The 233873-nt window shown below is 42.3% G+C and overlaps 5 protein-coding genes across 8 annotated transcripts in view; 4 read left to right on the top strand and 1 right to left on the bottom strand.

Moving 5' to 3' along the window:
* Nucleotides 1-14275: 14275 nt before the first annotated feature.
* yipf5 (Yip1 domain family, member 5) lies at nucleotides 14276-21879 on the top strand. Its single transcript, XM_062406041.1, has 6 exons — nucleotides 14276-14370; nucleotides 15676-15790; nucleotides 18065-18237; nucleotides 18759-18904; nucleotides 19047-19228; nucleotides 19481-21879. The coding sequence occupies exons 2-6, from the start codon at nucleotides 15684-15686 to the stop codon at nucleotides 19641-19643; spliced, it is 771 nt and encodes a 256-aa protein (XP_062262025.1). The 5' UTR covers nucleotides 14276-14370; nucleotides 15676-15683; the 3' UTR covers nucleotides 19644-21879.
* A 25856-nt stretch (nucleotides 21880-47735) lies between these two features.
* Nucleotides 47736-112322, top strand: LOC133969411 (glucocorticoid receptor). 2 transcript variants are annotated; one of them, XM_062405875.1, is made up of 10 exons: nucleotides 47736-48259; nucleotides 49712-50976; nucleotides 90230-90399; nucleotides 91966-91992; nucleotides 97106-97222; nucleotides 100848-101117; nucleotides 102538-102682; nucleotides 104571-104701; nucleotides 106965-107122; nucleotides 107530-112322. In XM_062405875.1, exons 2-10 carry the CDS (start codon nucleotides 49721-49723, stop codon nucleotides 107680-107682), a joined length of 2427 nt encoding a protein of 808 aa, XP_062261859.1. In that variant the 5' UTR covers nucleotides 47736-48259; nucleotides 49712-49720; the 3' UTR covers nucleotides 107683-112322. The 2 variants fall into 2 exon arrangements, with proteins under 2 accessions (XP_062261859.1, XP_062261860.1); XM_062405876.1 differs by lacking the exon at nucleotides 91966-91992 and having other exon boundaries at nucleotides 47742-48259.
* A 1110-nt stretch (nucleotides 112323-113432) lies between these two features.
* On the bottom strand, nucleotides 113433-187031 carry LOC133969410 (rho GTPase-activating protein 26-like). The gene is made up of 24 exons (XM_062405873.1): nucleotides 186383-187031; nucleotides 155068-155163; nucleotides 153486-153547; nucleotides 153250-153321; nucleotides 149013-149114; nucleotides 148425-148535; nucleotides 147776-147880; nucleotides 146940-147069; nucleotides 144721-144821; nucleotides 143039-143133; nucleotides 141565-141643; nucleotides 140111-140147; nucleotides 139780-139845; nucleotides 138129-138203; nucleotides 137939-138023; nucleotides 136870-136928; nucleotides 129023-129128; nucleotides 125977-126136; nucleotides 124695-124839; nucleotides 124285-124456; nucleotides 118149-118187; nucleotides 117926-118036; nucleotides 116943-117034; nucleotides 113433-115527 (listed from the first exon to the last, which is right to left on the bottom strand). The coding sequence occupies exons 1-24, from the start codon at nucleotides 186534-186536 to the stop codon at nucleotides 115430-115432; spliced, it is 2352 nt and encodes a 783-aa protein (XP_062261857.1). The 5' UTR covers nucleotides 186537-187031; the 3' UTR covers nucleotides 113433-115429.
* A 4474-nt stretch (nucleotides 187032-191505) lies between these two features.
* On the top strand, nucleotides 191506-196084 carry LOC133970023 (putative fibroblast growth factor 1). 3 transcript variants are annotated; one of them, XM_062406814.1, is made up of 4 exons: nucleotides 191506-191637; nucleotides 193606-193822; nucleotides 194260-194363; nucleotides 195121-196084. In XM_062406814.1, exons 2-4 carry the CDS (start codon nucleotides 193654-193656, stop codon nucleotides 195304-195306), a joined length of 459 nt encoding a protein of 152 aa, XP_062262798.1. In that variant the 5' UTR covers nucleotides 191506-191637; nucleotides 193606-193653; the 3' UTR covers nucleotides 195307-196084. The 3 variants fall into 3 exon arrangements, with proteins under 3 accessions (XP_062262798.1, XP_062262796.1, XP_062262797.1); XM_062406812.1 differs by lacking the exon at nucleotides 191506-191637 and adding an exon at nucleotides 192584-192926; XM_062406813.1 differs by lacking the exon at nucleotides 191506-191637 and having other exon boundaries at nucleotides 192952-193822.
* Nucleotides 196085-233474: 37390 nt separating this feature from the next.
* The window catches only part of spry4 (sprouty homolog 4 (Drosophila)), a 5316-nt gene continuing 4917 nt past the window's right edge, over nucleotides 233475-233873 (top strand). Inside the window, exon 1 of the mRNA XM_062406627.1 lies at nucleotides 233475-233734. The gene's annotated coding sequence lies outside the window, so the exon portion shown is untranslated. The remainder of the gene's footprint in view (nucleotides 233735-233873) is intronic.

Genomic DNA, 233873 nt, shown 5'->3' with positions numbered 1-233873 from the left:
AAATGTTCATGATCAATCATCATCACATTCCCTGAAAGCATTAAATTATATCGGAATTCGTGTCATTAAATGAGTATTTTATTATATATCAAACGGTTTTGTAACAAAAAAATATATATTTCACTTATTAGCATCAATGACTTGGCTTTGTCCAAGGTTAACAAACTGATACATTTAAAAAATCAAGTTCCAGGCTAACTGCTGCACCAATCATTGTACCATTATTATCATAAACTAAACTCTCACAATGCTGCAACTTGACCCCCAGCGTGAAGGCATTAGCATTACACATTTCATTTTGAATGCATTAATACAGGACATGTTTTCTTGGCTTCCACGAGACAAACTGACTTTATTTATCCCAGTTTAACATTCAGAGTGGGTCATTATTGCAGTTTTTATGTTTTGCAACAATGGTACAATTCTGCTCACAGAATGTTTATCTTCAATAGACTAGTAAATAGTTGTTAGAGCCATGGAGTTGTTACATTATGGGAGATTTCTCTTGCACTTGAAATGACCAACAGCGCCTCCCTCTGTTTGTACTGCGACATGGCTGAGATTTCTTCTCTCAGCACCATGGACAGAACCACAGAAAAGTACAGAATTGATTAAATTATAACATGATATAATAATATACTTTTATATAATTCTTCTCGTATACAGAGAGTGTTAATTTCCATACAGAACAAAAGTTGTTAATATCATTATGCACACTTTTTTATTTGTTATGGATTATTTAGGCGGTTTGTTTGTGTTTTATTTTACACAGTTTCACACAATGTATCACAAAACACTGCAATGTGTATTGTTTTGTACAGAAAGGACTTTTTTCAGGGATATTTGAATAAGGTCAATCTTTTCCTGCCACATCACAATTCCCATCCACACAAAACACAGAACAAAACGCTCACTGACGTTGTTAGATTCATTCAAATTTAGTTTGTGATGAAAATAAATATAATGAAGTATAATTTGCAGTCGTACAAACCCACACCAGCTGCAGGGCCAAATCACAGCAGTCTCAGAAAGACAGTTTCAAACTAAAGTGTGTCCTTATTGCCGCCTGTACACACACAACGCTTTAATTTCCTTTAGTCTTTTCATGTGTCCACTTAACCAACCTTGCCTTAAGCCAAACTGCATTTTTCAGCTTCCCTGCATTGTGTGTGTTTTCCCTTTGAGGAAACATTGTTTCACTAAACACTTGCATTTAAATTTTAAATTTTGTCCTGCATTGACTGTAGGGTCAGAGAAGAAGACATGGGGGTTTTCACCTGCAGCGCATTTGTACAAGAGCCAGAAGAATTTGTTGTTTTTTGCTCAAAGGCACTTTAGCTATTTCGGGGATCACCGACATTAGCAAGCAAGCACCCAGCTCTTGCCTCTCGAGAGGTGCTGCCTTTGTGAAGCCTGTAATATAAACAACTCATTTAAACCATGTTTTGAATATCGATAATGTCTCACTAGAGACATAACAAAGTAAAAGCCACTTTAGAATCCAAACATGCATCAGAATCCCCTGACATTTCAACGTGCTGTTGACGGACTCCTAAAAAGGCTCGGGACCCAAATGTTGGCGTCAGGAACTTTTAGACAGATCTGAAACACAGTGAGTAGCTATTTGTGACCTTTTCAATTGGGAAATGTTTGTTTATTCTGCAGTTTTAGCTCAGTGACACAAGCCGGGAACATAATTGAATGATATTATATTGATTTTAACAGACACATAAATACATAATGCAATTCATGATACTATTGAGATGATGGTTATACACTATAACTCCAATCTTGCCCCCCTGGCTAAGAAAAGCAAACCTCCAGTCGGACAGATCTAACACTACTGGAGAGAAATGGGGCAAGAGAACAAGTGGAAGAAGCGAAAACCAAAGACTGAAAAAAGACAGACGGAGAGCGAGGAGGTGTTCCTCGCTGGGACCTGAGCAGTCGCCCAGAAGTAGGCCAGCACGGCTGTAACTTCATCATAAATACATGGAGCCACTACACGGCTCCCTGCTATTCAAAGAGCACATTAGAGACCACCTGTAAGGAGTTAAACTTGTTCGGCTGACACAATTCATTTCAGAGAGCACTCGGTTTTCAATGGCATTAAAGCTCGGAAAACACACAGCGGGACGATGGACAAATCCGGCGACATGTTCCCCCCCGAGCCTCTGTGTTTTGCTTGTATCTCAAAATGTAGCTAAGTAGACAGCAACACATGCAAGTATGTTCATAGTTTAAAGAAGAACACCACAGGAGGTTTGGAAATACAGAATTTAAACAGTGAGCCGAAACAAACAAGACCTCAGAGCTAAAGTGACAGATGCTACATATGGAAGGGATAGTTCACCCCAAAATGGAAATTCCCTCATTATCTCCTCTACCACTATGCCGACAGAGGGTGGGGTGAAGTGTTTGAGTCCTCGAAGCACTTTTGGAGGTTCAGGGCTAAACAATGCTGCAGCCGAATCCAATACAATTGAAGTAAATGGTGACCAATTCTTCAAATGTAGAAAAACTCAAATGTTTTGTGGATTCAAACACTTTCTAGCCCCCCCCCCCCCCCCCCCCCCCCCCTTCTCCATTAACGATGAGTAGTGGAGAGTAGATAATGAGTGCATTTGTTATTTTTAGGTGAACTATCCCTATAAAAATCCAACAGGTTGTGACGTCTGTGTTATTTTCCTCATTTCAGTTTCATTTTAATCTCTAAAAAATCTATGATATTTATTTCTATCTTTTTATTGATTTTTCAAGCATAGCAGAAGTATTCGGAATTTACTATTTTCCCGGGGGAGACACATTTTCAGAGAGATTTAAAATGTTTGACTCACAAAACAAATTCACTTGAAATCCTAACCACCTCCTCTCTATGTGTCACTCTCTGGCCACAGACATAGCTCACGTGGAGCCGCTCTCTCCCGGTGCTGTGCAGCGAGGACTATTAAAGGGAATTTTCAGGCCAGTCACAGATGGTTGAAATAAACAGCACACCACTCCTTCTACCACTTCCATCTCTCATTACAGCCACACTGAATAATGTCAGGCCTGATGGGAAATGTGCAAGTACAGCAGGCCAGAAATTCAGTGTGTAAATTCAGCCGACTCACAGAGGATGAGGATTTGCCAAATGAGTTTTGAGAATCATCCCTCAAACATTGAATGTTTTTTATTATTTAAATGTCGGCAGCTATTAAAAAACATGCTTGGGTTGGCAGCCGCCGTGAATTTAGCCAGAGCTCAAACTGGACCAGGCGGGGGAGAGGAAAGGAGGCCGAGGGTGAAACAAGGTGTTTTTCAGGTCTAATAAGGAACGCGGGGGAAAGTGATTATAGACGTCATGGAAGGGACCTTGCTGGTGGCATTCTGCTTATTTATTTTTGAACTCATCAGTGAGGCTAATAGGGAGCCATCGAGTGTTGTGAGTCACTGTTTGATTAGGTGGTCTGAAGGCAGGGAAGCTAGACTGCATGAGTATGTGTGTGTGTGTATTTGTGCACATACATGTTTTGCATAAGGGATTTGGGACAGTTGGTCTCTCTCTCTCTCTCATCTTATCAACTTAATGAGGATCTTGAAGTCACGCATTGGTCATCAGGTGTTGTCCACACTAAATTAAATTACCAAATTACTTTATACATAAAACCCAACCAGACTCATACTGTCGCACTTTTACTTAGTGGCCTACTTAACACATTTTTTTTACAGTGAACACATTATTCATCACTTTACTCTTAATTTATGAGCCACATATTGGTGGACTTAAATTTAACTCAAACATCATTTTTGTCTCAGAATTGGCTACACCAGTCTACACGAAGTCAGATCAATCTGGTTGGGGAACGAAAAAAAGAGGCACACGTATTTATATTGCAGATATATGTATTTACATGTGTCTTCAGTCCTCATTAGATCGTCTTAGCAGGCTGGTGACCCTTGGTGACCCTTACCATAGCAGGCTGAACTCTTACCATATGCAGGTCAACACCCCTGGCTACTAATGCAATGACTCATCCATCTCAAGTCTGAGTCTTCAAAGACTTTCCAGGTTTGCAGCTAATTACGGGAATCTGCCGATGAACTCATGAACATCCCAAAATATCTCTCCTTTATTGATCTTCAGCCATAAACTCTGTGACGTCCTGGTGGGAATCAGCAACAAGTCCCAACGCCCCAGATTTGGTATCAAAACAAGATATTTTTAGCTGATTCAGTTGAACACAGCCTCTTCCTCCTCGCAGTCAGACCCACTACAACGGCAAAGGAGATTTAGTTGTTTCACTGTAATCATCATATCTCAATACAGCATCATCAATATTTTGTTTACAAACAGTTTCTAGAAATTGGATGAGCGCAGTGTGATATTGTTGTGGTTACTGAGCAATGATTTGGTTACTGAACAGTATTTCTGCCTATTGCAGCAGGCCAAAAAAGGAGTTCCTTCTTGCTTTGAGTCATTCTTCCGCTCTGCCCCTTCCACTTTCTGCACAGGCTCACGCAGCCCTCTGTGCTAAACTAGGTCCACTGCTTCCCCCAGAGTCCAGGATATTTAACAGGGATCCCTCTAAACATTAAGGGCTTTGGCAGATGGAGCAGAGCAGGGCACCGAGGGACAGACAAGCCACTCCTGGAGCCAGGATAAGTGAAGAAGCCTCCAAGACACCACAGCCGACCAGGAAGTTGAATGTCTCAGCTTGTCCTGTGGCCAGAAGCACAGCAGCAGAGCTGTCATCCCACTCACTAACACTGACTCTGCAGGTGTCTCTCTGTGTGTGTGCTGTACAGCCGGAGAAGGCATCAAGACAGAGGCTGTAGCCTTGGAGCCAAGTGTAAACAGAGCAGAGGAAATATGGATCCACAGCTATTTTAGATGCAGCCACCATGAGCCAGTAGTTATTCTCATGTTCAAATGTAAATGCAATTTGTGGAGCGGAGAGCAGGAAGGATTGCGGATGGTGATGATGAAGCTAAATGCTGTTATTATTCATTTTTATTTAAATGTATTTTTAAGAGCTGTGGATCCATTTACTACAGTCCCCTTATGAAACCACATTCACATTACATTACATGTCATTTAGCTGACGCTTTTGTCCAAAGCAAGCAACATTTTTAGAACTATTTTAGAAGAATTTTTTCTATTTAAATAGATCAAGATTTTTATTTGGATCTGCACCAAACTGCACACACTCATAAATATCAGCCCCCTCAACAAGATCCATGAATTATTCGATGGGAACTTAATCGATCGCTCAATCAATACATTTCTGTTTTAATAGCCCAAATTCACAAGACACAATTTGCCTCAGGGCTTCAACTTTAACTTAACCTGCTTGGTGGTGGTACCAATCATGAGACTGCATCAGTTTTATAAGTGCAGTGCAGTGACTTACCTGCAAGTCACTCCGTTATTATATCTTTTTTAATTTATGCTAAGAGTGGTGTTATAGCAATATAAACCTGAGCAGACCTTTTGATTTGAAGACCAGCTCACTACAGGCCCCAAAAAGCAACTTTGAATTCAGTCCATCACTTGTCTTCACCTCATACCCTGTCAGGCGTCATCCCTGCATGCACTATAGGGCAGAATTCACCCCTCTATCACAGATACAACCAAAAGGGAAATTACAACTCAAAGTCGCTTTGCTACATCTGGATCTACAACAGACTCATGTTCGTCTGAGTGTGGGCCGGGTGACCCTCTTCCTCTTCTCTTTGAAATCTGTCCCCTTTCTAAATTTGTCATATTCAGGACTATGATTTCCATGGGCTCCATCAGGAGCAGATCAAAGCAGGCTTTGATGTCAGGGATACCTCGTCGGCCCTGGGGTCATTCTAATAACAACCTGAGCTGATGGTCGGACTCTCCTCGCAGACGGGGATAAGACCAGGACCAATTCCACTCTTCCTTTGACTGGAAGGTTGCAGGCACAACGCGGCCCTCCCCACCATCTCTGAGCTCACTGTTTCTTTCTAACCAGTATCCCACTACAGTATGTTATCTGTTCTCATAGAAACCTGACTCGGACATCATCAACACAACAAGATTGCCTGCTGTCACTGATGCAGTTTGAGGATCAAGGTGTGATCAGCGCGTGACGACTGGAATATGCACATGTACAAACCTGCCGGAGCTGCTGCCGCTGATTCCAGGAGGAGAACCAGGCCACATGTCTGGTGCAGGACATGACAGCAGTTCTCCAGGGACACGTCACAGGTAAAAAATATCTTTACTTCGCATGTACTCCTTGAAAAGCTGCAATGGAAAACCTGACCAGGCTGGGGACAGTCAGACGGAACGAGCCATCACACCTCTTTCTGCACTACTGGCCACAAAGTGTACCCTCACAGAAACACAAGATTCTTGTGTCGTTCTGTCCTCAGAGAAACAGAGACGTCCTTCTGATGAGAACACAGCACACGGATGATGCTCCGAGAACCCGAGAGGACAAGCAGCTAAATACTAATGACAACCTTGGCATAAGTTAGGTTGCTTTCTTATCTCCTTATTATAACTGTGGTATTTCATTTTCAAAGACAAGATGTTTTCAATGACCTACGGTGTGTTTTTCACATTAGATTTGATTTTAACTACCCTTCAATATGCAAATTGGTTTTAAGCTGTGATGAAATGAAGATCACTTACATATTTTGGACGTTTAATTGGTCGTTGCAGGATAAAAGAATCCTGCCTGGCTCTTGTTTTTCGCTTGTCAGCCTACATTGTTTCTATAGTGTGAACAAAGGCTGGAATCAGAGGAATTGTTCGAGTGGAGGCTTTTCCTGGAGGAGCTGGTTTCTTTCAGTCAGAGGCGCCAGCACTCTGTCTGCCGGATTGATGAGCGACACACAAGGGCCGGGACTAAGTTACACAACCCCGCCACAGACAAAAGAGACAAAAAGGAGCAGCGAGCATCACGTCCCATTAGTGTGACACAGATATTTGCAAGGCAGATATGACGAACCAGCACACATTGTCAGTCGTGTGCATTAGCATATACAGACATAACAAAAACACATGTCGCTGCATAATGCTTTTCTGTGTGAATATACACTATGTCTTATGAACTATGTCCTTTCTTGATGACTATTACTATAGTAATATTGTTATATTTTTGATCAGGAACACTATAGATGCTTTATGCCACTGTTTAACAATTTGAAGGGTTCAAAAGAAAGTTCTGGGATAAATAGCACAATATAACTAACCAAAAACATTTACTTAAACCAACAGCTAGTAAGCTCAGGTCAGTGAGGTTTGGAAGTTCCAAAGAGATGCAGAACACTCATATAAACTTGTTAAAAAATATATTATCGGGAGGAAAGGGTAAGATATGATAATTATCTATAAACAGTCCAATATAGAGCGGGAACACCAACACAACCCAAGGGCTCTCTGAATGTCCTTTTTCTCTTTGTTAAAAGGAACTAAACGTGTGCATGGTATTAAACCAGTGGATTTTGCTTGTACAGTAGCTGTTGGTGGATTCAGCTGACTCAACTTGGCCAGGATCATGTTGTGGGTGTAGTGAAAGGAAGGGAGGGGGCGGTGGATCTGACAGATCCAAGAAAAAAAATGATTTGTTATAAAAAAACGAAACATCATTGGAGTCCGACTGTGTGTAAATGTATTCTGACTCATCTTTCTGCTGGAGGCAGATGAGCCGTAATGACCACGTACAGGTATCATTCACTCAGATCCACGTTGTTCTCTGCACATTTAACTCTCATCCAAGGTAGATCCACAGCAGATGGTTTGCAGTTCGCTAGCATTTCACCAAACCCATTTAAAATGCAACCCGTGTGCACATAGTTTAATTTGAATGGCTCTCGTACTTCAGGGTACAGTTAACAATATTAAAACACGTCAGCATTAGTCTCACTGTTGTAAACAGCATTTAAAATATAATGATATTAGCCTCTGCTTTTAGCCTTGATTTGTTGATTTAGGCTACATCTGACTGATATCTGTCAGGTTGTGGCTAAGGATCCACAGGGGGTCACTAATCAGAGGGTTGGTGTGTGATCCCAAGCTCCTCGAGTCTGTATTCTGAAGTGTCCTTGGGCAAGACACTTAACACTGAATTGTCCCTGACAACTGTACTGACAGTGTATGAATGTTTAATAGAAAAAGGTCTGCCCCAGCGCATGTGTGGGTGAATGTGACTTGTAGTCTGAAGAGCTTTGAGTGGTTGATAAGGCTGGAAAAGCTCTACTTATAATTACAGTCTTTTTACCATTTCATTTATGTTTCAAACCCAAATTAAAATAATTGTAAAAGATAATTTGAGAAAAACACCAGGGAATAAAATACCCTGTCCGCTCATTTGTAAAATGAAATGCAAAAACGAAAACCGTATAACTGAGGTTAAATCCGCAAAGCTGCTTCTAATATTTTCAATTTGTTTTAAATCTTTCTCCTTTTCATTTCAAATTGAGGTTAAGTTTTCATTTTTTTCTCCACACGGACATTAAATCCTGAAACAAGAGAAACTGCACTTGACGCAGACGATGTTCCCGACCGCTCCACACCAGCAACCTGACTTAAAGCAGAGTAAATCCCTGAGGCTAAAAACTGAGACTAAGCAACTGAAGGAGGGATTTTCTTTTTGCCGGGCGCAGAGTCAGACCGTATCTGTGTGATTCTCTCCATATCTCGGGCCGCCCTTCGGCACAGCACAGCACACTGAGGCTCTTCAACCCTAAAGGGATCTTGACCCTGTTGATTTGGCAAACCATGCAGATGAGATGTTGCTAAGCACCCAGTCTCCCTCTGCCAGCGTAAAGGCCATGTGGGAACACCGTGGAGGGGCAGATAGCTGCAGTTTACTGCCATAGTCAGCTCGGTGTGTGTGTGTGTGTTTGAGTGAGAGTGTGTTTGTGTGTGTGTTTCTCTCCCTCCCTCTCTCTCTGCCTCCCCTCAGTATTTTCCGGGCATTACTCCCTGGCTCTTGGGATTAAAGGGTGGTTTCCACAGGTCCTCAGTGTGACAAATCTCTCGATGGGACCAAATCTCCAAAAGTCCTCTGAGCTGTAAAGGTGCTTTAAGGGGATTTTACTTCTTTTCCTCCTCTGCTACTCTCAGTAATTTACTGTAAATGCTTTGAAGGGTGTTCGGTGTATTATTAATGCTCCAAGTGTGTTGCTGAATCACAGGAAACATTCATTTATTCATTTATTTTCACCTTATATAACGTGTGTATCAACAGAATTTATTTCCAGAGCATCCCTCTCCCCTCTGCGGCTGACAACGTTGAGATACAGTGTAGAAGTAAGACGAATGGAGTGAGCACTGGAGAAGAGTATGAGGCTCTCTGTAAATGAATAACTTCTGTCAGGGTGAGAAAACTAAAGTGACTGATTGTGAGCAGAAGAGGAATAAATGAACGAGTGGTGGTTCTCTCCTGTCGTCTGTGATTTCATCAGGAAAACGGTCCTGTGTGGTGAACCCATAGACAAATGTGGATGAAGATGGACGACATGGCGGCTCTGCAAAAGTGAAGCCAAAGGGTCCTGAACGCCACCTGGTGCCTGGCTGCGGTATGGCTCATGAAACAGGCCTCCTCCATGTTATTGGATGGTACATTAAAATGTCAAAATAGGTGTCAAATATGTTTCTCATTTAGGGTTGTTTTTTCCAATCTTTCTTTTTATGTTTTAATGCACAACAGGATGGATGAAAAAACATATTATTACATTCAGGAATTAAAGTTAAGTGAGATATTTCCAGTAAAGCTATTGATTAAGGCCAGTTAATCCAACATTGGTAAAGCAAGACTAAGGGCTTCTCATCTTTTAGCACTGACACAGGGATGAATCCATCAATAAAGGGCAGATATTTATCCATCCACTAACAGAACAGCTTTAACAATGCAACAATGCATTAGTACCCAAAGACTCTTTGCATCCAGTGAAGGAGACTTGTGGCTTCCTCCTTCTTTTTTTGCCGTCCGGTGAACACAGCCGAAGGCAAACAGATAATACCTGCTCTCCAAGGATTGCGACGGCAAACACAAAAGAAATTGCGATGCTTCATCATAACTTCTGGAACGAGTTAAACTTCATAAACTGATGATATAAAAGCGTGTGAGCGTATCCGAGGGGGTATTCTTTCTGGCATCGAGTGGCCAGACTGATGATCCGACAATGTAAGCTGGAATTCTGCTGGAGTCCCTTATGAAATCTCTGCCTAAGTCCTGGACTCACTTTTACTTCTGTCAAAACATTTGTTTCTGTTAGATGGGGAAAAAAATACTTTTATCAGCCTTTAGATTTACTGAATTCATTTTTTATTCATAATTGTTGTTTAAATTGGGATATTATCATTTATTTTAGTGTACTACATTTCTTATTTATTTTGTTTTTGTTTAGTTTGTTATTTACCACCATTGAAATATGGCAAATGCTATAAGGTACTCTTTCATGTTGGCATGAAATATTGCTTGTTAGCAGTCCTCTATCCAAACACATTGATTTTGGCATCAGCCTTGATGCTTAAATCAATCTCGAACGATCCTTGCATCAACAATGTAAGAGGTATGGAACTTTAATTGTGAGATATGGATTCTGCACTTTGGAAATGTTACAAACAACAACCCCCAAGATGCTTTCGCGTGCGGGGGGAGGGCCAAATATAGAATTTCTATGATTTGATCTGCAATAACAAAGCACCATTAATCCACTGGGATGAAACTAATTAATGTCCAGCAGGGTGTACACAAGTGAATGGCATCAGTAATACTAAATCCTACACGACAAAAGTAACCGGGAAGTGAAACTTGGCTGAGTGGCTGGAAGGCTGGTGTGGAAGAAGGAAGGGGAACCAAGGCCATGTTTTGTTTACAATATGAGACTTATTTTAGAAGCTTCTAAATCTGTTTTGACAGGTAGAACACTCGTGGGTCGACTGGTGCCGTCCTCGCTGCCAGCCAGAGGCGCATGAGGAGGAGATGGCACAGCTCCACAGTGCCCTCCCCCAGGAAGCATCAGACCTGTATTAGGCTTGGCTGCCGCTCCAGAATCAAAGGTTCACGTGAAATCACACTCATGTGTGTTAATTTTTTCACGTGGACGAAAAAACACGGCACGGATATCTCAGAATAACACATTTTTTATCCTTTACATTTAGTTTCGGTGTGATCAAAATATTCTGGGATGAGGTATGATTTCACGATGATATAATTTTTGCGGAGGCTGCTGAATCTCGATTGGGTGGAAATCTCATTTTGGAGCAGACAAACTTTAGCTGCTGTTTGTTATTTTTCTTGCTGGTGTACTGAGAATCTCTCACAGAGTGAAGAGAGCTGCTCCAGAGAAAGGAGAGCGCAAGAAGCAGATGTCTATTAATTTATGATCTGTGCAGCAGTCGTGTCAACAGGGCGGCAGGAAATTGAATTAAATGATTTAATGGAATTTATTTTCGTAATGTACCGAGGAAACGGCTGAATCCATCTCTGCTTTAAAGATAGAGCTGTGCGCGTTTGGCGCTCATTATTATATGTTATGTGGAGAAGGAGGAATATTATCTCCCTTCTGCTTCCATATTTTCTATAGAAGAACTCGTGATAAAACAGGTAGATTTCTTTCTTCTTCCTCTCCCCTTGATCCCGGGGAGGCAGAGAGAGAAACCCTGATTGAGGCTGGGGTAGGTGGATGGAGACGAGAGGCTGCAGCAGTGTGAGGAAATTCACTAGTTTTAATCCACTCATCCACCCAGGCAGTGACAGCAGGATTACAGCAGAGACTTTATAAAAGAAGGCAATTATGACGGTGCAGAGCAACACACTGCCCTGTATTCAATTACCCTCTCTGGCACTTTTCAATTTTCTCTCATTAAGTGGATTAAGAAGAATCATGTTCTTCAAGTTTGGAAATGATTTAATGCGCGAGGAACGATGAGAGCCAGTGGAGGGCAGGCAACTCATTTCTGCTTATGATTCGTGTTTGCTGTAGGAGCAGCAGAGATAACAGTGAAATGATCCACGTCGGGTCTATACAGACGAAACGTTTGTTTGACAAACATTGCATCTGCCTGTTGTTCAGTATAAACACAAACCTTAGAGGAGCCGTATTGTACCTTTTCAGTTTTTCTTTCATCGGGTGTGTTATCTGTGTTTTGTGTCTGTAAAAGATCTGCAAAGTTGAAAAGCACAACGTTCACAGTGAAGAAGCTCCTCCCCCCGACAGGAAACACTGCTCCTGATCTCCAGAAACATATCGGTAGTATTCTGGCAGAGACTTTCTAACCATTGTGATGTCATCTGACATAATCGCATTGCATAACTAGCTAATGCATCTGGTCTGGTACGCCCCCTTACGAAGCCAGGTAAAGCGAGTGGAGGCCGACATTTCTTACACACGTTAATGCACTGGAAGAAATTCACCAATCATATCAGAGAGGGCCAGATGGCCAATCAGAGCAGATCTGAGGTCTTAAAGAGACAGGAGCTAAAGCCAAGCATTTCAGACAGAGATTGAAAAGAGGAGCGATAGGCTTTTCTGAACATTAGAGCACGTGAACCTTTTTAATCAATACTAAGGACCTGAAAATGACCATAGTCTCCTTTAGTAGAACAATCTTGGAATATAGGTTATTCAACATAAAGTCCTGGATCCAGTTGGCTGCACAGTCTTCAATGGGGAACACAACATTAGTGATGGTAACAAAGTTTCCTGGCAAGAAGAGGGCAAAATCCCTTTATAACTCCTGGCTAGGATTAGAGGCAAGTCTGTGTAATTTAGTTTCCCCTAACACTCAGGCATTTAATCTATGGTGGAAATTCAAACAGTTTACTATAATATATAACAGGGATGTTTCAGTTTAAGCTAAAAGAGGCAAAAATAATTAAATAAAATTGTAATTGCAGAGTAAAAGTCCAGGATAATATTTGGTCATTTTCTATTCCTATCTATCCTGTACTGGAGAGGGGATCGACAATTTATCTTAATTTCTGTCCCTCGTTTGTAGTGTGCCATTCATTATCGGTCACGCCAACTTCCCTGATGATGTCTCAGGCTGCCGTCCCCTCCCGTCCCTGTTTCCTCCCAGCAGAGGTCATCATCCAATTATTTTACATTATCTGTCATCATCAGAGAGGATGGATCCGCCTGCAGTATTTGGTAGTGGCCCAGCTCTCCCGCACGGGCCTAGTGATCGATGGGCTCCTCTGCCTCCTGATGAAAGAGACTACCTTTGTTCTTGCCTCGAGCTCCGCACTTGTCCTGTTAAATTATCTTCTACCCTTTGTCTCTGTTACCATCAGACCCTGGTTTCCTCAGACGATGACTCAGAACCCACAAGGGTCTCATACCTACCTGTGATGGGCAAAGTAGTTTCAGAAGTCTTCCCGTGTCTCTTTAGAAATTCTGTGTTTTTCCCAAAGTCTTGTTTTTGTTTATTAACAATTGTATAAAGACTATTATATTGCTAATGTTTCTCTAAATAGGTACACTTGACCTTTCAGTGCTCAGTTGGTATTCTGAATACATTTTGTATCATCACCATATTTTACTTTGCATCAAATCGTTTTCGGCAGATATGAGTGGAAAGTTTAAGGTTGGACATGGTGTGTACTCTGAGAGGCTCAACACAGAATGGAGATGTGAGTTAGATTTTCTGTTTGCTCCAACCCCTCTGATCATTGTCCTCTGACCTCTCAACATCAATGTCTGTCCACGGACCTGCCACTCATCCTTCCATCCATCTATGACACGTCACCAGAGTATCCCAGGGCTCAGCTGCACGAATAAACAACCACTCCACAATTAACTCCACACTTCAGAATAAGAAACAAGTGTATAAAATAGCACACAGGACAATACAAACAAACAAGCTGGGGGTGTTGTACAATATACATATGAATCATGTAAGTATCCTGGTTTACATATTGTTCAACATCTTTCAAAAAAAAATATAGAACAGGATCCTATATTGCTATAATTGCATTTATGCATGTTTTGCCAAACAAAATCGAATTTATTACGAAAAAAAACATCTTCTTTGGGGGGGTTAGCAAATCCAAATTTCCCCAAAATAATGAAAATTCATTAAATATGATGAATATAAAACTCACAAAGATCCTTCCAGACTTTCTTGGTGTCACCACCAGAAAGAGTAAGTTTGTGTTTCTGTTCATTTTTCATTTTCTGCACGTGGCGTTCTCAGTCGATGACGTCGATTGTGTAATACCACTGACGGTCCGCAGGTCGCGCTACATTTTCTCCGAAGGGCAGATTCTGAGTGTCCCCTCGCCGCTTCCGGTCCATTCCGTCTCATCCGGTCTCATCCCGGAAGATTTACATTTGTGCTCCTGACACGTAGCAGCCGCAAACAAGTTGGCAGAGCTGCGGACGGACTCGTCAACAGCTAAGGTAACTGTTGGCGTTCGTGCTGAGTTCATGTCTCGGGGATGAAGATCATTTGAGCGAAAGATAGTGAAATATTAAAACAACCACTGACGTTAGGCACAAAAAATAAATACAGGCCAGGTCGCAACTGCTGTTATTAAGCTAGCATTAGCTCACCAAGTAGCAGCAGAGTTAACGGTACGTCAGCCTCCCAATGATTAGCAGTTTATCAAGTGTTTTGTTTAGATTCGTGTTTTGTCTCTGATCAGCTGCGGTCGTCCAGTTGTCTGATAGTTAGCGCACTTTATAATAATATCCCGCTAGCACCAGATTATGTCCCTGTGTTGTGTGGAGCTACATAAGTTAGCCTCCTTAGCTCTGTTTTAAATCATCAGATAACGATGTCTTTATAACAGGGGGTGGACGGTTGTGATTATTTTTGCTCTCATCTGCGTTAACTTTACAGTGTTGACGTTCAAAGCTTTTTTATAGGTTAACAACAAACATCCGTCATGCAGCCTCGGTTAATGTTGTTGTAATTAAACACTTGGTGGCGGCCCGTGAGTCTGCAAGTTCAAATCTGGTCTTATTTCCATGTCCATAGTGATTTTCACTGTATAGAAATGTTACCTGCGAGGTTTTGTTGTTCTCCGGGTTTCAGGGTTAAAGCATCATTCATCACCAGTGACAACTACGCACGAAATTCAGATCTATTAACAGTTTATGTTGATTTTGATGAGAGTCTTTTGATATTTGTTATTGCCCTGTCACATGGTGACAATTAGTAAATACTAAGTGTCACGTGCTTAGGTCTTTTTGGCACCCTACAGTCAGCCTTCAGTACACACCAGACGTCATCTGTTCAAGCTTAGGGCTGGATATGACATGTTTCAGGTTTGTGTGGCTACCAGCAGCAGAAGCACGGATAGAGGGAAGAATGGATTCCACTGCATATCAGCAAAGTCTGGATTGAGATGTTCCAATAATAGTGTAGTTACTAAATACATTATTTAATGCTCAATCCTCTGCGGATAACTAAACGTTAACGTCACATTCTGTCTCTTGCTATGTTGGTTTGATCATAAAAATATAGTTTCTGAGTCCAAGGAAAACGTGTAGAATGTGTCTGTAGGCAACGTGACCTAATTTATCACAGCGCATTATTGCTCAACTGAACAGCATTTAGGATTTTAATAACGTGATAGTCATTGCTTTAACAGGAAAGGAACAAGGTTGGCAGAGTGTGTGTAACACGTAGTTTATGTCTAGAGATGAGCGTACCTGACTGCAGACTAACTAGCTGATCTGTTATCTTCCTGTTTCTTCCAGACTGAGAGATGTCGGGGTTTGACAACTTAAACACTGACTTTTACCAGTCCAGCTACAGTGTAGAGGACCAAAACCAGGCCGCCTATGGCTACAGCAACAGCAACACTGAAAACAAGTAAGTCAAATGGAGTCATCCTTTCTCAATTCTCCCTCAGCTCTTTACTCCTCCAAGAGCAACACAGTTTCTCATTATTTCCGTGCCGTTTTAGCTGCTAAAGACTTTTACTTACCTATGTGTAACACTTTATTTAACACAACTGTTGACGTGAGTTTGAAACTTCCATCCAAGTTTGTATTTAGGATGAGGAAGGATGATTTGGTTTTGAGGTTTTATAAGAATAGGTGCAGATTTTTTACATTACATTACATTACATTTCATTTAGCTGACGCTTTTATCCAAAGCGACTTACAATAAGTGCATTCAAACCCGAGGGTACATACCAAGGACGACAAGAATCAAGAAAATACAATTTCTTCAAATAAAGCAAAACTACAAAGTGCTATAAGTAAGTGCCATTTAAGTGCTAGTAAAGTGTTAGTTTCAAAAAGTTGTTAGTTTTTTTTTTTTTTTTTTTTTTTTTTTTTTTTTTTCTTCATTCAAGGTAAAGTCGGAAGAGGTATGTTTTTAGTTTTCGGCGGAAGATGTTTAGACTTTCTGATGTCCGGATGTCAATGGGGAGCTCATTCCACCATTTAGGAGCCAGGACGGAAAACAGTCGTGTTTTTGATGATGTTTAGCTCGCAGTGAGGGAGCAACGAGCTGATTGGCCGAAGCAGAGCGGAGTGAACAGGGTGGGGTGTAACGTTTGACCATGTCCTGGACGTAGACTGGACCGGTTCCGTTCACAGCATGGTACGCAAGTACTAGTGTTTTGAACCGGATGCGAGCAGCCACTGGTAACCAGTGAAGGGAGCGGAGGAGAGGAGTAGTGTGAGTGAATTTAGGTTGGTTAAAAACCAGTCGAGCTGCTGCATTCTGGATGAGCTGCAAAGGTCGGATGGCAGTAGCAGGTAGACCTGCCAGGAGCGAGTTACAGTAATCTAGACGTGAGATGATCAAAGCCTGGACCAGAACCTGCACCGCCTTCTGAGTGAGAAGGGGGCGTATTCTCCTGATGTTGTACAGCATGAATCTACAGGACCGTGTTGTTGCAGAAATGTTGGCAGTAAGGGAGTGTTACGCCCAGGTTCCTAGCCGTCGGAGTGGGGGTTAACACAGAGTTGTCAAAGTTAATAGTCAGGTCGTGGATGGGAGAGTCTTTCCCTGGAAGGAAAAGAAGTTCAGTTTTGTCAAGGTTAATCTTCAGGTGGTGTTGAGACATCCACTGAGAGATGTCGGTCAGACAGGCAGTGATTCGTGCTGCTACCTGTGTTTCTGATCGGGGAAAAGACAGGATTAGTTGGGTGTCATCAGCATAGCTATGGTAGGAAAAGCCATGTGAGTGAATGACAGAGCCGAGGGAGTTGGTGTACAAAGAGAAGAGGAGAGGACTTAGGACAGAACCTTGAGGGACCCCAGTAGTGAGGGAACAAGGTTCAGACACAGACCCTCTCCAAGTTACCCTATAAGTGCGTTCATTGAGGTAGGAAGAGAGCAGGGAGAGAGCAGAGCCTGAGACACCGAGGTCCTGAAGGGAGGAAATAAGGATCTGGTGGTTCACTGTGTCGAATGCAGCAGAGAGGTCTAGAAGGATGAGGACAGAGGAGAGAGAGGCTGCTCTAGCAGTGTGAAGCTGCTGAGAGACAGCAAGGAGGGCAGTCTCAGTTGAGTGACCTGCCTTGAAACCAGACTGGTGAGGGTCAAGAAGATTATTGTGGTTAAGATAGGAGGAAAGTTGATTAAAGATAGCACGCTCAAGAATTTTGGAAACAAAGGGAAGGAGAGAGACAGGTCTGTAGTTATTTACTTCAGACGGGTCCAGGGTGGGTTTCTTCAGTAGAGGATTTACTCTTGCCTCCTTCAGAGAATTAGGAAAACAGCCAGTTGACAGGGAAGTGTTGATTAGATGGGTAAGAAAAGGAAGAAGGTCAGGGGCAATAGACTGGAGAATGTGAGAAGGGATGGGGTCAAGGGGGCAGGTGGTCGGGCGGGCGGAGGTTACCAAGGTCAGAACTTGATTGGGAGACAGGGGGGTGAAAGAGGAGAGCGAAGGGGACGAAGATGAAGTTGTTGGAAGTGTGGTTATAGAAGGAGGATCAGAAAATGAAGAGCGTATGTCATCTATCTTTTTGGTAAAGTAGTTGACAACTGAATGGCAACAAAAAATGTTTAAATGTTAACGCTGCCTCACAGATTCATCATTGTGAAGAAAAATGAAAATTTGAAGGTAGAAATTCTGTCCTTCTGTCAAAGACTGTTATTTAACCTAATTACTATGTGTTTTTCCAGGCAATACGGTCAGTATGACTACTCCCAGCCCATGGGCTACACTACCCCAGGGATAATGCAGCCTCAGCAGCCGTACATGGGACAAATCTTCCAGCCCGCACAGACCTACACTCCATCCCCGGCACAATCATTGTACAGCAGTGGCTTTGATGACGAGCCACCGCTGTTAGAAGGTAGTTGAACCACAACCTGGAGGATCTGACCTCCTCATAGCCCTGTGGTTCTTGTACAGTTCCTCCGACTTTGCTTTTAGATTGTTTTTGTAAACCGCGATAATATATTTGTAGTTCTGCAATTATTAATAACAGATAAAACCTTAATGTCATATGTTGCTACGGATGCTAAAGAGTGAGAATTCAAATTATGTACTGTGTTTCTTATTCAAAGCTGAAAATAAACTAACGTTGATAATAATTTGAAGAAATAAACTAACATTTAGTGCACTTACACACAATGAAAAGCAGAGTAATTTAAAATCGAGAGCGATAATGGCAGCAACACATTATAGCTGCTTTCCCCATAAAGTAAGAAAAGTGATAAATGGATCTCTCAATAAAAAGAATCATGTATTTTGGAGACCATTGCGTGGCTCTAGTGTTTATTTAGCAACTTTGTGGAAGTATTGTCTTCAGAAGACGGTTTGATTAAAGTTATGTCCATTGTGTCTAATGTGCCATTCGTTTGCTTATTCCAGAATTAGGAATCAACTTTGACCATATCTGGCAGAAGACCCTGACGGTGCTGCATCCGCTGAAAGCAGCAGACGGCAGCATCATGAACGAGACGGACCTCGCGGGCCCCATGGTCTTCTGTTTGGCCTTTGGAGCAACACTCCTCCTGGTAAATAATTTGATTAACCTTAGTGAATAATTATTTATTAAATACTTGATTCTGATGCTGCACATAAACAATATATACACCCACCTGTATGGCCGTCATCGTATGAATGCATCCCTGTTTGTTTGTTTTTTTCCATTCACAGGCAGGAAAGATCCAGTTTGGCTATGTTTACGGTATCAGCGCCATTGGCTGCCTCGGCATGTACTGTCTACTCAACCTTATGAGCATGACGGGCGTGTCCTTCGGCTGTGTGGCCAGCGTGCTGGGATACTGCCTCCTCCCCATGATCCTCCTCTCCAGCTTCGGAGTCCTCCTCTCTTTACAGTGAGTGTTGATATAACCTGTAAATTAAGCCAGGGATTTTCTGTGTATAGACACAAGCCAAGACACTGTCTAGTTGTAAAAACCAAGATAAACTTGTATGTACTGGATAGAGTGCAAAGGTTAATAACAGAAGATAAACACATATTTGTTTATCTTCCACATGCAATACAATTCTATAAATGCTCCTTTACTGCAGGTACTTTTTGATGTAGCCAAAGATAACGTCCTGCTTCTTCTTTGTTTCCTCTCTAGGGGCTTGGTGGGTATAATCTTAACTTCAGCGATCATCGGCTGGTGCAGCCTCTCGGCCTCAAAGATCTTCATCTCGGCGTTGGCCATGGACGGGCAGCAGCTGTTGGTGGCTTACCCCTGCGCTCTCTTATACGGGGTCTTTGCGCTCATCTCTGTCTTCTAAAGAAAATCATCGCATAGCAGCTGAAAAAATAACTGCTCTCCAATTTCTGTAATGTCAGTCTAATTAGTGTAATTGTTGGCTAATTACAGTGTTATTACAGAAAAGAGGAGCTGCTGTTTGAAATGGCACCAAGATTTATTTTTCTTTTATGAGCCTCCACCTCTCACAGCGTTCCAACTTGACCATGTGCAGGCCGGAGTGTATCACCTCACCCATCATCTACTTTCCACCTTGCTTCCCTCATGCATCTTAAAGGAGAGGACTGTCAAATCAACCTGGTGAAGAATAACTCTCCCGTGCACCACGTTGGGCCTTAAAGGGTCTATTGCAGTCCGATGATTTTAAGGACATGGAGGGGAAGGAAGTGAGCATGAACTTCACACAATGAGAACCCGAGAGTTAGATTTTGGCACAAGTGGGAAAAGGTTCTCAATTTCCAAGGCGGACAGATGACCAACCCTCAGCAAAACCCTGCTGGTTTATTTGAAGCCAGTGGAAAACGCCATGTATATCGATTTTTGCTCAAGCTTTTGTGAACCATTTCTAGAAAGTAAATTCCACACCTGCAAGATAAAGGGAAGCATTCACATCTGTTCTGTGCAAGATTACAGCTGCTCTCTCTACCTCTCCACCCAGAAAGGAGAGAGAAGTATCTTCTGTTCTCTAGGACTCAGGAGCCACGAATCTCACCATATGCTCATCACAGCAGCGACCTGATCCTTGATATAAAATCAGCAGCTCTGCTTTTCTCATGTAACATTTTATTGCATTCTCTTGAGATTCATTCCAGTTTCGATGCCTTTCAGGAAGACGGAAGTACAGATTGCACACAAAACTCGTTCTAATTCTCAAAACCTAACAAAATTGAAAATATATTCAGAACGAATAGTTTGATACTAAATATGTCCATGTACCGACATATTGTGTCTGTGTAGTTTGCACCCCTTACATTTCTTAAATCTTTATTAGAGCATCAGCTTGCTTTGTATGCTTTGATGTGTCATCTGTCAATCGTGTCTTCTCGTGTACATTAAAGTTGTCTGTGAAGGTTTTCCGCAGTGTGATGTTGAATGATACAATCTATGGTCGAGCAGATAATTGTAAGCGGTGGCCTAAACTCTGAGACTGAACCCTGGATTTTATCAGGCCTCTTGACCTCCAGTGCTCACTGTGTGGCAGAGGAAAGTCCCATGTGCACAGGAAGAAGTGGGTGAATGATTCGAAACGCCAGTTTCCAACAACCTGTGGAGATTCTATCACAGCTGATAGGTAGATCATAGGAAACAGTCTACATGCTTTTTAGCCCACGCCATTGCTTTAGCTTTTTAGATATGGAAGATCATTTTGCATGAAAAGGGTTTTCTTATGCTGGATATGTTTGCACCACCGACTAAAGTTTGTTCAGATATTCAGCGTCGTTAATAACGTCTCCTTTTTACTCCCCAGACACAAAATACAAGAGCTCAACATTTACATACTCAAAATACTGTAACAAATACATTGAAGAATAATCCTGTACTTGTGTATACACGCCACCGTGTCATGTTTTCTGCAGAGTGTTGCCTTTTAATCAGCACCTATGGATTGGTTCTTGGTGATATTACTCACAGGAGTTTTGTAAAAAATCGTGGGATATTTTGTCATATCGTCATTTTGATCACTACAAATATATCTTTGAGAGCAAAACCCACAATTCAGGCTTCAAATTAGGATAATTATCAATGTTTTAACTCTTTAGCAAAGCTTTACAATACAAAAACTCTGTACAGTAGGTACCGAAAAAAATGTTATGCTAAAAACAGAATTGTCTGCTTATTCTAGATCCCTCTGGGTTTTCATTTTCCCTAACATACACAAACTGCAAAAAGGGAGGGCTCCTTAAATGGTTGATAACCCAGTTAGGCAGGGATGAATAATTCAAAAATTTAGATTGAGTGCTTTTTCTATTCCAGCAAACTCAACATCAAGGAGATGCTTTCCATTTCAAGCAAACCTAGCAGGAGCTGTTCAGTCTCAAAAGGCCACTTTCTCACATAGCCACGCGTTTATATGTGCATCTTCTACATATATAATCTGTTTTGTATATCAAGTTAAAAAGACGGTTTGATATACCTATATTTGTATTTGTAGCGTCAGATTCTTATTTTCTTTTTGTATGTATGAAAGTGTCCAGTGTCGCACTTCCACAGGGATGCATTTGGGTTCTCTCTAAATAAAACATTGCTGGTACATGTCACGAGCAGCGTCTCGCATATTATTCTCTAGCTCTGTGTCTCCTCAGCTCTGCAGATCTCTGAGTCAGTTTATATTCAGGTTATACACAAGTGAGCCAGACATCGACATTCACGCACCCTCTGCGAATGTACAGTGTCTGGTTCCAGCCCGTTAGCTGAGATTGTCTGATTTTCAATATCTTGCGTCTGTATTCCCTTGAGGGCACCTCACAGATTCTCTCCTTTGCCTGACAGAGACAGCACAGAGTAGAGCTGATTCCAAAATGTCCAGTTTTTCCTTCGTCCTTATTCTCATCCTACTCATCCTTATTCTCATCCTACTCAACATGAGACTATCTGAACCCTTTGAATTCCCTGAGCTCTACTGTGCACCTTAAACAATTAAAACCCATACACTTTGCTTTCCTTTGATGAGAAGTGAGGATAGTTTACCGGATTTCCTGTGTGGAACATTGCTCTAACATGTCAAAGTAAAGGTAAAACTCATGTTACAGATAACCATTACAGGATGTTGTGTTCAGGATCAGCTTTGCCATTTTAGTTTAAACTGTTTTGCATTTTATATTGATGTAGTTGATCAAACCGATGATTGCGTCTCAAATAATTAAATGTACAAGCAATACACTGGATACATTAACATAATCAATATTGATATACAGGAGAAATTAAAATAACAGGGACAGAATGAGTTAACTCAGTCTCTTCCTCTGTAAATACAGATTATATCTTTGCCTGAGAATCATTTCCTGTAGTACAGACTAGCCTGCAATAGGTTGAGTGTAGGAATTCAATTTAATCCATTTTCAACAACATAAACTTTTCTTTGACTTGCTCACACTCCTTTTCAGTCAAATCCACGATGTGTGCACCTAAAATATTTTAGATAAAGACAATAAATACGATTTTTGAGACCCTTGGTCACATGTTTTCACACATGTTGCCCTTCTTTGGGGATTTTATTATGTTATTATAGTCCAGAAAAAAAATAACTGGTGGACTGTTGGCAGAAACCGTTCGAATACAAGAGGCTTATTAAAAACAGGAAGACTCGGCTTCCTGTTATTCATCACCTCCTAAAACCTTTACACTCGAGTGCCTCCAGATGACAGTGTTGAGTAAGGTTACGGATCATCTCTGCTTTTCTCATTAAACTGACATTTCCAACAGAGCAGGGACTCCACCCCCCCCCCCCCCTGCCCGTTCATGTGAGTTGGCCCAGCCTTGGTGGATTTATTGGTTGTTTGATTGCACATTATTCATCTTATTTGGCTTATCTTCCATAAAACACTGTAAGTATTTCAATTTTGCATTTTCTCTGAGTTCCCCATGTACCCTGAATACACACAATGTACTTAACCATGAGCAGGCCTTGAGGAATCCCATCAGTTTTGTGACAAAACTATTGAACCGCTAAAATCCTCCCTTATCATCCTAAGGCTTTTTATTTGTTTTAACTAGCCGACTAGTTTACTGGACTTCTTGTGAATACAGGAAGCCGTCCCATTACCAGTGTTGTGCAAGTTCACACCTCTCATGAACTGGTTTGTAGTGTGTGACGTAGTGCACCTGGGTATTGTGGGAAAAGACGCTAAAAGTGTGTGTATAATGAGAAGTGACGGAACACCTAGAGGTGGGGTGGGGCACGTGACAGTTCTAGGCCAATGGCTGTAGGGTTTTGTGGGATGACAGGCTATCATTGGCTAATGAGTTGGCATATCAAGGGTGAATGAGGAAGGGGAGTGAAGAATACAGTGGTGGATAAAATTAGTGTCGGAGTTACGAACAATGAGTGTGTCGTGTTCGCTGGACTTTAATAAATTTCCCCACAGGGATAAGTTTCCTGTTGTCTATACGCGAGGACGCTACAGTATGAACGCGTTCACCGTTCAAATTCATTATTTGTCATTGAGTTGCGTTCAGTTCATCGTTCTCATAAAAGTGAACTTGTTCAATGAGTGCATTCTTTTGCGTTCGTTCATGCACAACACTGCCCATTACGTTACCTAATGGAGGATAATCTCGCCTCCATGTGGCCGGCCTGTGCCACAGTCCGCTCTGTCTGACTGGAGAGTAGCAGCTAATGATGGGATCCTCTCCTGCTCTGCATCAAATCAATACTCAGAGCAAGACAGGCTGTGGGGTTGGAGGCACGGAGGCTTCACAGACACTTACCCTGGATTTTTTTCATATAAAAAATTCAAATGTATTTTGCATAGCCACTGTATCCAAGAAGATACTCTCTGATGATTCATGCATGAATGGATGTGACACAAGCATTAATACACGCAAGAGTGGAAGTATTTTGACAGTTGTATTTTAGTTCCCCTCTCAGTTGGAGCCCATACGTTACCGGAACACTTTGTTGAAAGTTTCCCGCTGTGACTTCTTTCAATGTTACTTTTTTTACAGAAGAGAAGAGGTGAGAGAGAAGATAAAGAGACCAGCAGCAGCTCCACTGTTTATTATGTGTTCAAGCACTGTCGCGCTGGCTGTTATGATGGTAACAATAATAATACTTGTATGTGTAATAGTTTTATCAATAATAGAGGCTGCACTTCTGAATAGCACCAGCCGGAGTTCTCAGACTGGTGTGGTGTATTTGGATAATAGGGTATTATGAGCTCTTTATGCTATGATGGAGCTCGGTCATTAGGGGCTTTGTACGTAGGGAGAAGGATTTTAAATTCTTGTCTGGGTTTTAACGGAGGCCTTACTGGTCCCTGTCAGCATTTTGGATCAACTGGAGGCTTTTCACAGACATACTGGGACGTCCAAATAAAAGGGTTAACAGTTGTCCAATCGAAAGGTGACACATGGAATCGTTTTTCAGCAGACCTTTGAGACAAGATAAATATTTTGTTTACATTCTCCGAGAAAACACAGGTCATCCAGTCCTTCATGTTTTGTTTACCTGATTACAGTCGTTCAGGTTCGTATAGTCTATCCATAGAGATACAGTATATTGGGTGGCTTTGGCTCGGAAGGTAGAGCGGGTCTTCCACTTACCAGAGGGTTAGCGGTTCGAGCCCAGTCTCTCCTGTTCTGTGTGTCCAAGTTTCCAGGTGGTGTTATAGCATGTCATCTGCAAAATGATGGATATTCATTTAGCGCCTCCTGATATTATTTTCCAAGAGAAGATGAAAAGATATTTGGATTATTCACGTTTTCTTGTGTTTATGATGAAGGGCGACAGGTTGAACACGGCAGAGGGTTCAGTGATATGTTATTAGACCCTTAAGCCACTTCTCTTTCACCTTTCATGAGGTTTGCTCTAACCATTCGAGTGAATTGTCCCTAAGAGCTGTTACCTCCTCTGACTCATGACCTTCTTTTCAAGATAACAGCATCTAGGGTCATGTGTGAGCCAGGAGGTTGCTGCACTGTAACAAGACCATCACCTTTTATGGGGACTGAAGTTCAACCCGGCGAACTCCAATGTGACATTTTCCTCCTCCATCCATTAAAGTAGAAGGTGAGCGGGCGCCTCTGTTTAACAGCTGCAGGTGTTGCTGGAGCCTGGGCGCTAACAGATGTGGTCTGTGTGTTCGAGTGAAGAGGAGCTCCAAAACACCAGCAACCGGTCTGATCACGGTGTTAACTTCAGGTGGAAATGTGACGATTGGTATTCAGGCAAAGCGGCGCCGCCTTTCAATGCAGCCGCAAAGCCAACAGCACATGAATATTCACCGAGCAAGTGTTTGCACAGCACTGAGTGTGATTTGCTCCTGCATGTCATTAGGCTAATTGTCCCCTCTTGTGGCGCCGCAGACTAACAGTTGATTCAGAACTCAATGAACCAACACAAACACTGCGAGGGGACGATAAGCATAAGAGTCCAGCTGAGGGGAAGTGTGTGTGGATGTGTGTGTGCGTGTGTGTGTGTGTGTGTGTGTGTGTGTGTATTCATGAGTAGGTGTGAACTTGATATGTATGCATGCACTGCTGCACCGGCATTACATTTTAACTATGCACTCATATGTACATTCAGTATATTTGTGTGTTTCTGATAGAAATGCATATATTTAAAAGTGACACCTGGTCTCTCTCTCTTTAAGATGACTTGATTCTCGGCTCGGCAGATTGGCCAAAAGGTGTCGGTGTTGTAAAAACAAAAATAAACTCGACATGTTAGAACTCACTAATATGCGAGGACACAAGAATGTGCACCTAGCCTCTATGAACTCATCAAACTTCAAAAGGAAGTCAGACCGTAGATTGAATATTGCCCTCGGGCCCTTTCAACAGCAAACAGCGTGGCATGTCGAGGCAAGAAACACAGATTTATTTATGGCTCCGTTCGATGGCTGTGTTCCAACACAAGAACAGAAAGAAACAATTTCAGTATATCTACACAAGTTGATTTTTGGAAATGCTTCAGTTTTCTTATTATTTAAAAAGAGAGAAAAAAGGGAGGAGCTTTTTCTGCAACTGCTACTACGCAAAGAATTTCATGGATCAGAATGGATCAGTGAGAAATATAAAAGAATATTAAAGAGTTCACTCCTCTCCAATGTTTGACAAAAACAGCAATTCTTCTACTCCACTCTCTCAGCTCCCACGTGCTACTGGGAACCATCTACTCCAGTATAGGAGAAGAAACCCTTCACTCCTGCAGTCGATTCCCTAACCTGCATCTAGATTCCTCACAGAATGTGTGTTTTGGGTGTGATAGTGTGTCTCTCTTCTCTGCTATCTAAGAAAAAAGAAGATTTTTTCGAGGCAAAGGAAAAAAAGACGTGAAGGAATCACGAGGTAAGAAACCAAAACAAAGAGTAAATAAAGACATAAGTCACCTGATGCTAAAGAAGCCGAGCAGAGTTTAGCGGATGACAAGAGAAGACTGGAAACACTGTGTATAACAGGGCTGTGTCTCTATGTAGTATTTTTACCCATAGCAAATTTTTCGCTTTGACGCACACAACTCTACGAAATCCTGAATGACACATTAATCGTCCCGTTGTTGGAAACCTTTTGTCAATGTTCCTCTGTTTAACTCCATTAATCTTCCTCTCTGTTTTACAAAAGAAAGAAACTTGTCACTCTGGTCTGTAAAGTTGTGGATACGTCACATTAGAGCAGCGACAACGATTTGGGAACCCGTTCGGTCTCGCTGGAGGCGTTCTCATTCAAAATGCATGACATAGGTTTGGTAATTCAGAATTTCAGCTAAACCACAGCATGCAGCATCTAACGTCATTCCCTGTCTGTGCCTTCATAAGTCGAAATGTGACTTATGTTGAATTCCAGTGTTTGTCTATTCTTTGCTCTTTGCAGTAAATTATAGGAAATTAAACAAAATGGCACCAACAATGGCAAATGAATGATGACTCGCAATTTGTACAATTCATGTGTAATTTACAAATACAGGGAGATTAAATATACAAATGTTATTGATTTCATAACCTTCCAAGACACATGAGAATTGATAGGAAAATGACTGTAGCACATAAACCCACCTTCATCAGTATATTATAAAAATATTAGACTTGGCATTGTTCATGCTTTGAGTTTATTGTCTACACATATTTGAAGTATTCATACCTTTGTCTGTTTTTTTGTAATAAATAAAGTGTAATAAAATCTAAATTTACTTAAACCATCTAGGTTAATGCTATTTGCTGTATTCATAGAAAGGGTAATATGCCTAATTTGTATTAAAACTTTAAATATGCACAGAGAGCAGATGCACAAATGACCCGACTCACCATGGGATCAACTGTGTGTGTGAGAGTGTGTGTGTATGTGTGAGAGTGTGTGTGTCTGTGTGTGCGGCCTAGAAATGCACATAGCACACATATATCATATTGTAACCATGGTCTTCACTGTGTGTACACTTCACATCCTCATTTCATTCAGCTCTCCAGTAATAGGGTTAGGGTTAGTTTGTTTTTTTTATTCACTGGGTGAATGTCTTTTGGCCTGAAACCTTTTTCTGTAACTCTCTTTTTTTTTCTGGCCGTCTCTTAGCAGTGAGTCTCATTCCACCCTGCTCAGTGGGGTAAGGGTAACACAATGATTATTTCAGGAGTCATCAGTTCAATAGTTAAAAGTAGAGCATGCCATGGCAGCCGCACAGTTGGAGCCACTCTCGCTTCCCTCAAGAAGCCCGGAAGTAATTGGCATCATGTCGGAGGGCTGTGGAGGGACGTATGGACCCGATCGCGACTCAGAGGGAAGAGCTGGAGCGGAGAAATGTCTTGACAGGGCCTTGTATAACCTCCTGGCTTTAATTATTCATTAAATGGCTCTGTGACAAACGTGTTGCCGGGTTTGCCGCGGCCGACCAAGACACAGGATGAAGAGCGAGGGAGAGGAGAGGGAGAGAGGGAGAACTAACCTTAAACATAAATAAATATCAATAATGTAGAAACTATGAAGTATAGAGTCTTCATGGAGTCTATTGCTACGAGGTCTATGTTTTAATGGATAGATGGAACCCACTCGTGTTTTGTCATATCAAGTCCAGTTAGATCAGTTTCTGCAGCAGAGAGTGGGTCTCATTTAGGTCAGGTCGTGCAACCTAATCTGTAGAAACCTATTTAGTCATTTACCATAATAATACACATTTACAGAATTACAGTATAGTTATAATTTAAATGGCTTTATCATCATTAGCTATAGCATTATCTGCTACAGCAGTGGGTTTCTGTTCAGTGTTTGGTAAGTCTGCCTGTGCATGGTGTAAATGTGTAAGTATAATTATGACCGCTTTGTGTCTGTTTTTATAACATATATACCATCTCTTATTCACATAATTTGAGTCATGTTAAAAAAAAAATTACAAAATAAATGTCTCTTTATTTAAGCCGTTAACTGGATCCTGCACTTGGCTGCACTCTTGCGCTCTTATATTTTCTATCTCTTTCTTAATTTTTTGCTTTCATGCTTTTAGATGTAATTCTAGTTCTTTAAAAAAATATGTTTCCTTTTCTTTAAAAGGTAATTTTAAAATGTTCTTAGTTTTCTTACAATCGTTTATTTTCTTACTTGAATTACATTTCATCAAGTTTTTATTTTAATATATAATGTATGTACACCACTTTGAAAGGTAATATACAAATACAGTTTATTAATATTATTATTATTATTATTAGATTGAAACCATAAGTTGGATTTTCCCACATGGATATAACAAACCAGAGTTTCCTGTTTTTGGATTCCAGGATGATTAATTGTGAAATATCAACTGTAACATCGTTTGACCAGGTATTTGTCAGCCGTTGGTTTCCAGTGGGCTGAGGAGTGTTTGAGGAATGGTTCATAGGCAAAAAGAATGGAGAGTTTCCAGTCTGTGGTGGAAACCCTACGACAGGCAGCTGGGATTCACCGGACCACTGAGAGCCTCGTTTCAGATGCAGTCAGTAAACGGACCTACTTCATTTAATCAGTGGAGTTATTTGCACGTGTAGTTGCATAAATCATCAGTGAATATGCATTTTAAATGTACGGCATGTGATGTACATACTATACTATGTACACAGAGTCTGCACACACAGATCTACACTGTGCTGTGTATCTGTGTTTCAATAAAGGACACATGAACACTCACGTTATGAACAAAATGATACCAATAGAGAAAGCTGTGTTATTAAGCAAATAGCACAGCGTTGGCCCCAAAGTGAGTTAGTCCTCTGCCTGCATTCCAATCAACCTGTGAGAGACTGTACAAGGTCATCAATTAATATGCAGAGACCGAGCTGAATAGCTCCCTGATATTTAGAGAGTAATATGATGTACCAAAATACTAAGTAATTATAGGCCTTGTGCTGCAGGTTAGGGGCTTGTCAGGGTCTCGTCGTATAATGTGTGACAAACGCACGTTGAGTGTTTCTACCTTTAACCAACATGTAACTGCATCAGCTATTGTAGTCATGATACAGAAGATATACACAAACAGCCCAATGTCCATTGAGTTAGAGTGAAACAGGATTATTTACACACCATCCGCTGTATCAGCATTAATCCTATTATTATCGTACTACTATAATTTGTACTATTATTAATGGTCCTACTTTGATCATCTATCCCATAATAACATCTATAAAGGTATCACAATTGTTATTTTTCATTGTGATAAACAATCCGACAGTGCTTAAATACAACAGGTACACAACTGGTCCCGATATTAATTGAATTGAAACCAATACTTAATCTGAAAACATTTTACTTCAGATTTTCATACTTCAGTTGAGTTCAGTTAACGTTACTTCAGTCCACAAAACATGTTTCAGATATGATTCAGAATTGATACACAAAAGAAAATCAATAAATTTACCAAATATCTATATAAAATAATGGAGAATAGAAAATATATGGACTGAAAAGTTGTAGGCTGAAGCATTAGCTTGTCATGCCTACCCTGCATACGCATTAGAATACACCTCGCAACCCTATTAGGCCCTAAAATGCATTAAATCAAACAGAAGTAATTACGTTTACAACGTTATGAAACATCTTTTTTTTTTACTTGGTGAGACACATATTCAATTTATCATCATAATTATTTCATATATTTGCCCCTTGACAAACACAAATGAGATTTTTGTTTGTTTTGCAGGTGTTTACTCAAACCTCCACACAATAAGCTCTGTATGGAACAATGAGGGAACAGTATTATAAATACTATGTTTTCTGAATCAGGATGTCCTTAGTTTTGTGTAAAATTTAGATATTAGATTATTTCTCTTCTCATCTCTTATTACTTCTATGTTAAAGGAGATATTGACCTATATCTGACTCCATTCAAATACACTGTTAGAGCTGGAGCTATATAAAGTGTGCACATGTTATTATTGGGATATCGATGGTTATATAAAATTAAACATTAAACTGTATACAACCTGCAGGAGCATCACCCACAGGAATCAACCTCTACCTACATTTTGATAATATTATATTATAAATGAGGAAACAAGCACGAGATGAAACATGCAATAGTTAAGTGTGCAGGTTGTTCTTGATATTTAACATAATGCATGAATGCATTATGGGAATCATTTGCTCATTATCATCCCTGCCGCTCTCGTTGCTCTGTCCTCACATGTATGATGCCCAGCTTCATAGCAGATTAGATCATTGTGCTCTAATTGTTAAGGGCGCTAATCACTTAGAACACCGAACTGCACTCACACATGATGGCATGCACTGGTCCACATACTGGTTACCAAACACATGGATCAATGTAAGACGAGCTATTTAAGACCTCATGGGGGGGCGTTCCGCTGTAACACTGCAGCGGAAAAAACCTCCTGCTGCTGAAAGTTAACCTGGCAACCACCTGATGACATGCATTCAGAAAGGCTTTGTGAAGAAACTAGTTGTGTCAGAATTACAATAATTCCCATCATCATATCTGATCTCTAATATCTCTTCAATACAACTTTCTTATTCTGCCATTTGGTGAGTTTTTGGCGGTTGGTACACGATATTTGAGTCGTGTTCGGGCCAGTGGGATTAGAAATATGGGAAATAGCCGGAAAACTAGAGCTGGATCAATATGGATGTTCAAAGGTTAGGGTTAGGGTTAGGGTTAGCAGATACCAATATACTTACCAATAGAGATGTATTGGGCAACATATATATTTTGATAAAAGGCAATTATGACAAAGAAATGTACCATTGACTTGATATGTTACAGTTAAACCCTTTACTTTATCATAAATGGCAATACATTTAAAAAAGCCAAGTATATACACATATGTTGATGTGAAAATTGAATTATGAAAATATTTTTTAAATAAAATGTTAAGATCAGTGCATATCTTTTCCATATTTGTTTATTCTGTAAATTAAAAAATACATTTAAATAATTCTACATGATGAAAGAGAACAACATCAAAAGATACTATTAGTATGTATAGTATCAGTAAAATATAAACAAAGCATATAAAGCTGCATGCTGCATTACAGCTGATATTAGTGTTGTTGTGTACACAGTCTATTTTTCAGAGTTACTCACATTCACGCTAAATGAATCAGACATGAGAATTAATCAGGAAAAGCAGTCTGCAATTTGACATGATATATATAATATAACATGTTATATGAAGCAGTAAATACAACAAGTCCTCACACTGTATAGGAGATTGGTTTTTCAATTTACAAGGACGACATTCACTATAACTGCAGGGAGTGCTTCGCTTGTTTTCTGTGTGGATGTTTGCAGGGGGGCGGCCGAGGTCACGGCCCAGACGCTCAATATCAGCTCCATACATATTCTGTTGTGTATACACATAGTGCTTTCAAGGCCCTTCTCCCTGCTAATATTTGGAATGAGCGCTGCAATATCTCCTCTGTCCACTAAACACTCATACTAAAGACACATCCTTCTATCTGGGGGCAGATTGTACACATCCTTCATAACAGCTGTGTTCAACCTGGAGTAGGCATGGGTACATTCTCTGTGGCTGCATCCTAATGGCACATTAAAACACCACGGGTGTAATTGGTGCTAAATGACACATCTAATTACTCCTGCTTGATAAACAAGCTTCTCATTAGTGCAACAATTAGCCAAGTAACGCAGCCCTTGTCATAAATGATAAAAAGGGAAGGGAGAGATCAAGATAAAATGCAGTTCTTACAGGGACATCTCTGAACAAAGGGCGTATGAGGGAAATGTTTCGACCCTGGAGGGGACTCTTATTTTGAAAGGGGGGGGTCTGTGTCGCCATAGGATCTTTAATTGCAAACCAAGAGGGCTCAGTCTGTCAAAATATCAAATAAACAGCTTTTACGTATTAACTTCGTTCAGTTGTCAGTAATTTAAGGTAATACTATATTGAAATGTTATAATACAATAAATCTATATTTTACCCATGAACCAAACTGTTTTCAGTACTATCACAAGTAATTAAAGAAAAGTTTTCTCCATATCAATGCTCTATGGATGTATTTATTTGTCAGAGTTGTTAGCAGAGACGGATTCTGAGTGTTTCCTTCTCTTTAGTGTCCCTGAACGACTCTTGACTTCTCTGTCAGGACAGTGAGTCACTGGAGAGGGTTGTGACACACTAAAATCATTGAGAAACCTTCAGTTGTTCATTGTTTCAATGGCCACTTCCTCTCCAACTTTTTTCATAATAATCCCAATGCCCAGTGCATGATTACAATGATTTAATGGTCACAAAAAGACTATCAAATCCAGAGGTGTATTTCAGCTTGTCAACAATATAAAACAACAACACACATTTTTAATTAAACTTAAGTTCTGGCCTGTACGCTTTAGTTTCTTCTACTGTGACATAATGTTCACAAGTGAACGTAGCTATAAAACGGAATGAAGTGAATTTTATTGTGAAAAAAATCAACAGCTTATAATTCATGTAAGCACAGTTAGGAGATAACGTCCTGTTCTTTTTCCAAATCATATTATCATTATAATAATAATTATTATTATTATTAACTGACTGTCTATACAAAACAACTATAATCCAGTGGCATGACAATACAAGACCCACTTTGAGAAACATGTAGGCGATGTCGACCGATACAATCTGAGGGATCACTGTGTGGTTGCTCCGTCTGAACCGCTGCGTAGGAGAAGAGAAACACAAACATGTGTGAATGTGTTGGAACTGGTGGAGTTGAATGTGAGAAGCGTTTCGATCCGTGTTGGAAACTGCAGCGCTAAGTTTCAGTCAGTGTGGTTTGGCCTCAGTATGACTCATGACATTGTATCGACCCACATCATTCAACCCATAGCCCCCCCACCTACCCCCAGTTCCCCTCTTACATCTGTCTTACACCCACTCGTTGATGACTACTATGTGAGATCTGCACATTTATAATAGACCAGATCACATGGACATGGGGTCTGGGAATGCACGCAAAAGTAGATTTGACTTTTATTTTTATTAAAGTGTTCTCCTGTTTAGTGATTCTGAAGTAAAATGTGCTCCTGAGTGTTTCTCATTGATCGTCCATCATAGAAAACACTTTGGCTTATTTGAGCTCATGAGGCTGCATTTGAAATTATTTATAATTGCAGAAATCGAACGAGGAGAAAGACGTGCAACAGGTAACCTTAATTTCTCTGAGCTTCTCAAGGTTTTCGATTCCCACTTAATTATGTGCTGCCGAAAAGACGACTGACTCATTGGGGACATGAACGAACACCCACTTTATTTATTTCTATGTCTCCATCAGGTGCACTGAACTCCTGCGGCCGCCTCTCGTCTCCTCGGCTCGAGGTGTAGGCCGGGTGGTGCAGGAGAATACGATGTGAAGGTGAAAGGATGAGTCAGGCTGGATGATCAGAATCAGTGAGGATACACAGTCGCAATGACGAAATAAGACTCGCCTGCAGAGCCAGATGTTTTATTCATTAGCAGTTCATTCACATTATTTCTTCCTCTGATTTCTACGTTATTTTTTAGATATATTGCTCAGCGTACAAAAATCTATATATTTGTGGCCACACCGAGGCAGCAGAAAATGTTTAAATGATTAGGAGACCTGCAGAAAACTCAGACCTGAGTGATCATCACCACAAATGACCCCTTGTGCATTTCAATTCATTTGATCCATATTTGTTATAAAAAATATTGACATGCAGCTAAATGTACAACGATATGAAAGAGAGAAAGCAGAAAATCCTGCCTGTGAATGTCCAGCATTTCAAATGAATAAATTAGTGATTATTAAATAGTTAATTTATTGAGGATAACCATATTTTTGTTTATTTAACATATTTTACATCAGTGTTCTACTACCTACCATAACTTAGAACGCATCAGATGATGATCAGATTACTAAAAAACATTCCTTTCTCTTTCGGTGTTGGCTAACAGAAACGTATTTCCAGTGAAGACACACCTTCTCCTCTCCCTGAATGTTTTCATTAGTTTTTTTGAAGTCTTGCACCACAATGGGCAGAAAGGGCTTTAATTGCCTTCGGCAGAATCCAGTCATCACAGATATTTTCTAATCGCATCCTGCTTCCTCCAACTGGTCAAACTGGAAAGATTTTCATATTTCAGGACGACAGCTCATGATTTGAATTCGCAAGCACTTCTAAATCATCACAAAGGTCAAAGCCTGGCCTGTCTGTGCATGACTGTGTAACACTTAGGGGTTGTTGTGAGTATGTGTGTGTGTGTGTGTGTTCCTTTTTGCGATCACAACCCTACACTAAGCTGTATCCTCTGTGCTTTAGTGTATACCAGCCACTTAGCACATGATAGGACGACCCCAAAAGGTCACAATACAGCATGTATCCATGGTGACAGCTTTGCCAGAAGAAGAATGAGCTGGGTTAAGAGCTGTGAACAAAAATCAAATCAGCACACAAATCTGTGTATAACCCCCCCCCCCCCAAAAGAAAACATTCACAAATACAAGCGCTGTCGGGGGGGGGGGGGGGGGGGGGACTTCAGACAGAGAGGAAAAGGGGTTTTGAACTGAACACTTGTTCTTCTCATCCTGAATGCAGAGAGCAGAGGGACGGCCGCTTCATATATATATATAGATGATACTTTATAGACGTCGGCAAATGAAAAGATTTGTCAAAAATGGCTCCCGAGCAGACAGAGAGATTTGGAGACTCATCTTCATGAACACACAAAAGTGGTGCCGTGATTAAATATACCTGTGTGGCGGAGATAATGTCCCGATCCTTAATCCAAACGTATGTAAAAAGCTTCAGTTTGACGACAAGAATAACAAATACAGATCTGCTAGTTAAATATTCTAAATACGTGCTATGTCTACTATTTAATACGGATAATATACAGATGTGTCTTTGTGTCTCAGTAAAATGTATCTTTTTCTTTGCAGATAATAGAAAGCCGTTGAGTTGTAGCTCCCTATCATCACCTCAAGACAAGGCCCTGCTCTCCTCTCTGATTCTGGATCAGATCATAACCAATCCTTCCATTCTCCCTGCAGGAGGTTTGCCTGCATCAATATAAAGAGCTCTCACTGCAGCGGATTCTCCTATCAGGGCAAAACATGGGCAGATTACTGTAAATGAAAGCTATAGTGTTTGGGCAGACAAAGGACTCATGCACTTGATTTATCCGTTAGTTAATGTCAGCTGCACAGAGACTCTCCTGCACACACTCTATGTAAAATGATAAGTCTGAACGGGATCCGATCTAACAGATTCATCTCTGGTCTGTCTTTTCTTTTTTCTTTTTTGAGAAAGGTGTTTTTGGAGGGATCATCTTTTTTTAGATGCACAGGCTGTGAAACCTCTCTAATCCATTTACAATCAGACGGAGGATTTGTTACCTGATCCCGTTTCACTCTTCTTCTCCCTTGCATAAAAGAAAAAAACAGCAGGACCCCCCCCCCCCCCCCCCCTCTCCCCCTCTCTCCCTCTCTCTGATTGCAGGTGAGCGGGTGAGTCACCCTGTTCAATGGAACATCTGTGTGTCACATATCGGCTCTGAAAACAACAGCTGGCTCGATCCTACAAACAAAATAAGCAATGATCCTAACAGGGAGGGGGGGGGGGGGGACTGTTGCACAAATGAGTCCTGTTCATCGCCACCGCTCCCTCATGTAATGTTAACACACATTCTCTGAACATTTTTATTTAGTAGAAAACTTGGCATTGGTGATAAATAAATGTAGATACCACTCATCAGTGAAATCTTGTGATATAAGACAGTGCTTTGTCCTGATTGTGATGTGTGATCATTATATACAACCTCATATGGACGCTTTCCAATATAAGTTGGTAACTTTGAATGCGGGCATATCATAATATTTTTTATAAAGAACTGTTGATGATCTAATGATAACATGGATCCCCAATGTCAGTATGGTGAGTGAAACTCAAAACCACTTCACACTTCAACACTCATTTAAAGGCTTTGTAAATTAAACCATAGATCACAACAATTTATAATTCATTCATCCAATTAAAAACCTTTCATTATCCTATGATATGAACTACGTCATAATTCATATCTTAACTATTCAACTGATATCTTTAAAATACCCACGTTTGTCCTGCCTACAAAGATCATAACAGTGATGTGCATTTCTTTAATCAGTTGTCAGGGATTCAAATCTTTATTTTAAACATAAATATTTAGCATTAACACAGAAGTGTATTTCAGAAAAAAACTCTCAAAAAAGCAGCCGTGTATATTTTTATACTGAAGAAAACCAGCATCACTCGTCCGTTCTCCTGAGAGCTTCTAGAGGATCCTGAAGAGTTGAGGGAACGCAGATCTGGTTTGAGATCTTGCTCACGTGCACACTATTAACTCACTATTGACTCATCAAACATTTGTTTTGCTTCGGGTTGGTGAGCTGGCTGCGTTTGCCTGTTTAGACTGTGAGGTGCATGGCCCTGCAGGAACTCTCAGTATCTCTATTGATAGAAATGTGAATTAATTTACCATTAACTGACCGAAGAAAAAAAAAATTCCGGTGTGACCTTTTTCCTTTAAGACATTATATGACTCATTCTTCTCATTTATGTGTTTTTACCTGCTCAAACGTGTGCTTTTCTGTCTCTTCCCATTGTAGGTGTTCGCTTGTAATCCCCGGCTGTCATCTGCGTGAGAGCCGGTTGTTGACTCCATCTTTTTTATTTTTCCATTTGGATTGGGGTTGGGTGAAGTTTGGAACTGGAGCATTGCAAGTGCATGGCGAATTTGCAACAAGAGCCCTTTTCCAAATCTAACATCAGAACTCCTAAATTGAGTTTCCTGGTCGAGGAGCAGCATGAGGGGGACGGTCTGTTCTGATCCTGAATTTAATACGACCCCTTTAAAAGCTGATGTCTTGAGGAAACACATCGCCAGGTTCAACACATTTATCTACTCTACTGTTGACTGTTGGTGGCATCGTGCCGACATGACAGGCAGGGCCAACTTTTCTTCCCGCTCATGTGGCTGCCACTCCGTCCTCGTACTCTCTCTCTCTCTCTCTCTCTCTCTCTCTCTCTCTCTCCCTCTCTCTCTCTTTGGCGGCACTGTATATCTGATTCAAAGTTACCTCACATGTGAAGTCACTGGCCTGACGAGAAGGGAACGTAAACAAAACGTTTACCTCAGCTCACCTCGAGCGGCGGCTGCATTGATCCCTGAGTTGACGAGCAGGTTTACGGCTCCTTTCCGACTCTGTTTTTGGCGGGAGATCCGTGACACAAGGCAACCGTCAAACTGCATTCATTCAAAAGCGCAACACATGTCTCCCACGCAGTGAGACAAGGAGTTTTTAAAGCAAGCAGTAGGCAATGAATGAATGTTTTATAGACTTATGTCCTATCAGAGAGGAATCTAAATTAAATGAAAACCTGTCGCCTCTGCAGCCACTTTGTTGTCCGCTAATGGGTGTTCTGTGAGCCTGATCTCTTCTGAAAGCCTCCTCCGCCGCCCAAAGATCATATTCCCTTTTGAACTATTCAATCCAAAGGTCACCGCGGCCCGTGGATTGGAGGTCCGCGCCTTGCTCTCGATGCAAAGCAGATACTGATACTGAAGATCAAAAATATGCTGCCCTCACTTCTCTTGTGAGGGCCGAAGCGATTATATATATATATATCGAGATGATCTATTTTACAGACATTAGGCGGTTTGTGGTTCGGCATTAATGTGGAAGCTGTGTAGGGTTTGAACGACAAAACAGAAAATTTAGTGGGATTTTTTTTTATTTTATCTTTGCTTTCATTGTACTGTTTTCATAATAGTTTATGTGTATTGACGCAGCATGGAAGTTAGAGGTGACTTCTAACCTACTGCTGTGGGCAAACACCTTTATTAAAGCAAAACCTTTGATTTTAGAACTAAATATTTCATCTTGCTCTAACTGAACCAATACATAATAAAATGCACCCTTGGTCATTTGAAAGTTCTCAGGGTTTTAATTGTTGTGTCTGAGCCAGTTTTTTTAATTTTATTATTCTTCCCTACTTATGTTATTGTTTCTCCATTTAAGCATGAACCATTATCCTGTAATTAGGCCACAGTGACTTGTGTCCAGCAGCAGTTTGGCTACAAATACCTTACAGTAAATGAATGGTTCCATCACAATGAAATGTGTTGTGTTTGTTGTTTCAGTTGATTTCTGTCAAACTCCCGCGTGTGTGTGAAACCAATCATTTTCTCAAATGAGCCAAATAAAATGGTTGACATAATGAAAGTTTTTTATTTTATATCAACTTACTAATCTAAGAGGAGAAATCACTGAAGCGCTACAACCATATTTTAAGGGATATCATTAAAATCAGTGTTGCTTAACTAAATATGAATCAATCTATTTTGGGTGCACTAGCCTATATTACTGTTATGAATTAATAGCAATGTTAACAACTTGGATAGTAACATTGCATCTTTTATAAACTGTTCATATTCTTTGTAGATTGATCTGATAAGTATACTAGTAAATATCCCTCTTTGGAACACTGTGTTTCATAACTGCGGTTTGAGTGCATTTCCTGAGTCAAGGTACTTACATGACTCTGGCTTTATTTGAAAGAGATTTTGTGTGACTGCCTGAACATTCTTTCACTCATTGTATTTCCCAACCAACAGTTCTGGAGAAACCTACTGTGTCTCGGAAGGAGCGTATGTATTGTAAAGCACTCAAGCACTGGATTCTGTGGCATGACGGAGTGTGCCTAACGTCATCCAGGATTTGCCTTCAATACCTTGTGTCTGAAAGGGGTGGGGCACAGTTTGACTGTGAAGGAATCACAGCATGTTCTCGAGACTACATCCGCTCAGTGCAGCTCCAGCCTCAGAGCTGCTGGGCGGCCAAGACGCACACGTCACACACGCAGCGATACGTTGTTCGTGGTCTGTCGAGAAATCCTTCCCCGCGGATCCACAATCTTTCCTTCCTCCATCAGACGTTTCCTACTCATTGTTCAACTCGGCCTCCCCGCTGACTAGAAGAAGAAACACAGAAGGGTGTGAACTGCCTGTTTGTCTTCCAAAAAAAAAATCCTTCCTTCCTCTTTCTGCTTCCTTCTTCAAAGAAAGTCTTCCTTCCCCTCAGCGCTTTCTCCTCAATGTCTGACATAACTCACAGGAATAGTATCCCTTTGAAGGAAAGTGGGAATGTACCAAGGAAATGCAGAGAGGGGGGAAATGCACTGGATTAGTTCCAAGTTCAGTAACATTTGTGAGGTGATGGAAGTCCAGGAGCAGATTCAGTTTACGGGGAGAGCGTGGCCTAGGGGATAGAGCGGGTGCTCTGCAACAAGAAGGTTGCCGGTTCGAATCCCACTCTGTCCCATCTGCATGCCTAAGTGTCCTTGGCAAGATACTGAACCCCTAAATGGCCCCTCAAAAATGTTGAGTGTTCTTAAAATGTAAGTCGCTTTGGATAAAAGCGTCAGCTAAATGACATGTAATGTAATGTAATGTTAATGACCAATGGATAGTCGGTCATTTGATTTGGATAGTGTTCTATCATTCTTTCTTTCTTTCCTTCCTTCTTTTTCCTTTCTTTCTTTTGTGTCAGATTCGGATGTTTACAGGTTCGTGCTCTGACATTTTACGGAGCAGTGGTTCAATTCAAAACCGACGCCTGTCCTCAGAAGAGCACTCCACACGATGTGCCAGACCCAATATGAAGCTTTGTGTAGCTGCCTTGTCTTTTGCAATTAATTCCTCCAAATGACAAGTGCTCTAGAAAAGACATTACAAACACTGGCGTCCTCTCGATTACCAGTTAAAGGGTCATTTTGAACAAATTCCGTGAAAATCAAATATGGTATAACGAGCAAGCGAATCAGCAGCAACGTGTTTCTTTCTGAAGAAAAGAAATATGATGCTTAGCGGGAAATCAAACTCGGTCTTGGACCCTGAAGACGACATCATTGGTCTTTCAGCAGAAGCCAGAAACACTTTCTTCGTTATTATAACTATAAAAAAGAGCAACAAGAAGAGTGACAACACACACTACAATACAATCATAATGTCGTATGTTTGCTCTCTATCTATCTATCTATCTATCTATCTATCTATCTATATATCTATCTATCTATCTAAGAATCAATTTATCTATCTATCTATCTATCTATCTATCTATCTATCTATCTATCTATCTATCTATCTATCTATCTAAGAATCAATTTATCTATCTATCTATCTATCTATCTATCTATCTATCTATCTATCTATCTATCTATCTATCTATCTATCTATCTATGTAGCTATCTATCTACCAATCTGACAGTTGACTTATTCATCCTTTGACTCTTTACGCCTTCACTGACATTACCACCAGTCAATCAACATGTTTCTACGCGTGCTCTTTAGATTGTACTGTATTTGTAATTGTTTTGAGGACACGTTTTGCTGCTGATAAAAGAGTTTAATGCATCAACCATGAACATCTCATAAAAGGCATAAAACCTCGAAAAAATGGAATTCAATGTTCCCTTTAAAGAGCTGAACATCAGAAAAAAACATTTCCCCGCATGGTGCTCTTATCTATGATGATACTTTTGGTTTTATTCTCAGAAAATCCAAGGCACCAGCTGCTGGGAAGCTGTTAGCGCATCCGCACTGGAGTTGGAGTGGTAAGCCAACTGGAGGAGGGGGGGGGCTCAGATGTGATGCGGGCCCTGGATTAATGTGCTGCTGGACGGGGCTCTCGAAGCACTTCATGATGGGTTAGGGTCGAGTGCTATGGGTTTTTTCAGACAGCCTCTTGGAAGACTCGTGTGGCACTGGGATGATGATGGTTGGGTTGAAGTATGTTCGGTTCAGACAGATGCTGAAGATGCCTGTTAAGAGATCTTCCGGTCGTGTGGCTCAGGGAGAGAGAGGTTCTTCGTCAAAGCTTTTGCTTGGTGTTAAAAATTATTCACAACAAAGTGAGATGTGAGAATTATCCTAAAGCAAATTTTGACACCAGGGATGTAGCGGGTTTATTTTGTTTTCAACGATCGAGAACATTTGAAACACAAACCTTGTCCCCATCAAACACCAACACATCCCAGTGGGTATTTTTCAATGAATATCCACAAGTGTTTGTCCCTGCAGCTCTGATTCTAGAGTAACCTGCTTCGCATACAGAGCGACGTGCATCCCACCACCACGTCACGTATCTTCACGTGAACTCCCAGTTGCACATACATGCAACAAAGAGCGCCACATGTCCGGTGTGTTTATCATCTATCAGTAAATAGGACACACCCATTGTTACCCAGCTGCATTCAAAACTCAAAGTGTTCCCTGGGATGTTTTGAGAACAGTGTGGTTTTCTCAGGCCCTGGGGAGCTGCTGCCTCTCTCCAGCCACACTCGCGTTTAATGAGACATCCACATGCACAGGACACACCATGCTCCATCTAATCGAATGACTTGCACGGTGGGCGGCACCCGTCCCTCCCCTTCCACCCTTTTCCCCCGCCCCTTTTCCATCTCCATCCTTCTTCTTCTGGCCGGTGTTTTCACCTTGTCAGTCCGTCCGTGTTGCTCTTATGGCAGATTAATTAGATCTGTGTCTGTCACCGCCTGCACTGTGCTCTCACATCTTCAACTCTGACAAATTATTCTTTGTTCTGGTTCTTTGAAGAGGAAAATGTCTTATTAACGACTTAGTGATCGAAGGTTCCTGACCGCGTGAAACGCCCAGGAAGCTTCCAAGTCGCAGCCATGATAAGTCCTCGTCAGATTCTCAAAATGCTTTGGGAAATGGCATCCCACAATTCCTTGCAGCAGCCAAATATTTTTGATACACATCAATAATGTCTGCAATGGTATAATGACCAGTCTTTTTTTTTACCTTCTTATGAATAAAAATTAAGGTTAAGTCTATTTTTTCTTCGAGTTTGAGAAAAAGGAGAAAGGACAAAGGACTTAATTGGTTTGACTACAGCCCTTAGCTTTAACCGTAACGGTTTGTGGAAAAATGTGTGGCCCCTTATATATATATATTCAATTACTATAATTTTTCTATGTACCTTACATTGCTGAAACTTTACAACTCATGTAAGATAAGATGAAGAGAGCTTGAAAACTCTATATTTAGCACATCACTGCATGCTCCCGATAACAAATCAGAGATGGAAGAAAAGGCCTGTGACCTCAGGGCTTTGCTCATGGGACACACTTCGGTGAGTGATCAGCAAACAATGGAGGAGACCTTGGGAGAATGAGAAGTAAAAACAAATCTGACTCCAGTCCAGCCTCTAACAAGAGGCCTGTCTGCACCCTGTCACTCAATTTACCCTCATTGGCATTAACACCAGTTAATCAGAGGGCTTGTTTCGATTAGACTGAGAACAGGGTGCACAGGAGGTAATTGGCGTCAATGACAAACTGCAGCATCCTCGTTTCACGTCCTAGCCTCATTTTCAACTCTCTAATAAAGGCATGAAATCTCTAAACCATACATGAAATTGAAATTAAATTATAACCCCAAACATGTTCATTTAACAGATCAGCGCTCATGGAACCAAAAAAACAACACATTTCCGTCTTACTCCACGAGATTTCTAACCTCGCAGACAATTTGTTTTGATTGAGATATTTGGTGCAGATTCTTTGTCCACTCATGATGAGATGATCATTATGACGTGATTCAGTATTGAAACCTAAATTTAGAGAAACAAACCTTGATCAAGATGTTAAAAGTAAAGAAACCTAAGAATTCTTTAATACAGCTGTTGAACACTGATTATGTGATTCAAAGCGCTTTATAGCAGTCGAGAAAGTCACCGACAAATGTCTCATGGCCTCAGACTCATCTCTGTGCTGCAGCATATACTGCAGTCACTGGAACATGGAGGGATTAAGTAACTGTACAAGCTGGTTTATATCATACTTATAAGATAGATCAGATAGTTTGTTATGGTTATTTTTGCTATTATGGAAGAAAACAGTAAAATGGAACTAATGAGCATCCACAAAAAAACTTTAAACATGAAATTAAAATGGATGATTTGTAGCAGTTAAAGATTCCATCTTGACATCTCCATATTTCTTGACTAATTAAATAAATTCTAGTTTACATGCTGACGCTCCAGTAGGCTTGCATCATCTTTAGCATTTTATCTTGCACACTATAACGTCTGCAAACAAGGTGACCGTATGGTGATTTAAAAATAAAATATCAATACAAAATATTTAAATCTGAATCTGAAAGATTTTTACTTTTATTGTTTGTCAGTACCACTACCACAGCCCAAATATTAGTTAATATTGGTAAAATGTGGGGGAACTTTTTGAGAATACCTAATAGCTCCCCTTGCGCAGACATTTCTGAAAGGGTTAATATGCATGTGTGTGTGCATGTGTACAACGTGTACCTTGGATCCCATGATTCCTAATGAAAAAAAAAAAGAATGCACTGAATTCAAATAAGAACATTTGAAACCAAACCTCTGCCTCCATCCGGCACCAGCAGATCCACATGTATATCAGTCGCATGGAGTTGCATGGAGCACACACAACCACATAACATCTTTTTCCGTGAATTCCCAGTTCCACATACATGCACCTAGAGCCCCACATGTCCAGTGTGTTTATTATTTATCAGTAAATAGGACACACCCATTGTTACCCAGCTGCATTCAAAACTCACAGTGTTCCCTGGGATGTTTTGAGAACAGTGTGGTTTTCTCAGGCCCTGGGGAGCTGCTGCCTCTCTCCAGCCACACTCGCGTTTAATGAGACATCCACATGCACAGGACACACCATGCTCCATCTAATCGAATGACTTGCATGGAGGGCCACACCTGCCTCCCCCCACCGCCTTTTTCCCCGCCCCCTTTCCCGCCCGTCTTCTTCTCCTGGCTGCTGGTTTGCGTCTGCCCGTCCGCGGGAATGGGTGTCTGTCTGCACGGCCTGCACCGTCCGTTTCTCATTCCTCCCCTACCTCCGTCTGCCTCTACATCCTGATCTGACTCTGCTTGACTCATATCTCAAATTGGTCCTTGTTGTGCTCCACTGAAGTGCCATCGGGAAAATGAATTTCTAACTAATGACCTTGTTCTAGTGGAAGTGACTGACCGGCATTATAGGCACAGAGACATCGTCATTTCAGGAAGGATTCAAGCAATCCTTTAAAATACATTTACAGAATTGCCAGGTTTCTGCTATTTCATTACCCAAAGTCCATATTGCAATTTTCTTTCAAAATGGGCCTTAGAAATGTTTTGTGTTTGTTATTATTAATGATTGATTTCTCAGCTCCCTCTGCTTTGTTTGATAAAGCAACGAATGGAGCCGTTCGTTATATGTACCATTAGCACTGACAGTGTGCGGCAGGACACAGTTTTTGCGACTTTGAGTCATCACTTCTTCTCTCCTGGCCCTGTCAGAAGTCAGGTGTGCAGAGGTAGTCTGCGTCGTGGCCTCAGTGAAAATCAGCAGTTCTCCTAAGAATGCACATGAAGCCATATTGTCGGTGCATTATAACACTACGGTCAAATAAACTCTCGGTGAGCTTGATGATACCCGGTCTCCTCTGTGTGAGACACCTTCTCGCATCTGAACACAAGGAAGCTCAAGTGGACGGAGGGATGATCCATAGGGTCACCAGCAAAATAAGGACGAGGAAGGCTCACGAGTTTAACATTTGGAAGTCAAATGATCGTCTACTCCACATGATGTGACCCGATGTGACATATCTCCTCAGGCAGAGACTAACAGATCAGTCAGGAGATGAACTACCAGAGACATTTGTCTGTTCTCCTTCCAAAGGACATAACATCAGATATTCTCAGTTGTTATCTCCATGGTATGTGACTGAGTGAGCGTTATCAAAGACTGGGAAAAAAGACTGAATGCACAAGTCTTGCAAATATTTACTGGCAAAATAGGTCAAATTAAATAAATTTGATACATCCTCAATACAGACAATATGGACAATAATGGCTTTGAGGAGCTGTACACGTCTTTTATTGCAACATACTGTGTTCCATTTAATCCAAAGCGATTTACAATAAGTGCATTCACGTTGTACCCTGCCATAGTAAGATGTCTTGTGATAGAAATAAGAGACTAATTGTTTTAAGATGATGAACACAATGTTTGACTCGCGGTTCCAGTCCTAAAGCAGAAATTGCTTGCATGGTTCAAATATGTATTCATGTCATGAGGTTTCACCAACAGAGGTTATTTCCTATTTTGACAGAATAAACACAAAATGTGTGTAAACACGATTCTCCTATAATTATTAAATTTGCTGCTGCACGGGCCTAGATAGTCATGATACATTGGAAAACAATAGGAAAAACAACATTAAACTACCGCATGTAATGGAATGATTTTTGTCATGATAACATGTTGACGAAAACATTCCTCTGACAAGCGTCAACATGCTTTTATTTTGCCTCTCCTCGGGATCATTTCCTGTCCTGAGCGGAGCTGACTTCAGAGAGGGGCCTCCACCGGAACCAGACATGCACAGTGGAGGCCTGCAGGCGGACCATGTGTGTTGGAGCAGAGATCTCCTCTGTGTAGGGAGGTTCACATGTAGACGATCAGGAGTCGGGCTTCAGCTACGCAGTGTGCTCCTTGCTGCCAACTTGACCTTTGACCCCTCACTCTCCAAACAGCACAGGTTTTCGACTCCTGCTTTGCCGAGAGGGGAGAAAGTCCCGGCCCTGAGGAGGAATGATTAATGTCCTGGATGTGAAACTTCTGAAGGCGATTTTGTTTGGAGGATGCAGCTTGTGTCTGAAGTTTGGATAAAAGGAGGTGTTCTGTTTACCCTGTATGACTGGCTTTCTTCTTTTTTATTTATTATAGCTGGCGCCAATCTTTTCTCCAGCAGCTACCAAAACACTTCTCATCTATCCGAGAGCGTCTGCGTGAATGCCATTTTAGGCGACAAAACAAACTACATTTCATATTTCTTGTGTGTGGACTGGGCCAGATGAGGACTCGCAGTGATCCATTTTTAGGGCTTGTTCGTGTCAGACAGCTATCGTTGGAATTACCAGTTTCCTCCTCTCTAAAAGGAGCCCCCACAGGATGAGACCTGAACTTTGGGGACCTCGGAGCTAGGGCGGTATTCACATTAACCACGCTTGGTGAGGTGGCTGCAGTGGAGCATATACGTTAGGAGCTGTAACGGTATCCTCGGTGCCACCATGCGCAGAGGAAGACCCGTTTTGACAGATTCCCCAGCAGGGAGAGTTTCGGTGGAGGGGAAAGGGGCGTTCACCAGTAAGTGTCAAACTAACAGCTGCGTCAAGCTGCCCCACGCGCACACAGGGGGGCAGGAAGCTGTGCTGTGCTTCTTCCGAAAAGCAGAAGAAGAACAAAATCAAGAAACAAATATTTTGTGCCCATTGCGCACACAATATGCATTTTTATGTCCTGTTTGTACACACGCATGTTTCCATATGCTACATCAGTTCCTGTTTTTAGCTGAATGTCTTTTTATTTTTTATCTCAGAGCCCCATTAAGCCCTTGCTGTGTATCTGTGTTTGTGTGTGTGTGTGTGTGTGCGCGTGTTTGTGTGTATGTGTGTGTGTGTTTGTGTCTGTATGTGTGTGTGTGCGTGAGGTTCAGGTATTACTCATGTTGTGGACACCTACATATGTCTTCCTTATGGGGACAAAAGACAAGTTAGGTTGGGTTTTCGGGCAGGGATCAGGGTTAGGCAAGTATTAACTATGGAGTCATCGCTTTGTGTGTGGGTTTGTGTGTGTGTGTGTGTGTGTGTGTGTGACTGTCTTCTTTTTAAGTGAAGCAATTTGTGTTAATTTTTTTATTAGTGTGAAAGGTGCTATATAAATAAAGCCTGATTACTTGATTGAGCTCTTGCTTGCTTGATTAGTTCATCGCTTAATTGATTGTTATGTAATTTGTCTGGCTGTGAACGAAAACACAAAGCTCTTACTGTGAAAGGACAGGGTGGAAGCAGTCCCCTAGTTGCTCCAGCCTTGACGCCGCCTCCCTATCTGTCCGCCCTGCCCTGCTCGAGTTTGCAGTTGAGTGAGCCAGGGCAGTACGGCTGAATTATATAACTTTAAAGTACTCACGGGGTTTAATGGCGCAACAGCGGAGGACAGCGCCTCAGAGCCGTCGCTCCATCGCGGATTTGTCCTGAATTTCGTTGGGCACAAAGTGATCCATCACCACCGTCGCTTCTTTTTTCCTCCCCTGCACCGGCGACGTGTGTTAAAAGTTACCGACACATCGAGCCCAGGCTGGGGCGCGCGCACGATGGATCGCTAAACTCCCGCGGGGTCAGCGACGCTCCTCTCGACTCGAGTTCGGAACAGTTCAACGCGGCGGACGATGTGTTCCTGCCCCACGGCCGGAGAGGCAGCGACGGACGCGGCTGACATTTCAATGCGCAACGCTCCCGCGAGGAAGGGGCTTCATCCGAGGGCTTGACTGGATCGGTGGACGCTGCGTAATTTCTCCGAATATTGTTCCTCCAAACTCGGGACCTAAAGCGGGGCATGACCTGAGCGGCGGGGAGTGCATTGCCCCCTTTTCACCACAGGTACGATCCAGGTTGTCAGGTTGTTATCTCTGCAGAAATATTGAGAGGGGAGGAGGTGGGGAGGCGAGGTAGGCCGACGACGAGCGGCTCCGTGCGCTCTGCCCGCGCTCGCACCTCCAGCCCCCGCGCACCCTGTGACACCCGGCCAGGATCCGGCCGGCAGCGCGCACGGGAGCCGCTTTGCCCTTTTCGTGCGAGGAAATAAAAGGAATAAATTCTGCACAAACTTCCACGATGCGCGTGTTTATCGGCGCCCGCGGCTGTAGGCGTGCGACCAGCGCAGTTTCCCCTCGACGCCAACAGGTTGCACTAGTGCTGTCATGCCTGCGGTGGCTGTTCTCGGTGTAAAACACCAGATCCGAACCCCACACCTCCCCAAACTTTACTGGTACTGTTTTCTTCCCATTAAATGCATTACACCAGCTACCTAAATATGGTAAGATTGAGCACCGTATATAATCTATATGCAGCGCAGCCTATGCCAGTGCGCATTCATACGTTACATATATGTGGGCGGGGGGAAGTGGTGAGGGCTATAGCCGAAAATACGAAAAGAAAACATCTCAACAAAAAACTCATCGCAGAATGTAACTTAGTTAATATGAATCCAGTGGCACTGCCTTTGAAAACACAGCTCGCTTTTGTTGGTCCACCGCTGCCCCCGCTGAACTGCCACTTATCACTGTCAATGATCAACAGATACATGCTGCAGAACCCTGACATGCAAAACGCTTCTCTTTGCATTTTTTCTTTTTTCAATTTCCACTTGAATTCAGTTCATTTTCGACTCCAGGTCATTTAAATGGGAAATGTTCCTGAATGGAGCTTTGACTAAAAAATGTCCAATCTTCCCCCTTTCATGCAAATAGAGCGGACAAGTGCCTTGGAGGCCCAGCGTGGGTTAATCTCTTCCAGTAGATGTATGTTGCTGCACACGTGCTCGCTGCTCAGTAGCACTGGCTGTCATGTGCCTCTTGACTCTTTGAGTTGCGGGCACGGTTCAAAGAAATAACGTGAACAATGTGGTCGTTTATCTAATTGTGATGGCTATGGTCTACTCTGTTTTTCACCCTTTTTTTAAAAAACGACTCCACCAGGCCTGGTTAGTTCCATATTGTTCAATATTGTTTCACATTGTTCCAGTATGGGAGTGAAAAGGAGAAGGTCGCTGGAATTTCATGAAAAATGAAAAGACGTAGTTCGACGGACACTGTGGGCAGAGACACAGAGGAAGAGGCGATACAGATGTTTCAAGACACCTTATCCCGTCAAAGATCTATGTCTTGATAGGCTGTTTTTAGCGTTACCTTCTGGAATAACCTCATGTGTGTCACCCTATCAATCAACCCTGTTTTCATAGGCTAACCATGTCTTATCTCTCTCTCACTGTGTGTGTGTGTGTGTTGTGTCCCCCTTACCCCCCCCCACACACACACACCTCTGTCCTGTCAGGATAAAGAAATGGATCAGGGTGGACTGAAGCGCAACGGTAATCGAGACGACAGCCTGACATTTGGGGAGACAGCAGTAGGCAGTGACACAGGTGACACGGCTGGTTCGCTGCTGGAGCCCGCTGCGATGCACCTGCCCAGCCCGGGGTCCCTGGCCCAGCTCACAGTGACCCCGAACGGACGGGCTGCCACCAAAGACGAGGGGGAGTTCGGGGGCCTCTTTGAGTCGCCTCGTGGCCAGTGTGAAGGCTCAGACATGAAGGAGGGTAAAATCCTCAGATTGCAGAAACGACAGCACCGGCCGGATATCGCTATGTTCAACATGGAGGACAATATGCCGTTGCTGAACCAGAGCATTTCAGACCTTGAACGAACGTCCAGCTCTGTCATCAGCCTCTCGCACACCTCCGTCCTGGGGAACCTGCCTTTGCCCAACCTTTTCCCCCAGCACATCAAGCAGGAGGGAGGCTTTTCTCTGGAAAAGGACCTGGGAACCTACGGCGGACATACAGGCGGCGGGCCGTGCGATTTGGATGGCAACAACGGTCGCCTTCTTGAGGATACAGAGATTTGGCAAGACCTGGACCTTCCTAATTCATTGCCAGAAATCAGTGATTTTGAGCTGGATTCAGAAGTGGCACACTTGGATAACATCCTACATGACAGCAGCGGCAGTGGCAGTCCTGCTGACGGCTTGCTCAAGGAAACAAAGGCTCTGATGGGTAACGGAGGAAATTGTACCAATGTGAATGGCACGGACAGGCAGCACCAATTACAGCAGCATCAACACCAGCAGCAGCAGCAGCAGCAGCATCGCCAGCTGCTGCAGCACCAGCAACATCAGCTGCAGCATCAGCATCAGCAGCCTCCGTCGCTTCTCTCCAGCGTCATGATCAAGGAGGAGAAAGACCACGACAGCTCTTTCATTCACATCCGCACACCTGGCGTGGTCAAACAGGAGAAGCAGGAGAACGGCAGCTTCTGCCAGGCGCAGTGCCTCCAGAGCACCATGGGCTCCCTGCAGGGAGGAGGCCCCATGTCCTCGGCCACAGGTGTCGGCACAGGACCTGGCTACCACTACAAAGCCAGCCCGTCCTCCGCCGTGGGCCTACAAGACCAGAAGCCTTTTGGCATGTTCGCGAACCTGCCTCCACTCGGGGAGAGCTGGACGAGGGGGGGCAGGTTTGGAGAGCCCTCCGGGATACAGAGGGGCAACGATGGGCTCCCCTCCGCAGCCATGGCCGCCTTCTCCGCCAACTTCTGCAGGTAGGTCTCTTGAAATTATAACTTTATCCTTCTCTGTTGACTGCATGGGAATAGGAAAGGGATTCCTACTGTATTCCAGTCTGAGCTGTAGCAGGTTTGTCTCTACCAGATGTTCTCCAGACTCAGTGTCCTGCTCTGGGCATCTTTAAAAATCTGTCCGGTTTTCAGAATAAAAGTCGTGAACATTTTTTTAAGTATAACCTCGTAATTTATAAAATTGTTCTACCTTTATTTATAAATTATTATATCAACTGTAATATGTAAACTTGACCCTAGAACAAAGAAGCAGAAAAGCTTATTTTCTTTTCCACTGCTCCTGAAATCAGATCAGGTTCAGGGTGATGTGTCAGGACACTTCACATCCCCGCGGGACACCTTGAGTGTGGATTTTGGGAATGAAAGTATTTAAGCCGGTGAGTCAGAGAGTGTGATTCTAGCTGAGCAGCTAGAAAGGAGGGAGCTCAGGTGGTGTTGTGTGTTTGTCTGGGACAGTTGTTGTTATTTTTCTTTTTTGGGATGGAGCGCTGGCCTCCCTGGGGTGGAGGGCATCTGGTGCTTATCGCCTCCAATCGGGTCACGCCCTGCTCCAATTGGTTCACATCACATCATATTTAAGGAATGCCACGGCAAATGGAAAATCTTTTATTATTGTCAGAGGACGAGGAGGCAAGACAAGGTAATGAGTTAGTTTAGGAGCTGCCAGGTCGCAAGGAAAAACGTTACAGCCTGCGGTGATATCTTGGTTGCTCACAAGTCAGATATTGAAAATCTATGAAACTTTCCCTCCTCTGTGTTCTTGTGTTTTTCCAGAAATGTGTTGTAAGAAGGCTCTCGAGATATCACAGAGTTACCTAATAGTCTAATCTCACAGGAAATGATTCATTGTGAAAACCCGATATGTGCATTTCAGAGGACGCGGCACGGTCCCGTTCAGTGAGAGGTAAACGAACCCTGTGAGAATGCTGTGCACATGCGGCGGGACTTCAGCTTAGCAGTGCTATCTGATAACTGCACTGGCTGTGAGCGCACTGTTAAAAGAGAGATAGAAACTCTACGCCTGAACGGGCACATCCCAGGACGTTGCTCTACAAATGGGTTGAGTGGGGGGGCGAGACGTCATGAGTCGGCCTCGTCCCTTCTGAGCGAGCTTTGAGATGTTTGTCTCCGTGAACAAGTTAGAGATGAACACGGGTGTCAGCAGCCACTGTTATCTCCCTGCTGTCACACGGATATGCTCCGGGGTCGACCCAGTTTGAACTGGGCTTAAAGTCTCTTCAGTGATGGTTTACATGTGTTATCTATACTCTCCTCTAGTCACTGTTTGTTTAAGGTCTTCTATATACATATAAAACACTGCAGACTTTATATTAGGTATTTATTTATGTTAGAGGTAGAAAGTTTGATTTCAAAATAAAACCTCCAGGTTATTATGATAGTGAGGCTCGAACTAAAGCTTGTTTTCATTAGTAGTTTATCCTTTAGTACAAAGTTGTTTTTCGTGTTCTACCCAACTCATGATTTATTTTCTATCTTGTATTGATGTGTTTTATGTTATTTGTGTTTATTTGACCAACTTCTCAATTGGAACAAGAACATGATTTGATTTTATCTAAACTCTGTGATCCAATATTTGTCATTACGACACATTCCTGCACATTTTGAAAGTAGCCTACAGCAGCAACCAGTGCACGATTACACAATATGACAACGTGATTAACTTTTCGCAAATTTACTGCCGATCGAGAAAGGCTTGTGAAGGAAGTCAAGTTTAAGTCAACGGAGGGGCACATTTAGTGTCTGTTTAAGAGAGATTTCGTCTGTCGATTTCTTTTTACGTGATGACGAGAGGAGTAGCCTGTAAGAACAACTAAATCTGTGTCATTATGGCAACATTTTGGTTTAAATAATTGTTGTGAGAAGTAAAATGACCTTGTGTCGCTCACAAGGCTGCAGCCATCTGAGAGGCTCACCCAATGAAATCCAAAGAATTCCATTTCTTTTTTCTCGCTTCTTCAATTTTCTCTGTGTGTGTGTGTGTGTGTGTGTGTGTGTGTGTGTGTGTGTGTGTGTGTGTGTGTGTGTGTGTGTGTGTGTGTGTGTGTGTGTGTGTGTGTGTGTGTGTGTGTGTGTGTGTGTGTGTGTGTGTGTGTGTGTGTGTGTGTGTGTGTGTGTGTGTGTGTGTGTGTGTGTGTGTGTGTGTGTGTGTGTGTGTGTGTGTGTGTGTGTGTGTGTGTGTGTGTGTGTGTGTGTGTGTGTGTGTGTGTGTGTGTGTGTGTGTGTGTGTGTGTGTGTGTGTGTAGGAAGCCGGTCAGAAGGGCACAGGTGCATGTATCATCCAGGTTGGATTATCCGCTGATTCACGTGTTTTTCCCATGAGCAAAAGCACACGCCATTCTCATCTTTAATTGGTGCACTGGGATACCGCTCCAGCCCCGGTCGCTCAGTTGTTGTGCTGATCGTTGCCGCTACACTCGGGTATTTCTTTCTCCTTTTAGTGTTGATAGACGGTTTGTAAACAGGCTAAGAGGAGCAGTATCGCCACCAAGAGGACTGGAGTCTCTATGGGGGGGGGGTTACACACCATTTGGACACCTGGTGGTCTGTTACGGTGTTTGGCTTAATATCGTCCAGCTTTAAAATGTTCACACCTGCACAACAGTGATATCAAATGACTTGGTTCCAACATGAGTTAGCATAGCAGCCGACTCCATTTACTGTACCGTGCTGTATATCATGGAGCCCGCTTCACTATGTGAATTTTCTGCCCAGATGGAACACAATTTGGCTCAAACACGTTGCTTGGCTCCGGCCTCCTGTTATATAACTGATCATTAAATAGACAAATGATGCTCTTAAGCTCAGGGGGAAATGGGGCCGCTGAAACGTTCTTTCAAACACTATTATGCTACTTTTATTAGTTAGATATTCAGTTATTTTTCTTTTTTGTGATTGGGAATCTCTTTATATATATATATTTTTAACATGTAGAAGACAACATGCTACATAACGTATATTATGCACGTTTAAGTTTGAAACCTCGCCATGAGACGTCCTGAGCCACGCTGACTGTAATAAGGGTAGAAAAAGCAGATGTCACCTCGTCTCGGTTGCCGTGCTGCGCGTGTCAGTGTGTGGCAGCTGTGGACAGCAAGACAGACAGTCTGTGTGTGTGTGTTTCTGTGTGTGTGTGTGTGTGTGTGTGTGTGTATGTTTGTACACAAAGAGGAGGCTGGGAGGCCACGTGTACATATCTGCTCTGGCGTGCTGTTGCGTTGCTCTCTCCTCAGACTGCTACTCAGTCACTTTTTTTCTTCTCACCTACTCACCCCTGATAGGCCTCTCCGAGCTTTCTGCATTTCACAGAGGCATGCCAGAGAGCTGAACACACAAAAATTTCAGGCAGACACACACACACACACACACACACACACACACACACACACACACACACACACACACACACACACACACACACAAACACACACACAGACTCTTATGTCAGAAGTGTGCTTCAAGTCAAAGCAGGCCCTCACACACTCATCCTTTTTTGTTTTTTTGTACATGAAGACTGTGGTTTTTGCTCGACGTTGGTAAATCTTAAAATCATTGTTTATTGCCAAAAGATATTTTTGCAGCTGCTTCTTAGAATAGGGAAGACGGGTTTTCCGCCAGACCTGAGTTTGCAGATGCATCGTGGTGGAGCTGTGGTGGGGCACGAGGCTTCATGCTTCTGCTTGGAAAAACGTATATGTCAGTTTGACACGTTGGCTTAAGGCTTGTCTGTGATTAGATGACCTTCAGCCTTGGGTGCAATGGACTTAATCCTGAGTCTAACCTAACACCATAAAACCACTGAAACAGGTTCCACAACAATGCCTTCTCTGTACGGAATATGCTTAAGTCTCTGAGCATATCAGATGCAGAACTCTTTGTGGTGTGAAACATTTACAGTTTAAGTGAAAAACAATAAAACGGAGCCCCCGGCTTAAATCTTTAGCCGCGACTGGCAATCCGGCCTCTTTCCTGGGATAGAAGCTAAGGGCCCGTGAACAAAGTGCACAGTCTGCTCACAGTTTGAGAGACTGATCCGAGGGGCCAATAGAAGGGAGGAGTTGTGCAGCAGCAGAAACGTAAACATGAGTTGTTGAGCTTGTGGGGCGTGTCCCATGAATGTTTCCTAATGTAAAGAAAAAAACGCTAATGATGTAGACGATTACATAGGTTGATAATTATGATATCATTGCTCCTTAGCTTCAGTCAGAGCTCCGTGTGAGTCCAGTGCCCTGGTTGTCTGGCTACATTCATGAATTACAGTTATTGCAATTATTTCACATGTTGTCCCTTGTGCAAACTATAGGTAGCAGGAATATCAGCTTTGTTTTTACTGGAAGTTGCAACTGCATTGTACCATTTTGTTTCCAGTTGTGGTCACACATTTACTGAAGGGGAAAAACCCTGAAGTTAGTTAACAGACACACATTTAATGTAAGGCAACAGCTTTGACTGATTCGGGTAGATCACACAGTATCATTTACACAACTTTTACACAACTCTGCTGATTCAAAGTAAATTAATCAATGATCAGAACTAAAATAAATCAAAGCTATGCTTGATTTAAAGGATAAAAGTTTTTGATTGTATTTCACTTCTGTTGTCATCCACATTTTTTATTATGACAAAACAGTCTCAATAACTTCAAATCAATATTGTGACATTGATTTGAACAAATCCTTCAGTTTTGTTCTTTCTTTTTTTGGACATAAAACAAATATGAAATATAGCATTTGCATCCATTTTATGAACTGGATACTCAGGACATCTGATGGTTTACCGCAAGTCTCTTCTTGTCCTTTGACAACAGCTACCTCAGGTACTGTACCCGGTCGCTGACACAAAACCTAAAGCCAATCTAGGTCAGACTCATGTCTGTTGACAGTTTCCTGGATTTGTAATCTCTGAGATTATGCCAACCTCAATCCACAATGTTTGCTTGAGTTCCTGTTGCTTAATAGGCTTACTGATAACCTTTGATGCATGCAAGTCTACGTTTCCCTCCTCTTTTCCTTTCGCTGCGACTTGTGGTTTAATTACCACTTTCTGCAGCGTGTTTCCACCATCCTTCATCATTTGTTAACGCTGATGCAGTTTCTGTTCTCTGACTGATGAGCCAGACGGGGCCTCAAAGGTTCGTGGGGCACAAAAAGTGTTTTTTGCGGTTTGATGGTGGAGATGCATCATAATGCTGTTAGTGGATATCACTTGTGCCTCTTACTTGTTGAAGTCATTGCGAATCTAAAAGATCGAGCTGATGCCATATTGGTGCTGTTTCAGCTCTGATCATCGGCCACAATATATAACATATATAGTTTCTGAACAAGAACTTCTTTCTCTCTCTCCCTCTGTCTTGTAGTAACTCTTCCTCCCTCTTAGCTGCCCCCTCCTTGCCGTCCCCTGTGGAGCCTACTGTACCGAGACTTTGAAGCAGGCCTCCCCCGAGCTGCTTTCAGACATGCACTCAACTCTGCAGCTCTTCTGTATTTTCTCCACAGGAGGTGCGTGTGTTAACGCAAATATCCGAGTGAGACGCTTCGCAGTTTCTGCTGGCTTTCTCTAGCTGGCCTCCTTGAATTATGTCCGTACAAATCCAGGAGAATCCGATGTGTGAACGCAGCAGGGGATCCCACGCTGGATTCACTGCCAGCGAGTGTGTGTGTGTGTGTGTGTGTGTGTGGGGGGGGGGTTAATGACGCAATGCTATTGTTGCAACAGACACGAAAGTGGGAAAAACAAAAAATCTTACAGTGAGGAAGAGGTGACACACAGGTCGAAGGCACCGGCTTTAGGGTCACTGTAGTGCAAGGAGCCAAAGCAGGTCTAGGCCTCTTAGGCCTTTAAGACTTCTCCGGTGGCTAAGGGCTTGTTTACGTTTGGTGTTAGGTGTTGGATATATCCCAGGCCACATGATGGATTTAACCTCTTTTTGCAGGACAAAATAACAACAAGGTAGAGAACAACTGTCAAAGATAACCCTTGCAGGTTGCCTGAGCCCAATGGACAATGTTTCAATCAATCAATCAATCAATCAATCATCCTAAATTACAATTTATCTCATAGGGCTTAATACGGTGTGACATCCTCTGGCCTTAACCCTCCTGCTTCTGATGACACTTTACCAGCGTAACTTAGCTCAGCTCACAACCGGGGCCAGAACCGCAAACATGATAATTGATGTGTGTTTGTAAATTGACATGAGTTTGTTTCTTTCTCAGCTGCATTACAAAAACAAAGTTCTGCAAGCAAACTGCGCTCGGATACGACAGGAGTGAGCGTAAATATAGCTCAGACTAATCTGACTCTCTCCTTGCTTCATAAACAGAGGACTGAGGTTATTATGTTTGGCAACAACTCGGCCAGGAAACAGGAAGTGTGGAGTCTGGGGGCTGTAGTGGCTCCGACCGCTGCTCTTTTTGTTCTTTGCACTCCTCTGGATTAAAAGAGAAAATCATATTATTATTATTTCTATTGCTGTCGTTTACCATCATGTAGGTACCTTGCTCAGAAGTTGAGACCGTTTTGTATTAGTGGCCTGGGGGTGGCACGCAAAAGGTAGCACGCTTCTTTGCCACAGATAAACTTCTCTGGGAAACGCTGATGTCTGCATTTTCTCCCATATGTGTATATTTGGGTTGAGATCTGGTGACTGCAAAAGCTATAGAATACGATCCCCATCTTTATACTGTCCTCATACGTCCAGAGAGCCACTTTCATGCAAACATCGTTGAGCTTGTTTCTCTACTCATTTATTTTTGTCTTCCTTTTAATATGTCACCTGTGGACATGCGATTGAGCTTAATCAATGGTAGAGGTCCACAGAAGGACAGAAGTCCACAGAGGTTTATTTTAGATCCTAAAACAGGAGAGATCCTACTCCGTGACTAGATCTAGACATATCTGCTTTATTCCTGTGCATTATTACTTGTCAAATCTCTCGTTCCTCTCTTCTGAGACAAATGGGTTTCTAACAGTTCATTTTATTAGCTGTGTTTCACTGTAAGTCCTGTAAATTCTCTGACGTGTCAAGACGTGTTTTCTGATTGACGAATCGTTTCGGTGGAATGTCCTGTGTTTGCAGCTGTCCAGCATTCTGAGCCGGTCCGTGTAAAAACCCTGACGGCAGATGGACACCGCGTCGCTGGGTTTTCTCTGCCCTTCACTATTGGTTTGATTTTCTGCGAGGGATTCTGTTGCTCTGTTTGCGTTGTGCAGCCGCTCTGCCTGAGTGTGGGCTGTCGATCACTTCCTCTCTCCGTCTGTCTCTCAGCTCCAACACAGATGTTAAATCCCTCCTCCCCGAGTCAGCAAGGAGACCAATGCCCTTAATCTGTAGGAGGAATGCGCATGTCACTCGCCTTCTGCACGTTCCTGATTGGACAAAATGAAAAGTAGGCAGGGTGTGCCCGGGGTTGACTGCCAAGGTTCGAAGATCACTGTTAGTTCAACTGTTTATCTTCCCTTAAGCAGAAGTAGGACAGATTTTAGAGCAAGTTTGATTTATACTAGTTTTTTTTAGATCTCATTAGTTTGAACTAATGTAGTCTGTAATCATCTATTAATTTAAATCATGCTTAAATTATCAGTCTGATTGCATAGTAATCATTTCTGTTATATCTGATGATACTTTCCATTTTATGAGACTGTCCTGTAAAAAAACGGGCCCATAGATTGTCTGTGCCGTCAGCTTATTACAACCCATACTTATGTTTTATTGTTAGGAGACCTATAGTGTAATTACTTACAGAATAATATAAGCTGCAACGGAAGAAATCAGGTGACGTAGAGGGACAAAGTCTACGTTAGTAGAAGGCCGGAGTGGATGGATGGGTTGACAACACACAGGACTTTGATCCCGTGTCAAGTTCTTGTTTTAACCATCATCCATTCCAAAATGTCCTCCAACACTAAATATGAGTACTTGCTATTATCCAAATAATCAATTAAGCAATAAACTTATTTGACTTAACCAGCTACCAGGACACATTGGGTGTGCGGGAACTATCTGTTGATGAAGTATCTGATGTAAGATGGTAGTGGTGATGCTGCTCACAGCTGGTTTTCACCCAAACAACATGCTCAAACTGCATGCAAACTTTTGCAACCTCATTGCAAAGAGACGAATTCCCTCTTAATATCAAACTTGGCAATGATTCCACACACACAAATGCACAGATAAGTTTTCTTCATCGGCTCTATCATGTGGTTTAACCAGAGTGAAAGACTATAAATGGTGAGCACTATTTTTTGTTTGCTTTTTGCAACGGTAGACTTTGCTCGCAGCTCTGCAGTGGCAGCAGGACCCTCCTGCAGACATTCTCCTCGTGAACACGGTTTCAGCTTTCCAGCTATCAGCTAACTCACTACAATCCTGACATTCACGTGTCTGTCAGGGTGCGGCCTTCAGAAAGCTGCTGGTTCGGCTCCCAACCTCTGCTGACGAGCAATAACTTGATCCAAGTGTGTTTGTGTTTTTGCAGCACATTCATCTGAGATGCATGTTTCTTCTTGTATTAAAGCTCGAGCCATTTTCATCAGTGTGCACTTGACCCTTCAGTTCCCTTTTGGAAATTGCTACATTACACATCTCCTTTCCTTTTCGTGCTCACTATTAACATGTGTTCACTCTGACCGTGACATTGCAGGCACTCGCCTGGAAGGGAAGACTCTGAAGTACTACACAACTCTTCAACCGCCATTTTATGTTATTTTATTGATGTGCAGAAAGTAAAGTAGGGAGAGCGTGGCCTAGGGGATAGAGTGGTGCTCTGCAACAAGGAGGTCGCCGGTACGAATCCCACTCTATCCCATCTGCATGCCTAAGTATCCTTGGCAAGATACTGAACCCCTGTATGGCCCCTCATAAAATCATGAGTGTTCTAAAAAAAATGTAAGTCGCTTTGGATAAAAGCGTCAGCTAAATGACACGTAATGTAACGTAATGTAATCATTTCTCAATGACCTTGATAGGCAGGTCAAACTGTCTTGTAGCTCTGATGCGGGACATTCCTCACCTCTGGACTAGATTTACTATGGGTCATATCAACCTGTGCAACATGGCTGTACAGGCTGGAGGACTTGCTGCATTGTACTTGTTTGACTAAGTCTAACTTTAATACCCATGTGCACAAATAAGGTTCAGAGGAGAAGTGTTGGTGAGTTTCTGAAGTTCAAGAATGAAGAAGCGTTTTCCTGCACCTGACACTCTCAGTGCTGCTAAGGAGGCAGAGTAACCGTGGAGACTGTCAGCAGGAGGCCATCGGTTCAGACCCCCCCCGGTAGTGAGCATCCAACCTGTTGAAGTGTGAGCAACCTGATGAATCCCTCCAGTCCCACAGCAGCATGCGTTCCTTTAATTCGGATCATTTAATTAAAGCTAATTTAAGATATCAGTATGTAAGGCTAGAGCCAATTTGCCTGCAATGTGAAGTAGAATAAATATGTCCTCATTTTCATCTTTTTCAAACACAGGGTTAGAAAGTAGGGAATTATAAACAATTACAGGTTTTCCTTACAAATTGTCTAATTATTTACTGATTATTATTCATTGATGGGAATATTTCGTTATATATTACTTGTTTATACAATACTTATAGTAGCTTTATTAAATGACAGCTTATTAAGAGACTGAGGAAGGGCAGACTATGTTTTCCCAGTTTGACTGCTAATGATGTGAGAGTGGATGGATTGTTACCCTACCGCGTTAAGCAAAAGGAAAAAAATGCTCGGGGAAAAATTATTAGTTTTTTCTGCAATTTTTATGTTGCAATGAATTGCATTTTTTTTTTATTGCATCTGAACCAGTGATAATCCTGTGAATGTGTAGATACGCACCTATGTACACACCTATGTGCATTTGCAGCACTGAAGGCCGCATGTGTTCAGCTGGCGATGTCAGAGGTTGTCACCAGACAACGCAGAGGACCTTGTGCCATAGGCCGATCAATGATTTACCTGACCAAGGATACTGTACATGTGGAGGCAAACAATCGTCCCCCCCTTCCCCCTTCAACCCCCCCCCCCCATACTAAGCTGCTGTTCAGACTTGCACCTTGTGTAATCTTAAGATCCTTTGCAGCTGGTCTGGAGGGAAACTTGAACATGGCCTCAGTGAAAACACCATTAATGAGATTCAGCACAGGTCTCGCCTTTATACTCTGAGGCGACCCACTTGTTGTTGTTGTCGTGTTGCTGAGCAAATGCTGTGCACTTAAATAAACCTTTTTATCCAGATATTTTAAATTGGCTGTTGTTGCAAGCTGATAGAAGGACCTGTTTTTAGTGTTTTTTTTTTAGCATTTTATCAAAGTGCACTCAGTATTGACAGTAAATATTATTGAATGACTTTAGTAGACCTTTTCATTTCTTTTAAACATTCAAATCTATACAAGAATTTAGTGTTATGCTCAAGCTTAGTTGAAAGGCAGAAAAATATATATTCCTATTTACACTTATTTAATAATTTTCCAGTAGATCATTTCCACCTCTGGAAACTCGTATTAAGGAGTTTATATATTCGATTAAATGGCCATGACCTGAACTTTGCTGTGCCCCCCCCCCCCCCCCCCCCCCCCCCCGAGACCACCTAATTCAAACTACATTCTACGTTTCTCCAAAGTCAACACTGGGAAGCACTTGAGATGTTGTTCTACGGCTAAATGGCAAAGAAAGAAATGACAAATTGAAGAGAATAAATGTTTCACGCAATCTACAGAAGTGGGCATTTTCATTTCCAGTTTGAATGAACTTTAGCCGCAAGTCCAGAAATAAATTACCAACAAGTCTTATGCAAAACAGGGAGTTATAAGAGAATACAGACCAAGGATGAAGCAGCAGAGTCGGTGTGAAAGGAAAACTACTGCTCCACCTGGATGGGTGGAGCAGGCCACAGTAGATAGGGCGTAGACGGTGTTGAAGATGTAGACTGACTAAGCAAGCTGCTCGTCCACAGGCCGGTCTGTGAGTGAGTTTATCACTGACTGGTGTCTGCTCAGGACACGGGGTTAACGACTGGATGACAGTGTGGTAGATCTGTCTGTGTCTTTTTCTAATCCTGTTGTTATTCTGCAAAGTTTTTTAAACTGATGTTATAACTGCCAAACACATTTTCTTACATTTTAATAACTTTCCGTCTCTGAAGTGGAAGTAATCTGGGCCTGTTCCCTCTTGCTACTTGGATCCATTCATTTGCATGGGAATACTGACCCACCTCTCAGCCACCATTCTGTCATTCTTCAAAATAGAAGCCCCTGTGGGTCTGGAGCCTGTTTATTTATAGCACAAGCTAGAGCTAAGGCCAAACAGCTATTTTTAAAAGCGCTTTAGCTTCTGATGATAATGCGCTACTGCGAGTTTTAGTGGGCCAATTTCTGCCTTGCCAAAACAATGTTGGAAATAGACCTATGTGATGGAAGCAGCAAGGTGCCGGTCTCGTTATATTTATAGCTTATTTACTGACATACTCTTAAGTTGGCCAAAATTCAAAGGTGTGGATGAGGCCAAAGGCTTTTGAAGCGTGTGCCTCTTTAAAGTTGTGGTTTGGGTTAGGGTTACTCCTGCTATAGGTCACAGTGCAGCTGAGGTCAGAGGTGTTATTGTCATTAAAATATAACATTTTCTGCCGTTAATTAATTATCAACAAGAAGAACACTTAATGTATTTTTAGGGAAATTCACCATAAAGGAGAATGTGAGGCATCGAAATTATTCAGCCACAGCTTCTATTTCGTTTCAATAACTTAACGCTGAAAACCTCAAAGTCCTTGTTGTCTTATTAAATCGTCTGCCACAGATCGGTTCTGTCTGAGAGTATTTTGTTGTGGCTGGAAAATAAATTAATTTCATATTCTTTCTGGCATTGTGAGGTTTACACTTTAGAAACAATTAAACAAAAGTACTCAATTTGACAATTCATGAAATACTGAATAACTTCCTAAGGTGATGTTTTCACCACTTTCCCCCGTTTGTTTGCTTGTTTGTTTGTTGGTTGGTTTGTTTGTTTGCATTATTATTCAAAAACTGCTGAAAGATTACCACAAAAACTTGGTGGAAAGATGCACAAGGGGTCAGGAAGAAGAAGCGATTACATTTTGGTGCAGATCCAGGATCACTTTGTTGAACATTGCGAGAATAATTCATGTATATTGATGAGTTAAATCAGGCATAATTACTTATTCATTTGAGTCACTAGCGTTGCTGTGGCCGTTTATCGCATTACCGGGTTGTCACAACAAAAGCATGCATTTATTTTGATACGGCTCTATTAAGGTGTGGTGTGTTTTTGTCAGTACTTTTGACATTTCAAAATACGAACATTAAATCTGTAAATTGAAAAAGAATAATTACTTTATTAATTAATGATGATTATGTTATTCTGGTGTTTTTCCACAGCGTAAAGCTCTGAGAGAACCTGGTTCTCTGCTGCTGCTCTAAGTTGTAGACACATTAGTTTTGGATTCAGGTCCCTTGTGTAACAGTCACCACCTCACACATTCACCTTTCCTACCCTGGACTAAAGACCATGTATTTGAACTGTTTGCCTGCTAGAAACACAGAATGATTAACAGTGTTGAGCTGTATAACCAACACCCGCCTACACACCTTAGCCTCTTGCTCCTGCTCTTCCTCCAGTCTCTTCTTTCTTGATGTCTCTATATCTCCTCATGCTTTTCTCTTTTGTTTCTTACAGGTAAAGCATCTCTCTGCTTCAGTTAATTTTCTCCTCAGACACTGAGCTGTAAATCTTTGTAAAGCTCACAGCTCACAGTTCGCACAATAGAATGTTCCCTTTTACTTTGCCATTATCCATATAGTAGCGGTGTGGGGGCCATTTCATCCAAATGCACATACTTGATTTACTTGAAACATGCGGAATAGGCTCACTAATTGCTTGTAATAAATCGGTCACTTGACATTTACTGCAACAGGAAGGCAAGGACAATTTACCGTCCCCACCCTAATTGTTTATTTGCTTTCATTTTATTTTCGTAACTAGATGAGAGCAGGTCTGTGTGAGAAAAAGAGGACACAACAAAAAAATAGATTTTTGTGTCTGCAGTGCTCGATGGTGCGAGCGTTTTACTTTTATCTGCAAATAAAAGTCGATGCCTACAAACTGTAAAATGTATTTAGTGGCATGTGTGCAGGTAAAAAGTTTGGCCTAAGCCATCTCTTATTCCTTTGATTTCCTTCAAAATTAAATTATGGACAACACAACGATGGCCATGAGGCGGCTACTGCACCAAAGCAAAGTTGTCCGTTGAAAACCACTAGCTGAGCAGGCCAGGCGACCTGCTTGCTAAAGTTGCTGGACCAGGTGATGTATGGATATACACGGAGCAGACATCCTTTGAAGTTTCCGAATAAGAATAACTATTTTATTATGGATGTCATTGCTCAGACACACCACAGCCATTCGAGCTCCCATTCAAGCTGCGGGAATCTAATCATGCCTCAGCGCTCCTCCGGCTAAATATGAGTCACTAGTAGTAAACTCAGTCACCTCCTCGAGTGGTGATCTCAGACTCAGAGACATTTTAAGTATTTGATTACAAAACAACAGGACAGCGCCCTCACCTTTTTCTTTCTCCTTCTGTCTTTTGGGAAGATTGACCCGGTTTGGACTGCAGCCCTGAACTGCTTTGCATTGTGAAACCCTGGCACATTGAAGGCATCCAGCAGACGTGACCTGAACTTGTTTTCACACATAGCACAACGCTGGACACAGCTACGATAAGAAAACGTCTGGAGTAATAACTATTCCCTTTGTTATTTGGAAAGCTGCAAGTTCGGTTTGAGGCTTATAATCCACGAGTGGCAATTTAGCAGTGGCTATTTTGACAGCTGCCTGCCTGGTCATACTACCTTGCAGAATTAGCTTCCACTGTGTTAACAAGGGTATTGTCTTGCTTGAACTTAAATTTGTCAGAAGGATTTTGCTGTTGTATCTTGCATGCTGATACATGCATAGTAAGTCAGAGCATGGAGCATGTCTGCTAACAGTGGGAGCCAAGCTTACTGATTTAGCAGCTGAAATTAAAGGCTTAGGTCTGGGCTCATCTCTTCTTACGTCCCTCATAAGTTTCCTTGTAGACCGTTGTAACGGAAAGCAGCAACTGGAACGCATACTCGGATATAACGGTATTTGAAATCTGTTTCTGTTCATATGTCATGGCTCAGACATATCTACAGAAAGCTTCTGGGAGTACTCACAATGGGTATATTCACATGTTTGGATCTGTTTGCAAAAATTTCCGTGGGGGATTTTTACAGCTTTACATATTAGTTTGTTCCTGTTCTTTTGCTTTGGCTTGACAGAATTATGTCACAACTTTCAAAGCTGTATTAAAGCAAAAATCAAATTTCTATTGAGAGATTTGGTGACAGCCTGTCATGCATATCTTCAATGCTCCATTCGGGTACATTATTTAGCTGCCTGGAGCACACTATGGCACCAAAGTGACATGAGTCACAAGTAAACATGCTTTCTCTAAGCATCCATCATGTACCCCATGCTTGTCAAGAATTAGCAGACAGGAGGGCAGACTGCTAAGTGGTACTTAGCTTGTTAAACAGACAAGTCATTTATGGCGGCTCTTCGGTATGATCTGATGTTACCAAATTTATAGAACAACTGTAGCTAATATAGCATATGACTGGTTCATACCACTTGATTTTGAGTCCAATTTTCTGTTCGCCAATAAATGTTTGAACTCTTGGACAAAAGCCCAACAGTGGAGACAAATTGCAATTTGATCAGCAGTCACCAATTGCGTCTTCAGATACACAATTTGTTAGGCTCTGCAACAGTAGATTTCTATCAAGCTAAAGACCTAGATGGATCAGCGACAATTGCAACTAGAGCGCGGGACTGGCCGGAGGCACTATACAGTTTGGAGACCAGAGAGTTTTTTGTCCTGATTAAAGATCCTGTACCGTGTGACTCCCTGCCACCAGTGAGCCGTGTAGTATGAACTCACAATGGCCGCAGGAATCCTGATCACAAGAGAGCGAGTGTTGTAGTTGTATTTTAGAACTGCACGGTGATCCAATAAAAGTTGTGTCGTCTGTACTTGGCATTACCTCAAAATGATGAGACCGAAACCTTTCCAGAGTTGTCATGCACACCGTGTCCAATCATACTCACTGCTTTTCATATTCTTTCAAACTGATACGTTTGTGTTTGAATCCATAGCAGAGTCTACAGCTGTTTATCTGACTTTTTCTTATGATTTTAAGTTTAAGCTTCAATAATCCAAATTGGGTGTTTGGGTTCTACCCGGACATTGTCCCTCCACCAGGTAAGATGAACTTCCTCCCTGGCCGAGGTAAAACATCTTTCTGAAACATCGGTGTATTAGTTTAAAATCATTTAATGGAAATTGTCAAATTCAACCACTGAATGATTTATATTGTTGCTTGAAGGTGAATAGAACAACTAACTAAGCCATCGGTCTCACGTTGAAAGAGTGCAGTCTCAGTTTCCTCTCTAATGTGGCTTGAACAACAGCTACGGCGAATGTATGGTCAGCTGCCTGAAGCCCCTCTGTGGCAAATCAAACAATGTCAGGGTATGTAATTTGCTATTGATCACATGCACAGTGCAGCAATGCGTTAAGATTATATAATGACTTGGGGGACCATATATGGAGTGAAACTAATATGATTCAGGTGGGGGGGAAAAAACAATGGTCTACCAACGCTTTCATGTTTATCTTTATTCGACCCTTTTCATTGGTTGTCTCTCTGTCGATGTGAAAGTCTTGAGTGGCACTGGTGTAGATCATGTGAATCTGGCTTTTTTTCTTCTTCTAAGAGGCGGATCATGAAACTTTTTTTACTTGAACACTGGTGTGGAGTTTATGGTGGTAACTAGAGTTACTAGTTGTTTGTCCAAAAGCATCATGATGAATTCTTCCAGCAGAGTTACCGGGGCTTTACTCACCTCAACAGTCGCCAAACTGTTTTTTAAGCTCTAATAATTGTAACTCATGATTCATAGTGATAATAATAATAATAATTAGTATTCTTTCTTGTTCCCTGGGGAAATATGAGGGAGGAACAAAAGAAGAAAGAGAAGGCAGACCTGCTTGACTGGAAATGACCCATAATCCACCTTTACCTCTGTGACTGGCTGTGCCTCTCTTGTCGTGCTGCTTTCTTTCACTCTCCCCATTTCTCACGCTTACAATTATTTTCACCTCATGTGCGGCTCTGGCTCAGGAGATAGAGCGGCCAGTCCACTGATCAGATGGTCGATGGTTTGATCCTCAGCTCCTCGAATACTCATGTTCCGTGCCTTGGGGGAGACGCCCCCGACCCGCTGACTGTGTCAAAGATACATTTGTGTGTGGATTTGACTTTAAAGCATTTTGGCATTTGTTCTTCTTCCCCTCCTCACTGGTTACTTTCAGTCTTCAGCTCCTCTAAACCTTGTAAACTCTCATTTCAGTTTGTTTGCCGTCTTCTGAAACCACTGCACCACTACTGTATAGTTACTCTACTTTCATGTCTTCTCTCGGCTGACTGTTAGAACCCCGACTGTGCAAGACTCGGCTTTGGTGGTGTGCTGCGCTGTCACTTTGGTCGAGAAACTGCTCTAACTTTGTTATAGTTCTTCTGAAACCTCGAACCAGGGAACCTCTCGCTGGAAATCCTGACAAACGTCATGTCTCCCACATTTAGGTCACCTACTTCTTCTTCTGAGAACTTTCGAACACGGAGGACACATGGTGTACATTCCTGGGCAAATAACAAACAGTCAAAAAAAAAACAGTCAAAACAATAGCAAAAGAGAACAGAGAAAAATATGTTGATTGAAGATGTATCTCAGTTCTGGGCTGGCGTATACTGAATATTTATAAAAATATATATAAATATAGTTGTTAAACGATTAATCCATTGGTCCAACAACATGTGGAGTGAGAATGGGGCAAAAAGGCATCACAAATTTGACTCCAAAGATACTCAATGTCTAAATAAAACTAAAAAGCAGCAAATTCTCACATTGATTCACATTTTTCTTTATGAATGCAGCTCACAGAGCTTTCCAGTACCAGGAGAACTTGAGTATTAATCAGACCTCTTCAGGTTGTATATTACTTTTGCGAGCTTGGACTTTTTATGTGTTTTTATACCTGCTCGATCATGCCTTGTCTGAGATCTGAGATGTTGCCTCTTTCCTGGTTTGCTACTCTGTTACGCATTCATTACAGGTGAAACTCTCTCTCACCAGACTGCTCTCTGCTCGCCCCTCTTTCCTCCATATCTGTGTTTCCCTACTGCTTCGAGGCCAATCATGGCTTTCAGAATTTATTATACTTCTGTTGGTTTTAGGTCTAATCTGATAAACTTTAAGTCATTGAATGAACTGTGCTTCATATATTGCTAATTAAAACAAATCACAGGATGTTATTTGAAAATACAGTATTTACTTTGAAGACACATGGTGTTCACCTGTGTCCTTTCCAAGTCCCTTCCTGATCTTAGCGACATGGTCACAAGCTGCTGGACGGGAGTCGATGTTAAAGACAGCATTTGTATGAATAAGTCACAGCTTACGTTCAAAACAAGTAAATCGCAACAAATTAGTTTTAGAGGCCTCTCACACATTATCTACTGTTTTAGCTGGACATAGACGAGTCGAGTCACATGACAATAAGTAGAGTTTAAGAGCAGGCTTTGAAATATATAATAGATCAAATATAACATTTGTATAACAATTGTAAAACCATTTAATTAAACTCAACATACAAAAATCATAGAACAATTATGTCTGAAAAACATCATTCAGTGTATTTTCCAAATCTATGAAATAGTGGTTTCTGGACAGGCTGTCCTAATCTGGAGCAGTTTGTCATTCTTTTACTAATTGCTTACATTTTTTGCCAATGCACTTTTGAACATGTACCACCGACCTGACAGGACCTGCGGGTTAAACATAAATGGTTACATATATCATACTTTGGTGTAGCACTGGGAATAAGTGACATCACAAAAGGACCAGACCTCCTAATACATTTTTGTCATTTTGTAAATTCCCTGTTCTGATGAATTAATTTGTCTTACAAAATGAACTGAATCTATCTTCTATGGTGAGTGAATAAAACACACGGATCAATTAGAAACACTGTTGCTGGCCAGAATACATTTGCTCAACATGCAGGATTTTCAATAGACAAGAGTAGCGCTGCATTTTCTGAATACCTCCTGCTAAAGAACAATATTTTCATTCGCTCCTCTCTTGCACAGACAATTCCTCTGCATTGTTTCGAGTCCACGTAATCACTGGAAGTTGTCCACTTTAATGCTTTCTGTTAAATTATCTGAAATAAAGCCATTGGATTAGCAGCTTTAAACCGTGTGGTCTGTTTTTCGTCATTAAAGTGAGGTGCAGTTGTTTCTGTTCCTTGTAATTTGGAACACCAACCACTTTTAATGCTCTCTGTTAGTGTTTGAGCGCTTGGAGGCTCTGGGCCTGTGTGAGCGAAATCAACCTGGTTTTGATTTCCCTTTTTGAGCAAGATTGTTATTTGGAGGATTAGTCTGCCAAGCACAAAGAGAGGCCTCTTATCTGGAGTTGGGCTGATATGAGCAAATGTCGTTGGCTGTTGAATTGTACCTGGAGAAGAAACAGACGCGTATTGAGATGTGTTCACCCCCACATGTGGAGTGGAAAAGTCAAATGACAACACAAAGTGAAACACTTCCCTAAATTCAGATCTCAAGACCATAAATAAAATGAAAAGGTATGTAACAAATAAACAATTGGAGAGAACAAGTTGATCCCAAACCAGTTCACTGTGTTTCTGTCCTGCTCTTCGTTTATTTGAAGCTCTTCCATTATTGGAGCCTAGTCCCCCCCCCCCGCAAAATCAACCATTTCCTTCGTTACAATCACTTCGCCATTTTCTCAACATTCTTATAGCAGTAAAGAGAGCTACTTCCTGCATGACTGTGTTGTTCGAATGATGCATCAGGAGGTTTAGTAACACAATGTTGTTCTAACACTGTTTGAACAGAGGGTTTGAGCAATCAGCCAAAGTTGGCTTTGAAGGTTTCCATTTACTCTCATTGCTTCAGGACAGATGGAACATCTGAGGTTATTCACTGGACTCGGGTAACCTGTTGGAATACTAATAATATATGAAGATGTCTTCGACTTCCCTTCTGCCTGTATGTCCTTCGATTTTTATGTTGTTTTGCTCTGTGCAGTTGTGATGGACAGAGCTGATCACATGGATTTTGTTTTTCAAATGAGGTGAAAAGTCAGGGAATTGTTAATCCTCTGCCGTCTTCTTGTGGTGAACGCCATTGCAAGTAAATGGGTCTGCACAGGAAGATGACAGCTATTCATCCATCCATCCATCAACCTAAATTTGCATCTCTTTGGATTTTGGGAGCAAGTTGTAGAACCTGGAGAAATCCCATCCAGACAAAGGCAAAACATGCTGAATAGAGATTCGGACCAAGAACCTTCTTGCATTGGAGTGACCCTGCTAAATAATTGTTATATAATCTGTTTTATAGTTTATATTAAAATGCCACAAATGTGCTGGCTAGATATTAGCATTCAGTCAAGAGTCTTATCTAACACCTCCATATCATTAAAAATAACACTGATTCAGTCCCACCTGGCACCTGGCAGTTCTTGTTGTCGGTAGATAAACATGATTTACAGGCTTTGTTTTGTAAATGAAAGAAAAGAAATGAAAGATTTTCCTCAATATCACGCCTGGTTTGGTTTAAATGATTTGTCTGCCATGTTTCCTCCGTCTATCAAATTACCTCGACATAATTCATATAGGTGGGAGACGGAGGCCCGCTCTTAGTTTTCAGTTCACTGTAAGGATCTTTTCCCTTTCAAGGCTTCAGCATATGGGTTACATTCGTCACGTGTCCTTTAAACTGCTCCTCGCCTTCTTTGTGATCTCTTTTTTCGGTATTTTCCTCCCGTGAGGCAGGAAATCTGTCTGACACAACACCCACCAGCACTCACTGAGGTCGTCTCACATCAGAAACTAAAGGGCTGTTTGGAAAAACAAAAAAGGCAAGAAAAATAAGCTCTCATCCCACCTGTTATCCATTAAAGAGGATAGTCAGACAAAATGATAAAAACCGCAGTGCTTCTCCGTACTCCAAACGTTTCTCCAGTACAGTAGGATGTGGTCGCGGAGCAGGGGAGTGGGAGATCTGTCCTCAGATGATCTTGGCTTGGCTGTTGGCTGGGAAGCCAAGACCAGCAGTGACTGTAACTGTAGCTGGATCTCGTGGGGAGATTAGCATGGAAAGCTTTGAGGAACGAGTTATGTGAGTATATGAGCCTGGAGTTAGGACAAACATGCTCCCTCGAACACACCTCTTAGGCACTTCAGTGTGGAGAGTCTGTGCTTTGTTGTGGTCGGTCCATTAATGCGGGCCCATGGTGAAAACTGCTACTTTCACCACTAATAGATTTGTTTGCCTCCATTATATCAATGCTGCCTAGGCAGTTTTTTTGTTTGCTCGGTCGGCAGAGGGGAATTGATCGAGATTCAGTGTTGATCACGTGTAGCTAATATTTCTCCTCATTTTATTTATGAGGTTGCCTGTTCATACTTTACATTTCTGATCAAATTCAAACCTTAATTCTTGATTTATTGTAGCTTTTCTGTCTCTAACAAAAATTCTCCTTTTTGAGATAACACCAACCTCTGGACGTCTTACATCAATCCAATTGTGTTCATTCTTTTCCTGCAAACATGCACTGTTTTGTGCAGCGCTGATCGAGATTGAGGTTATTTACCCCACACACAACCCTATTTGTGGTTGTTTGGATAATAATAATAGCAGCGGGGCCAACTGAATCCCTGTCTCTCCAGAGCTCTTATTAAGCTCTAATCCCCCCCCCCATCCCCCCCCCCTTTTTTTCAACCTCTGTCAGAAACACAACACACTAAGGGAATAACTGAAAAAATCATAATATGTCGCCTTTAATTTTTTTTTTTTTCTCATCTCGTCTACTCCATCTCCTCTCTGCTCACTCTATCACTTGCTGTCTTTGAATAAGGTCATGTGAGTGGGTGCCGTTTGCTAAATGTGAGTTTTGAAATCTGTGCTCCATGTAGACAGTTTTTCTCCCTAATTTATTTAATCCAATCTTATCTTTGTGTCTTTTCACTTTCACTCTTTATGCTCCCCTCTTATCTCCAATCGGATTTTTCACCACATATCTCTCCCCTCGTATAATTTCACCTGGGGGAGGAACAGATGATGTGTTTTATGAAGAGATCGTTGGCCTATTTCTCTGGGTTAATGATTGGCGTCTTCCACTATATGTGAAGGGAGAGAGGGCAACCTGACGTGCATTAAAACCACGTTAGCAAAATAAAAGCGTTGCTCAAGGACTCGGGGTAAAAGTCTGCTCCAACCACACGACTGAAGAGTTGAGTTTTACCAGGAGCTGTTGAAATGAATGTAACTCATTTTCTGATAAAATATTCAGAGACTGTTGTTTTTTTTACTATCGAAAGGAATATTGTTTTGCAATAAATCGTATTCCGGCCAAAACTTGACTTTTCGTTCATCTTCTTCACAGGCGCTTTGACAACTGCTCAAAACAAACATTGCTTCAGTTTTCTAATACCTGATAAATATTTAACTGAGCTTGGTTGTAATGCAACACACTGAACTGCTGGCTGCTTGCGTGCCCTGGGCTGTGGTGGAATCGGATTCAATAAACATCCATGCTTTCAGGTGCCTTTTTCGGGCAGGACCATTTTATATTTATAGTTACCACTGCCATTTGTTTGTGCTGTTATTAAAAAAAAAGAAGAAAGAAGCTGTGTCTATATTACTGTCCCAAATGATCCTGTATTTACTACCAGCTGTCGTGTCTTGGCTTCCTTGCAGGGAATGGAACGTCACTGATGTCTTACCACCTGTTACTGCAGAGTAAGACGTGTTGTGTTGGCGATACAATGATCTCGGTGATCGACAAACGTCCAAGTGGTCGCCAGAAGCTCACAAGATTATTTGAATGAGTTTGATTATTATTGTTTGTAGCAGTGCTGGTTATCGTGAGTCGCCCCATTCATATTCCAGATTGTGTTTCATAGTGTGCACATCTTTTCTAAAGCAAATTCATATCAGTGAGCAGCACCTGGAATGAAAGCAGAGACTCAATTCAGTCAGATTTTTCATTTTGCCCTCCACGTAGGAGTCTGACCCCGATCTTCACATTTACTGGATGTGGGAGTTAAAACATGGCAGTTGTTCTGTTGCATATTTAACGTCAATGATTCAGATAGGGTTAGTGGGCTACAGCCACAAGTCACTCTGTGTTCCAATTTAATGTTGAAAATGATTCATCACTGATATTGTGGTTTTGCTGACGGACCGGAATGGTTTTGACAAAGAACTGTTGCCCGTGTTTAGGAGTGGAGCTAAAAAACGAAACAGTAATTTGTCTAACCAACAATTAAGCAGTCTCTCGTGGTTTCTGCCTGATTTATTGGTGGTGGAAAAGTAACAATCAATTCATGAATCATATTTGAGAATGTGCGACACCCTGATCAAGCTGCACGTGGCCAAAATCCGATGAAGGACGCCAAAAGACTCTTTAAAAAACGATTCAGATAGCTGCATAGCCATTGATCCCACACATACGCGAATACATGGCTGCTGGACTGACGGTGACATTTTAAAGGACCCCAGAACGGACCACCACCACCTCTCTCGCTGCAGCTCAGTGGAAACACTGTGTCAGCAGGCAGCTCCATGGATTTGTTGTGTTCCTGCAACACTTGAGTGCACATTTGAAAAGCCAACACACTGCAGCCGAGCAGAAAGTGTTTTTTCCCCACTTTGGACGACTGCAGGAGTTGGGAGTTCAGGATTCATTGTCAAGCTCCTTCCAGTCTCCTGCCTGCTCACAATTTGTGCAAAGCCAACGAGGGAGTTAATGTGTTCCATCCAAGGAAGATCTAATGCTCATGTTTGCTCAACATCTCAATTTAAGTGTGATGTCGCCTTTTTTGCCAAAGCATGGGTTATAAAATGTGACATCACTGGGTACAGATAACCCTGCCTGTGCACTTGGATGCACAAAACATGCACATGGACTCAAGTGCTCACAGAGCCCACAGACCTATCTGATGGAGCTGAATGTATGAAAAGCATTGCTTCCATGTATAGTTTAATCTGCCATGTGCTATATTGGGCCACGTAGCAGCTGCTCGCATGAATTAACAAGCCAACTATGCACTGTGCGCTGCGCTGTATGCGAATATGCTTATAAATACAATAAGCCGGGAGTTTAGGGATGGCTGCAAAAACAGAAAATGCATTTTCATGTCAAACTTCTGATAACCAGTTATGGAGGAAGATCTGTGGGAAGGAAGCCATTTTTTCCCCCAACTTACAATTCTCTTCGACCCACTAAATTAGTCGGGCACTTTTAAATACATGTGACCTTGATGGAAAATAGACTGTTTTGCATCCCGTCTGTGTTTTGCTGTTGTCTGAAGATACAACTGTGCCACTTCTCATCTCTGTTTGCTGATGGAGCAGACGACCAGCTGCTGTTCACAAGAGATGAATGTTTTTGTTGGTCATATATCAGTCTGTTTTAGCTGCCAGGAGAGGCCTTTCCCGTGAATCACAAAAAGGGCAAAGGACAGTAAATAGTTTAGATTTTGGAGATCCTGTTTGAATTCTTATTGATGCGCAAAATATGTCCCATGCGCGTACACATGCTGGTGTAGACAGGAAGCAATTGGTTCCTTAGTTCTATGAACGAGTAACAGCTGTGGTTAAAAGTAGGAAGAAGGGATTTCTCGATGTGTTCAATGAAGAGGTTTAACCGTCAACAGCTCTTTGTGTTCACCGCTTCCGGGTGGGCGTGACTGATAAAAACCAACCAGAAGGAAAAGTCCCGTGTCATCGTTTCCAAACATCACAGTTTCTGTCCATCAGCACTAAAACTCAGCCGTAGAGTTCCCAGATTCATACAGGCCCAGCTTGGTTTCCAAACAGCTCCATCGTAGGTGCTGAAAACCAAAGTTCTTGGTTCTTAAGCACTTAAAGAATACCGATTTAGAACTGCAGATGAAGTCTCCCATAATCAGGCATCGCTATTCCAAGTGTATATTATTAATTGGTTTATAGGTAGAAGAAAACAAAGAAGAAGCAAAACTGCTTCTTCAGCATGCAGTGTGAAGTTGCCTCTGGGATGTTTGACTTCGGGTGACAGTGCGTTGACACAGCTGACACTTCATATCCCATGCTGCAGTTAAGTGCTTTGTCATTTCAAGCCTCTCTGTGGCAAGAAACTAGTTTGCAAAAGTGATGATGAACATTTCGCAGAGGCATTGTATAAAGGAAACACACACAGACACAAACACACTGGTCGACCACATAACATGTGCACTGATTTATGTGTAACGCTGCAATGTAGACCATGTAGGCATGGTTGAGAATCTTCTTTTTTACATTTGGCACCTGTTCCACTGAGGTCAGTTTCATTGTGATTACACAGTAGGCGGATGAATCACATCTAACCATCAAACAAACTGAAAGTAACAACCCGGAGTTTTTGTCTTGAATCAAATCCTGTCCTCTTCTGCCAGTGGAAAAAAACCTTTGTGCCATATGTTGTGCAATTTTTGTCATCGCTGGATCATGGTGATAGTAAATATTCTACTTCCACCTTGAAGCCTGCTGACTAAAGTGTGCTGTGCTTCATCACAGGTGATACTTTCCATACTCACCATTGACTCATCAATACGGTAAATACAAACAGCAATTCCGATGGCAGGTCACAGGACATATCAAGATAACCTGTAGCTCAAGTTAACATCTGATTTGGGAAACACCACGTTCAAATGCTTCCTGCTGCATAAACAAAATGAATGAGCTTTGAAAATATACAAATTTCTTTTGATTATGCAGATGCATGTCTGTGAATCACCTGAGTCTCTGTCTATCTTTAAACTGAATATTTTTCGATTTTAGATCTCCATACATGTGTTATGTCTGCACCTGCCTGCCTCTCTACTCTCACGGCTTTCTCACTCTCAGCAGTGTTCGTTTTGCATCTTCAACTTCATTCATCTTTTCTTGCTGACAGACATGGTGGGCGTATGCAAATTTAACCCTTCATTAGTCAGCCTAAGCCTCCACCACCACCAGCAGCAGGTGGTGGTCTCCGAGTCACCTGTCTCCCGACATCACGCAGCCTGTTGGCAGCTGGGTCCCCACCACAGACTCCCTCAGTGTTAGCCACGGCCAACCTAACATCCTTAACAGCACAAACCCCTGGGTCTGCATGTGAAGCTGCTCATTCAGTGTTTTAGGGACGACAATAAAAGATAATATTTAATTTATTCAACAAAAGGCTGCGGGGTGTAGACCTGCCCATACACTGACCCCGGCTGAAATCCCAGGATGTAAGAGGACATCATCTTATCAGTAGTACAGTGCAGGGGAAAGAAAAAAAAAAAAAGAAGAGAAATCAATTCAAAACTGCTCCACTTTAGTTGAGGTCAGAGCCAATTCTATCCACTGGTTGCTAGCGGGCAGTAATATAATGCCAATTCGATGATAGGAATCAGTGGCATGTGGCAGCAGTCAGTCATGTCGGCGAGTTGTAATCTCTCCCTCAGCTTCATGTGACACAAAGACTTATTTTCATGAGTTGTGTCAAGCCAGACCTCGAGGTGCACGTGTCGAATTTCAGCGCCTGTGAAGTTCGCTGTCATTCAACGGCGAGGCTAACCCTGGCTCCCTCTTTCTCCACCGTGTCGTATGAAGAAGCCTTTTTGATTTCTTTCAGGTCCAGTAAATTCAGTGGAATGAATGAGTGGAGTTTTCTTTGTTTTTTCTTTTCACGGCACCACAGCGCAGCATCTACTTATCTACTTAATGTCTCATTTCACGTGAGAGAATTCATTTGAAATGTCTTGTGACTTCTGTTTCTCATATAGCCAAGTGGGGATAATGTGAAATCTCACAAAACAATCCGGCACATTTCATAAAATTATAATTTCTCCTTTTCAGAAAGTGAATTTGAACTTTATCCCACTAACTTTGGAGAGTCAGAGCTCTTCTGTGCGGCAGTAGGATGTTTATGTCATTATGGTTAACGTGTTTATGGTCCAGACAAACATTTACGTCGCTCTGGTTAAACCTGTTGTTATGTAACCGACTTGTTAACGCTGCTCGTCCACACAGCAGCGCAAAAGGAATCTGACTGTTACTTTCGAGTGGTGAGAGAGTGAAGTGGGCTTCTCTGTCAATTGGCTAGAGAGTGAGAGAGAGCGAGAGAGAGCGAGAGAGCGAGAGAGAGAGAGAGAGAGAGAGAGAGAGAGAGAGAGAGAGAGAGAGAGAGAGAGAGAGAGAGAGAGAGAGAGAGAGAGAGAGAGAGAGAGAGAGAGAGAGAGAGAGAGAGAGAGAGAGAGAGAGAGAGAGAGAGAGAGAGAGAGAGAGAGAGAGAGAGAGAGAGAGAGAGAGAGAGAGAGAGAGAGAGAGAGAGAGAGAGAGAGAGAGAGAGAGAGAGAGAGAGAGAGAGAGAGAGAGAGAGAGAGAGAGAGAGAGAGAGATTAAGGTGCTAAATGAAAGCTAATTACATGAGGGCACCAGGGGAAATGGATGCTGTGTGACCCCAGGCCCTGGCCATCTATCTGATTTAAGACACACAATGTGTCAGCAGCAAATTGAATCTACAGGGAGCAATTCAAGGTTCCCTGAAAAACACACACACACACACAGACACACACCCCGTCCACTTTCCTTGTGCTGAGGTTAGGCTGTACAACACACACTTACAGGCTTTATAGCAGCAGTGTTAGAATCCCCCCCTCAGGTTCCTCAAGGGTCCCCTTACTCTGCAGGTCAGAGACTCTCCACATCTCATTAATATAATATTGTTCAAAGATGAGCTGCATCGACTGCTGAGCATTCGTTACAGGAGTTAGTTTGTAGCAGCCAAGTCAAATTCATGAAATGTTGTATTGTGATGGGGGCAGTACGGATTCACAGAGTGTTTAACTTTTACATTTTTATTACGTAGAGATAAGGTTTATAAGCAACAAAAAAGTATGTTAATATCCACAACCACAGTTGTGCTGATGCGAATAATGCAGTCGAATCAGGTCAAATGTAAACATAGCGCACATCATTAAATCCCGCACATATATACACAAAAAGCACTGAGTCCTATCAGCAATATCAGATTTGACAGTTTGCTCAACTGGACAATAAACATGCTGTTGTTGTGTAACTCACATTGAGTCTAACAGGGATAAAGTTGAAAGATTATGTCATTGCCCTTCATTGTATTCCCTGTGGTCGACACCATGTGGCCCAATTTCCTGTAAAGCTCCACATTCCAACGATATAGCTACACTCCAGAGATGTAACATGTGACCTCATCTAGCCTGAACCGTAACCTTCTCAGAAAAAGACACAGTGGACGTCTTGTCTCCCGTTCGGCTGCTCTCATTTGCCCTCTTATGCTAAATATTCACATCGATGTTCATCCTGTTAACGAGATGGCATGAATCATGTTGTTAAATCTTATTTAATAACCCTGATTTATCAGTTTTTAACCACAGTGCACTTGTTATCATCCGTTTTTTCACAACACAATAACCTCAATATCTTTGATATCTGCAGATCATCGCAACATGATTCCAGTAAAAGCAATATATATTATTAAGGGGGATTTTTTGTGGCCCAGAGGAAAGGTCTCTCTCTAGCTTCGATCTCTCTTGTTCATGGCTGCGGCATCACTTCTGACTGTGTTTTATATCTTTCACCAATGGGTGTTTTGCATTGTGTTGCGTCTCTAATAGCGCAGTGTTACCACACTCTGTGTGCACACGATGCATCTTAAGGTTAGAGAGAAAATATGCAATCAGGCCTGATGAAAAGAAGGCGGTGGAGCAGACCAGTCATTTGTTTCAGTATCTGAATTAAAAGTCCCCTGGTCCACTGCCAGTCACAGTGGAAATAACTGTTAATGAGACGTCATCCTGGCGGCGTTGCTGATGATTGTTTATGAGCATCTGTGTCCATAGACCAGACAGAGAGAAAGCAACTCACTGCAACATGGGGGAGAAATAGCACAAACAACTGTCGCTCTGTGTGTGTGAGAGGAAGTCAAAGAGCCTGGTTGGATTATAAACTAGTTTTTCTCCAATATTGGCTTTCAGTTCTCCTGCTCTCCGACTCTCTTTGTTCAAACGGCATTGATTTCAAGACGTAGGCTCGCAGGATAGTCGTCTGTCCTTCTCCTTCTATCATCTAATGCTATCTCCCTTTCCTGCAATTGGTCTGGAAGTCTGAAACCACCTCTTCTGTTCGGAGAAAAGTTTAGTCCGTTGGTCGGGACGGTCATCTGAGGCACCAGCTAGTCGCAATCAAACAAAACGTGAAAACAGCCAATAAATGGAATGTAACAGCAAAAAATGCGTAGTTTGTCATCACCTTGCAATTCGACAGGTATGAGTATATTCGGAGCTGGTGTTCCTGCCTTCCTTTTGTCAGTTTATCTCTTCGCCTACTTATCTGCCAACTATTAGTATGGTTATGGTTTTGAATATGTTTCGTAAAAAAAAAAAGGTTAGACAAAGATCAGGGTCAATAGAAACCATTGGGGGGAAATGGATGTGAACCGCCCAGGTCGTACAAGTTGTTGACTCATCCATAAAACCCGACGTCAGCGCCAACAGGTTTTGCAGCTCTGTAACATTGCTCGCTCCGCTCTCTGACACGGAACAGTCATAAATCCCGTGGCCGCAACGACTTGGGTGAACGTGGGATTTGAACATGAAGCCGGCGTTGTCTTGATAACAGTGAGACTACATCAGATGAGAAAAACTGAGCAACTGAACCAGATCAAGGCAAAATCAGAGAATAAAAATAGGCTAATGCAGTGAAATGACGATGGAAGTGACAGCCGTGTGTAGGAGCTGTAGAGACTCAGATGTGAGGAGGGGTGGGAGTTTATCGTGTGAGAGAGAAAGAGAGAGAGAGAAGAAAAGAGGGAGCCATCACACAATCACATGATGATTTCTGAAACAAGGGTAGCTTTATAACTGTGCTCCTCTGTAGCAACGGCACCGCTCAGTAATTCCAAGACCAAATCAACACACACACACACACACACACACACACAAACACACAAACACACAAACACACACACACACTGTACGCTGTGTACGCTTGTCTCCGGGTAGGTGAGTTGGATAATCCCATGACTCGCCTGACCTACTCCATACTCCCTGCCAGTAGTGACACCGGATTGGCTGAGAGGTCGAGCGAGGGGGGGGGGGGGGGCTGGGTGGTGAGTGGGGGTGTAGTCGGCCTGAGCAGCAGCGGCAGCCCACATGTTATATAACAGGCAGATGAGGCGGGGTGAGGGGAAGAGGAAGAGGGGGGGAATAAGCAATGAGAGAAAGACAAATGTGATGGAAAGAGGAAGTGAGAGCAGGGAAAGGCAGGAAGACCAAATGTACATTAGAGGAGTTAAAATTACACAATAATGATTTAGAAAGGCAAAAAGTGAAATAGGGGAATGGCCGTGGATGCTTTCAGGGCTGCACAGAATTACCAAATGGCTTTTTGTGAAGAAAGTTCTCAAAGAATAATGGACATATTGAACATGCCTGCATTACGCCTGCACCCACCCAGCTATTTATGACACAACATTTCATTTATCTGTCAGTTACGACGGACTTGAATATATGCGGCGTGTCAACGCTTGAAAATGGCTGGTCATAACAACAACAAATTGTCCGAGAACACACCAGCTTTCTCCCGCCTTCTCTTTTTGGATTGGCTAGCGGCGGCACGTGACTGTTTGTTTAAACCCGATTCTATTGGCTGATGCCTCCGTTGCATCACGAAAAGTTGAAGTCTGCTTACGTTCTGCCAAACGCAGCAGGAGAACAACACAACGGAACTACAATGCAGTTCGACAATGCACGACGTCAACCCATGTGTGTAATAGCAGCGTTTCAGCCTCCACCGCTAACGCTGGAGGCTGAACCCCAGTTACAACAGAGTCTTTGTCTATTTGGTGGGCTTGTGTGTATTTGCATTGCAAGTTTTCATGATGCCGTCTACATGAAGTTGGGTTTTACTCAATCTATTCAAATATGTTATATTGATCATTTTAGTTGCAGTGTATCGAGGGATGGCCGTCAGATAGACCAGAAGAAAATTACATTTTTTTGTAAAGGTTTTTTTCTAATTCTCCAACTTTTATTAATTGATTATGAATGAAACAATATTGATTCCTCTGAGACCACATTCTGGTTCAAGTTAATTGGAGAAAGACACTATCTTTGTGAAATGTTAAATGTAGGCAGTGGTTATTTAGTGAGTAGTTTGGCTAGGGCTGCACAATATGTAAAACATCTACTTAGCTCAAACTGCGTTTTTTACCAACAAACAGGGAAATGTTATTTAAAGTTAAAAAAGTAACTTTAAGTTATTGTGACTCAGGGAAGTTGGTTGACTCTGGCGATGTCATGGCGAGGAGAGAGTCAGGATGGTGAGCTCTGAGCTCAGGGTTTGTCTTTCTGTCCGTGAAATATTATCTCTGGCTTCGATTTGTAAAGCTCTACAAGGGGACTATTATTCACTCAGTCCCTGCTTGGGAGCTGATGTTAGCTAACCAGCTGTGTGCAGATATCAGGCGGAGGCCTTGCCAACACAAACAGTGCAGATGAATTAGTGAGCAGACTTTCCTGCTCCGTCTGTGATAGCCGAAGCATCTGCTACTGACAGTCCACGTGCATGGATCGCATTCATTCTTTTTGAATATGAATAAGGATGACACCTTTTGTAAGTTTCATTGTGGCTTGGCTGTGTTGGATATGCAGATCTAAAAAATATAAAGGTGTCTTGTGTTTTAGTCATGCAATGTTTTCATTTGACACAGGGTTTTTTTTTTCAAGGAAACAATGGTTGCTCACTTAGTTAAGTGATCGGAAATCCAAGTTTCCATGATAGGTTCTGAGATGTAAAGATGCATTCATATCTGATGTAACTGAATTATCACAAATCAAATTATAACAAATTGGTAGATCAGTGCCAACAGCCAACTTTGTCCACCAATGGAAAACCTTTCTAAGAACCCACTCTCTATCGGAGTAGACAGTGCATTTAATATGGATTCATATGGTTCATTATTTTCTAAGGTTGCCTTAATAAAAATGGACATAAATATTGAGCAAAAAACGTCATGAAAATCGCTTTCAATATGCAATGAAATATACATTTCTGCCTCTCAGGGTTTGTCAGAGCTTTCCAAAATTAAAAGAAATGAGAAAAACAAAACAAAATGCATTTCACATGAGAGAAGAAGTTAAAATCCCACGTGAGAGATGTGGTGTTCGTTTGAATCCAACACAGGTCCCCGTGTTAAACTTATGACACCAACATGTGACGTCCCTTAATCTCAACTCACATGCACAGGCACATGTGTTTCACATGTGTGATTTTAACATGTTCTAGCATTCGAAATTCATGTGGTCTTTTTCTCAGGGTAACCACAAACAAAGCAATAGACTGGCATCCAGACAACAGCTGTGTGTAACATCCAGTGTCACAAATGCCAGTGAAGGAAAAATCATTTAAGTGCCTCAGACATAGTTCTCATGAGAGAATATATTTGTTTTCTATCAAAGGCTACAGATACAAGACATTTCATGACACGTTACTTTAATCGAAGACGAAACAACTCTAATCTTTTAATTCCATGTAGTTCTCTCAGATGTCGATCAGTTTCTATATTTTTTGCCGAGCCTCAGCACTGGGACGGTTTCTCTCCAGCTCTTTCTCCCACTGTCCATCTCATACCTCCCGCGCCCACACGTCAGTCCCAACAAGCTTTGATCTTGATGGAAAAGTTTAGCTCATAATCGGTTCCCACTGTATTTTCTGGTTTGCAGTTCCCCAGTGACACAGCAGGTCAGCCCAGTTCAAACAGTCGTCCATTGGAGACCGTTTGTTGTGGACTGTCATCAGCGCTGATCAAAGTCATTTATTTATAGATATAACTACATTATCTGGTTAAATTTAAACTAGCCCTATTTGCGTTGCCAGTGTGTTGTTGTTGTGTTTTGTGCATTTCAAAAGTCTGTTAAGTTAAAAAGCCCAAAGTCTGCGATAGAGGGAGCTCCTCCGCCCCATAGGAAACACTGACTTCCTCTTCATTTGCATAATTAACACAGTTAGTAGCCGTTAGTCTAACAGAGCCAGGTAAATCGATAGAAGCGGCTGACATTTCCTACGTTTGCTGGAAGTGGTTGACCAATCCCAACAGAGTGAGCCAGCCAGCCAATCAGAGTGTGGGGGGGGGGGCTCAAAGAGACAGGAGCTCCAACGAAGTGATTCAGACCGAGGCTGAAAAGAGGAGCTGCAGCATTTGACAATATGAGGAAATGCATTGTCTGAACATTGGCTTAATAAAAACCTTTTTGAAGTAATAATACAAATAAAAAATATGATCCTGAATGTCATCATAATATTTGGGCGGTTGTTTTTTTCCTGTTTATTATTGTGAATAATTATCATTAATTGGCACTGGGATAAAAAAGCTGAGTAACTGGAGAGAGAAGTCTAAATCAGATTTTTAGTTATGCGTTGCCCACTCTAGAAATATTGTCTTATTTTTAAGTCTCGCTGCCAAGGTCCTCCAATATTTCTGAACAGCCTCTTGGTATTGACACATATTGTTTTCATGTGTTCGCACAGAGGATCCTGTTTGTAGGCAGACGTGACTGGCAGCTTGCCTCGAAACCCTCAGCACAGTCTAGCTCGCTCAGATTTTCCTTTTCATTTGCCTTTTGAATAAATGTGTTCACACACGTTTGGGGAAATGTGGGCAGAGATAGCGCAGCAAAGAAGTGCAACCTACTTTTTTCTGTCTACTCACATGTGCTGCTTAAGTTTCCCCTGATAGAATTGGTGATAGCGTGTGTGGGCGTCTTTGCTAGATTAGAGTTTGTGTGTTTGTGAGTCAGTCACTGTCTGCAGTGTGAGTTAGTTTCAGATTTGCTTTTGTCCGTCAGCACACACAAATTACTTTTGCTGAGCGTGTGTGTGTGTGTGTGAGTGACCAAACAAAAGTGCAGTTATTTATTGCAGTGAATCATCCAGTATGAGGACAAAACTAATGAGGCCTGAAACTGTGCTGCGTGGCTCAGAGCCATGCTTGTTGGCTGAGTGAAAGGATGAGCGTGTAAGTTAGAGCAGGAGTCAGTGGGTGAGTGGTGTTTTAATTCATACTCCACCCTGTGGTCATTTTTTACACCACCAGAAAAAAAGCTTATTGAATTATGTATCATGTGACGTGTTTTAAAGCTCTGGAATGAACATTAAAATGCCAAAATAGTCCCCAATAAAAAAGTAGAAAGGATCATTAAAATGAAAACATTAAACATTAGAATAGCACTCGTGAGAGTACATACTTCTGCCAAGGCCCAGCAGTCCTCTCACTAAACCCAATTATAATTCCTTACATCACAATCTTTATTTGGAGCTGAACCATAATGGACACAAGCATGAATATGAGTTCCCTCAAAATCCCTGATGTTTTTCAAGATCAAGGTCCTTGAAATTGTTCCCTGTCAAATCTATAAAAATGTTAAATAAAATGAAAGCATGGATCTGCACCAAAGTGTAATTGGTTCTTACAGGGCCAACATGTCAGCGGTCCCCCAAGTGGTGTGTTAACCCCGTCCAGTAGTTTAGGCCGCAAAGAATGCAAACAATCAGGTGAAAACATAACCTGCTTTAGTTCAAGTGTTGAAGGTTAGCGCTGACTGATGAAACAAATGCAGTGTACAGTAAATGCCTGAACTTGCCACAGTTGGGTGTTTGGCAGCTGTGTCTGGCTTCAGTGTCTGGGGAGTCTCTTGATAGAGCCATCACAGGTCAAGCACTGCCCAGTAATTAGTGTTCACAGCATCCAGTCCGACCGTAGCTGCTTCAAGTTGACAAGTAATGAGAGAGCCGGTGAAGATGAGCAAATCACCGGACACCGCAATCCTCGCCCTTAACTTAACGGATGACAGCTTCCATACATACCCCCTATTATTACCTGACTGACAATCCAAAATGAAGTGTGGTACACATTAGGCACACAGTCTCGTCACAGCCCGTGCAGGGCATGATGGGCAATGTGATCACTGTGGGAATTCATGTTAGCATTGCTGTGAATCTTATAAATAACTCTTGCCATGCACTGAATAGGAGCCTTATGTTACAGCAAACTTGCTTGTGGCCATCCGGGTGCCTATATGAATGTGTTTGTCTAAAAATGAGGACGGGAGTTAAAAACAGTCAGAGGTTGTGGCCTGGAAGAGTTTCTGAATGAAGCGTACACAGTCATTTAGGTGTTAGTCATGCAACCTTCACGGTCTGAGGTTGACTTGTGTATATTGTATGTTTGGTTAAACCTATTGCACTGGTGTAGTTTGTGACCACAAAAGGCTAGTCCTCTTTAAATTGTCGTTGCGGTGCCATACTGTACCTTTTTTTAGAGCCAAAATAATGCATGGATTCTTTGATATACAGGGGATGGTATTTCTGGATTTAGCTTCTCTCTTTTCCAGACACTGGGAACGAGCTCCCTGAGCTCCCTTTTTCCCCGCTGTGTTTATGCCATCTTCAAAACACTGTGATTGTGTATTTTGTCCAGACCTCTGCCAAACCTGTCTTCATGTGTCTGGAATGATCTTGGCTCGTTCACTGTGAAGCTGGGGATATTAGATTTGATTAGATTAGATTTCTTTATTTATCCACACAATGGGGAAATTCACTTGTTATAGCAATGATAGAAAAACAGAATTAGAAGTAGTGACCATGATACAGAAAATAATTAAAAATAATTAAGAAGTAAGTGACCATAATATAAATAATACTACAAGATAGCATACTGGAAATATAAATATTGCAATGTAACCATTTTAAGTGACCATGATATAAATATAGATGGTAAGTGTTGTACACAAACATAAATAATAAAAATACAAATACAGCTATGGTGAGAGGTTTAGTGGAGATAATAGACAGGGACTACAACATTATCAGGTGGTGCTGGTGTTGTAGAGCCTGACTGCAGCCGGGATGAAGGACCTGCGGAACCTCTCCTTCCTACACTGTGGGTGTAACAGTCTGCTGCTGAAGGAGCTGCTCACGGACCCCACAATGTCATGTAGGGGGTGAGAGGTGTTGCCCATGATGGACGCCAGCTTGGCTAACATCCTTCTGTCCCCCACTTCCTCAATGGAGTCCAGAGGACAGTCCAGGACAGAGCTCGCTCTTCTTATCAGTCTGTTGAGCCTGCTCCTGTCTCTGTCCGTGCTACCCCCCCTCCAGCAGACCACAGCGTAGAAGATGGCTGAGGCCACCACAGAGTCATAAAAAGTCCTGAGGAGAGCCCTGCACACTCCGAAGGACCTCAGCCTCCTCAGCAGATGAAGGCGGCTCTGGCCCTTCTTATAGAGGGCATGTGTGTTGTCCGACCAGTCCAGTTTGTTGTTGAGGTGAACACCCAGGAATTTGTAGTTCTCCACCACCTCTATGTCCAATCCCTGGATGTTCACTGGTGTTAAGTTGGATGCTTTTTTCCGGAAGTTCACGATCATCTCCCTCGTCTTACAAAAGTGCAGTTATTTATTGCAGTGAATCATCCAGTATGAGGACAAAACTAATGAGGCCTGAAACTGTGCTGCGTGGCTCAGAGCCATGCTTGTTGGCTGAGTGAAAGGATGAGCGTGTAAGTTAGAGCAGGAGTCAGTGGGTGAGTGGTGTTTTAATTCATACTCCACCCTGTGGTCATTTTTTACACCACCAGAAAAAAAGCTTATTGAATTATGTATCATGTGACGTGTTTTAAAGCTCTGGAATGAACATTAAAATGCCAAAATAGTCCCCGATAAAAAAGTAGAAAGGATCATTAAAATGAAAACATTAAACATTAGAATAGCACCTTCGTCTTGCTGGTGTTCAGCTGAAGCTGGTTCAGCTCACTCCAGCTGACGAAGTCTGTGATGACCGCCCTGTACTCCAGGTCATTCCCCTCAGGAACACATCCAACGATGGCTGTGTCATCAGAGAACTTCTGGATGTGGCAGTGTGTGGTGTTGTGGGTGAAGTCGGAGGTGTAGAGGGTGAAGAGGAAAGGAATCAAATCTATTGAAGAACAGATTCAGTTCATCTGCCCAGTCCTTGTCCCCGCTGGGTTGTTGTCTTCCCACACCTTTTCCGTGGCCTGCGATGGTCTGCAGCCCTCTCCAGACGTCCCTGGCGTAGTTCTGCTCCAGCCGCTTCTCCAGTTTCTTCCTGTAGCTGTCCTTCCCCTTCCTGATCATCAGCCGGAGTTCCTTCTGGACTCTGCGCAGCTCCTCTTTGTCCCCCGAACTGAAGACCCTCTTCTTCTCGTTCAGCAGGGTCTTTATCTCGGGGGTCACCCAGGGTTTGTTGTTGGGAAAACACCGTACCAGCTTGGAGGGCACAGTGTTCTCCTCGCAGAAGTTAATATAATCTGTGATACAGTGGGTCATGCTGTCAATATCAGTACCGTGGGGGCTGCAGAGTGCATCCCAGTCTGTAGTCTCGAAGCAGTCTCTGAGCCTAGCACTGGTCTCCTCAGACCACTCCTTAACAAGCCTCTTCACAGGTCGTTGTTTATTCACCACAGGGGTGTAGTCCGTGACGAGGTGAACGAGGTTGTGATCCGAGCGACCAAGCGGGGGGAGGGGGGATGAGGTGTATGCATCCTTGATGTTTGCATACAGTAGGTCCAAAGTTTTATTTTCTCTAGTGTGGCAGTTCACGTACTGGGTGAAGGTGGGAAGAGCAGAGGACAGAGGGGCATGGTTGAAGTCCCCGGAGATGAGGAGGAGGGCTTGGGGGTGCTGGCTTTGAAGATGCGAGATGACTTTGTGGATCCGATCTGAAGCTACAGCAGCGACCGCCGAGGGGGGGATGTACATAGTCATAACAATAACATGTGAAAACTCCCTCGGGAGATAGTATGGCCGCATGCTGACCGCTAACAGCTGTGTCCTGGGTGGCACCATCTATCGTTAACCAGCACAGCGATCCCCCCTCCTTTCTTCTTACCGCACTCCGTTTCTTTTCGGTCCGCTCGTACGAGTTGGAAGCCGTTCAGATTTACGTGTGAGTCCGGAGAAAGTTCAGTCAGCCACGTCTCTGTGAAGCACATGAGGCTGCATTCCCTGTATTCCCTCTGCAGTCGGGTCAGCGCCGTCAACTCTTCCATCTTGTTTGGTAGAGATCTTACATTCCCCATGATGACAGACGGTAAACATAATTTAAACCGTCTTTTCCGCTCCCTGCGCTTCACTCCCGCTCTGCATCCTCTTCTCCTCCTCCGTAACTCCTCGAGGATCTCCGGCCGCTCCGCGCAGAGAAGGGGTGTGTGGCGCAGGCCCAACAGCTGATCACGGGTGTAAACAATGGAGCCGTGGTTGAATGGGTTCCCCACAGCCACACCAAAAAGTGCAGAAAACAGCAAGGAGCAAACTACGAATGTTAAAATGTGAACATCCATTGCTGCGCACTTGCTTAAAGTGTCAATGTGGTAAAAAAACAACAAGAAAAATACACTAAAAACACTATTTACACACTAAAAAGAGGTACGAAAAGTGAGAGCTGCTGTAACAGGCTGCCACTCACGCAGCGCCATCTTGGTGGGTAGGTAAACATAGCTGGACGCCTTCCAACACCCAGCACCTCTACTCCGCTTGGTCACCGTCCAGATTGCACAATCAAGTGTTGTCCTTCCAATGACCATGAGGTACCAGCCCCGGTGAAGTCGGGTCGCGCTTGTTTTGCGGTTAAGAGTGGGGGGTGTGGCTCCTATCTGCATGCCTGGATGCTAAATCTCATCTCACTATAGGGCTCTGTAGCTTTGAGGCCCTGCACAGAAAAAAAAAGAAAGACAGAAACAACACTTGGCAGCATTAGTCGATTACAACATCGAAATATCTATAGGTCTGAATGTCAAGTCATTATCGAGCTTAGCCAGCCAGCTCTGTTACATAATTCCCATATGCATTCCGACTAGGGCGCTGTAAAAACAATCAAGGGGGAAAACAGAGGGACGTTTAAGACCCTCTAATGCCGTCAAATTCCTGTCGTGGATCGTGGAGCAGTGTCAGTCTAACACCAGTCTGGAGTCTGGCCCCTGCGCCCCCCTATAACCTCACATGCTCTCATCTGACATGCTGACAATATGCCTGCGATACATCCGACAAATTGGTCTCAGTTGCCTGGTTAAGCTTCACGCTGCTGCTCAGGTGTCTCAGTTGCTTTAAGTCTAATTATAGACGGCCGGGGATAATGATGGCTTTGTGTGCGCATGCTAATCTCTCAAACAAGGTCTTTAAACAAGGCTTTCATTTGTATTGTAACACAAGTGTGGGCTTGGGGGTGAGATTAGGACTAGGTTTGCTGCTGTGGTTGGGGTACTTCTTCTGTCCATCACCTGTCATGGTGTAGGATGTGGTTCTGGGAGACATTGTACATTTTTGACGTTTTTTAGTTGGGGAAGTCGACCGTTCCCAGCCATACCTTAGCAGCCCTCTCTGCGACAAATGTAATGCATAACGTTGGCAGTTTTATTATGTGGGAGGAGCCCAGGAAATGAGACAACCCATTCTTCGTGGAAGGACTGTATCTTTTTTAATGTTGTTGCCTCTGGCTCCGAGTCGAATGAGGTCATCTCTGCCGAAGATGTGGGGTCAGTGCTGGGGGGGGTGGGTAGGGACTGTGTCTATCAGGGCTGGGGACAGGTGATACCAGGCACTGCAGCAATATTCTTGAAACAATCAGTTGTTATCGTCGCTTTTAATTGCGGGTATGTTTTTAAGGCTGTGATATCACTCCAGGAGATATACAGGGTGGAGTTGCACAATGCCTGATCTGAGTCACATTTGACCTTTCACAGTTTTGACGATTACTTTGTACGTTACTTTTTGCAAAAAAAATCTAAAATATATATTTAATGTTTTTTTAATGCGGTTTACAAGGTAACATTTTTCATGAGGAGACTGCATCTATCATGTCTCCTTACATCCTCACAATATTCCATTGAGGCTTTCTTTACCGACAAACCAAGCCTCTTAAATATGTAAGTCACCCGTCTTCACATTTCTCTCTTTCTCCTTCTGCTCATTTTCCAGCTCATCTCCCAGAGCAGGAGAGACCAGCAGCTCTGCAGCGGCAGGCCAGTCCAAGCCCAGTGGTCAGACCCATAAGATCTGCCTGGTGTGTTCGGACGAGGCGTCGGGATGCCACTACGGGGTCGTGACCTGCGGCAGCTGCAAGGTGTTCTTCAAGAGGGCCGTCGAAGGTAGGTTCCACTTTCCTGCATCCACTCCCTCAATCAATCACTCATCATTCAACACAACGTGACAACCGGCATGACGACAAATGACAGGGTTCACACCGATGTTTTAAAGCCTCTGCACCCAACCACCAGACGTTTCCTTAATTACCCCGACTGACTGGACCTGGTCAGGTTGAAAATGGATGGAAATATGGGGGGAATTTATGAGGTCATAAAACTCAAATCCAGTTTGTCCACACCCACACGGTCTTTAGAAGAGGTCTAATCAAACAACACGTGCATGGGCGGTTGGTAAATGTGCAGAGGCTTCAAGAAGCGCGTCTCAGCAATGTCTCTTTGATTCATTTTGTACCAAGTATTCCTGGCCACATTTACACAAGGTTTAATCACATTTGCATATATTCTTTATTTATACATTCACAACCTTGTACTTGTGCCCCTATTAGCAGTTAACATCAGTCACACTTTGTTCCAAAGGCTCATTCATTTGAATTACACAAGGTCATCTCTTGAAGCTCTTCCCTGACGCAGGAATACAAATCTAATCCCGTCTCACAGTCCGATGTCAGAGTGGAATAGTTGAGCTTTTGTGGGCACACGGAATCTTGGGCCTCGCATGTCACCGCCTCACCTTCTCCTGCAATTTCCTGTTTGTCCCGAAAACAACCTGGATCAAAATTACTAGCAAAAGAGTTTGTAATTGTGATAAGAAATGTTACCACTAACATGACAATTTCCCATTAACGGAGTGTCTTCTGGTATCTTTATATTTTAATCATAACATACCCATTCAACTACAGGAGTTAGATCATGACTCAGGCGAGACGTTTAAGTGTCAGGAAGTTCACCTTAAAACTAATTGCCATGAAGAACTCTCCGTAAGATGGGAGGGGCAGGAATGCATGTGACAAATAGAAAGTGGTTTAGGCTAAATGCTTTCCACCGTGCATTCCACCGCCCCAGCTCCGCTCCTACGGATTATTGCATACACATTCATAAACAATGCACTGGGGAACAGTTACTAAACCACTCTGTTTATTGTATTGACCCTGCTCTGCTACTGACATAACCAGCACTAACGGTTAGAAGACCTACAGCCTGTTTTCTTGCCACACTCACTATCTGCCTAGTGGAATAATACAATTAGTGACCAGACTTGCTGCAGGGAAATCAGTTCTCTGACTGTAAGTGGATGTTGTGAACATGGATATAACAGCTTTGGACTAAAATGTGACCGGTGGTTCATAATGTCAGCATTTTTAGATTCCTCTCTGCAATGAAATATTATTTTAGGCTACAGAAAATATGTAGAAACGTGTAAAATGATATATACAAGCACTTGAAATGAGCCGCTACAGTGAATGTCTAGAGTTGCTTGATTGCTAAGTATTATCCTGTAAATCAGCTATTTTTACTCTGCAGTGTTTATCCAGGCACTCAACTGGAAGTGCGACTTTTATTTTGAAAAGAGCTGCCGAAAGTAGCACTGAGATATGATATTCTTGTTTTTCTCCCCCCCCCCCCCTCCCCACAACTCTCCATTCTCTGGTCCTTGTCTTTATGGTGAAGGATGGAGAGCACGACAAAACACAGATGGTAAATAATGCACTTTTAATAATATTAATAATAATGTGAAGATGATGATAATGCTAATAATGATGATGATGATGATGAAGATGATGATAAAACTATGGCCTCTGATTTGCCAGTTTCCCTGTATTTTTCCTCCAGCACTAAAATAAGACCAGTCTGCCTCGACACACGTACTGTGCAGTCTCCTCTGCCAAGTCTCGCATGCGAATGTAATGATTTGTTAATTCAAATCCGAGTAAATTGCCTTTCTCTCGAGTTTCTGCTTGGACTGCTCCACCTCATCATCCTCGCAGGTGGCCGAGCAAATAATTGCAATCACGGCCTGTCAGGAATTAGCCCCATTTCTTTGCACTTGACCCACATTAACCTCCTACGATCTGATGCCGTTGACTTTTTTTTCTTCGTTTGTGTGTTTCTTTAACTCTGTGTTTCCCTGCTTCTGATGATTGTTGTATTGAGACAGCGTCCTGGTACCTGTCATAACAGTGACAGACATGTCAAACCAATCATTTTCATATTAATCAACTTTTATCAGTATTTCAGCAGCAGGAAGATGGCAGATTGTTACCTGCAGTTTCCATGGGATTTGCCAAGCCCGTTCATTTGCTTTATGACTGGTTCCTTTGCAAAAACGCCATCCCTGCCTGTCACAAGTTCAGATATACAAGCCAGAGTTTGCTTCTTAATTAGCAGCCTATCAGATGAATTAACGATAATGGCCCCGATTGCAGCACATAACTCTGCCAAGTTCTTATAGTCCCCTTTAATTCAATCAAGCTGCAAGGAATTGCACACACTTAAAGTAATCAGTCCGGTAATCCAGATTCACACCAAAATTGAATAGGTTCTTCCCTGACTCGTACCGCATCCTTTCCCCCTGTTTCATTGTAATCTGTCCAGTCGTTTTTTGTGTAATCTTGCTTCCAAACAAACAAACCAACAAACAAACAAAAGGTCAGCGTAACTAATATTTATAGTTGAACTCTTACAGTGCAAACCACTCATTGTTCGAGCCCCTCCTAGTGTGAGCTACAGAGACCAGGCCGAGGCTCAGTCAGCCCTCGCTGAAGGGGCTGCCAGGTCCTTGTCAGCAGATCAGGGCAGGATAAGGGAGAGAGGATATCAGTGGGAATCAGCTGGCCCTTTTTAACACCACAGATGGCTGTTTACGCCGTTGTTTGCAATGTCTTCCTGTGATATCAGTGATGGCTGCAACTGGCACCCCCGAGGCTGCTATCTTGTTGTCACACCACCAGCCCTGCAGATTAATTCCCAGTCGCTGTGGAGTATGATTATTCTTGAGTTTCAAAGCTGGATCCCTCCGTGATTTTGACAGATGTCTCTATAATATAATATAATATAATATAATATAATATAATATAATATCAGATAATATAATATAATATAATATAATATAATTTAAATTCCAATACTATAATATTAACTTAATTATTATATGTTTATCGAATTTTGCCAAATCACCTAAAACACTGCTTAGTTTAATAAGTGTTATACTGTAAACCTGTGAAGAAGAAGAAGTGTTTGAGATTAACATACAACAATAAATACAGGACCCTGCTGCTCTGAAGTATCGTTAAGCTCAGCTAATCATTGGCTTGATGTCCCAGACTCATTGTTTGCAGGTACTCATGTACATGTATTTCAGTGGCTGTAGTATGTAAAGTATAGTCACTTACTGTGGGCGTAGAGGAGGGGGGGAGGGGAGGTGATGTGATGTAAAGGCCTGCGTGGTAAAGGAAGTTCTACCTGAAGCGACTCACAGTTATTGAGGTATGACAGAGGTCTGAAAGCCTTGAAATGCGCTGACAGCCTGTCAAAGATAAACCTGTCAAAGCAGCTCAGACATGAACACAGACTCAAACTAGACAGGGCACTTGGAGAGCGCACCTCTGCCACTCGATGTGCCACACTTAAAGTCAAAGCCTTGACACATCTCTGTTACTATTAGAGCTCTGTCAAAAGTGCTTGTGCCTCACATATTGGTAGTTGTGCAGTTTTTAAATTGTACAGTTAAAGCAACTGAATACTATCTTCCCCCTAATAATAAATATTTGTATCCACAAAATCTCGATCATTCTCCAGAAATGCACCACATTTAATTTCTGGTCATAGTTATTACCGCAGCATGTCATTGATCTGCCGGATAGAGTCACAAAAAATCGGCCCCATATCCAAATGTTGAATGAGGGGAAAACATCCTGGTTCTGCACCCTTAATCAATTCTGCTCCAAAAGTTCACGTGTTCTTTTTTGGCCCAAACTGCCTCCTTCCAAAAAGTTTCGAGGAAATTCAGTTTTTCTGGTTATTATATAATCTCGTCTAAAAAACAGACAAACAAACAAAACACACAACCTCTTTGGCAGATGTGAAAGGGCATTTTGTTTTTATTACTTACCAGTCTTTTGTCAAATTAGAGTTAATTTAAACCTTTTAGTTTGTGTGAAAAGTAAGTGGAAACTTGCAGAGGCACAACAAGTGATGTTTCTATTGAATCGTCCAGTGCGATGATCTCTGAATCAATTGAGAATAACTCACAAAGTCTTGGGAACATTACAAGGTTTCCATGCTGCTATTTTTATTTAACGTATCCTCTGCTTTTGCCACAGCTCACAGACTAATCGCTGTGTATATCTGTTCTATAATTAGCAATGCTCTTATTAAGGGAGTGACTAATGCGTGGGCTTTACCTGACCTCTCCATAGCTGGAGTCATTGGGGAGTATCTTGTAGTTTAGTCACGCAGTCAACTGGAAGGGGCTCATGGTCTTTTTACTTTACATTTTTCAAAGCACGAATGCTGCTCAGATGAAGGCTGTGATCTGGTCGTGGGTTTCTCTCGGTAGAGCTTGAGCTGAAACAGTCAGAGGTAAATAGACCTTAGGGGAGATGCCGTGTGGTTCCTTTCAGTTGGATAACCAAGTGTGAACAAACACTGCCAATGTTTTGTTTGATTTGTTCTTTTGTTTTTCATCTCTTTTTCCTCTAAATTACCAAATTCTACAGCAGCTTCAGTGCACAACCTTCATTTCTATCTTTTTTAGTATAAATACTTAACTAGAGACCTCAGCAGCCGTATAGAGCTCAATGCCAGATCCTGAGGATGGTCATACATGAGAGGCAGCTAAGTTTGGATCGTAGTTAATTAGGACAGTTTGATTTTGGAGAACTTCTGTCTTTGTGAGACCTAGAAAATGGCTGCGCATGCTCGGCGTCCCTATATTCATTTTCTCCATTAGATTGATTATGTCTCAGTCTGAACTCAAAGAGAATGTGTTGATGCTTGAATAATAAGATTCATGTGACTCTCCTCGGGCTCCATCAGACAAGTACTGTATGTACTCAAAGCAAATGTAACCACGTTGCATTGAGGCCCAGACTCCCTCTTCCAAACTGACATTGTAACATGGTGTAAAATAGATCGTCCTGCAATGGGAGTTAGGAGGGCATCACAAAACACACTATGATCTCGTACGGCTTTTCCTCAAAACGTATTTCAGTGTTTGTGCCGAGTTGGTGGACAAATATTTTAGAATCATCACGTGTGTGTTATTGTGCCGGGAGCTTTTGACATTGGAAAAGCTCGGGAGACAGCACGAGCAACAAATGTCCAACAATGAAATGCCTCAGAACAGAAAAGTACTAGTAAATACAAATAGATCATATAAAGTTAATGAAGAATGCTTAAGGGGATTCAGACAGGTACTGCGTGAATACGGACTTCCTGGGGCCGTGATATGAGTCATTCAGCCCCCATTGACCCAGAGTGATATTGTGTCTTTGGATCTCACACATGTATTCGTGGGGTTTGACCTCAGTCAGGCTGTCCCTTGTCCCGAATCCTATTTATGATCTTCATGGACGAAATCTAATGCTGCGGCTGGGAGGGAGGACAGTGGCTCTGCTATTTGCATATGATGTCGTTTTGTGGCCGTGACCTTCTGGATTGGTTTGAAGCCAAGTGTGGAGTGTCCACCTTTAAGTCTCAGGTCATTGTTCCCTGCTGTAAAATTAGAGATTGCTCCCCTTCTGGTGGAGTTTGATATTCTGCCCCAAGGGAAGGGTTTAAAGTGTTCAGGTGTCTTGTTCAGGAGTGAGGGTACGGAGTAGCGGTAGATCGACAGAGGGGCTGATGAGTTGTCAGGTGACAGAGCTGAGTTCGAAGGCATCGACTTTCGATTTTCAAGTCAGTCCATGATTTAACCATCGCCTCATGGTGATAAGCGTTGAGCATTGACTGGAAGAATGAAATAGCAGATACGAGTGGATGGAGTTGATTAACTCCACAGGGTGACTGAGCTCAGCCTTAGAGAAAGGATAAGGGTTAGTAAGTCCCAGATCAGCAGGGGCCTCGGACTCGAGCCATGAGGAGCTGCAAAAGGTGGTTAGAGAGAGGACTGCCTTTGTTAATCTGCTGGCTCCGTGACCTGGCACCATGTAAGTGAAGAAGATGGAGAGTTGGCTGGAGCAGGAAATAATGAGCTCAGGGGGGAGAGAGAGAGAGAATTGAGGGGGGGGGGGGGGGGGATAGAACTAATACTCTGTTGGGGTTGATCTTTTTTATCAGATTCGATTAAATTTGTTTCTGTGAATAGTGGTGCTTGTGCATCACAGACATACAAAACGCTTCATGACGTTAACACACAGAGAAAATTCTCGCCTCTGGTCAAATATCTCCTGCTGTCTCTTATTAAAATTCACTTAATTTAATCACATTTTTTGTCCCTGGTTTATTTGCCAACATCCTGATTCCATAGGGGAGTGATTCTCAGTTGGTAAAATAATTATTATGAGAAAAGGCAGCATTGTGGAACATTTTTTTGATTTTACGTCATGTGACACAGAGGGGGTTGTTTGCCACGTTAACAATATCTGATTGTCGGGCTACAAGAAGTCATAGTTGTAGATGGTGCCGTGTGTTTTAAGTAAAGCTGTCAACACCAGTGGGACACCACAGGCTTCTCCGACTTACTGTAGAATCAAAAGGTGGTTAGTGTGGTCAAAATACGTACTGCTCAGACTAATCCCGCTTAAACCCACTCAGCCTGCTAATGTCTCCCTTCTTCCTCTTCCTCTTCCTCTTCCTCTCCCCTTCACAGGCCAACACAACTACCTCTGTGCAGGAAGGAACGACTGCATCATAGATAAGATCCGAAGGAAGAACTGTCCAGCCTGCCGCTTCAGGAAATGTCTTCAAGCCGGAATGAACTTGGAAGGTAAACAGGCCGGCTGCATTCAAACGGCAGCGAGCGCTCACATACCGGCGTTAGAGTCCCAGAGAGATGGCAGTTCGAGTGGACTCAGTTTTTTCTAATATGGGGTATTTCTGGGTGAAATGGAACATGTGAGTTGGGTGTATTTGACATGGGGGGGGGGGGGGGGGGTGGGGGGGGGGGGGTTGCATGGCTTATCAGCTACAGGGTAAAATGAATCAAGTGCAGCTCAGCCACATGTAAACCCTGCAGTTATACATGTTGGGCTGGATGTAGACACTCCCAATAAGTATTCTATGAAAACAATCATTTTGCGAGACGATCGACAGTATACAAATACATATATGCACATATATAACAGAACAGTTATGATAGGGATAACTGTTTATCAGTCGTTTTACTCTTTTATTGTCTTTTGTCAAGACCAAGAAGAAGAACTTTGCTAACCAGCTTTCAAATAAGACTTTAACTAACTTATTTACAAATATTGAGTCTGGAGGATTCAATTATTGTAATCAGTAAATCCAAAAATATAAACTGCACCAATCAAAACAAACATTCCATATCGTTCAGCCATTTAATATTCAAAAATTATACAAAAATATATTTAATTTACTGTAGAATTACCTAAACCAGGGGTCAATTAAGGCAACATCTTAACAAACATATGCTCTGTTATTTTTACTTTTTGTTAAAAGTTAGTTTTCCAAAACACCACCGTTTGTGGGTTAAAACTGGAAAAGAAGGATTTTTTTGGGGATTTCATTTGTTTTTCCTATGTTGGTAGGAAAGGAACAGAGAAAAAAGACATGCATTCAAACATTAAACCTAACCCGTAACCATCACTGTGAATGTTCTATACAGCATCAAAGCCTGGGTAATGACAGGGGAAGGTAGGGATGAGGAGAGCTGCTCGTTTTTACTGAAAGACCTTCTGCTTCCACCATTCCATGAGAAATACATCACCGGAAAACATTCTGTCTCTCACAGGTCTGACTCTAACGTCAGATCTAATGTCTCCGCTCCCATATGATTATCTGGGATTTTAACGTTTGGTTGAAATACAGTAAAAAAAAAACGGTGACAGTGACAGAAATGAAAGCAGATCACCTGCATGCCTTGAAGATCTGTTTTCAATTAGTGGCTATGATGCTTTCAAGGTCGGCCGATTCAAGAGCGATAAAGTCAGACCTTGAGATATGGGAATGAACGGCCTCCAGGCGAGTGTAGTGTCACGACTCTGCCATCTGCCACAGCTCTGTGGAAAAACGTGTGTCGAAGGGAAGCGCTGAATGTGAACACATCTCTACAACACGAAGATAGAGCTACACTTTTGAAATAATCGATCTCTTTCATCGTGCCGTGGAAATTACTGACGATTGTCGAAACCTCCATGCGCAAGTCCTCCTGAGTGTTTTGCGGCAGCACTGTGGTCGTGCAGTATCGTCCTGGACTAGTGTCAAGTCCAGGCCTGGGATCACCTGGTGCCGCTTCAGAGGACGGATGTTGAGGGACACAATCCAGCAATGGGGAGCAACAGGTCGGGTACAACATCTGCCTTAAGTGCCCGGAGCCTGGTTCCTCGTGTTGTTCCCAGCTGAAGCTCCCTCAGGGCCAGTTAATTGTTGTCAATCGCTTGTACAAATTAGTGTTGAGTGAGATTGCATTCAAGCCGTGCTGTGTTTGTTTGTCAGGCGGAGGTGAAGGTAGTTTCACGGGGGGGGGAGAGACAGAGAGAGGGATTTGATGGACGTCGGTGATTCAGCAGACAAACCCCCATCGGAAAGGCTCTTAGTTGCCATAGAAACACCTGGAGAGGAAATTAAAAAAGGTAGAGAGGAGGAACAACACGCTCTTTCATGATAACCTCTCACCCCCCCCCGACATGTTTCTGCACATTTAGTGGGAGAAAATGTCAAAATGACTCTTAGATAATCTACATATTGTGAGCAAAAAACACAGCTATTTGCGCTCAAGAGAAACTGCGTGTACATGTGTGTGTGTGGGGGGGGGGGGGGGGGGGGCTCCTCTGAGAAATGGAAAGGTTTTGAGGACTTTGCAGGTAAACGAGTGGACACGAGCCACCTCCTTGAATTCTTCTCACCTTCTCGTCAGAAAACACGGGGTCATTTTATCGTTGTTATTCTAGCCAATCACCAACAATCCAGCCATTTAGTTCCGATGACTGCTGCACTTGTTTCAGTTTTACACCAGGGTTGAGGTATGAGGTGGGCTCAGGCCAGAGGGGGCAGAGTGTGTAGAAAGAGCCGGGGACTCAAGGCCTAATCATAGTCCTGCGACTGCAACCGCGGAAGGCCACGCAGCTGCATCGACGGATCCGTTTTGGTTTATGCTTCCTAAACGTGTTGCGCTTGTTGCAACGCAATTCACCGCCAGAACACTAGGCGGAGTAACTTTTTTTTTCGAAAACAAAACACACAAAGAAGAGACATCTTCTTCTTCTTCGTCGAATGTTTATTTACATCGCCACTCCAGCTCCTTATAGCCTATTTCTGGCGGACAAATCAGCCAGTCAGTGACGGGTTATACAAGTGGTCATACTTTCAGATCTCTTCTGCCAAGTGCTCTTCTATTTGGTCCATATTCGTTCTTCTAAATCTTCCGTGATTTCCGCGTATTGTGGGGCATGAAACCGGAAACTAGACTCCGGACAGGATGTAGTCAGCCGACCAATCACAAGCCTTGCGGGCTGCGTGAGGCTCGCGTCGTTTTGTCGTATAGTTAGAAAAATTGGCGGACGCACGCAAGCCGCCAGAGGGCTCGAAAGGGCCGTGTTGCGTGTCTTGCGTGCATGCGTGCGTCCGTGCAACACGAGTATAATTTGGCCTTCAGACCAGGTGAGGATACGTCCTGATGTGATTGGTGGTCGTGTTTTATTTTTTTCTCCCTTAGATACTGCGGCTCATTTCTTGATGCATCATATGATACATACCTGGAACATTTACTCAGTGGAAATGGGCATGAGAATAAGATGGTGGAAGATATATTGGGTTGTTTGCATTTGCAGGAGACTGATATAGATTCTTTTGGGCGGATTCCAAACATTGTAGATACGGATACATCGACTGATAAACCTCATTAAAAGAAAATTGCTAATAATAAGATTCCTAAGATGAAACCCTTATGACGAAGTAATAAAGTTGAAGCTTGATATTAAATATATAGAACTTGTTTTAAGAAACTAAACTTAATTTGTTTAGACATGAAATGTAAACATAGATGCACATCTTTGCTGTGTTGTTCAATCTGTAAAATAATGTTTTTTATCTTGTTAAAGCCTCATATCAACAGATCTTGATCGGCCAATCGATAAATCCATTGAGCTCTGTTTCTGAGGTATTGCCCTGGGCTGTGGGAAATAAGAAAAGAAAGGTTTTATTCATAAATATAAATTTTGCCAAAACCCTATTGAATTTAGTTTACTTCCTTCAGGCAGCCACTAAGGCTGAAAATCCAATGTAGCTCTTTCTGTGGTGTTGAATACTGAGCCTTTGCCTCATTCCTAAAAAGTAATAAAAAACTAAACAGCTTAAAAACAAAACGACTGTCCCTGCTTCACTTCTCCCCTTCCTCCCGTTCATTTCCTCTGCTCCACCTCTCCCTCCAGCGAGGAAAAACAAGAAGCTGATCAAGATGAAAGTGCAGCGCCCCCCCGGAGCGGCGGAGCCCATCAGCAGCATGCCGGTCTCCGTCATCCCCAGGATGCCCCAGCTCGTGCCCACCATGCTGTCTGTGCTCAAAGCCATCGAGCCGGAGGTCATCTACTCGGGCTACGACAGCACTCTGCCCGACACCTCCACGCGGCTCATGACCACCCTCAACAGGCTGGGGGGGCAGCAGGTCATCTCTGCAGTCAAGTGGGCCAAGTCCCTGCCAGGTAATCAAAATCCCCCCCCCCGTGTCGCCCAGGGGGGTGTCTGCTCAGGCCAAGTGTGTCCCTGACATTATTAACAGGCTGAAATCGAGTCCAATGTGCAGCGAGGCGAGATGAACCAGTGTGGGGGTGGGGGGAGACACACACACACACACACATGTTCAGCCATTTGTTATTTTTATCATATGCAGCTGGTCAAGGAAGTTACATCACTTAAGAGATCAAACCGGGAACATTTCCTCTGGTTGTGCACGGCTTGGCAGACTAGACGTCCAGGCACGTAACTTTTGCCCTCTAGTGAGACGAGCATCTGTTTGTCAGCAGTGGTACCGCTCCTCTGTAGAAGGGAGGAACAGGAGTAGCCGCGAGAAAATTCATAATGTGTTTTTAGTATCCCGCGAAGGTTTGGATCCATTAGATTCAGGCTCTTCGGAGTCGTGCTGACAAATGAGGAGCAGCACGCGAGGATATTAGCAGATCATCCTCGTCAGTATATGATTACACATTAGCTCCAAGGTGGAATAAGATATATTTACAGTTTTACCATCATCCCACATAATGCCAGTTCATGTCGTAAACATTACTCAAGATAACGGCCGGGTATTGGAAGGCCTCTCGTTTCCACGACACAGAAAAAAGGACACACCAGGGTTCTGACATGTTTACCACCCATGCTCGTCCCTGCTCATGAGAACGGAGGCACATGACCCTGTAATCGCTCCAAGTATTCGCTTGGAGCTTTTCCCTTCCCTCTGTAATTGCTGCTGTTGGTCACGGCGAAGATTTAAGATCCGATTTCTCAGCGAAGCTGTAAACTTTTTTCCTTTTTTTTGTGTGACAGTTTGTTGAGCGACAAATCTGGCTCCAGTCTCGTTGTGTGTGTGTGTGCGCGTTGTCGGCAGCTGGCGGCCGGCCAAGGTGATAGTGAGGAAAAGCTCCGGGGGGGGGGGCAGGCTCTTACATAACAGCGCGGGGTTTCAAACAGATGCAATGTGAAAGGACTTTTTCATGTGCAGTTCCACTTTTCGACAGTGTGGAAAACAACACAACTGGGGTTTGAATCCAAACGTGAACATCGACTTAACTAGATTGTCCTTTTTCTGTTTTGGGTAAGCTGGCTGTGTGATTGTGTTTTAAAGATTGCATTTCCTGTTCTCCTGTGTCACTGTATTTCCCCTGAAATCTAGATTTAAAGATATTGTGTGTTTAAAAAGCATCATGAATGGATGCATCATACAACTTAAGATGACAAATAACATCATCACCTTTGAATTATTTATCTGTTACCCAACAACTAAACACCCCAAATAAAGGATCCCTTCTAATTTGTTGTGAATATGTGTGTGTCTTTCTCTCCCTGTGCACCGTGTCTCGATTTGCTTGCTTTGCTTTGTAATCGTTTTTTCTTCTGACCTCCCTTAAGGCTTCCGCAACCTGCACCTGGACGACCAGATGACGCTGCTGCAGTGCTCCTGGCTCTTCCTCATGTCCTTCAGCCTGGGCTGGAGATCGTATGAGCAGTGCAACGGCAACATGCTCTGCTTCGCCCCCGACCTCGTCATCAACCAGTGCGTACCACCGCCAGCTGTTGTGTGTTTGTGCAGTCCGCTCTCCGGCGCCACATTCTGTTGGCTGGTTTTCGCGTTCGCTCATTTCGGGGTGTCGGGCTCTCGCGCTCAAACACGTTTCTGTCAATGACTCCGATTGAATGGAGGAGAGGGCAAGTCGTGGGTAGGGGGAATGTGACTGAAACTGAGATTAGTTTATGAGCACATTTAACTGAACCTGAAAGGAATTTATGAGGAGATAAAACGGACACAGAGATGAATTTATGAGAAAATAAGATTAAGACAAAGATACATTTTTACATGTAAAATGAAACTGAAACAGAGATTAGTTTATGAGCATATTTAGACAGAAACTGAGAGGAATTTATGAGGAGATAAGTTATGAGGAAATTAGATTAAGACAAAGATTAATTTTTACTGGTAACATGAAACTGAAACAGAGAGGAATTTCCTGGTAACTTTAATTGAACCAGCCGAACCGCCTTGCTGCTTAACCCACAGACATAAGTGGAATTGATCTTTCTATCTACTTCTCACGTAGAAAAGGGTGTAATGTGTTTTTAAAGCTCTTTGGATGAGTCAGCTCTTATTTGCTTATTGCATTAGCACATTCCTCACGCAGCCGTGACCTCAGTTCTTCAACAGTGAGAAAATGATTGTGCCGGTCACAGACTCCGGTCTCTGGGGGAAACAGGATCGAGGCTAATCCCCCGTTAGCTCGTCTGTTCCCAGAGAGCTGCTCGTCATTTGAAGGGTCAGAATTCAAACACTTATAAAGAGGTGAAACAACATTGGGCCATTTCATCATCTCAATCCTTGAAAACTCACCACACTTTTATAAACTTTTGCTGATTATATCTCCAAAACACCTTTATTATATTTAAGCATAACTTCTAATAGAGAAGAGTCTCCGGGGCTAATGCTAGCCTGTGTTCTGCTAGCTTCTGTTTTAGCATTTTTCCAAAAAACAGTTTCCCAAAAATGATGCATTTTGTGTCTTGATAGAAATATTGTAATTACCACTCAATGTGCGATATAACACTAATAAGTAATAATAAATTGTTTATATGCATGCATTTTCCATTTTTCATAAAGACTTTAGCTAAAAAATATACAGATCCATGGAAGTAATCACAATTATCAACTGTCAATTATCAATAATTCCAACAACCTCTAGAGTTGATCAATGTAATCAGTAATAAGTTTGGATATAGTAAACCACTGAAACACATCTTGGATTCCTCAGTTTGCTGAACACGTGGTGAGGTTCTGTTCATGGCTCTTGATTTTGATATAACCACTGACTCTCGTGCAGCCATTTGGAAGTTGTCTCCAAAGTGCAGAACCTTTTCTTTATTCCGTAAATGTGTGTAAATGTGCTTTACTTTACGCTAAATTAACAACCCAACCCTCTTGTTCCTGAAAACCTGCAAATCGCTCACTTCTCTCTTAAATACCTAGAAAGAGATCTGATCCGAGACATGCAAACTCAAAGAGATGTGAAAATAGAAGTGCAAGGTGAAGGGGTCACGGCCGGTAGGGCTGAAGCTGGTCATGATGAATAAAAGGCCGATAAACCCCAGGCCACAAATCTGCAGAATGTGCCTCTCTATTGATTCTGAAGGTAGAAAGTAATGTGGACTGTGTGCTGGTGGGAGCGAGGTGTGAAAATCCATCAGCCCTGATTTCACAGTCCGGTTTCCTCTCGCAGCGCTGAAGCACTTCCCTGCTGGGGCTGTTTATTGAGGACGAGAATAACAGGATGAGTGAAAGAGCCTAAATCTAATTTGTATGTCTCCCTTCTCCCCGTTTTCCTCCCTTTCCTCCTTGTTTGTCTCTGTCCCCCCATCCCTTCTCTCTCCATTCCCTTTTCCTGCCCTCCTTTCAGAGAGCGAATGAAGCTGCCCTTCATGAACGACCAGTGCGAGCAGATGCTGAAGATCTGCAACGAGTTTGTCCGACTGCAGGTGTCCTACGACGAGTACCTGTGCATGAAGGTCCTGTTACTGCTGAGTACAGGTAACAGAACACACTCTGCTTTAAAGGAACACGCGCCGACATTGGTTCTGATTCAAAATCCACTGTATCGAGCAGGTAATGCAGCTGAAACTCCCTCGCTGGCTCAGTGTGTCACAGGGTGGTGGTTTGTGTTGTGGATGGAGGGTAAACATTATCAAAAAATTCGACCAGAGTGCATTTTCTCCTCCACATCTAATAATTGCGAGTGCAGGCTGCAGCTCCGGGTCTGTGGAGAAGCTTTAGAGTGAGCGGTCACAAAGAGTGCGTCCAAGCCAAGCCTGTCTTTACCTGGTTTGAAAACCCTTTCACTGGATGTGGCACAGGAGTTTTTCTTTTGCACCACTTTTCTGCAAATGAAGGTTCGGACCTTCACTCGATCTGTTGTTTAAAACGTGTTGCTGTGATTCAGTGACTCGAGTTGCAGTAATTAGTCGACTGACAGGAAATTGATTGTTTCAGTACTTCCTCTTTTGAGTTTCAGCAGGTGTCTTTGTCGACAGATCTTTTTTTTTTTTCCTGCCCAGTGACAGAAACACAGTTCAATGAATGCAGCTTATCTCGGGAGGATAAACCGAGCTTTGCAGTCAACATGGTTGCAAATTGCTTGAATTAAAACGCCTTGTGAAAAACGTTTTTTTTTTTACAGTAAAAACCTTTTTCCCAATTTTGATAATTTCAGGTTTGACGAGTGGAAATTGGACTAGGAACAGATTTGTCATAGTGGTTGTCATTCTAAATCTATCCTTCGCTTGAGTTGCTTTAAAATGTACAAATTATTGAAAGAGGCACATGGAAGCAGTGGGCGGATGTTCCAGCAACGCAATTATCACCATTAAAATCGGCAGAGTAACATTACACAGCATTTTCTGACTTTGTACATTTCCCCTTTTTTCCGGAGAGGTGACTGTTCCACCACAGTCTCGGAGAGGATGCACTTAAGAGGCAATTTGCTCGTTACGCGGAGGAAATGACATTTCCATAGGGAGCACTGGTTGCATGTTCTTACCTGAGAGCTATTTCCATCTGCTCCCCTCGGGGATGGAAATACTATCAGGTTAGAACAACTTTGGTTTGAGCTGTCGGAGTCACTCCCCCGTGCACAGGACTGAAAATGAAAGGTCAATTTGCTTCGACCTGTGGATTAATGTTCAGAAGGCCGACCTCACTTTCTGCTCAACGGGATATCAATTACTGTCAAGATTGCGTTAAATGAAAGTCAGAGTGATGCATTAAAAAAATAAGAAACACAGATTTTAGTGCAGAAAAGCTTGAAGAAAACCCGTTTGCTCTCCTGTAGGATTTGTCTCTCTGCCAAACCTGCAAAGGGATAATGCAGAGGCCAGATTGCACCGGTCTGATTATGTAAATCGGTATTTCATTCTGATCCCAGCCTCTTTGGCTTCTCTCATAATCTCGAGGTCAGTGACTGTGGCTCATCGCCAGGCGGCCGGCTGACGAGGAATCCATAATGTGTTGACGTGGTTGTTATGACAACTGCACATTGATGTTTTTTCATCCCTTTCTTGGTATTTTTTTTTTTCCTCCTCGCTCCCTAACTCGTGACCGGCTCAGAGTGAATCCTCAGCTCGAGGTCTTTGAATCACGATGCACACGCAGAGTGAATGATGTGATTTTTTTTTTTTGAAGTGCGCGTCCAAACATTAGCTCCTCTCCTCTCAGCCTCTCGTCCGGGGCCACGCCGACGTGCACGGAAGCATTTGATGTTGCTTTTTTAGGCTTTTTGCATATTTTCCACAGCCTACAGCGTTCTGGATGGGGGGGGGGGGGGGTGGGGGGGGGTGCATGTGTGCATCTGTGTGTGTTTACCCAGCTTCTCCCCAGGGTCGGAGTCGGGGTCCCACACAGTCAGTTTTAATGAAGTTTTAATGCCTCGTGCTGTTTGTTGCATCGGGGGGGGGGCAGGATGAAGAACAGACTCACACAGATAGAAACATTGTGGATGGATTTTCAGTTTCAGGCGGATGTTTGAAATTGAATAAGCAGCTGTTCACATCCCCAAGTGTTGAGATGTATATGTTTATGAATGGGCCTGTTTGTAAATTACACAGTTTAGAGTGTTAATCTAAACAACACGTGACGTCACAGGGACCTGGTTCGGATCTTGTTGATGGGACTGACGCTGCAAATACAGTCTGAGTTCAGAGAATCATTCATTGACAAACATTTTTTTTTTTTTATCTGTGTGTGTTTGTCTCTGTGTGTGTGTGTGTGTGTCTGTGTGTGTGTGTGTGTGTGTGTGTAGTACCAAAGGACGGCCTGAAGAGCCAGGCGGTGTTTGACGAGATCCGGATGACGTATATCAAGGAGCTCGGCAAAGCCATCGTCAAGAGAGAGGAGAACGCCAGTCAGAACTGGCAGCGCTTCTACCAGCTAACTAAGCTACTGGACTCCATGCAGGAGGTCAGAGACACACACAACGACACACACACACACACACACACTGATACAGTATGTACCTATTATGATTCATGTCTTTCCTCTCCTTTGTTTTATATGGACTTCCTACACATCACAGATTTGAAAGTAATCATGTCCATGAAGTTTACCAGTGGCTTTCTTTCTGTCTCTTTTAAGGAAGCCAGGATTTTTTTTTCATATCTTGTGGATCAAGTTTATCATTATCTTGGTGCTCTACTGATTCAGCGCACAGTGTGTAAAAACATGAATGCATCATGTCCCAGTTGCTCGCTCCTCTGTAAAGATCCACAGTGTATAGACCTGCGGCTAATTTAAAGTTTATTATGCAAAATAAAATAAAACCTTGACAACACGTCTCATTAACCTGTCTGTGTCCCCTCGTCCTCCAGATGGTCGAGGGCCTCCTCCAGATCTGTTTCTACACCTTTGTGAATAAAACCCTCAGCGTGGAATTCCCCGAGATGCTGGCGGAGATCATCACCAACCAGATACCAAAATTCAAAGACGGGAGCGTCAAGCCTCTGCTGTTTCATCAGAAATGACTGCCTTAAAAACTGTGAAGCAATGACTCAGATCCTCCTCCAAGAGCACAATACCTGGAGCCCCACGCCTCCCGATCCGCCCCCCCCCCCCCCCCCGGAATTTGGCCGGACTACAGTGCAGGGGGGCCCGACTACCGACCTGTGGCCCTTCCTCTCGGCGAACCAGGAAGAAATTTCGGCCTCCAGAGGAGACATGTTTCTGGCTCTGATTGTCATGTGGGCAGTCTCCGTTCTGGTGATCTACCCACCCCCCACCCCCCCTGCTCACCTTCTCCTCCCACTTCTTTCCTGCCTCCATTGTTCTACTGCTTTTCTTAGTGACCTGCCAACTCTTTACAACCAGCGTTTCCTCCTCCCTGGATCAGCGACCTGCTGTTCCTCTCTGCTCACCTGCCCCGGCCCCGGCCCCAGATCCACTGTGCGGAGAATGTAGTGAGCCACTCGCTTGGTGTGGCGTTTCACAGAGAGAGAGGGAGAGAGAGCGGCTGGCGACGAAAGGGGGACAAACAAAACAACGAAAAGCCACACACAGACAAAAATTTGAAACATACAAAACAACACAATCCTTTTTGTCCCCCCCCCCCCCCGGACCCAAGGACAGTGAGGACAAACTGTTTTCAGCTGTTCACCTGACCACGGGAAGAAAAAAAAACAAACCGCCAGAGGATTGTTGTCCCCCCCTTTTTCTTTTTTCTTTTTTTTGACCTCACATGCGAGAGTCACGCAAACACATGCAGACATGCAGTCACACACAAAAATGTTTACACAGGATGTATCCGAGAAGGGAAAACCAGTGCCTTTTAGCTTTTTGAAGCTCTTCATAGCCATCCCCTCTAAACCGTTTGTTTCTTTGCATAAGAATGTAACCTCGACATCCTTCCACATATTTTGTCTGTTTCCAGGTTTTCTTTTTTTTTCTTCTCATGTTGGCAATTTTCTGTTTTCTTTTCCAAATTGCCATTTCAGTGTTTTCAAAAGTGGGCAGCTCTCTCTGCTCGGATCCCCAGACGTGCACACGAGGACGATACACTTAGACGCAGATAGGAGATGTGAGGATCTTCATGTTTTACAAAGCAAACAGTTTCAGCTAAAAGAACTCCAGGATCACAAATCTCACAAAAGGTTGATTCATGTGTCTTTTTCCCCGGTGTGACGTATATTGGATAAATATACCGGATCTCCCGATTTACAGAACGTCGATTATTTCAACAGATGTAATGTTGATTACACGTCCAGATATTTCCGCCTCATCTCCAGAAGAGCACTCAGTAGAGCACATGCCTCCGCCAGGGCCCCACATTCTCATTCAAGTCAATCAAGCTGCACCAAATTTCACACACTCATAGAAAACAGTCATCTTAAACGTGGCTGACTTTTTTTTTTTCATACAGATTCATCGGTTATTCCCAGGAAAAATCTGTGATTAGAAAAGAAAGTGATAGAAAGTTCTGTGGAAAACTGATCTGTAGCTTTTGCGTTAAACCAACAATCAGATAAATGGACAGGGGGCGAAAAGATATATCTGTGAGCAGAGGGAGAAAAAAAAAAAAAGCAAAAGCTGCTTTGTGCTAAACTGAAACCACTGGGATATCGGATGTTTTGTTATATTTAGCAACCGACTGACTTAAATATTCCAATGCTTTGACTAATCAAGTTTTTATTCGCTAACTTTTGAAAATGAGTGCGTGTTGATGAAAAGCCATAAGTCAAAACCGTCCTGTCATCGCCAGCCGCTTTAACCCAGAGGATCCAGTTTAATTCACTTATTTTTTTAAATACACTGTCATGGAACTGTCTCCCCTGGTCAGGCCGCCTGTTACTATCTCAGACAGAGGTGAAGTATGGACGGGCATGTTTCCTGGTGTGTGTGTGTGTGTTGCCACCTCATAAGGTTTCTAAACTGGTTCCATTTGAAGAGATAAGGTGTAATAATTCTCAAACTTCAACCTACTTAAAGTTTATGATTAACTTCACTGTGTAGTTCTCCTGAGGGGGGGGGGGACATTACCATAAAGTACCATTTTAGATTGAATCAACCCTTTAATCAGCTTCATCTCTGTGTTTGCACAAACCCGACCTGCAGTGATTATTAAGCTTTAGAGCTCAACATGAATGATAAGGTAAATACGTATATATATATATATATATATATATATATATCTATATCTCTATATATTTTGTATATGGGCTGTAGACAGACATAATCAATGGAGCCTCTGTTCTCGGCGCAAGATTTCACCTCAAATATTTTCAAATATTTTTGGAAGAAGAAGACGCAGTTTGGTCCAAATAATATTTTTCGATCTGATCTCAGGCCCCGAGTGACTACATCACCTGGAGGATTTTCCCGCTAGTGCCAAATGCAACGTGCAAGCTTTGTGTTTTTGATTTGTTTTTTTTGTTCTTTCTTTCTCGGAGTTGTGATCGAGCGATGAGTCAGTTGTGACTCGACGACACGTGGCCCACAGGCCGAAGGCTCCTCGCTCATGAGAGGGATCAGCGTCACACCTACACCAGCTTAAACCTACTGATTGTTATCATTCAAATTAGTGTTTGTTCAATTTATCTTTTTTTCCCAGCAGATGCACACGATTTTTTGCAAACTAAGCAGAACTTTCTACTTGTTGTCGGGCAGGTGGTGATCAGCACTTTGGTACATTTGCAACATGAATATACGATTGTAACTTCCTAATGGGACAGCCAAAGCAAAAACACATGAACAGTTATACCCAGCTTCAGCGTGAACACAATGCCTGCTGCCCCCCCCCCCACACACACACACACACACACTTACACACACACGCATCATAATAGAAGCTGTTCTATTTTCCATAACGTTTTTTTGTAACGCCCCTGAAACCCTACAGATCTTCAGCTGTTCACTCTGAATGGTACTCGTCCCCACGCGGCGTCTTCAGGTCTGAATGGCGGCGGACAGACAAGGTAGCGGGTTGTCACAGCTAACAGCACGGCGGGCTCTGGACACACACGAGCCACCATTCATTAAGAAGCCATCATGGTTCTAATCAGCCATTCAGCCAAAGGACGGCCACTCGCACCGGGGATGGTTCCGTGTGCAGAGCCGGCTCTCAGCCTCACCTGCGGACTCGCTGCTGTGGCCTTGGCGCTTCTAAGAACCGGGGTTTGATGCCGCTCACGTCCTTGTGGATGATTCCCCGAGGTGAGGGGGGGGAGGGGGCGATTCGACTCAAGTGTGGTCTTATCTGTTGGGGTAACTTTGCGTACAGTATTAGTCGTTTCCGAGCCACGGTGCTTCAGAAAACCAGCTTTAACACGTAGACGTAACCATATCCCCGCTCACTTCTAAACGGCCATAGGTGTATATAGCAGCGCAGACATATCCTCTAAGCATAAAGTGTCTATTACTACAAAATATTTTTACATAGACATAACCTCTATATTCCTACACATTTTCTCTCTTTGCCTTTTAGCTTCATGTTTGAATAAAGGCCTTGAGAAAGGGAGACAGCGAGCCATAGAAATAAGATTTCAAAATCAGGAGACAGATTAAACCCTAAAGAAATACCGATGCTTGTGGAGATTGATCTGTTGTAAAGAAGAAACAAAAAAATATGACAATATTTTCTGCAGTTTTTGAGTACATCGGCTTGATCCTCTTTGATATAATAGTTTTGCTCAAATCCTTTTTGTACATTGAACGAGTCAAGAAAGTAAATATTTTTCTTTTTTTCTGTTTGTTGGTTTGTGTTTGATTTAAAAAAAATAAATATAAATTAAAAAAAGAGGTAGACGTGTTGAATACATTAGGAAGTGTAAAGCTTTTTTTTTTGTCTTGTGAAGTAAATGTACATTTTACGAGTCAATGGGGAAGTCTACACGAACGCTCACTGTGTTTTAAATGTTATGAGGAAAACGTGGGGGGGAGGTTTAGTGTAATAGAGTGACCAAAGCAGAGGATTTAAAATAAAATATAGAAAAGATTTTAACAAACAAAAAGAAGTATTCAAGTAGTTACATTTTGAGTAGCACTTATTATCCAACTTGTAGTACTTCTATCTTTATTCGAAAGGTATCTTTTGTAAAGGTCAAGGCTTTGGATCTCGTGTATACTGCTGTGAGGATTCACTGGTCACTTTAAAATAGGAAAAGAATAAAAAATAATACAAAAACCTGTTGAATCTCCACATGAAAGTAAATCTGCCAGAGCCTGATGGAATTGCACTACCCTCCAACTGGTTGATAAAAGTCTATTTTGTATAAAATACATGCAAATGTTATCTTTAAAGTTTAAGGGCAGATCATGTTTCATTGTTATATATGGCTATGGCTTTCATCGAAGTCTGTTCTGTTCGTATTTCAGTTATGTAAATGTAATCCAATGTAAAAAAGACACAAAAAAAGCAAACACAAAGTATAACATGTTTGTTTGAAAAAACAATAGTTTGTATAACTTCTGTATTACACCTCTTCTGTAGTCAGTGTCGATATTTTCACCTATTTGATTAAATGTTGAATTAAGTTATCTGTGTTGTTCTTTGACATTTGAAAACCTGTCAGTAACAATTTTTTCTGTCATCACTGGTTTAAAGCTGAAATTCAGAAGAACTGATTTCTCTTCAGTTCCAACATCTTACACAATAAAGTTTTCTGTTTTCCAACGCTTCGCTCCAGTCTTTGTTTCTACGATTTCAAATGCTCTGATTGAACATTGATATTATGACAAGTAAGCATTTGACCAACCTGTAAAACTGAAAGTACACTTAAATACATCAAAGTATTCCAAATTCAGTATCACATCTACTTTTCTGCTTGGGTTAATGTAGCCAAGTACTTAATTTAAATAAAGTTTTTAAAGTAAAAGTACTTAACAAGTGTCGCTTTTTATGGCAGAGTTGAAAGGGGTGGGATCTAATGTGTAATGTCTGCCCGCTCCGATTGGATCAGTGACCAATTTCCCTCTCGTTATTGAAACCTATATTTGATATATATATAAACAATGTGAACATGAATGTATTTAAAAAATGTAGCAGAGTAAAAACAACACGCATTAAAGATGAAAGTACCTGAAAGTGACTATTTTACAATGTATATATTTATAAAGTTATAATGATACAAATGTGCCTAACGATAGTCACTAGTTAATGTACTTTGTTACATTCCACCTCTATGATTGGCTCAGCTAAGTATTTAATATCAAAACAGTGGGACTAATCAACAAAACACCTCTTAAGCTCACTAAATATTATCTTGTGTGTTATTTTAGTTTGTGCACAAAAGAAAAAAATGACCTCTTTGTGATCATACAGCAAGTTAAGTTAATAGGGTTCTTGCATTTTAAAATCACAATTAAGGAGAACTGATGTACCAGAGGTTCTACTTCTTAAATACCTCAGTTATCTACACAAAGTGTTGCTTTATACCAAAAATGGTTCAGATGAAATTCACCTTTGCATCTTCGCAAGAAAGGTTTTGTCCAACGCTTGGTGGTGTGATGATTATTTTGGGACATGAATGATTGATGCTGAGGCCAACGTGACCCAGATGAAGTCTGGTCTATGGCATGTAGCACTGAGCTAATCCATTTATTGCAGCGATTCTACTGAAATGACTTTTATTTTGTTCTGAAGAGTTCAGCCCTGACGGTGTTTGTGCGACTTCTAATACGTTAAAAGACAAAAGACAGAGGAAGCAGTGCAACATGTGTGAACAGAGCCACAGTATAAATATCCTCATCAGACGCTGAATCAGGAAGAACGATCAAAGCTGCAGATGTTCAACATTTTTCTTTAATTCTGCTCATGCTCATCAATTCACCAAAACATCTGAAGGAATATTTAAGGCTGTAGAAAGACTTAAACGATACAAAATGTAGGGCAACGAAGGAAGGAATTAAGTTAGTAGGCTAAGAATACAAAATATAAAATTTCAGACTTAAAAAATTATACCTTATCAAATGCTTGTGTATTTATTTACAAGGTCAATTAAACACCTCAAAAAGAATACAGTCCAGGAAAGTCTCATAAATAAGAAATTTAGATATGAACAAAGTAGTCTCTTTTCACATTTGTTTTACTCTCCCGTTTGATTTTTTCTGTTAAAATGCAACAATATTTTTGCAATATTTTGTCCTGGAAGTTCAATGAAAATCTCTTTCTTTATTTTTCAGGGGAGTCGATGCAGCTGTTCATCAAGTGGTTAAAGGAAGAAGTTTATCTTTGACTCATGAGGGGAGGAGATCATCAGAGCCCCAACGCAGATCAGCTTTCACACATGTGTCTGAACAATTCAAGGATTTTTGTTTTTGTTTTCAGTGTCTCTAAAAAGACACATCTGCATTTCATTTTGTTGAGATTTACCGTCCTGTCTGTAAACACCAGACCCAAACGTGAATCTCAGTCCTCTTCAGACAACGACAATTTGGGCTTTGTCTGGATCGTGCACGAACAAAGAAAATCATGGGGGGGGGTTGTGGTGTGAGATAACATACACAAGATAACCGAGTCACATCCCTACTTCCAAACTTCACTTGTTTGTTAGTCCAAGCTGAGATTAAAGCATCCGGAGCAATAAAAAAAAGGATCTTACATAATCCGCACGATGGCTCCTGCATGAAGAAAACCGGACGAGCTATAAATAAATAATTTTTGAAGTATTTCTGAAGTGAATTGGAAACAGAACAGTGGTGTTTTGGAACGCCAGTGCTCTGTGATGTGGAAAAGGACAACGTCCTGTTTGATGAAAGAGTGCAAACATGACTCCAAACTATATGTGACACGGGATTCAGTTATTTCCAGCAATCAAAAAAACGTTGAGCCCGAGCCTGAGGAAGCTTTTAACAAGCTTGGCTTTTAACCAACAGGAATCGGTTGTTTTCTCCCACGCTGCGTTGTAAACTGCTGATAAGCTCCTGGAGCTGGTTTGACATTTTTCACATTTTTCTCGAGGGCTGTGGAGGGAGAAAAGGCCTGATATATAAAAATAAAGCTGAAACCCAATGCTGACCTTTGCGACCAGACTGTTTGCCAGGTGACCTCATCCTGTGGCTGATCTGCCTTGGAGTTCCTGTTCTGAAACATTAGTCAGGTCGAGTCTTGTTCTTGGGGAAAAACCCGCCTGACGCGGAAAAGTGCTCGCAATCACACATCGAAGCCGTTCAGCACAAACCTGATCATTCAAAATCTGCTTTTAAACGCTCCACTCCCCCAGTCGGACAAACCACGGTGCTGTCACCTCACAGAGTTAGTCCACTGGTTCATATCAATCACCTCCAGAGAGCTTTTCCATTCGTAGGCGATACAAAAGAGGAGATGCTGAAGCAGTGGGGCAGAGCAGCTCCAAATAATAAAGCAAGGGCTGAAAAATAAAAATCACAAGCCTCACAGCTCAGAAATATCAACCCCAGATATATCACACACACACACACACGTATACACTTTTCTCTCCACACATATTACATCATCATCAGAACTTGGGGAGTCATCCACACCAATTACATCCAAACCACAGAGGGATTCAAAACCTATTTTTTTTCTCTTTTTTCCAGTGCAATTCACGGGTCTCTCCCCAGTCCGCTCCGCTTCACTTCTTCATCACATCCATTTGATATGGTTTTGCTTGGTCCAGTTTCAGTTCTCCAACAATGGTCCGCTCCACTATAGTATACAAGCTAATATAGTCTCTCCGGTCTTGTGCAGTCAAATCCAGTCCCCTCCTCCGGCTCTGGTTTCCGGTCCAGTATCTTACGAGTCAGGACTGATCCAACAAACTACGTGGACTTTAAAAACTCCACATAGTTTTCTGGTATCAGTCCTGTTCGACCATCCAGGGTCCCTTCAAGCCAACCCGGCTCCCTGGAGCCATGAACTGCAGAGAAAGAGAGAAAGGAGAAACATTCCATTTGTTTAAACATCCCAAGATAAACTCAAACCTTTCCATAAATAAGAGGCACTGAAAGGGATGGTTCACCCAAAAAAGGAAACCCCTGAAGCTCCAAAAGTGTTTGGGGGACTTAAACACTTCACCCACCCCTCGTTTTTATTTTTGGGTGAACTCTCCTAACTCACAAACCGTGCTGACTCAGAAAGAAACCCGATGGGACAGCTGTGTTTTGATCTTCACTTATATGGCCGTTGTACTGTAACAGTGGTCTTAAGAGTGTGTGGCTGCAGTTTAAGCTCCGTGGGGACAGCTGGGATGTTCCCTCCTTGGTTCAACGGGAGCAGACAGGGGTGTTGGGATGCCACCGGCAGGATTACATGTCCGCAAGGTCACATTTTGCCCAAAAGGGGCTCCAGTGACACTCCTCTGCATTGCAGAGCTAAACAGTCTTCTTGCTGCCATCTCTATTTAGGTCCGGTCGGGGGGGGGGGTTGAGAGGACATGTGTCAACTGGCGTGACCAAAAAGTAAATCCCTAATAATCAGTTCACGTGCCTTATCTGCGTGATCATAAGCCAAAGCAGCTCAAAGTAGTTTTAACTTTCCTTATGTTTGTGTAAGTCTGGTTTTCATTTGACCTGAAAGAAAACGGAGGAGAGACAAACATGACACGTTTTGGGAGCTCAGGGTTGGAGAGGAATGAAAAGAGGCACGAGAGGAGAGGAGGAGGAGAAGAGAGAGAGAGAGAGAGAGAGAGAGAGAGAAAGATTCCAACAGAGCAGAGGTGAAAAGGAAAATAAACCACAACACTAAGGAAGCAAGCAAGCCATTGAATAATAGACATTTCTGTAATAACTCATTTAATTATCAAATAATTATTTATTTACTTTTCCCAAAAGAAAGCAAATTGACTCCTTCGTTGAAAGATATTAGGTTCTTGGCTTTGTTGCACTTGACTTCATCTTTACATCTGTTTGCAAACTGGTGAGAATCTTGGTGGTAAATATGGAATAAATGAAAAGTGCATATCACACCCTTCACTCCCATAATAAAATGAAATTCAAAAGTATCAAGCGACCCCTGCACACCTTCCTGTTTCCTCCAGGGAGAAATTACAGTAGCCAAAAAATTTAAGAATTAAAATGGTAACTGAGAGAAAATGTGTTAAAAGATCTTTCAGTTGTGACTTTTTGGAGCCAGAACCTTTGACTGTTTAGAGAACTTTGGATAACTTACATATTTTCAACACTAGCGGTGAGATCCAGGACCGGGGCTCAATAAATTAAGTCCAGCGAACTCCCGGGGCTGACTTATTGTTTCAACGGTAATTATTTGTTTTTACAGAAACACCAACCCACATTCTTTCCCTCTTCTGCTGGCCGGATCCAGAGGCTGACTCACCGTTTTCAAAGATGGTTCCAGCGATGAAGGACAGCTCGGAGTCGTGCTCCGCCTTGCAGGCATACAGAGCCCGAGCCTTCCTGCCCGCTAGACTGGAGACATTAAGGAAGTTAGGAAGAAAGCGTTTACGATGCTTCACTCGGACGCCTCGAACTCAAGTGAACGTTCTGCTCTCAGCTGCTTGAGCCCCCGGCAGGTCGTTACTTTATATTAGTGCCAAATGCCAACGGGCTTCATTCGCACATTTTCAAGTCCGATTTAAATGATGTGATCCTCCTGAACTCTTAAGGATTTTATTGGAAACATAATTCCTTTTGCAGTTTTGGTTTGTGATTGGAAGACAGGGGGGTTGGGGGGGCAGTGGTAAGATGGCCTGCATTCAAATAAGGTGCATTCTTGATTTAAAATATATAGAGAAGCTCATATAAAACAACTGCAGTCTAATTTAAAATAGGAGAAGGTAACATTAAGATGCTATTCCCCAAGAAAGACAATCATGCTTTAAATTCCATCCTTTCACGGGGAAGGTTAGAAGTGACGGCCAAGTATAATATTATATATTTAAAATTCTTGAACTTTGTAGACTAGAGGCGTATTGTTAAACAACACTGCAGCTGGGAAGACACTTGTAGAACTACGCCAAAAATTAAAAAAATCATATATTTTTCTAATAAAAGCTGTTCAAGCTTTTCCGGATGATGAATATTGAAGAGCTACCTAATCAAATAAATAAACATTGGAATATTGATAACATTATTCATCAGTTACAGAGAAGCACTTGGTGAGTGCCTGAATCAAATATCCCAGCACCCAAACACCTCTTATTAAAGAAGATAAATATTCTGCTTTAGTTTTTCTTTCCTCTCCACTCAGACTGTGGTGTCATCTGCAAACAGACGCACACATTTTAACCTCAAGAGTTTCCTTTACCGCTTGACTGAGCAGATGTGATAAAAATCTTTACACAAACAATGTGGACCAACCTGATTGGAGAGGAGTCACTGGAGGCGGAGGAGGTCGGCTGAGGACTCGACGGGGCAGAGAACATCGGCCAGGAGGGGGAACGTGGTGAGGTGGGGCTGGGTGACTTCGCACTGATGGAGACACAAACACAAAATGTGAAATAATACAGAAATAAAGACTAAAAGGTGTAAAATACAGTTCAGGACATTATCACTCTCTCAAATTAAAGACATGGCTTCGTACCTTTTGGCTGGGATGCTGCCACGACCTTTAGGGTTCAGCCTAAAAACAGAAAATTTAAAACAAGATGGGAGTGAGATTTCTAGACAAGTGAAACCAACTGGATTTTAATTAAGTCATTAAGCAACAAGTGTCATGAGGACACTAAATGGTGTTCTTCTGTCACTGAGGTCTGCTTGATTTGGTTGCAAGTCCATAGAATAGAGCTCCCAGCTTGTTGGGCAAAAGGGAATAAAAGTTGAAATAAATAAATAATAGTTCCTTTATGTGCTCTTATCAAAGTAATTATAAAAACAGACAAATGACATTTGATTGTGGAAATTAATATATAAAAACGTATAAAAAGCAGCACTACTGTGGCTGTCTACCTCATGAACAAGTGCAGGGGCCACTACACCGAACACACTGCCGGAGGGAACCAAGTCAGCCAGCGTCACTTTCATTGATTTGAAACGTACATTTTGGTCAAAGAGGGAAAAGGCAAATATTTGCGCTGAGTCATTTGCACTGAGGATTTTGCTCTGTAGATTGTGGAACACATACCAAACAAAGCTTGTGTGCTCTACTGGCATTTTGTTGCTACAAGAGTCACGAAGGGGTTTAAGTGAAGGACTGACTGAAACAGCAGCATGTAACCACACAACACTGTTAGTTACGGTATGAGAGCACAATATTCCACCCGGCATGGATACGGAGAAGATCAAACCACGTGTTAAATCATGGAGAAGACATCTGAAATACCTCTGTTGGAAAAATCCCGGGGAAGGAACACGGTGTCCGTATGAATATTTAAATATATACGGCCTCAATGAACAGTTTGAAGCGGCAGATTCAGACAGTAATACTGTAATAATGTGGAATTTTCCCTTCAACAAATGTTAAACCTGCAATAACTGATATTTCGGCCACGTAATGTCATATCGGCTTATTTTGCTGTATTCGTCTTGGTTTTGTTTCCTCTTAATGGATGAATTTTCTTCCATTTTCATTCAATCTAAGGAAAATAGAGTTTAAAGCTGGGGTTATTAGTAATCCGTCTTTTAAATTATCATTTGACTGAGCGTCTCAATGATCCTCAGTAACTCAGTGGTTGTCAATAACCTCCTCTTGCCCATTCATCTCCACTCCCTGCCCCCGTAGCTGATGGATTTCCCGCCAAACTCAGGATCTTTCGTATTTGTGTTTTTCTTTTTTGTATCTCCTTCTCGGACAGGACGTCACAGGGAAAATTCCCACAGACAACAGGTTACAAAGTGAATCGACAGGTTTCGGGTGAACGCAGCCTCCTCATCACGTTTGACAGCTCCATTTAATAAACATATCCACAGCCTCTCCCTTCTCCCCCTCACGGGACATCTATTGACTTTCATAACACACCGGGCGCCTCCACGTAACACTAAGGCAAAGGCGCATACTTCCACACTCATTAACAGTGAAGGCAGAGGGCTGCCAACAACAACAAGGCGTGACTCAAATTAACAGACAACGCAAATTACTGCTGTGAACGATGTTTCCGATTATTAAGTAAATTCCGCTGCACGGCAACAACACACTCGCCCGTTCCCGTGTTGCCATTTGTGTGGATCACATCTGTTTTTTCGAGTGACAAATTACAGTTTAGCGCCTGAGAAAGATTCCTAACGTAGGAATGTATCGTCTACTGCCTAAAGGCTGAGGCGCACGCTAAACCGGGAGGAACCCCGTGACCTGCCAATGTCAAGTTTAGTCACCGGGAAAAAAACACAGGAGGGTGCAAAAAGATCCCAGGAATATTTCAGTAATGAGCATCATAAGTTATGGGTCGTGCTGATGTAGCACAGGAGGGCTCATGTCAGCGTGCCCTTAATTATCTTTGTTGTCAGGAGGGGCTTTGTTTCCCTTTGTGCTTTTTAGTGCAACTCTCCTCGGTATTCACTTGTTGTTTTGATCTGTTCAGTGTAATTTTCATTTCTATTCCTTCACATTCATGTCCCACTCACCAGTCGGCTGCTCTCACTTTCTCCTCTTTGACAAACACATTTTCATACACAAATTAATTACAGTCATTTCCTTTTTCCTGATCACTTCCAACAGATTTTATATATTTAATCATACTACGTTATATTTCAATGTTACTAATGATTATATTATTTTCGGTTTATATTATTATTATTCATTATATCTATTATTTTGCACTGTGCCTTCACCACTTCCTATTTGTTTGTTTATGGATTTGTTTGTCCGCAGAATTTTCCAAAAACGACTTAACTGATCTTCAAAAAACTTAAATGGAAGGATGGTACATGGGCCAAGAAAGAATCCGTTACATGGGAAGATCTGCTGCAGATCTTCACAACTAATGGATTTGTTGTGAAGATTATGACATTATCACTGATTTCTCAGGATATAATTCATGGATCTTGATAAACATAATTTGGGGGACTGATGTCTGATATATGATAGCATGTGCAAGTTGGTGCAGATGTAGATAAAGATCCAGATATAGTGAATATGTGGTTTCATAAGGGGACCGTTGGGCCTTAGCGGAGGTATACACACTTTTCTGAGTGTCTTTGTTTACTCTCTTCCTGTAAAGAAGAAGTAACAAGCAGCTGGTTAACACTGTTCAGTCGCAGAATTGAGGGTTGCTTGCTTGTTGATTCATTATTCTGATTTGTGTGGAACTTTTTTCATCAACATCCAAACAGATTGAGTTTGAACATGCAGCAGGAGATTGTGCTCCCTATTGTTGCACTCAAAGTCGCTGAAGAAGCCAGAGGAGAGAAAACGTCCCTGAAGACAAAACTCTGCTCAAGAATTTGGAATTTTTTAAAACCCATTTTCAAGAGGTAGCCCATCAGTGAAAGTAGCAGAAGCAGACACATTTAGTCTGGTGTTTGTATCTGCGTGTGTGTCTGTGTGTGTGTGTGTGTGTGTGTGTGTGTGTGTGTGTGTGTGTACGTGTGTGTGTGTGTGTGTGTGTGTGTGTTAGCGTGTGTGTGTGTTTGTTGCTGTAGGGAGGAAATATTTCTATGACAGGTTTCCTCAATGTTAAAGTCACCATGGAGATTTGTGTTCTCCCTGTGGTGATAAATTAAAACTTTCTGTCTCCTGACCTCTTTCCTTTCTGTATTCATGACTTTTCCCTTTCAAATGCCAAACAGGCTGCAGGAACAAATAACACTGACTTTGCCTGACAGACAGAAAGAAGATAGAAAGTGACGTTTTGCCATTTACACTGGTAAGTGCTCGTGTTAGTACATCGGGTCGCAGGTCAATTCTGCAGGGCTAGATTGATCACGTATGCTTCTCTGGAGCCTATTACAAAGTCTATTAATATATTTTTTAAATACTTTATCTCTCTTTATTATTACCTGCATTGTATCATCTGTAGGTGGAAAAACTTAGAAGCTTAAAATGACCTCCAGGCATTTCTCAGCTGAAAACAAACTCTAAAAAGAGAGGACAGCAAATGGTGGCAAAGCTGAAAATAACATCTACCTCTGATTTATGCGTTTTTTCTGAAGAGACAGTTGTTGACCTCTGACCTTTGTAGCTCTCGTCCCCGGAATGAGGACACACACTGACATGTCCTGACTCCAGGCGGCATTTGAAGCTGTAACAGGGCTTTACCAGATCTTTTTGGGATCAAATGTTATATCAAATATGGGAATAGTTGAGAGATCAATCATGATTGAAGCAGCAGAGGCTGAGATACTCCAATGTTCTAACACTACCCACAATGCCACTCAATAGTGCCTCCTTGGTAAACCCTCCCTTATTGTTGAAATCAATGCAATTCAAATATCACCAATCTCACTTTTGACAATGAGGACTGCAAACATCTGTGCAGTGTGTCTTTAATTGGTTTCCACGTGCTATAATGAATGCTAATATGTTAGTTTATAAATGTGAAAAGAAATCATTGTGTTCATTGGTGTTATGTGAATGTCTGTGTGACTTCAAACCTCCTGGTTGTGACCAGCAGGTTTCGATCCTCATACTCAAACACGATGTGTTCGGAGTGTGTGTGTTTATTTAAACAATGTTTGGGTGAGTTCACCAAGACAAAATCCAATCAACTCTGTTTATGTGGCAAAGTATTGAATATTGCATCTCTTGAATCATTGTCTGTTTATTAACATATTTTTCCTTTTAGAAAGCTAAACTTTATAATAGAATATGTCATCATTTCCTCTAGATTACTGATTTTATTTAATTAAAAACTCATTTTTTATTTACAGAAGAAACAAATCAGCCTCTTTGTTCATTCATTCATCGATCGGGCCAGATTTGCCTTCGGAGCCACATTTGTGTATTGTGTTTAGTTGTGATTTTGCCCTTGAAGCACAAATACACAAGGTTCCATGCACCTCATTTAGAAAAGAACCATCAATTTCACACTTAGGAGATGGGTTTGTCACTTTAAGAGGATGAAGCTTCTTGCCAAAAGGTTTATGTTGACATTTCCTTACTTTTCATATTTATGACACAGCAGCAGTTAAATAAAGCACATTTTATGTGAGCTGGTATCATTGCAGCACTTTGGTCAGAGGACTTCACTGAAGCTGTAGAGACATAATAAAGTGAGGCCAAATCACCTTGATCGCCCCCTGGTGGATAGCTGCATTATAGGTAAACCTCACCTCCTTCATGTCACTAAAAGGGACATGGACCAAACTAAAAAGTCAAAGCACAGGTATAATAATTTTCTCTCAAAGTTTCTGTCATTTAGGGTAGTTCTTATCGCACTGTTTGTTCAAGTGTTATTTTTTCCGGCAAGTGAGGTTTTAATTTATTATTTGATGCTTTAAAAACTGGGGTGAAATGTTCTGATTGACAGCTTACAATGAGTCACGATTAGTCGAGTCTGTCTGTGTGTGTGTGTGTCGGTACATTATGTGTGTATGCTCAGCATCATGTCACTGTGAATTCCATATGAAGAAGTGTGTGTTACCCCTGTGCAGAGACCTCAGTGTAGGCATGGCCAGTGTTTATATGAAGACGTGTGGTACTTCTCACAGGGAGAGGGGCTTGCTCAGACCTGCAGAACTATTTCTGTTTCACTCGGTCTCTGTTAGTTATGTAAACTATTGATCAAACCGTGAGAGGTGGCCAAGCGGAGGGAGGACATGCACATTATGTAACTGCTCCCTCATACGTTGTGTATAAATGTGAATTGGGTTTGGTATAATCGCTTTTAAGTCCTGTTGAGGGGGAGCACAGAAACGATTGTCGGTGCAGTTGGGAGTTCAGCTCCTTGTCGCAAATGTTTTCCAGTTGCTTTTGGGATTTAAACCGACAACCCGCCACTCACAGCACTACTTCTGCTTAAGCTCTTAGCTGCCACATATGCACATGTGTGCTGACTTGTGTGCAAGTGGTCATGCATTCCTGCGCCTGTGAATTTCCGTATGCATGAAAAAAAGAATGTGTGTGCATTCTTGGAACCTGTGTGTTTGTGAGTGCATCAGTTAATGTTTGCACATGTGTGCATACACACTGCGTCTCTTTGTGTATCCAAAGTTTCCATCCTTCACCCCTCACTCACAAACATGTCGAACTGAAAAGCCTCTAACACAATTTTTGTTTTCTTTCCTCTGACTTTTTTATAAAAAAATGCTTAGCTTTATAATGTTGGCACAAAATTCCCTAAGCTGCATCTTTATAAAATCCCAAAGTTTCTGTTATCTCTTAGACGCTTCTCACTTCTGCTTATAGTAAACAAGAACAAGAAAAAAGTCCGCACAGCAAAAGGTACAGTTGAAATCGGGTTTTCGTATTAATGCTATTCTTATATTTTTTTTTGTTTTTATTATTGCAACACTGCTAAATTGTTGCTGATGTAATTAATCAGTCAACAATTCCCTAATTTGAATTAGGCCAGTGCTGCACTCCGAATGTAGAGGCATGGATAAAGTCCTACAATGTTAAAGTTAAGGACGTTATTTTTAAGTATTCCTGGATCAATCCGTTTATCTGGATCCACTTCAAAATTGGATAGGATCATCAGTCGGTCATACTGCACACCTCCACAAAATATAAGTTTGTTATTCTGTTGACTTAAAGATAAGCACTGGTGAAAACATAACCTCCTAGGCAGACCCCAGGCCCTGCACAGATCAGCATGAGTTTTCTGCCATTTCTCTGTTACACTCACAGTGAAGTGGGGCGGATCTGCCGTGTGTCTTGCTCTCCGTCGTTGCTGGTCAGGCTGTGTCTCGGGGTTCGGCCTTGGCTGCTGCTGCTGCTACTGCTGCTGCTGTTGCAGTTGACAGAAGAGGAGGAGACCGGCTGCTGCAGCTCATTGACGACACTGTTCGTCTTTTCACCTGCATGAAAAGAAAGAAAATTGCAGACTCTTTGCAGAAAAACACATCTTTTTCTGTTTGAAAACACCAAATAGCCCCAGTTAGAAAGACTGGTAGTTTTAGAAGCCTTATTTTCTCTCTAAGCCAACGATAATGCAACACAGAGCAGGAGTAAGAATAACAGAGAAAACCCAGGGGGGAGAAAAGATTGTTACTGTTATCATTATGTGTATTGAGCAAATGAAGTGGCTCAGCTCACCTTTCTGGGAATGTGTTGGTGTGTGAAAGAGTGTGAGAGGCCTCTCGCTGCAGGACGGGGCTTTGCTGTCAGTGCTTTTTCTCCTGGACAGGTTGAGCTGCAGGTTGGTCGGACCTGCTGCAGAACTCGGCACCTCCCTGAATATCTGAGCCAACAAGACAGTGAGGTTTGAATTAAATTGAATCAACAATATAGAAGTTGTGGGTAGAAAAAGTTTAACCGTTATACAGAATGGTTTAAAACATGTGTACATCATGTTCTTGTGAAGGTTAAGTAATGTATGGCTTCATATGTGACTGCAGGGCAACGAAGATGTATTATCTTATCGCATGTAGGAAAAAACCATGATAACAATGTTGTGTTTAGTTGTAAAAACATGCAAATCCATGCAACGGTCAAGATTTCTATCACACGAAAACCAGTCCTTAATAAAGCAACTCGACGTGTTTAACCACTAATTGCATATAGTGGGGTCACATTATATTTTCTTTTGAAACATGTGCTGATAGAGTATGAATGTCATTGTAATTTCTGGATTTATTCAAATTCATATCAACCATTGCAGCTGGGGTTCTGCCAAACAAAGTTTAAACTGCTAACTCTTCTTTCAACAGGAAAGTTTGCAAACCGTAACAGCAACATCTATTAAAGACTTTAGTGGTAGTGATTCTGACACAGCTAAAATTCCAATAAAAAAAATGGACTCTAGTCATGCTTTTATTTGTGCATATACGTGTAGTGCAGAAAGTCATTTCTCTCCTGTGCACAGTAGAAGGACTTTGATCTCTGTGAGGAAGCAGGTTGGCTCTATCACATGCACTAGACACAGCTGTTGACTGGGAAGACTGAATGTACATGTGTGTGTAGAGGCCTGTTTGTGTGTGAGTGTGTGTGTGTGTGCGTGTTAGTGTGTGTTTGTGTGTGTGTGCGTCTTAGTGTGTGTGTGCTTGAGTTCTCAACAGTAACGCTGATTTATCTGTTGCCATGGTGACATCTGTAAGCAGCTTGACCTGCCAATAAGCTGCTTGGATCTAAGGGGGAAAGTGGCTTTGAAGTTTATGAGTACAATCTATACAGTTATTCGGTGTGCGTTTGTGTGAGAGTGTGGTTTCTGTGTGTGTGTATGTGTTTGTAGCAGGTGTTCAGATATAACGGCTTGGTGCATTAATTGTTGGTTTAATGCACAATCACACAATCCCCCTAATTATTTAAGCGTGTACCACGTCACCAGACACTACTGGTGTTGTTATTCATGTGTCCACATGCTCACACAACGTCTCACCTTTTCATGGTGCTCTATGAGGATCTCCACCACAATGTTCTGGAACTTGATGTCCATGATGGCCGCCACCGTCTCCTCCTGGGGGCGGAGCAGAGTCGGCCCGAAGACCACCCCCAGGTTAGCAATGGTCATCAGGTTCTGCTGGTCGTGACTGGCCACACTGGTGAATGGGTTGGACAGAAAGAGAGAGAGGGCGTGGGTGACAATCAGTGGTGGGATGTAACAAAATACATTTACTTAGTTACTGGTCAGCAAATATCTGAACTTTCTACTCTAATACATTTTGATAGTACATTTTATTATATGTACCTAATGTATGCGTATATGTTAATGTTTGTATATTTTTTTAAATGATCAATAACGAGAGGGTTGTTGATCCACTGTGGCCCCGCCTCCTGCATTCAGTATTTTAAAGACATCGCTTACTTATGTTGACTCAAGTGGAAAAGTGAATGAGGTTAATTTACTTGAGTACATATCTGTCCATTCATTTGTACTTTTACCCAAGTATAACTACAATGTAAGATTACTTCCATCATTGGTTAGTACTACATTCAATCTCATCTGCCCCTAAACTTTTGAGTCTTAAATCAGTCTTAATCCTCTTTCCGACCTGTTTTCAGCAGCAGATGTTTTTAGAGAAAGAAAATCCAATTAAGAAACTCTATGCCACATGTCCAGCACATCTTAATATTGCTTTAGAATATGTAATGGAAAATGTAATAATACAACAGTGTTATGTTGACAGCTTGTTCAGTTCAAGCAACAATAAATAAAAGCCAGTCTGTTCTTGCCTCAAAGAAGTGAAAAACCCTCCTCGGTGGAACTAATGATGTGCCTGAATTGACGGGATAACAAACTCATAAACCTAAAACAGATTTATTTAAAGATCCTGGGTTGTTCCTAACCATTTCTGTCACTTTCTACAATCAACATATAGATCATGTCCAACCACTTCACACTGTGATTGGTCGGCTGCTCAGAGGTGGTAAAGAAGAAAACCTTTCTATCCCTCTAAGTCTCTTTTTTTCCCGTTTCTTGTTTAACTACTCTTGGCATTTCTCATTTTAACAAACGAGCGCAAACACCATGAAATAATTCACAGCGTCTGTGTGTGTGGCCGCGCTGATCAGGTATAAACACTGTTGGTTTGCATCCTACGAAACAAGTTCTGACAGATCATAAACCAACACTCACTTATGGTGGAGGTAGCAGATTCACCCACTAAAACATACACGGCAAAATCAACAGATGCCTTCCTGTGAGAGCGCCGTATATTCTAATTATAATCTCCTTGTAAAGATTTATCTGTCAGATCAGGTAGACAGAGTTTTCCAGAGCCATCACATGTCCACATACCATAATACACTTTGAAATCTTTGGTGGAGAGTTTTACGAGAGTGCATCCTACTGTGCATGAACAATACTGCAGGGGCTCTGGAGAAAACATAAATAATAAAAGCCTCGGCAACAGAAAACAACACCATCAACTGAGAGGAAGTCGAAGTCATTGACCACAAAAGATGACAGAGGCCAAGGGTTAGTTTTATCTGTTTATGTCATGTTTCTTATTTTTGAAAGAAATGTGCTTTAAGAATAAAAACATGACAGTAAAGCTTAAGAGATTTCGAACTAAGAGGCCCTGACAAGGAGAAAATCTTATCGGTGTAGAAAATATTCCATAATGTGAGTTGAAAGTCCCACAATTTATAGAGAAAGCGGTATACAGCTAGACAATCTCGGTAAATTTGACATAAATAACCTTAAATTCAACTGTCTTTTAAATTCATGCATTACACATATTTTAATTTATTTTTCTGTCTAATTTTTCACACCATAAATTTCCCCCAACCCTTATATTTATCTGCTCATTGCATAACGTGAATGTTTCTATTTGAACAATTGTCACTGACGATGAACCTTCTGAACTGAAAGAGACTGAGAGCCGAGGTGTGTTTACTGTGATTCAACCATTCAAAAGGTACAATCCACTAAATCCAGGTACATGTTCTGAGAATACCTGCATTAAATGTGCCTGCGTGCTGTGTAAAGACAATCGCTGACGGACCCTTTTTCATACATTGTATTTTGCTGCTGCTGCTGAACAAAAGCCAGATAAAGCCACAGGGCTGAGTTGTGGTTTTTTGACTGAAAACACCACGTCAGTCGGCTGCATTAGAGGAAGCATTACACATAAAGCGGCATCGTCATGCTCTGTGTTTTTTCTCTGCTATGCCAACACCTGGACGAAAATGTTGGATTGACATGTGTCGGAAAGAAATGACGCAGGGTTGTGTGTCAGGGAACGGACTCTAGAGATCTTTGCAGTAGCCTCACTAACGATTTGTTGAACATTATTGAGTGGAGTACTCATCATTATCGGTCCTGTTAAAAAAACACTCTTGAGCGAAACATTGATTTCAACTCAGCTTAAAAGGGTGAGCAGCCTCCTATTATCAGCTAATAAGCAGCGATTTGCAGGTGGTTGACAAAACTGGGGTGAATTTGTCTAAAAGGCTTTGACGTTTTTTTAAAAGGAAGGGCCAGGTTGGAATTGAACCTGCAGTCATATGTGGGGAAACCACAGTCAGGTAGTTGAGATGTTTGAAAAATTATTACTTATTAAACCAGATTTGGCACAGGTTTCCCTGCCAATCACCAAATTACGAGTAGCTCAGTAAACATTGGCTTAATGCAGAAGGGCAGTAGAGTAGAGTGCAGTGTGTGAGAGAGTGTGTGTGTGTCTGTGTGTGTTTGTGTTTGTGTGTGATGGGGGGGGGTGTTTGTGTGCTTGTACAGCCATCTTTGTGAGGATCAGTTTGAGTCTATAACCTACAAAGTGAGGACATTTTGGGAAAGTGAGGTCCCTTGGCCATTCATTAAGACTTGGTTTTAAGGTTAGGGTTAGAATTCGATTTAGGTTAGGTTAAGGTAAGGGGCTAGGGAATGTATTATGCCAATGAGTGTCCTCACTAAGACATATACAAACCTGTTTGTGTGTGTGTGTGTGTGTGTGTGTGTGTGTGTGTGTAATGTCTCCACTCACTTGTTCAGGTGTTTCATCAGCAGCTCAAGCATCTGTCTGTTCTTCTCAGGCAGTCGATGCACCAGAGCATGGATCTCTGTCACCCTGGCCTCCGGGTTGTCCAATTCTGATTAGACAGAGAAAAACAGAGAGACAGAGACAGTCAGCATATCACAGATACATTTTAGTTTTTTAACTGATTCATAAAAATAAGAAGAAAATCGTCTACAGCTAATCAGCCAGAGTGCTTCCATTCGTGCTGTTACAAGGAGGCAACCAGTTCTTATTGTGCAATCAGACACAAAGGACAAACTGGTATGTATGACTAAGCAAATAAATTAAATAAAGAGTGGACAGAACTACAAGTAACACCTCTGGTCAGACTCTCTCAGACTCTGTGGATTTATTATAGAGAGTACTTCACAGCTGTGTTGGATAAAATTATACTGTTCTCTATCAAGTAATTTATATGCAGCTAAAGCCTGATAAACCTTATTATTCTGCACCATCCAGTTGCCCAGAGGTTTCACCAGAGTGTATTAAACAATGAAAGAAAGTAGTCCAGTTTTTTAAAGACTATTGATTACGGGGCAGTTGTAAAGTGTAGAGACAGAGTATTCATTCGTTCTTTTCACTGAATGAAAAAAATATAACCTTATGCCTGAATGTGATGACTATAACTTCCGATAAGTATCAAGGCTGAATGAGAATTTATTTCCAGACGGAGAGAGACGCAGAGAGCAGACAGGATAGGCAGAGTAACGAGCAGAAATTAATAAAAGGAGAGGTGCTTGAGCTGCGGGATGAAGGAGCTGCGTCCTGGTGGTTTGCAGGTAGACAGACAGACAGACGTACAGACAGACCGACAGACCGACAGACAGAGGTACAGACAGACATAAATGCAGAGAGACCTGTTGTTGACAAATGACTTTAATCAGTCACGGCTACAGATACGATCCACAGAGAGTTGACAGGAGACTCTGGCTAGATCAGCCCTCAGGCCTCGGCTGTCAGCGCAAGGCAATACACTCACAAGACACGCACACATGTTCTAACCAACTAACAGAGCTATCGAGATCTGACACACACACACACACACTAACCAACTCAAACAGTATATACAAATATCCATCAACACTCAGAAGACAAAGCGAGCAAAAGCTGCAATTGAAGATTGAAGATTAAGTGGATACACACCTGCATGACAAACACTAATAACAAAACACATCACTCGCACACAAAGTAAAATATCTTTGACATGCACATGCACCTGCACATCCACAATGCCCACACACACACACATCCTAAAAGATGCATGCACATGGAAAGAGCGACACTCGTCCTCCCCTCTGGTTCCGTATGATACATTATATTCCAATGCAGTCCACCACTTTGCCGAAACTGTGCTCAAGCCCACACGACTCTGCCTTCTAACCACAACTCGTGACTTGCTACATTGGATGCATCCACATAGAGCAATGTATAAATACACGTCAGGCTTTGAGAAAACCACATTTTTTAGTATAGTTAAACATCTACTTGATGTATATTTAAAAAAAATCTAACAAAATGTAATATTAACCAGTATGCCTCTGTTCATTTTCATTTATATTGGTTAACTTTTCCATTTTTCTGAGCCTAAAAAGCGACAGAAGCCTCACAAACTGCCCTACAAACCATGTGATTATTATGTATTCAGCTTCATCTTCTCAAAATAAATAAACAGACACAATTGTATATGCCTATACTGTAAAAAAACGCACACAACTGGCCACTGTGCTGAGTCAAAAACAAAACAACTGCACAAACTGCATTCAGAGCAGCATAGCAACACTGTGGTCAGTTGCTGTGGTGCTGAGTCACAAGTTATTACAACAGGCACAAGTCATTTATCATGATCGTAGCCTCCGCCTCATCCATCACTGAACAGACGACAACGTTTTGAATTTTTTTCTCTTACATAGAATTTCAGCCCTTTGCACAGAACCCAGACACAAACTATGCTTGTGGGCACAGGAATCTGAATACGCTCACACCTGCACACAAAGAAGTGCGTACTTATGCACAACATCCAATCAGAATCCACAGACGCGCCCTCCCTTCTTGTTACACATGCATGTGGTTGCGCTTCCCAACACTGTGATTAAGCTTTAACTTTGTGATGCTGCAAATTTGATATAAAGAGAATATTTTCATTTTTTTCAAAACATGACATTACACAGTACTGCCACATGGTTTGTGGCCTCTAGCCAACCTGTCAGGTAGTTTACATCCATGTTTTTCCAGACCTGTGGCCAATTATAAGGGCACTGTGAGAGTGCATATAACCACAGAGGCTAACAACCTATCCCATCATTTATCCTGATCTACTCCAAAACTTAAAGGAAATCAATTAAGTAATTGTTTGAGTAATTCACAGACAGCAATAAAACCATAACTGCTGTGGAGGGAGTAATGAAGGAAAGAGATATTGAAATTCCAGATTGAGATGGACAGACAAGCAGGAGTGAGTCCATACATGCCTCTTCCAGCCGAGGACAATAAGTCTGGGGGCACATTTTACTAACATTGTCTGACTCAGCTCATCATTGACTTTGGCCGACTCTTGTTACAAACCTAACTGTGCTTCTTATTCAAGTGATTATTTGTTTGAAACCAGATGGGAAATCTGGAATGTGTATTTAAAAAAAAAAAAAACATCTTCATTCAGGATCTGAATAAGCTAAGAAAAGAGCCTGAAAACATATCTGGGCCTCACTTCATAAAAATTTTATTTGTGCATCTCTTAAGCAAGCAGGGCTTTTGATTATGTATGGAGTACATACTTTTACAATCAAAGTCAGGAAAGCAGACACGTACACAACCATGCATGGTAAATGAAGCGTGCTCACCGCATCTGCTGACCAGCAGCTTATCCTTAACAAACTCCAGCACCATCACCTGTTCTACTTTCTTATCATTCATTATTCAAATTCATGAATTAATCCTGGCCTGTGCCAGCAGCATATATCCTATATTTCATCTATAGCAAGTTTCCTGGATCCCTCCTCTGATGACATGCACAAGACAGAACAGAACGAATACAAAAACATATAATGTTTTATTTTTCATTATCAACCATAAGGCTGAACTAGATTGATAAAAGAACAGAATATTTAAACATGCATTTCATTCTGTGGTTTAATGTGAAGTACTGCATCTTTCTGAGTCATCAGAAACCAAAATACTGCACATGCCTGGTTTAAAACAGCACCAATCAATGTTTTCATATAAACAGTAGGTCAAATATGATGTAATGAATAATTTACAGAGGATTATAACACAGTTTCGCAGACGTCCCCTTTCTACATCTTTCAACTGTTCTTATTAGGTGTTAAAGTGTTAGAGGTGGGTGTTTAAAGTCAGCCACACAACAATTTGATTGAGTGTTAAAAATCTGAAGTAGGAGTAAATGCTGTGTATTTCTATTTGTGTTAAGTTTCTGTCTCTACGCAGAACAAAACCCTGAGTGTGAAAGCTCCACTTTTCTATGTATGTTGCATGTAAGCATGTTTTCACGTCAAGCTGGAATACAAGCTGGACCCTGTCTGAACACCCCTGCAGAAATGATCATAATTATCATGTTGGAACTGAGAAAGCATAATGTTGACCACTGTTTTAGTAGAAGGCTGAAATTACATCACCTGGCTGGCAGCAATACAACACCGCCTGCACCCATTCACACACACACACACACACACACTCACAAAGCCGTCTAAATTATTGACTACAGCGTTTCCATCGATGGGAGCGATGCCAGCAGGTTTTGATGTTAAGTGGAGAGATGTTAGTGTTGGCCGAGCTTTGAACTCAACTTAAACTCTGGATGTACTGTTACTCGAAATCTCCCGTGTGCACATGTACCATCAAATGTCTTGTTTCAACATCAAAACATCAAAACAAGGTGCTCAACAGGTACATAACTGCAGTGTCAGTAAAATGGGTGTTTCTGGAAACCATGGCAGCCGGCATCGAGGATCATGAGCTTCGGATAGGTAGTAACAATGTGTACAACAATGAAAACGATTTTCCTGCATTATTGATGGTAAGACCTTTGCATACGCATTCATAATGTAGTTTCTTGTAGTTTATGGTGACCAGGTATTTGCCATCAGGGCTCCGGGGCATTGTAATTCCTTGTCTGAGGAGATTTGACTATAAAAGACCTATACCATAGAGTTTTATTATCATTTGTTTCATTACTACTGATATTACATTGTTGTTCTTCACATGCTACACACTATCCAGTTGATTCCACTCATGTAATGTGAGTAACCATGGAAGAGGTATAAAAATATGTTCAGTTGAGATGCAACTCAGCATTACAGGAAAAGCACCAAGCGTTGGGGTTGTCGCGTGTTGGGTGGAGCCTCCCATCATGTTCTGAGACAAGGCTGTAGACAAAGACTAAGATGTTCTATGACATAATACATTTTACATCTTTGGGTTAAAAGGAAGTCAACTGAGGGGGTTAAGGCCCCTAATTAGGATGCCACCTGGAAGCCTGTTTGTTAGATATTCCTGGCACATCCGACTGGGTGGAGGCCAGCTTTGGACCATATCCAGGAGTTTTATTTTCAATGTGGACAGGGAATGCGTTGGGATACCGTATGAGGAGTTGGGGGAAGTAGCCAGTGAGAAGGGATGTCTGTGCTACTTTGCTAAAGGCTATAAGGTAAGCTTGAAACTAACTTTTAACATTTATGTCTAAAGGCTCACGTCTGTACCAAATATTTAAAACTTGAATAGAATCAAAGGCGCGACACATCAATCATACAAACAGGGCTATCGCGGCATACTTTCAGATGTCTCGAAAGCAATCATGGCATTCCACTCGGTTGTGCAGACAAAAAGCCGATGGAAATTGTTATATGAAAAATTAAAAAAGAAGGCCTGAAGGGAAAAGTTAAAATCCTTTCACGCTTCAATGGCCAAATTGCTGCCTGGAGTGGATAGCTTGGTGGATTCTCAGTTTGGGAAACTTAGCATCAACTTCAAAACACATTAACCCCGAGTCACACGTAAGGTTCAGAAGGATACACTGTCAATATCAGATGTTCATCAGGTCAAGAGGCTAAAAATGGATAAAACCTGTCAAGGCAATTCACCGATTAAGTAGAAGCAAAATCCAAGTTAAACACAAGGTTTTGGAGGAATGAGGTTTCAGTTCAAGTTTAACCATCTGACAAGAACTCTGAATGCTGCAACAGGTTTTACAAAAATATGTTTCCTTGTGCCACGAGGAGTAAGCCTCAGTTATTAGCTTTTTCCCTGGTAAGGCATGAGAACCAAAACAATAAGTGTACAAATGTTCACGGCTATTTACTCACCAACGCAAACGCCGCAAATGCCCACGGTATTCACACACATTGCAGAGAAATGCCAGATGTAAGGGTTTTGTGTAATAGTGTATGTTGGTCATGCATATCTGTATCTACTGTATATAACCTCATATAAATAGATTATCTATCACCGCTAATTCCTCAACTTTTTCACATATGTGAGAAGTTTATGGAGCAAAAACTATGTCTTTTTGTTGCAGTCCGGAGAAAAATAAGATCATCTCGCAGAGTGAAAGTGCATGTGAGAGTGAATGATGAAAAAGAGAGGCAAATGTGAAATATAAAAAAAACATAATTGATCTACTTGAGAGACACATGACAGCAAAACTAATGACTACAGACGTAGTGTCCAGGCGGCACAGCCTTCATCTCCCTCCCTTCTATACTCCTCTTTTTTCTCTCCTCCTTTTCTTCCACTCCATTTTTTCCTTTTTCTTACTCTCTGCTCTCTGCTCAAACCAAATACATAAAACCAGAGTAGCGCAGGATGGGAGCAAATACAATGAGATGAAACAAGAGGAGGAGGCGGATTGGAGGAGTGACGGGAGGAGTTGGAAAAGACACGCGAAAGAGAGAGGAGGAGAAAGGAGGTGTGGAACAAGTGAGTTCAAGCGAGGACGCTGTCCTTACAACACCTCACTGCTTCTGCAAAACTCTTCCTTGGAAGAAATATAAAAGCAGCACACTTTCAATACGCAGACACACACACTCTTGCAGACATGCATTCACACAGATTCATGACATCTTTTTGCAGACACCCAGGTAAACATTAACCGAAGAATGGAGAAGAGGTTTAACAGAAGGAGAGAGCAGAGGTGAGGTCAAACGTATACATTTCTGAACATATACGAACACCTGGAAAGCACATGCTCTGTTTTATGATTATTACAAATCCATGAATGCATGTATTATAGCATGGGTGTTCTAGGCTGGTATCAGTCCAGCTAGCTTGGCATCCTTGACTGCCACGCTACACACTTCTCCTCTCCCCTGACACACACATTTACACACTTTCTTATACTGCGTCCAGTTGGCCTCACTGTGCAGCCATTTCTTGGTTGTGTTGCCAGAGATGCACGGTCATTTCCTGGATTCCTTTCCCCTGTCAGCTCGGCTTTTAAGAGGCTTAGCGACCGACCAAACAAAGAAAGCAGGTCACCGACACATCCTATCAGACAAAGGTAAACTGAGCGAGGAGCAGACTGAGCTGCACCTGAGCCCGTGTAATAAACCAAAGTTTCAAGCGTTAAGTAGAAAAAAACATTTCTACCACATTGTAAAGCTAAGAAAGATGAATTTACTAAATTACACCGGTTTACAGACAACCCAATCTTTTCTAGGTCCTCAAACGTTTGTTGATTACTTCTTACTGCATGTCTTCCCCTCTCTCTCCACCTTCCACACTTAGATTCTGTCTTCCCCCGCCCGAATCTACAAATGTTAATATGTTTAATGTTATATTTTTGATTTCACAAACACTGAAATCTTGATTTGTACAGTTTAAGTAAAATAATTGAAGGTGTTCTAAAACTATTCACAGGTATTTTAGAATAAGTCCAGAAACAACCCGGACACTGCTGTGAAGAGTCTTTACTCTAATGCTGAAAACAGATCGAGCTGGCCTGAGTTTATTTTGTTGCCTAGGAGCCACATGTGAAGAATCCAGTGCACTGAAATGATTTTGGCAAACTGTTCTCAGACCAGATGAATGTGAATTCTGAAGAGATTATTCATCCTGAATCAATACACCCCACCCATCAGGTGTTGGTATGAAATAAAGGAAAGTTTTTGCAGCTGCTGTTTGGAAAAAAATCACGTTATCACTCTATGATCTACTCTGCAGGCTATTACACTTCATGTGGAATTTGAATCTCATAAATATTTCATGAAAACACAACACGCAGCAGGTCAGCGACACGCAGCGTGTCACAGACAACATAAAGCTGTGCAGTCGGGGGGGCCTCCACCAGACCAAATACACAGAGGCATCCTCACAGCACAGTGGGTTTGCTGGTTTCTCAGCAGGTTAAGGTCTATTTACAACTGGCAACTGGTTTAACAGCAGGCCGTGACCTCAATCACACGATGAGTCATATTATGTTCTCATTCTCCGGCTTAGGAGGCATCTTCAAACAGATTAATTCAGAGAGTAAATAGAAACCATAGTTATCCATTTTTAATCCAATTCAAAAACTCAGTATATAAACATGACTTCACCCATGAGGATGTCAGCTTAAATTAATACCAAACCACAGGATTCAGCGAGCCACCGGTTGGTTGTAGGAACATATGCACTCCATGTAAACCCATATGATCTATTTAATTCATACTAATAAGCGTAATCCTCTGTGGCCTTAGAATAACCGTTTGCAGTGTTTCAGTGGGAATCAAACAAACTTCAAACTGCAGACGGGTTAGTCGTGTGTCCTACCAGCCACAATCACCGCACAGTGGCAAATAAGACGTTTAAAAAAGGTGAAAACTCACTGGCAGCTTTGATGAAGCTCCTCTGGTACTGGTAGGTCATGAGAGGCGCGGGCAGCACCCTGCGGACACAGAGGACGGAGAGGTCTCAGGTTAGTAAACATAGCGAATCAACACCATTCTTCCTCGTCTCTTTTCAATTTTTCCTCCATCGTGCCAACATCCACAGCTGGACATCAGTTTATCGCTCGCCGCTTGAGGAGTGTAATGGCTCCTGCTGCTTCTCAACGACACCTGACCTGAGGTCCTGATGCAGCAAGTGTGTCTACATGTGAATGATTTGTGTACCCACGTGTATGCGAGTGGTGCACGGAGTAAATGTGTCGCAGTAAATTGAGCACAGCTTGAGCACCAACACTCCTTTCTCTCCCTTCATGTATTTCTCAATCCGCTTAGCTGCCCATTGCCGACCCTCCACCGCCCTGATCCCTCCATTAACTCATATGTTGATCTGCAGCAACCTGGAGGTAAGGCTGCGGATGAACTCAAAGGACTCATTGACTGTATAAAGATTGACAACATGTAAGCTCCCCAGAAAAACTAAAGCATCTAAATCCCCCCCTGGTGGCTCGCTGCATTACATGCCTTGACTCCCGCCTCTTCTTAGTGGATGGGACATGGGCCAAACCAAAAAACTCCAAATAAACATCAAATACATTAAGAAGGTTTCTATCATTTTAGGTAGATTTAATAACATTGGTGTTATCTCAATTTTGTTGCAATTTAAAAAAATCACAAATAATGGATTATGCTGAATCCAGGCTACAGATCCGCTTTATTCTGCACATAAGACTGAAATGAGGTTTGTGCATTTATTCAAGCACTATGAGTGAAAGGAGAAGAAAAGTGAAGTAATGAGAGGAATAATTCAAAGTCCTTTCATTTACCGTGGGGGTTAAAATATACTCTTATTCTTTGAACAGTCAAATTAAATGTAAAGACCTCCATCTGAGGGATAAATGGGGAAATTATGATAATAACTATAGAGAATGTAGTACATTACTGTTCTAATTATATGTCACAATTGTCGTGAACATTCTTCATATGTTCATTTGAGTCTTTTCACACAAACCTGAGGTAGTGCTTGATTGCACTTGTGATCGTCTTTATCTCCCACTCTTGGTTTTCCAGCTCCACGTCAGCACACGTCTTTGGATCTGATGGGCATAAAATATGAAGATACAAAGAGAGACATTTAATTGAGGAGGAGAAAATAGATTTTAGCTTCGGTTTGGACTAAATGTGTGTGTTTCTGTGTTTACCCATAGCGAGGCCCAGTAGTTTTTGTACCCTGGAGTTGACACCAACGATCCTGTACAGGCCCTGATCATTGATACCTAGAGGGAGAAAAGGAAAGAGCCTCCTGTTCTTATAAAAATAGATGACCAATTTCCTTACTTTCTTAATTATACAGGTTGCTGTACACTGTTTTTGAAATGACTAAAGATTGAGGTGGTATGCAGCTGCAAAGGAACAGTTAAATCACCCAATTACACAAAACCTACAATTTGCATTTAATGAGGGTATATTATATTATACTATATTATTTAGTGAAATAAAGACAATTTTAGCATTTAAGTTCATTTTCCTGAATTTATCAACATCCATTATTTTGTCCCCATTATATTTTCACACATGTCCTCCTCGTGTGAAGAGTAATCGTGGCCACTGAAGAAGAACACAAGATCGTTATATTCCATCAAAATGTAAATGTTTCTGCCAAGTGATGGGAGAGGCAGAGAGTGTACAGCAATAGATTGGTGCAGCACATGAAGGGAAAAGGTAATGCTCCTGCACATGTGGACCTTTCCCTTGACATTTCAGAAGAATGACAGTGGAGAGGAGACTTCCTGGTGCATCCGATGATAACATACTCAGAAGGTGAAGGGTTTAAAACCCGCAGGTGACCTCTGACACCTGTCATTTCAAAGCAGCCTTTACCAGCAGCTTATGTGATACATCTTAGTGTATGTAAATGTATTCTTTTCATACATGTTTATTTGCACGTTCAGCGTCTCTTGAGATTGAGAACAGTTTGTTTTTTATCAGAAGGGATAAGTATCAGCTGTCTATACTATTACATACATACTATTACATACATACGAGTACAAATACTACTCTGCCACCGACAGTGGGTTTCAGTTGCTTTTCAGTTGCTATAGCAACTTCTAGTACAGCTCTAGAGGTGCTCAACGGATATGGCCACAATTTTATCAGATCTGGGACCAAGCAAATATTGACATCTTTTTTAATAATTCATTATTATAAAGTTAATAATTATTACTGCTTTTAGGGAGTGTTATCACCAATTCATCTGCAATTATTTTCTTGATCAAATCACTTGGACGATAAAATCTAAGATAATAGAAAACAAAATGTATTTTAGAATATTCTCAAATCCAGAGATGATATTTTCGATTAACTTAATTTGACATGTCAACATCAAAAGCAACAAAAAGGATTTCCATTGACCATATGATACATAATAAAACTTTTAATACTGAGAGCTGAGACGCTAGAATTGCAAAACTGATCATTAAAAACAGCTGCCCATTCTTTTCACTGATCTGACTTATCGTTCTGAGTTTTACCACATTATGCAAAGTGCTTGTAATCTTCTCACAATTTAATTATTTATATGAAAAACAGAATCAGCCTTTCTTCACATTTGATTTGCCTGCAGGTACACTTGATGTAGTTGGAAGTAATTATGAGAAAACTAAGTAAAGAGAGTAATAAGAAAATATTCAGAGATGTCGGCTGATATCATAGTGTCCAATTCTAGCCGACAGCAGCGGACAGTTCAGAATGCACATGCACCACAGTGTTGCGACATTAGACACAGATCCTCTCAAGTGCAGAGTATCATACATAAGAAGCAGGAAATCCACAGAATCTGATATAACATCGTACCTCGCGTCTCCACTGCATAGATGAATTTTTTCATCACGTTGAACCCAGTGACATCCAGCTGGGCAACTGACGGGAAGAGGGAGAGGAACAGAGGAGGTGTGAGCCGTCGCAGTGTAATGTGTCAGGGTCAGAGGGAAAAAAATGGGTTTCATTTACATTTGCTTTGCGAAACAGGATAATAATCTAATATTAAATGGTGAGAATAAATTATTGAAATGATCTGCACGGAATTTATATTATAGACTTTAGACTCATTCTCTGGATCGCAAAATAAAAGCGCAATAGAGTATTTTTATACAAAGCATTTAATGAATCACTTAGAGCTACTTACGACCTTCAGCCTGGTTGTCTCTGTTCAGATTGTAAACCTGCAAACAAAAAGGAAAAACAACTTCTTCAGCTAATTTACAGAGACGCCTGATGACAGAACAAAGGATTGTTCTAGATTTTCTTCCACATCGATCGATTAGGACTTTGAATGTTTCTAAGTTAACGCTGCTTATTCCACTGAAAATGTTGACACAGTAACTAAGACTGATTCACGAATGATTGAAAAACCTCTGCAACAGAACACGGTAAATGGACTGTATCTATGTATATCATTTCTAGTCTTATTGACCACACAGTACAAATTACTTTCACCCATTTACACTCACATCCATATATTAATACACTGATATAAACATGGGCAATTAAGGGTACAGGGTCTTGCCCAAGGACACTTCTGGAGGAGTCCGTATCGAACCACTAACCTACTTGTTAGAAGAAGACCCACTTTATCTCTTGAGACACAGCCGCGCTAATACCCACTGGCATACGGCCATTATCACATACATAATACATTTACATGGGTCACAATCTATGTTTATAAGATTCTGTAGAAAAGAAAGAAGTGATGAATTTGTCTGGATGACTGCGTTAAAGCTCAAAGCCTCTGGTGCCGTTGTGTGGCCTTGTACCTTGAACATCAAGGTGAAGCATCCACACAACAGGGAACAATTAAAACGTAGGCAAGCCCTTAAGAGCAAAACTTCAACATCTCTTTGCTTTATTATCACAGACGATCCGAGCGCACCGCTGCCTGCTCAAGCTTGTGGTGTGTTTACGGATGCAGTTTACCGTTACCTCATTTCAATACCAACGTGACGACGGGGCAAGTGTTGGGACATGATCAAAATGACAGTGTGGAAAGCAACACTCCCATTATCAGCCTCAGGGTGAAAGAGATGTATAATAAAAAGTGTCAGGGAGACTGGCTTTGAGTCAACTGTCCAATTAGGAACCTATAGCATTCATTGTGACTGTGGTAATGGCTCCGGGCCGGTGGTTACCAACCATTTCTGGGTTCTGACCCTTCGCGTGATCCCACTTGTCTTTACCTGTGACCTCTCACCGTGGATTGTGCACTCTACATCAACACAGTGAGCAGCTTCACGTAAAAGAAATGTCCCCTTCTAATCCTCTATGATTGCCTCATTGTTAGACACTTAAGGTTGTAAATTATCCAGAATTTCGCAAGAAAAAAAGAATATTGGAACACTGCCGGATTTCTCCTCCTTGTTGATCCTTTTAATACGAGAGTGCGGCTTTGTGATAAATCGAATGTTCTGAGGGAGGAACACTGCTGACGTCACACAGATGAAAAAAAAGAAACACTCTTGATGTTGGAGCTCTTGCTTTACTTAGCAAACATATTGGCCCTGTGTGTGTGTGTGTGTGTGTGTGTGTGTGCCTTTTTTTATTGTTTTACCACATAAGAACAAACCGGTAACCATGGTAACCTACCGGCTCTCTCCCATCCATGGCCTCCATCCACAGCCTCCGGTCCTCTTCTGACAGAGCCTGCATGGTGATCACCCCCGGCCTTCGCACACACACACACACACACACACACACACACACAAACACACACACACGCACAAGCCAAAACAATTGCTTATTGAATATTGAGGTCAGTGGCAAACATTGTCTACTAAGTACATACAAATACAGTGTGTATACAGAGTGCAGCAACGCCTGTAACACAAACTGCAGCTGCAATCGTAGGATCACACTTTAAACAAAGAGCTTCTCAGAATTCCCTTTTGGAGTTTTTCCAACAAACAAGTTGATAAAAAATCTGTACAACACAATTCTTATAAAAAGCTTGTCTTCCAGAACCGGTGAAAGGATCTGTGTCCGTATCGAAACCTAATTCAAAAAGCAAACTTTATTCATGTATGGGTGCCTGAGGTATGACTACAATATCACTTTTCACCAAAACAGATGATGAACAGTTTTGTTTCTCCATAAAAGGATGAAAAAGGACCAAGAGCTCAGCTTATGAATAAAACAACCGAATGGGGATTTGTCTGAGTAAGAAACTAAGAGTAACTATGATTTATCATCCTGAAAGATTCACACACATGCACACACACACACACACTCACAACAGTCTACAGAGTGTCTTTCAGTCATGTTTCCTCTGCAGAAACATCATCCACACACACACACAGTTCTGAGTGTACAGCCACATTCTACAAATGTAAAGTAAAACAAACCTTGATAAAAATCCCTTAACGTGGTTATACTAGTCTATACAACAACAATAACACAAGACGAAATGAATAAAAAAGAAGAAGAGGCATGTGGGAACAGGAAAAAATAGGATGGGGTGATGACAAGGTGAGGTTGTTTCGATAAAGGAGGTCTGGGGCCCTGGAAGCGCAGGCAGAGAGGGAGGAGTGGAAAAAGAGGAGATGGAAGAGTGAGAGGGGTCGGAGAGGGGAGTAGGAAGAAAAACTCTGCACGAGGAAAAGCCTGAGAGGAAGACCAGCAGCCACAATGTCCGGTCCCCAGGTCCAGCTCAACTGAACAGCACCCCCCGCCTGTATCCTACCTGTAATTACACCTTGTAAAGCTCTAGAACGCAGCTTGTCTTCTTCTTACTGGTTAGAAATAAAATCTCTAAAAAATCTTCATCCCATGTACATCCCATTAAGTAGATTTAATTAAATTATTAATTTATAAATTAAAGAGCATATTGACAAAGTTTTACCAGCCCTGATTTTAACAGTTTTGGAAAACGTAAACGTAAATAAATGAATAATAAGGACCTTAAAACTACGGTAACGTTCGGATTTTGTATTACACTGATTAATAAAGACACGATTTGTGCATTGACCTGAAATTGAATGCGTCTTCTTGATAAGAAATTAAGGGGGAAGAATGTGAAATGGAACCAGGTGGAAGTGGGAGAAAGGAAGATCGAATAACTGACCTGTCCACAGACTCCACATCAAAACAAAACCTCTTTTCTATGGAGTCCGACTTCCTCCTGGTGCAGGACTTGAGGATGAAGCTCTCCTCTTCTCCCTGACAAAGAGATAAATAGAGGGGTAAAGAGAAAAGCATCATGGGACACCGCACTAGTAGTGTGAGACATGCAGACTCATGAACCTGCAGAACAGATGACTGTCTGGAATGAGGACTGAGGTTTTTTCCTGACGAATCGGAGAACACAAATATTTGTATAATCAGTTTTGGCGCAATAATGGTTCCTCCCCTGTTGAACAGAATTTGACCCAACACCCATAAAAGTCGGAAAGGCTGTGTTTACACCACCCTTTATTCAATACTTTTTCTTACTCTATTTCTAAGATACCATGTGTTAAAGCACAGCCAGAATCCAAAGAGTACATGCAAACCATTTTATGCACGATCCGTGTGTCGCTGTGCTTGCTCTGTTTATCTTACCTGTGTTATTGAGTTTGGAGTTCAGTGTTTTCTACTTTTACTTTGAGCCTAGTTATTGCAATGACTCAAAATGCTCCGTGGCAACTAGCAGGAAACAGGCCTGAGCTTGTGTTACGCAGGACGTAGGTGGGAGTGAAAAGAGACACAGAGGCACTTCAAGAAAATGAAGCTGCGCTCTCGTCTTATAAGACGGCTGTCGTGAAATAAATTGGCCTCTGTCCTAAAACTAGCATCTCCCTGCGTGACGGTGCACTGGTGTTAATCCTGTGTCAAATTTGGTCTTTGTCTTGTAACTGATCGACTGAGATAAAACCTTACTTCTACACTCCTCTGCTGTCAAAAAGACTTAATTGTAGCTTCCCCTGAACTATCTCTTGACAGAACGTCATGTGTTGGAGATAATAAAAAAAAATAAACCCAAGCACAGTCAGTGGTGAGAGCTGGTTGCGCTCAGCAGTGGGCAGAGTGTGACTGAGAGCTGGAGAGCAGGCAGAGGGATGTACAGGGTGAGAACATACTGCAAATGAGACAACGTGGTGAGTCTGTATAGGCTGAAAAGAAACTTGTGTGTGTGTGTTTGTGCCTGTGGGTCTGAGCATGCGGAGCGTTTGTGTGCATGTGACTGTTTATGTTTCTAACTTTGTAAAAACTGTCTTTTCTAACAGAGGGAAACAAAGACAGCAGGAGAGAATCATATCTTGGCGGTTTAGCGTCAGTGTGAGGAGCGCTCTACGTACAGGTGTGAACCATAGACTGCATGTGAATGTGGACCACATGACTACTCAAAAGTGAAGCCAAAGCATTTGATTGCCCCCTGGTGGCTGGCTGCCGTAGTGGTCATAACCCCTGAGTCCTCCATGTTAGTGGATTAGGCATGGACCAAACTAAAAAACTTTCTCAAAGATGGTTTCTGTTATTTTTGGTAGTTGTAGATACAAATGTTTGTATACATATTTGTTTTGAGGGTTTTTTACTTCATTATTTGATGCTATAAAACCGGGGTGAAAGTCACGATTGACAGTTGAGACTGTCAAGCGATCAGTCGAGCAAGTGTATCGCTCTACTCCACTAGCTCTACGGCGCAGGATGGTAGTTTTTGAGAGCTGATTCATCAAACCACATTTGAAATCTAAGGACGCTTGTAAACACCAATGTGAACAGTGTATTTACATGTATGTGTACATTTGAATGTCCGGAGCTACTCACCATTTTCCCTACTGATTTAGGGTCAAACAGAACCATGGTCACCCTCTTGGGTTCCCGATGGTACGTACAGTAGTACTTCACCCAGGTAGATACAAATGAGCCTGAGGGAAAGAAAGAAATGAATGAAGAAAAGGTTATAAGCAAAATAAACACACGATAAGAAGGGAATAAGGGGAAGAGACAGAAAAACTAAATCAGCGGCAGTAGGAGACTGGGATTTCAAATAAATAGTGTTAGTTGCAAATAGCGTCTGTCACGTCTCCAGCAGGTCACATAGCTTTGTCAACTGCCGTTTCATCATTGTTTTATTTGTTCTGCTGCTCTGTTGATTATGGAGGACCATACATGACATAAGTAAAAATAAATAAATAAATAAATGTATAAATAAATACAGAAATAAATAAATAAATGAATAAATAAAAATGGAAATAAATAAATAAATACAGAAATAAATAAATAAATATGTTAATACCAAAAGAAATGTCAAAAGAAATGTCTTAAATATATTTTAACATTTATTTTTTCCCTGATACATTTCCTTTGCATTTGCAGTGTCCTTATGCTAATGAGAAAGGCGGGCCTAGCCGCAGTCTCATGCAGGATTGGTCACAGGAGTGTAATGATCCAGCCCTACTACTTCTGCCTTTCAATGCTGGTGTCCAGTAGCTGTTTGGGACGTTGAGCCAGTTCACACTTAAAATGAACTAGTTCAAGTTCAGAGGGTTAGTTAAGGTTATTTTTTATTGGGATGATTTAGCTGTCAGTAGTCCTGACTGTGAGCGTCACGTCTCGTGTTAGGAGCGAGCCGAGAGGAGGAGGAGGAAACAGAAACTCCAGCTCGGTACAAACCACCTGCCGCCTCTGCTCTGAACATGAAGCCGCTGATCTCTGAGCAGATGTGACCAGAGAAGCTCTGTGTTTTCACTGTTTCCACTGTTCCAGAGTCACTAACTGCCTGCTTCACGGTGAAGAGCTCAATCTCAGTCACTGCCCGTGTCTCTGAGCGAGTGTGTGGCGGAGCGCAGGGGCTGTGTGTGTGTAGCTCAGTTGACCAATCCTGCTCGAGACTGAGGTTAGGCCCGCCTTTCTCATTAGCATAAGGACACTGAAATGTGGAAATAAATAAATGTGGAAATAAATAAAAGTTGCAATAAAAGTGGAAATAAATAAATAAATGTGGAAATAAGTTTAAGACATTGATTTATTTAATTCTGCATTTATTTCCATATTTATTTATTTATTTCCACATTTATTCCAACTTTTATTTTTCGATTTCAGTGTCCTTATGCTAATGAGAAAGGCGGGCCTAACCTCAGTCTCCAGCAGGATTGGTCAACTGAGCTACACACACACAGCCCCTGCGCTCTGCCACACACTCGCTCAGAGACACGGGCAGTGACTGAGATTGAGCTCTTCACCGTGAAGCAGGCAGTTAGTGACTCTGGAACAGTGGAAACAGTGGAAACACAGAGCTTCTCTGGTCACATCTGCTCAGAGATCAGCGGCTTCATGTTCAGAGCAGAGGCGGCAGGTGGTTTGTACCGAGCTGGAGTTTCTGTTTCCTCCTCCTCCTCTCGGCTCGATCATTGTGCTCAGTAGAACACGAGACGTAACGCTCACAGTCAGGACTACTGACAGCTAAATCATCCCAATAAAAAATAACCTTAACTAACCCTCTGAACTTGAACTAGTTCATTTTAAGTGTGAACTGGCTCAACGTCCCAAACAGCTACTGGACACCAGCATTGAAAGGCAGAAGTAGTAGGGCTGGATCATTACACTCCTGTGACCAATCCTGCATGAGACTGCGGTTAGGCCCGCCTTTCTCATTAGCATAAGGACACTGCAAATGCAAAGGAAATGTATCAGGGAAAAAATAAATGTTAAAATATATTTAAGACATTTCTTTTGACATTTCTTTTGGTATTAACATATTTATTTATTTATTTCTGTATTTATTTATTTATTTCCATTTTTATTTATTCATTTATTTATTTATTTCTGTATTTATTTATACATTTATTTATTTATTTATTTTTACTTATGTCATGTATGGTCCTCCATAGTTGATGTGTGTGGGAGAAAGACATGCCACTAACACGCATGTGCGGTACACGCACAGAGCCTGTTTCCATGGCACTGACACACTGTAAATTGTTGCTGAAATGCGTCCTTACTGTAAGATGTGGTACATTTATTTAACACACGCAGATACATACGCTTCTCCTGCACAAAGAGGTATCCTTCCATGGTGTGCTGGCTGACACTTTTGTGATCGTGTGGATTCTCCTTCATCTTCCCCATCAGACTCTCCACCTCCGACCGGGTGCTCTCAAAGCGGTTCCTCGTCTGTGCAAACACAAGCACAGGGAGGCACACGCCTTAGGCCTTTCATCGAATGTTGTGATCCTGAGATAAAGCTCAACTTGCAACAACAGCAGAATATGCACCTATCTATTTTTCTCCAGAACAAGAGGCACAGAAAAAGCTCTATGAGAGCAGAATGAACCAGAAATTTCCAGCATTATAATCCTAAATATTTTAGGTTTTTCCGTTTCTAATTATCATTTTAATTAATTTTTATTTTTTTGTTTGTGTGTCTGTGAGCAGAATTACACAGAAACGAACCAACCCATTTTTTAAGTTTTTTTCATTGAGTCTCCAACACAATTTCCATATGAGTAACTGTGTCCTTTGAATTCCTATCAGTTAGTGACAGCTTCACATTTAGATTATTACTTCCTCTGTGGCATCTTCCTGAATTACACCTTTTTAAAACAACTTCCACTGCACTAATGACTCAAATGAACCCAAACACATATGATTCTCTCAAAACGTTAAACAGATTTGGAGGACACTGACTTCATTGGTGGACAAACAAAATCTTATTAAGTTTGCAACCTGAGTCAAAGCAGCAGCTCCAGTTGGATCAAGTGGAGACACTTTAGATCTTGGAATGTGTGTGTGTGTGTGTGTGTGTGTGTGTGTGTGTGTGTGTGTGTGTGTGTGTGTGTGTGCGTGTGTGTGTAGGTGTGTAGGTGTGTGTGTGTCTTACATTCTGTATGCTGATGGTGAGATCAGTCTTGAAGTGATTGAAGTCCTTTGCCAGCTCGTAGCCGTGGTGATAGTAGGTGAACAGGCCTTGGAGAAAAGCCAACAGCTGAGGGAGACAAAATGAAAACAAAGTGAGGACAGTGAAGGAAGAGGAGGAGGAAGAGAGAGAGATACAACTGATGTGAAGGAGGGTGAGAGAAAGAGAGGACCAGAAGGTAGATGAGGAAGGTGAGTAATGGAAGCAGATGTGTGAGAAGAGGAGGAGAAAAGAATGAGGAGGTGAAGTGAGGAGGAAGAGGAAGATTGAGTAATGTTGCCATATGATGAAAGAATAAAATAATCACAACAAAAGACAATAGTGAAATAGACCAACTTTGTACTTTCCCCACTTTAAATTGAGGTTTGTTTTGGTTTGTGGGACAAATTGTCTGTATTTCCGCAGCAGTAACCACTGAGTTACCCTCGGGCAACTCGGCACCTGAAACTTCCAAACGGCTTTTTGGAGGCAACAGAATAACTGACTTTAGACAGCAGCTGCTGGGTGTGGATATCTCAGAGTCATCTAAGGTGCTGGAAAAACCGCAAGTATGCTCGGCAACTGGAGGTGAAAGTTAAGAAACAACAGGGAAAATAAACAAGTGTCTTCTTACCGGCTCCACAAAGTCGAACATCTTCCTCTCCTGGACCTCCTGCACCTTGAAGACATACTCCAGAGAAACCTCGTAGAAGTGCTGCCGTACAGTATCGACCTGATTGTCAGCCTATAACAGGGAAGGAAAGTAAGAATGCTGAAAGACCAATCAGGTGGATGAAAAAAAAAACAGTTGTAAGCCATGCACTGTATATAAAGATGGAAGACTGTCATGATCACCCCCTTGTGGCTGGCTGAAGAAGAGTTCACACAACCCACTACCTACATGTTAGCAGATGGGACTTGGACCAAATCAAAAAGTCAAAGCACACAGTGAATTCACCTTCTCTCAAAGATGGTATCTGTCATTTGAGTATATTTAGTATGTTTATGATAAGTTTGGCTTTAATTATATATTCAACGCTATAAAACATGGGATGAAATATCATGATTGACAGCTGAGACGATCTTCCTTATGACCTCATCGGTACAAGATGGCGGCCTTTGTGTCTGAGATATTTTGGCTTCATTTCTGGATACTGGGAGGAAGCGGAGACATGACGTCCATCTTTATAAGAAGTCTATGGTGTAAACTTAGGCCTCTTACTTCATGTAGATGTGACTCTTTCTTCCGGGCTGAGAGGCTCAGATGTTTCTCCAGCACTGCACAATACTTCTCCGTCTCTTTGTCGTACTTCTTCTTGGCTTCCTGGAACAGATTTGGGGGACAGATGATATAATCAAGCCTCATCTCGGCTAATTCGACTCCGAGACAACAGAGGGAACATTTCTGTCATGTTAACAGACAAAACATCTAATCTAATTAATTAACTTGAAACATATTATCATGGACTAATTTGATTAGTGACTACCATCTGTATTCATCCATAGCCCTCGAGTACAATTGACTTAAGAGTGTTGGAGAGTTAAGTTGATCTTTATTTAGAGTGAATTTCTTTTAGCTTTCGCATTAATATTTTCCATTTGTCAGGGAGTCCAGTTTGTGTTCCTCTGGGGAGCACAGCTGCTTATAAAACAACAGACTGTTTGACACTGAGAGCTGAGATCACCACCATCAGAGACGGACAGATGGACGAATGAGGAACCAGGGACAGATAGAGCAGGGTGTGGCTTTCTTACGACTGCTGGCTTTAAAACTACAGAGAGAAAAAAAAAAAACTAAATAGCGTCCAAGAAGATCAAGAGAGGAGAGAACACACAAGGCAGTCGTTTCTTCCCTGAAAGTGTTCTATCAGCGATTATCAGTCATGTTAGGTTCATTATACTTTAATCTAATTCTAGCCGATGGAAGGAAGAGATGTGGGGACCTAGAGACGGAGGAGGGGAAACAAAAGCAGAGACATAAACAGAGGAGGGGCGGGTCAGGTTGGGTCGCCCTCTGTCAGAGAGACACTTGGGTGTTAACTGTACATCTGCCCCGGCTTGTTAGTGTTATTGCATTTCTTTATCCAAAACTCATGAAGTGACCGGATAAGAGCTTCAGGGCGAAGATCAGATTTAAGATTTACTGTCAGAATCTGAATATTTGGAGCTGCTGCAAAAAGCAGTAAATTGAGGTGTACATCTACTGTTTTCAGACATTTTATTTGATAATAGACAGAAAACAGTCATGAAAGTTACAGTTTATTGAGCCACGGAGAATTAGACCAAGTTCAACAAAAATATATCTTGATCTTTCAAGATGAGGTTAATATTCCAAGAAAATAAAGTTTAGCCTACGTTTACGACTTAATTCTCTTAGATATTTCGTCTTTATCCTTGAAATGTTTTTTCCCTCACCCTGATGCTCTGTGGAGGCTCAAGGAGGAACAGACAACAGCTGCAGAAAACATCAGAGCTGATGAACATTCCTCTGAACAACAAGGTCTCTGTTTAAAGTCTGCGTCGTTGAAATACATGCTCACGTCGGAAATTGCGCTCTATGTATCTCCCCCATTGTGGATTTCATTGCTTTTTTACAAAAACTAATGAAAATGATACTTTTTCTGGAGTTAAAGTGCTTTTCTTTTAAATTGTAGATTTAAAAAAGGGACATATTTTTGCATTTTACATGAAATTTTGTATATGCTCCTTTCATTTATGTCATATTTGCAATGTGATCACCTCAACCGTAATATTCACTGAAACATGCTGTTGTATGACATTCAAACCGTGAACTACCATCAGAAAGACTCCTACTTCTATTACACTGTGCTATAAAAGGTATATGTAGTGTGTGTGCATGTGTGTGTTAATGTTTACTCTGAATCACTGCTCACTTTTCACCAAATTGTATATTAAATATATAGAAGCATTCAAAATTGGTTTTCCAGAGTCAGTTCTGTCCTAATCCAGCAGGTGGCAGTGTCCTCACACTGTGTTAACTCCTCCAATGATTTTCTTTTCTTTGTCAGAGGAGTGAAGTTAATGAAATGTTTGAATACTGTTCAATGTCCTGCCACCGGACCGACTAATGTTTGACTGCAGCGTCATGTGAAGGATTACAAGGGAGTCCCACAGGAACATGACTTCAACAACATCATCACCTCCTGCCTGTTTCTGCAGGCCGCAGATGGCGTCTGCACTTTTTTATGAACATTCACTTTATTTATTTTTAAACAGCATCAAAGTTTACAGCCAGTATCAGGAATTTACTGCACTTTATCAGTAACTATGTTCCAGCAGCAGAAGCAGAATCTGCTGAGTCTGTCAGGAGCTTAAACTGAAAAACACTGATGCAGAGAGGAGACGTCAGGTCAGAGTCATCACACTTTAACCTTTCAGCAGTAACAAGTTGTAATCTGTGTTTACACGCCAGTTGATGCTCCTATAAACTTTTTATCTCTCTCCCCCCCCCGCCCCCAGGTAAAAGTCCGAGCACAGATCAGATCAGATATAATAAAAATACGCCTGAGCCTGAAATTAATACCTTGGAGGTGATTCAGAAGTTAATAAGGTAATTAATAGCAAACCATTTTTTTATGAGTGGGTTTAATTTACAATACTTTATTCAAACTCATTCGTCAGAAATTCTTCAAACATCGCTTCAGGATAGATTTTTTGATTTAACATAGACATGACCTATTTTACTTTAGTTGAAATGCTGCTGAATGTTGAATCTAAAAGGCGTTACCTCATCTTGCAATGTTTTCTAAGACCTCCTGTCTGCAGCTATTTGAATCGAGTAACTTTATAATATACAGTTGCATGTTTTGGACACACATCCATCTCTCTTCTCTGTAACTCTCCTGGAACTCCTCTCAGCTCGGCAGCTTTGCGTCGCGGTGAAACTGTGGCAGGCCAAGATGTTGTCGGTTCTTTCAGGTTCTAAACCAGGATTAGTGGATCGCTCGCCACAGATTACCCGTTCACTTCTTAATCGGGCCACCGTGTCACAATCAAACAATGACCTGCTATATTGGGATGGATTAGGAGAGTATATGCCCTGATAACATGTTAAATACGGGATGTATCAGAGGAAACCCTGAAGAGATACTCATCTATGTCCTATAGCTAAAGACTGCACAGGCCATGTGAAGCATGACCTGATGTAAGGAGATTACTGAAACATGGCATATTCACTAAATGGGGCAGGAGATTACCCCCAAAACATGACCGGTGTAGTTCTTATCTTGTAAATTAAGGGTGTTGTAAATTCGAGGTCCTCCCTGTACCTTATTTTAGTCCAAAGTTTCCATACCGTCCTGTACCCTCAGTCAAGGTAGAAAAGATTCATACTCGCTGAAACACTAAAACAACAGTGGCTGTGCCGTGAGGGAGCCCTGTCATCCGCAGAGACCCCCCGATGGGAAGCAGTGATTTATGGCAGGATTATGTATTTCTCTAATCTCCTATCCAGGTCATGGAAGTAACGGCACAGACTGTGATACTGGGAGACTTAGTGAAGGAGAAGAGACCTGGACACATGTAATACATATTTTACTGTAGCCTTTCATTGCAGGCTTGTTTGAAAGGGAGTTTCTGCCCGAGCAAAGTTATTGTGAGGCTGCACTGGTAACATAACTGACTTTAGCAAGGTAGACTGAAGATTGTAAATCTCATCAACACTACTATACAAAGTATTTTATCAGGGAAGTGTTTTCAGTAGTTGGTGATATTTTTCCTGTTCATTAAACTTATTCCAAAGTATCCTTGCAAAGATGTAAATGCAGAAACATCATAGGATGTACTTAATAGCGCTGTGTTGTATAATCAGCATTGCTTCTGACAATACAGGAAATACTGTAATTATCTTGGAGGTTCTCAGAGGAATTTTAACATGTGCCAATAGTTTAGAAAAAGGTCTTATGAGCAGAAGATGTGCTGTTTTTAATGGAGCTACAGTAACCCAGTTATTTCAGGGAGCATTACATAAGACTACAGTAACAAAAAATGAAATGAGTAATTGTATCCAGATGTACTGGATATGAAAACAATGAAGACACTCTCCTGTAAATGAAAACCTGATAAACTGCAAAACAACGTCAACCAGGTGGTGAGTGTTTCTGAGACAGGAAATGGTTTCACCTGCAGTGCTTCAGCAGGTGAGATCTGAAGTCTCTCAGGAAATCTAACTGTCGTCATTGTAAAACAAGTTGAATCACACCTAAGGCTTTTTGTCTCTGTCACTGTATTACAGTCAAATTCACAAACTTTCTTTTCAACAAAAATTAAACAATTTACATTTTCGGTGAAAGCCGTGTCCACCAGTTAACAGCTGCAGAGCTACAACAGAATATTATTGATGTACTTGTGTTTCACTGCCAGCGAACATGTGTCAATACTGGTGCACAGCACACGTGACCAGTCTCTATCACTGTAGCTGTACAATGTCGTTCACTTGCCTTGGCTGCGCTGATCTGTTCTTTCCTGAACCGCTCCAGAGGCATAATCAGAACATCGCTGGCGTTCTCAATCTGGAGAAACACACACTTTATTATAGACATTATATTTACTGACACGGTCTACATAAATTTGGAGATTCACTGTGTAATGAAAAGCTTTATTCTGAAAAACTCAGTTCTTACTCCCTCCCATCGCTGAGCCTATTAGATCCCTGACAGTTTGCGATCTCACTCACCATCCGTGTCCGCTCATCCTCCAGGTTCTGCAGAACTGATGAAAACTCCTGGAGCGACTTGGCTGAGGGCAGACACATCAACAGGCAGGGGGGAAAAACAGAGAGACAAATTAAAAACAAGACACAATTGGAAAGAAAAGCGCAAATGATGGTGAAAGACACACAAGTACAAACAGAGACGGAGGGAGTGTTTGAAGCGAGTTGGCACGAGGCGGACATGATGAGGGCGCCTTTGTTTCTGTTCTTGGACCTTTCAGAAACGTTTCTAAAGTCATGACACAGCAGATTGATTAACCGGAAATAAAACCTCAATTCAGAGGGTTCGTTTCTACAGTGCTCTCAACGTGAGCGTGGCCCGGCTGCATTGTTTTGGGCCAAAGTTTCCATTTCAGTTGCCTCTGTCCCTGTCCAGCACCAGACACACACACACACACACACAAACACACACACACAAACACACACAGTCAGCATGTTTAATCCTTAATCATTATATGGAGCACGTTTGACACACACACACACACACAGCTTTGGATCTTGGAAGTTGGATCCAACTATAAAGGAGGGATCTATGCAGGAATGCATTACTAAGCAACACAACCTTTTAATGAAGCTTATAAATGCAGTGAAACCTTTTAGCACAATCGCACAAAATCAATCACAGTGGATATAATGAGACACTGAACCAATAAAAATAACAGACTGTTTTTGTCCATTTGTATACAACTGTGTAAAGAACAATTCCTTTTTAATCTGTTTAAATTCAAACCTTTTCGGTTTAGGGTGTAACAATCGTTGTACGGCAGACAAGACGTCAGTTTGACACGTGAATGAAAACGAATATCCTACAAAACAAACAGCCGTTGTGCAGCCCGGTCGAGCAGCAAGCTGTGCAGGAAAGATAGTTGAGGCTAGTTAAACAACAGTGGTGGGTGGGTGAGGTCAGTTTGAGAGCCGTGGCCTGCAGAGACAGGGCCAGGAGAGGGTGTGGCGGCCGCCGCATGTTTCGCAGCAGAGCGCTGCAAAGCCTGGACGAGTTCATGGAATGATTGTTCTCATGTAGACCGATACTACATTATTGACATTGTACTGAACCTTAGCGGATACAAATGACCTCCGCCCACTCTATCCTAGCACCATACTGCAATGTTCACATTATATATGTGTAATTTCAACAGTTTTTAAATGGGCATCACCTTCTAACCAAAGTATAATTATTTATCTTTATGTGATAATCTATTTATCTACCATTAAACTTTGAGGATATAAATGTGAGTTCAGTTATTTTTGTAATCCTTTTCCTTATTTGCTCTTTTTCAGGCAATAAAAAAGCCCGACAGAGACAATTACACTTTTCAAACGATTTCCATCAAACATAAATCTTTGATACTAAAAAAAGGCCCAGAACAGACACCGCAGAGAGGCGTGATTTGAGCTTGTTTATCGGAAGAAAATCAAGCTGCTCTTTATATCGCTGCTGATACGACTGTTACTATTTTGGTGACTATAAATGGAAATGTGCTGTCTCCAGATTTACTGAGGAGCTCTCAACTGCCTGGATCAGATTCCATATCGGCGAGCTCACCTATGCAGATCTCATCGTCCGTCTCCGCGTCTCCAATGCACTGGAATTTAAACTCGTTGAGAGAGCCGGCAAACTTCCTCTTGGCCGTCGACAGACCTGAGAGAAAGAGAAAGATGTCAGTGCTTTAGAAGTGTTGACCAGTTTGGACACTAGAGAGAAAAAAAAAACCTTCACCCACTCACTGTAGAACATCACATTATGACTCTCACTTCATTCCTACCACCATGTCACAGAAAACCATTCTTTGATTCGCTTTTTTAGTAACTGAAGGTGGGAGTAACTAGAAAAAGCCTAAACGTATACTGGGGATACTGTGAGTGGATCCCCAGTGGTGTTGGTGATGAAGGTTGACAGCTACTACGTTTGTGTCCATCTGTGCACGCGCTGTGAAAAGAGCCATTAATCCTGACTCACGTTGGCCAAGTGAGGCAGTGAAAGGCCCCGGACAGATGGATGGACGTCTTTCAAATAATACATGAGGCGCTAGGAGCTCCTAGGAGACAGCCACTCACGGCGAGTTAAGCTTCCTCGACGTTTTAAGTCAAGGCAGGGTCACCTCCACTACAAAGTTTCCCTGTTGCCGGGCGGACCAAGGTCACACACGTGTCCTAAGGAGTTGTAGTGAAATAGAGGAAGGACGGAGGGGAAGATACTGAGAGAGAGAGATACTCAGAAATAACACCGCACTTGCACAATATCCTGACATTGAAACACAGTGCGATATAGGAATTTGAAAATAATGAACATATACATTGATGCCTTTGCTAATTTGCAATATAGGTGAAAGTATGATGAGGTCAATCCCAGCAGGAAAATGCTAATCATTCCAGAGAGATGAGGGAAAGGAGCTACACCAAATGTGCACAAGCAGCGAAGACGGATTTCAGCAGTGTTTTGAAAATATGGTTTGGAACTCAAAATGAAATCCAGACAAATACGAAGAGAAAGAGACGGAAAACAAGACGAGAGATCAAGAGTCTCACGTGAAAAGACAGATGGGTGTCAGGGAAAGGACGGAGAGGGGTTGAGAGAGCAGACAGACGCAGGGCAATAGGCCGTGCTCGTGTAAATACCACACGTTCACCATGCATATCTGTGTGTGTGGACAAAATGTGCATTTGGAAAGGGCTGCTCTGTGCTTGCCAGTTGCAGAAATGAAACACAGGCGTTGCAGCTCCTGCATGTGTTGCCAGTAACATACACATGACGGCACACACACAAACACAATCTTGTAATTCTATCTTCGTGAGGACACTCATAGGAATAATGCATTTGCCAAACCCGTATCCTTACCGTAACCATCACAACTAAATGCCAAACCCCAACCTGAACCTAATTCTAACCCTAAATACAACTCTTAACCCTCAAACGGTCCAATGAAACAGGGATGTCCTCACTTTCCAAAAATGTCCTCACTAAGTACATTTTATACTCAAAATACAAGTTCACGCACGCACGCACGACTGACTCATGAAACATTGTAGGATGTCAGTGAGCAGTGAGTCACAGTGGCTCTGCTGCATCAAAATAACTAAAGAATGATCAGACCACATTCCAACCTTGAAGATAAACTGTGGTTATACAGTGCCTGTGTCCATTGAAGAAAATAAAAACATTCATTCAGTGAAATACATAGCAGCTGGTGGGCAAGTTTTATAAATGATATACAAGCAATGTGGGCTGAGTGGAAATGGACAATGGAGCGAAAAACCACAATACTCTCAAGCTGCTCGGCTACAAAACATTTGCATAAATAAAATGTATCATATCATTAACAAATTAAAGGAGACATATTATGCTCTTATTCAGGTTTGTAAATTGAATCTGTGTTATTATATTTTATTCAGAAAACACACAAATCTCCTCATACTGTCCAATGCTGCAGCTCCTCTTTTCAGCCTCTGTCTGAAACACTGGGTTTTAGCGCCTGGATCTTTGAAAGGGAAATATTGGCCTCTGCTCTCACTGTTTCTGATGCATGCACAAGGAATGCAGGACTAGCCGCTAGGTATGTATTATGCAAATATGGAGAATGGTGATGTCATGTGATATCACAGTGCCCCAGATGTATGCACTGGACGACTGACGAGGCATTTCAGGAGTTTCAGTACCAGCCTCTTTTTTGGGAGAGAAGAGAATGTGGAGAGGTACTGAGGACTTTGGGCTTTTTTACTTTTACATACACAGAAAAACCAGGTAACATACCAGAGAAAAGAAAAACTTCAAAAGCATAATGTGTCCTTTAATCTAAATTAGCAAAAATGTCTTGTTTACTGAGAATTTCAAAGCTTTTTCCTCCAAATAAGAACATAAGAGGCCGCTACTCTTACTTATCTCAGCGATTACTCAATAACCGCCTCCACGACAGTAACTGGGAAGTTACAGTTGACACTCAGTCGTGGTTTTTGCTCTTCACTGTTGAGCAAACAAACTCATGTTTAGGCTTGAGACAAGGCGGAGAGCAGAGTTTGTTCCTGTCTATGTCACTGGTGTGTGTGTGTGTGTGTGTGCGTCAGCCAGCACGTGGTAAAGTCATCTGTGGGACACAAGAGCGGCTCCAGGTGGCAGCTCTGCAGACCCAGTTTCCGGGTGTTGTGGTGTGAAACAGCAGAATCTCACATGTTTACAGTCAACGGAAACAAGGTTTGGTCATAAAATCTTTTATATTTTGTATTTTGTATGTTCTGAAGCACACGTGCAGCGTTAATATGATTCAGGAGAGTTTGAGGTGACTAGGTGGCATTCACTGTTAATGAAGTATCATCTTTAAGAAACCGATGCATACTTTCCTGTAACACTGTTATAAATCACTTACTGGATCTATATTTTCAGAGCCACTTTAGTGCTTGTTTTCTATCACACATTATTCTCTGACCTTTTTCTGTTTGTAGCATGAGTGTGTTCTACTCTGCATGGGTGGCCTCAGTGAATCAAGTCCGGCTCTGGCAGCACTGATGTCATGCTACGTGTCCACTGAGGTACAAAAAACGATAACTCTCTCTGCACCCTCCTCCTCACTCCGACTTCCCTGCTCTTTTGATTTTTTTTTTGGGCCTCCAACTCCCCTGCCCTCTCTTATCTGACTGCTCCATCGTGCCACTGACAGCTCCTCTCGGCACCTAGTCAGAGAAAACCTGCCGGGAGATAAAATCTTCGCTCTGGGTCCGGCCACACGCCACGTGGTCACTCACACATCGAAAACTAACAGCAGACTGCAGGATTAGAAAAGCAGAAGACCGTTTAAAAAAATACAGCCTTGAAGTTTATGCGTATCAGTTCCACAGTCACCCACTCTTTGTACCAGCCGTCCAATATCAATGCCACGTTCTCTTTGAGCGTTGCCAGGGTCTAGAGCCAATCCCAAGTCACAGAGCTGACATACAAACACTTTTAACGCTCACATTCAAACCAATATCCCTGGAGACTCTTAAAAAGTCTTTGGATTGTTGGAGGAAGCCGAGCTCTCTGAGAAAACCCACACATACGAGGGGAGAACATGCAAAGTCCCCACAGAAAAGCCCCGGCTGAACCACGGCTTCTATCCAGAAAAAGCACGCTGTGAGATGAAGGTGCAAAACACTCTGTTGTATAGGATCCAGGGTTTTGTGTCCATGCAGCATCTGCATGTTAAATAGGGACTCCAGCATTGAGTTCAACATCTACGTCATAATAACTACATGAGATGACCCTACTTTGATTTTTTATGTTTTATGATCAGCTTAGAAAATATTGTTCTTTATAGTGTTGGTAAAAAGCTGAAACGTAAAAACTATTCAGAAGATTTAAATGTTTCCTCAGTTCTACAAATACTTAACTTACTTTAATCATTGCATATGTCTGGCAAAAGGCCTTTCGCAATGTCATATTGGTCATGTTGGTTCGATCCAGAGATCCTCCACTCAGCCAAAGTGTCCTTGAGCAAGACAATGGATCCCAATGGGGGGCAATTTGGGTTAATTTAGGGTTCATGAGGGGTTCATTAGGGGTTAATTAGAGTTAATTAGGGTTCTTACACAGTGAGTTAATGGTGTGTAATAGAAAAAGTTCTGCTAATAGAAGTTCTGTATGAATGTGTGTGTAAATATAGGCTTTACTGTGGAGCAACAGGGCTGAGTCATAGTTGAACAAGTTTCAGTCTAAACAGAAAAAATATTTTTAATTTAGCATGAAGTTCAAATTCATGTGTTTCTTTCAAAATAAACTGTCATAAACTCAAATGCGTCTCAGGTAGAGCATAAAAGCGTTAAAGAAAAAACAGGTTTAATGGATTTCACCTGTTTGATTCGATTCGCTCTTGGACGACGTCTCAATGTACATTTTGGCAAAGGCTGTGATGAGGCAACACATGTTTTATTATGTGTTTCTGGTTTAAATATGTAAATTCATCACGCGTGTCACATAAATCACACAACTCGTATCTGGCATATCGCCGTTTTCTCAGTAGATGCTGGCAACCGCGATGCACTCAGACACACACAAGCGCATACAGTACCTAGCTTCATATATCTGTGCGCACACATGCACAGACATACACACTCAAACTGTGTCTTCAAATGAAAACCACATTGCTGAACCATATAATTGTGGTTTCTCTTGAAAACACAACACTGAAAGAATTAAATCCCATAACAGGTACACAGTTCAGAGCAACCTTTGAATGCCAACTTGCAGATGTAGAGAGCAGTGATGCCTCGACATGTAAGGAAGCTGTTTGAGTGCAGTCATTCTCCAGCTAAAGCCCGAGATTAAAATATGTTGGAGCAATGTATGTGAAGATTAGAAGTAATCAATATTTGTTGGCAGTAAGTAGATGGTTAGGTGCTGAGGGTTTCCAGATGTTTAGACTTTGGTTCCAAGTTACTTAGAAGATGCACCGAATTCATTCTGTGAAGTTTTTAAGAATCTTTTACCAGAGTAGAAATAACACAGTGCATATTAAAAACTACTATGCAGGAAAAGTACAATGACATTAACGCAGTATATGACCTCAGGCTGCTATGAGAATGGATATTTATATTGAACTCTGCACATCAATAGATGTATGTCTAAATGGGTACATGTCCATGTGAGCAGACCACCTAACAGAATTGATTTACATGTGGTGTTGCTACTACTGCGGCTCCATACAGCAGCATCCCAGTGTGGTCTTGCTGGTCAAATCAGTCATTCAAGTGTGATTTTATGTCTGCGTGTGCGTGTGTGTGTGTGTGTGTGTGTGTGTGCGTGTGTGTGTGTGTCCAGGCAGGAAGGTCAATAGAGGACAGTGACAACTAAAAATAAGTGACCCTGCAGACGCTCGCCTCTCTGTCCTCTTACCCTCTTCTCTAGCACTCTTCCCCCCATTCTTCCCTCTTTCACTTCCTCCTGAGCTCACGACACCACTCACACTGAAAACTCACACAAAAAAACTACACAGAGAAACAGTGGAGTAACTCATGACCTTGGGACTTTGACATACATTCGAAAAGCAAGTCAGGTCTAAACCTGGAGATGAACGAGCATTATCTCAAAAGATATATGTTATCACCCATAAAGCAGAAATTAGAGACTTTAACCAAGTAACAGAACAGAAATATCTAATTAGAGATTAAACAATTACACAGTTAATTGACTGAAAACTAATAGTTTCATGATTACATTAGTATTAAGCCATGTTTTGAGTCTTGTGAATATTTCATTAAGAGGGTTTGATTGTATTTGTGGCCATACTGGTGTATAGACGTCCTGCCAATGACATTTGAAGGACATTGCTTTAGACATTGCTGGAATGAACCATTCTACACACACACACACACACACACATACACACAAACACACACACAGAGATTAGGCCACACAAAAGGAATCTGTAATGAACCTCAACCATGCAGCAGCACTGTACAACGCCTGCAATGTGTAACTCACAAACACACATACACAGTGAAAAGAATGGGGCTGTGTGATATCAACAGGATATCCAGCAGTAGCTGGAACTGTGCAGTAGCTTTGTTCCACAAGCATGTGAATAGAAACGCTATTCATTTAGTGAAACACACGCACACACACAAACACACACAAAAGCTATTCATCTGTAGAGACATAGACAGATTTCAGTCTGATCTAATACTTTTACTTATAAAATATAGAATATTTATCAAATTAATACCATAGTATACCTACACAACTACCAAAAAAAGTCACATTTTATTACAAAACCTTTTCCCTTCAGACTATTGATTATTTAAAAGCCTTCTTTAAAGCTTCACTGAGAAAAGTGATATTAACAAACAGCTCTGTGTTTTCATGATGTGATTAATACTCGGGTCTGAAGATTAGCCCGAACGATACAGATATCCCAGGGATTGAGCTACCACCTTGTTTGAAGAAACTGTGTTTAGAGGATTGATATGAGTGTGTGCAATTTGGTGCAGATACTTAAAAAAGAAGATTAAGTGGAATTAAATGTGGTTTCAGAGGAGAGTTGTAATTTGTAACTGTACAGAAAAAATAAAGCTACAAATCTGTAACTACCACCAATGTGTAGCAGGGAGATACTGTGGATTCACTATGGAATCAGCAGTTTATATGGGCCTTCATTCATCACATTGAACTGTGTCATTGAACTTTGTACAAATGAACATGACAGATTTGATGTAGAGTTTAAGGGGACTGTTGGGCCTTGACGGAGGAATGTGCTTGACTGAGTGACGTTCGAAATGAGACTGTGTGTGTTTAAAAGTAATGGAGTCACTGTCCAATCCCTTTCCTTCCTCAACAACACAGGGTTAAGGACTTTTAAGAAAATAAAAATATGCCCGATGCGAGTGATTGTTGTAAAGCATTGAGCAGGAAACTACAGGACACGGACGTTGTTTCCGGTTGGACAGAGAACACAAGGTCACATTGACATGTAGCGTAGAGGAAACACTCGCTTCATGGCAACAGTACGTCACAGCATCAGGGAAAGTGGGTGTTTGTGTGTGAGAACGAGAGAAAGGGCAAGGAAGTGGAGATGGCTTCTTTCAGGCGTTGCCATGGTAGGTGCAGGTTTTGGGGGGGAAGCAGGAGTCAAAGGTCACCCCTCGTCTGTCCATTCTGCTTAGTCAGCTTTTTGCGAAGTCCACCGCCTCTCTGCACATTGATGGACGACGTACATAGTCTCATCGCTCTTGTTCTGACTAAGTGGAGCATATATGGGTGATTAAGGTCAAAGCTGCAGCAATGAATGTAGATCCCGTTACAGACCCACTTTTCAGGTCCATCATCATCCTGTAATAGGATCCTGTAACACAGCTGGAGAACAGGCAGAGAAAAGCTCACTGCTGTTCAGTAATATTACCATCTAGTACCTTGTTTTACAGTCCCATCGGGCTGTGTAAAGTGGGATAATGTTTGAAGGTTAAAGGTGGATTACTAATCGCAGTGGGATCACATTAGGCCTCTTGCATCGTCTGAATATATATTGTGGCATGAGATCATTTTTTCCCCCTGAGCGAGAACGTCAGGAAGTCTGTTTGTTGATGTTTTGTTACGGCAGAAGAGAAATCATAGCCAAGGTCATTTCAGCGTAAAAATTTGTGTTGGAATCAAACAAGAAATAACGTCACTTGGTGGATTGAGAGAAATAATAAGAGATTGGCAGAGAAACGGGGTTTCAGAGATGGAACGCGGCTCAGAGCTTTATATTATCTCATCACCTTCCAAGGGCTAAGCTGGCTGCCCGTGCTGTAAATATGTCATCAGGACAACCTGCTGCCAAGACGCCTGGACATCCTCCAGGCTGAAGACAACTCATCACACATTGTCGCACACATGCAAACAAACACTGTATGTGCACACAAAGAACACATATTTTAGCGCCAATAAGATAATTCTTTTAATACTGAGAATCTTCATGCATTTGAGACCATGAAGTCTGTAAAAAACTCTGGATGTAAGTATTCATAGTATTACATTATTTGGGAATTTAGCCAATCAGAGCAGACAGGGCTTTATCAGGAGAGTGGACTTAAAGAGACAGGAGCTTAAGACAAGTGTTTCAGAGAGAGACTGAAGAGAGAAGCTGCTGCAATGGAACAGTGTGAGGAAAGTGATGTTTTGAGAACATTTTGAGAGCTTGTAAACCTTTTAACAAGAATTCAAATTGTAAATATGACCATTTATCTCCTTTCAATTACAATAAATAAATGTTGGTGACTGATTTTCATTGGGAATTCAAAGCATTTGAGATGCAGGCAACGTTCAAGAGTTTATTGTTTATATTTTTTACCGATCTACACGTCTTACATTAGTAAGGTCAAAAAAATGTACGCAATCTAATACCCTTAATAAAATAGTTACAAGTTATTTTAACCTTTTACTTACATCTTATTTACACTGTACATCTAATGTGATTTAAGATACAGAACAAACGTTAATTGGTCACATAACTTATTACTTATTACCCACAGTGAGATGACTGTGAGCTCCAGGTTAATCCAAAATGTACTTACAATATCAAGCTGTTTCAACAGACAAAAAAAGTACACACACACGGTTTCTACATACCGCTCAATCACACACTAATTGCCACCACTTGTATAAATATTCCTGCCGGTGGCTTAACTACAGGCTAACATACAAACCTGAGGTCCAATACCTCAGTCAAACCTCAGTGACCTGCAAACGTCAGCCAATCAATGTCACTTTTATATTTAACACATGTTTGACCACATAGTGTAATGACGAAGGAAATGAGGTAATATTGAAGCTACAGTATGAGGCTTGAATTTGACAATGGTTCAAAATGTGTTTTCCACGTCTTTAACTCAGTACATGGAACCTGACAGTACAGCTGCTATAAATAATATACTGTAGGTGTCATGTCTTACTGTAATCAAAGTAAAAATGATTTATGCTGCTTCGATTTATAACTTTACTTTGTATTTTGTACAACTCAAATGTTCACGCTCATCAATCCTTAAACATTGGTAGTGTGGTGACAAACGAGTCTGTTAAGTGTGTCCGGGACGCGAGTCTCTACAAGAACACATTAACATTCGTTTTCGTATTTACTGGGATAATGTTATGAAAACCTTTATGTGTTTGCCAACAGCGGCTCTGTGGTCCTTAAACACCACTAAACTGAGATGGAACTCCCTCGCATGTGGGACATGTCATGACAGTACACAGACACACACACATACACACACACGCACACACAAACTGTATGGGCACTCACTGGCCCACATTTGGAATCACTTATGCAAGCAAACATGGGCCAACACATGACACAGTACTGGGGTTGACAAAGCAGACCCCAACATACACAAACACACACGTACGCACACACAATGGAAACACTCCCAATGTCTATCTCAGCAGATGGCTTTCATCACATCTGAATGTGTCAGTGCAGCGGCCGAGGGGGGGCGGCAAGTGTGTGTGTGTGTGTTTGTGTGAAAGTGTGTATTGTTGACTGTAATAAGCCGAGAACGGAGAGAAACCATTTATTTTTGCGAACGCACTACGGCCGATCTTTAAGACAAACACACAAACACACACACACACACACACACACACACACACACCGCAGTGCACACACCCCACTTGCATCTTCATTCCTGTCCGATGAACATCAAACTGCCCATCCCATGCAGGGAGGGAATCCCAGGGAAGGAATTTCAAGAAAGAACAAGAAAATGATGGAGAAACAAGTTCCTACAAACCCCCCCACCACCACCAACACCACCACCATATCTCCCAGAGATTATAAAGTCAATGTAGCTCTGTGCGAGTTGATGGTGGCTTTTCTTTGCCCTGTAATAGCCCTTTGCTCATCAGAAACTGCCTGAATGGTGGTCACAGGCCAACAAAGTGATTAACAATGGCTAAATAAAGCCTGGGAACAAAAAGGAATTCAACAAAGACCCTCACAGTCCCGACTAGAATGAACCAAGGGTGAGGTGGTGGAGAGAGGGGGCAGGAAAGAGACGGAAAACGGGAGAAGGGAAAGAGGAAGAAAGTCATATAGTTTTAGAGAAGGGGCAACAAGGAACTGAGCTGAGAAACAGCTGAGGAGGAAACATGAGCTGTTTCTGGAGAGATTTCAGGAACCAGTGAGGAAGAGGAAGAGAAAAAAATGTAAGGGTTGGGAGAAGAATTAGAAAAGAAGGAATGGGGAAAAACTATAAACAATAATATAATTTAATTTCCAAATTAAACACTTGCATAGAAACACTAACAATCATTTAACAATTATTTTACTGGGACTCCCGTTCAACATGGTAAAACTTCAACTTTACTTTCATATAAATTGATGTAATCTATTAATGTGAAGTGTCCTACTTTTCCTAAACAGTAAAACCCTTAGAAAGTTTTCCTTTCATGTGTTTACATTAAATAATCATCGTAAATGATAAAGAGCAGCCAATTCCCACATTTCCAAAACTAGAAAATCTAAGTCCTTGACATTTTCGTGTGATAACTCCCCTAGATGATGGTTTATCAAAACTGTTTCAAGCCCTTTTTGAGTTTTATCAACTAATTGAATCAGTCACTCGTCATGCTCCATCAATCGCTCCTCATAGAGCTCACAACTCCACCAGGGCCCAACAGTCCACTTACATTCAATCAAGCTGCACCAAATTACACATACCCATAGCTATCAGTCTCTTAAATGCGCCTGATTTGTTTAATCTAGATCCATAAATTATTCCATGGGAGCAAAATGAATATGTTGAAAATGGCCCTGTCAGAAAATGTTAATCAGGATCCACCACCAAGTTGTGTGGAACTATGTTCAGTTGTTTTTCTGTAATCAAAAGGGAGGTAAATATCTGACCGTTTCAATCTCTTTATATTTTCCCCTCAATAATGAGTCATTTAACCTCCAATCTCGCTGTGTAATCGATTATCGTGTGGTCAGAAATGATCCGTGCAGCTGTGGGAGTAGAAAGAGGGAAACTGTACATCACTGTCGCTCGTCCTCCCTCCTCTGGTCCCGGGCCACATAACTTTCGTATCCTGGCGACGGACACAAAGGAGCCAGGACACCGCGAGGAGCAGGAAGTTCACTTTCTGTGTCTCTTTTTGTTTTGGTCTCACACAGTGCTCCTACCTACTTCTTCATCCTGCTCCTGCGTAATGTCTGTGTTCTTGCTTCTGTTCGGTGGTCATCGGCTTCTCTCCCTTTAACACTCTTTCACCTTCATCACTCTCCCCCTCTTTTACGCTACAGTAGCCTTCTTTCAACCACTCTTTCTCTCCCGTTCTCTTTTTTGGCATTGCCACGCCTTTTGCTGACACAGCAAACACAGACAACCGGGGAGGTTTTCCACTCTCCCTCTTTAAAAAAAAAAAGAGCGTCTGTGGGGTGAAATCATCCTGCGGAGCGCCGGCTGCCGCTGGAAAAATCCACAGCAGGAATGTGGGACAAACTGACTTGGAATCCCAGCGAGGAGTCAGGGCCAGAAATGCCCAGCTCTGCCTTAAAAAACTGACCTTGCAATATAAAAGAGGAAAGCACCCAGTTTTAAAACAGTTTTATAATGCTCTCATGAGTCATGTTTGCTTTCTATCATTTGATTTATAAGATTAGTCATGATGCTGACAAAGACAGGATTATAAAAAGAAAAATCTGATATTTATTCAAAGATGAGTAGCCACAACTCTGATGTGATTTTAGGCTGAAACTTCCAGAGATTATATAGATTGAGCTTTAGTTAGATAATAAATAATAACGACAAAAACGCTAATTGCTTCTGCCCTGAAAGCAACAAATACTCCGCAACACAACTCTGCGACTAAGATTCCCTGATAGGACAAATAGGGCCTGACTCGAAGCCCAGCTGTCTCCTACAAAACAGGAAACATAAGATAATTATATGACCTTGCCTTCGCTGCTGACAGCGACAACACTGGACAATGGAAACACACAGAGATGCACCCAGAGACAGAGACCCGAGCAACCTGCTGACAGAGGAGTGAAAAACAAGGTGGAAGATTCAGAGAAGGAGCCAGAGGATGACAGAAGAGTTTCCTCCCTGTTGTTGGCCTGTTGTACTTGTTCTGAGCTGCTGGGGAGAATCCGTTGTCCTATGAGGTCATCGCTGGTACAAGACAAACTAGTGGAAAAAGAACATTTAGTCCTAATCGCCCGGTCAAGAGGTTGCAAAGAAATCATATTGCAGCAACTTTGTTCACACATTTTCCATCAGCTCTGTTCTTCCATAACGCAGTGTTCTCAAATAATAAGTGCTTGTAGTTTACACTCTCAATAATAAGTGCTTGTAGTTTACACTCTCTTGAAGACAGAAGGATAAAGCATTTTTCCTTGAACCATGCAACAGCATGAAGGGCTGTTGGGCATATGATAGATTATGTTGCTCAGACCACAGAGTGGTGTCAGGAGAAAGAGAAAGGCTGGAAACCACACTAACTAGATTAGTGCCAGTCTGCAAATAGCCTTCGTCCGCTTCCTCCCTACGCCCAGCACAAATCTGACCTCTGTTCAGGAGAACAACACAAACATGCAACAAAACCCTGCCTCCGACTCAGAGAGCCAAGCTGTGACCTTGTGAACTCAATTAGACTGAAGTCATTGTAAGTTACTCCACTGCTGGTTACTCCACTCGCTGCAGAACTAGAATTTGCACATTTGTATTGAGCGTGAAACAAACTATTAATAAAAGGTAGTGCTTTCAGATCAGGAACAATTATTCAATTACACTGAGAAGTACTCATTACATAAAAGGTGAAGAATATGAGAATATGTTCAAAATGCTCGTGAAACCTCACAACCACCAACCACACAATCTGAGAACAATAAAAGTACTGATTGTTTTGAAAAAAGGCTTAAATCGCTTAAATCAGAGGAGAAACGGTTGTCGACTCTTTGATAGGGAGACAACCCCTTGATAAGTGGAAATTGGAAAACCTATTACAGCTATTAGTCCTGCCATGCCAGTCTTAAACACATTACATGGCTAATGGAGAATCCTTTAGTTGCCAGATCTACAGCGTGGCAACTTGCCTTCCACGGATGCCAACTTCAATTCCAAGTGAATGCTTGGATAGAAAACGCCGGTGAATTAGCAGCCAGCGTGCCGCCCAAGTGCCAGTGCTGACTGTACTGAAGTTGGTTGTACGAATGCCAGTTCCCCCCCCCACCCCCCCCGTCTAAGACGACACGGGCAGCAACTCTACGCACGGATTCTGCGAGACATCAACCAGGAAATAAACCAGCGGTCTGTAACAGGATTGGCTGAAATCCTCGCTGACCTCATTCCATCAAGTCTTGAGAGACAGACGGAAAAGGGGATTATAAGAGAAGCCAAAAAGGAGAGAAAGTCATAAGTGGAACAAAATTCCTTTCCAACTGTACTTTTTTCTTCCTTTTTTCTTTAAATTCCAAAATAAAATAGCTTGTATAAATGTGGCAATTAGAAGTGAAGTGAGGACCAGTGCAGGAAAAGATTCGTTAGAGCCAAGATGCATCAGTGTAAAAACCAGACAAGTTTTTTGCCATATAAGTATTTGATCGATCCATTGAGAAATGAATCTGCTTATAAATCAATAATGAAAATAATCATTAGCTTAAGCCCAAAACAATGTGTCAAAGTATCGGGACCAACGTGTGTGGGCAATTCTTTGACATCCACTGAAACTTCTCAGGCCACCCTTCCCACTTTCATTGTCGGTCAAAACAGGAAGTGGCAAACAGGAAGAGGAAGTAGGTTCTACATCCAGACTATTTTCCAGCCAGAATAACTGATCCCAATGGCTGACATGGGAACATTCGGTCGTATCACAGCACAGGAAATATGATCACATATTGTGGGGTCAAAGCTTTAAGTTTGAATTTGTGAGATGGAATCAAACAGTTTGAATTATTTCCTCCTACTCTGCATACTCATGCCTTTACACCAGTAACAGAGGAAGCAACAACTTAAGACCCATGTTTAATTTTAGTAAAGGTGAGCAGGATCGTGCCCCCAAAATCATTTGTTTATTTTCCGCATACATAAAACCATATTCAGCTCTATGCCCCCCCCAGTTTGAAAAAACCACTCTGGCAACATGAGTTCAAAATTGACAAAATGTTTGATTGTTTAATGTTTCTGGGTCAGTGAGCACATACACAGTCTGAAAGGCTAAGACATGGCAACCTTTAACTAACCCAGAGACCAGTGAACCACTGAGCAGACACAGAGCAGTCATCTCGTTGTGTGTCCAACGCCACCTGACATTCGCCAGCCGGCCTGGCAGCCCTGCCCCCTTCTCTCCTCACCCAGCACAGCCCTTTATGTGCTGTGGCAGAAGATAATCTGCTGCAGGGATTCAGACATTCAGCTTCAAACAGAATCTGAGAGATGAAATAAGAAATTGCACTTTTGATCTTTCTATGGGGACTGGCCTACTTTTCTGCCTCTCAACCTCTCTTAATTAACCTCGCTCTCGGTCATTCTCCCTTCCCTCTTTCTCCTTAACCCCAGAGGCAGGGAAATATGTATTTAAATTAATATTCTTTTGGCTCCACCAATGAGCCTCAAAGTCATTCCACATCAACACCCAACCCCCCAACACAGAAACGTCGACCTTCGGCACACAAAACAAAAACAAGAAATGCAGACCAAGCTGTAATCTCTCTTCCCTCTCCTCTCCTTCCCTCATTAATCCATTGTTCTTTAATTTGCTTCTTTCCCATTAAGATGTTACCAGGTTATCAGGGCAATCTCATTAATTTACCCATTCCAAACATTTGACTGTCTATTCATTTCCAAACAAGAATCTGTGCCTGAGCAAGAAGAAAACTCATAGTGTCTATTGCAAATGTGTGATTACTTTTGTGTGGCCCTAGGTATGAAGCAAACTAATGGTGCATGTGTGTGTGTGTCTCAGCATGCATGAGCTCATGGTGCTGTGCATATGCATGCATGTGTGTGCAAGCTGTCGCTGACACCTGCTGCAGCCCCGGGCAAGCTGCTCTGAGGTAGAGGCCGAGAGCCAAGTCACGACAGAGGGCTCGGGTAGTGTTGCATAAATGTTATGATATTCGAGGTTATGTTACTGCTGGGTCCTTGTTATGGAGCAGAAATGTGTAAATCAGGTGTGGGAGACATGTATTGGAGAAGGGATGTGTATGACCTTTTCAAAAGAAGATAACGGTGTTGATGCATGATGACAGACTTGAACCAAATGTGTTTTTTAACTGCCAAAGACAACAAAAGACTCACATTTACAGACCACTTTACTAGGTCTGAGATTTCAGGACCTTTCCCTGCTGTATTCCTACAGACGTTTTGCAGACATTTTACTAGGGGACTGGCAGGAAAGGTTCCTGAAAATTTCCAAAGCAGCTGATTTGGACATTTGCTTTCTCAAATAGAAAACTTCAGGAAAATGTTCATTGCATGCCTAAGAGCAGCTTAAGTGTCAGAAGTAGGACAGAAGATTTGGGGGATAAGGGGTGAGTGTGCAGAGATGACATGCAGTGCTGGGCTCTCCCCTTGTACTCGCACTGCACTTAACATGCCACTGTTGTGTTACCTCCTTGTCACATCAAAGTTTAACTTATCTTTAACAACAAAATGTTTTTGACACATGAGGATCAACCTCTGTGAACCTTGAATGGATTAAACTCAAATTCATATTCTGCAAAAATAAAAACCAGACTGAATTTTGGAAACTTTTGAAACACATGCAACAAACCCTCTTGAGCGTTTGTGCACTTATTTTCCAACTCTATGTCTGTCATTCTATCTCTGTCTCCCTTCCAACAAGCAAATCCTCTGTACTGCAGGAAATGGAAAGGTGTCTAAAATGGGTGCTATATCCAAATATAACGCCTTGCTCAAGGGAAGCACATTGATGCCTTTGTTTTGTATAGGATGATTATATGTATCCTTTTCCATTCTGTGACCACATCCTCTAACCTTCAGTCAAAATATTCAGTAAACCCTTGTTCACTTACTCCTATTTCAAAGAATTCTCTAAAAGCACATTTAATGATGCAGTGGAGGGTATTCCAACACTTTAATGTTGGTATGGCTAACTTGATGACGTTAATATGAACCATTGCAAATCAGCTAATTATAAGAAAGTCCCTAAGCCTCTAAATGAGGGAAAACCTTGCTTTGTTTGGGTTTGGACACACAACACAGAGGTTCTGTCTTTTTTTGTGACCAGAAATGTAGGTCATTCATTTGGAGGCATGTTTTTTTATCAAAGGGGGTCACATAAAAAATAACCTTTCAAAACCCACAAATGTTACACTAAGGAATACCACACATACTACGTCCAATAGGGACTTTGGAAGACTGATTAGAGGAGACACCGGAAACTCAAATAAATTGGATTAGAGCACTTTGCAATAATGGCAAGAGCATTACTGACCATATTAACTCATTTATTCAATTGATTTATTACAGAGTATAACCTCGCTCTTGGCTCTGACCCTTCTCACCTTCATTTCCTCGAACCAGTGGGAGAATAAAAGCAGCCTGAAGGCACCATCATACGCTTTATTAGCTTCCAACCACACACACATAGTTTCACTTTCTGTTAACTGGCTGTTACAGTGTGCACGAGGGAGACAGTGAGTAAACATTCTGCCCTCTGAGTCTGTTACAGTCTTTTGTTTGAGTAGCCATTACTCCCTCTTTCTACCCCCCGCTCTCTCCCTCTCTCTGTCAGGGTGGATTACGGCGGCCTGAGGGATGTGGGGCCGAGTGGCTACTGCACGGTGGCTTGTCAGTTTAAGTTTGTCCTCTGAGGCCGGTGTGACACACACACAGAGCCAAATTAAGAGAGATGCAAACCTAAAAGATGGGTTGGAGATTTCAAACAGTGTAAGTCCATAAAAGAAATTCTAACTGAAGACAGTGTACAACTTGAAGCACTCCAACTAAAATTCCTCATCCATCACTATCATCACCATAAACTGTGAAATAGCTGGTATCCTAATTACTGACCATATCAGATCGAAGCCACCAATTTATCTGTTGGCTAAATGTATCCATTGATATGAGCCTTTCACAGACGAGTCGTTGTCTAAGAAAATGTTTTACTCCCACGGAGATTTCAGTGTTTTAAATTGATGGGTATCCATCTCAATTAAAGACTTCAATGTAAATCAGTGGAATGACATTGGGAAGCCAATAAATAAGACAGACGACCGGTTCAGAGAAGTTGAAAGGGGGTGTAATCAATATCTGCTTAAAGAGACGTGATTAACTTCAGTCCGCTGCACAAGGAGTCCAACATGTGATGGTCTGTTGACAGCGAATGGAAAACCAACTTTGTGGGGACCTCCCGCGCACAGTCAGACAAATGAGCTTTACATTATTGATGGTTTTAGTCGTGAGCCAGAAAATTTGTTTTTATCACCGTGTGATTCCTCCGCAGCGTTTCTGTGGTCAACTATTGAATTTCACCAAACGACTGAACATGTGGCATCTTAAATTTGTTAGATGAAGTTTTAGTTTCTTCCAGCGGCACAAAGCAGAAGTGATGGTAAAGAAATACTACATCCACTCATGACTTCTAAAAAGGAAAATCTGTGGAATGTTTAAATTATGCAGCCTTTAAATGATTGCATGTATATGTAAATGAAACTTGATTCATTCATTTCTAATTTCTGCTGTTTACTCAGTCAATTAAGTTTATTTACATTATGTAAGAGCCCTGGTTTACATGTGCCCTCCTTTTCCTCCTACAAAAAAGAAGACACAACAAAACAAATCCCTTTTGGAAAAAGGTTATGTCAGGTTATGTTTAGAATGGAAAATAATTTTCTCTGACTGGAGACAGAATTCAAATTAATTAATGTCTTTCTGCATTTTTCTGTCATGGTGGGAATGGTAACAATATAAAATGATCAAGAAGTGTTCAAATTGAAGATTGTATGAAAATTAGGAACACTGCAATCAATGTGTTTTTTTTTATTAAACAAATGATGTCCTGAAATGGAAACAATAGGCAACTTGAGGGAAATAGCTAAACAAATAAACAGTGGTTCTTGCAGTAGAGGGCCCAACCCACTGCCACCAGTATCAACCACAAGCTACCACATTAACTGTCTGTGTTTGGTGTAATTTCCCGCAGGGATAGACGCACAGTAAATCCCTGCCCCCCCTCCCCTCAAATTGAATCCTATCCCACCTGCACCCCCCTAACCCCCCAATGTTCCAGCATTAATCCTGCCTTGCCCTCCTGACCACGGGTCCCATCAGCGCCACAATCTGACCCTGCAGGATGTGATTACGACCAAAAGACCAAGGATTGGAAATACTGCTATAAAAGTATAGTTCTCAAATCAGTTGACAGACAGAAGCACTAAATATGAAATGATAGTTTCCCCCCATCCTGCGTAATCTCTAGCCCATGGGCAGAAGCCAGAGCCAGACAGCAGGCAGAGCCAAAACCACTTTACCCTCGACAATGACTCCAGACACATGAAAACAGATAGAATAAAGCAAACACACACCTACCAGATTACCCCCACTAAGCCCCTGAGTTTTGGCTGGCTTTAAATCCGGAGATCCACCCCCCATACTACCCCTGCATATGTGTGTGTGTGTGTGTGTGTGTGTATGCATGTGTTGGTGTGTGTCTGTGTGTGTGTCTGTTTGTGTGTCTGAATGCGTGCATGTACAGTATGCACATTAAATGTGTGAGGGTGAGATAAAGAGCAAGACATACAGAGAAGAGAGAGCGGTAACCTGGGGGATTAAATATTCTTAGCAGGGGGTTATTTTTGGAGAAGGCGGGACAAAACGGATGGGAGCTGAACACACACACACACACACGCACACACGCACACACACGCACACACACACACACTCACTCACACACACGCATGCACACTGTTAAATGCAAACACACACTCCCTGGCTCTCCCTGCCAATGGACTGTGGTTTGTTTGGGTTGGCTCCGGCTGGCGATGGAGACGAGTCTTCCCCTCAGCCCACCCCTGCACGTGCTCCGTCTCTTCCACTCAAACACACACTGATACCGGGTGAATTTCAAGTGCAGGTTTCTCTCAGTAAACTGAACACTGCATCAATAAGAGGCAAAGCAGTACCGTGCATTTAATGTATTAAATGATAGTGTTACAAAGACTGTATAATAGGTTGTGTCTGTGGGGCTGCCAGGTCAAACCCTGAGACCGGCTGGGGAAATCGAGCTGGTGGAAGTTGAACAGTAGCATGCTTCCTTCCCCCAGCAAACACTGCTGAAGTGCTCGGGCGCAATAGAAGGAAAGAGGAAGAGTTTGTCCTGTCACGTAAAGGTTCTAAAAATCCATTATTAGGAATTTGGTGGGGGGTTGGGGCCACTAGGGGACAGAAAAACGTTGAAAAAGATCTATTTCACACTCTTATGGCCTTGTGATGTTCCTATGTCAAATGTGTTGGTGGATAAGTGCCTCTCTGCACACATCTAGCAGGCGTTAGCATTCCTCTGCAGTCTGGTCTCTATGGGTGACCAACAACACACTTAACTAACACTAACTTGGCTTCCACCAACTCTCTGCGAAAAATATTTGTCTCCTCAGATGCTAAAGGTTTCTCTATGACTCATTTTCAAACCAAGGCAGTTTAAAGGGCCGATTTGGAGCAAGTGTCAAATCTCTAACCAGTTCTTAAGAACAGCCAAAGAAAAACTGGTTAAGCTCTGGCACCGACACTTTGCTGGTCTAGAAGAATAAAAGGCTTACGTCAGGGGGTTAAGATTACCGTGACTAACAGGACCAGCAAGACCGAAAAACAGCATTGTAACAGAGCTTGTGGAGAAGCAAGCTGGTTCTTAAAAAGTTGAAACAACTCCGAACCAGCCCTTGCACCAGGTTCACCTTTGTCGAACAGGGTTGTATGTTCTCCAGCTGCTTTCTACATCTGTCCGTCTGCCATCTGGTGCTGGGCAGGTAATGTTCAGCAAGTTTATCAGAGCATGTCTGATACAACAGATGCCTGCTGCTGGAACACAGTAGTGCAACTGAAACCCAACAATAGAGGTGGAATGGTATGAGAGAGGCTAAAAATAAGTCCTTTGCTAGTGGTATCCAACTAAGAAAATTCTCACGTCAATCCCAGCAAAAAAAATACATATTTTAGTTGCTCCATAAATTTTAAAAGACATTCCCCCTGCAGATACATAATAAATGGGCCACAGGAGCTCCCCAGGAGTCCTCAATGCCTTATTTCAAACTTGAGTAAGCACATCTGTACATAATACCGTGAGTTCAGTTGGGTCCACTACACAACCTTGAAACCTGAAACCTGACACATGAAACTTTTCTCTTTTCCGACTCCGCTTCCAATTGCACCACCTCAAGCTCCCCCCCATCACTCTCAACTTGAAGTAGGAGAGGACTGCAGCCACTAGACAGGACAACCTCACTCTCCGTCTTCCAGCATTGAAATGGGTAATGAGTCTTGAAAATGCTCTGTATTTTCTTGCACTCCCTTGTTATAGCAGCTCCGTCTCTCAGACAGCTGATTCTTCACTCAACAGGACAACAATAGTAACACAGAAAGCCAGCCGCAGCTCAGATCACTGCATCGTGTTCAATAATTCAGTGCATCTGCTCCTTTTTTAGACTGTTTTGCATTCACTCAGCACAGTTCCCCAATACAGCATATCGCTATAACGTAAATAGAAAATGTAACACAGCTTGAGCCATTTACTAGTTTTTGAAAGACACATTCTGAAGATCAAGAGAGAAATCTAGTTTTACACTAACCAAGTGTCTCAGATTGATGTCCAGTATGATTACTTCACCACAGTGGGGGTTTTCTCATGTCTCATTGTTATAAATATAACATAACCACTGGCAAGTGGTATCATAAGGACTGGTCAGGCACTCTGCCATGCAACAAAATGAAACAATGGGAGTGATGGAGAGAGTTAGACCGTCCTGCACTTCATTAAAGCGCACTCCTTCACTCATCAAATTCCAGTTTCACTGCAAGCCATTTTCCTATTTTAATAACACAAAACAGAGTGACTTCAGAGAGGGAAGCAGGATGGGCGAGACTGGATGACAGATGAAGGGTTATAGGCAGTGCCATGTCAGATTGACGGAAAGGAAATGAGGAGGGACAGGAGATGAGAAAATTAAGGTGAAGGCGGATGAGACGATATAAGCACAACCACAGCTAAGAGGAAAGAGGAAGTGGGAAGCGAGAGAAAGAGGAAGAGAACAGGAAAAGGAAAAGAAAATCACAATTTTGGAAGGTCATCGGTCTCCTTAAATACTGGTCTGACAATGAAAGCCCTAAGGACTAATTGAGCCTTCAGTCATGACCTGTTTAAAGCCTCCTGATAGAAAATTAAGCTGAGACAAACTTCCTTTTCCAAGGTCAAGAGTGGGAAGAAGACATATCGTTTTACAAGTAAAAGACTTTACACAGTAAGTGTAATTTCCCTTAGCAAAACCATTAGTGTGTAATAAAAAGATCTATGTGGTGATGGGGCAGAAGGATATAATATCCGAGTCAGTTAAGGACACAAAGATATTGAGGATATAAATTTGAAGTCATAGATTCTGGCCAGAGAACTGGCCTCTTAAATTAAGTGTTCCCTGATGGATGTAGTCATACATCATGTTCCTAAAGCCCCATAAATTGTGAACATTTTAACAGTATTTTCCCACATAACGCTTCCCGTTGGAAACAAACTCTTGATTGTATTTAACAGTAATGGCAATGAAGACCACCGGTTCACCTTTCCATGAAAACACCACAAAGAGTTATAATCGTCGTACCGAGTCTTGGATGAATCAGTTTATTGTAGGAGTGATAATCCTTTACACCAATCTCTCTGCACGGAAACTAGACTTGTCGCCTTCATGCTCAACACAGAAAAGCTTTGGTCTCGTGGTTCACGGAAAAAAAGTTTAAAAAATGAAAATCACCACGAGGTTGATGAGGTGGAATCCAACAAGGGATAGTGTTTGAGTGTCTAGCTCCTCAGACTGGAAGCACTGATTGCAATCTCACAACTCATCGAGATCAAATTAAGTTCATGACCTTGGTCCAAACATTCTCGCCCTTTCATTTGTGTGCTGTGACCGAAAAATCCAGAAGTTCTCCTCTAGACGTTATCGCTTGCAATGGAAATTTGCAGTTTGTCTTTTTACTGTAGCCATTGAGTTTATTTGTGTGTCTTCCATTGGAAAGGGCTCAACAATTTCTAAAGAACATGTCTGAATGGGTCCAGTTCAGACATGACAGCGAAGAAACAGGAGATAACAATGATTTTATTCCATCGTGATTTCACTACTATGAGGAAAATATTGGGTTAGAAAATACATATATTTGCAATATTTCTAAATATATTTATTTATTGTCAGATATTACAATTTGAAACAATGCATCACATAAGCGTGTCTTACTTTATAAAAAGACCAGGAACTGTAGCTGTCAAATAACTGTACTAAGGCACAGTATGTGTTATTGAACCCTAGTGGGTGTAGAAAATGGAACCGGGCACGTTTCACCTCTGGCAGTGTCATGTGGCCACAGGTGGAAAACAGGTGCCCTTCTTTGTGCCCACAAAGAGTGGAAAGTGAAGTGAAACTCTGGAAGTCCACGCTGGCTTTTTCCAAACACAACAAAGAGGGAATGTTCTCCCCCGTGTCAAACACAGTATCGTCCCTCCTGGACACAACAACCTGTTTTCACCTCACAACCTGCAGACTCTCAGTTCCCTGAAAGGAGGCGAGACTCAAACACCACGCCAGCTTTGGACTTCTAACACTGGCTCTTCTCCTTTTGTTCCGACTAACTTCGACAGCTTTGATGCAAAAAAATAGAAAAATAGCTATATTTTATTAACAACATGTGTCGGCATGTGTGCGAGTGTAGGCGAGTGTGAGGGTATTTGTGTACTTCTGCTAGATTTGAGCCACAACTTAAAGGCTTAATCACCTTCCTCAGTAAATGTTGCAACATTTCAAGACACCAGTGAGTTGAAAATGAAAAATAAAACTCCCAGCTCAATATGACACCTGTTGCAAGTCTGGGCAGCGAGTTGCACGGTGGCCTAAGGTTTCTTGTTAGAGCAGCTGAGGGCCACACCTTTTCTCCACCGCAGGCTGAGAGTTTCTACTTCATTACCACACACGTCTTGAATTTGAGGGTTAAGGAGTGAATAATAACCTGTAGCTACAGATTTACTTTAAAGAGGTTCGGAGGGCTAAATCAACCACCCTGTTCTTAAGTGACATTTCTCTTTGCTGTGTAGGAGAGAGGAAAACAATAATTTGATTCCCATGGTTTTCAATGACTAACTTTGGGCTTGAGGATCCTGTTTTGCTAATCCGGGCTTCATACAACACTGTAAACAAAGTCATTCAGGTCTTACAACAATTCACGGATAGTAATAATAACAACATGCAGCTGTCAGACATTTTAGAGATATGCCTGTATGACTTGTAACCGTAGACTTTACATAAAGATGGACAATATGACACGTCCCCATTTTGCTCTGGTTTCTGTCATTTTAAGGCTGAAACTGACATTGGACCTCAGACTCTTGATAGAGGGAGGAAGTGGAGACGTGTCGTGCATCTTCATATATAGTCTCTGTGAAAAACACAACGACCATTCCCCATTCGATGCCTGTACATTTTATACAGAACGGAGAGGCAGAATATACAATGCCACAATCATGAAGCTGTATAAAAGGAGATATTGACAAGAATGTATTCCTTCAAATTCAGGCAATTTCAAGTAGAACTAGAATGGAAGGCCAGTTACTAAGTACTGCTTCATTTAAACTCTCTGTTTAATGAGTTCAGACTTGTAGAGAGATTCATGACGATGTTCCAATTGGGCGTATCAGGAACTGATCAACCTTGAATTCTGAGGTTAATCTTCAATTGAAACACAAACTTGGCATAAAGCTTAAATCCATTTGTCTGGTTAACGGCCCCACCCTCATGCTGTAGGGTGCGGCGTCCGGTAAAGTCATTCCCTAGGATTCATCCGCTGATCAAATAGTGGCAATTAAACAATATGCCACATTACCACCTGCAGTGAAAGCAGGTTTTGCAAAGCGCAGCTGTTTCTTTTATGCCCCAACAACAGTGATCAGGTAACCATGTGCAGAAAGTTGAACGTGCATTCCTGCAGAGTTCACACCGTTTCTCCTCCTCCTCTCCTCCTCTTCCTCTCCTCCTGCTCCGTTCCCAGTGTTTTATGATCACAAGTGGAAAACCACGGCTCGATTCAAGAGCATTCTTGAATCAAATTGGTTTTTTTTGGAAGACAGGTGACACTATGTCATCCTAATGGCAAACTGCTTCATTTCATGAGAAATGTTATGATAGAGCTATGTTTGGGAACACACCAATATGACTTTGGTGCAGCAGCAAAGGCACAAAATACACAAGGTATGTCAGGATTAAGTTGCAGGTGACCTAACGTTGCACACATATTTTATTATTCCACAACTACTCATTCATGGAATTGAATTTTTTCATTCATCTTGAATCTATATTGGAAAGCAAAGATCATATATATTTATGTCAAAACACCAAAGTGAGGGTTAAATTTCCCTTGTCACTCAAGTCCACCCTCCACTTACAATTTGCTTTTTGTAATTATGGTTTCACTTGTGTGTTTGACCTTCAGAGTCATCTGCAGTGCCTGTTACCTGAAGGCTATTTTCACATTCACCTGCTGAAAGGGGGAATGTTTTTACGTGCTAACTTTAAGTAGAGGTTCAAGATCTGTTGACACGTTGCTGCAAAATTACATCTATTCAATTTACCTACTGCAAATTATATCCACTTGCATGTGCTGCAACATAACATAGGGGTCACATAGAGGAGTAGCGCTGCTTGATTGAGACAACAAAAAGCAACAAATGGCTAAGAGATCTCACCAGGCCCCATTTGAAACAGGATATCAGTTTTTAGTTGACACATGATTGAAATGTAGATGCATTTCGATGGAAGCAGTTCTGTCGTGCATGCAATCATTTTAAATCAAACAAAATGAAGTTTAAGTTTTTATCATTACGGCCTAGCAGATGTACAGCAAGAGGCCTTTGCATTTAAACTTGGAGTCATAAGCAAACCACAGACGCTACTTACGGTTCTGCTTTAAATTCACTGTAAGAGTTTCATATCTAACTCAGTCATATCTAAACACATGTTAACGTGTGAATCCCACTTCCTTCTTTACAGTGACATGCACCGTTAACTGTCGAAATTGTGTTTGAATTCATTTGTTGCTACAGTGTTATTTTCAGCATTAGAAAAACAAAGTCTATTTTGAGTTTCCTCTTTCTGGAAACATTCTTTCATAAAAAAAATTGTAAGTGCCGAAAATGTTGCATTTCAAAATATTTTTCCTATTTACTCTGTGTGTATTTGATTTACTTTTTTTATACCTATTGGCAAATAATCCCTCGCAGTCAACATAAGGCCTTTTATATTTATATTGCAACAAATATACGTTACACAAGACAAATGTTGTGAGAGTCTTTTAATCAACAAAGTTCGTAAATTTGATTCAGTGCCGTGCTAAAAGTCAGTGACTGTGTGTGTGTGTGTGTGTGTGTGTGTGTGTGTGTGTGTGTGTGTGTGTGTGTGTGTGTGTGTGTTAGAGAGTCTGCGCTTACAAAAGCAAAGCAACAATAGCACCAGAACTGGGCTGAGTCGTGCCCTAATTTCCTTCTTCTCCGCACTACGTCACAGCGAGAGGAAGACCCCCAACCCCCATTGTGCTGTACGCCAGTGGCAACACACACACTCAAACACACTTACACAGACACACACACACACAGCTCCTTATGTGTACGTGTATAAAAACATTGGCATAATTACAAACACGCATTTTTGCATGATGCCTGACTACCCCCGAAATATTCACGACTGCAGACAATATTCTGCGTGTTTTAAAAACACACACACCCTTCTCTCCTCAGACAGTGACACCCTCCTTGCCCCCAACCCCACCACCCACCACCCCCATCCTCGCTTCTTCCCTCTTCTGACATCTTCCTCCTCTTCTCTCCACAACCTAGATGGCTTTGCTCTATTCTCCTCTATAGGTCAGTGGGTAGAAAAATAAGGCCATGTCAGGTTTTAAGACACGATTGTGAAAGAAACGACAACCCCCCCCCCACCACCACCACCACCTCTTCTTCTCTTTCTTGCGCACACAGATGTTCTTTCTCTCGTTCTTTACCTCCCTCAGGACTTACTCTCCTTTTGCTCTGCACCTATTTAAAAAAGTGGGGGGGGTCCCTTCCCTCCATCAGACATAATTGAGAATTAGTTCTGGTGTGTGTACATTTGTGTGTGTGTGTGTGTGTGTGTGTGTGTGTGTGTGTGTGTGTGTGTGTGTGTTTGTGCGTGTGTTTATGTGTGCGACCCTCGTCTATCAGCACGGTTGACAGTTGAGCCACTGAATGACTGCTATTATCTTCCTTATTACTCACCAACAGCACAGAGGGGCGGCTGCAGGAAAACAAAGACAGGCGGTAAAGAGGGGAAACGACAGACAGAGAGAAAAATAGATGCATTGCGACATTGCCCGGTTCCGTCGCAGGGAATTCCCGCTACACACAGGTTCGCCAGCAGCCCGTTTGTGAGGTTGCTAGGGGGCAGTTAAAAAGGTTCAATTTGAAGTCACGGAGTAAGCCCCTGCAAACAAAGCCATTATCAGGAAAGTGATAATGGCTGAAGGGCTCTTTTTAACCAGTAACAGGCCGAACACAATGAAGAACACATACCTGAACAATGTTTGTCAAATGTCCGGCCATTATAAACTGTACTGTACTTTTTTTTCAAGTTTACTGTGTTATTTTAATACAGCGATAACTCTTGTCCAGTAAATTTAGTTTTTGGTTATGTATATAAACATTTAAGAATCAACTATTTCTCCGAAAGGGCCGGCAAACAGCATTTCAAATCGCATGTCCATCATGACACTTATATGAGGCTAAAATAGTAGATTCAATTTTAGCATCAAGCCATTTTGGTCCAAACTAAACCAGACACAGACTTCCTCTTCCTCTTTATGCCTTAGCTATCAATAAACCAACAGTATTTCCAGTGGGCTACAAGCCACATGACTGTAAAGTGCATAGTTTTATTACCATTACCTCCCTACATAATAATATATAATAACATCTCCTGAAGATGCTGTGGACCCTCTTGTGAGTTTAAAATTGTTTGAATCAAGTTTTAAGCAAATTTTGTACCCAAGCTTTTCAGCTTAATGTTCTGGTGGTTCCTTGGCTTTGAATTTTGATTTTGACAATTTAGATAACGCATTTATTCCCATGTCATCCTCCATTTGCTTTATCGTCTCTATTTTCTCGTGTCCCTTTCTTTGCTTTGTCGTTCTCTGTGTGTTTTTCTATCTCTCTTCCTGACATGTCAAGGCTCCATCCACAGGCCTGATCTCCACAGCCCATTCAACGTCACAATACACACACACACACTCAGTTTGCACACAGTCCACTACAAACACAGGGCACACAGAGGTCACATCAAAAACATGTTAAAGGAATGTATGATATCACATGATATCCACTATTTACACATAACGAACCAGCTGCAGGTTTCATGCTCCCAGGCCCTGAAACTACAGTTTACTGGTGGAGTAAAATGATCTCCATGACAGAGTGATGTCATGTTTTTGCTGTTACACATGTGCATGACCATGTCATTATTAAAACTTCATGGCAAAGCGATGACTCAGACTTAAAACATTTCTAACTCCAGAAAGCAGCGATGTCAGGGCAGCGAACGATTACCTCATCGTGAAAAGCTAGTTAATAACAGCTGAGTCCTGGGACTTCAAACTATTTAAATATGCATGGGATGAACTGGTTCTATCGTTGTTACCCCCCCCACCTTATGCCAGTTTGTTTGTTGGTTTATCACCGGTATTCATCAAAAACTACTTCGGAGATTCCCATGAAACCTGGTGGAAAGCTCGGATACGGGCCAAGAAAGTATTCATTACATTTTGGCGGGGATCTGGTTCATGAACGGGGCCAAAGAGCGAAAGGAATTTATAAAAACTGTTCCCACTCCACCAGGTGCCAGTCTAGTTTTATAACAAAAAACAGAGGATTGTAGATGTACTGTCAGATTACAACTAGTCTTTTTGATTAGAATTTTAAACTAGTATTTTGGTACTGTGCTTGAAACAGGTGTTAAATGATATCCACTGTTTTAAATGTCACCATTTTCATGTCCAAAAAGTTCTGTTAATAATACTAGTAAAAATAACACAATAAAAGTTATATAATAAAAACCTATACGCAATCCATACCTGCATAGTCTAATCAAAGTGTTGCATTGAATTATGTCAAAAGATCATCTAAACAGTCCTGGATGGCATCATTACACATTACCTCAGTACATCTGTGCAACATTACAAATTGAGAAGTAAGTAAAGTAAGAGGTCACACTCAAGAGACTGGAATGAACACACTGTACTGCAAATAGCTGCAGGCTTCCAGCTGAAGACATGGTAACGTCACGTCTCATTGTCATACGAACTTCCCTCACAGCTACAGCGACTGCTCAGCTAGTAATTAGGGTTAGTTTGGCTGATTGAGCTGTGTCATGTTAGAGGTGGAGCAGAGAACCAACCATTTCTACAGGCTCCGTAATAACAAGCCAGATCTGCCCTGAGGTCACATCTGGCTCATACACACACGCACACGTCTGTCTGTAAAAATGCATGCCTATGAACTTGCCACCAATCTTTGTGCATGTCTCAGGTCTGCATATTCAAGGAATTATGTGGTTTTCAATGTCTATGCTGAAACAGTGTCTGTATGTGTGTGTGTGGGTCTAAATGTGTCTAGGTTTTTAATTGTTGACACGCACACACAGGATGACACGCCTGCAAGTTTGCAATAGTTGTCCACATAGAAAAAGTGTGACAAAGATTTCTCACCAAAAATATGAGGAAAATAAAAAAAAAAGAAGAAAGGAGTGTCCCTGATTGTCAGTTTAGGTACAATGAGGCTTTTCAACAAAACCGACTTCAGAAGTTGTCTGCTTACAAAAGATACACATATTTACTTTTTCCATTTCATTTATAACAATTCATTTAGATATGGTTGCTCTTTTTCATACATTTGAGATTTATTTACATTCTTCCATGTTCCCACTGTACTTAGTGGCTGACACGATAAGTTAAGGAAATTGTCCGAAGCAACTGACTTGGAAATTTGCGTCCTCACACACAGCCCCTCCACATTATATCAGGGGGAAATGTCTGGTCTTCAGTGCACATCTGCGAGCAGCTCATACTGTATAGCAGGCTTTGGTAAGTTGTATAATGTGTCAGTTCTGAAGTGTCATGGCGCACTATGACTGTAAATCTTTCACTTTCATGTAGGTAGTCATTACGTGCACACGTGTGGCAGCTATGAGACGACTTTGAGCGACCACCTCCAGCTGCAATTAGTGACCACCTAAACTACCGGGGGCGTCCCAGGACAGCGCCAGGGCCTCAGACACAGAAAAGCTGAGGAGGACAAGGTGTTGTTCGAAAGACGCAGGATGACAAGGTTTATGGTGCAGTGGAATGGAGAACTTAAAGATGCCGTTGTACTTTCAAAAACCTGCTGTAACTGATTGATCAATACAACGCTGTGATTATGGGCCAATAAAGATTAACAGGGGGAAATTTGCTTTTCGTTGGAAACAAAACAAGCAAGTGATTCCACCTGACCTCGGTGAAACGCTCACTCGTGACTTCTGGATCCAACCAATAAACAAGAGTAGAGTCATCTGTATCGCTGGACGTCAGCTGACAGAGCTTTGTGGTGACAGAGAGGACGGAGCTTGATAGTTTGTTTTAAAAAAGAACACAGACAATAACACCAGGGTGGAACGTTCAGGTGAACTAGCACACTGGTTTGCTCTGGACTTTCCATGGTTTGTTCCTATCCGGATTCGAGCTGTGTAAATAACACATTAGCTACCATAACACAACACTATCAGCAGTGTCAGTGTTTGTTTATGTACAGTGCTGCACGTACACACACACACACACAACTAGAGTTTAAACACCTGCAAGTTGTGTTGCCGAAAGGTCAAAAGACAATGTTTTAAACTATTAATTGCAGAAATTCTATCTCTGCTCATTTGTTGAACAAAATCAAGAGAGAGATTTGACACTTAAACACGTAGCTGATATCAAAAATCAACACCTTTATTTAAGACAATCTCATACCAGGTCCAATGGCCACTGTTTTGGATCATCTAATTTACTTGTTTTCCGAGTAAGTCTGGTGGGAACTTGTCTATGTTGCCTTCAAAGCAGGATTTAAAAAAAGCAAAAAATATATTTTATCAACTCTTTTGCATTTTGTCGGGGCCTTCCTGCCGTCGCCTAGCAACAGAGCTATGGACAGAGAGTAATTTGGTTGTTTGAAAACACTGAAACAAAGTTTTTTTAACCTGGGTAATGTGAGCTGTTGGTTTGAGCACTTACATTTACAGGGCCAGTGTGTAAGATCGTTGGTGAAATGGATCTATTGGCAGAAATTGAATAAGAAATATAATCCTGATGAAGTGTTTTCCATGTAAACTGTACAAGATGTTTTCTCTCCTCTAGTATAGGCTTTTTATATTTGAATACTTTCTATTTACATCAGGAGCGGGTCCTCTCTACCGAGGCCCAAACTGGACAAACCAAACACCTTTTGAGTTTTTAGGACAACTGACGGCTACCACAGGTTCTCTCTCCTGTTTGGAAGGGGGAGGGGGAGGTGAAGGAGATTCAGCTGCAATACGCGACTTCACCCCTAGATGTCACTAAATCCCACACGCTGAACCTTTAAACATAAATTCTCTCCCAACGTTTTCGCCCTGCTTGCTGCCACCGTCACCTCTTTGAAAAACAGCTTGTCACTTGTCACGCAATGTATCATGGGATAGGTGGACCTGGGAAGGATTCACTTCCTTGGGGGGGGGGGGGGGGGAGAAGGACACAGTTCCACAGCTGTGACACAAATGCAGCCTCTGAAGAATGCTGCCCCCTAATAGAGATGCAGCCATGGTCCCCTCTTGTAAACTTAACACCTCTGCAGGTTTCCATTCCTATTGGTTTGAACCAAGTCGTTTACAGGCCACTGAGCAGCATGGACCCTCTGGCAGTCACACCCTTTATCAGCAGCTATCCTCCCTGGGATATCTCCTTGACTTCCATTCATTGCAAACAGCCCAATCAAAACAGCGTCTCCAAGCTTTACCAGAACCGATTCGTGCCAAACCTGAACCAGGACCTCAGACAGGATATAACGGTCCTCACAAGGTCAATGTCCACGCTGCTAAGTGTCCTCAGGAGGGGACTGAGAGGAGACTTACACTTCAGCGCCTGGATGAGAGCTTTTCCATCTTTGATCAGCTCCTTGATGAACTTGTTGGTCTTGTCCAGCTCCAGCTCGTGAGACTTGAGTCTCTCCCGGAACTGGGGACTGTCCAGGTAGCAGTCACTGAACTCCAGGGCAGGTAGACCCATCTTCTCAGCCCGGGCACCAGCTGCACCAGCACCGGCCTCCGCTCGACCTGGAGGATCCGAGGAAGAGGCAGAGGAACAAGAGGAGGAGGTGGAGGAGGAGGAAGAGGAAGAGGAAGAAACCCTGAGCTGCTGCTGCTGCTGCTGCTGCTGCTGCTGAAAATGATGGGAAATCCTATCACAGCATGTAAACAACCCAGCGAGAGAAAAAGCAGCTCTCCTGTGTTTTTAAAGTCCTCCAGAGACACGGTCTCCACACGGCTTCCAATCAAATGAGATGAAAGAAAGTCCGCGCATGTTTGTCAGGGGTTAAAAACCGGAGAAGGGTCCACTTGCTTCAGGTGAACCGGTGCTGCCGCGTTCCTCACGATCAGCTCATCCCGCACCGGACGGAGTGAACCGGGGCCGAGGAGGGAGGGAGGGAGGGAGGTAGTCCGCGGAAAACACACACAGAACTCCGGGCTCGTAAACGCGGTGTCTCCCCTGGGCGGGTTTTTAAACGCACTGCCGCCCCCCACCACAAGCCCCGCTCAGCTTGGCGCCGCCGCACGACGTAACCAGCCTACCCCGACGCGGATAAGCCGCTGACGGACGGCTCTCTCAGCCAATCAGGTGGCCGCACCGGAGAGCTGAACCCTCCGGGGGGGCGGGTGGGAGCTGAGCCGCTCCACAGCACAGATGGAGGAAGAAAGCGAAGACGTCTCACTCGTGGCGAGAAAAGAGTTTGGGTTCAACTCATTCATTGGCTACTTAATATGAAGATGGACGACATGACAGCTCTTCTAAAGTGAAGCCAAAGCCTCTTGATCGCCACCTAGTGACTCGCTGCAGTACAGCTCACAAGTCCCACCTCCTCTATGTTCCATTAAACCTCAGAGCTAGGAATTACCGACCCTTGATGTTTGATGTCGGATGTTTAAACTTGAACGTCCCCTCAAAACAGAATCTCAACTCAGAGGAACCTCACCACCCCTGACCTCGAAATCAAGATGGCTGTTCTGTATATCAACAGTAGTGGAAGCTGTATTTTTTAACGCAGCATCAGTGGATGGTACATTGATCGAACAAAAAAGTTTCAGTACATGTCAAGTACCTTTTTCCTCAAAGAAGGCTTCTGTCACACTGATGTATATCAGTACAACAGGGATGACATGTATTTAAGTGGTGTGTTGCCATCGGTCAATCCATCCTTTGCAGCTCTCACTATCCTTGAAGCTGTTGTGAACAAACCTGTGACTGCAGACTGCAGATCATTTTTAAGGGTTTAGCTGCTAAGTTATGAAGCACATGTATAGAGATACAGATTCAGCTTCTTAAACACAACAGCTACCCATATATATTACTACATGTAGTTTGTATAATCAGCTCATACATTTGTGTGCATGTGATGCTGATGTGGAACAAGAGGGAAAGTTAGACTTCAGGCATTGTGTCAGTCAGGCAGAGATTAAGACTCTTATTTCATTAAATGTCATCTTAATGATTTAAAGGGTGGGAGTGTGTGTGTGTGTGAGAGAGTGCGTGTGCGCGTTAATGTGTGTGTGTGAGTGAGTGGGTGGGTGCGTGTGTGAGTGTTTGCGTGTGTGTCTATGTGTGGAGTTGCATCTTAATGAACACAGACGATCTTTGCATGCAGCAGGCGTGATTGGTGGGAGAAGACGCTGACGTCATTTCTGACAGAGCAGGGAAATTCTGCAGAGCTGGATCTGACTTGGATTAAGATTAATACTCTCTGACGCCCTCTGTTGGTAGGATGTGCAAAGCATTTTTTTTTTTTAAATAAATGTCCTTTTTGAGTTTTCTTGAGATTCATGCAACAGTGACACTTTAGAAAAAAAATATGAAACTGTACATTATACAATTTATAATGGTATTCCATTTTTGGTGCGTTGGTTTCCCTGTCACATCTCACTGGGCCACTGAAAAAAATGACTGTACTAAAGTTCAAGTTTTATTGGTCATATGTAGTTAACACAGGGTCAACAGTGACATCATGGAAAGTGTTGGTCGATAAGTACAGGTCATATCGGCAGTGCAATTCCAGCAATAATTACAATTACACAAGAGCTCAGTGTAAAAAAAGTCATATACAAAACTAAACATTCAAGAATGCATGGGTAAAACCAAAGTTCAAGGGTGTAAACTGTATTGACACATATATATATATAGGTCTTTGCACATTATCCAGATGTGAGTGAGCAAAACACTGGACGCAGGCAGGTAGACAGATGTGCAGAGGATGGTTGGATATGAATTTGAAGTTTAAAAGCCTGATGGCCTGGTGATAAAAAATGATTACAACATGTTTAGATTGAGTAGGCCTGTGTTGAATTGACTCTACAGTATTGACTCTTAGTAATTCTATGGTCTCTGCTTCTTGCCATTGAGAAGTTGACACCTCCACCCTTTTTTAAGCTCTGCATGCATGTGAGAGACACATGGGCACAGTTTGCATTTGTGGTTATGATGTGAAAACAGCTCGGGTCGGACATGTGACTTCCTTTGCCTGACCACATTTTGTTCATTTCTCCTTCTGCCACATATGGTGCACAAAGACCTACAGGAAGTCACAGTATGCTGGTGTTGGTGGTGTAAGTAGTCTAAGAAGCTGATAGCGGAGAAAACTGAATTAACCGATTTACAACCGATTTATAACTGGTCTTTAACAATAGTAAAACATCACATTATGTCAGGTTAAATGAAATGCTTAAACCTTAAGAACACATGACATGTAGGTACAGAAAGCATACATCTGGTCTTTTCTCCAAAAGGCCTCAAATGCAGGTTTAGCCATCACACACACCCCTTCCTGTACGCGCTCATGTATTGTAGATGATGTATGTCATGTCCTCGGAAGCCCCCGGCCTTACAGTGTCTTATTCTCAGCCAGTTTTTCCAGCATGGAGAGTCAGAGGCCATCTCTCTTCACAAAGCACTGGAGCAGAATCGGTCAGCGGTGATAAAATCAGGACACTGGTCGCCCACTGTCTGGTTGACACTAATTTCTGAGCACAATATCCTTTCATGGCAATGAATACAACCATTGTAGGGGGGGTGGTCATTCCTGTACACTGAGAGGCACTGGACTCTGGAGTCAGATTTCTTGTGTCCAAATGTACTTGGCAAATAAAGCTTTGTGACGATATGATCGTGTTTGAGGACGATGGATTTAGCCCAAGTAGTGATGGGAAACATCAGAGTTTACTGAGGACAGTACTTAGAAAGTAGGAAGACGCAAAGTTGGACGACATAATTCAGATGAACATGAAGTTCATCTGAAACGTGTCCACCACTCTACATATTTACAACCATGGTCCCCACCATTATATTCACAGCAGAGGTGGCCCATGTGTTTAGTCCACAGAGTATTTATATCAATACGATTTACCAGTCATTTAAACATAAAACTCAAGCCTTGATGACTTTCTTTTGAACATGTCATTTTGAAAAGAGACGTATTTTCCCTCAGGACTTATGAGCTAAAAGGAGGCTGAACATTGATAATTGATTAGTCATATGAATTCAAACACTTTACCCTAAGAACCATTTTGTATCACCACACATGGATGTGAAAATAGGACACTGTTGGCATTGCCGTTTTTTATAAGGAAATATTAAATGAGCTTTGTAGAAACAATTCTTTACAAATCAAGGTTTAAACATCATCAACAAATGATATTCTAAATGTGTTTCATCACCTGGTTAGTGGGTGTCTCACAAACACATTTTCATATTTTGAGAGGCCAGACATTTGTCACTTTCACATTTGAAAGTGAGAATTTATGAGGTGACACCACAGAGGCACTTGCACAGGTTTTCAGATAGTTGATCTATTCTACCATCTTCTGGTAAACTGAGGTAGAGCAGCACTTTCTACACCAGTGCAGTGCAGGTGAGAGAAAAGTAGGTCAGTGTCTCCATTCTCTGGCCGAGCTCTCACTCTTCTTTTTCCGTTTCTACATCACAGTCTCGTGATCGTAAAACTTAGAGCGCGCTGCAGGACTTTAAAATCCAGATGTCCTTTAGAGGACAAAGCCTGGAGAGGAGCTGGACACGAGGCAGCCACTCGGAACAATCCAGCCGGCCTGACACACTGCTGCTGTGTACTGTCATGCGAGTGTGACACAGACAGCGGGAGTGTCCAAAAAATAGACTCCGGGCTCGCTGTGTTCTTAGAAACCATTTCCACCACATTCAGAAATGTCCCAATACATATTTAAATGAGACTTTTTTTCAACCCAGTTCATTCACTCTGAAACACACTGAGATATAGATGACATCCCTGTAGTTTAAAACCCAGGGCAGTACATGTTTACAGATGGAGACCAGGGTCACTGCTGCTGTTTGCTCACTCCTGGCAGGGCCCCGGTTACAAAGCAGGAATCTGAGGGGCAGAGAGACACTTAACTGAAAACCTGTCAATGTTTTAAACCCAGAAAACTGACTATGCCACCTTCCCCTAACTTCATGAGTCCTACCTGCATTAATGCTCTGAGGAAATTTACTTTTTCAACGATTATTTGTTGTCAAATGTTTATTTATTAGGGTGTTTTTACATTTGCAGGAACGTGAAGCAATTCCAACGATGTGACCTCACTCTACCTCCGAGACCTGGCTTGGGTTTCAGCAGCGTGGACGTTATGTAAGATTCCTTCTGGGAACCAAAGTCGTTCTTGTTGTGTCTGTGACAAATGTTTGTGTTGCGTTGCTCGCCGGTGTCTCCAGGAGGACACCGGTGTCAGAATGTGTCAGTGCTCAGTCAGACAGGCTGCCATGGCGTGGACACGAGCGTCACTCCGGCTCCCGCTCTCTCTCAATTCCAGCTCGGTAATTATGGTCCTGACGTTGGCCCGTTAAAATGGCTCCTCTGACGTTGTTGGAAGGATGGTGAGGTGGGGGGGGGGGGGGGGGGGGGTGGAGAGCAGATATAGGAGTACACACTCAACTCCCTGGAGTCCAGACACTTCTCTAGTAGCAACAAGAGGAAGAGCGTGTGTCGCTCTAAAGGCCTCATAGGCTGGTTTCACCCAAACCTCAGTCACTAGGACGTGTAGAGGAGGAGATGCTGGCTCCTCTGATCCACTGTTCCTCGACTTTCCCACAGGTACGTGTTGTTTGTGTGAGGATCTAGTAAAGGGGTTTATCACTTTGGCTGATTTACCGACAGATGGTAAAATATGACAGGAAAGCAAGTTGATAACAATCTTACTTAATGTTGAGTAATTTAATTTTCATTGAACTGTCTAATGCTGCTTTTTCTATTAGTACAATTGTGAAGTCTTGTTACAATGTAAATATTCTTTTAACATATTTTCGTTGGGTTTTTATTGCAAGGAGACTCATTTATTAGTTTTACTTACTTTTGTTCGTCTTGATTCGTCCCACGTTATCATACATTCAATAGATGATAAGGTGGGACGATGAGATATACAATATTCTGTTGTATATCTCATCTCATTTGAACGCCTGTCGTCTATCCTTTCTCATCTACTCTCATTTTATCTCATTTTATTTTATCATCCGTCTATTTTATCTCCTCTTGTCTCATCTTATTGTCTATTGTGTATCGTTTATCGCCAATCTGGTCTCATTGTTTTGCCTTTCATCTATTTTGTCTCATCTCCTCCCGTCTCGTTTCATCTCATCTCTTCTCATCGGCTATTGTCTGTCCCGTCTCATTTGTCATCTATCATGTTTTTGTTTATCGTCTGTCTCACCCCATTTATCATCATTCATTCATTTCGTCCATTTCTTATTTTAAATCCTCTTTCGTCTATCTCGTTTTGTCTCATTTTATCCTCTATCTTGTCTCGTCTCATCTCATATTAACCAATCTTTAGTTGATCTGGCTTTTTCTGTGAGTTTCTGTATGTCAAGGCATGTTAAAGGGTGAAAGGTAGCCATGCTTTTGGTAAGTCAACATCACTTCCAGCTGTTCCCTAGAATAACAGCAAACAGGTTCAGCCTCTCCCCCCACGCTTCTGCACCCTGACTGACCCACCGCTCGAACATTTGACGTCACTCTCACCCCCACATCTGTCCAAAGGTCCCTGTGGACCCGCGTGGCTCTCGTGTCCCCTAACAGGACAACCATCTCCAGGACCCCATCCCAGGAGAACCGGCTGTGAGTGGGAAGGCCTCACATTCCTCCTGTGGCTTTGCACCGCTCTGTTTTCAGCTCTCCCTCTCGCTGCCTCTATTTCTCGTACCTCTCCAAGACATTCCAGATGTGGGCCAGCTTGGCTGCAGCAGCTCCACTCTACCTCCAGCTTCTAATGATAAAATAGAGCCGATTTTTACATTACCACCACCGCTGACTGTGTCCTTCTCGGCTCCCTTCTCGATTGGATGACAGCTACTGTTGCTCTGGGATCTCCACCCTGCAGGATACAGGCGAGAGATTACACTGATTCTGTGGCTTTAAAGTGGGCTTGTTTGTTTTTGGAAAAGGCTCAATGAGGAAGAATTCAGTTTGGGGGTAAGGAAGATGGAGCTGGCTGGATTTCACGCGGCTGCTGTTGGAAAAATGCAGGGCTGAAGCCAACTGAACGCGGGGTGTTAACACAAAGTGGTTTTTACTTCAAACACGATCAGGAAAATGGCTCTTTTGTTTCACTGGTGGATTAAAATGTCATTAGTTAACCTGTTAGTTTAGTTGTCAGGCTGCTGCAGGTCTTGCAACATTTCCGTGAGGGAGTTAAACCATTTGTTTGTTCTGTTGTCTGACCTCACACCGGTTAAAGGTGAAAAAGTCATCTGGGAATTGTTTTCACAAAGAAAGAATCAAAGTGATGTTCTGTGAGGGAACATGTTTGGGCATGTGTCGGCTCTGCCCGGCCTCTGTCCATATCCGATCACTTCGTTTAGAAAAAACGAGAATGCTTTAAAAGGCCGAGAGATAAAAACAGAGGGATAGAAAGAGGGTTAGAGGGGAATGAGAGAGGCAGGGGAGGGAATAATTTCCTGTAGTTATCTCCTCATATAGGCAGTGTTATCCTCCACTTCCTGTTTTTCTCTTGAGTCCCAAACACAGTCCAGGTAACACGAACACCGTGGATCTCTTTCCTCGCAGGCACCGGGACATCGCTCGGCTTCGTCCAGGCCTCAGACCCTGTGAAGGATGACTGAGGGAGACGTCACTGTGCTGTCCTTCAGATCCACGTCTCTGGATCGGTCCAGGCAGGAGCCCCGCACCCTGACCAGGCTCTACTGCCAGAACGGAGGCTATCACCTGAGGATTTCACCTGACGGCACCGTGAGTGGTGGGAGGCAGGAAAATGACACCTATGGTGAGGAAGAAGTCCACTTTTTGATTTGTTTTAGTTCAGGATATGCAACCAAGTGTTTAAAATCTAACGGATTAAGTCCACATGCTGTTTCATACTACTGTTAATTATTTTGACTTTTAAAACTTGATGGTTTAAGGTCTTCATGGTCGTTAAAATAATGAGAATATGAACAGAAGAGGTATGAAGGTAGCAACAATGGAAGAAAGTGAAGCCTCATGAATCAGGAAATCACTTTAAAAGAACCGTTTATACTCTTGAGCAAGGCATTAGAGCCCAGTGGTTCTGGTAAAGCAGCTCAGTGATTTTAATCTCGAGTAGGCTGCTCACTGTGTGTGCACAGGACCTGAAATATCTATCTCAGGATAAAAGTGATTACAATGTATTTATATTGTTGTGTGTCATTAAATATTGAGCAGTGTGGTACGTTTGTGTTGCAGACATCCTCAGGCTGAAGGCTGTGAGTGTGGGAGTGGTGGTCATCAAGGGGGAGGTGACAGAAAGGTACCTGGCTATGAACCAAAACGGACACCTCTATGGATCTGTGAGTTCTTACATTTTGTGGTTTGAAACCTCATTTTCAGATGGAAAGACCAAGACTAGTGTCAAACATGGCATTAATGACATGAGACCCTATTTCTCTTTGTGGCTTAAAGTTTCAGAAGCCTTTTAATCCAAAGCTATTTTCATTTAGTCATGCAATCTTTTCTAGTTTGTTGGTAAAGGTTTAAACTCATGTAAACTTCATGTAGATTTGAAAGTTTTTTGCAAAACCCTGGAAAGTTCCAGCACCATAAAACAAATGTTTAAAAGGTATCATGGCAGAATTGGCTAGAAAGAAGATTTATCTGTTGGGAAATCTAAGCAGAATAATGTTATTGTTTTGATTTGTTCAGCCGGCAAAATCTGAGAAACTGAATGATTTTATGTTTTTTTTTATTGCTGCACATCTGAAATGTGGCTTTTTGTTTCTATATCTTTGTTTATATCTTGTTAATACTGGTTTATATCTGAATTACCAGATTTCAACAGTCACTTGTTGTTCAACTGTATGACAGAAAATGTTCCATATGGTTGAAGTTTAAAATTATAATTCTGGTCACATATTAAATGCTGAAAAAATATCCAATTAATCAATTTTTATTAGGGTCACATTTTTGCATTCAAATAATGAAGTCAATATTGTCTCAATGTTCTAATGTAAATTTCATATTTCTATCCAGCACTTCTCAGTGTTCACTTCTCTATACTCTCCTGTTGCTGTGCCTCCAAACTAATCCCATATAATTCTCTTGTCTCAGCAAGCAGTGAACGACGAGTGTTACTTCCTGGAGAAGTATGAAGAAAACCACTACAACACGTATTGCTCTCAGAAGTACAACTGGTATGTCGCGCTGAAGAAAAACGGCCGACCCAAAGCGGGACCGGACACACACCAAGGTCAGAAGGCCATCTTCTTCCTGCCGAGGGCTTCAGGCGACATGTAAAGCACGACGACACAGGAAACGTGGACACGCTCAACATGCACATTCATAGTGAAATGTTATGTGAGGCTGGGGAAGCCTGAGGCAAACACATAATACTGTTTCTACAGTTTGTTTCTATATAAACAATCTATAAATTAGTGTTTTCCACTCATTTATGCAGGATATGTATGATCTGACTATTCTGCTTCATGTAAAGAGTTTATACATGGTTAAATATGCATAATATTTTCGGACTTAGAGCAAATACACACCCACTCACAGCAGACAGAACATGATTGTGATATCAGTGCATGTCAGTTCTAATAGATGAGTGTTTACTTTGAACCCTGGTATGAAATACCACTGCTGGGAGACTGCGATGCACCACTTCTACTAAGTTCCACAGTTGGTTGTGTCTGGTGTAGATGAAACTTCAAAACAGGAAAAATAAAGATATCCACCATCTGGCTTGACACGCAAGTAAACAAAGAATATGAAATAATAATAGAATCATCCAGTAGACTGTAAAGGTCCATCTTTACAGTCTATAGAGAAAACACAGGTTGCTGTGACTTTATACTGGGTTTAATTACTATTGTGAATATTTATATATAACATGTTGCTGCTATTGCTAAGTTTTAATCTCACTGAAAATTTGTATTTGAAGAATCATTTATACATATATATATATATATGTATATATATATTAAGGTAATGCAATCACCTTTACGCAAGACAATGTTAATAAAACTAAATATGCATTATTATCTGTGAACAAATAAACTGTTTGATTGCTCAACCTATAGACAGTGAATATTGTTCTTTGATCATTGTACATTCATACAATGAATATGTGTTTGTGTGTTCCTGACAGAGCATAAATAGATCTGGTTCTAATAGTAAATTAACACTCTTACAGATGTTTACCAGATGATTATTTTACTCCTTTGGACACAAAAACATGAAAATAGTGTTTGACCGCTAGATGGCAGCATTGATTTAGGTTCTCTAGTGTTGTCACAAATTCTGGCACTGTTTGAGTTTCAGTTTATTGTTACATTTAAGATTAAGATTAAGACATGTTTATTTATACCAAACACATGCACAGACATGCACAACACACTCATGCAATGGTAGGTAAATGTTTCCTCTTGATTTAACCCAACTGGTGCAGGACACACAGAGCAGTGAGCAGCCATGTACAGCGCCCAGGGAGCAGATATTGGGGGAGTAAGGTGCCTTGCTCAGGGGCACTAAACAGGGCAGGGAGAATTCTCTTGGATTTTTGGACAGATCAATCCAGGTTCGTCTTTTTGTTGTCTCTCCGTGGAGCCGAACCAGAGACAAACCAGAGACCTTCTCTGCCTATACTCCAAGTTTCTGCCACTAGACCACCGCCTCTCCTGTTACAGGTAACGTTCACCTTACTGTCTTTTTGACACACCGTCACCCACTGCAGCAGTCGCCATGACAGAGTAAAACCTTCATGATGTTAGACATGATTTAAATGTGGTCACTTTGTGTGTAAAGAGAAAACTACAACTCACAGTAAGAAACTACAGGCATGGCTGCAGCAGCAGGGTGCTTGTGTCACTGCTGTACCTGCACATCTGAACTGAGTGTTCATGGTCTGGCCTCTTGTACCGAGCTGTGATGTTTACCTGACAAACATCTAGGGCTTATGGGAAATGGAGTTTGATAAAGCACAATAAAAAGATGACCCAGTACTTAGCCCATAGCTGGTGACACACTGTTGATGACGCTCTTTTGGAAGACGTTTTCAATTTCAACTTGTAAATCCGACACATGAAATACTTCAGATATTCAAATGGAGGCCTTTTACTGAACCTTTAATCAAAATAAAATAAATCTATTTTTCATTAGTTTCGTTATTTAAAATTTAGCAAAAATCACCGGATTCATTTGAGCAGATGTTCATTTTGTTTGGCTTTTCATTCATCCTCCATCCACCAGCTTCAGTGAATACCTCCTGCTCTCCAGCTGAAATGATTGTGACCATAAAGTTGTGACAGACGACACCGGCGGAAGAACTCCGTTCAACCCAATCAAGCATTTTTCACTACATTTTTGGAAGCGGCGACATTCTTCTTCTAATCTAAATTTAATGTCAAACGGCTGAAACAGAACATCGCCTGAAACGTTGTTTGAGAGGCGGCTGTGCCAGGAAAAAAAGATCCTGGAAGAAGCTCTGGAACGTGGTTGGAGATGTTTGGGAGGAGCGGAGCTGATTCATGGCTCCAACAAAGTTCCGTATTATTGTGGGATTTCAAACAGCGTTGGCAGCGATCAGCGCAGGAGGATCTTATGTTCCAAGTCAGAAGAGTGTGAAAAATTACTGTTACAAATTAAGCAATACTTATGTCCTCCACTACAGATGATCCAACATTTAATTGTATTAAACCCTGGTTCCTTTTTCTGACATAAAACAATTATGATAATTTTTAACGGCTAGGATATTAAAATATTGAGATTCTGCATGATGAGTTTCGCTTGCAATGTTTTTTTCCTTTTCTGATCTTTCTTTTTTGCCGCATAAATGCAGAGCATGATAATCTTTTTTCCAATGCTGCATTAAAAAATAATTCTTCCTCGAAACAGGTCTGTTCGAAAGGTCAAACGAACAAAAAAATGACACAACCTCTCATTTATAGGAGGTTCTCTCTCCTTCTGTTCACCAGACCACATGAACCAATACAACACAAGGACACACACACACACACACACACACACACACACACACACACAAGGCTGGTTGGCCGTTGGCCTGCAGGGCTGTGCAGGGCAGGAAGGGAATCATTCACTGTAAACTGAACAAGGACTAGCTTCCTCTGGGAGTCCCCTAGCCTGACAGCAGCCAAGATCCATGCAACACAAACCACTCTAGCAGACACACACACACACACACACATGCAGAACAACACACACACCCAGGAACTGGGACACATTCTCTCATCTGTTACTCGTCTCCCTTTCCTCAATTCCGTCTTTCTTTACTCTCCCTTCCTGTCCGTCTCTCAGTTTCCAGCCTGCTATAACCTTCCTCTCCTCTATCTGATTTTGTTCCTCTCTGCTCTAATCCTTCTGTATTTTCTACCTTATCTTCGAGTATTTCCTCTTTCCTTTGCATTCACAAATGTGCATATGTATATATTTCTTTTTATTATTTCCCCTAACTTTCTTTTTCTCTACGTCTTTCTCCCACGCAATGAACTTTCATGAGAGATGAGTTGTTAAATATGAGGTCTCAACAACTTCAGAAAAGTTTCAATTTGAAGTTGGATTTTGAAGCCGGTCTTCATTAGTTATCCCAACAGAAGAGGCTTCAAGCTGCTTTCAGACGAGTACTGAAGTCCGATCATTATCCTGAAATTTCTGTACAAGTCGGTATCTCTGTGTGAAACAAGTGAGGCAAACAAGTGAGAATACAGCTCTAAAATGTTCAGAGCAAGCGAGTGGATGTATTGATGAACTTGAAAACAAAAAATATCTCAAGATGAAAAAGAGGTGCCATACAAGAAGAAGACGATCATGGTAACTTGGAAAGACAGCGAGATTCTAGAGCTTTTGGGTTGACGCCGGTGAGGATGTGCTGTAGATCAAAACGTGATTCCTGCAGATGCAACCCCTCGCCCGAATGTTTCTGACAATCTGCTGCTGCGTTTATTCATATGTGAAAGGCCACCTCGGAGAAATTCCAAACCAAATGGTCCAAAAATGTTCTGGAGCTGGCGTCTGTAAACAGATTTATAATGAGAAATGCTCCTTTAATCACAAGGCTCCTCTCCATTCAAATCTCCAATGGGTGAAATTGTCCTAAATAATCAGCCATAATGAAGAAGTGACTGAAATCCCTCGCCTCAGCACTCTGTCGCTCTCTTCCTGTTCAGGTGGCTTCACCATGAAAACAGAGATGCTTTGTCAACGTTACTGTATGCATGCTATTCCCTTCAGTTTTCTCATCCACACACACACACACACACACACACACACACACACACACACACACACACACACCACAAACACACATGCACTGTCAGGAACGGGAAACAGAGGATGCATATCCGTCAGCTGATCCAACTGGATATGCTGACATTGGTCTCCCCATCTGTTACAGCTCTGCAAGACAACGGAGGGGGGGAGAGAGAGGCAGATAGTGGGGGACAGAGAGAGCCTGAGAAGGAGCCTTTCGACAAACCCAGGGATTTTGCCCGGATGCTTGTGGTTGGCCCTGCAGCAACTGTTTTTCTAATGCGCGATTTGTGCTGGATAGACACATTCTGAAGGGGCTCCAAACATGCAGCTTTCCCCACTGAGCGAGGGCGACTGGCATTTGTCAACCAGTATACTCTTTAGGTCTCAGCCACGAAATTCTCTTGTTTGTCGGCAAATAAGAGAAGAAGAAGAAGAAGAAGTCGGGGGGAAGGCAGTTACATAAAGTCCTGAGAGAAAAGTCGATGTTTCTTTGGCGTGATGCATGTTAGAATAACACACAAACAACAATTCACTCTCAATGCCCTCACAGTCAGAGGGTTCTCAGTTCACATCCTAGTGTGGGTGGAGTCTCCCATCCAACTCACTTTTGGGTGGAATCCAAAGACCCACAGAAAACGCACACCCAAAACCCGGGTCTGGACCTCCTGCTGTGAAGCGACAGTTACTCCTGCAGTTGAGTAACTGATCTGTTTAAGCAATAAGTGATATTTATAGATGTAATGATGTTATTTATGATAATGTGATGGTTGATCTGCTGACAGACTGGTATCGTCAAAAATGTTGGAAGAATCATGCGTCCTCTCTCTCTCTCTCTCTCTCTCTCTCTCTCTCTCTCTCTCTCTCTCTCTCTCTCTCTAACACACACACCTCATCCCTCATCCCTCTATGACTCCATTGTTCTAATAGACACACACACACACACACACACTCAGCTTGTTGAGACCGGAAACTGGCCCGTTTTCTCAGCTGTGATGTCTCACATAGACAAATACACTCTAACACACAAACCAACAGCAGCGATGACGCCTGTGTTGGTCAAATATATCCTGACTGGAAGAGTTGGGTGACGAAGTCAAATCTGGTTCTTCTTCTTCTTCTTCTTGTTCTCCTCATCTCGATTTTTAAACTTCCTGAACACAATTTACCCTCTGTACAGTTACTCCACCAGGAATGATTCCAAACACAGAAACACGGATAATCATTAAGATGAAGATAATGATGGTTATTATGAATACAAATAGGTAAAAGAAGGAAAGTGTCTCAGCTCTGAATATTTTTACCTTTATATATACCACAAATAAGGAAAAAATAAATCATTCTCATTTATTTTGATACTAGTGTTTTTGAGATCTCAATACGTCTTCATGACTCAGCACCTGCTTGGATTTGTAACAATAACTCGGACGTTTCATTCATTCTCGTCTACGTCAATGAAAAAACAAAATCTTAAAATGAATGTAAAAAACAAAGAGTCAGTTCCTGTTACACAGAAAAAACGTAGGCACGGCTGCATGTGTGTCAAGGACATGATGCAAAAGACATTACAAATATCCTCTTTCCATTTTCCTGGAAGTTGTCATGGAATAATTCTTTTTCTGGCAGTCAATGCGTAAGCAAAGCCATTACACCCACTCTTCTCCGCGTCGCTGCCCAGTCTCCACACTGGGAAAGACACGTCCAAGTTTAACCTCTTATCTCTTCCTCTTTCCTCTCCCCTTCCTGTCATTCAGAGCATGAAATGATAAAAAGACAAAGAAAACAACTTGTACAACTGAGGGGGAAATAGATATCTGAACAAACAACCCCGGCCTATTTATGGTGAATACCTCGCATTCCGCACACCGTAGATATGTCATACTGTTTTGTTGTGGCTGCGGCCGTGTCACTGCAGGATGCCGTGGCTTCCTCCCTCTTTCTTTCCATCCAGCTCACTCCCCCCATTTTTGTTCTGCCCCTGCATCCTCTCCTTTTCTGTTTTTAGGCCACTTCCTACCCAGACCAAAGGAGCAGCTATAATTGTTCTATCGCTCTCCAGAAAGAATGTCTCAGACATACCGGGCTTTTGAAGTGGCCCATTGTCTGTTGACCTCAGAGGTGAGGCGGTGATGGAGGGGTGGTGGGAGTCGGGAGTAAAGTGAAGACGAGAGAGAAGCGATGATAAATGAGTGAAAGTTGTCTTAAAAGAAGAACAATTATGCTAATTTGAAAGTCTGAAGTCTGGACATTTTCCTGAGATCTTTCAGAAGGGCTAATGTGAGAACCCAAATCTCCGAGTCAGATGCTCAGGAGTGAGGCCGTGTGAGCATACAGCAGGAAAACTTGATTTCCAACACTTGATGAAGTTTGTAATTTAGAGACATACGCTAAACTGAAAAAAACAAATAAACAAAAAAGATCGGAAGTTTGAAAACATAGACTTACTCTTAGAAGACACTGACCAAGATGCCAACTTGGAAAGGCGATTAGATTTGAGAGTAATAAAAGTAGCTACGTAGGTATGTGTCCAACGTGCTAATAACAAAAACATGTGTATTTCCACCGTGGAATCTATACGTCAGTCCTATGTGTTTTACCTCGGTGCCAGACATTTTCCAACGAGCCCCGATTGAATTTGTCACAGTTACAACAATTTCCAAAGCACTAAGAAACAAGAAGAAAAACTCTGACATATTTAAACAGAGGAAGCTCAAAATAAACGGTAACCTCATCGTGCCTGTAGATATTAGGCAGCATCCGAAATATAGACGATTGGCACAAGCCTTTTAAAAAAACATATCCTGTTAAGTGCAGCGTCAAAGCTGAATGCATCTCTGCTTTCCTTTGAGGCGGAAGCGCCACGTGAGCACCGTCCAAAGTGCTGCCCCAGATGGACCGCAGCGCCAGCATGGTTTTATGTTTGATTTATAAGGGAAATGCTTGGAGCACGCTCTCAGAGATGTTTTACAGCCTCACGCTGCCGTCCGGCTTTACCTGCCCAAGGCCCGGGGCACAGGCAGATCAGAGGGGGACAACGGGAGGGAGGGATCTCCTCTTTCTTCCGGCCCCTTTGGTTATTTTCAGTCTCCCTCTGTTCTGGCCCTGTTCTCTTCACTCCGCTCCCAACGATTCTGTCTGTATAATTTGACTAAAAATGAGTGCCAAGAACATCTCGCCCGAAAATAGCGCGTCGGTTACTGTAACTTAACAGTGGGAGGGTTCGTCAGCTGTTCAACAACAAAGCAGTGAACAAGACCGAGCTGCACTTTATTTGAAGTTGTCAAGAACACACTGCTGCCTGCTTATAATTTGTTGTACGTTGTACTCCTTGTTGGTCCAATTCTAAATGTTACTCCTGTAATTAAAACAGTAAAAAAGTATTTCAGTTTGATTTACATGTCTTGTCATGTCTGTGATCAAAGACAAAGTATTTCTTCGATTAGTACATGTTATTTCCACATTAGCCTGTGATACTTTGGGATACATGTTAAACCTGCAATATCACTTAAGGGCAGCAGACCTGAGTTGTAGCTGTAGCTAACATGCCAATTTACACATGTGTCAGCCAGGAGCAGCATTAACGATCATTAGGAATGATTTCTCTGGCCTTCAGGTGAATGCAAATCAAATATTCACTCTCGCTTTTTGCTCAGTTTTGTTCTCTACCATCTCCGGAGGAAAACGTGTGTCCCTTTAGCTGCTAAATAATCAACTGTGTTCACCAGCTGGCCCCTAACTTCATGTTTGTCTGTTTACAGACAATTTTAGGGCCTTATTCTCGAAAAGAGTGAATTAAATTAAAACATTGAAACACCTGGAAACTAAAAAAATGACACCTGTTCCATTTGGCAGCTGTGGCTCAGGGTGACGAGCGGGTTGGTGGTTTGATTCTGTCCAGCCTGCATGCTGAAGTGTCCCTGGACGAGACAGCTTTTTGAATGAGACGCATGACGGATTGGCAAAAACTCTCAAGATACAAATGCTGTGTGAATATGTGTGTGAATGAGTGAATGGCAGCTGTCGTGAAATGTGCTTTGAGTTGTCCACTAGAGAAGCAGCTTGCAAATACAATCCATTTACCCTCTTCTTCTAAAATGCTCTTATTGGCTGATCTTCTCTGTGGGTGCGTCACAAATGCGATAGCTTATTGATTAAGATTAATAACATTGATTATAAAGTCAGTTAAAGATTGTGGTTTTTCATCCCATCTTTTGCATCAAGTCAATGCTCCTCTGTGTTGATCCTGTGTGTGTGTGTGTGTGTGTGTGTGTGTGTATGTGTGTGTGTGTGTGTTAAAAGGCATTTAGCAATCATTGAAAAACATTTTGTCCAAACAGCTTTTGCAACCATTCCTCCACTCCTCTCTCCTCCTCCTCTTCTTCTTCTCTCCATTTGTCTCTCTGTTCTTCAAAAACACGAAGTACTCGCTCCTCACACTCTTTCTCACACAAACACTCACACACACTCACGCACACAGACACACACTCCCTGCCATGGCCCAAGGCACAGAGTGTACAGTTACTCATATCCCCAGGAAACGGAGGTATGACATCACCTTATTATCTTCTGTGGGCCGATGGGAAGACCGGAGGGGGGAGAGACTGAGGGAGGGAAGGAGGAAGAGAGAGAGAGAGAGAGGGAGAGAGAGAGAGTGAGAGAGAGAGAGAAATGACAGAATGGAGTCCAAGAATAAAAGGCAGTGTGATAAGAGGAAAGAAGGAGATGAGATGTTCCCAGATGTGACAAGAGCATCAGAACAAAAATATGATCACGCTCACACACACACACACACACACACACACACACACTCTGCTCCATTAAATCTGTTTCTGTCAATCACGCGCATACACACGCACAAACATACACTGGAACTTCCGTTACATGGTACGTGTTAAAAACAGAGATCTCTGAAAACAATCACTGCGGTCGGGGTAATAATCCTCGTTCTGCTCTGAGAAGAGGTCACGTTGAGGAAATAAACAATGTGCTGGGTTTTATTACTCACACATGACCAAGAATCACTCACGATCGGGGCTGACAGAACCCTGGGATCCATTCCTCATCTCCCGGATGAGAAATGTTACTCATATGGGGATGTTGTTTATCCCTCAGTGCATTAGTATGAACCCAAATATACTGTTGACCTCCACTTGTAAACTTAATAATATTTCTTCAACGTTATGAGAAAGCATTCATAACATTACCTGAGCTGCTTTCGGACGAGTACTGAAGTCCGAGCAGTTTCCTGAAAATTTCCCGGAAGGGTCTCATGTGAGAACTCAACTAGTAAAATGTCCAGAGTGAGGGCATGTGGGAATAGAGCAGGAGAGGGCATGTTTCTAACACATGACCAACGTGAGACAAGACAAATATCTCAGATGTAAAAGAGGCGCCACGCGAGGAGACGTCGATGAAAGACGAGACTCGAGAGCTTTTGATGTGTCGATGTGCTGTAAACAAAAACATGTGATGTCTGCAACGTAACTCATATGGCCTGCTCCTCCCAGACGCCATGCTTTGACTGAACGTTCCAGAGAGTCGTTGACACGTCTCACCCTGACAATCTCCTGCAGCGTTCTCTATATGTGAAAGGCAAACTGTATCTGGAAAGTTGGGTGCCGAAATGATCTGGAATTCATGAGTGAAAACAGCTTTGGCAACATACAACATATTGTTTGTGTGTTCATTTGTTTGTCCCCCCCGTTTGTCTTAATAGTTTTGAATAGGCAGTTTCCCCTGTCAAGAATATTCTTGTCATGAATAAGAGAAAATATGACTTTTGAAAACTTAGATTTCTCGGACCTGGAGCTGCCATGGATCTCAGTCCTGAAAAGGTTGATTGCAACCACTTCCTTGGTCTAGAAAATGGAGATTTTTTTTTTAACTATTTATTTTTAGTTTTGCCATATTGTTTCATAGAGATAAATAAAGTACATGCTCAAAGTTTGCTCTTAATAATAAGGCTTGTAAACTTCTCTCTCCGCTGACAACATATTAATCATCTAAAAATATCTTTCATTAATGTCATTTCAGTGGAACTAGACGCAAATAGACAAGTTCACCACCTCCAGTCAATTGTTTCCAAGTGAGTGCGTTTGAATCAAACACAATGAGAGGAAACAACTGTTTGAACACTGAGTCAGTTCAGCTTTCTTATCAAACTGGGTGGGAAAGCGGCTGCACAGTCAAATCTGCCTGATAAAGGTCATTTGTCTTTATCTTAATCTTCACCCGGGGTTAAAAAGAACAGCGGGGAAAGAACCTTCTCACCGGACACAAACCAGCTCCAGATTCCAGGTTTGTGAGTCTGATGGCAGCAGTTTATATAACATGCTGAGTAAATATGTGACATAAACTGCAAGTAGCCTCGTCAGCAATGATAAAAAACCCTGATGTTTCCATTCAGGGAGAAGTTGAACGGCTTGAGCATCATGGTGAATACTGACTACACAATCACTGAAACAGAAAACCTAGGAAATGTTTCTGGTTTCCATCTCAAACTGATAAAAGTGAAGGTCTTTGCACATCAGGTCTGTATTTTTCACATGTTTCTTTTTTTTTTATCCATTATCTAATCAAAATCATCACAGAAACCTTGCACACTAAGTTCATTGAGTTTTATTTTTCTGTTTGTTCTAAATATTCACAGTACAAGCCGAGATCAGTGAGGAGGATTTTGTTATCCTCTCACTTCTTAAAATAAGATTCCAGTCCTGAGAAGCCGTCAGAAACAAGGACACCAGTGGTCCAGTTTGCTAGACAACACAGAGACAGCACATTACATTAAAGGAGACAAATGTGTGTATTCCGATTGATCCCGAACATTTAAAACAACTCTCTGTCACGCCTTGGACGGATGCACACAAAAAAATATAAGCAAATCAAACCTGTTTTCCGAAAACTTAAAAGGGGAAAAAGTCTGTGTGTTAACGTGCTTGACACCACGTTTATTTTTAAACTATTTGACAATGACAAACAGGGACTGGGTGTGCAAAGACCTCGGTGACGTACACACAAGAGGTTCATTTCCACCAGTTAAACTGAACAAACACTGATGTTGTATCAGATACAAGAAATAGATCATTAACATGTTTATTCAGCCAAAGTAGCTGATTAATAATGCAAAATCTCAACAGTCAAGATAAACAATATACAGTTTCGATCCAGGCTCTGTGAGGACCTTCACCGAATGTTGCGGCACTGTGAACAAAACCTGGTTCCACCATGAAAAATGTTCCCCACTTCCCTCACCACCAAACCTCTGCACATGGCCCACACAGGCATCTCGATGTGCAGCGGCCAGCATGGGGAGCAATGTGACCTTTCCGAGAGACAACATGTGGTCGCTCCTGATGTGGAGCTGCAGCAGCAGCAAAAAAAACGCTGTAAAATCCAATAAGGGTGAATGCAAAATGTATGATGTAAAACTGGGACATATACAGGGCTGCACAACTAATCGTGTAAAAATGGGGATCTGAATTCCCACCTTTATTCTGCTTTGTTACAATCAGGGATATCAGCTCCATCGAAACAAGCGCTCCTACTTTCTGTCAGAGGATACTTTCAATTCTAACGTGTGAATGGTGAATCTTTCTTTCCGGGGTGAGGCCCTGTGACATCACACTGAGACCTGATTGCCTCACGTTCACCGAGACATGTCGTCCAAGCAGCGGCCCGGCATCATAATGTGGCATCAGTCTAAAAATAGCTCCGGGTCTATTTTGAGATTGATGGATGGATGGATGTGACCCCCTCAATGTCATTTAAGCCCTGTGACATAACAAGAGCCAGGGTGCCACAGCAAACCACAATGACGTCTCAGATAGAGAGAGAGAGAGAGAGAGAGAGAGAGAGAGAGAGAGAGAGAGAGAGAGAGAGAGAGATACATACATAGATAGATGCGCTCACTGTGATGCTGACCATATTTACGGTTTAACCTAAGCGAGCAGGGCAGTACAACATCTCATTCAATAGTTTGTGTCCACATTCATGAATAAGTGTATGTCTTTGTGTGGGCGTGTGTGTGTGTGTGTGTTACTAAATATAGCCCTGTTTCCCTGGTAACATCTGATGTTCCTACCTCCAGCGCCTCGGCAGCCATGAACATTTTTGTCAATGAAACTGGGATATTTCTGAACCCATTCAGAAAACGCTTGCTTTGCGTGATTCGTAAAAAATCCTCCTTTCTCACACTTAAACAGCCACATGCACACAGACATACACGCACACACACACACACACACACACACATCCTCCACCTCCCAACATGCATTTGTGATCACATAAAGTCAGATACGCTCCGGAGGGGGTGTGTGGAAAAGAGATCCATTATTTTTGCTTCTGCCTGCTGCTTTTGTGTGCAGCTCAGCAGCTGAAAGGGGGCGATCAGCCAACCATAACAATCCATAATGGCTTTTCTGCCTCATCCACAAGTCTAGAAGCGTGCCTCCGGTCGGGGCTATCCCCATGTGCCCCCACCCCCACCCCCACCCAACGTCAGCCCCTGCCGCGCCTGACTTCAGTGTGTGCACGTGTGGATGGGCAGGGGCTCTGTGTGTGTGTGTGTGTGTGTGTGTGTGTGTATGTGTGTGTGTGTTAACGTGTGTCTGTGCATGAGTATGGGAATTCGGGGCCATGGCTGTGACTGTGACAGCGGAAGACCCCATTGAAAAGAAGTGGAGTCAGCCAGTGGGACCCGGGGGCCCCTGAGCCTGTCTGATCACGCAACAACGGGGGCACCGGGCTCGGGACTGGGGCAGAGCTGACTGAGGAGCGGCACAGCAAAAAGATTTCTTGTAGCTTTTTCGAATAAATACAGAACAAAACTATAATTCAATAAACACAAGGATTTTGTGGGAAGTTTTCGAATTGTCGTGTTGCACTGAATGTAAAACACTGGCACATATTTTTAGATTAGATTAGATTAGATTCAACTTTATTGTCATTGCACATTGAAAGTACATATACAACGAAATGCAGGTTGGCATCTAAACAGAAGTGCAAAAAAAAAGAGGCAGTAAAAGTGCAGAGTATTGTGCATAGTGGAATATGTAAATAAATAGGAAGTACAGTTAGAAATTTGCCTAAATTTATTGCAAGTTGTAGAAATGTTGTGTTTTATTTATTGCCTGTTGAAAAATGGTGAAAAAATCTGATCAAGCATGTCAAGTTTTCATCGCCATTCATTTTTTGGTCTGCAGGATTACTCAAAAACCTACGAGTCGATATCCATGACATTTTGTGGAGGAGTGGGACACGACCCAACGAAGGACCCGTTACATTTTGGAGCAGCTCTAAATAAATGGACATGAGCCCTGCAGAGCTTTTTGCTGTCTGAGTGCTCTTCTAGTTCCGTTGTCACTCGTAATGAGTCACGATTATTCACTGCTGCGTAACGTGAATAAAACTTTAATGCATCTCTTCATCCGTGAACTGGATGTGCGTCTGAGTCACGTCCGGCAGATTTCCATCGGGGGCATGGTGGTGAAGACTCCCATGATCACATTCATCATAACATCATCAAACCAGGTCTTTTGTTTATTGAGAGATCCCTAGTGGCCAAAGTTATTAATTGTACATCTGTGTAAATATGTGTACCCAGGAATATCATACCGATAAAAAAGAGAAATCTACAGATAGAATGCATTGCAGATTAAAATAAGAAACTGTTAATCAGCTTAGGTTAAAGGACAGGAAATCATTCCAGCGCCCTCTCTTCATCATCTTTAACGACCATCATCTAATACCTCCGTGAATTATTCGCTGTCTTTTCCAGGAAGCATCAGTGTTGAGGCACCAGAGGCTCCACTGTAAGAGCCTCCTCCTTCCTCGGCTCTCCGCTGACCACTCCCGGGGGAACCAGCATCCATTTTAGGGAGGAAAAAGAGCAATGGAAGAAAGGCAAAATGATGGAGGGGGAGAACAGGAGAGGGAGGACTGAGAGGATTGAGGCTGCGTGTCGGGGTGTGGGGAAAGGGGTGGGTGAGCTGGACAGCAGCAGATGGGGCTGGGAGAGTGAAAATAAGAGGAGACAAGATGAGAGGAAGGGAGGAAAAGAGAGTAGACAGAGAAAAAGAGAGGGAAATCAAGGAGCCATCCGGTGATCATTTTACAGGCGGAGGGGAAGTGTTCCTGGAGAGGGGAAGGAGCCAGACAAATGACTGAATGAGATCTAAGTGGGTGGCAACTCAGGCCTATTACAAAGCTACGGGCCTCCACCAGTCCTGCAGGTAGACAAGAGGAATTACTGGGACTAACTGGTAAATTTACAAGTGGAAATATCAACATAAAAATCTGACTGTAGCCATCAAATACGTTTTGGAGTAATAGGGATGACGTGTTTTGTAGTATCTGTGCATCAGAGTGCGGATACCCGACCCAAACCCCAATTACATTTGGGATATTCACGTTGGCTGGGCTGTCTACTCTTTTTTTTTTTTACGCTGCACATGTCTGCAATTGCGGGGAACTCCGGGCTCGGACACAAAGAACAGAATTCCTATCGGGTTGGGGTCAGGCTTGGCTAATTTTCTCTCGGCCTCGGTCAGGTCCGGATAGAAAACTGCCGCCCAGGCTGCACTCACACTCATGCAACACAAACTGTAACGGCTTCTTGCTTGGCCAATGTTCCATGCCTCTAGGTTTCTTGGAAATCTGTTCGTGTAATCCTGCTGACAAACAAACTTAAGAAAACTTAACTTCAATATATCATGGGTGTCTGTTCTCCAGAAAATCACTTCTAATCTGATACCCGGGGACAACACTGCTGTTTCAGTATTAAAACGATGATCTTACAAAGCTTTGGATAAGTGTTGGTTAATTGCAGGGAGCGGTCATGGCTAAAACAAAGCTTCCTATTGGTTAGAAAACAGAAACCAAACCACTGTCTTTCATTTAAAAGCCATAGTTGTTTCATTTTTTCATTGACTCTCCAACCTCCTCCATATGCTGATGGTTTGGCTATAAACTAACGTCACAGTTTTTATTTATTGCCGCTGAAAGACAAGAGTCAATTACTTCAGCCCCAGGAGGGTTGTGTAAAAATGTTTTTTTGACTTGCACTCTTGTTTTCCTTGTGACCAAATAATCACATTTATATCCCTTCCATTGTATTCCTGCAGCAATCAGTCAAAAGGGAAACTGAAGAAACTAAATCAGTTTCCAAGTTGTCCCGAATGTGAACTCCTGTAGATTTTGCCCACTTGCATTATGTGTGTTAACATGTTGATAAATGTCGTCTCTGCTTTCAATTAGGATTCCTTCCAGTGGAACAACCCAGAACCTCCCGGTGTCCTATTCTCTCCCATAATCATCTGATTCTGCATTATTACAGAAAGCTCCCCCTCCACCAGTCTCTGTCACAACGAAGCAACTCTGCGTTCCACGTTGTAAACGAACGGCCCCCGTGTGTTGACATGAAACATTGAGCGAGTGCTGCGCTCGGAGCACGGGAGAAACTTGAGGGGTTTGCTGGAGAGCTGGACGTTGTAAAACAAAAAACGGCCCTTGCAGGAGTTATACTGTGAGCAGAAAGGCAGATGGCGAGGTGGAGGAGGTGAGTTTACATATGCAGAGGAAGAGGGAATATGAGACAGATGGTCATTTGTTGACTAATTTGTCACCGAGCACCTTTTGCACATTTACACTCCGGCAAGATGTGGCCGAGAAAAGACCCCGACTAGCTTTTCTTTCTCTTGCTGCACACATGCGGTTCCCCACATCCCCTCTGATGTGATGTTTTTACTCCATGTCAGCACGTATAACCATATTTCTCCATGCCATCAACGGGTTTCATGCCCCCCAAAGGCATTATAAACGTCAGCTTCCTCCGAATGGAGTCGATATCGTATGGAACGCTTCCCCTAAAGTTCAGAATCAGATGAAACCCAATGAGGTGTGGTGATGATGAGAAAACTAAGCACCAGGTGTCCCTGTCTCTCCTCTGTCTGCCCTCACTTCAAAACCCTCACCTCTCGCTCCCTCTCTTTTCCTTCCTCTTTCCCCCTCTCTCTCTCTCCCCCCCACCTGGTCTGCTCTGGCAGCCTCACGCTCCTGGGAAGTGAGTGAGAGATGTTGGAGAGCATTTGGTTTCAATACTAACAGATACCATAAACTTCTTGGGAGAATCTAAGAAGCGAAGTGTCCTCTTCCTCCAGCGCGGCACGGCAGAATTATGGCAGGAAAGTAATCGGACGTTATTATTGCCCTTCTACCTGTCCTGTGTGTGTGGAAACTTTGGAGTGTATGGGAGACGCTCGTGCACGAGCAGAGCTCCATGAAACTCCTTCAACTTTTAAATGAAAACAAGAAAGAAAAGCAAAAGCTCAATATCAGATTTACAAGCCGGACAAGTGTATCCGTTTGCGTGTCTGCCTGTCACTGTGCCAATGCTTGTTTGTATCTGTGGTTTGCTCGTGCATGCATGTGTGTGTGTGTGTATGTGTGCATGTGTGTGTGTGTGTGTGTTCTCAAGTCCTGTAAGGCCCCTGGTATCCAGCAGAGGAATGCAGCAGTCTCTTGAAAAGTAGTTATCAGCTAATGAGAATTCCACTCGGAGCAGGAAGGAAGGGCTTAGAATGTGTGTCCCTCAGCGAATTGGGGCGAATGTTAATCACGATGCCTTTAAATGCACGCACGCACACACACACACAGACACACACACACACACACACACGATTGCATGCATGCGCACATAGGAGTGTAGCCTGAGCAGAAAGCTTCAGAGCCTGACACATGAGTGGACGGGAGTGTGTGTGTGTGTGTGTGTGTGTGTGTGTGTTGGGGGGCTGAAGAGAGGATGTTTTTAAAAACTCAGCTTGGTGTTGTCTTCGTGGTTTGGAACTAATTGGTTTCAGATGTAAATCAGCGCGCACGAACTCGAGAAGGCCTTAATGTTCTCTGCCTCTCACTCCATCTCCCTCTCATAAAGAACCCTCCTCCTCTCCTCTCCGTCTCGATTTCACTTTTCCTCTCTGTCGTCCACGCAGACACGATCGGCCCGAGCGGTCGCACTTCGTCCTGTTTTCGTGCCGTGATTGCTGGTGTCGTGGAGGTCGAAGCTCCGGAGGGAGAAAGATTTAGATATGACAGGAAGAGCTTTTGGTTTTCTGCAGCCGCCCCTTGAATTTTCATCAATGGCCACAAGCTCTCTAGACAACACACTGACCACTACAGTTTGCATTTCCTCCCAGTCTCCCCTTCAATCTGTCTCTCTCTCTGTCTCGCTGTTTTTTTCTTGCCATGAAGGACAACAGGCCTCTGGAGATCCTGTCCCTCAGGAAGAAAGCAAGAGTCCCCCTCCCTCCTTCTGTTTTTTCATAACCTATTATTTATGTCTGACAGACCTCCTCCAGACAAATGGCTGCCATATGGAGAAAGAAAGACAGAAAGGCAGAGGAGAAGGAAGGAAAGAAAAAAAAAAACTCTCTGCATCCTATTTCTCTTTCGCCTGTGAGTCTTTCTTCAAGGGTTTTTGAAGCTTGATCAGTTTTTGACAACGGTTCACGGGCCTTTTGTTATATTTCCTGTCTGATGCCTCCACATGGACGGCAGCACGAACATGGGAGCTGCCTGACGTCTCATCGAGCCGATGTGGATATCAATCCTGGCTCATTGTGAAGAGATCTACAGCTTCTGAGGGCTGTAAACCATGACCGCACTCGCACCGTGTCCGTGGTCAACAGGGACACATCATTTATGGATGAGGTGGCATTATAATCGGTAATGGCATTGAATGCACACATAACAAATCAGGCGAAATGATACTTAAGGAATAACGGCCATGTAGGAAACATCTACAAAGATTAGAGTCTAATGAGTCTGTTTCTACACATCCATGCTAACATGCAGAATGGTTTTCAAGCTAAAATGGGGGCCACAGTTTCCCCCCTGGCCCAGTGGTGTAATGTCCGTAGACAGTCAGGAGAATTCGATGTTAGAACTCAGCAGGGGATCCCCCCCCACTGGATTTTACCACGAGCAAGAGGGGGGGAGGGCTGATAATGCTTTGAACACGTGACAGCCGCAAACAAAAAAGGCAAACCAAATAATACTAATATCTAATAACTCTGTCTCTCGCTGTGACCCACACGTAGAAGACACCGACAAAGATGTCAAGGGGTGTTCGTGGTGATGAGAGCTGACGCCGGTGTCGAGGTGCTGTGAACATGATCACATGATCTCCGCAGAGGAATCAATATGTCACTTCCTGCCTCGGCCTGCTGTCCCCCGGCTGCTCATCTCTCTCCTGAATAATGTGGAGGATCTGTTGCTGTTGTGAACGTACCTTTGCAGAGAATCTCCACCAGGATTCTATGGACTTTACCCGCAGGTCATGTCTGAAAACGCCTTATGTCAACACTGAGCTGTTAAAATATTTTAGTGCTTCCCAATGCACCAACATCACAGGGACACGTGTAGATCAGATGAGGCCAATTCAGTCATTATGTAAACAAATGTTCAGCTCCTGCGACCGGCTGTGATGAATCAACAATGTGGATGCTTAATTAATCAGTCACATCCTCTAGGAACCACATGCTCAGGTCGGACTGTGGTCAGGGTCTGGTCTGAAATGTACTTTGCACTCCAAGCTGTTTCAGTGCAATCTGACTCAGATCAGTTGCTAGTGTGACCTCCCACACTATAGCTGCTTGTGACTGGAGTGAATAATAATAATACTGTGAGAAAAGTGAAACTGCATGGTCAAAACTGCACATCACGGATGAAAGTGATGAGTGTGAGAATGAGTAGAGTTCAGAACAGCAACAAATCCTCCACAGGACACAGGTGAGGGGTGGTGTGCGGCAGGACGTAGCTTAATTGGAAGAAGCTTAAGAAAGCCAGTATGTATTCTTTGTTTCTGTTACATGTGACCAATCAAAGTGTGGCCATTTTGAGAAAAGGTATGATGCAACTATGAGATCAAACAGGCCAATTAATACGAAATGTTGTCCCCAGGGGAAAATGGAAAAAACCTATGTGGCTAAAGTCCTGCAGCGGCCACAGGTTCAGCTACAGGTCCTTCTCTCTATCTCCATCTTTCACTCTTAACCTGTTCTGTTGATAAAGGCAAAGAAATGTCCAAAAACTTTTAACTATAAACATAACTGTCTTATCATAGCCATCACACCCTTTGGGCTTTTAAAGACTCGGTTATAAAGGTGTCTTCTCTCAAACTATCATCTAAATGTGCAGTCGCGGAGTTTTACTTTTAACTTAAATTTTACTCACTTCATCCATCTACTCTTAGGCTCTGATAGTGTTCACTGTAGATATAAGGCATGTGAACTAGAGATATGTTAATGAAATAAGAGAAGAGAAGTTGAATTCTTGCAGCATCTGACTGGAGACCTCGCTCGTGGTGGTTCCCTGGGCCGGCCAAAGGAGCAGGCACCTTAACTAGCATCTCATCCTTTCTTTTTACTATACTTCCTTTGTTTTGCTTCATTTTTTTTCAACATTCGTCCTTCTGCTGCTCCTCTGCTTTTTTCAGTGTTTGTCCTTCCTCGGTTATTCTTCCTGTCTCTTCTTCACTGCTCTCTGGAGTCGCTCTTCCTGTCAGAATAAAAGTGTCTCTCATGTCTGGTCCCCGAGGGAGCAGCTGGCCAAGCTAATCCCCGACGGGGGCCTTCTCCTCCTCCTCCCCCTCCTCCTCTTCCACCCGACCCCCCCTCCCTACCTCCCTGGATCTCCCTTCCTTCCTTCCTTCCTCCCTCCATCTCTCGTGTAATAGCTCCCTTGTTCCCACCGGACAAAACAGCACCTTTGTGGCCTCTCTGCCCCTCTCTCTCCGTTCCTCTAATGTCACTCCACCCCACCTCTCTCTCTCTCTCTCTCTCTCTCTCTCTCTCTCTCTCTCTCTCTCTCTCTTGGAGTGAAGAAACATTTAAAGCAGCAACAGGGAAATTGTAAACAGCAGGTTTTTGGGGCCTGGAGGCCGAGGCAGAGTCCGGCAGGGCTCAGAGTCCAGCCGAGCAGAGAAGCAGGCCTTTGTTATTGGGGGGATTAGTGAAGGGAGGTGAGGGTTGCCACCTCCTACGCTGTACCCCCCACGCCACCACCACTGCTATAATCACCGCCACCGGTGCAACACACCCAGCTACACACACACATAAAATTACCCCCCAAAAAAGTAAACTTCCAGCCTAGTGAGCTTTAATTTGCTTTCCAGGCTTTTAAAACAGAAGAAAGACTTAAAGACGACCACTCCGGCTGATTAATGTGCAAATCAGTATTAGTTGCTGCATTAGTTATACATCATGGCACTGTAGTCACTTTTACCGTTACAATCATTTGGGAAAAGTGAGCATCTGTGGATGAATAATAATGAATGAGCCATTACCTGCTGCCTGTCTCCAATCTCCAATTACATCGTTTCCTCTGGATTCATTCTGTGTTATTCCACATTTTACCGCCACATGAGTGAGTACATGTTTAACAACCATTTGAAGAGAAGCAAGTTTACCAAACAGAGGTGTGGTGGAAGGTGTCCGTGACAGCCGACAGTCAGAGGGTTCTGACAAAAATAAGAAATGCATGAATGGAAGACGTACAACCTCCCAGCTCGATGTCAAAAGAGGATGGTTTGTTTCATGTGCAGAGAAGCTGAGTGTTTGTCATGTGCTGGAGAAATCGGGGGGACACCTCAAGGTGACAGCGCTCCAGATGTCAGAACGTGCACAAAAAGAAACCTAAAAAAACTTCTAAAATACAGTCAGAACTCAGATCTTTATCTGAGGGAAAATATATGTAGAAAAAAATATATTTAATATGTGCAAATAAAATGAATGTTGGATAAATGATACAGTTGATCTCTGTGGCCCTGCTCCCCGCTGGATTCTAGTCCAACTAATATAAATCATGAGTCCATACGCTAATCTTAAGTCCTTGTTTCTCCATCCATTATAAATAAAACTTTATCCTTCGAGGGTCACGGGGGCTGGAGCCAATCCCAGCTGACAATGGGCCGGAGGCGAGGTGAACCCTGGGTGTGGAAAGGTCACCACAGTATATATCGCTCATATCCACACATGGACAATTTTTTGGTGTCTAATCTGCATGTCTTTGGACTGTGGGAGGAAGCTGGAGTATCCAGAGACACACAGACACAAGGAGAACATGTCAACTCCATGCCAGGAGATCCTGGAAGAAACTGGATTCAAACCAAGAACATTCTTGCTGCTAGGTGAGAGTTAGGTTTGCTTCTTAAAAAAAAAAAAAACATGGCATGTAAGAATTTCCATGAAAAAAACTTAAATTGTGTGATGTTATGTTGCAACCAGCTGAATCCTTATCACGGAGGATGAACCTAAGTGCTTTGGTCTTCTATTTTGGTTTTCTATTCTGAAACTTTCCTGCTTCTTATTAGGTTTTAAAGCCTAAACACAACATATGAGATCCGTGGTAACATATGGATACAGTTCCATGTCTTTTGATGTCTTGATCTCTTCCCTGTCTATTATGAAAATTGGTTTATTGGCTCGGTACGTTTGGGAGACTAAAATGATTTGTTCATACTTGCCATCATCTGTGAGAAATGACAATACACTAGCTAGTTCAGTTAGTCTTCAAAGCGTTGTTATTACGAGAGTGGTGACTGCACTAAAAGTCAATGGTCTGTTGGATGATTTTGAGCCATTTCATCGCTGCAGGTGCAACAGATAAACCCAGCACCCTGCAGCACATGTGGAGTTATGAAAGTTTAGGTATTGCAAACACAAAAATATCACGTATTATATCGAAACTTGGCTTGACAAACACGCAACACGAAATCCGAGCCACAGACAACCTAGCTACAACAACATACAACAAGAAGAAGAAGATAGAGAAACAGACACGTAAATGAATGTGAGCATCTTGCTTCAAAAAACACCTCAGAATGAAATTGGAGCTTCACAGCTTTTATTTAAACCCATTAATTAGAGACACAGTGGGTGTCTGCCTTGTTGCTGGACCGTTGGACTGGGGCTCTAAATCTTTGCACCATAACGGGCGGGTCTACCAAAGGGCAGTCCGTCAGTACTGACCATTCTTCCTGTTTAAACCATCCATCAGTACCTCACTGTAAATCACAAAAAGACATTTCCTGTCTTCTGAAGAAACCCCCAGCATGTGGTTGGAAGGTGTTTGCTCCACAAGCACACGTGCGGACCGGTGAGATCGATCAAACACCGCGGCCGGGGATTGATGTGCGCCGGCTGCGGTGAGAACGACAACCTCATGTGGAGGATTCAGCACAGGGCTGGAAATGCAAAGTGAGACAGGTTAGCGTCGCTCTTTGATGAGAGATATCGAGTGGCTTTTCCGAGGGTTTTCCTCTCCTTGTCTTTTATGTCTCCACCTCGCTCGGCCTCTCTCCTGCCTTCATCCTCCGTCTATCCCCTGTTTTTTTTTTGCTCTGAACTTTCCGTCCACAGTCGGCCTCTCCCCGTGTGTGTGTGTGTGTGTGCGCTTTGAACTCCTCAAACTGTTCTTTTGAAGGGCAGAGTCGTAAAACGTCTCTTTGATGGGGTTGTCACTTTGTACAATGCTCCGTTCGGAGCCTCCGAAACCTCAGACGGGCACGGCCACACCCACACAGACGGACGGGCGGACAAACACGTAGACAGACGGACAAACCAACATCATGAAGTGAATTATGTGAAAGGTGTATGTATATTATTATCTCTATACGTATCTTTTCTATCTATCTATTTATAAATCTGCTTTATAACACTTTATTGAACCACCCACCCATGATGTCACTGCATTTCATTTTCCTCTGGATGCTCTACTCTGATGATGACTTGACGACTGATGATGTGATGAGTGGAACATTAATTTCTGCTCCTGTCGCTTAGTTCGTCCAATTTGGTCCAGATTGAAATATGTTAATAATAACATTGGTAGATTTGGCATGAATCCCAATTGCCAATGTTCGGGGCAGGAAGAAACTTCAGCACAGAATTCACCGTCCACGTTTAATGGTCGCGCAGAACAACGCCATTTACAACGCAACGGCTATTACCTCTTTATTTAGAAACACATTATGAAATTACAATATTTAACCGAGGATATGATCAAGAAAAGCAGCAGTTGCCATTACAACCACTGCAGAAAAAGACAATACAGCTTGGGTTCAGATATTGATATACTGGCATCCGGATAGCTAATTATCTGATTTGCAGATAATTGAACATTGATATCTTTGAACAAGCCATTCAAGTTATACATTTGTTCTGGACAGGACCAGTTTATAATCCAAAATCTGACATCCTGGCTAAAAGTGTGGGCCGCCGCTAGCCCCCAAACCACCACACATGTTTACCATTGGAGCCTCTGTTGTGGTGTCACACCCTGTGAATAATGCATTCTGCCTTTCGTCACCTGTTGGGGTTTTTTCACCCATGGCTCCTGTTCAGTCTTACCATCTGTTTTGTCTTGATTTACTTTATCTTTGATATCGGAGGGTTTCAGTTAAAAAGAAAATACTGGTTTGACACTGTGGTTTTCTTCTTTCTTCTTCTGGCTCTCCCATCATCTCATAACATTAAACTCACTGTAAATGGTCAGAAGTCTGTGAGCTGTCTGTCAGGCTGTCAGTTGCTCAGACTTTTCCTGGCAGCCCCCGAGGAGAATGTCCGCAAAATGTCTGAATGAGCCCATGTGAGAACAAAGCGGGAAAAATACCTGAAATTTTAAAGCAATCAAGCGGTATTTGATATTTCTTACATGTGACGGATGCTAAACTAAAAGAATACAAATATAATATTCTACGAAGTAAAAGAGGTATTTGTCTGTGTCAACAAAACGTGGGATTTCTAAAGTGGAATCTATGCCTCCTGCCTCCTGCCTCCTGCCTCCTGCCTCCTGCCTCCTGCCTCCTGCCTCCTGCCTCCTGCCTCCTGCCTCCTGCCTCCTGCTTCCTGCCTCCTGCCTCCTGCCTCCTGCCTCCTGCCTCCTGCCTCCTGCCTCCTGCCTCCTGCCTCTTGCCTCCTGCCTCCTGCCTCTTGCCTACTGCCTACTGCCTCCTGTCTCCTGCCTCCTGCCTCCTGCTTCCTGCCTCTTGCCTCCTGCCTCCTGCCTCCTGCCTCCTGCCTCCTGCCTCCTGCCTCTTGCCTCCTGCCTACTGCCTACTGCCTCCTGCCTCCTGCTTCCTGCCTCCTGCCTCCTGCCTCCTGCGTCCTGCCTCCTGCTTCCTGGCTCCTGCCTCTGACCCAGACCCCTCATCCTAAAGTTCCAGGTATTTTCCTTTTTTTATTAGAACGTCTGACATAAAATCTTCTGCTGGGTTTTCTGAAAGTCATATTTTGAAGATAAAAAGTCAGGACCCAATGTTCCAGACATTTTCCTGTAGTTCCTGTCTGAAAGGTCTTTCCTCTTTGGTGCTCAACGGATTCTCCTTGCTCTTTGTTATGTAATAATTGGTTGTATCATATTTTACATCCTAAAAGCCCAACATTGAGAAGGTTACCGGACTTTCTATTTTTATATAACACACTCGGGTGTAAATCTCACCTCATCTCTCAGGCTCATTCAGTGGATGTATCCTGTCTTCCAAACGGAGGCCATTACACTGTGGGTTGGGTTTCCTGTAAGCATCCCAACACTGAGACCATCTTTGTTCCATTACAACCAGAGGCCTTTGGGAACCTGACTTTTTCCCAGGATCCCTTTCACCTGAGGAGGAGAACAGCACGGGGACAAAGGGGTGACACAGAGAGGCTGATGGAGAGCAGGAATAAAGTGCAAACACACACACACACACACACACACACACACACAATAAAATGGACACCGGTACAGATATACAGTAGGGTTGTGTTTTAGTCTGGAAGAGCAGTCACTGACATGGACAATGACGCACACACCCACACTCTCTTCCTGATCGGGCCCCATCAAGGTATCCTCCACAGATCCGTCTCGCTCTCATCATGTGACTCTTGACATGAAGAAACTTAGCCACGTACTATCATATCAAGCCTCTACTGTCAGGAACAGTTCATCTTCAGTCCAGGCAAAGAAATCCCTGGTCCTCCCAAAATTGCTGTCCTTCATTCATATTGTTTTCTACAACTAAGCAACTACTGCAGTGTAGACAATATACTCCCAGTTTAAATTGTTTTTTACATGCCCAGTGTATAAACGGTCAAACTTTTTCTCATCAATTTTCGTATGGACACATTATGGAAAGAGATTAGATTTTGTACAGAGATTCTTTTGGTGTTTAAATCTCTGTTATGAATTTAAAATGCAGATGTGGGGACGTGGCCTCAGATGGTTTGGTTTTTAAACTTTTTCAGAGGAAATATCCCTAATATTGGAAAAGTGACAAAGATGGGTGGTCTCATTTTAGTTAGATAATACTGACAGCTGGAAACAACCATACAAATCCCCCATGAAATCTAACTCATTGGCATTTAACAAAAACACAGTCATTCATTTAAATAACAATAAACAAGACAGTGAATACTAATCAAATCATGCATATTGATGCAGCTATACTTTATATTAATTCTATAAAATCAATAGAAAGAGGTTTTTATACAGTTTTATAAAGTACGTTTTCAACTTGCCTCGTACCTTTGCAAATAGAATAAAGTAATTTCACTTGGATACATTAATAAGACCACTTTGCAGCTTTCATTGTGTTTTAGACACTATTTATTGACAACAATTATGAAACCGGTGCAGGAAATGCATGTTACTTCCTCGGTGGAATAACACATTCAGCTTTAACCTTTACAGCTGTGAATAACCCTGATGGTGATGCGTGAAGCTCCGAGGTTTACGGCTCATGATATGTCAAGGTGGGCATTTATGATGTATTTCTTTCGCTACCGAGAGTGAAACATTGCTTCAGGACCCGTCTTAATCCTGTGCCAGGAAACCAGCCTTTAAAGAAACAGAATGTTTGTGTGACAGGACCCCGCTAACTTCTGAAATATCCATCACCCTCACATTCAGAGTTCAGCGGAAGCGCTGTCAGGGTTGAGTATGTGAAACAGATTTCTACGACAAGATCTCTACACAAACATCATAAGGCCTCTGTTAAATCAGTTTGATCAGCAACCTGTTTTCTCGCTGAGCATGACTTCCGTTCTTTTGTGTGTGCGCGTGTGTGTGTGTGTGTGTGTGTGTGTGTGCCTCTTCAATAAGAAAGTCTAAGAGGTGGTAAATCACCCCGTCAAAAGTGAGCGCTGTAAAAACATCCTGAGTGCAAAGTGAGACACACACACACACACATACACACAGACACATGCACAAACACTAGAACTGTCCGAGTGAGATGAGTAATAATTCAGCTTCTGTAGTGAAGTGCAGCGGAGGAATGACATTTAAAGTTAACATCGACTTTTTCTTTATCTTTTGGAAACATGCGGATGACAGGATGAGTCTGACGGAACATCTCGACTAACCACATCATCATTTAGAACCTTAACGTTTCGATCTCGAAAAACCAAATACCAAGAATTTTGACCTTTGACACCAATGCATCATCTGTCCCACAGACATATCAGCGTTTTGTTTTCCACACCTCTGGAAACTTATTCTTTGGTTTCCTGTGTCGGGGGCCCGCAGCTGAAAGTGCTGCTACACAAGAGAGCTAAATATAACATTGAGACATCTGTGGTAAGAAGGTTTTTGAAATCATGCAGATAAAGCGTTTTGCGCAGATGTGGCCTCTGAATTTCTCAGTTATTCTAAGGATGGCTTCGAGACAGGATGGTGAGTGTATTCAGGAGATGTGGCTTTATTTAAAAAAAAGCCATGTGATTCACTGGACTTCAGGCTCTACCTTAATATTAAGTTTCTCCCCTGATCATTTCAGACCTGTAATTTGAGTTATGATAGGTTACGAGAGCTAGAAAACATAACAAACACATGGGAAGGAGGATAATGTGAGTAACAACCAATTTTAGATGGTCAGATACATGTAAGGTTGTACCTTCAAAGCAGCTGCTCGTTGTTTTAAACCTATTTTTAAAAGCAAATTCTCCACAAATCCAGGTCACATATCGTCCAGTAGCTGTCAGGGAGAAATGGGAAAGTGCTGTCAGAGACCGATCACGTCATGGGTCACCGGGTCACACAGCAACAGGCTGCAAGGGCCACAGAGGGAGAGGGAGACACAGAAGTGGGGGAAAAAGCAGGAGGGAAAGGACAAATGCTTATCGCTTGAGTGCCCTCGTGTCGGCAGCGCCATCTCTGACTGTCATCACCTTGAGTGACACGCATCGGGGTTGAGGGGTCAGCAGGGGTGAGGAAGTGTGATGTGTGTGGGTGTGTGAGTGAGGAGCTGTAAACCTCCTCAGAGGGGGCAATAAAAATGATAATTTGCAGGACAGGTTTTGAGCCGGTTTGACCCAACGGAGCAGGAGTGTCTCATCTCTAGTAGTAGTCTGTTAAGATTATAAAGTGAAGCAAAGTCTTGGTGGGAGTGTAAAATGCTTCTTCTGTGTCCTGGGCCATAAGGATTTAATATCCCAGCGGCAGGTTTTTTCACGTGGGCGGTGGAAGCTAAGGCCAAGATAACATAGACCACCTACAAGACAGAAATTATACAGATGACTCGCATGGATGTCCTTTGGAAAATGTTGACATGAATTGAAGTTGTACTTTTATTTTGTCACGTGATAAAACATGTCAAGTTCTTGGAGGTGCATTTAAAAAAATCACCATAACAATTCAGAATGTTCACAAGAGTGTTATTACAATAATGGAGATAGCAGCTTCTCTAAGTTTTAACCTTGTATCTGCATCACATTGTTATTAATCATATGAAAGCTTTCCAGAAAAATCCCAACCTTTTATATTTTAACACTTGATTGTTTGTTGCGACTTCTCCAATGTGCTCTGTGATGACTGGTTATGAGCCGATAGAGCTGAGTGACATCTCCAATATCAAGATGTAAACGGTTGTATTAGTCGATTATTGATAATTATTGCAATAAATGTCACATTGTTATTTCTTTTAAAGTTTAAACACTGATTTTTGCTCCAGAGGGACTGTTGTGGTTTAAAATTCTTCTTTATGAGAAGAGAATGACAAATTCTAAGTTAAACGTCTGCACTGTGCTTACATACGGCATAAACAAAGTACTGATTCAAGTGAAGTAGTATTGAATCTTGGTTTCATGTTTGAAAGTAGAAATTTAGTGGTTAAAAAACAGGAAAATGGTCGTCTCCAAAACACTCAAAAGACTAATTTCAGCCTCATGCCAGTGGCCAAAATGTCAGGAAATAATGACATCTGAAGGAACATTTGGTCCCATTGTAGGTGGAGGTGAAGGCTGCAGGAAGGGAAGGAAGCAGAAGTGCCAGAGGTTGTGACTGTACATGTTTGTACATACATTATCTGTGGATCTATATGTGTGTGTGCATCCACTGCAACGACAGGAAGAAGAAAGAAAGAGGAAGGAAAAGAAATTCCCCTGAGGTATTTTGACACTTGGCCCGAAGCTTCATTAGAGGACAAACAGTGGATGGAGGTGGGCGGGGGATGGTGAGTGGACGTGGGAGATGGTGTGAGGGACAGAACAGAGGAGAGGTGGGGGGGCCAGGCAGTAGGTGGGTGGTGGGAGCACTGTGAAAGGTTAGGCTACTGTTAGTCGGGTGGGGGCTGCAGAGGAGATTGGAGGTGAAGTGAGGGTGTGACTGACACATGGATAGAGAGACTAGCAGTGGGTGGTAGGAGGTGGCAGGCAGACAATAATGGTGGCAGGATGCGGGTGTGCTGTGCTGTGTGTGCGTGTGTGTGTGTTAGTGTGTGTGTGTGTGTGTTAGTGTGTGTGTGTGCCACTGGAGGCTATGCGAAGTCTCTATGTTGTTTCAGGTGTCCACACACCCCCAGCCAAGCAGCAGGCCCTGGAGGAAGGACTGGCAGCTCATTAGCCTGATCAAAGACTCCACTTCCCCCTCTAGTTTAACACACACACACACACCCACACACGCACACCCACACACGCACACACTGCTCTGTTTACCTGGCTAATCCGAGGTTAATCTGCTTGATATGCAGGATGTGGGGATCAATTAAGGGAAAGAGGTGTGGTGATGGAGGGAGGGGTGGAGAAGGTGAGCCCCAGAAATGTCTCATTTCCAGGTTAATTATGCAGATTCCTCTTCTGTCACTTTGAGGACTGTTAAAGAAACATGTGGAGTGCTTGGTTAAGAAAGGAATAAATAAGCATTAGGTTGTTTGGTGGTGACGGGAGAGTTTTTGTGTAGGTTTATTTTCTAGTAATGGTCATAAAGAAGACATGTTTCTTTCAGTATATGTGTGAGCTTGTTTGCCCAAAAGTACAATTAAAATTCCTTAAAAGTTGTGTGTGTGTGTGTGTGTGTGTGTGTGTATGTGTATATATATATAAGCTTTTAAGGAATTGTGGAAATAGAACATAGATTTTTTTTAATACAACATATATAGTATACTTTAATATTGTTTACAAAGAACAGACATATATTTAATGTTGTCCATGGGACAGATGGTATTTCAAGCGTTAACACTACAGTAACAGAGAGAGTTTATACACCAGAGGAGAAGATGATACATCAATAAGTAGATGATCCTCAGTAGAGCTCATAAAAACACTAAAGGCCCAACAGACGCCTTGAATTCAAATTAAAATGAATCCCTGCTGTTCAAGAATTGAATGGGTTCACCCATGCTCCAATATTCACAACTACATCATTGTATAGTATATAATCACATACTAGTTTTCACCTGTCTTAGTGTGCCTGGATGTGATCACACCACATCCACCTGACATCGATTCATTTGAGTGAGAATCCCATCCTGTAAAAATAGACCCCACAGTGAAAAGCATGCTGTTTATTCTCCTCTCCCATTGAATCGGATCCTGATTCATATCCTGTATCGACTGAGCCCGCTCTCGGAAACTGACCACCTCCTCATCCATCACGACAAAAGAGCCGGTGAGTCAAAGCATCCCTCTTGAGCCACATCCTCTCAGCTCAGGAGGAGATCTGCTGGTGTTAATCAGAGGCGTGTGAAACCCAGTCACTGCGCTCACATCTGGACACAAACACACACCAACACACACCAACTCGTATCGGATACATCTGATTTAAATACACCTTCACGGATCGTAAACATACATTTCTGTTTTAATCTTACAGTTTAAAACATCAGAGTTAATTTAACAGTTTGGGATCATTAACCGTGAACCCAAAACTACAGTAGTACATTTACTTTGATCTTCTTAAGTATACTTTGAATGTATCTTTAATTTACTTAAGTGGATTTATTTTAAGGTATATTTTATTTTGGCTCCACAGCATATGGCTGCAAATATCTGTACTTTCTTCTCCACCATCTGATGCGATATTTGACCATTTATTTGTACTTGTACTTAAGTCAAATGTTTGAATACTTGATCTGTCTGTGCGTGCAAATATTACTACTTGTTTTTAAAAATGTTATAGTGACAATGATAAAATAATTCTGATGAACAACGTAAGAACAAACAAAAACATATAGAGCTGTGAATCATTGGAGTTGTTTCTGGGCTGTAAACCTGGTCAGATTCAGGGTCAGGTCCATGAGCTCCTCTCTCTTTGTTTGGTCAGTTCACATCTGACCTATTCAGGAAATCAAATGACGGGTAGATTCCTAAACCACCTCCTCAATCCTCCGCATGTTCCTCTCCAGACTCATGTCTCATAGGAAGTGACTGGAACTCATGTCCATCCCTCTCCTTCTCCTCTCCTCCTTTCCTTCCACTGCCAACGATTCCTTCCTCTCCTCCCCCGTCACCCTTTAATTCTTATCTCCTCCTCGTCTTCCTCTCACCTCCTTCTTCCTTTCCTCTGATCTTCTCGCCATTCTCATGTGACGGTCCTCTCATTTACCTTCTTTTTTCCACTCATCTGATCCTCTTGTGTTTGCTCCTCTCCTCCACTCCTCTCCCCTCGTCTTCCCTTCCCTCCTCAGAGGGTTTAATTTAAGCTTGTCATCAGAGTGACTGTGAGCTGAAGTTGGAAACTGCTGATGATGCTGCAGCCATCACAGCTTCTGCAACAACACTTAAATCTGATCAGATGAACAGATACAGATTTAGTCGATCATAAAATGTCAGAGTGGAAACAAATATGCTTTAAATGACCCTGTGGATAAAACCTCAGGATTACACTTTTAAAGCTTTAAATGCAAAAAATGTTGAGATATGAATGACAGATGATTCATAGATTACCAACATGTACGTAGCTGATGATAAAATTATTCTACCCTTAAGGGATTTTTTTTCCCATTCCTGACAGAAAATGTTTTTTAACTTCATGGCTCTGCTCAGTCTAAGCTGGAAGAACCCCGCTGGGCAAGGAAGGAAAGGAGAGCTCCGGTGGAAGCTGACCTTTGACCCTTCTTCACAGGAATGACTGGATCCCCAATTGCGCTCCGACCTCTAGGGACGAACCAATCACTGAAGTGTGACCAGCCGTGAGGGGTGTGGCCCCGGAGACCTTCGCTTCTCCACGGCTCCTCTCGCATTCTGGGCATTCCAAGTGTCGCTGCGGCACATATCATCCAGGCACCCAAGGGATGAACACACACACACACATACACTCACACACACACATACATGCATGTACTGCACACTGATTCAACGGTACCTTTTTTCACATTTGATGAACCTCACTTACGTATTTCCATTTCCAGCCACCTAATACTTGTACCACATCAAAGTGCTGCATGTTAAAGACTTACAATAAATTACGAGGGGAGTGCAAAAGTCCATAGACTGAAGACTGTGGATTAAAGGCAGCTTTCACAAAACCAGCTCTGCACCACTGACGCAACAAAAAGACAAAGATTTCTCTCTGGGCGACTTCCTCTCCTCTGTACTTGACTTGGAAGTTGAAAGATTTTCATTTGTCTCAATTATGTCAAACGTGTCAGAATTGGTTTCATCCATGAAACGTTCAGGGCCACACATGCTGTTTTCATTTATGTAGGCTACTCTTTGATCTTTGATGTTTTCCATTGCTACTCAGTGGGATGTGGGTCATTAGCGTTTCATCTAAATTTGAAAGTGAAAACATTATCACTTGTCTGGGCGTCTGCTTAGTTTGGCACATTCATGAGTCTTAATACGACCGATGTGTGTGTGCTCTGCGGCCGCCCATCGCTCCACAGAGTGTGTGTGTATGTGTGTGTGTGTGTGTGTGTGTCTGTGTGTGTTTGTGTGTGTGTCAGCGCACTAATGTCATTTTCATTTTTGCCCTCCATTCGACTTGGGCTGATGCAGTCCCATCCTGTGGTGCTGGCTAACTTCATACTCAACACACACACATCACTCATACACACGTCAACATACGTACACCAGTCATACACACATTATTCTCACACAAACACACACACACAGTCTCCAGACTGACCCAGACAGAACCAGACCAGGCTACACACTAATTACATGCCTGAAATTAGACATAATATCAGCCAGCCGGTTGACTATGGAAACAGTGATGGAAGGCCAAGTTAGGGGCGTGTGTGTGTGTGTGTGTGTGTGGGTGTTTGTCAGTCTGCGTGTGCGTGTGCCTGTGCTGTGTGTTCATGTACGTTCATGTCTTTCTTTCTTTTAATGTGTGTTTATACTCATAGGAATCAGGAGTCATATGTGAAAACAGCAGAGTCCGAAAAAAACTCAAGTTTGGAAATTAGAGGTTGTAATATTTTGTTCAGTAGCCTTAAGAAAAACGTTGATCTTTGACAGTGGTTCCAAGGGGTCGCTTGGGTCTAAATTCGGGACCACAGATGCAAGACAATTTATTTAAAAACTCTCAAAAATCAAATACAATTTTAAAAACAAACTCTCTGAAGATTCTCAGGCTACATCCACACTACTAGGTTTTAGTAAAATGTTAACGATAGCCATCCGAACTACTCCGAGCTTTTTGAAAACCAAAGGAGTTTGAAAACTTCGCCATTGTGTTTTTGTTTGGACGAGAAGAAACTGAGAGTTCTGGGAAACGACGATGCAGTCACCCACATTCACAGCCATAACCGATGATTTGCACTTATCATGTTGTATCTTAAAACCTCACATTCAAATTGTTCTGTTGTCTGTAGTCGTGTTCTTATTCTTTCATCAGGTGCCAAAGAAAGAATGAGTAGAACAACCAATAATGTAATAATAAGTCCAGGCCTCATTATCTTTAAGTCCCTGGTATCTCTGATATTGAACTGTATCATCCAGCTGGTTTTATTGATCACTACAGGCAAACACTTTTATGGCTTTTCCACAAACTCAGGAAGTTCAGAGGTCAGGGTCAGTGACAGAGCAGCACCCCTGCAGCTGACATGGAGTCGGGGTCTCGCTCGAGAGCACGTTGGCAGAGCAGATGCTTGTCAACACGGACAACAAGCCCCGGTCATTCAGTGGAAATATGGTCCTCCTGACCTCGGGGTTAGTGTTTTCCTAATGAGGGACCCTCAGCTGTCCCTGAGAGTCACAGCAAAATGAAGCTGCTGGACTTCCCGTGTAAAAGCATGAATCACTTGATTGTTGCTTATCTCGCCACGTAAAGTTGAGTTTTCTTTCCACTTAAACCTTTTCAGTCGACGCGCTCTGAAACTCTTCCTAATGGGGGCCTGCAGACTATTTGCAGTTATTTTGAGGTCAGTAATTTGAGGGCTCAACGTGCCTCTACAGGCCGTGCTGCGGAAAAAAGCTTCTGCTCAATGGCACATGTTACTTGATGTTGTCTCAAGTTTGACCAACCTGAACCAGGTGAGGCCACATTTCCTGGGATGGCTGCCCAGTAAAAAAACAAGAAAACTGACCGGGGCCTTTTCTCACAATGGGTGGGACTCTCGAGCCACAAAACCCATTTCCTCCTGCATAACCATGGCGAATTATTGGTCACAAGATTTTTCCCTTTTTAAAATCGTGGAGAGGTTATTGCTTGAAGTGGAATAAAGTCATGTAAGAGCTGAAACACTTTCTTATGGCCGGGAAATACTTTAACCCTGGAGATGACAATAATTTGTGTGAATGTAGTCCTTGTGTGTACCTTGTGTGTTAAACGTAATTCATTATCCAAAGAGTTTAAATTCTTGAAACATGAAATCTAAACTTTGAGGCATTTAAAGCGGATTTAAAGTGACTTACAGTGTGAGTAGATAAAGTCAGAGTCCAGGTGTGGGGTTTAGTGACAAGAATTTTACGGGGAAATGGATTTTACAAAGTGGGCAAAATAAATATTCGACGAAAAGTAATATAATAGTTGGGCTCCTGTTACTTGTCGTGAAACTACGGCAGCAGCTGCAGATCCAGCGCGGCTCATTGGGCCACTGTGTTTTTACTCCTGTAGAGGAATTCTCGTGCTCTCTAATGGCTCTAAGTGAATTAGGCCTAATGTATCCTATTATGGTGCAATGAGGGCAAGCCAAAGTCATCAAACTCTTTATTTTGATGGATGTGGACACACAGACTCGCACAACCACATGTACATGCACCCCCGCCTACCCCTTCCTACCTCTCTCACCACACACCTTTCCTGGCTCCAGAGCACACAAACACACCTCCTGACCAGGCAGCAGCGAGGAAGGAAGTCAATATTTGAGGAGCTGCAGCAGCTACCTGCGGCCTCATGGTCAAGCTCCGCCTCGTGCTGCGGGCAAACTGTGGGGGTTTCTACAACGCAGCTCTCTCTTTGACTTTTCTATCTATCTATCTATCTATCTATCTATCTATCTATCTATCTATCTATCTATCTATCTATCTATCTATCTATCTATCTATCTATCTATCTATCTATCTATCTATCTATCTATCTTTCTATCTCTCTATCTATCTATCTATCTATCTATCTATCTATCTATCTATCTATCTATCTATCTATCTATCTATCTATCTATCTATCTGTCTGTCTGTCTGTCTGTCTGTCTGTCTGTCTGTCTGTCTGTCTGTCTGTCTGTCTCTCTATCTTTCTATCTATCTATCTATCTATCTATCTATCTATCTATCTATCTATCTATCTATCTATCTATCTATCTATCTATCTATCTATCTATCTATCTATCTATCTATCTATCTATCTATCTATCTATCTATCTATCTATCTATCTATCTATCTATCTATCTATCTATCTATATATCTATCTATCTCATCCCAATATGGTTGAGTCCTGAGTTACCCCCTTCATTATTTCTGGATCCAGTTGTTGTGATGCAGTGCCTGGGAACTGAAGTTGGAATACTGAATACTTTTAAACAACATTTCTTTCAACGTAATCTGTTAAAAAAATATTTTATTTTAGCTTCAAAACTTACAAAATAATTCGGTGGCCACTTTATGTCTCATCAGTCTTCTAAATAATTTAAAGTTGCCAGGTGCCCGCGGAAATAACTAAAGTAAAGACGCTACCATCTTCGGGGGCCAAACAACAAATACTCTGCACGTGACCCCTCAGGAGGATAATCTGACCATGTGTATCCGATATGTTATTTAGGTACATCAAATACAATATACCAGAATCCAACGGTTTCTCTGAGGATCGGTTTTGGTGAGAGGAAGCAGAGAAACATGTTGACCTTGTGTGAAACTCCCTCTGAAGACACTCTCAACTGATCACACTGCATCTATACAGGCCAACACAGCTGCTAATAGGTGAGAGATGCGTATTGTGACGTGTCAGGCGTCGGGGGGGAAATGACTTGGTTGGTTGGTTTACCTGCAACAGGAAGCTTTTTGATGTAAAGCTGAGAGCACTCTGCAGAGCCATCACTGGGCATTTGCATTTAAGCTCTGCCAACACTCACACTGACACACAATTACGACCGTTATCAAGTTATTGTGTCTTGGGATCAGTCAGGAAATGCAAGGCCGACAAACAACAGCAGATTAGTGAAATACATCGAGTGATAGACTTAAGTGATAAACAAAAGAGGCCGTTGACTTTGTAATTTGATTTTCACTGACATGATTACTCTGGGTCTAAAGAGGAAAAGGCATGTTTCTAAAAGTACAAATAATGAAGTTTTGTTAAGTTTGTTCGAGGGAATGAAACAAAAAAAAATACTTTTCACATCTAGTATGTGAAACTGCTCTGGAAGCAGATGGGGCTGTCCATTATGATCCCATGCTCGCAGCAGCAGCCAGCAGATGTGGCAGGAAGGAAGGCCGGGAGAGGAGACTCTGGAGAGAAATCTAGGCCTTCCCTTCCGTGCATGTATGCCTGGATGATCACACCGACCAGAAATCTACAATTCAACAAGCACTTGGTGTGAGCCGTGCCAGAAAGCCACGCAGCTGCAGACAGAAATCTGCGAGTCTGTCCAGTTGTGCATCTCTGCATGTGTGTGTGTGTGAGAGAGAGAGGGAGAGAGAGATGTTAGGAAAAGGAAAGGGTGGCTGACATGCAAGATTTATATATTTGTGGGTCTGTTAAGAAGGATTTTACTCTTTTATCTCATAAAAAATCTTTAAAATAGCTTCTTTCACTCACTTTTGAATCAGACGTTCCCATAAAGTAAAAGCCAGAAGTAACAGCATCTTGTTTTCACTCTGCTTTTTTGTACCCTACACTCTACAGTAGATTTGGACTGATAATATAAAAAAACCTTACAGATATACAATCATTCAACTTTATTCAGTTGTTTCATTTCATATTCACTGTTTAAAAGGGGTTATATAATATATTCATACAATTAAGTCAAATTAATGAATACATGTCAAAGGACTATAGCTTCCCTTTTACATACATATAGTTGTACTATGTATTTTGTTATAATTATGTATTATAGTACTTATTACTTATTTGTGACTACATGTTATAAACTGTATGTTATTAAAAAGACAAAATAGAAAGTAGGTCACGAATCTGCCCCAAAAGCCATTAAAATCAATATACCACTTCTGCTATCGATCAGGACATATTTCCAGTTCAGTATATGAAACATGATCTATTTTTCAATATGGTTTACATTTGTTTATGTGTGTCAATAATTAAATTAATGTATTTCTTCTCCTTTGTCTCTTCTCTGTCTGGAGCTTTCTCCAAAACAGTAATCCCAATTTGGAGGTGTAGTGGTCGCCATGGTGATGTGTGCAAATGGGTAATGGGGCAACTGTTAACCTTTGACTGGTTAAAAGCCCCGAGCTGAGGGAGGGGGTGGCAGGGTACGCACACACACACACACTCACACACACACACACACACGCACACACACACACACACACGCACACTGGGATGTCAGAGAGAAAGGAAATTCACACTCATTTCCTCCGTGTGGTTTCGGTACAAATCAACAACATCCTGTCCCTTTGTGAATCCTGCCTGCCCTCACGCTGGTTTGCGTTTCAGAGAAGGCGTTATTGCCCCCTCCCGACACCCCCCACCTCCATCCCCCCCTCTCTCTCTCCTCCTCCTCTGTGGTTCTTTTTTTTTTTTTTTTTTTTACATTGCCATAGAAGCTGTATAGTCATACCTCACATTGTTGCAGAGGAAGGAAGGAAGAACACGTCCTTGTTCGCAATAAACGGCTTTAGATAGAAACAGGAAGGGTCTTATTTACCCTGCGCATGTAGATGAGAACACACTGATTCTAGGTTATATGATGAGATATTGCCCCTGGGTCGCACTCGGGCTTGTATTCTTGGGCCCCTGTTCCTCCAGATGAGCTTTGCGTAAAGACTCCAGAATCGGAGAACAGTGGATATTGGAGATTTGCCAGACATGAAGGATAAAATGAATTAATCGCAGGTTTAGCCCACTCACATCCAGAGCGTCTCCTCAAAGCAGGAAGCTGCGTGGATAAATTAACAGGCTCAGATAAAGCGAGAGTGGCACCGACTCCTTATGTAAATCAGGCCTGACATTGCCCTTGTGACCAATAAAAGCCCCCATTTCCTCATTCCCTCAGCCCCCCCTCCCTCTATGGCTCTCTCTCTCGCTCACGCAAACACACACACACACACGCCTCATTCGCCATTTCTTCCCATTCATAAAAATCTCGGCATCGCGCATGCGCAGTGCCATACCCGAGTCCTCCCCATTCATAAAAATGTAACCTCCGCATTTCGGCCCTCCCGAGTTCCCTCTGCCCTCCCATTCACAAAAAAGAGAGAGAGAAGGAGAGAAAGAGAGGGAGGGAGAGAGAGGGGGAGGGAGGGAGGGAGGGGGCCGAGGCATCTGCGCAGTTCCCGTCCCTCATTTCCTTCCCTCTACCCTCCCATTCATAAAAACTCACTTCCCTCCCCCTCGGTGGTTGCAACATCATACCCAAAGCTCTGCGTCCACAACCGCAGTCGCATTTTACGCACCAGCGAGTGGAGATTAGTGGCGGAGACTCGCTCTCCCTTCGCCTGCACCTTCCTCAGATCATCTGGCTCCACGATATTTGGACTAATCCTCGCTCCGCGCCTGTGGAGCTACTCTCTCGCTCGCTCGGACTGGACTATAAACTGCGCGCAGACGTCGTGCGCAACGGAGAGATGAGATTTTTATCCTGAAACCACTGTAAGTTGTCCCCCCCCCTCGCGCCTCTCTCACTGTATGTCTCCCGGTTTAATATCAGTAACTTGTGCGTGTGGCTGCACAGACACGACTGCTCCGTCTCTCCTCTCTCTGTACGCTTCAACCCACTCCCTCCTCTCCT

The sequence above is a fragment of the Platichthys flesus genome, chromosome 15 (genome assembly GCF_949316205.1).
Source record: "Platichthys flesus chromosome 15, fPlaFle2.1, whole genome shotgun sequence".
In the NCBI taxonomy this organism is placed as follows: Eukaryota; Metazoa; Chordata; class Actinopteri; order Pleuronectiformes; family Pleuronectidae; genus Platichthys; species Platichthys flesus.
Note: the sequence above shows the minus strand (reverse complement) of the source record. Positions and strands in the feature narration are given on the sequence as shown.

Excerpts from the sequence above, each read along its gene's own strand:
- LOC133970023 (XM_062406814.1), top strand. The coding sequence starts at position 193,654 with ATGACTGAGGGAGACGTCACTGTGCTGTCCTTCAGATCCACGTCTCTG. Across the intron at positions 193,823-194,259 it reads GCAGGAAAATGACACCTATG|ACATCCTCAGGCTGAAGGCT; the intron begins GTGAGGAAGAAG and ends TTTGTGTTGCAG. Across the intron at positions 194,364-195,120 it reads ACGGACACCTCTATGGATCT|CAAGCAGTGAACGACGAGTG; the intron begins GTGAGTTCTTAC and ends CTCTTGTCTCAG.
- yipf5 (XM_062406041.1), top strand. The coding sequence starts at position 15,684 with ATGTCGGGGTTTGACAACTTAAACACTGACTTTTACCAGTCCAGCTAC. Across the intron at positions 15,791-18,064 it reads AACAGCAACACTGAAAACAA|GCAATACGGTCAGTATGACT; the intron begins GTAAGTCAAATG and ends GTGTTTTTCCAG. Across the intron at positions 18,238-18,758 it reads CGAGCCACCGCTGTTAGAAG|AATTAGGAATCAACTTTGAC; the intron begins GTAGTTGAACCA and ends TGCTTATTCCAG.
- LOC133969411 (XM_062405875.1), top strand. The coding sequence starts at position 49,721 with ATGGATCAGGGTGGACTGAAGCGCAACGGTAATCGAGACGACAGCCTG. Across the intron at positions 50,977-90,229 it reads TTCTCCGCCAACTTCTGCAG|CTCATCTCCCAGAGCAGGAG; the intron begins GTAGGTCTCTTG and ends CTCATTTTCCAG. Across the intron at positions 90,400-91,965 it reads CTTCAAGAGGGCCGTCGAAG|GATGGAGAGCACGACAAAAC; the intron begins GTAGGTTCCACT and ends TTTATGGTGAAG.
- LOC133969410 (XM_062405873.1), bottom strand. The coding sequence starts at position 186,536 with ATGGGTCTACCTGCCCTGGAGTTCAGTGACTGCTACCTGGACAGTCCC. Across the intron at positions 126,137-129,022 it reads CTGATGAAACACCTGAACAA|TGTGGCCAGTCACGACCAGC; the intron begins GTGAGTGGAGAC and ends CCCATTCACCAG. Across the intron at positions 115,528-116,942 it reads TGGAACCATCTTTGAAAACG|TTCATGGCTCCAGGGAGCCG; the intron begins GTGAGTCAGCCT and ends CTTTCTCTGCAG.